The sequence below is a fragment of the Saccopteryx bilineata genome, chromosome 2, assembly GCF_036850765.1.
Source record: "Saccopteryx bilineata isolate mSacBil1 chromosome 2, mSacBil1_pri_phased_curated, whole genome shotgun sequence".
NCBI classification, from domain to species: Eukaryota; Metazoa; Chordata; class Mammalia; order Chiroptera; family Emballonuridae; genus Saccopteryx; species Saccopteryx bilineata.
The window spans coordinates 293,866,423-294,154,780 of record NC_089491.1 but is presented as its reverse complement, the minus strand read 5'-3'; the positions used below and the strand labels follow the sequence as shown (position 1 = coordinate 294,154,780).

General features: G+C 38.6%; 1 protein-coding gene and 1 long non-coding RNA gene across 3 annotated transcripts; one reads left to right on the top strand and one right to left on the bottom strand.

Moving 5' to 3' along the window:
• The first annotated feature begins 98,135 nt into the window (after positions 1 to 98,135).
• On the top strand, positions 98,136 to 117,944 carry LOC136326040 (uncharacterized). Its single transcript, XR_010729376.1, has 3 exons — positions 98,136 to 98,185; positions 99,050 to 99,179; positions 117,096 to 117,944. It is a non-coding gene; the product is annotated as an uncharacterized lncRNA (long non-coding RNA).
• A 4,265-nt stretch (positions 117,945 to 122,209) lies between these two features.
• On the bottom strand, positions 122,210 to 275,532 carry PLA2G4A (phospholipase A2 group IVA). 2 transcript variants are annotated; one of them, XM_066261359.1, is made up of 18 exons: positions 275,437 to 275,532; positions 248,790 to 248,891; positions 233,302 to 233,383; positions 214,356 to 214,504; positions 213,299 to 213,412; positions 198,983 to 199,020; positions 188,994 to 189,135; positions 174,499 to 174,635; positions 168,964 to 169,186; positions 168,128 to 168,242; positions 160,602 to 160,739; positions 160,422 to 160,514; positions 157,439 to 157,510; positions 151,590 to 151,832; positions 143,426 to 143,610; positions 133,893 to 134,088; positions 132,636 to 132,793; positions 122,210 to 122,817 (listed from the first exon to the last, which is right to left on the bottom strand). In XM_066261359.1, exons 2-18 carry the CDS (start codon positions 248,820 to 248,822, stop codon positions 122,686 to 122,688), a joined length of 2,250 nt encoding a protein of 749 aa, XP_066117456.1. In that variant the 5' UTR covers positions 248,823 to 248,891; positions 275,437 to 275,532; the 3' UTR covers positions 122,210 to 122,685. The 2 variants fall into 2 exon arrangements, with proteins under 2 accessions (XP_066117456.1, XP_066117457.1); XM_066261360.1 differs by lacking the exons at positions 248,790 to 248,891; positions 275,437 to 275,532 and adding an exon at positions 233,506 to 233,631.
• Between the last annotated feature and the right edge of the window lie 12,826 nt (positions 275,533 to 288,358).

The window sequence follows — 288,358 nt, the reverse complement described above, 5'->3', positions numbered from 1 at the left end:
ATCATCTTTGCTGCTTTGACTGCTGATGTCAAGTTGCCCATTTCAACTTGCCTTTGCCATGAGGTTGCCTTGCTCTCTGCCTTGCCTTCTGCGTAAAGGAAGGGACTATTATTTCTGCGGATTTGAGTAGAGCAGGACTAGGTTCCCAGCTAAGAACCACTATCCTCGTGGCATTTTTAAAACCCTGAATCTCAGATGCTTACTTTGTCCATTTCTCTTTCAAAGCTCCCCCCCACCCTGCAGTGAAAACACAACACAACTCTTCCTCAAAAGAAGCCTGTTCACATTTAGCTGCAATAGTTACAGAAATTTTTTTTTTAAAAGTCTCTTGACAATTTAATATATATAATTTTATATATATATATATATATATTTTTTTTTTTTTGCCTACTGCATGATAAGTAATGTAAGTATAATTTAAAGTGATGTCACTGCTAGGAAAATTCCTTCTTGGAAATTCATTCTCCCTGCAAGATAAGCTGAGCATTTGAAATAACACAAGCAGCCTGACCTGTGGTGGCGCAGTGGATAATGCGTCGACCTGGAAATGCTGAGGTCGCCGGTTCGAAACCCTGGGCTTGCCTGGTCAAGGCACATATGGGAGTTGATGCTTCCAGCTCCTCCCCCCTTCTCTCTGTCTCTCTCTCTCTCCCTCTCTCTCTCCTCTCTAAAAATGAATAAAGAAAAAAAAAAGATTGAAATAACACAAGCAAGTCAGAGCAGACCAAGTTGAATTCTCTCTGCATAGACTCTCTATTTTTTAGAATTTGTATTGAATTTATTGAGGTGACATTGGTTAATAAAACTATCTAGTTTCCAAGTGTTCAATTCTATAACACATCATTTATCCAAAGGCAGACCTAAGGGCAAGTCTCCTTCCATCACTATTTATCCTACTTCATTCACCCTCTCTGCCATGTGGGCTCTGGGTGATGGGAAGCCACAGGACTGACACTTGCCCAAGCCTCACTAAGGAAACCCTGTCTTTCTTGACCAATGAACAAAATAAAAAGTTTTCTGACTTTAAAAAAAAAGATATTCAGGAGCATCTATGAGAGATTTCTCTCAAGGTAGCTATAAAATATACAAACCTATTTAAAAGCATTGCATATGTCAATCAAGTACTTCAAAGAATAAACAGAACGTTAAGTGCTATTACATGATAATAATGTTGTCTATTTTCTTTACTGCTATAACCCAGCATCTAGAGCAGTGCCTGGCACAGAGTAAGCACTCATTAAATATTTGATAAATGAATGAAAAACGCTTTCTTCAGCAAAGCCAAAGGCAGTACATACTCAAAGAAAGCAAACATGATCTTTGAACGACATTCTAGACTGGATACCAGAGGAATGCAATGCTTGCTTCTTGTGTGAAAATTCTGTCTCTGCTACAGGTGTTAAAAGGGGAGAATGCTTAGAGGGTAGAGAAGAACCATATTGTTAATAAAACTGGAGATGACTTTGGGGAGGACTCCTCCCCAAAGTGGTACAAACTGTCCTCTGGTAGCTTGTTTACATGCTCAAAACATTCTAGTTTCACTGTTTGGTGAGGAAAAAGAATAGATCCTATAAAATTGAAAGAGGAATTCAGTCCTCTTGAGGCTAAGACAGGCCCATTTTTATCCTTCTATTGGAAAAATGAGCTGCTATTCTTTCATTCCAAACCCTCACATTTTTGTGTTTCATTTATTGTCCTACTGTAGTAGCTCTCAGCCCTGGAGGCTCATCAGAATCACCTGTGGGACTTTACCAACATGTCCTGATGCCCACATGCCATTCCCACCACATTGTGAGTTATTTGGGTGGGATGGGGTCCAGGCATTGGTGTTTTTAAGAACTTCCCAGGTTGATTCTAGTGTGTGTCTTGCGCTGAGAAATTCTGTCCTGCCCAGGTTTTGACTAACATCACAGAGAATATATAATAATTTTTCTTACCTCAACACTTGTATGTATCTGTGCATACTTCTCCCTTTACCCTCGGTTAATTTCTGCATTCTTTAGTGGTCCCCACGAATATACCATCTCATTCCTGACTTTCTTTCATTCTGACTTCTCGCAAAACATTTAGAAACAATCTTTTCAAAAGCACTCTAAAATGTTACTTGCTCACATAAATACTCACACTGTAGATATCCAGTTTTATTCTATTTTGGTTCAGTAAATGATTATCTCAACAAAGCAAAAATGTCAACAACAAGGGGCTCTTTAAACAATAAACACTGCTGAGATCACTCAGTTGGAATGTTAGCAAATCTGGAAAAGGAGAGAAATCACAGCTTTATGTTCAAACATCTTTTTTTTTTCTTTTCAATTTCTCCCACTTTTGTTTTTTTATTTTATTTTTATTTTAAGAAATGATCTCTGTAGAGTCAAAAAAAATTTCTAAAGCCAAAACAGGGTAGGGGCTTAATTTGTTGACTGGTAAGCAGAACTATAGTTCTATTAAAAAATTGTTTTTTTATACAAATAATTTATCTGCAGCTTGACTTTTATATCTATGAAATAAAAAGTATGGAATATTTCAACCCTAATAGTCCATAAAATGTGATGGATAATTGGTACCCTGATAGAATTATTTGTTTGCCAAAACATATGGAGGATTAAATAGATGTTTTCAAAGCTAAAAGTGCTTCTAGACAAACTACTGTGACTAAAGTAAGAATACCTTGCACATTCTCCTCGGAACCTGCGGCTGGCTACAGGGTGACATTCACCTTTGGAAGGAACTTTCTGATCTTAGGCTCCCTTGTCTTTAATTGTCATTCAGCATATCCATTTAATAGGTGCATATTGATGAGATATGAACTATTTCTTCCTTCATATTTTGGAGCAATGTGGGCTCTAAAATAGTTATGGCAAATTTTAGGATATATCAGCCTACAAGTGTTGGGGTTTTTTTTTCATCTATAATTTATTTAAAGTACAACTCAAATTAAAGTCTAAGGAACAAACGAGGAAGTTGGCAAAATTTCTGGGACCTGACTTGAGATGGAATTATTAAGAGGTATTATTAAGAGCGAGAACCATCCAAAAGCACAGTGGAAATTCACCAGTATAAAACCCAAAGTCTGGCAGCAGGATTCCTACCCTTTTCAAGGTGCAATAAATGCTTTTATGACATGAGTTAGTTCCAGAGTCCAGGAATAAGGAATGACACTGTTTTTTATCTTTTTTTTTAAAGGAAGCATTATCTGTATGTGTAAGGAAAATGTTAATAAGAAACACCTGAAGAATCGAGTCCTCTGACAAGAAGTGGGTGGGTGTGTGGGGTTGATAGACATCACGTGAAAACTAATTTGGTAAACTGAGTTGCAGCACAATGAATACCAGATACTTTGCACAGAGATGCTTGGCTAGTACACGGTAGCCACAGGGGTGCATCGTGATGAGCAAAAGCAGCTACAGTCGTAAATTTGGTTTTATATAAAAAGCCTTCCACTGATAGTTCATTCTGTTTGGAATGTGTTTTCCTATAAATGACTGATGAATAAAGGAGGTAGGATAAAAAGATGAAAAGCCAAAATGACTGACTACGCACCATTTATAAAACATTAGTTATTATTGACCATTCATAAACTTCAGTCTCAAGTTCAACACTTTTTTAAAATTAAAATATATATATATTATATATATTGATTTTAGAGGGGGGAGAGATAGGGAGAAACATCAATTTGTTGTTTCACTCATTATTTATTCATTCATTGGTTGATTCTTCACATGCTCTGACTGGGAATTGAACCCAAAATCTTGACATATCAGGATGACACTCTAACAAACTGAGCTAACTGTCCAATGCCTTAAATTCAACTCTTTAGTCAACCAACCTCTTCTCTTGGATGCCTGCCTAATAGGCATCTCAAAATGGACACGTCCTAAAACTCAGCTTCTGATTTTTCCTTATAAATGGTTTTATTCCATCTCAATTTTAGTTCGTGGCAATTGCATCTTTCCAGTTGCTCAGGCAAAAACCTGGAGTTATTTTCTTTCTCACCCTGCATTCAGTCAGAAAGTAAACCCTTTGAAACTACCACCTCTATCCACCTTTACTAACCCCAGAGTCTAAACTATGCTAATCTCTCACCAAGTTATTGCAAGAGATTTTTTTTTTATAAATTTTTATTAATGGTAATGGGATGACATTAATAAATCAGGGTACATATATTCAAAGAAAACATGTCTAGGTTATTTTGTCATCAAATTATGTTGCAAACCCCTCGCCCAAAGTCAGATTGTCCTCCGTCACCCTCTATCTAGTTCTCTGTGCCCCTCCCCTTCCCCCTAACTCTCTCCCTCCCTCCCTCCCATGTCCTCCCTCCCCCCCCACCCTTGGTAACCACCACACTCTTGTCCATGTCTCTTAGTCTCATTTTTATGTTCCACCAATGTATGGAATCATGCAGTTCTTGTTTTTTTCTGATTTACTTATTTCACTCCTTATAATGTTATCAAGATCCCACCATTTTGCTGTAAATGATCTGATGTCATCATTTCTTATGGCTGAGTAGTATTCCATAGTGTATATGTGCCACATCTTCTTTATCCAGTCTTCTATTGAAGGGCTTTTTGGTTGTTTCCATGTCTTGGCCACTGTGAACAGTGCTGCAGTGAACATGGGGCTACATGTGTCTTCACGTATCAATGTTTCTGAGGTTTTGGGGTATATACCCAGTAGAGGGATTGCTGGGTCATAAGGTAGTTCTATTTGCAGTTTTCTGAGGAACCACCATACTTTCCTCCATAATGGTTGTACTACTTTACAGTCCCACCAACAGTGAATGAGGGTTCCTTTTTCTCCACAGCCTCTCCAACATTTGCTATTACCCGTCTTGTTGATAATAGCTAATCTAACAGGAGTGAGGTGGTATCTCATTGTAGTTTTGATTTGCATTTCTCTAATAACTAATGAAGCTGAGCATCTTTTCATATATCTGTTGGCCATTTGTATCTCTTCCTGGGAGAAGTGTCTGTTCATGTCCTCTTCCCATTTTTTTTATTGGATTGTTTGTTTGTTTGTTGTTGAGTTTTATGAGTTCTTTGTAAATTTTGGATATTAGGCCCTTATCTGAGCTGTTGTTTGAAAATATCATTTCCCATTTAGTTGGCTGTCTGTTTATTTTGATATCAGTTTCTCTTGCTGAGCAAAAACTTTTAATTCTGATGTAGTCCCATTCATTTATCTTTGCCTTCACTTCTCTTATTGCAAGAGATTTTTAACTGTTCTTTCTGCTTCTACCTTGCCCTTCCCCTTATTATAATATATTCTCAACACAGCACCAGAGGGATCCTGTTCTGGTAGGTCAGATAACTCTCTCCCTGCTGCCTCAGTACCTTTCAGAGGCTTCCCATTACACCCAGTGTTCTAAGTCCTGTGCTGACTCACAGGCCCTACCCAACCTAGTCCTGCTACCTCCCTGATTTCACCTCCTCCAAAAGTCTCCCTTGTTTTCTCTGCTATAGCCACACCTGCCCCAGGACTTCCTCAGATATGTTAAGCAGGCTTCTGCATTTGCTGCTGCCTCTGCCAGTAAGCTCCTCAGCTTGTCTGCACGCCTTATTTCCTTCACTTCCCTCAGGGTATTTTCTAAAATCATCCTCCCACAAAGACCTTCCCTGACCAGCCTATGAAAAATTATGTACATACCAGCATCGAGGGGTCCCTAACTCCTCTAGAGTTTTATTTTCTCCATAGCACTCATCATCTGATGAACCATATGTATGTATGTGCACATGTGTTTATCTCTGCTTCTTTTTATTCCTTTCTTTAACTCTTCCTTTGACATCCATACACTTCTGTCTTGTCTAATCTCAGGTTCCTTTTCCCCTTAGTGAGCTTCAACAGTATCCACGCAGACGGGTTATGGTCACTGTCAAGCCGGTGACCAGGGCCACTATCACAGCCGCCTGGCCCATGCAGGTTCGCATTAAATTCGGACAGTCGGTAAAGAAACAACGGAGCCAAAAACTGGTGGACCATCATCTTTAATCCTAGCTTGCACCTGGTGGGCAAGTAAAATACACACTGGGCTCCAAAACCCACTCATTCAGTGCTCACAAAGCTACTGACTTATCCAAGTTTCCTAGAATCAAAGGTTTCTAGCTCACCAGACTTATTGACCTCTGTTCCCCATCCCCTTCCTTCTCCCTGCACAAACTCTACACCAACTGGCTTCTCACTTGTTGGGCAGATAAAATGTATTATGCTCACTTTGTTAAAGTGGCGCTGCCCACGTGGAGGCCATTGCCCAGGTGATATTAATGTGTGTCTCTGTGGGCAGGCAGAATCCTTGTAGCCTGGGGCTTGGTTTTAGGACTAAGCCTTTCCCACCCTTTTTGATGTGGGGTTGTACAATCCCATTATGTCCAAGATAAGTGATTGTATTAGAGACTTCCCTATTTTGTATATTGGATTAAAGGTTTGGATTTCTACACTATAAAATAGGGGCAGAACAGGAGCTTGCCCTCTTGGTTCCTGGGATGATTAGCATGAGAGAGCAGAGGGAGCAGAGCAGAGAGCAGAAAGAGGCCATGTGGCCATGGATACTGGCTTTACATCACTCAACACTCCGCCTTGAGTGTTGAGGAGGCTGCTTCTCCTGGCCTCCTCCACATGGCCTTTCTCTGCTCTGCTCTCTAATGCTAATTTCAGGAACCAAGAGAGCAAGCTCCCGTTCTGCCCCCATTTCATAGTGTAGAAATCAAAACCTTTAATCCAATATACAAAATAGGGAAGTCTCTAATACAATCACTTATCTGAGGCATGATGGGATTGCACCACCCACATCAAAAAGGGTGGGAAAAGCTTAGTCCTAAAACCAAGCCCCAGGCTACAAGCATCTTGCCTGCCCACAGCCTGCCCCCAACACACATTAATATCACCTGGGCAACCGGCTTCCATGTGGGCAGCGCCATCTTTAACAAAGTGAGCAGAATATATTTTATCTGCCCAACACTCACCCAGGCCCATCAGTGACGCCCAGTGCAGGTCAGTTCCTTCTCACACAATTCAATTCCAAAGGAGCCGACTGACTTCAAATGCTCGGTCTCTGCTACTATTTCCTACTAAATATTCTATGAAATATATGTACAGGGTGTGGCAAAATGCTTCACAATTGTTTTCTTGTAGAAAATAATATAATTAATCAATAATAACACAAGAATAACCTGTTTTGCATACTCACAACTGTAAACCCATTTTTGTCCTACCCTGTGTGTATGTATATATATATGTATATGTATGTGCATGTGTCTATATATAGATATTTATTTATTACTTCTTTCTTTTTAAACATTACCAGCAACATGTTTATTATAGTGAAAACTTATATGTTTCTAATATTAAAATTGCCTTGTATCTTTTGTAAAGGACTGACATGATATAGTAAAAATAAATAAATAAATAAAATCTATGAACATTAATTAGCCCAAGAGATCAACAGAAATTTCTGTGAACAATGACTAGCTAAATATAACAATGCTATTCTAAAATAATTAGGCAATGCAAATCCCTTATGAAGTGTCTAATGTTATTAGCTTCAATTCCAAAGCAGGCATTTGTATATATGTAATTTTTCTCTCTCTAACTTTAATGACATTGCTCAAGCTGTCTTCTATAAATTATATATGTAAATGTACTGTTGATGACTATAATAAATCCCAATCATATTTCAACATATTAATACTAAGCTTATATTGTTCTACAGAAATGACAAGTTAATTTTTAGGTCTCATTCTTACTCATATTTATAATCAGACTCAGATTTCACTTATGTGAAGTCATAAATTCTCACTTATAATTTTAACATCATTAATTACCTAATATTTATTGATTTGTCTTTAGTTTAATAAATTTACATACTATGTGATTTTTTAATAGAGAGTAATTAAGAAAGTAATTTTACTGACTAGAAGAACTCAATATTTGAGGTAAAGCATATGCGACTTTTCACTACTTAATATCACATCTCAGATAAAACATTCAAGCTTTAAAGTATAATAATATAATAAATAAAGTTTTACATTATAATTTCAAGTCAGTTCAATTTTCAGACTCTATTAAATCAGACATTTTTAAAATGCCTGATGTTTAGACTATTTTGTTAATAAAGTTGTGTAGATGTGTTTCTTTAATGGACATTAAATTTGTGTTCAGAGCTACCCTGTTGTAGAATTTCAGAATTTTAAAGAATGTTGACTAATAAGGAATAGATGAGTTCTCTTAGAGTGGGATATTTCTCCTTGGATATCTGCTTCAAGAACTTTGAAAGACTTGCGTAGTTCTCCCTTGTAGGTTAGTATCTCCCAGGCTCTCCTCTGTTTAGAACCTGGTTGAGCTTCCTGGAAGAATCAGAAGGGAGCCCCAGCTCTCCGGTAGCAGAAGCTTCAGTCTCAGAGACCTCGGTGCCTTCCAAAGCCAGTCTTCAAAAAGACCAATTTTCAGCCTGATTGGCAGTGGCACAGTGAATAGAGCATTGGCCTGAAACACAGAGAACCAAATTTTGAAACCCCAAGGTCGCTGGCTTGAGCATAGGGTCTCTGGCTTGAGTGTGGGATCATAGACACGACCCCATGGTCGCTGGCTTGAAGCCCAAGGTTGCTGGCTTGAGCAAGGTATCCCTGGATCGGCTGGAGCCCCTCCCCTGTAAAGGCACATATGAGAAAGCAATCAATGAAAACTAAGCTGCCACAACAAAGAACTGATGCTTCTCATCTCTCTCTCTTCCTGTGTGTTTGTCCCTGTCTGTCCCCACTCTATAAAAAATAAAAAGATCAATTGTAAGCATTTCTATTTACTTCTTCATTAAAAATCAATAAATGTTTTCATTGCTGTTTCTTATTTATTTACCGGTAATTACAGATTATCTCTCAACTCTATATTCTAAATAAGATTTAGACCACTTAAAATTCTCCCCCTGCATAGGTCAGAATTATACATATTAATGTTTAACTTACATACATCTTATTCATTAAATAATCACCTCCCTTAAAGAATCATAGGGGGAGTGACGTCACGGAAATGGCGCCGTGAGAAGCGCGTCCGACAGCTCTCCCCTAAATCACAACAAATTTATCAACTAGAAACAGAAAAATTTATCCTCGGAGCATTCTGGAGTTCCACACAAACTGAAAGCAAAAGGACTGTCATCACTTGAATCTGAGAGACGAGGGTGTGGAGGAAGCTACCGCAGCGACGCTCATTCAAGCCGCCAGGGAGTGCGCCCGCGGTGAGTCAGCCCATATACTTGGGAACCGCAAGCCGCCGCGAGCGGCCGACCGCCGCCGTGAGCCCGCGAACCCCCGCGAACCGCCACCGCGAGTTGCCGCGAGCCCCCGCGAACCGCCACCGCGAGCGGCCGCGCGCGCGCCCGGTCCGGTCCGGTTGAGCACTGCTGACGTTCCCAGCGGCCTGCACACTGCGAGTGGGGGTCGCCGGCCACTGGTGCCCTGATCGCCCCATTCACGCACGTGCCTTGGGCATTCCACGCGCCCAGGGCGCCCTACTGGCCCGCACACCCAGGAGGCTCCATTATCCTGCGCCTGGTGCGGTCCAGCCGCCAGCGGCTGGGCGAGCGGGAGAGGCTTGGGAGATTCTCTCGGTGGGCGGGGCACCTCACCCAGCCATTCAAGCTAACAATCAAGCGTTGGGGGAGGGGTGCGTGCAGGCAGCCTAAAATACCTTCGGAAACACAGCTGCGACCCAATCACTGAAATTAGCTTAACCCATGAAATCTGCGCACCCTCGGTTCTAATTGATAAGATCTCTCTCAGTTCAGCAATCCAAGACAAGAGGCGTGATATTTTTTAGTGCCTCTCCGTAAAGGGGCGGGGGCAACTTCTGATTGATAGAGCCTCCATATTCAGGGATAAATGCTAACAAGAAGGACTTGGCAGATAATAAGGTCTATACTACACTAGTCGTAAGCAGAGACTAGTGCCTCTTCTTCCCTGCAAAAACAGGCTACAAAGTGTGGAAAGCCTGGGTTGAGAGGTCCAACTAAATGATAGGCGCTGAACAGTCACCTTGACAACAATTGACTCCCACCCCCGCCTGATTACACTGGAGGCCCTGACTCTCAGAGCCTTTCCCAAAGCCTTGCACTGAGTGGGGATAGAGTGGGGATTTCCCAGCTCTTTGAGCCTCTTACTCCCCAGGCAGAAGCAGTTGCAGCCTTATAGCTGGATCACCAGGCTGCTAATTCAGAAAGGGGGGACTAGGAGAGAGAATCCAGGAAAGCAAACTCTCTCATCGTTGGACCCTGCAAACGCCAACAAGCCTTTACTTCCAGCAAGACTAAAGCCAATTATATGACATTGCCATAGAATCCCATCAACTGCAAATCCCTAACTAAGAGTGACACAGGGGCAGAGCCTGGGGTACAGAGTCACCGACTAGGAAGAGGGAGAGAAAAGAAAAAGGAAGAAGTTAACCTCTCAAAATCAAGAAAAACCCACAGACTTTACAACTTGATCCACTAATTTTTTTTTTGTTGTTGTTGTTGTTGCTTGTTTCTTCTATCTTTTTGCCTTTATTTCCTCCACCTCGGTCCTTCTATTCTCTGCCCATCTTATGCTTCCTCTTTCTTGAACTACACTACCCATGAGTGTTGCATTTTATTTTTCTTCTTCATCCTCACCCTCCTTTAAGGTTATACTCCAAAACACTTAACTCTCACTCTCTCCTCTTTTGTTTTTTTTTTTTTATCGTGCTTTATTTTGTTTTTTTCTCTTCCTATTTTATTTCTTCCTTCGTTTTTCTCTTTTTCTTATTTTTTCCTTTCTATTCGTTTTTTCTTTTCTCATTTTACATTCCTCCCATATAATCCTCAATCACGAACAAATTAGTTAATTTGGGACTCAAGGCTTTTTTTTTGCTTTATTTCTCTTTTTGCTTTTTTTTGCTTTATTTCTCTTTTTTGCTTTTGTTTTTATTTTTTTTCTTGTTTGTTTATTTTTGTGGCATTTTGGGTCCTCCCAACCCAAGGTCTCCATTGTATTTAGTCTTCGCTCCACTTAATACAACAGATTTTTACTTATTATTTTTATTTTTTCTTCTTTATTATTCTTTTTTGGTCCTTTTTTCTGATTCCCTCTTATCCCTCTCATTATATCTCTTAGTTGACCATCACTTACAAGCAAATCATCTTATGCTTGTCTAAGATTTTCTTCCTTTTTTTTTTTTTTTTTTTTTTTTTTTTTGCATTTAGTAGGTCCCTACTCCCTTTTTTTGCCCCTTGAACTCTTCACCCCAAATCAGGCCCTCCATTATAGGCACGATATTTCCCTGAGGAGGGGAGAGGAGGGAAAGAGAAGAGAGAAAAAAGGGGAAAATAATAAATTATTACTGTTTTTTTTTGTGGGGTGTTTTACCCTTTTTTTTTTTTTCTTTTTACTCTTTATTAATTCTAATTAGTGCTATCAATAAGACCACCCTCAGATGCCGATAAGAAAGAGGAAATCGAATATTATGGATACAAAAGAAAGAGAGGTAACACAAATAGATGTGGAAAAATCTATGGAGAAAAGACTTAACATATTGGAAGCCTTGGAGCTAAATGACAGAGAATTTAAACTAGAAATCTTAAAAATACTCAGAGATATACAAGAAAACACAGAAAGGCAATATAGGGAGATCAGAAAACAACTCAATGAACACAAAGAATATATTACCAAGGAAATTGAAACTATAAAAACAAATCAAACAGAAATGAAAAACTCAATTCACGAGCTGAAAAACGAGGTAACAAGCTTAGCTAACAGAACAGCCCAGATTGAAGATAGGATTAGTGAAATAGAAGACAAACAACTTGAGGCACAACAGAGAGAAGAAGAAAGAGACTCAAGAATAATAAAAAATGAGAAAGCCCTACAGGAATTGTCTGACTCCATCAGAAAGAATAACATAAGAATAATAGGTATATCAGAGGGAGAAGAGAAAGAAAATGGAATGGAGAATATACTCAAACAAATAATAGACGAGAACTTCCCAAGCCTGTGGAAGGAACTAAAGCCTCAAATTCAAGAAGCAAACAGAACACCAAGTTTTCTTAACCCCAACAAACCCACTCCAAGGCACATCATAATAAAGATGACACAAACCAATGACAAAGAAAAAATTCTCAAGGCAGCCAGGGAAAAGAAGAGTACAACATATAAAGGAAGGCCTATTAGATTATCATAAGATTTCTCAGCAGAAACTCTACAAGCTAGAAGAGAGTGGACCCCAATATTTAAAGCTCTGAAAGAGAGGAACTTTCAGCCAAGAATACTATACCCATCAAAGCTATCCTTCAAGTATGAAGGAGATATAAAAACATTCACAAATACAGAAAAGATGAGAGAATTTATCAACAGAAAGCCCCCACTCCAGGAAATACTAAGGGGGGTTTTCCAACCAGATTCAAAGAACAAAAGAAAACAACACCACAAGTAACAGCTCCACCAAGAACACAATAAAACCAAACTTAAACTGTGACAACAAAGGAAAAAAAGGGGGGAGAGGATGGAGATTAACAATAGCAAAGGATGATGAAGTGCAGAAATACTTATAAGATAGGGTACTACAATGAATATGGTAGGTACCCTTTTCATTACTTAATGGTAACCACCCTTAAAAAAACCACTGCAAAAACACTTGACTTAAAAAAGGTAGCAACAGAGGAAAGAAGTATGGAACACAAACAAACAAAAACAAATGATAGAAAAACAAAAGAGAAGAATCAAACTAGATACAAAACTAACAGAAAGCAATTTATAAAATGGCAGTAGGGAACCCACAAGTGTCAATAATTACACTAAATGTAAATGGATTAAACTTACCAATAAAAAGACACAGAGTAGCAGAATGGATTAAAAAAGAAAATCCAACTATATGCTGCCTACAAGAAACACATCTAAGCAACAAGGATAAAAACAAATTCAAAGTGAAAGGCTGGAAAACAATACTCCAAGCAAACAACACCCAAAAAAAAGCAGGCGTAGCAATACTCATATCTAATAATGCTGACTACAAGACAGAAAAAGTACTCAGAGACAAAAATGGTCATTTCATAATGATTAAGGGGAAGTTGAATCAAGAAGACATAACAATCCTTAATATATATGCACCAAACCAAGGAGCACCAAAATATATAAGACAGCTACTTATTGACCTTAAAACAAAAACTAACAAAAATACAATCATACTTGGAGACCTCAATACACCGCTGACGGCTCTAGATTGGTCATCCAAACAGAGAATCAATAAAGATATAGTGGCCTTAAACGAAATACTAGAACACCTGGATATGATAGACATCTACAGGACACTTCATCCCAAAGCGACAGAGTATACATTTTTCTCTAGTGTACATGGAACATTCTCAAGAATTGACCATATGTTGGGCCACAAAGACAATATCAGCAAATTTAGAAAAATTGAAATTGTACCAAGCATATTTTCTGATCATAAAGCCTTGAAACTAGAATTCAACTGCAAAAAAGAGGGGGAAAAACCCACAAAAATGTGGAAACTAAACAACTTACTTCTAAAAAATGAATGGGTCAAAGAAGAAATAAGTGCAGAAATCAAAAGATATATACAGACAAATGAAAATGAAAATACGACATATCAGAATCTCTGGGATGCAGCAAAAGCAGTAATAAGAGGAAAGTTCATATCACTTCAGGCCTATATGAACAAACAAGAGAGAGCCGAAGTAAACAACTTAACTTCACACCTTAAGGAACTAGAAAAAGAAGAACAAAGACAACCCAAAACCAGCCGAAGAAAGGAGATAATAAAAATCAGAGCAGAAATAAATGAAATAGAGAACAGAAAAATTATAGAAAAAATCAATAAAACAAGGAGCTGGTTCTTTGAAAAGATCAACAAAATTGACAAACCCTTGGCAAGACTCACCAAGGAAAAAAGACACAGGACTCAAATAAATAAAATCCAAAATGAAAGAGGAGAGATCACCACAGACATCATAGAAATACAAAGAATTATTGTAGAATACTATGAAAAATTATATGCCACCAAATACAACAACCTAGAAGAAATGGATAAATTCTTAGAACAATACAACCTTCCTAGACTGAGTCATGAAGAAGCAGAAAGCCTAAACAGACCAATCAGCAGGGAGGAAATAGAAAAAACTATTAAAAATCTCCCCAAAAATAAAAGTCCAGGCCCAGACGGTTATACTAATGAATTCTATCAAACATTCAAAGAAGACTTGGTTCCTATTCTACTCAAAGTCTTCCAAAAAATTGAAGAAGAAGCAATACTTCCAAACACATTTTATGAGGCCAACATAACCCTCATACCAAAACCTGGCAAGGATGGAACAAAGAAAGAAAACTACAGACCAATATCTCTAATGAATACAGATGCTAAAATACTAAACAAAATACTGGCAAACCGAATACAACAACATATTAAAAAAATAATACATCATGATCAAGTGGGATTCATCCCAGAATCTCAAGGATGGTTCAACATACGCAAAACGGTTAACGTAATACACCATATCAACAAAACAAAGAACAAAAACCACATGATCTTATCAATAGATGCAGAAAAGGCTTTTGATAAAATACAACACAATTTTATGTTTAAGACTCTCAACAAAATGGGTATAGAAGGAAAATATCTCAACATGATAAAGGCCATATATGATAAACCATCAGCCAACATCCTATTAAACGGCATAAAACTGAGGACTTTCTACCTTAAATCAGGAACAAGACAGGGTTGTCCACTCTCTCCACTCTTATTCAACGTGGTGCTAGAAGTTCTGGCCAGAGCAATCAGACAAGACAAAGAAATAAAAGGCATCCATATCGGAAAAGAAGAAGTAAAGCTATCACTTTTTGCTGATGATATGATCCTATACATCGAAAACCCGAAGGACTCCACAAAAAGATTATTAGAAACAATAAACCAATACAGTAAGGTCGCAGGATACAAAATTAACATACAAAAGTCCATAGCCTTTCTATATGCCAACAATGAAATATTAGAAAACGAACTCAAAAAAATAATCCCCTTCACGATTGCAACAAAAAAAATAAAATACCTAGGAATAAACATAACAAAGAACGTAAAGGACCTATATAATGAAAATTACAAAGCATTGTTAAGGGAAATCCAAAAAGATACAATGAGATGGAAAAATATTCCTTGTTCTTGGATAGGAAGAATAAATATAATCAAAATGGCCATATTACCCAAAGCAATATACAAATTTAATGCAATTCCCATTAAAATCCCTATGAGATTTTTTAAAGAAATGGAACAAAAAATCATCAGATTTATATGGAACTATAAAAAACCCCGAATAGCCAAAACAATCCTAAGGAAAAAGAATGAAGCTGGGGGCATTACAATACCTGACTTTAAACTATATTATAGGGCCACGTTAATCAAAACAGCATGGTATTGGCAGAAAAATAGACACTCAGACCAATGGAACAGAATAGAAAGCCCAGAAATAAAACCACATATATATGGTCAAATAATCTTTGATAAAGGGGCCAACAACACACAATGGAGAAAAGAAAGCCTCTTCAACAAATGGTGTTGGGAAAACTGGAAAGCCACATGCAAAAGAATGAAACTCGACTACAGCCTGTCCCCGTGTACTAAAATTAATTCAAAATGGATCAAAGACCTAAATATAAGACCTGAAACAATAAAGTACATAGAAGAAGACATAGGTACTAAAATCATGGACCTGGGTTTTAAAGAACATTTTATGAACTTGACTCCAATGGCAAGAGAAGTGAAGGCAAAGATAAATGAATGGGACTACATCAGAATTAAAAGTTTTTGCTCAGCAAGAGAAACTGATATCAAAATAAACAGACAGCCAACTATATGGGAACTGATATTTTCAAACGACAGCTCAGATAAGGGCCTAATATCCAAAATTTACAAAGAACTCATAAAACTCAACAACAAACAAACAAGCAATCCAATAAAAAAATGGGAAGAGGACATGAACAGACACTTCTCCCAGGAAGAGATACAAATGGCCAACAGATATATGAAAAGATGCTCAGCTTCATTAGTTATTAGAGAAATGCAAATCAAAACTACAATGAGATACCACCTCACTCCTGTTAGATTAGCTATTATCAACAAGACGGGTAATAGCAAATGTTGGAGAGGCTGTGGAGAAAAAGGAACCCTCATTCACTGTTGGTGGGACTGTAAAGTAGTACAACCATTATGGAGGAAAGTATGGTGGTTCCTCAGAAAACTGCAAATAGAACTACCTTATGACCCAGCAATCCCTCTACTGGGTATATACCCCAAAACCTCAGAAACATTGATACGTGAAGACACATGTAGCCCCATGTTCACTGCAGCACTGTTCACAGTGGCCAAGACATGGAAACAACCAAAAAGCCCTTCAATAGAAGACTGGATAAAGAAGATGTGGCACATATACACTATGGAATACTACTCAGCCATAAGAAATGATGACATCAGATCATTTACAGCAAAATGGTGGGATCTTGATAACATTATAAGGAGTGAAATAAGCAAATCAGAAAAAAAACAAGAACTGCATGATTCCATACTTTGGTGGAACATAAAAATGAGACTAAGAGACATGGACAAGAGTGTGGTGGTTACCAAGGGTGGGGGGGGAGGGAGGACATGGGAGGGAGGGAGGGAGAGAGGGGGAGGGGGAGGGGCACAGAGAACTAGATAGAGGGTGACGGAGGACAATCTGACTTTGGGCGAGGGGTTTGCAACATAATTTGATGACAAAATAACCTAGACATGTTTTCTTTGAATATATGTACCCTGATTTATTAATGTCATCCCATTACCATTAATAAAAATTTATTAAAAAAAAAAAAAAAGAATCATAGAATTATTTATCAAGAATTTTTTAGCTATTATCTCATACAAGCTTTTTATTCAGTAGGCTGGAACTTGGAGTGATTCAAATTAATTGAAAATTATAATAGAGAAGATGTCTGAAACTTAGGTTTATGTCAAGGTCTGTGTAATCATGAAGAGCAATAAAAATTACTTGGACAAATGATCTGAATTTTGTGTCTCTTAAGCATAAACAAAGGCAAAGACTCATGAGAGGATACAAGTGTTTAAGTAGCTAATTATGAACAACTTTCTAAGCAATGCTGAGTAGATTGAAATTCATCCTGGACAAGGGGAAACATAAGCATTTTCTGCTTAACAGAACAATCAAATTTGCAAATTTTGAGCACAAACGCTGACTGCCATATTGAACAGTAGCTGATAGAAGCAGGTTGACAATTAAGAGAATATTGATGGAATCCAGGAAAGACAGTAAGAGGAGTCTTGTGCAATGAAATGATGACAGAAACATATCTGAGAGTTATTAAAATGGAAAACACTCAGAACTCACTTATAAATTAATGGGGTGCTAAAAAATAAGAAGACTTCTGTATAGTAGTAATTCCTGAATACCAGTGTTTAGATTTGCAAAATCAAAATCACCTTGAGAAAGTTTTTTTGTTTTGTTTTTTTACAGAGACAGAGAGAGAGTCAGAGAGAGGGATAGATAGGGACAGACAGGAATGAAGAGAGATGAGAAGCATCAATCATCAGTTTTTTGTTGCGACACCTTAGTTGTTCATTGATTGCTTTCTCATATGTGCCTTGACCGTGAGCCTTCAGCAGACCAAGTGACCCCTTGCTTGAGCCAGTGACCTTGGGTCCAAGCTGGTGAGCTTTGCTCAAACCAGAGCCCACGCTCAAGCTGGCGATCTTGGGGTCTCGATCCTGTGTCCTCCACATCCCAGTCTGACGCTCTATCCACTGTGCCACCACCTGGTCAGGCTCGGGGAAGTTTTTAAAAATACAGTTTAAAGGATACTTTCCTGGGTTCAACCTCAAAGATTCTAACTCAGTAGTTCAAGAGTAGGACCCAGACTGCTGTATTATATTAATTCCCAACTGCAGCTTTTATAGATTATTTAAGCTTAAATTGCACAATGTTCTAGATTTCTTTTGCCATAATCCATCAATGACCAGATTATATCCTTTATGCCACCACTGACTAGCACTGTTCTGGGTGATATGGCGCATACGAGAGAAATGAAACACAATTCCTTATTCAAATATCTTACAATTTTAAACAACTAGAGAACAACTAACTGCCAAACCAGCAGCTACTAGTGACAGATGGTATAAATACTCCAGAGAGGCAAGACCATCATGGGAATTGGAGCAGATAGAATTTGAATGAATGCATACTGGAGAGAGTATTAGAAAATTACAGGAGGAAACATTGAGAGCCCAACTATAACAAAACCAGCACAGAAGGAACCACTCACGTGGAGAAGAGTAAGAATCACTGTGAATAGAGTAAAGTGAGAGTCAATGAGCAGCTGGAAATCAGTTTAGTAGCCTGGGTAAGATAATGGAAAACTGCAAGGAAAAAACATTCCAGGAATATGGCAATGCCCTAAGGAAGGTGGATTAAAAAATGAAGAGCCCAGAGGAAGGTAGACTGGGTCTGCTTTAATCACTTCAGGCCGGAGGTGATGAGAGCATAGGTTTAAGGTAGATGCAGAAACAGAAAATAGGGTGGGATGGTTAAGTTTGTGTGTTAACTTGGCTAGGTTATGGTGCCCAATTCTTCAGTCAAACACCAGGCTAACATTGCTGTTGAGATATTTCTAGATCAGAACAATACTTAAAACATTAGCATCAGTAGGCTGTGAGTAATTCAATCAGTTGAAGGCTTTAAGATCAAAGACTGAGATTTACCAAAGAAGAATAGTCCTCAAGCATGGAACAAAGAAACCGTGTCTCAGTTTCCAGCCTGGTACCCTGTGGAATTCAGATGCAAGGCTGCCAGGTCAGCTTTGCCCTGCCCTGCCCTGCAGATTTAGGGCTTGCCAGTCCGTACCAACACGGTCCATTTCTTAAAATCTCTTTCTCTGTGTATATACCCTATTAGTTCTGAGTCTCTGGAGAACCCTGAAACTAATACAGAAAGGATGAACACCAGCGATATTGTGAAGGAAAAAATCCCCCCCCCCCCAAAAAAAAGATTAAAAAAATCAAAAGTAACTTCAAAGTTTCTGGAAGACTGAAAGCAGCTGCAGCTTCAGGAGATGGCTGTGATCTATTGTCTTCATGTGCTCCCCTCAAAGGAGTCTTGCTCCCCTGAGTGTTTAATGGTGCTGGTGGGCGGGCTGTATTATATCACAGTGCTGTCAGCAACTCCATTGACCTTCTGGTGATCTGGTTTCTTTTATTGTCAGTACGCCACAATTTAGACTTTTCTTCTAATTATTTGATGGTTTCTCATTTTAGCATGTTTCAAATATTCCATTCAACTTAAATAAATGCTTAACTACCTTGAAATTTAAGTTTTGAGGTTCCCTTTTTTAATATCTAAGAGAACCAGAGGAAGCTATTCCCCTTAGATTTTAGAACAGTACAGGAGATCCAGAAGGTCATATAATGTCTCTGCTTTCGTGTCAATGAGAGGATGGGCAGAAAGGGAACCCTGTAGGAACCAGTTAATTATTCTTCTTCTCGAAACTGTGTGCCAGCTCTTCTTTAATACTATTCTGCCTCAGATCTGCCAAATACATTTTCAAATTTTCTGCTGTTCAGACTGCCCTCTAATGAATAAGTTTCTTAGAATGGAAGTCAAAGGAAAACGAGTCTCAGAAGGCTTGTGTAGTTTGGTAATTTTCCTTAACTCTGCACTCTGTGCCTACAGAGTGTTCTGTTGAGTACTTGTTTCATCTAATTCACCACTCTGGCCAATCTCAGTGCATTTTGGCTAACCACGTAGCCTCATTATGCACCTTATTGTCCTCAGTGCTGTTTATATTATGCAACAAAAATTTCTGGAATTAATCAGCTATACTAAATCTTTGCAACAAAAGCAGCAACAAAATTATAGCTTAGTTACCTGCAACATACGTAATAATTGGGATCCTTTGCTGCCTAAGAGATGAGCACCGCGGAGAGTTCTTGGTTAATCTACATGCAAACACTTATATTTTGTAAATTGTTTGCTGCATAAATAAGCACATGTAGCAGACACTATTTCCTTGAAAACCAAGCATCTATCTCCTTCTTTTTTTTTTCAGAACCCCAATTTTATTTGGGTATCCAGTCTCATCTATATGCTGCAGGGAAGGCTGATTGGCTTAAACCACTTCTGTCCAAGAGAACATTCTGTAATTAGAGAAATGTTTTACATCTGTGTTGTCCAATGTGTTACCCTCATGCCACAAGTAACTACCGAGCATTAGAAATGTGGCCAGTGCAATTGGGGAACTAAATAGCCACATCTGGAAGGTGGTTACCATAATAGACAGCACAGAAGAGCAAAAATGGTATTCTTTTATGATTCTTGCAAGTGATGAGTTTAAATAAATTTGGTTATAAAACAATGCTGACCAATTATATGAAATGTAGAGTCTGCGGGGGCATTTATGAGAAAGTTTTAGCATGCCATAGAAATACAATCCAACAATAACAAGTGTGAACAAGAATATGGAAACCTAGAGTTTTTCTGCACTGCTGATAAGAGATTAAATAAATACAACCACTTTGCGGGGAGTGTTTGGTTTTTTATCTTGTAAAGTTGCACTTGTTCATACCTAATGATCAAGCAATACTTTAGGGTTATGCTTTAGAGAAATGTTTATGCATAATGAGAGACACCAAAGAAAGAATATTCAAAGCAGCATTGTTCACAATTGCAAAAAAAGAAAAAAAAAAGAAACAAACAGCAATCAAGAGAGAACTAAAGAGGCATCGTGGAATATTACACATCAGTGAAAATGGGGGGGGGGGAAAGATTGTTGCAGATGACTACATCCATCACAACAGTATGTTTAAAAAGTAAAAAACCAAAGTAGAAAGCTATACATTTTAGAGCTGTATACATATATGGCAAAACTAGAGAAAATCAGGGGTATTTTTTATTGACTGAAGATACATGAAGGGTTAAAACTGCATAGGGGTAGAATATGAGTGAAGTACACATACAGGTTCAGCATTTTATGATGATAAAGGAGATAACACAATAGTAAAGATATATAGCAGGTCCTAGAGTAACATCATTTTGTTCAACATTATTTTGTTATAATGCTGATAAAGAAAAAAATATCAGTTCCTGGCCAGGCCCACTGTCTGTGTGGAGTTTGCATGTTCTCCCCGTGTCTGCATGGGTTTGCTCTGGCACACTGGTTTCTTCCACATCCTAAAGATTGCATGTTAGTAAACTGGCGTTCCCATATTGTCCCAGTCTGAGTGACAGTGTGTGTGAGTGTGTGTGTGTGTGTGTGAGAGAGAGAGAGAGAGAAAGAGAGAGAGAGAGAGAGAGAGAGTGTGTGTGTGTGTGTGTGTGTACGCGCGCACGACCCTGCGATGGAAGGACGTCCTGTTCAGGGTGGGTTCCCGCCTTGCACCCTGAGCTGCCAGGATAAACTTGACCACCTGAGACCCTGAACTGGAATACGCAGGTTGGTAAAGAATTCTCTTCTTTGTTTTTATTAATCTTTCTTACATGTATGTATAGCTCACATTTATTTCAATGTTAAATATGAGAAGTGTTTTGGATTTTTATTGTGAAGTTTGGTGATATTTTTGTGACCAGAAAGAGACCATAGGAACTTTTAACTCTTGTTTATATCAATTAATCTATGGTAAAATAAGTTTCATTACTTGTTTCTCTGAACCCTTTGAGTAGTGAGTTTATTTCATGCTCGCTGACCCCTGGGAGTGAGTTTCTTTTTCTTTTTCCAAAAAATGAAATTAGTTACAGTTATAGTTTTATTAACTTATAATCATATTTGATGGATAACCAGTTTATAGAAACAAGAACATACATTTGCCTTTTTTTAAATATTGCCTTACACATGTTTAAAATAAAAGTTTTTATTATGATCGTACTCAGGATGGTGAGGAGGTACGAGGACGTACATGAACGTTCGTACCACTCAAAGGGTTAAAGTTACAGTCTTTTCAAGTGCACAAGAGTATTCTCCAGGAAAGACCATAGACAAGGCTACAAAACAAGACTCAATGAACTCTTAAAAAAAGTTAACCATGCTAAGTACACTAAGTACCTTTTCTGACCACAATGGCTTATACCAGTCCCTTGTTAGTATTTCAAATCTCCTGACAAACTATCCTTCTGTAGAGTAAATTCTGGAATCTAAATAAGTCAAAATTACCTGCTGTTTCACACCCATGTGGCTGAAAGCTGTTACTAATAACAGACACACAAACTAATGCTACTATAAGTTGATGATATACAGCCCAAACTGAGCTCTCAAGTGTATTGGAAACTTTTTTTGTGTGTGTGTGTATCTTTTAAGCTCTCCGCAGGCTCATTTTCCACTATTTTCAATTTTCTCGAACCTGAGCCCCAGATCCACCGATTTGTGTCCCCACTCATACCCAATGGCTTTACTTCTCACTTTCCAGAAAAAATAGAAGCTTATAGTTGGAAACTCCCCAATGTCCAGGTACCATTAAATTTAGTTCAACCCATACTTACTCTGTCTGTTATATTAGAAACGGACAAACGTAACCCTCCTGTTCTCTGGGTCCTAACCCTACCTGCCCATTTGCGTTTCTTGGATTTCCTCACCTTTTAATCTCTAGCTATTCTTTTTTATCAAAAAAAAAAAAAATCTCTCAAGCCCACACCCTCCTTTGGGTTTCCAGACTGTATGTTTCACCCCCTAACAAACTTTTGAAAGCATTTTCTACACTTTCTGTCTTCATTCCCTAATGTCCAAATTCAATTTTCATTATAATCTGACTTGTCTTTACACAATTCCACAGAATCCAGTCTCAACAAGTTTTCCTATGAAGACATTTTTATGGCTAATTTCAACCAACACAGTTTGTTAATTATTTTATAGTGTATCTCAGCAATTTAAGATAATTATCTTTCTAGGTCTCTCATGTAGAGGTGCATTTTGAAGATGATTAGATGTGAACATAATTCAAGAGTTCTGCTTTGTCTCAAGTCTCTCAATGATGGATAAAGGATGCATGTCCATCCGTGTGCACAGGTACACTCAGTATACGACCAGGAAAATAACTACGAGGGTGTTGCTTCGCATATACTGTATTGAAAACTTTCTCTTTCTGAGGCTTTTGCCCAGCCCGTTCTCTTTTCATTTTTGCTCTATTGTAAGCTGTTGTTAATTCCCAAGGATTTTAGTTTTCCCCCTTTGTAATTCTCCTCTGTTCCTTTCTAATTTCCTCACCAGTTCCTTCTATATAACATGACAGTAAGCATTTTAAACATTTGGTAGAATTTGCTTGTGTGGGAGTCCACAGAGATGTGTGTACATGCCTGTACACGCATGTAAGTGTGAATGACCAGGGATGGCAGAGAATCTCAACAGTGATCGGAAGGGTTGCTGGATCCTCTAACAGTGAGAAATACTCCACTCTAGCCCTATTTTTCTATAGCACTGCTTTTTTTTTTTTTTGCCCCACTACTCAGGTGTTGTTTTATTAGAATATAATTCTGAATGACAAACTCTCTTCATTTTGGGATGTCAGACCTGATCTCATTTTCTCTCCGAGACGTTTTCTCCTTTTATCTCTTCTGGTAACCAAAGTTCTCCTGGGCTCCAGAGTAACATTTAGTCCAATTATTTCTGATATGTGCTGACTTGCTGTACAGGAACTCGTAAAATAACAGGCAGTTTGAGCGCTGTATTTTATGTCACTTTTAAAGGATCTGTAGAATATTTTTTTAAAAATGAAAAAAATAGCAAACTCATATTCATACATGATTAATGTACATTAAGTTTTGACATACTTGGGAAAAAAATTACTCAGTGCCAAATTTTTACATTTAGTCAACTTTAATTCCATAGATCATTGAAATTGGTTGTTTGAAAAAATCATTAGATAGAAAGTAAATACATAAATTGATGGGTAGATATATGATACAATCATTGCATTATTATTATATCTCAGAACTAAGTACTTAAGAAGACCTCTCATGGTTCACTTATTATATACTATTACCCTCACTTTATTTCTTTGGCATTGTAATTATCAGAGTCTACAGGAGGCATATTTTTTAAATTAATTTTAATGGGGTGACTGATAAATCAGGGTACATATGTTCAGAGAAAACATCTCTAGGTTATTTTGACATTTGATTATGCTGCATTCCCATCACCCAAAGTCCAATTGTCTTCTGTCACCTTCTAACTGGTTTTCTTTGTGCTCCTCCCCTCCCCCAACCCCCTTCCTCTCCTCCCCCCCACCCTGTAACCCCCACACTCTTGTCCATGTCTCTGAGTCTCATTTTTATGTCCCACCTATGTATGGAATCATATAGTTCTTAGTTTTTTCTGATTTACTTATTTCGCTCAGTATAATGTTATCAAGGTCCATCGATGTTGTTGTAAATGATCCGATGTCATCATTTCTTATGGCTGAGTAGTATTTCATAGTGTATATGTGCCACATCTTCTTTATCCAGTCATCTATTGATGGGCTTTTTGGTTGTTTCCATGTCCTGGCCACTGTGAACAATGCTGCAATGAACATGGGGGTGCATTTCTTCTTTTCAAACAGTGCTATGGGTGTTCTTGGGGTATATTCCTAAAAGTGGTATAGCTGGGTCAAAAGGCAGTTCAATTTTTAATTTTTTGAGGAATAGGAGGCATATTTTAAAATAAAATTTACCTTTGGTGTTTTTCTCCTTTCAAGCTAATATTAACTAAAATATATTAAATGCTTACTACCTGCCAGGAATGATGCTAAGTGCTTTACAAACATTGTTTTCATCCTTATACTAGTCCTAGGAGTTTGGTTCTATAATTATCCTTTTCTTTTTTTTTTTTTTGGCACTTGAGAAAACAAAAATTTAGAGAAACTAAAATAATTTCCTAAGATGACAGACTAGTAAGGGACAAAGCCAAAAATCAAACTTGGGCAGTTGTATTAGTCTCTTAAACAACGGTAATAAAGCTCCACAAAGTGGTGCCTTAAAATAAAACGAGAGGGATTTATGGTGCCACAGTTCTGGAGGCTAGAAGTCTGAAGTCAGGGCGAAGGCTCTGAGGAAGGATCTTTCCACACCTGGGCCTAGCTTCTGCTGGTGGCTGGCGGCCCTTGGTGTTTCTTGGTTTATAGATGTATCTAATAATTTCCGCCTCCATCTTCACATGCAGTTGTCTCGTGTGTCTTCTTTGTTTACTCTTCTGTCTTGTAAGGACATCAGTCCTATTGGAATAAACTCTACTCCAGTATGAACTTATGTAACCACATCTGCAAATATCCTGTTTCTAAATGAGGTCACATCCAAGACACCAGGAGCTAGGATTTCAACCTGTCTTTCTGGAGGACACAGTTCAACCCACTATACCAGTCAGACTTCAGGATCTTCTCTCTCAATCACTCCTCTGCCATTAGAAAGTCTCCCTCTTCTTGCCATTGCTCCTTCCTCCTCCCACTTCTCAGCCTCTGCTAGGTCCTGTTTGCTCAGAGTAACACACTATCCAATCAGACTCTTCTGAGCAAACTGCATAGGAATCCACACCACAAAATACTCTTTACCCCAAACTCCAACTAAGATCAAGTTTCAGTTGAATACTTTATACAGTGCTTTGTAAATGACACAGGAGTACTCAATCAAAATTTACCAAAGATAAATTTGTCTGAGCTGCTATTTCATACTAATACTCTGGAGGAATGTCCCTCACAGGCTAAAAATGAATAAATATAAACAGAAAGTAAGTCACTTTTACAGACAATGTCTTTCCACTACAAAAATAAGAAACAAACAAACAAACAAACAAAAAACGTTGTTACAATGATGGGAATTCTAACAATGCCACCTAGCCTGGCTGGCGAGGAGGGGTCTCATTCCATGCAGTACTGTTTCTTTTCACTCAGCTGATGTGAAAGTAAGCTCACAATTTAGGCTTATTCTAGGCTACTGGATCCTCATTATGAAAATGTGATCTCTCAGAAAATGGTCACTTCTTTTTCAGGTTTGGGGAATACACCACTCTGTCTGATCTTGCAGGCAGAAAGTACAGTTTCTTCATCCATGACTTTAGTTCATTTCTATAGACCAAAGAATAAGTCAGTACATCTACCAGCATTGCATTGGTAAGGTCGCATGCCAGACCATTGTGCAGAATATTAGAAAAATGGCAAGCATCCATAAGCATTCTCAGTCTCTAGGCTATTGCTATAATTCTACCTTGACATTGACTCAAACTGGCTTCTTCTGGACATATTAGAGTAACAGGTATTAAATTTGCTGTCCGTCCATGAACTAGATAATTTTTACATATTGAACAGGCAGATGAGGCATGATCTCTGAGGAGAGTAAAATAAATGAGGTCACCCTACTGGCCCAGCTTACTGCCTGGAGGCACTTTCCATCAAACTACATCATCTGAACTGCGGGAAAGATGGTAGTTACTGCTCAGCTCTGACCAATGATTGTCGTGAAGCAGTCCCCATGCTGACAAGGAGATCCTTGTGTGACCAGATCAGCCAACTTCTCAAGAAAACTAGAAATCTGGATTTTTATATAAAACTTTCCATTTTAAAATGTTGGTAATCAATTCAAAATGATTATAGATAGTGTGGGCCAACAGAATATGTCTGTAGGCTGAGTTCCGTGAGTGGAACTCAGTTTCTGCTGCTATGAGCCATTGTAAAAATGTTAGGAATTACTATTTAAATGATAATAATGATAGCTATACCAAACACATAAGTGGCTCTAACCAATAGCAGGATATAATTGATAAAGCATATGGATGTTCACAGAAAGATCACTAATAGAGAGATTCACATTTAATCCTGGAAAATAGATAGCATTTTAACCCTTCAAGTAGTACAAAAGTTCATATATTCAATACATCCTTGTGCCTCCTGACCATCCAAAGTACTATCATACATGTGTAAGACAACATTAAGTAAAGGCAAATAAATGTAGGCCCTAACCGGTTGGTGTCAGCCCAGCATGTGGAAGTCCTGAGTTCAATTTCTGACCAGGGCACACAGGAGAAGCACCCATCTGCTTCTCCACCCTTCCCCCTTTCCTTTCTATCTCTTCCCCTCCCACAGCCAAGGCTCCATTGGAACAAAAGTTGGCCTGGGCACTGAGTATGGCTCCATGGCCTCTGCCTCAGGCGCTAGAATGGCTCCAGTTGCAATGGAGCAACATCCCAGATGGGCTGAACATCGCCCCCTGGTGGGCATGCTGGGTGCATCCGGGTTGGGCACATGTGGGAGTCTGTCTCTCTGCCTCCCCACTTCTCACTTCAGAAAATACAAAAAAAAAATAGAATAAAGACAAATGTATGTTCTTTTTGTTTCCATAAATTGGTTATCAAACAAACATGATTTTAAGTCAATAAAATTGTAACTGGAACTAATTTCATTTTTTGAAAAAACACTCACTTCTGGAGGTCAGTGAGCATGAAAAAAACTTACTACTCAAAGATCACATTGATTTGCAATTAACAGGACATTTCCTGATTGGACCTACAAGTAATTGACTTGGATTTTCAATTGGTAAAGCAAGTTCTAAAAAAAGGAATTGTCATGTAATAGGAAATGAGGGTAGTCTACCCTCGCTCAAGTTAATTTCTCCACTACATGTACACCCCCAATTATAGTTAGTTAACTTATTTTGTCAAGGGTTAGGAAAATCACCCAATTTTAATTTTATTTATTCATTTTTAGAGAGGAGAGAGAGAGGGAGAGAGAGAGAAGGGGGAGGAGCTGGAAGCATCAACTCCCATATGTGCGTGACCAGGCAAGCCCAGGGTTTCGAACCGGCGACCTCAGCATTTCCAGGTCGACGCTTTATCCACTGCACCACCACAGGTCAGGTGACATCAACCATTTTTGACTCTTATCTTTTTCTCTGTTAGGTCAGGCAGCTCAATATACAGCATCTCAATCACTACACTCAGATAACTTCTTTTCTCCTAATTTTCAGCCCTCTATCAATAATGTTTTGTTGAGGGTTGCCTCCAACTTTCCTTCTATCACCTGTGGTATTTTAATCATTTAGTGGGTTGATTTCTTACTTATATTCTGGCTAGTAGAATTATTTATTTTTCATAATTCCTTTCTATAAGTACAAGAGACTTGTTGAATAAAAATGTTTGATCAACCTAGAATCCATCGCTAAATTGAGAAAAATTAGTGAAACAAACATAATCTATTAATCCACTCACTCATATAATTATTTAATAAATAACAAATGAGCACATGCTTGTGCAAAATAATTGACTAACCCTTTTCTCCTACAGCCTCTTCTTGAAGGAAGAGAATAAGAGAAAAGAGGGGAAAGAGATGAGAGAAGGGGAGAGTCAAGTTTTCTCCAATTATCAAAAAAGAAAACTGAAAAGATGAGTTGCATTTTATAAGAGGCCGATAGAAGACTCGAGACCAGCATACAAATTCAAAATGGAAGCTACCATCTCTGAGGCATTTATCAGACTTATTACCTCATGGATATGAAAAAATAGTCACTGAAAGAAAATTCTTGAACAACGTAAGAAACTGGAGCTTCCAATGCCTAACCACCTGCAGGAAGAAGCCCTAGATTAAATCTGAATAGCTTCAAGACTGAATTTTAACCCCAGAGTCTTCAGGACTGTATTTCAATTGGAGTTAAAAAGTAATCAGGTAGCTACTGTTTTATTACAAGAAAAAGGAAAAATCTGTCAAAAGATCCTTTTTACTGCAGTTGAGTATGATGTGCTCACCCATAAATAATCATAGCACCAGCACTCCTGTGATTTTCCCCAAAAGACTGGATTGTGAATCCAAAGCATTTCCGAGAGAGAGTGTATATGACTCGAAATTTCTACACGTGGCATTTCCCTGAGCCTCCTATTTGTACAGATATTCAGCGGGTACCTTGGCTCCTTACTGGGTTCTCCTTTTTCCTTTGCGAGACTGGGAGTTTGTGAAAATCCAAATAAGAAAAATATCAAATGAAAGAAATAAGCAGAAGATGCTAAAAAATTTTGCTATCACATTAAAATGAGAAACCTTCAGAAATCAGAGGACTAAGAAGCAAGAACAAGAGGCTGGGGAGGAAAAAAAGAGCACCCCAAACGCACCCTGCACGTTTTCCCTCCTGAGTCGGTGCAAAGAGATGTATCACGTCTTCGTTGACTACGCCATGAAAGAAATATCTTCTCAAATCCTTCAAAATATCAACAAAATAGTGCAGGCACAAAATAAAAGGATGTTGTAGTTGGTCTGAGCATGTTATCTAAGCTCCTCATTTTTCACCTTGACGTAAAAGGAATTAGCCAAGGTAACACAGCTGAGCCAGGACTGGAAGCCTCCTCTTCTGGTGTCTAAACTTCTCCTCCGCTCCGGCGCTATTCTAACTACAAGGATTACTGAGTAAGTTTAGTAGCTGCGAGATGATGGTACCAATAAAGAGTTTTAAAGTCAGATAAAAATTAGTAGTTTAAAGAAGAAAATAGTCACTGAGAAATTAGAAAGGCACTCTATTGTGGCTTCTTTAAATCAGTAGATTTCAAGTTTCAGTAGAATTTTGTACAACGAAAAATATGCATGTCACAATTTCGAGTGAATAATAGGGCTTCCTAACATTTCTCTGTGTTCAGAGAAATGCATTTTCCTTTTTGCTTCTCAAAATCCAAAAGTTGCCTGGTCATTGTTTGTATCTCTTTCCTTTTTTTTTTTTTTTTTCATTTTTAGGTTTTGGCATAGAGTTTTTATTACATCTGCTTTACTATGCACAGACCTGATGTCCCCATATCCTGTATTCCTGGATGCCGTGTTAAATAATCATCCTTCTTGCCTGGGGTCTGTTTCAGGGTATTCGTTCTAGGTGTCAATCAGTCCATTGGTGCTATGCAATTTAGCAACAACCATTTCTATAAAATCAGAAAGGCAAACAAATAATATTAATAATAATAATAATAATAATAATAATTGGCAAGAAAACTTGCCTTGACTGCTGTTTTCCTGTTGTTTTTTTTTTTTTTCTTTTAATTTAGAAATTAAATAGAATGGGGTAGAAATGAAACCATATTGTCTAAGGTCATCCTTTTTGTCTTGCCTCTAGCTTTTCTTTTTTTTTTTATAATTTTTTTTAATTTTTGCATTTTTCTGAAGCTGGAAACGGGGAAGGCAGTCAGACAGACTCCTGCATGTGCCCGACCGGGATCCACCCGGCACGCCCACCAGGGGGCAATGCTCTGCCCATCGGGGCGTCACTCTGTTGCGACCAGAGCCAGTCCAGCGCCTGAGGCAGAGGCCACAAAGCCATCCCCAGCGCCCGGGCCATCTTTGCTCCAATGGAGCCTTGGCTGCGGGAGGGGAAGAAAGAGACAGAGAGGAAGGAGAGGGGGAGGGGTGCAGAAGCAGATGGGCGCTTCTCCTGTGTGCCCTGGCCGGGAATCGAACCTGGGACCTCTGTACGCCAGGCCGATGCTCTACCACTGAGCCAACTGGCCAGGGCCTTCTAGCTTTTCTTTATGAACTTCTGTTTACACTGAATAACCCTTGAGTGACAATCAAGTCTATCTTCTGCAAATGAGTTACTCAAGAAAGTAAAGGTTTTGATGAAATGGCTGTCCACACCATGCTTTTTGAGGACCTTGGCTCCAACTAGTCTTTACTGACGGCTTGATAGACACCAGGCACTGTGTTAGATGCCTTCCCATCTATTCGGGTTCTTTACAGTCTGAGCTTTGGAACACCCTCTGCACAGATATGTCAGTGCACCACACAGCCATAATGGAGTTCTGTTTCTCATATACTTTATAGGTCCCTTTGGAACTTTCAATCTCAAGTTCCCAAATACAATGGACCCGTAGCTCCCTTAATTCTTTATTTTGTTTTTCAGATACTTTGTTTGAAAAGCTATAAAATGCAGAGAAGACTATATAGCAAATGGTAGAAGGCAAAAAAACCAAAAAGAGTAATGTTGGTGATTCAGCTCTATGTCTTACAGCTGCGGGGCTTTGGGAGAAATTCCCTCATTTTCAGGCATCCCCAAACTACAGCCCACAGGCCACATGCAGCCCCCTGAGGCCATTTATTCGCCCCATCCCCGCACTTCTGGAAGAGGCACCTCTTTCATTGGTGGTCAGTGAGAGAAGCACTGTATGTGGCAGTCCTCCAATGGTCTGAGGGACATGAACTGGCCCCCTGTGTAAAAAGTTTGGGGACCCCTGCTAGGGCTTAGTTTTCTCATCTATCAAATTAACCTACCAACTTCTCTTCCTGTAGTATTGTAGATATGTTGTGGTACTGAGTCTGATTATAGTGATAATCCGCTCTTCAAAGGCAAGGTCTAAAACGTTCTCATTAGAAAGAATAAATGATTTTAATTATCATCAAGAGTTTTTATAAAGCTGAGAAAACTCTGTGTATGTTTTATCACAGGAATCATAATTTGATCAATTTTGGCCCTTATAATTGAAATTGGATTTTATCATTGTTTGATTTCTTTATCATTTATGATCCTGAAAGTTGCTTCCATTACATAAATGAGTTTTGAAGTGCCTCATTTTTAAAAGTAAATACTGTCAAAATCACCAGGAAAGCAGCCTGGCCTACAAAACACTTCATGGGATCTGATTCTTCCAGGACCTTAAAATAATCCCTTCAAGAACTAGTGATTGCATTTTTCTTACTCACGGGAGATGCGTCCAGCTAACCACAAGCTCAGGCATGGTGTAGTGGGTTCTTTGAGAACATATTAATCCATTCTCATATTTAAATGTATATTTTGTTAATACCTAACCATTGTTTTACCATCATTACCCTATAATGTAACAGAAGCCTCTATATATAATATAACAGAGTCATAAAACATGAGGGAAGACAACAATAGGGAATCAATAAAGATAATTTTTTTTTTCTGGAAATAATGATTTCTTCTCACAGGCTTTTAGGACAAGTCATACATTTTACTTTACCTAGTTTTATCTGGAATGTTCACTGCCAGTTTGTATTAATTACAGTAGCTTATATACTCTAATGAATAGATCCCAAAATGCATAAATGGCTCAAACACAATAGAAGTGTTTTTCATTTATTTTATGCTCACATAAAAGCACTACACTGGTAAATACCTTAGTGCGGTTGCCCCTTTCCCTACAGCTATTCAGGAGGTTATTAGCAAAGCACAGCCCAGGGTATTTTAAATTACTAAAAATATCATTTCCCCTTATTCACATAAGTCATTGTATTAATTTGCCAGGGCTGCCATAGCAAAGTACCACAGCCCAGGTGGCTTACTCAACAGAAATTTGTTTGCTCACAAATTTGGAGGTGAGAATTCTGAGATGAAGGTGCTGGCAGGGTGGGTTTATTCTGAGGCCTCTCTCCTTGGCTTGTAGAAGACCATCATTTTCCTGTTTCTTCACACGTCTTCCCTTTTGTAGATGTCTGTGTCCTAATCTTCCTTTTAAGGATGCCAGGCATATTAGATGAAGGCTCATCCATTTTGATTTGATTACTTCTTTAAAGCCCCCATTGCCAAATACATTTACATTCAGAGATACTGAGGATTAGGGTTTCAACACACTCATTTGGAACGCACAGTTCAGCCCATAACAGGAATGTTTGTTCACCTGGCTTAAGGGACATTATCACCTACCTAAGCCCAAGAAAATGCAAACCTCCATTGTAACCTCAACTTTGGTCAGAGGCTAGTAACTAATTTAAGACGATACTCCATGAAAATCTAAAACAATTTAACTTATCCATCAGTTTTGGGTCATAAAAAATGCAGCATTTATTTCTTTTCTTTTCTTTCTTTTTTTTTGTATTTTTCTGAAGCTGGAAATGGGGAGAGACAGTCAGACAGACTCCTGCATGCGCCCGACTGGGATCCACCGGCACGCCCACCAGGGGCGATGCTCTGCCCACCAGGGGGCGATGCTCTGCCCCTCCAGGGGCGTTGCTCTGTTGCGACCAGAGCCACTCTAGCACCTGGGGCAGAGGCCACAGAGCCATCCCCAGCACCCAGGCCATCTTTGCTCCAATGGAGCCTCAGCTGCGGGAGAGGAAGAGAGAGACAGAGAGGAAGGAGAGTGGGAGGGGTGGAGAAGCAGATGGGCGCTTCTCTTGTGTGCCCTGGCCGGGAATCGAACCCGGGACTTCTGCACACCAGGGCGATGCTCTACCACTGAGCCAACCGGCCAGGGCTATTTCTATTTTTTATAGAACCTAAATATCTAACAGCAGCATCCATATAGGCTCAAAACAACTACAGAAATAGAAATAACTGGTTGAATAAACTTTTTCATTTCACTTAATAGAATGTAACCTCTAGGAAAACAAGGACTTCACATGTTTTGTTTTGTGTTTTTCATTGATCAAAGATTGTATCATAGTAGATACTCAAATAAGTAGAAGAATTAGTGAATGAGAACCAAAAATCCAAAATCTGGCACTGCAATGATCTGCATATTAAGGAATATTAAGTATAATTTTCCCAAAATGATATTTTTTAGGTGAGGATTGGGTAAAAACATGAGAGAATATGTTCAGGAGAAAGCATATTTCTAGAATGTTAATACATACACCTTCATGAATTCTTACCTATTTCTTCCAATCACTCCTTTCCTATCAGTAATGGGTTAGATTACCAAGATGGTTGAAAGGCTCAAAAGTTAAAAAAATAAAAAGTTCCTGGTGTCCCAAAAGGCAACTCATTTTTGAAGTATAAAGAGAATGCCAAAGAAAAAGAAGCAAGAGTTGTCACTAATAGAATGACACTGGATGGTAATCTAGCAATGGCACCTGTGTGACATCTTTGGCCCCTCCCAACTTCCTTGCAATTGCATTGCATCCTGGCCATTTCTCTGACCTACTAGGTGGAGGAAGAGTAGCCTTTCCTACCAATGCTAAACGGAAATGCATCTGATGAAAATGTATTCACAGCCTATAAATATTGTGCTCCAATCGTATTTTTTCCATTTTGAATTCCTATTGTTCTCCAAGTTTTAATTCATCATGACTTGAATATGGAGGAAGTGGTATATTAGGACTTAAGGAAAGAACAAACTAGAAGGAGAAAGTTTATGTTATAATTTAGGACAAATTTGCCTAAATATTTGGTGTGACACTCAGTTACACTTTCTCAATCTTTGGACATCTATGGTACTCCATCCCTGAATTCACTCTGTTCCCTTTTAGTCTTCCTTCTCATAACACATTCCCCAGTTCTATCAGGAACACTCCTGTTCAACACCCTGTATAAGCCTTCTTATCTCCACTTATAGGCCTTCTCTGCTTACCATCTAACCTTTTGCTGGCTCTCAAACCAGTAACTCCATTTCACTATCTCTCTACCCTGTCCAGATCTCTATAAGTGGGCCCTTTGGCCTTGTTATTCTTTCTGTATGTAGCATTTGCCTTCCTCTTTCATGAGCTCCTTCAAGGAAGAAACTGTGCTCCTACTCATTTTATTTTTGTTATCCCCCAAACCTAACAGTGTGTTTAGTGATTATTCATATGCACTTAAAAAAAAAAGGATTTATTGGCTTAAAGAGATATTCTGACATAGAGCAACCCTGTAATAGTAATACACAGAAGCCAGTTGAGAGGTGAAACTGAGTTCACGAAAGCCCCCAGACGGAGTTGAGTTCATTATCTGACATCAAGTAGATCTGAATTCTTCTCTAATAGATTTACCATTAGGACAGTGGGATGGGAATGCAGGTTGGCGAAAGAGAGGTTTTTAACCTTTCTGCAGTGTTAGGAAGAATTTTTACCCCTTTTAAAAGTTTTATTTACTCCCCTTTAGTCATTTTATTTTTCTGGGAAATTGAGACCTCTTCTTTGAAGATCAATTTTTTTTTTCTGGAGTACCCACCATGGGCTTCAGCAAGATGTCCTAGAACAAAATATTCCCTGGAGAGAGCTGAGTGAGGAGACAGAAACAAGGTCATTTTCAAAACAGCTTCAAATGGTAGCCTGTTCCAAGTCTTTTCCCAGAAGCAAGACCTGAAAGCTTAAAAGGAGTGATCTGGGTTAAACCACTGACTCCCTAAATGTAGTTGCACACCCTACATACTCACTGCTTATTATTAAAACGTAGAATACATTGAGTTTTATCTGGGGGGGGGGGTAAGGAGGAGACGGGACCATAAAAGCAGGCTGTTAGTGCTAATTACGCCTTGCCTTTCATCTTGTTAGAAGAGCAAAGCTAAAATGTAAGGTGCTTGACAGAAAGGCAGCTTGACTGCACACTCTTTATTTTAGTAGCTATGACTTTTCAATTTTACTAGCAGAGAGAAGAATCAATCCATTGAAGGCAAAATGTTGAGATTGGTAACACCAAGTCCTTGCAGGCGACAGCAGGCCCATGGCTGACTTAGCCATCCCATGCAGAGTAGCCCCGCCCTGGCTGGCAGTGGACTTCCAGATTACTCAGTTAGAAAGTCCTGTCCTAGGCTGAAAATTAGTGTCTCCTGCGATTAATGTTGTGACTTCACTTAAACAGGGAACCCTGTGAAGGGAGGAGGGTAGAGGAGGCCTGGAGGCCATTGAATTTAGAGTCACGAATAAGTGGACAACAATATCTTTTTTGTGTGTGTGTGCCAACATGGATTTTACTTTCTCTCTTTATTTGAAGGGCAATGGGAGAGGGGTAACCACCAGCTGAAAAAGATTCTGTAATTGGTGGAGATTATCAGGTATCAGTCAGGGTCATGTTCCCGCAGTGGGGGGAGGGTTGGTACCGGGTGAAAGGAAAGGTCAAAGGTTGGAGAAAGAGGAGGAGCTGAAGAGATCACCTCCCATGTTGACAACAATATCTTAATCTCCTTATTCCTTGGCCTGTGCAGATGAAGGTCTTGGTCAGAGGTCAAAGTTGGGTACGTAGGAACAGATAAAGACCTTCCTAAAATTGAAGTCCCTATGGATGGAGAAAAGCCGCTGAGTGAAATACATAATACAACAGAGCAGCAGAATGTGAATTTGCTATTTGGCTTCACTAAGCTCTATATCATTTTTAAAGCTCTCTTGTTTAAAAGGAATACTTTATTATGACTATTATTCTTTTCCAAATGAGAGGAGGGGAGATAAAGAGACAGACTACCACATGCACCCTGACCAGGATCCAACTGGCAATCCCCATTTGGGGCTGATGCTCTGCTCATCTGGGGCCATGCTTACAACTGAGCTATTTTTAGTACCTGAGGAGAAGGCTCCATGGAGCCATCCTCAGCACCCAGGTTGATGCACTCGAACCAATTGAACCATGGCCCTGGGAGTGGGAGAGAGAGAGAGAGAGAGAGAGAGAGAGAGAGAGAAAGAGATTGAGAAAGGAGAGGAGGAAGGGTGGAGAAGCAGATGGTTGGTTCTCCTTTGTGCCCTGACTTGACCAAGAATCGCACCTGGGACATCCACAGCTGGGCTGACACTGTACCACTGAATCAACCAGCCAGGGCCAAAAAGGAATACTTTAATTGGTGTAAACTGTTTGCAACTATATCTTATGTCTGTGTTCCTTATATTAGGGGTAAAAGTGCCAGGCCCTTTACAAAGGGTTGAACATGAATTATCTCAATCCTCCAACAACCCTACAGTGTGGGCACTATTATTATTCCCACTGTTAAATAATGTATCCAAGATAATTTATGTGGAAAATATAAATTTAACAAATTTATTTGGAGTAATTACATTAAACTCCAAAGTCAACACTTTGTTGCTTCCAAGGGAAAAATGGGAAAGACACAGAGCTTGCATGAATTTCTAAGAAACATGTGAAATGAATATTGGACAAATGCATTTTATTGGTGCTCTGAATATCCTTAAAGAGGCAATAACATAATTGGTCATAACCACCAAGAAATTGACATTTTACTCTGCCAGTGCCTTTTATGCATTTTGAGGAGATCCAAACCCTGAAAGTGATGTTATGTGTCTCAGAACATCATGAAACAGTGATGTAGACAAGGAAGTCATTTAAGGTAAGACAAAATTGTACTCTCAAAAAACACACTTGCATTCTGCGTGTACATCTGAACCACTAAATAGGACTGTGTAAAGCCACTACCACCATCACAGCCACCTGGCCCATGCAGGTTTGCATTAGATTTGGACAGATGGTAATGAAACAACGGAGCCAAGAACTGGTGGGCCATTAGCTTTAGTCCTAGCTTATACCCGATGGGCAAGTAAAACACACACACTGGGCTTCAAAACCCACTCATTCAGTGCTCACAAAGCTACTGACTTATCCGAGTTTCCTAGAATCAAAGGTTTCTAGCTCATTAGTCTTATTCACCTTTGTTCCCAAACTCTCTGCACAAACTCTGCACCAACTGGCTTCTCCTTCAGCATTCTGCCATCTTGGCTGCTTCTTGTCACCTCCACGTGGCCCTTCTCTACTCTCCTTTCTCTGCTTTCTCCTCTAATGCTAATCTCAGGAACCGATAGTGCAAGCTCCTGGTCTGCCCCACTTTATAGTGTAGAAATCAAAACCTTTAATCCAATATACAAACAAGGAAGTCTCTGATACAAAGTCACTTATCTGAGGCATAATGGGATTCCTCATGAGAGTGCACCACCCCACATCATGCAATCAGTCAAGGGTGTGGGGAAAAGCTTAGTCTTCAAACTAAGCCTAGACTATAACCACCCTGCCTGCTTACAGCCTGTCCCCCCACACCCAATGCATACTATAAGCGAGCAAACATATATCATATTTAAAAACTTATTTGACCAACAGACTGATAGTCAATATATGTCATGAGCTAAATATTTGTGTGTCCTCCAAATTCATATGTTGAAGCTCTAACACCCAATGTGGCTGAATTTGGGGATAGGGCTTCTAAATATGTCTTTAAGGTTAATGGAGCCGGAAGGATGGAGTCCTGGTCCGACAGAATTAGTACTTTCAGAAGAAGAGGCCCCAGAGAGTCCAATGGAAAGGCCATGTGAGGACAGTAGCCATCTACACACCAAGAAGAGAGCTCTCACCTGGTTCTTAGACTAGAATTATGAGAAAATAAATTTCTGTTGTTTAAACTACCTAGTTCATGGTATTTGATCACAACAGCCCAAACAGACTAACACAATATAATATTTGAAGAAATCACATTTTCAGGTTTTTACTTTAATATTTTTTTCTGTTAGTCATTCTTTTTGTCTTTGTCTAGCAGCAAATGGTAGCAAGTCTCAAAGATTTAAGAAAAATCAAAGACCAAATAAACAATGCTCTGTATTAACTCATTTTCTTATAACTTTGAAAGGGAACATTATGTTTTATTTCAAGTCAATAAATTTGTTCAACTTTTGGAATACCACTGTCTTCAAGGGGATGACCAACAGCCACTGGACAGATGAGGAGTGTCCTAAGTTTTTGTAGTTTGAGAATACATTTTGCTCTGAAAATTTCTGTGTGTTTAAATTATTTTGAAAATAATTTTATAACTATGAACATTTGTTGGAAAGTTCTAGGGAATAAATGTATTCATAGTACCACTACCCAGAGAAGTTGTTAACACTCTAGAAGAATTATAGTCAACAGATATGCACCCTGAGTATATCATCCTCTTTTATAGAGGAGATACTTCAGAGCATGAGCTCAGAAGGCCTAAATTCATTCCAGGATGTGTCATAAATTTGACGAACTCAAAAAAAGACTGCTCTTCTTGGTCTCAATAGTTAAATGTAGTAATCTATATTGCCCACCAATTCCTAGGATTCTTTCTATAAATATATTTTTACATGGTATTAGAGCTTGAGCCTATTCAAGGAGAGAATAACATGAACGTCAGTGTTATAGTCAGGCTCTGGTGTAGGTGGAACAGCATGATTTTGGTGGAACCCAACTTCTTTGCAGGAACCCTACCTCAAAAAATGAAAAATAAAAAACAGAAAACACTCAATAGGAATACTGAAACATTTTCCAGAGCTAACCTTCTAACCCACCAGTCAATCAATTAGTCAACATGTATTTAGTACCAACTGTGTAATCATAGCAATTGTAATCTTACCGGGCACTGTTGGTGGAATTAAGAGAGAAGGAAAAACAGAGTCTGATTTTAAATCTGACCACTCTTCTTTATATAGTTGCTTTAAAAAAATTTTTATTTATTTATTCATTTTAGAGTGGAGAGAGAGAGAGAGAGAAAGAGAGAGAGAGAGAGAAAGGAGGGAGGAGCAGGAAGCATCAACTTCTATATGTTGCCTTGACCAGACAAGTGCAGGATTTTGAACTGGCGACCTCAGCGTTCCAGGTGACGCTTTATCAACTGCGCCACCACATGTCAGGCTATATAGTTGCTTATATTACTCCTAGATTAAATACCTTAAGAGTTGAAAATCAGCTCTAATTCCCCCATTTCTCAGTCTTGGAACCGCACTCACAAAGTAAAGTATGATTTTGGAGGAGACTCTTCTTCATTGTCAACTGAATGGAGAAATTGAGGGGGCATGCTATGGGCAAGCTCAGAGGCATAATATTTCACACTTATCCTGGACATTACTAAATAACAAAACCTACTGGTAGTTGTTTGTCCATAAGGCTACATATTTAGGTGTTTTTAAAAGGGGTGGTAACAAAGGCTTAAAAAATGCACACTGTAGGCCCTGGCCAGTTGGCTCAGCGGTAGAGCATTGGCCTAGTGTGCAGAGGACCCAGGTTCGATTCCCGGCCAGGGCACACAGGAGAAGCGCCCATTTGCTTCTCCACCCCTCCGCCGCGCCTTCCTCTCTGTCTCTCTCTTCCCCTCCCGCAGCCAAGGCTCCATTGGAGCAAAGATGGCCTGGGCGCTGGGGATGGCTCTGTGGCCTCTGCTTCAGGCGCTAGAGTGGCTCTGGTCGCAACATGGCGACACCCAGGATGGGCAGAGCATCGCCCCCTGGTGGGCAGAGCGTCGCCCCATGGTGGGCGTGCCGGGTGGATCCCGGTTGGGCGCATGCGGGAGTCTGTCTGACTGTCTCTCCCTGTTTCCAGCTTCAGAAAAACGCAAAAAAAAAAAAAAAAAAAAAAATGCACACTGTATCTAGTAAGCTATGACAGGAAACTATTGCAACCCCACCAGAAGCTGCTATTCCCCAGAAAGAACATGCTACATTGTGGTTTCACACTTTTACAAAACTATAAAAAGAACTAGTTTCAGATGAATGTTTCATCATGGATTCACTCACTGGTTGCTATATTTTGAGCAAGTTACTTAATATCTCTGAGTTTCTGTTTCCTTGTTATAAAATAGGATAATAATGTCTTTCCCAGTATTGCCTACTGTAAGAATCAGATGAAAGAACATTATTAGGTATGTCAATCAATGTCCATTCAGAAAAATAGAAACCACTCTAAAGATGTCAAATAGGAAGGGCTTTAATTCAGGGAGTTTGTTACAATGACATTAGCAGCTTTGTAAGAGTAACAGGGAGAGGGCTGAATGCCTATCCTGTGACAGAGAGCTGTTATCACCCCTGATGCCAGCTCCTGCCACTACTATAGCTGAACAGGAACCCAGGAGCCCGCAGTGCCATTGAGAGACCCACGCACATTCTTATTGATGCCACAAAAGGCAGTGCCTCTTGGGCCACTAGAACTGCTCAGTCACCACTGAGTGAGAATCCAGGGACAACTGAGGAGCTGATGTTCCCACTATAGCTGCTGTCTGAGGCCCCTCCAAAAGCGAGGTGGGTAGTGGGGAGATAGCTTCCTCCTTCCTCCTGCCTATCATTTCCTACCAAGGCAGAACCATCCATAAGCCAGTTAGTCTCAATTGTTCTTTTATTAACTGATCAGAGGGAGCAAGTCAGGAGTTGTTTCTCAAAGAGATAGCACTTGTTTGCAGAAGAGTCGATGGCTTTGCTCCAAACTACCCACAAGATGTTCAGTATGAATTAAAGATGTCAGCCATCAAGCAGAAGTGGGTAAGATCTGAGCTGCTGATCATGCAACTTACTTGTATTTTCAGGACATGATCAGGTCTGATTTCCTATAATCTGCTTCCACTTAATGACAGACTACTGCCGCCATACCTGTTTAGGGCTTGGAGGATCAGATAATAATGGGCAGTTCAGAGAGCTCATGATCAAGCATCGGTTTTGCCAGGGCTCAAAAGCCAACCAAAAACTTTCTAGAGACAGTAGTTGTTTGTAGAAGATGGCATAGATTTTTCCCAAACCCTCAGGATCTGCTCTACATGTCCCTATTATAGCATGTCAGAAACATTATAAAGCATCCCAATCTGTGATAGACACTTGGACCACTATGGGATCTGCTGGCCATAAAACCCAAATGGTAAAGCTCTGAGCTCTGCTATTTTGGTAGCCTTGCAAGTTGTTTAGTAAGTACTCAGAGCAGAACACTAAAGTTTGGTATTATTTATTTCAACAATGCAAAGAGCACCAATTCTCTTTCACAGTAGTGAGCAGTGCAAGATGCAGCAGTTTGCCTTTATCTTGGAAGAGATGCTCCAGATTAGACACCTAAAACTCCACTATGGTGTCAGACTCTTGGATTTTTGTGAGGCTTACCTCCTACCTTGTCACACCCATATGACTTTCAAAGGCAATGACTCTCAAGCTTGAGTGCTCTTTAGAACTAGAAGTCTTGTTAAAACACAGATGAGTCCACCCCAAATTTCTGATGCAGTAGATTTTAGATGGGGCTGAGACTGGAGAACTCTTCCCATGTTCCCAGGTGGTGTTAATGCTGCTGGTCCAGGGACTGAGAATTCCTGTTCTAAGACATTGAGAGTAGTTGCTACTTCCTGACCACCAGGGCCAATCAGCTTGCTAGAACCTATGTAATGGATCATCACATTGTTCCATAGAACACTGAGATAATCAAGGTCCTTACAGACATGATTATTATAAGAGAACATGAGGATAAACAAAGTCCCAGTGACAGTGTATTTCTGTCCTTGCCTGATAAGAGCAAAACAGCCCTTACTAGTTAGTATAGGAAAGAAAAAACATCACCAGATCAATAACTATATATCCCATGTTCCAAAGCCTATATTGACTTGCTCCACATCTTCAATGTATAATTGGCATTTCTAATTGGAATTATTTATCACCTGGTTACATTTACAAAACCCCACATTTTTCAAAGCCCATCTGCCTTCTGCATGAAAGGCAACATTAATTAGGGTGGTGACAAGAAGCAGCTACATTTAATATTTTTTTGATAGTGACATTAATCTCTATGATTCTCCAATGAATGAGAGATAGCTTTTAGTTTATATTTTGGCAGGGAGGGGAAATGTCAAGAGCTCCCACGTGGTCCTGTCTACAATCACAGCCCTCAACCCACAGTTCACAGATTCATGGTAGGGATTCCACCTATTGTCAAAAATGTCATTTCAACTATTTACTGGGAAAATCACAATAGCATGTTTCATGGACCTATTGGATCCAATGTGAGATGTAATCAGACCAAAATCTCATATGTACATTTTTAGTTGAATCACAATAGTATTTGACTGCACCATAGATTAACAGTTCAGAGCCATTGATTTATAATCCTCGATAGGTCTGGGTATTTCTCGTTCATCAGTACACAGTCATCCTGGTAGACAAATTCATAGCCTTGGGGAAGGGTTTGAAGAGGATTTACAGTACTTATATAGAACTTATAGTATCCCAAGGACCTTCTTCTGGGATAAGAAACTTTCCCTTCTTTCAGGTGGGTCTGGGTCTTTGAACTGTGTCATCTGGAAACTGAGTGATAGAACATGACTTCTTTCTGTGCAGACTTAAACCAGTCTTTACTTTCTAGTCTTTGAGTTTACCAATTACAAGGTAGACTGCCAATATATTTTATTTAAGGGCTGGAAATTTGGCTATTGTCAAGAACCTTTGTAAGCTGAAACTGATTGTCACCATAGGTCCACATGCAAATATACTTTGCAATCAAGCATTGCTATATGGCTCTAGCTCAGCCATTTGTGATCCCATGATCCCCACTGAAGAAAAGGGTTTATTACATTCAGTCCTCTTTGGACAACCCAGTGAAACACCAATCCCACATAGAGTCTCTGAATTTTTTCAATATAAGTTGGCAAATTTTTTTCATTCTTTTCATGTTAATCCTTTGGAATGTTCTAGGATCTACTTCTAATTGTGAGTGTAGAGGCAAAGATGGGTGACTACAGTAGATAAGAGATTCATTCTGAGCCATCAGTAAAGATCTATGATTGTTGGGCTAAGCATAGAGCTGAGTTTTAAATATCTAGTTTTTTATTTTCTTTCTTTAACTATCAAGTGAAGTAAAAAAGCAACAAACCTTAGAATCTTGGCAATCATCATTTCTAGTTTCAGCAGACAATTGGTCTCCCAAAGTCTTTTCTGTTTGAGACAATTTATCCCAGGCGACTATAAGTCATAGATTCTAAGGATTTCATTTTCTTCCATCATTTGAGGCTATTTTCTGTTCAAACACAATCTAGTCAATAACAAATCCCAGATTCCATCTTTGGGGGTTTATTTTCTAGGATCACTATTTGTACTATGTGTTGTTATATCTGCACTAGTCAGAAAATAAAACATACTTTAACTTTGTCAAAAAGAAAATGACTTAGTGAAGAAAGTTATTTATAAAAGTATTTGAGGGGTTGGAAGAGCAGAAAGGAGAAAATGGTTGTTAAAGATCAGGATGCTTCTAAACCATAATCTGGGGTGAATAGCGGTGCCAATGGGTGGTTGCATGTTAACGTGGCACAACTACAGGTGAACAAGAATCTGGGAGCCTAGACTACTGCTGAAATGCCACATTCCCAATGCTACTGCTGATGTTGTCTGAGCACCAGCAGGGGTGAGGGGCAAGCATTTTTTCCCTACTTGCCATCATCCAGTTTTCCATGAATGCCTCTCTTTGCAGGACCCAACTAGAAGCTAGCTTGGACAGTAGTCTTGGAAATAGACCTATCTAGTGTGCAGGATTTTACTCCATCCCCTATATCTGTCCACGGGCAAGACAGTTGGAAATGGAGCTGTTCAACAGGAGAGATAACAACCAGTAGAACAGGAATTCTATTAGTATATGTTAGTTCATTCCCCTCCTCCAACCATCTCCATGCTGGACATTCTATAAAGGCTTATTTTCAACTTCCTAACAGTTCTCTTTTCCTGGAATGAGTCAGGATAGAAGTTAAAAAAAAGAGTAGAGTTGCCTGACCAGGTGGTGGTGCAGCAGATAGAGTGTCAGACTTGGACAAGGAGGATCCAGGTTCAAAACCCTGAGGTTGCCAGCTTGAGCATGGGCTCATCTGGTTTGAGCGAGGCTCACCAGCTTGAGCCCAAGGTCACTGGCTTGAGCAAGGGGTCTCTTGGCCTGCTGTAGCCCCTGCCCCAGTCAAGGCACATATTAGAAAGCAATCAATGAGCAACTAAGGTACCACAACGAATAATTGATGCTTCTCATCTTTCTCCCTTCTTGTCTGTCTGTCCCTATCTGTCCCTCTCTCTGTCTGTCTCTGTCACACACACACAAACACACACACACACACACAAAAAGAAAAGAGTAGAGTTGAACAAGTTGTATTAAAGTATAAGATTCTTTGGTATTTTTTGAGGTAATAAAATTTCCATGTAAATGTATGCCTATAAATAGCTGGGATACACTACTAACAGCAATAGTGCAATGCCTTATATATATTAGCACCTTTGGTGATGATGAATATTTCTTAAGTATTCATTAAAGCATCTTCTTCCATTAAATGGTGTTTTGTGACAGAGAAATCAAGCAAAATGGGTGCTAGAGGATAAGTTTTATGAAGCCTAAGCCCCTGCTTCAAATTCTGGCCATTAAGGATTTGTCAGGTGTCACATATCCTAATGGCTTTGGCCAATGAACATCATCTGAGAATATTCATGCCATTTTTTTTACTCAATTATAAATAAAACCTTGATCAATCACATTATGTAAGTTCTTTTTTTCTGTATAAGACATAAAATGTGATTTCTATGCTCTGATTCACAAAGTAAATAATATTATGGTTTAAGTGGAGAAATCATAGTTCTCTGACTCAGAGTTGCCTGACTATAATCAGTTAGACTCTAGAAATGTAAAAATATCTGGTGTACCATTCTTTCTGATCAGATGAGATCAAATGGGCACAAAAATCTTCACCCAAATAGCAAGCAGAGTTTAATTTATCAAAAATCCATGTAGAATTTAGAAAGCAAAAAATTTTTAATAAAAAAAAATTTCAATATTCAAAGTTAACAAATCCTGGTTCAAAGGCACTGTTTCTTCTTCTCTCCTATTCCATGTGTTAAGCTTTTTATAACATTTCTCTTATTTAAATCACAAATACGTATTAAGTGCCTACTGTATACCCATTACAAGCTTAGATACTTGAACCACATCATTAAACAAAACTGATAAAGCTTCTTGAACTCTGCCTTTATAGCACTCATATTTTAATAGAGAGATACAAAATTGTGTAAAAAATAAATTATATGCATATTAGCATGTTATTAGTAATGGAGAGGGGAGAAAAAATAAAGCAAGGGAAGAGATTAGGAGTATTAAATTTTAAAGTTCATAATTTTAACTGGGTGAGTCAAAGAAGTCTGGAAAACATTTTTAAATATCTTAACCAAATAAAAACACAAACATCAAAAATTTTGGGGTGCAGCTAAAGCAGTGCTTAGAGGAAAGTTGATCACATTGGACACATGATGTAAAGAAAGATATAAAATCAGTAATTTAAGTTTACACTGTAGGAAACTAGAAAAGGACAATTGAATCTTAACGTAACAAAAGAAGAGAAATAATATAAATAAAAGCACAAACCAAATTCAAAGCAGGAAAACAACAGAGAAAAAAATCAATAAAACCCAAAGCTGTTCTTTGAAAAATTCAATAAAAATTATAAACCCATAGACAGACTAACTAAACAAACAAAAGAGACAGAGAGAGAAAGCACAAATTGCCAATATCAGAAATTAAAGAGGGATTATCACTACCAAGTCCATGGACATTAAAAAGATAATACACAATTGAAATATATAAAATTACATTTGTCAATTATTCCTCAACAAAGTTTTTTAAAAGAATAATAAAGGAATACTATGAATATCTCTATGCTCACAGATTTGATAACTTAGGTGAAGTGGACCAATTCCTTAAAGATACCAACTGCCAAAACTCATGCGAGGAGAAATAGACTATCTGAATTAAGCCTGTATCTGTTAAGTAAATTGAACCAATAATTAAATAACCTTCCAAAAAAAATCAGGCCCAGAATTGATGGTTTCATGGATAAATTCTACCAAACATTCAAGGAAAAAATCATACTAATTCTCCACATTCTCTTCCAGAAAATAGAAGCAAAGAGACTACTCCCTAACTCATTCTGTTAGGCAAGTATTATCCTACTAACAAACTAGAGTGTTAGTGAATTCATTTGCCACTCCTCCAAAGAGAGTTTTAATTTGAAAATAAAGATTAGATCTCACTAGTGTCACTATCAATCATTCTCTGGTACTTGAAAGCTCTTGGATTCTTTTAATCATGTCATGGAGATAACCCTGGGCAAAAGTCTGGTTTTAGAGAAAAATATGAAGACTCTTAAGAAATCCAAAACAAAGCTGATGATACTAGTTGCTTGACTTTTCATTTATTAAAAAGGGTTGAAAATCCTTGGTGCATTCTTGATAATATGAGAGGCATCTAGTCTGCACTCCAGCAAAAACCTAATATTAGCCTGAATAAACTGGCTGTGCTCTGACTTCCTCCCCTTCCTAAGCCCCACCTCCCATAGTTGACCTCCACATCCTGGGAGCTTCCTGTGTGTGGTCTGGCCAGCTCCCTGTCCCCTAGTCTTCCTTCCCTGGTTTCCCCTTCACTCTCTCAGTCCTGGCTCTTCCTTTCTTCCTCCCTCTGTTGCCACCCACAGTCCTAGCACAGAGAGCATCATTCAGATGATCTTCTGCATATCAAACACCCAGATATCTGGATACCATACAATGAACAAAATTTTTTATTTTCTTTCCAAGAGTTGGCCTGTGCTTCAGACAGAGTCTCTGTATTGTCTGGTTCAGCTCTGGAAATCGTCAAATTATCTATAAAGAAGAATGAAACAAATACAAGGGTGAGGGAATCCAGTGGGTTTAAAAAGATCACTCTGAACCTGAACATTACAGTCAGTTTTACAAAGATAAGAAAGCATATACAAAAATTTATATGTTCATACTGAAACACCTTTTGTTTAGAAACCCAACTTCCGAGGGGGTGAAGTCAGGAAATACTTGAGGAACTATTTCTCCTTTGTAATATGCTAAGAACGTTTATCCTGAAGAGGGGTAGGAGGATAATCTCTCTCTTTAAAAGCCATTAAACATATTTTTGGAAAAAGCAGGAACTTAGCCTGTGTGAGACAATGCAATAGAATTCCATATCTTTTGACCTGGGATAATAGTGATTTGCAATATAGAAAATGGGTCGTGTCATTTCCATTTGACTTTTTGAAAGATCCCACCTCTATATTTTGGAATTGGAAATAAAACTTTACAAAAATTTGTTCTGAAAATTACCACTAAGAAATCATTCACAAATTGAAAGCAAATCTAAGAAATTTAAGCAAAGTTTATGAACATCTGACTAATTCAATTCTTCAATATGTGTTAAAATTCACAATGCAATGACCAAAATTGTTTATCCTTATTCTCTTTTCAAAAATCAATCCACAAGTCTACAGTCAACAAATCCACAAAACATCAAAACAATTTTTTGATATAAAACTTACAAGGATTTTTGGGTTTGTGCAGCTAGCTGTGGATTGCAGGATTATAACCATTTGTAATCTCCAGAAGTTTTTTAACTTTATGCTTTAGGTGCGTGGCCCTTTTACCCATAAAATACAATAAGTATATAAGTACAAATTATCAAATATGGCCTTTTTGCTTTAGCCATCCTCCTTTCTCCATATAATTTAAAGTTTCAAACATATTTGTAAAACACGAAAATGAGAATGACAAACTTCACAACTGATTAGTGATCTTGCAAGTAGTTTAAAGACTCTGTGCTGTTTCTATTTTATTGGGGTGATTTATTCTGGAAATATTTCAATCTTTTACATGCTTTGTAAACAGAACTATTTAGGTAAAATATTTATGATACTAGCACTCAGAATGTTTTTCCAACCAGAGCTCCTAGGGAAGGAATTCAAACTGAATTTGTGGTCAATTACTTATCTTTTAAAATTATGAGCTAATCCAATATTGCCTTCTATAGGTAGATAGTGCTTTTAGGTGATGTTACCCTTAAAATTACAAAAAAATGTGTACCATTTTGAATAAAATGTTTGACATTTGAGTTTTAGGTGGGGAGAACTGACATGTACCATTCAAATACAGTTCACTGCGAATAGTGACCGTCAATGCCCAAACTTGGAGGCACCTGGCAAGTATATACTTGAACTATAATATGTAGGTCTCTTTCCTTTTTTTCTTTTTTAAAATTTTTTTGTGGTTTTATTGCAGTAAAAACATGAAACATGAATTACACTCTCTTAACAGTTTTTAATTGTGGATTACAGTATTAATTATAAGCAAAATGTTATTGAGCGGATCTTCAGAACTTACCATGTTGCATGACCAAAACTCTACACCACGGGTTGGGAAACTATGGCTTGCAAGCCAGATGTGGCTCTTTTGGTGGCTGCATCTGTCTCACAGACAAATCTTTAATAAAAAAAAAATAATAACATTAAAAATATAAAACATTCTCATGTATTTACAATCTATTCATTTCCTACAGCTCATGTTCATGGTTGCGGGTGGCTGGAGCCAATCACAGCTGTCCTCTGGGACAACACCAAATTTTTATTGGATAATGCCTAACATGCACAGGTCGTTGTATGGCTCTCACAGAATTACATTTTAAAATATGTGACGTTCATGGCTCTCTCAGCCAAAAAGTTTCCCGACCCCTGCTCTACACCATTGTCTCCACTCTCCACTACCCCTGGCGACTACTGTCTAGTTTATGTTTCTCTGAGTTTGATCACTTTAGCTACCTCATATAAGTGGGCTGTTAGTAGTGGGACCTCCAGTGAGCTTCTTAATCTCTGAGTGGAAAACGCTGACGATCATATTGTTATGATTATTTTATTTCCAAAATAATCAGTCATATTTTCCTTTTTTTTTTTTTTTTTACTTCTGTGGCCTCTCTTCCTTTCCAAGTACAGAAGTTTGAAATGTAAAGTCACAAGATAGAGGGCAAAATATGCAACTTTATTATTTAATAAGTGAATTAAACTTGTTTACGAGTGGTGTTTCTATCCCATAAGAGACAAGACTGAAATTAGCCCTTGGAGGAAAAAGGGGAAGAGCTGATTGTAAAGGTTGTCTCTGAGGCATTAAAGCTCAATTTAAGCCTCCTCCATTTCTGCGTCTTATTACATCTGAGGCAACAGAAGGAAGCTTAAGACAGCTCTATTGATAGTGTTCCTGGTAGAAGAGAGGGTGCAGCAGGTTTATTTAGCCTTTGACTCAGAGACAGAAATCTTTATCCTACCACTCAATTTCAATCTCATTAACAACTGCTAGGAGGTATAGACTGTGATGGGGTGGTTTTTGACCACAGCATTATATCTGAGCAAATAACTTCCCTAAACTCACCGCTCTGCTTATCTTTCTGAAGGATGAATGGGACTTGTGAACAGTATTTTGCATATGCTGAGTTTTTTGGCTTAATAACCATTCTGTAATATTCTCCATTGTGTGTTATTTTAACACTCATTTAGAAAAAGTATTTACTAAAATAAAAAGTTTAGAATTTCTAAATACACATATATTAGGGCACTGTGGTAGCTGCTAGATTGACCCACACTAAACAGGCAGCAAAATGTAATCTTCGAGGGTCCATCTGTGACCACTCAGACTTTGCTTACAATGGAGTGTAAAAGGATTAAAGATTTGGTTTAATCAAGACACGCCCTGCTATTTCTGACACATGAGTTCTTGTCTCTCTTGGGATCTTAGAGCAATGCTTACAAAAGCCCGAACTGCAGGCCCCTTAAATCGGAGAGACCGTCCTGATTAGATGAGACTTCTCACAAAATCCATCAAATCTAAATCAGATGGTGGTTCTAGAATGAAGGAGGGGGTGTAATTAAGCTGATTGTGGGTGGAAGATTGGAAGAAGGAAAAATGTGTTTTGGGGGTTTCTTCCCTTCTAAAGTCAACCAAAACTTTGCTCCCTTCCCTTTTCATTTCTTCTGATCACTTTCTATAGAAAATGGTATTCACAGATACCAATTACATAATTAATTATCTGGATGGTCAACTTTCCTGAGCAGGTGCTCAGCCAGAATGCAGCTTATGCAAGAGTGCAGACATATGGTCTTCTGGGTCACTGTGACACAGAGCTCAGAGGCGGGGACCAGCACATAGCGGTACACGCAGGCAAACTGATGGTCAGCCACTAAACCACAGGTGATAAAAACATCATTTTAGAGTTGAGTCGTGATTATTGCATTATCCTGTAGCATTAGAAAAGAAAGAAATGTGAAGTTGTCTGACAGACGTACGGGAAATAAGTGAACAATTCATGTGCTAAAAAAACAAACTGCTATTGCTGGGGAAAATATGTGCACTGCATTAAATATTTCTGCCTATTCCTCTGCTGAATATTCTAATAAAGTGGATTTATTCTAGAACCATATGTTAACCAAGCAAAGCCCATTTTTTTATTTCTAGAAATGCTAAAACATTTTCCATTACAAACAGAAATGAGCAGGTCAAGCCTGTCCCTGCAGGCATGGTTACCACAAGATAGAAAGTATATCCGACTTTTTTATCTTTTAAAGTTTAACATATATGCAGGAAAATGCACAACGTTTAAGTATACAGCTCAAAGCATTTTCACAGAAGGAAACACACCCATCAGACTACCAAACAGATTAAGATATGGAACATTACCTACATCCCAGCAATTCCCTTTAAGCCAAATCCCAGTGACTACCCTACCAAAGAGAAATGCTCATCTAACTTCTCTCACCACAGATTGTCATTATGTTTTAACTTTAAATAGCACTTTAAATAAGTAGAGTCAAACAAAGGGCACATATACCATATGTACTCTTATTTGTCTGGTTTCTTTCATTCAGTAGTTGGTGAGATTTAACCATGGAATCACAGAAGTGTTCATTGTTCCATAGTTCACTGTGGAAATATTTATATATCCAAAATTATTTACCCACCACATTGATGGGCATTTGAGTTACTTGGGGCCACTGCAAACAATGCTTCTCTGAACATTCTGATATACATCTTCTGGTGCATGTACATCAGCATTTATCTGGGAATAAATGTAGGAGTAGAATTGCTGAGTCATAGGTTATGTGTACTGCCAAGCAGTTTTCCAAAGTGATTTTACAAATTTAAATTCTCACCAGCAGTATACTAAAGTTCCAGTTGTTCCTCATCCTCACCAATTCTTGGCATTGTCAAATTTTAATTTTTGCATTTCCAATAGATGTACAGTGGTAACATCATGATTTAACTTATATTTCCCTGATGAATACAAATTTGGGCATTTTTTTTTAATGCTCATTGGTCATTTCAATACACTCCTTTGGGAAATTCTGGTCTAAGACTTTTCTTATGTATTAACTAGATTGCCCTGACTTTCTCTTACTGATTTGTTATATGCTTCTCTCTATGTATATGTATACATATATACCCATATATATGAAGAGAGACAGACACAGAAAGAGACAGAGAGAGAAGAGAGGGAAGCACTAGGCAATATTGTTCAGACACACATGTAAGTTTATTATATCTTCATGATAAATTGACACTTTATCATTATCAAATATTTTTTTTTGTCCTGAGTAATACTTATTTACCCTCAATATCTGCTTCATCTATATTTAGTATGAGTAAACAAATCCATGTTGGCTTATCTTTGTGTGGTGTATATATATTTTCCACCTGTTTTTCTTACATCATTTCTGTATTTTAAATCGTGTCTCTTATTAAGCAATTAAGAGTTGGGTTCTTCCTCTTAATCCAAGCTGAAGGGCTTTGCAGTATGTATTTGATTGCATTATTTAGTCAATTTACATTTACTATTGAAAGTACAGTACTATATTTGAGTTTAAAGCTTACATTTTACTGTGTGTTTTCTACTTGGCCTGCCTTCTTTATGCTTCCTAACTCTTTAATTTCTTACATCTTTTAAATTAATAAAGTATTTCTTTCATTTTTTAATTCTTATTAACTTGGTAATGACATATGTTTATATTATTTATATTATTTGTGTTGACCTTAGATATGACAATAGGCATCTTTTGCTTAGTAGAGTCTGTCTGAAATTTGTACTTTTCACTACTTTCTGAACTCTATTTTCCTCACTCCCAAAATGATGTAGTAGTTTTCATATATCTACATTCTACCTATATTTGAAACCACCTAGGACCATTTTAACTTGATTAGAAAGTCAATATTCATCTAATTAACTCATACATTTACATATCTTTCATCCCTTCCTGCATTGCCAAGATTCCCTCTGGGATCATTTTTCTTCTGATGAAGAACCCTCTTTGGTATATCTTCTAGTGTGTGTCTGCTGATGACACATTTTCTCAGAGATAGTTGTGGTGCTTTATTTCACCTTCGTATAAAAGAAAGTGTGCCCACAGGTCAGCCATCATTTTGGGGGGACTTTCTAATTATATCTGCTGTCCCCAAGCTTTAATGATTTCTGCTGAGGAGAATTTTTCCCAGTCTTTTTATATTTTTTTAATAATGTGTCTTTTTTCTTTATTATGGGATGCTTTTAAGAATTTCTTTTCTTTTCAAAGCAGCTGTGTTCTGATGTTCCTATGTGTGGTTTTCTTTTATTTTACTCCATTTGGGATTTATGAACTTCTTTAACCTGTCTTGACATTTATAATCAGGTTTAGAATATCCCTAATCATTATCTCTTTAAATTTGGACATTTCTCATCCTTTCTTCTTTTATAGGGTTCCAAGATGCTAGATTTTTTGTCACATCCCATTTGCCCTTAATTTTTCTGGGATGTTTCAATATGAATATTTTTTATGAATCTATTCTCTAGTTCACTAATCATTTCTTCAGCTGTGTTTAATCAGTTATTAAATACCTACATTTTTTCACTTCAGTTATTATCATTTTAAGTTCTAAAATTTTTATTTTATTTTTAAAATATTTTCTAACTGTAGCTATGGCTTCAATATTTTCCCCATCTTTATGAACATATTGATTATCATTATTTTAAAGATTATCTGGCAATTCAAATACCTGGATCATTTATGAGTCTATTTCTTTGTTTTTTTGTTTTGTTTTGTTTTTGTATTTTTCTGAAGTTGGAAACAGAGAGGCAGACAGACTCCCGCATGCACCTGACCAGGATCCACCCGGCACACCCACCAGGGGGCGATGCTCTGCCCATCTGGGGCGTCGCTCTGTTGCAACCAGAGCCATTCTAGCACCTGAGGCAGAGGCCACAGAGCCATCCTCAGTGCCTGGGCCAACTTTGCTCCAATGGAGCCTTGGCTGCGGGAGGGGAAGAGAGAGACAGAGAGGAAGGAGAGGGGGAAGGGTGGAGAAGCAGATGGGCGCTTCTCCTGTGGACCCTGGCTGGTAATCGAACCCGGGACTCCTGCACACCAGGCCGATGCTCTACCACTGAGCCAATCGGCCAGTGCTTATGAGTCTATTTCTACCATATTTTCCATTTAGCTTTTATTCATTTGATTTGTTTTATGACATGCCTATAATTTCATATGGTGGCCATTTTATGTAAAATCCTTAGACACTGTGGCTTCCTCCAGAGATGTTTTAATTTTTTTCTGAAAATCAGATAGATCATGAATAGATTATTTTGATCCAGTCAAGGGCTGAGCTCATTCAAAGTGGTGTTTCAGATTTTGTGAATGCCACTCTATTTTCTCTTACATTCAGGGTGTGCCCCTTCAGACATCTCCACTGAACACCTGGAGTGTTGCCTAAGTGCCTCCTTCTTGGACAGCCCTGATATCAGGTTAGCTTCTCATCATCATCACAACAACAGAAAAATTCCACTTAGATATATTAGCCTCTTCTGTTGGGCAAATGAGTTTGTAAAATTTGTGTTTTTTGAGTTTGCTCACTTTTATTGTTAAAAATGGTGCTGGGCAGCTGTCTGTGAAATTGCTAATTACCTTCTTGCTTGGGAAGGGCCATTGTTATGCTAATTGTTGCTGGAGGAGGAGTTTTGTGCCAAAAAGTTTTGAAAAGAGCAGAGAAGAAGGAAGAGAAAGGAAGCCATTTTTGGAGAGTTAGAGCAGAAGAAGGCAGAGTGAAGGAAAAAGAAGCCAAGAGGGCAGGTAAAGAGAGAGAAGCCAGTTTTGCAGAGTAAGAAGTCATGTTGGCAGATGGGAACCAGAGGGGTGAGGGGCTTTGTGAGCTCTACTGAGACTGGAGGGGGCCTTTGATTCTAGGGAAAACCGATATGTCAGTAGCTTTGTGAGCTCTGAGTAAAAGGGAAGTGTTTTCCCTCTGTGTTTGTTTTTACTCGCCTGCTGGTGCAAGACTTGAATAAAGGAATGGCCCACCAGTCTTTGGCTCCACTGTTTTATTACCCTCTCCCCAAATCTAATGGGAACCTGCATGTGAATGGCCGTGATGGCAGTGGCCCCTGGCCATACACCTTCGTAGTACTTCTGCTTGTTTCCTGACCTCTTACCTCATATGCACAATTTAAGAATTGGTAAATTCCTTGAAAGGATAATTTGTGCAGAATGTCGCTTTTCTATAGTTCCTTTTAAGTTTTGGTTGTCTTGATAGCCTTGAACCCCAATGATTATCTCTGCAACCCAACTAACTTACTTCAACCCCTAGGCTGCCATTTCCTGCTCAGCCTCTGGATCCCCCAATATGAACTGGCAAATAATCTGATGAGACAAAGCAGTAGGTCTACAGGGTTTACTTCAATGTTTTTCCTTTTCTCCAAAATCTTGACTGCACAAGTTCTCTCTGTTGATTTGGTCTATACTGCAGTTAACAGCTGGGATTTTGTTTATGATTTGGATTTTTTTTTAATTTTATCTATATTTTACAGTTCTTCATAGTGGGGAGTTTGGTCTGATAGAACTTATTCTCCATACCCCAAATTTATAATTAACTCAATGAGCTATTTCTTCCAAACACCTTTAATAGTAATAAATATTGTCATTATAGAATAAATTTCATATTTACTTTTTAAATAATGCATTTTATTATTGCACTGAAAAACCTCAATATTATTATAATCAAGTGACCTACATAGTTGGTTATTGGATCACACAAGAAAGATGAAATATTAATAAACCTGGAATCAAAGTATCTAATTTTGGTATAAATGTCAATAAAATTTTCTATTTGTTTGTGGTATTAACTATATCAAATAGAAAAATAAAATTTCTTAAACTAAAAATACAGTTTGGCTGAATAGTTGCTGAAATCATAAAAACAAAACAATCAATAGGTCACAAAAATCCCTGCCTTAAATTTTCTATAACTTCTTTGATGTCACAGGCACTGTTACTAAAGAAAAAGTAATAAATGAAATATATTACTTATTGTTTTCTTTAGGGGAAAAAAATCAATATTTGCATATTAAAGAATCTCAAACAAGTGCTAAACTGCAAATTAACATTGCTAATGAATGCAAACACAATTTAGAGGACTGAATAATAATTAACATCTCTAGAGATTACAGAACACTATCACCTGTACTATCTCATCTGATCCTGGCAACAACCCTCAGAGCAAGATGTACCATATTCCCCCATGTATAAGACACTCCCATGTATAAGATGCACCTTAATTTTGGGGGCCAAAATTAAAAGAAAAGTATTATGTAAAGTTATTGAACTCAAGTTTTATTCATTATAAAATTCATACAACTCTTTGTCACTATCAAAACTCCTATCCATTAGCTTGTCCTCATCTGTGTCTGATGACAAATCACTGTCTTCAACAATGAGCACAAAAACAAATGTGAAAAGACAGGAAATGCAAGTAAAAAACCTATAACCACTGTATAAGACACACCCAGTTTTTAGACCCCACAGTTTTGGAAAAAAAGTGCATCTTATACATGGGGAAATATGGTACACTGTACACAAAAATTAGGGGATATTTCAAAATGAATATGAAGTGATAAAATATCCCCTAATTTTTGTGAGTTGTGTATTTTCAGTGCTATTTATTGATGAGGAAACAACCATTGACCAAGTAAACAAGCAGGGAGACCTGAGCTCTCACATGGGGGTAAGGCCAGTAGCCATGGCCATCACAGCCAGGCAGGTGCAGGTTCCTATTAGATTTGGACAGATGGTAAAGAAACTACGAAGCCAAAAATTGATGAGCTATTCCTTTATTCTAGCCTCACACTCGGCAGGTGAGTAACAACACACAGGGCTCCAAAACCCACTCATTCAGAGCTCACAAGCTACTGACAAATCTGGGTTTCTTAGAATCTAAGGTCCCCCACCAGTCTAAGTCACCTCTGGTTCCCCATCTGCACCCTTTCTTCCTTCGCATTTCTGCACAAACTGTCTTCTCCTTCAGCAACCTGCCATCTTGGCTGCTTCTTTCTTTTTTCATTCTTCTTCCTCACAAACTTTTCTTGGAGTGAAAACCTCTTCTTCAGCACACATTAGCAAAACAATGGCCCTTCCCAAGCAGGAAGGTAATTATAGTGGTACCTTGAGATATGAGCAGACCAACATACAATTTTTTTTTTTTAAGATACGAGTTGTGACTCTGTTTATATTTTTGTTGGAGATCCAAGCAAAATTTCAAGATACGAGTCATGATTTGGGAAGCTGCCACTAATTGGCACATTGGCGCACTGGTCCAGTATCACTAGCACAACACCAGCATCTTATTCTTTCTCACGTGTTACCCACAGAATCAAGTCGAATCTTGTGCGCTGTACTTGTTCTTGCATCATTTTTGCATTTTTAGTAACTTTTTTTGTGTGCTATCATGGGGCTGAAGAAAGTGAGTGTAGAGGACAGTGGTGAGAAGAAGAAGAGAATGATGCCAATAGAAGTAAAGCAAGAAATAATAGAAAAACATGAACGTGGTGTACAAGTGATTGAACTGGCAAGGCTGTATGACCACAATACATCTACAATTTGTACCATCCTTAAACCAAAGGATGCCATCAAAAGTGCAAATCCAGTGAAAGGAACTCTAATTCTGTCCCAGTTAAGGACAAATATTCATGAAGAAATGGAAAAGCTTCTGCTGGTGTGGGTGAAAGAGAAAGAACTGGCAGGAGATACAATGACGGAGACTATATTATCCAAAAAGGCACATATTTACGGCAACTTGAAGAAGAAAAGTAATCACCCTCAAAAGAGGCAGCAGAAGATACATTTAAGGCAAGTCACGGCTGGTTTGAAAATTTCAAGAAAAGATCTGGCATCCACTCGGTGGTAAGGCATGGTGAAGCTGTGAGTGCTGACATTAAGGCAGCTGAGGAGTACATTGCATGTTTTGCTGCACTTATTGCAAAGGAAGGCTACACCCCCCAACAAGTGTTCAATTGTGACAAAACAGGATTGTTTTGGAAAAAATGCTCTGGAGGACTTTCATCACTGCAGAGGAGAAGAAGTTGCCAAGCCATAAACCCATGAAGGACCGTCTGACCCTTGCATTGTGTGCAAATGCTAGCAGGTGACTGTAAAGTAAAGCCACTGCTAGTGTATCATTCTGAAAATCCGCAAGCCTTTAAGACTCACAAGATTCTTAAAGAAAAACTGCAGATTATGTGGTATGCCAATGCTAGGGCATGGGTTATGCGGCGGTTTGTTATTGAATGGGAAAATCTCATCTTTGGTCTTGCAGTGAAGAAATATCTTCAAGAAAATAAACTCCCAATGAAAGCATTACTAATCCTTGAAAATGCTCCAGCCCAACCACCTGGTCTTGAAGATGACATTCTCGATGATTTCAGATTCGTGAAAGTCCTCTACCTCCCACCTAGCATGACTTCAATCTTGCAACCTATGGATCAACAGGTCATTTCCAACTTGAAAAAGCTTTACACAAAGCACTTGTTCTGCCACTGCATTGAGGTGACTGAAAATACAAATCTAACCCTTCGAGAGTTTTGGAAAGATCACTACAAAATTGTGATATGTTTACGCATTATTGCCTTGGCATGGCAAGGGGTTACAAGAAGAACCTTCAACTCGGCATAGAAAATGTTGTGGCCTGATGTTGTTGCAGACAGGGACTTCAAAGAATTTGAACCAGAGACCGAGACCAAGGTAGAAACATTGGAGGAGATTGTGTCCCTCGGAAAGTCAATGGGTCTGGAGGTAGATGAGGGTGATGTAAATGAGCTTGTTGAGGAACATGAGGAGGAACTCTCAACTGAGGAGTTGAAGGAGCTACAGATGATGCAACATACAGAGCTTCTGCAAGAGATTAGTAGTGAGGAGGAGGTAGAGTCAGAGGAAGTGATTTCTACAAGTGAAATTAAAGACATGCTGGCAATGTGGGAGAAGCTTTCAACTTTCATTGAAAAAAACACCCAGGCAGAGTGACGTCACGGAAATGGCGCCATGAGAAGCGCGTCCGACAGCTCTCCCCTAAATCACAACAAATTTATCAACTAGAAACAGAAAAATTTATCCTCGGAGCATTCCGGAGTTCCACACAAACTGAAAGCAAAAGGACTGTTATCACTTGAATCTGAGAGACGAGGGTGTGGAGGAAGCTACCGCAGCGATGCTCATTCAAGCCGCCAGGGAGTGCGCCCGCGGTGAGTCAGCCCATATACTTGGGAACCGCAAGCCGCCACGAGCGGCCGACCGCAAGCCGCCGCGAGCCCGCGAGCTGCCGCGAACCCCCGCGAACCGCCACCGCGAGCTGCCACGAGCTCCCCGCGAACCGCCACCGCGAGCGGCCGCCATGAGCCGTCGCGCGCGCGCCCGGTCCGGTTGAGCACTGCTGACGTTCCCAGCGGCCCGCACACTGCGAGTGGGGGTCGCCGGCCACCGGTGCCCGGAGCGCCCCATTCGCGTGCGTGCCTTGGGCATTCCACGCGCCCAGGGCGCCCTACTGGCCCGCACACCCAGGGGGCTCCATTATCCTGCGCCTGGTGCGGTCCAGCCGCCAGTGGCGGGGCGATCGGGAGAGGCTTGGGAGATTCTCTCCATGGGCGGGGCACCTCACCCAGCCATTCAAGCTAACAATCAAGCGTTGGGGGAGGGGTGCGCGCAGGCAGCCTAAAATACCTTCGGAAACACAGCTGCGACCCAATCACTGAAATTAGCTTAACCCATAAAATCTGCACACCCTCGGTTCTAATTGATAAGATCTCTCTCAGTTCAGCGATCCAAGACAAGAGGCGTGATATTTTTTAGTGCCTCTCCGTAAAGGGGCGGGGGCAACTTCTGATTGATAGAGCCTCCATATTCAGGGATAAACGCTAACAAGAAGGACTTGGCAGATAATAAGGTCTATACTACACTAGTCGTAAGCAGAGACTAGTGCCTCTTCTTCCCTGCAAAAACAGGCTACAAAGTGTGGAAAGCCTGGGTTGAGAGGTCCAACTAAATGATAGGCGCTGAACAGTCACCTTGACAACAATTGACTCCCACCCCCGCCTGATTACACTGGAGGCCCTGACTCTCAGAGCCTTTCCCAAAGCCTTGCACTGAGTGGGGATAGAGTGGGGATTTCCCAGCTCTTTGAGCCTCTTACTCCCCAGGCAGAAGCAGTTGCAGCCTTATAGCTGGATCACCAGGCTGCTAATTCAGAAAGGGGGGACTAGGAGAGAGAATCCAGGAAAGCAAACTCTCTCATCGTTGGACCCTGCAAACGCCAACAAGCCTTTACTTCCAGCAAGACTAAAGCCAATTATATGACATTGCCATAGAATCCCATCAACTGCAAATCCCTAACTAAGAGTGACACAGGGGCAGAGCCTGGGGTACAGAGTCACCGACTAGGAAGAGGGAGAGAAAAGAAAAAGGAAGAAGTTAACCTCTCAAAATCAAGAAAAACCCACAGACTTTACAACTTGATCCACTAATTTTTTTTTTTTTTGTTGTTGTTGTTGTTGCTTGTTTCTTCTATCTTTTTGCCTTTATTTCCTCCACCTCGGTCCTTCTATTCTCTGCCCATCTTATGCTTCCCCTTTCTTGAACTACACTACCCATGAGTGTTGCATTTTATTTTTCTTCTTCATCCTCACCCTCCTTTAAGGTTATACTCCAAAACACTTAACTATCACTCTCTCTTCTTTTGTTTGTTTTTTTGTCTTGCTTTATTTTGTTTTTTTCTCCTCCTATTTTATTTCTTCCTTCGTTTTTCTCTTTTTCTTATTTTTTCCTTTCTACTCGTTTTTTCTTTTCTCAATTTACTTTCCTCCCATATAATCCTCAATCATGAACAAATTAGTTAATTTGGGACTCAAGGCTTTTTTTTGGTTTTATTTCTCTTTTTTGCTTTTGTTTTTTTTTTCTTTCTCTTGTTTGTTTATTTTTGTGGCATTTAGGGTCCTCCCAACCCAAGGTCTCCATTGTATTTAGTCTTCGCTCCACTTAATACAACAGATTTTTACTTATTATTTTTATTTTTTCTTCTTTATTATTCTTTTTTGGTCCTTTTTTCTGATTCCCTCTTATCCCTCTCATTATATCTCTTAGTTGACCATCACTTACAAGCAAATCATCTTATGCTTGTCTAAGATTTTCTTCCTTTTTTTTTTTTTTTTTTTTTGCATTTAGTAGGTCCCTACTCCCTTTTTTTGCCCCTTGAACTCTTCACCCCAAATCAGGCCCTCCATTATAGGCACGATATTTCCCTGAGGAGGGGAGAGGAGGGAAAGAGAAGAGAGAAAAAAGGGGGAAATAATAAATTATTACTTTTTTTTTTTTGTGGGGTGTTTTACCCTTTTTTTTTTTCTTTTTACTCTTTATTAATTCTAATTAGTGCTATCAATAAGACCACCCTCAGATGCCGATAAGAAAGAGAAAATAGAATATTATGGATACAAAAGAAAGAGAGGTAACACAAATAGATGTGGAAAAATCTATGGAGAAAAGACTGAACATATTGGAAGCCTTGGAGCTAAATGACAGAGAATTTAAACTAGAAATCTTAAAAATACTCAGAGATATACAAGAAAACACAGAAAGGCAATATAGGGAGATCAGAAAACAACTCAATGAACACAAAGAATATATTACCAAGGAAATTGAAACTATAAAAACAAATCAAACAGAAATGAAAAACTCAATTCACGAGCTGAAAAACGAGGTAACAAGCTTAGCTAACAGAACAGCCCAGATTGAAGATAGGATTAGTGAAATAGAAGACAAACAACTTGAGGCACAACAGAGAGAAGAAGAAAGAGACTCAAGAATAATAAAAAATGAGAAAGCCCTACAGGAATTGTCTGACTCCATCAGAAAGAATAACATAAGAATAATAGGTATATCAGAGGGAGAAGAGAAAGAAAATGGAATGGAGAATATACTCAAACAAATAATAGACGAGAACTTCCCAAGCCTGTGGAAGGAACTAAAGCCTCAAATTCAAGAAGCAAACAGAACACCAAGTTTTCTTAACCCCAACAAACCCACTCCAAGGCACATCATAATAAAGATGACACAAACCAATGACAAAGAAAAAATTCTCAAGGCAGCCAGGGAAAAGAAGAGTACAACATATAAAGGAAGGCCTATTAGATTATCATCAGATTTCTCAGCAGAAACTCTACAAGCTAGAAGAGAGTGGACCCCAATATTTAAAGCCCTGAAAGAGAGGAACTTTCAGCCAAGAATACTATACCCATCAAAGCTATCCTTCAAGTATGATGGAGATATAAAAACATTCACAAATACAGAAAAGATGAGAGAATTTATCAACAGAAAGCCCCCACTCCAGGAAATACTAAGGGGGGTTTTCCAACCAGATTCAAAGAACAAAAGAAAACAACACCACAAGTAACAGCTCCACCAAGAACACAATAAAACCAAACTTAAACTGTGACAACAAAGGAAAAAAAGGGGGGAGAGGATGGAGATTAACAGTAGCAAAGGATGATGAAGTGCAGAAATACTTATAAGATAGGGTACTACAATGAATATGGTAGGTACCCTTTTCATTACTTAATGGTAACCACCCTTAAAAAAACCACCGCAAAAACACTTGACTTAAAAAAGGTAGCAACAGAGGAAAGAAGTATGGAACACAAACAAACAAAAACAAATGATAGAAAAACAAAAGAGAAGAATCAAACTAGATACAAAACTAACAGAAAGCAATTTATAAAATGGCAGTAGGGAACCCACAAGTGTCAATAATTACACTAAATGTAAATGGATTAAACTTACCAATAAAAAGACACAGAGTAGCAAAATGGATTAAAAAAGAAAATCCAACTATATGCTGCCTACAAGAAACACATCTAAGCAACAAGGATAAAAACAAATTCAAAGTGAAAGGCTGGAAAACAATACTCCAAGCAAACAACACCCAAAAAAAAGCAGGTGTAGCAATACTCATATCTAATAATGCTGACTACAAGACAGAAAAAGTACTCAGAGACAAAAATGGTCATTTCATAATGATTAAGGGGAAGTTGAATCAAGAAGACATAACAATCCTTAATATATATGCACCAAACCAAGGAGCACCAAAATATATAAGACAGCTACTTATTGACCTTAAAACAAAAACTAACAAAAATACAATCATACTTGGAGACCTCAATACACCGCTGACGGCTCTAGATCGGTCATCCAAACAGAGAATCAATAAAGATATAGTGGCCTTAAACGAAATACTAGAACACCTGGATATGATAGACATCTACAGGACACTTCATCCCAAAGCGACAGAGTATACATTTTTCTCTAGTGTACATGGAACATTCTCAAGAATTGACCATATGTTGGGCCACAAAGACAATATCAGCAAATTTAGAAAAATTGAAATTGTACCAAGCATATTTTCTGATCATAAAGCCTTGAAACTAGAATTCAACTGCAAAAAAGAGGGGGAAAAACCCACAAAAATGTGGAAACTAAACAACATACTTCTAAAAAATGAATGGGTCAAAGAAGAAATAAGTGCAGAAATCAAAAGATATATACAGACAAATGAAAATGAAAATACGACATATCAGAATCTCTGGGATGCAGCAAAAGCAGTAATAAGAGGAAAGTTCATATCACTTCAGGCCTATATGAACAAACAAGAGAGAGCCGAAGTAAACAACTTAACTTCACACCTTAAGGAACTAGAAAAAGAAGAACAAAGACAACCCAAAACCAGCCGAAGAAAGGAGATAATAAAAATCAGAGCAGAAATAAATGAAATAGAGAACAGAAAAACTATAGAAAAAATCAATAAAACAAGGAGCTGGTTCTTTGAAAAGATCAACAAAATTGACAAACCCTTGGCAAGACTCACTAAGGAAAAAAGACACAGGACTCAAATAAATAAAATCCAAAATGAAAGAGGAGAGATCACCACAGACATCATAGAAATACAAAGAATTATTGTAGAATACTATGAAAAATTATATGCCACCAAATACAACAACCTAGAAGAAATGGATAAATTCCTAGAACAATACAACCTTCCTAGACTGAGTCATGAAGAAGCAGAAAGCCTAAACAGACCAATCAGCAGGGAGGAAATAGAAAAAACTATTAAAAATCTCCCCAAAAATAAAAGTCCAGGCCCAGACGGTTATACTAGTGAATTCTATCAAACATTCAAAGAAGACTTGGTTCCTATTCTACTCAAAGTCTTCCAAAAAATTGAAGAAGAAGCAATACTTCCAAACACATTTTATGAGGCCAACATAACCCTCATACCAAAACCTGGCAAGGATGGCACAAAGAAAGAAAACTACAGACCAATATCTCTAATGAATACAGATGCTAAAATACTAAACAAAATACTGGCAAACCGAATACAACAACATATTAAAAAAATAATACATCATGATCAAGTGGGATTCATCCCAGAATCTCAAGGATGGTTCAACATACGCAAAACGGTTAACGTAATACACCATATCAACAAAACAAAGAACAAAAACCACATGACCTTATCAATAGATGCAGAAAAGGCTTTTGATAAAATACAACACAATTTTATGTTTAAGACTCTCAACAAAATGGGTATAGAAGGAAAATATCTCAACATGATAAAGGCCATATATGATAAACCATCAGCCAACATCCTATTAAATGGCATAAAACTGAGGACTTTCTACCTTAAATCAGGAACAAGACAGGGTTGTCCACTCTCTCCACTCTTATTCAACGTGGTGCTAGAAGTTCTGGCCAGAGCAATCAGACAAGACAAAGAAATAAAAGGCATCCATATCGGAAAAGAAGAAGTAAAGCTATCACTTTTTGCTGATGATATGATCCTATACATCGAAAACCCGAAGGACTCCACAAAAAGATTATTAGAAACAATAAACCAATACAGTAAGGTCGCAGGATACAAAATTAACATACAAAAGTCCATAGCCTTTCTATATGCCAACAATGAAATATTAGAAAACGAACTCAAAAGAATAATCCCCTTCACGATTGCAACAAAAAAAATAAAATACCTAGGAATAAACATAACAAAGAACGTAAAGGACCTATATAATGAAAATTACAAAGCATTGTTAAGGGAAATCGAAAAAGATACAATGAGATGGAAAAATATTCCTTGTTCTTGGATAGGAAGAATAAATATAATCAAAATGGCCATATTACCCAAAGCAATATACAAATTTAATGCAATTCCCATCAAAATCCCTATGAGATTTTTTAAAGAAATGGAACAAAACATCATCAGATTTATATGGAACTATAAAAAACCCCGAATAGCCAAAACAATCCTAAGGAAAAAGAATGAAGCTGGGGGCATTACAATACCTGACTTTAAACTATATTATAGGGCCACGATAATCAAAACAGCATGGTATTGGCAGAAAAATAGACACTCAGACCAATGGAACAGAATAGAAAGCCCAGAAATAAAACCACATATATATGGTCAAATAATCTTTGATAAAGGGGCCAACAACACACAATGGAGAAAAGAAAGCCTCTTCAACAAATGGTGTTGGGAAAACTGGAAAGCCATATGCAAAAGAATGAAACTCAACTACAGCCTGTCTCCGTGTACTAAAATTAATTCAAAATGGATCAAAGACCTAAATATAAGACCTGAAACAATAAAGTACATAGAAGAAGACATAGGTACTAAAATCATGGACCTGGGTTTTAAAGAACATTTTATGAACTTGACTCCAATGGCAAGAGAAGTGAAGGCAAAGATAAATGAATGGGACTACATCAGAATTAAAAGTTTTTGCTCAGCAAGAGAAACTGATATCAAAATAAACAGACAGCCAACTATATGGGAACTGATATTTTCAAACGACAGCTCAGATAAGGGCCTAATATCCAAAATTTACAAAGAACTCATAAAACTCAACAACAAACAAACAAGCAATCCAATAAAAAAATGGGAAGAGGACATGAACAGACACTTCTCCCAGGAAGAGATACAAATGGCCAACAGATATATGAAAAGATGCTCAGCTTCATTAGTTATTAGAGAAATGCAAATCAAAACTACAATGAGATACCACCTCACCCCTGTTAGATTAGCTATTATCAACAAGACGGGTAATAGCAAATGTTGGAGAGGCTGTGGAGAAAAAGGAACCCTCATTCACTGTTGGTGGGACTGTAAAGTAGTACAACCATTATGGAGGAAAGTATGGTGGTTCCTCAAAAAACTGCAAATAGAACTACCTTATGACCCAGCAATCCCTCTACTGGGTATATACCCCAAAACCTCAGAAACATTGATACGTGAAGACACATGTAGCCCCATGTTCATTGCAGCACTGTTCACAGTGGCCAAGACATGGAAACAACCAAAAAGCCCTTCAATAGAAGACTGGATAAAGAAGATGTGGCACATATACACTATGGAATACTACTCAGCCATAAGAAATGATGACATCAGATCATTTACAGCAAAATGGTGGGATCTTGATAACATTATAAGGAGTGAAATAAGCAAATCAGAAAAAAACAAGAACTACATGATTCCATACATTGGTGGAACATAAAAATGAGACTAAGAGACATGGACAAGAGTGTGGTGGTTACCAAGGTTGGGGGGGGAGGGAGGACATGGGAGGGAGGGAGGGAGAGAGTTAGGGGGAGGGGGAGGGGCACAGAGAACTAGATAGAGGGTGATGGAGGACAATCTGACTTTGGGCGAGGGGTTTGCAACATAATTTGATGACAAAATAACCTAGACATGTTTTCTTTGAATATATGTACCCTGATTTATTAATGTCATCCCATTACCATTAATAAAAATTTATTAAAAAAAAAAAAAAAAAAAAAAAGAAAAAAACACCCAGAAAAAGTTTCAACGGTTGTGCTTCAACACTTTTTAATGACACTTGTTTGTCACATTTCCGTAACATTTTAAAAGGCAGGCAAAAGCAAACCTCTTTGGATAGATTTTTATTCAAAAGTCCTGCAAGTGAAAGTGCAAAAAGTGCAGCCAAAAAGGCAAAAACAGGTGATGATTAAATGAAAAATACGTAATATTTAGCTTAGGTTAAGTTTAAAGTTAAGAAAGTGCATTTTTTTTTACAATTAAGTTTTTGTGGTTTCATTTTAAGTAAAGAAAGTGCAGTTTTAGTTTTGTTTGAAGTAAATAAAACGCAGTTTTAGTTTACATTTAGTTTTAAGAAAGTGCAGTTTTAGTTTACATGTCTACAGTGCCTGCATCCCTTCCTCCCTCCCTCCCTCCTCCTCCACCATTCACCTCCGTTAGCCGCACTCGTCTGTCTCCAAGGTAAGAATACAGTACTAAATAAACTTTTCTCTTTTATTTCATATATTTTGTTATGCATCGGTAAAGTATACATGTGTGTTTCTTAATTAAAAATTGTCTTTTTCATAATTTAGGATGGTTTGGGGATGTTTCACAGGGTTGGAATGGATTAAATCTATTTCAGTTATTTTAAATGGGAAAAATTTGTTTGATATACTAGTTGACTGACTTATGAACTTGGTTATAGAATGAATTAAACTCGTATCTCAAGGTACCACTGTAGCAGTTTCACCTGACAGTGCCATTCACGTGGGTAGTGGCTATTTTTAACCATAAAAGTGAGCAAACATAAAAATCACATTTTACAAACTTAATTGCCCAACAGTGGGTCTCCTCAAAAACATTCACCCTACCTCCCAATGTTTAATGGTACATACTTACCCATGATGGGCATCAGCTGTGATAAGAGGTGCAATGCAAAGAATAAAACTGGAGTGAGCAGTGCTCTCAGGGAGCTTATGAAGCAGGAAGGAGGCAGAAAATAAGCCAACCAATCATCATACACCATGATAAAAATCTATGAAGGGCATATAGGGTCATGTAAAAAATCACATCTGAAAGGCAGTCAGATGGTCAGGAAAGGTTTTTGAGAGAAAGAAACCTCTAAGATGGATGAAATAAAACCAGCGATGAGAAAGTACAGGCTGTGTGAGGAGGGAAAGGAGAGCATCCCAGCTGGAAAACAGAATGTGGGGTCTGGTAGCCATGGATGTGGCTGCGCATGTCTAAGTCTATATTATTACCTAGACTACAGGCTCAATGAAAGGATACTACCAATTCTCAACCTCTCTTTAAGAGGTTTAGAGGAAGGCTAGTAAGTGCATTAAATTGTATTAAAAAATTGTAGTTTTCAAAGTAGATTTATGTAATTTCTAATTATTTTCAATAATTAATTTTTAGAATCAGAACCATAGGTAAAGTTGAAGCATGCAATACATTTCAAGAACACTGCCCGGATCAGCCAACAGGAAGTGATTAAGCAAGTGTCAGAACTCAAATTCCAGGAAGCAAGACTGAAGTTGTAAAAATTAACAGACTAGTACACTTGGACCACACAGAGAGGCAGATGTTGAAACAGGGATGACTCTTAGCCTCTCTGCCTCTTCATAGTGAATCGGCACAATCCCCCAAACACCTGGGTAAATGCCCTTGAGCAATTGCTTAGGCTTCAGTGAGGAATCTGGCCTCTTTCCTTCTTGCACTAAAAGCCATAAAATGTACAAAGGCTTTCTGGGTTATTTTCAGTCATGCTGCCAACCCAGAGAAGTCTTCTGGGAAAAGTGTGTGTTCCTGGGAGCAGAAATGGTCCTTTCATTGGTCTGCTGTAGGAATGCATAATGTTGGACGAGATGGGCCACATTAACCTGGATCTCATCAAGATTGAAAACTTGAAGTGAGCAAGCCATGCCTTGTGGAAGGAAAACATACTGTTGCTAAGGCACAGAAAGGAGAGAGCATCAGCCAAGCCCATGTTACAAATTCTGTTCATTTACTTTACATTATAATCTACCACCCCTTCCCATTGCCAAACTGTGCTCACTGTGATGCTGCAAGTACCTTCCCAGAAACGTGTACCAAACCTTTTCTATTGTCATCCTTCCAGCTTCTCAGCATGGATGCAAATGTCACTATCAATATTCATTTCATCCCATGACTTTAAAGGTTACTTCCAGAATTACTACAAACTAATGCATTCTGTAGGTTTAGAGAGTATAACCTATTTTAACAAATACAATTTGGATCTATAATTTCAGATCCTACCCTGCATAATACAGAGTGGATTAAATGAAATATTTGTGAGTGCGCCAACAAAGTGTTTGGTGCGTAATAGAAAGACAACGTACTATTTTTTTTCTGGCAGTGCCTGGAATCTACATCTTAATCTCTTCTCTTAATGCTTTCTCCATCTCCCTGCCTTAGATAAAACAAGCTGCCTTCAAAGCCATCACTCAAATGCTTATTGCTCCTTGTTCTAATAGGGCTGGTTAGGAGCCTATTTCCCCACGTGCTTACTAGCTCTTCCAGACCTTTGTTTCTGCTCTCCCTTTCTTTCCATAACTTTATCCTCTCCCTCTCCATTTATTTATGTCCTTCATATTCAACATATTCAAACTTTTATTTTAAAAAATTAACAAACAAATAAAAAGCTTTTCCCTTGACTTGATGCCCCTAATTGTCCTAACAACCTTCTTGACTTCAAAGTCAAGTATAATGCACCCCCATGTTCATCACAGCATTATTCACAGTGGCCAAGACATGAAAACAACCAAAGTGTCCCTCAATAGAGGATTGGATAAAGAAGATGTGGTACATATACACAATGGAATACTACTCAGCCATAAGAAATGATGACGTAGGGCCATTTATGACAACATGGATGGACCCTGAGAACATTATAAACAAAATAAATAAATCAGAAAAAGCTAAGAACTATATGATTTCACACATAGGTGGGATATAAAACTGAGACTCATGGACATAGATAAAAATGATGTGATTACCAAAGAGAGGGGGAATAAGGGAGGGGTTGGAAGAGGGAATAAAGAGGGACAAATACAAGGTGACAGAAAATGATTTGACTTTGGGTGATGGGTATACAACATAATCAACAGTTCTAATGCTATAAAAATGTTTATCTGAAACCTATGTACTCTTGTAGATCAATATTACCCTGTTAAATTTAATTTTCTAAATAAAAAAGAAGTCAGGTATATTTCTTTTTTCACACTTCATGCTAAGAGCTATAAATAAAATAAATGTCAGCATTCATGCCCTGAGTTTGTTCATGGTACTAAAAGTCATGTATATCTATTACCTTACTGAATACTGAATACATTATACCGTGGTTCTGTTTCCTCACTGGTAAGCAGGAGGTAATAAAGGTGTGTTTCTTGCTCATGTTGATGTGATGTGACTCTGGCAGCCTTCTACAGATTCTGTGGCTGGGGAAGAGAGAGCTTCAGGGGCCTATGGGATGTTCTCGAGCACCCATCTGCCACTAGCTTACATTGCCTACACCCATGTCCAACCCATCAGAACTAAGTCACATGTCCCTGACCTAATGACAAGTACAGGAAGGCTGAAAATATAGTTTCAATGTGTTTTCAGGAAAATAATACTATGGTGAACATACAGCATTATCTCTGATGAATATTATCATCTTTGGAATTACTAGTACTTTCACTTCTATGTAATCTCCTCATGGGTATGTGGGTATGTTTTGTGGACAAGGCCCACTGGGGGTGAGAATGATGAAGATGCAGAGACCCCACTCTGGGGACCAGGTTCAGTGATGCAGATCCGATTTATTCAGGAAGTAAGCTAGCTTATATACAGGTTCAGCCTATAGGGTGTTACAGCGTATTCTTCAAAGCCAATGGCTAAAAAGACCAGGGAGCTGCCTGGTTGGTGCTGAGTCACTTCCTTATAGCGGGTGAGCTTGCTCCTGGGTGTGCCTAGGAGGGTTTCAGGTGCTGGAGTAGTCTCACAGCATTGCATCAGCCACAGCTGCTAGGAATGTACTCTGCGCTCCACCTACACTTTCCCCTTCTCTTTTAATTAGGGCCAATTGGACTTGATGAATGACAGCTTGCTGTTGTTGTCTCTACGGGCAGGATAATGCCAGGGTGGGGAAAAGCAGCCCAGAGTTGGGGTCCGCTCCCATCTGGGAGTCAGCGGTCACTATAGCACACACAAGGAAGAACAGAGCACCAGAGCCTAGGGGCCAGTCAGGGGCCATTCTCTGGACCTGCCCTGCCAAAGCCTCCACATCCCCCTAGGTGAAGGGGCGTGCATGCCAGCCGCGAGGTCTTCTTCTGGAGTGCTGAGGACCTCCTTCCCTAAGGCATAGTCAGTGTGGAGGAGGCCAGGGCTGTGGCTTTGGACAGGTGAAGACTGAACCACTTAGTGGGTGCCCAAGAAACCCTGTCAAACAGATTGGGAGGTTCCTGGGATCCAAATTAACTGAAAAACACAAGCATAACCTCTCCCTTGTGTTAGAAGAGGGCGTGGTCCCTACCACTGTGCCATGGCTGAGTCCTTCCAGTGTCATTTCAGAGAGAGAAGAGGGAGAGAGAGAGAGAGAGAGAGAGAGAGAGAGAGATACAGAAAAATAGCAAGACAGACAGACAAACAAGGGGGGGAAGACACATGGGGGCATATAGGCTGGCCCATGGGTCTACAGCAGGAACACAGGTTAGGTTTATAGTCTGAGAAATTGGGGCGGGGCCTTGAGCCCCAACAGGGACTGCCGCTTCCGCTTTTTCTGATGGCAGAAATGATGGCGCAGTTAGCAATTTAGTTGGTTTCGTTTCTGTGCGCTCTGCCGCAATTTTGTCAAACTTGGAGGCTAAACTACTTTCCTCCTCAGTGGAGGGGGGCGAATAGGAAGGTAGGGGCTCCCCAGAGAGAGGGGTAGCCTATAATATTTTTGGCACCAGCGGAGGGTCCCCAGCAGGAGCACTGGTCAGGCAGGCGTGTATCACTAGCAGGGCAGGAATGAGGCCAAGAGGGAAGATTTGTCCTTTATGTACTTCAGCTGAACGGATGCACCGGAAAGCACGGGCCCAAGTATCCGGGTCCCAGAGGGGCGTGTCCTCAATCTAGGGATTGAAACCAGAGAGAATCTCCCAGTAAGTACAAAAATCCTTTTCACAAACTTTAACTTGCCAACTCTGCAATAGGGCATAGAGGGCTCGAGTTTGCGGGGCTCAGGAGTAAGGGAGAAGGTTTCCCATTGCAGAGGGTCACTCACCCATCCCTTGGATGCTGGTTAGGTCCCTGATCGGGCACCAGAATGTGGACAAGGCCCACCAAGGGTGAGGATGACGGAGACGCAGAGACCCAACTCCGGGGACCAGATTCAGTGACGCAGTCCGATTTATTCAGAAAGTAAGCTAGCTTAAATACACAGGTTCAGCCTATAAGGTGTTACAGCATGTTCTTCAAAGTCAATTGCTAAAAAGATCAGGGAGCTGCCTGGTTGGTGCTGAGTCACTTCCTTATAGCGAGCGAGCTCCTTTCTGGTGTGCCTAGGAGGGTTTCAGGTGCTGGAGTATTCTCACAGCATTGCATCAGCCACAGCTGCTAGGAATGCACTCTGTGCTCTACCCACAATGTTTGTTGTTTCTCTAGTACCCAGCACATCACAATCACTAGGTAAATGTTTGTTAAATGACTGGCTGACTCATTGACTGGATAAATGAGTGAGTCAGAGAATAAACAAATGGTTGATTTCTGAAGTCACCTGTTAATGGTGAAGACTACAATCGAATATCACAAATACTCCTATTGGGGACAGTTCTCCATGGGTCTCCCACACCTTTACACATCTTGCAAGTGAGTCAATGGCTACCCCTTGTTCTAGACTATTATTTCAAGGATGTTTGTTTAGTAAGCAGCCTTAGAAGGGAGCGATAACGTCTCCCTAGAGGGCTAAGAGAAGTTTTGCCGACAGCGTAATGTCCTACAACAAAGGGCTGGAATGGCTAATACTCAGTTACAGCTGCTTACTGCACTTTATGACAGCTTCAGGTGCTTGAAGCTCAGGGCCCCTCACCTGTAGTGCCACCTACAGGAGGTGCAGGTATTATATGGCTCACAAAAATCAGGGGATATTTCAAAGTGAACATGAAGCTATAAAATATTCCCTAATTTTTGTGAGCAGTCTATTTGTCTCTCTTTCCATGACCTAGAAGAACAGAGCCTCAGGGCAGAAGCATGAATATGCAGATACTCTGCTGCTACTATTGTTGTAAAGAACACATGGGGCTTCACTTCTGACCCAGGAATCTCACGTCATCTGCCAGCGTCCATGTAACTGGCAGGCACACTTGTGAGCTTGTCGGTAGGGTAAAATCTCAGCCCCTCAAAGTTCTTGACAACTCCTTTCGCCAGAAACATGCATTGCTTTCAGATTACGTTCATTTTGCTTTGTTTTGTATGACCTTTGTACATAAAGCTAAAAATCCAGCTTCCAAAATAAAACAAAATGTTTTGCATATCTCCACTTGTTTTGATTCTTGTTTGCCGATAAATATAAAAGCAGTTTCCTGTATTAACCAATAAATAAATAAATAATAACCATTTTGTTACTGAGGTAAAAATATTGTCATGCTGCTGACAATTATATATTTTTGAGGCCTAGTAAAAGCTGTTGATGTCATTACTTCCCCTTGCTAAAGTTACAAAGGTTCCTGTTCACAAAAGGCATTAGCAGACATTGTGATTAGAATGATCTAAAATGATCTAACATACAAGAGGGTCTGTTCATACGCGGCATGTTCCAAGCGGTTTGGAATATTTCAGAATGCCTTTCCGCCTCCCCTTCGTTCCGGTGAACACAAGTTTGCTAGAGTGCAGGTGTGTCCCTGAGATGGTTGTCCTTGAAGGGAACGGTTTCTGTGCCAGAGTCCAGTAGAAGCATTTTTCCAATTTCCCAGAGGAAAAAGCAAATGGAATGGTAAATCGTTTGTAGGGCCAGATGAAAGCAATGCATTAATGCATGGATTTGTCCCCTTCCTTGTTCTCTTAGACGCCCACGTGTTTGTCTTTTGCTACAAACTGCCCACTGGAGCAGAAGAGTCAAAAGAGAACAAATAACATATTTCTAGAGGATCAAATGAGTTTTCCATTGGCTGACATTGATGGCATCCTCAGTCCTCAGAATCTCCCAAAGTGACACCTTTTTCTCTGGTCTTTGTAAAGATGGAAAGATTGAAGCTGCTACCTGAGAGAGCGGGAAAAGGGTAGTGTTGCCTTCTCTACACCATGGGCGAGCGTGATGAAAAGCACAGTGATTTGTGCAGCATATAATGATTTGTTTATAATACGGAAATAATTTCCCCTAAAGACTTTTAATGCATTCATCTATTTGTTAATTTCCAGCAATGACAATGTTGTTTTCCTAAAAGAAATTGGATTAAAGCAGCCAGAAAGCCTGGAATTTGAAGGGTTCTAGAAAACCTTTTTCCTTTTCATTTCGAGTAAGAACTATAGATCTATAACAGGGATTGGGAACCTATGGCTTGCGAGCCAGATATGGCTCTTTTGATGGCTGCATCTGGCTCACAGACAAATCTTTAATTAAAAAAATAATAACGTTAAAAATGTAAAACATTCTCATGTATTACAATCCATTCATTTCATTTCCTACTGCTCATGTTCATGGTTGCGGGTGGCTGGAGCCAATCACAGCTGTCCTCCAGGACAACACCAATTTTTTATTGGATAATGCGTAAAGTACACGGGTCATCGTATGGCTCTCACAGAATTACATTTTAAATATGTGGTGTTCATGGCTCTCTCAGCCAAAAAGTTTCCCAACCCCTGATCTATAATGTCCAAAAAAGCCTCAGAGAGAAACAGCTAGTTTAATTTGCCCCAGATTGGATTTCTTAGATGGTATAAGAAATCTTCTTTTCATCAATATCTTTGGATGTTTTAAGGCACCATAAAATGAAATAGAAGTTTATAATACACAATCAAAAAAGACAAACGATAGTATTCTAGCTCTGGATTGACTCTTTATATGAAGTTAAGACTCCCAGGTACACAATACGCATAAGCATGTTCAACCTTTCCCTAGCTCTGGCCCCTTCGTGTTCTTGCTGTGTGGTTTAGATCAGGCTGCCAATAATCCTGCCTAGCTACTTCCTCAGTGCTGAAAATCAAGCATAGTGTATGTTTCTTCAGCATGCTACCTAGCAAATAATTACATGTTAAGATGTCTAAGCAAAATGTGTCCACTGGCTTCTGGCACAGAGCTTATTCAAGGACAACCATCTTAGGGACCTGCACTCTAGGAAAGCTTTGGTTCACTGCAACAAAGGAGAAGCAGAAAGACACTGAAATATTCCAAACCACATGGAAAATGCTGTGTATGAACATATCCTCAGACCTTCTTGCATGTAGATCATTCTAATCATGTCTGTTAATGCTGTTTGGGACCAGGATCTTCATATAAAATCAAAGTGAGATCCAGAAACTATCTTTTCCACTCTCCTGTCTTCTTCAATGGACTCTTTGAGAGCTGACATGGTATTGGTATGAGGGTGAGGGGAGAAGACAATGAGGACTTCTCAGACCTCTTTAAGACCCAGAGACACGAACAACTGCTCGTGGCTATTTTTGTTCTTATCATCACCCCTCAACACTAATTATTTTGAGGTCTTCATTTATTTACTTATATAGCTAATAAATATGTACTGTAAATATGACTAGAACATACAGAAAAGTCAAAATATTTGACAACATGACCCCCCAAATCAGTTGATTATCCTTTATCTTACCAGCATAGACAGTCACTGTTATATGTTGGCATAATAAGAGAGTCTTAATCCAGCTGAGACAGAGCAGCTTATCAACACCAGAAACAAATTTCTCACAGTGCTGGAGGCTGTAAGTCTGAGAGTGGGAGGCCGGCATAGTTGGGGTCTAGTGAGGGCCCTCTTTCTGGTTGAAGATGGCCATTTTCTGATTATATCTTCACCTGACAGAATGAGCAAGGGAGCTGTCTAGAGTCCCTTCTTTATAAAGGCACTAATCCCATTCATGGGTGCTCCACCCTCATGACCTAATTACCTCTCAAAGGCCTCACCACCTAATACCATTACATTGGAGATTGAGTTTCAGTTATGAATTTCAGAGGGACACATTCAGTCCATAACAAAGAGTAATCAAATCTTTAAGTAGTTATGGAGTGGCTACAGATGCATACTCTAGAAAGTTCCAGGCACTCTGCAGATTCACCTCTCTACTTATATGCTCCCCGGGTTCACCTTTCCTTTCCTGACAGCCTGCTCCTAATGCCAGGAAACTCTGTCCTGCTTACTCAAGGAGGGTCACTCTCCCTGTCATTCCTGCTGTGACCCCACTGGCCCAGGAGCCTGCCTTTCATCAGGGCTGCGACCTGGAGATGAGAGAACCAGGCTCTTCCAGTGCAGTTAAGTGAATGGTCCTACTGTTGTTTTTACAAGTTCAAGATTTCCTTCTGTCCAGAGACTTGGTAACACAGAAGCCCACCTGATATAGGCAACTGGAATTGAAGAATTTGCTTTCTTCTTCAAATTCCTTCCTGTTAATTCTGGACAGTCAGGTACATACCAAGTGATATGCCAACCACTGTGTCCCACAGTAAGTTTGGCTCCGAGCAGATGGTGGTGCCAGACAGGAGGGATGAGTGGGTTGAACTAACCTGCTCTGGCTTTTGGGTTATTTTCAAATAGAGCTCATCTTCCCACCATAATGCTCACTCTATGCCAGGTAAGTGGGTCTGATTCTGAAACATCTGCCTCATGAGCCTCATTTGCTCTCTCCTTTCAACACACCTTCAGGTCTCACTTCCTACTCCTACAGGGGACTTTTTTTTTTTTCAGTTTGAATAACTTAACCAGGAGTTCCTCTCTAGCATGCAAAGGCAGGAAATCAAATTCGTTTAGGACAAGCTGAACTAGAGTCAGCACCACCCTACACTGCTAGTCTGGGCTCTGCGTTTTCCATCAAAGCCCACACGACAATGGACTTGCTTGTTTAAAATATGCTTCCTGGCCAGGCAGCCGAGCTTCCAGCATCGCTGACCTCTGAGCAAAGACAGGCACCTCTTTCCTCTGTGCTTCTGTCTCATCAGTTTCCTCTTCAGTCCCCAGAAAAATTTCCCTGGTCAAGGTGACCTTTCTTGATTTATCCATTCAGATCAGCAGTAGAAAAGGCAACACCTTGCGTTGCCCCATCTCATCATAAGCTTTTCCTTGGAGCAGTTCCCGTTACACTGGCAAAGTTACTATGCCAGGAAGGCAAGAGACTATGCCAGGAAGTCAGGGGCCTGGACTGAGCCATCTGTCGCTTTGGTGCCAGTGTCATTGCAGGGACAGCATGCTTTTCTCTCCTTCTAGCATTTAAAGCATGATGGTCACACTCTGTGTGAAAGTGTCATTCTAAGAAAAACGTATTGTGACCTAAAATTCTACCCATAGAACATGGTCTTGCTTTCGAAAATGTGGAATCTGTTTTTGTTGATGTCTCCAATAATGCGTGCATCACCAATACGTATATCTATTACCACACTAGATCTTGTTTGGGCCTGTTTGTACATCACTACCCTAAAAACAAACATCAAAACTGGTGGAATACTCAGGAAGTGTATATAGAACTCCAAAATGTGGCTTTTTCACGTGAATACACAGACAAGCCTGGATTTAGATATCAGCTCTGTCACTTGTTAGTTCCTGGACCTTGGGCAAGTTTCAGTTTCCATACTCACCTTTATAAGATGGGGATGAGGACAATAACCAAGTTCTCCTGTGTCCCAAACACTGCTAAGTGTTGTATACCCACCGTGTCACTGAGTCATCACAGCATGTGCAGTAGACAGTTCAGTGACCCATGTGACACAGTAAGGTGTGCGACTCCCAGAGGTGAAGGGTCCACAGAAAGCTGCTGTAAGGATGCAATGAGACCAAGTGCTTCCCATGCTGCCCAGCAGCGGTGACTACTGTCATCTTTGTCATCGTTATTGATCCCCTCTCAGAACTGGCCCATTCTTCAGTCCAAGGGGACCCTCCTTTCTTGAAACACACCCTGGCTTCTTATCATGCTGCTTTCCTCTCTCTCTCTCTCTCTCTCTCTCTCTCTCTCTCTCTCTCTCTCGCCGTTGCTCTACAAGTTTACCTTCTCTTTGAAACTTCCCCTAACTCATAGGAAGTGACTTGCTCAATGTCGGTAAAACAAAAAATATAGCCGGGATTCTCCAGCTTTATGATCTTAAACTAAAAGGCGCCTTCTCCTTAACTGAACATATGGAATACACCTAAACATGTAACTGACAAGGTCTGTGATTCTTTTTTTTTTTCTTTTTCATTTTTCCGAAGCTGGAAACGGGAGGCAGTCAGACAGACTCCCACATATGCCCGACCAGGATCCACCCGGCATGCCCCACAGGGCAATGCTCTGCCCCTCTGGGGCATCGCTCTGTTGCATCCAGAGCCATTCTAGCACCTGAGGCAGAGGCCACAGAGCCATCCTCAGTGCCCGGGCCATCTTTGCTCCAATGGAGCCTTGGCTGCGGGAGGGGAAGAGAGAGACAGAGAGGAAGGAGAGGGGGAGGGGTGGAGAAGCAGATGGGCGCTTCTCCTGTGTGCCCTGGCCAGGAATCGAACCCGGGACTCCTGCACGCCAGGCCGACACTCTACCGCTGAGCCAACCGGCCAGGGCCGGTCTGTGATTCTTGATTTCTGATCCCTTGAGCTGTCTTCACTTAGGCAAAGTTGGCAGTACCCTGGAGTTTTCATTGTTTATTTTTCTGATTATTCAAATACACAAAATCCAAGCCTTGCAGAAGTAACTTTGAAAAGAAATATCCTCCCACCAAAAACCTACCTTTAACAGATGACCACTGATAATAAGATATAACATCCTATCTTTCCATCTTTTTCTCCATCTATGCTATCATTGCTATTATTTATTTTTTGTACATACAGGTATTAATGCACTTTAGTCTTTTTAATGACTGTTTAGTGTTTTATTGTGTAAATACACCTAATAATACATGTAATTCTCATGATTTACCTCTTAGGAAGTGAAGCTTCTTTGGAGACACACACACATTCATTCACTCACCACTCACTCACAGATAGAGGTCCCCCTTAAGACTACTTCTGCTGCCAAGAAATTCTATCATTATTTATTTGTTATTGAAATACCTTATTTCTTGACATGCTCTGTTCCAAAGCAGGCGCCCTGAGACAACAACTCATCAAGTGAGTAGTAGTTAGGCTTGGTGCCTGGGTAGACTGAGACAAGGGGAACAGAAAAGGAAGATGCAGTGGGCAGAAGAGAAATCTTCGCCAGGATAGTTGTTTCCTGCATGTCTATTTTCGCGTTTCAGTTCAGCATCTCTGAAACTCCAGGTGGCACTTTTTTCAATCATCTTTATGCATCGCTCAGAAGTTAATGCCACCCCCATGCTGCTTTCAGTGTTGCAGTGAGCTGGCAATCCTAGTGAATACATATTGTCTTTTTAAAATAAAAACAAAATGCAACTTATACACCTAAAACATAGTCTGAGAGTCCACAGTTCAGAAGGAAACTATAGAACAGAGGTCCCCAAACTACGGCCCGCAGGCCGCATGCGGCCCCCTGAGGCCATTTATCCGGCCCCCACCGCACTTCCAGAAGGGGCACCTCTTTCATTGGTGGTCAGTTAGAGGAGCATAGTTCCCATTCAAATACTGGTCAGTTTGTTGATTTAAATTTACTTGTTCTTTATTTTAAATATTGTATTTGTTCCCTTTTTTTTTTTTTTACTTTAAAATAAGATATGTGCAGTGTGCATAGGAATTTGTTCATAGTTTTTTTTATAGTCCAGCCCTCCAATGGTCTGAGGGACAGTGAACTGGCCCCCTGTGTAAAAAGTTTGGGGACCCCTGCTATAGAAGGTACACAGGAAATAAAGCCATTGCCATGACTTCCAGAGTACTATTCTCTACGGAAATGAGCTGCTTGGCCTGAGCTCTTTAAAAGCCCAGCTCTACCCCCTAATACAGTGGTACCTTGAGATACGAACAGACTAACATACAAGTTTTTTTTTTAAGATATTAGCTGTGACTCAGTTTGTATTTTTGTTCGAGATCTGAGGGAAATTCCGAAATACGGGTCATAATTTGGGAAGCTGCTGCTAGTTGGCGCGTTGGCGCTCAGGTCCGGTATCAGCAGTCTGATGTACGAGTTAACTGACTTACGAGCTCAGTTACAGAATGAATTAAATTCTTATCTCAAGGTACCACTGTACTGAAAACACTTATTTGTAAAGGTATAAGTAAGTGTGTTCATGGCAGCACTATTCACACTAGCTAAGACATGGAAACAACCTAGGTGTCCTTCAAATGATGATTGATAAAGATGTTGTACATTTATGTAATGAAATACTACTCAGCCATAAAAAAGATGGATTATTGCCATTTGTGATAAAATGAATGGATCTTGAGAGTATCATGCTAAGTGAAGTAAGTCAAATGGAAAAGGATGAGAACCATATGATTCCACTCATAAGTGGGATATAAGACAAAAAGCAACAAATGAACAAATAAAACTAATAAATGAACACATAGACACAGACAACAGTATGTTGGTTGCCAGAGGAGAAAGGGAGTGGAAAGAGGAAGAAGAGGGTAAAAGGGGTCAAATATATGGTAACAAAAGGAGACTAAACTTTGGGTTGTGAGCACACCGTAGAGTATACAGATGACATATTAGAAAATTGTACATTTGATCAAAACTGCAATGAGATACCACCTCACACCTGTTAGATTAGCTATTATTAACAAGACAGGTAATAGCAAATGTTGGAGAGGCTGTGGAGAAAAAGGAACCCTCATACACTGTTGGTGGGAATGTAAAGTAGTACAGCCATTATGGAAGAAAGTATGGTGGTTCCTCAAAAAACTGCAAATAGAACTACCTTATGACCCAGCAATCCCTCTACTGGGTATATCCCCCCAAAACTCAGAAACATTGATACGTAAAGACACATGCAGCCCCATGTTCATTGCAGCATGGTTCACAGTGGCCAGGACATGGAAACAACCAAAAAGCCCATCAATAGATGACTGGATAAAGAAGATGTGGCACATATACACTATGGAATACTACTTAGCCATAAGAAATGATGACATCAGATCATTTACAGCAAAATGGTGGGATCTTGATAACATTATATGAAGTGAAATAAGAAAAACAGGAACTGCATTATTCCATACATAGGTGGGACATAAAAGTGAAACTAAGAGACATTGATAAGAGTGTGGTGGTTACGGGAAGAGGGGGGAAAGGGAGAGGGAAAGGGGGAGGGGGAGGGGCACAAAGAAAACTAGATAGAAGGTGACAGAGGACAATCTGACTTTGGGTGATGGGTATGCAACAAATTGAAAGACAAGATAATCTGGACTTGTTATCTTTGAATATATGTATCCTGATTTATTGATGTTATCCCATTAAAAAAATTAAATTAAAAAAAAAAGAAAATTGTACATTTGAACCTTATATCATTTTATTAACCAATGTCACCCCCAATAAATTTACTTTTATGAATGAATAAATAATAACCCAGCTCTATTATTCTATTCCCCTTGTCTCAGCAAGATGGGCAAATGTAGAACTGTTTCTGTGCAAAAGATAAAGGACACATCAAAGCCAGAGTGCCCAAAATTTCCAGACTTAAGAATCACCTAGGTCCTAGGATGCTTTTTAAATTAGATGTCTAGCTCCCCAAGATTGAATTAGAGTGAAGAAATCTGCATTTAATAGGTTGCTCAGGAGATAATGATGTAGATAATTTGTGGATCACATCTTGAGAATCACTAACTGGTCTGTGCTCAAAAGGGAATAATATTAATACTCTTAATTAAAAACATGTATTACCCTGACCAGATAGCTCAGTTGGTTACAGCTTTGTACTGATGAACAGAGGTTGCAGGTTCGATCCCCAGTCAGGGCACATACAGGAACAGTTTGATGTTCCTGTCTCATTCTTCCCCCTCCCCATCTCTCTCTTAAATCAATAAATAAAAAAGTTTTTTAAAGTATGGGTTAGCCTGACTAGGCAGTGGCGCAGTGGATAGAGCATTGGACTGGGATGCGGAGGACCCAGGTTTGAGACCCCAAGGTCGCCAGCTTGAGCGTGGGCTCATCTGGCTTGAGCAAAAGAAGCTCACCAGCTTGGACCCAAGGTCGCTGGCTCGAGCAAGGGGTCACTTGGCCTGCTGAAGGCCCGCAGTCAAGGCCACATATGATAAAGCAATCAATGAACAACTAAGGTGTCACAACAAAAAACTGATAATTGATGCTTCTCATCTCTCTCTGTTCCTGTCTGTTAGTCCCTGTCTATCCCGCTCTCTGACTCTCTCTCTCTGTCCCTGTAAAAATAAAATAAAATAAAATAAAATAAAATAAAATAAAATAAAATAAAATAAAATAAAATAAAATAAAATAAAATAAAATAAAATAAAATAAAATAAAAGTATGGGTTAATTTTTTATTCTGACCATGATAGAGTTACTATAATGAAACTTCCCTTCCCCATGTAATCACCTGAAAAATGACAAAATAGCTGAAACAACTTCTAATCCATACAATGGGCAATGCAGAACAGACAATGCAGGACCACACTGACTTGAGCAGGAAGAAGCAAGGAGCCCTGTGATCGCAATCCTTTCAGCCTGGAGGCAGCTTCTGGATCACAGGGCAAAGAGGGGCACCTTCCACGGAAAAGAACTGCTTCAGTGAGAACAGAGAAGAGATTGAAGTGACTGCATTTGTAGAGCAGATACTCAAAAGGACAGCATCATCAGGCAAAATGCTCCTCCCATGGGTTGAACTTTCCCTTGACATCTATTGCTGGACACAGTCATGGAGGAGTAGGGTAGCATTCAAAAAAATAAGGGGGACTACTGTTCATATAGTCATTAATCCATTCATATGAAATTCTGGGGAAAAAATTGGTCTATAGAAAGTAAGTTGATGGCCACCTGGAATCAGGGTGGGAGACAATGACTGCAAGGGGGCAGGAGGGAACTATCTGGAGTGAAAAAAGTGCTGCTTGTCTTGACTGGGATGGTGGTTAGGTGAGTGGTAATACATTTGTCAAAACTCATCTAATGGTATACTTAAACTGGATACATTTTATTGCATGTAGATTATACCTTTAATGTTATGTGTTGACTATTGTTTTCTCATCATTCTGGGCTTATCTTGACTTTGTTGTCCAAAACTAGACAAATCTGGTATTGTTTTATAACTTTTTCTGCAAAGATACATGCTGATTATTTTGTATAATAGCAACACTTGAAATGTCTAATGATAGGCTTTTCTCTTAATTCTTTTCACTGTTTCTAGATACTTTTCCACAATCAAATTTGCACACAGCACTTATCTCTCTAACTGATCACCAGTAGCTCTTACTCTTAGACTGTTCTTAGGATTGACCTTCTCTCCCCACATCTGTCAGAGGCATTAGTATGCTTATTGCCCTTGCTAATGAGGCAGCATGTTCAAAAGACGTGCACATTTCTTTTGAGAGAGAAGCTGGATGCGTTTTTTGCTAGGCTTCTGAATATTTAGAGTCTGTTTTTTGTGTGTCAGTCTCCCACATGACTTTAACTGAGATAGCCTTAAATTTCTCCATTTACTCAGGAAGAATGAACAGCTTGGATACATTTAGATTCCCGTCTGAGAACGTGGTGTGTCTCTCTTCTCAAGCTTTCTTTTAAGTGACTCAGAAAATTTTTATTAGCTTTCTTAAGTATTTTTTTAAGTAATTCTAAGCATTTCTCTTATTGCCTTTGTACATGGGCTTTTTTTCCTATTATACCTTGGTTTTTGCTGATATTCAGGGAACTATTGTTTTTATGCTGGTATATTTAATTTGTAATTATTGATTTTGTTTTGTATATCCTAGTTTTCAGACATATTATCTGCAAATAATTTAATTTCCCTTTCAAATATTTATACCTTTTGTGAATATTTTAACTTTATTTATATTTATGACATATTTAAATTTTGATTTATACTTAAAATAAGTCTGACTTATTTTATTTGCTTTATAATGTAGCTAAAGTTTCTAAAGTAATATTAAATAAAAGTGATAATTTCTCTGTCTTGTCTCTGGCTATAATGACAATCAATGCCTAAAACATTTACCATTCAATGTTGGCTATTGGTTTGGAGAATATTTTCCTTACCAAAACAACTTAATGGTTTACAAAGCTCTTTTATCAGGAATTGATGTTTTGGAAATATTATCATCACTGAGACAGAAAACATCACCTTCATACTTGCATCGCCCCAGGGCTTCCCCTGACACTGAAAAGAAATCCTCAAATTCCTTACCATACTCTATTAAGACCTAAACTGTTCTTGTTCTTGACAAGCCTTCCAACCTGGTCCTTTTCTCTGACTCTGACTCATTAACTCAAGCCTTATTGTTGTTCTTCCATTCATAGACCATGACAAGTTTGTTTTTCCCTTAGAGCCTTGCCCTCTACTATTCTCACTGCCTAAAGCAAGTTACCTCCAAATTTATTTTATACTTGAATTTTTCTTTTCAAATTGCTATGTATGACCAAGTGTCAGTTGTTTTATTAAGAAATACTCAAGCCAAATATGTCTTTAATAATTGACATGAAAGCCAACCTCATAAAAGAGTTGAAGTTAATATTGCTTAAATAATCTGTAAGCAATGCTTAGAGATGCGTGGGGCATGTGACAACAGGAAAAATACCTCCTGACATGTGGTGAGCACCCAGAGGACAAATGGGTAGTAGCAAGTCGTCAGGAAAGATCCAGGGCCGTAGTGGCTGATTATAACAGTAGCATAGGCTTAGCTGTGGCTAAAAATATGCACCATGCTGCATCAGATGAGTACTTAAATGGATGTCTAAAAATGTAAAACACTGACCTTAATTCATGTTCAACAAGAGGTTTCATTCTAAGTACTTTACTTGGGATCGTTTTAGCTCCCTGTTCTGCAACATACTTCATGACGTTGAATTTTGATTTGCATTGGCTTCTAAAAACCCAGAGATTTGTTCTAAACTACTCTAACTGTGAGGTGTTAGAAGTTGCAAAGAAACTCTTATGTTCATAATTAGTCCTATTATGTTCCAGAGTCATTGTGTGAGATGATGATTTAGATTAATATTTGCTTCCTGTTTCAATTTACCCATTGAGACTTTCTTTCAGATGACAATAAAAAATGAAAATAAATAGAAAACTTTCACATCTCTTGGGCGTTTCCTATATCTCATATTTTATAAACTGTCACTCAGTAAAAAGATTCTAGAGGAGATTGAGGATGCTTGTTATAATTTCAAAGAGTTTAAAATGACAAAATAAGTAAAAATAACCACTGGATTGCCTTGATAGACAGTCGAGATTTAAAAAATATGTAGCTAGTTTGGTTGCACAGTGGTTAATAAATATCAATATTTAAGAATATACTAACACTTTTTATTCAGCTAGTTCATAAACATAGTTGACAGTGGTATATCTTTTACTAAACAAATGAAGGACCATTGCAGGGTTATCCTGGAAGACAATAAAGTGTTAGTGATCTGTGTAAGAGCTGGCATGATTTACACCTTGGCTAAATTAAAATACAACAGCTTTTTCAACTCTCTTTAAGGTCAGATTTTCAGGGTTAGAGCCCTGTTGTATAACTAGGACTTCCCAACAGGGTCGAGCAGTTTATTCAAAACATAATGCAGAAGGCATGCGGAAAAACTGGAAAACTGTTCACTAGGAAAGGGCTGGAACAGGAGACATGCCCGCTTCTTAGTGGGGAGGCATGCTTCCATATGGCCTTGGCAACCTCCAATCACAATTCAGGCAAAAATTGACCCCTTAGGGGTCCGTTTGGAAGCTGTAGCATTGACCTTCTGGCAAAGGATAGCAATGGGGAAGCTGAAACGGAAGCGAAAAGGGAAACTTAGTTTTGTGAACCTGGCTTGGGACAAGGCTCCAACTTAGGTCTTGGATGCAGGAACACAGAATAAAATTGAAGTATTGCATAGGCCTGGGGATTCGGGCAGTCGGAAGGGAGACTGGCTGTCAGCGGCAAGGTAGAGAGATAACAAAGGTGTCCATGGCGCTCTCTGGGTCGGCCTCCCTTTGCGGCAGCTACTTCACGGGTAAGATTCAGTAAACAGCATTTATTTATTCGGTATCTAAACTCATTTCTGAGTCTATTGAGTAAGTAATAATAGGTACTATGGGATAAATAAAAGGAACACAGAACACTTGGGTTTAAACTCTGGGTCTGCTATCTACTATGGCAAGAACTGCTGGCTACTCAGCAAAAGCCTGTCTCTTCTCTTTCCTGGACACCCAGCGAGTGGCATTTCCCAGTTCTCCTTCTGGTCCATCCTGTCACACATCACTGAGCTCTAGCTAACAGAATGACAAGGGAAGTGATGTTGATGTGATTTTTAATGGAACAAAGATGCTTAGGAGTTTCTCAAAGGGCAATTAGGTATTTGCCACATGGTTGATTATAAGACATGCACTGTGTAGATATCCAAAAAAGGAAAAGAAAACAACTTTCACAGGTCTCCTGAATCCTATGTTCCGATTTAAGAACAGACTGAGTATATGTGGCTAACACTTCTTCTCACCATTAAGGACTAGAAAAGAGGTACTTTCAAAAGATGTGTGAATCCCTAACACTTAGAAGAAAACAAAAGGGTTCTTTTAGATCTATTTGTAATTTATCAAAAGCATTTCTTGTTTGACAGATTGGATAGAATTAAAGAAGGACTAGTATTTTAAATCCTTCTAGGGAAGGGCCAACTTCGAGAGCTTTCTGGTGATTAACTTGAGTATTTGGTAGAAGCAGCCAGGCAATTCGACTTTCCATCATTATGTCTATCATGGACGAAGGAGCAAGCCACAGAGGTGTCTTCTCCAAGTAGGACCAAGATATAGACAGAGGCTCAGAGAAGCAGGATAGGTGAGAGCATCTGGCAACATCTGCCAAGTCCAAAAGACCACATACTCCAGTGCTTAGTCTGTCTCATTGAAGCCACAGCAGTTAAAGTAAGCAGTTAAAGTAAAGGCCAACGACACAACTATAAAGAAAAAACTTAGGAAAATTATTACAAACCAAGTTAACGTGTATTTGAGGAAAATTAAAAATAAATTTCATTAACTTATAAAAGGTATTCACAAACTACCAAGAGTAAACATCAGACTTAATGTTTGATGAAAATCAGAAACAATGTGAAAAAACTTTTCTTTCTTCTCCCTTCTTAATTAAAACACTGTAATGGGATGTTTTGCCAGAGCATTAAGAACAAATAAAAAGTATTTTTTACACAGAATGATAGAAATGATAATCTGAATGAGTGAAAAAATTTATTATAGTTCTTCAAAAATGAATCTTAAATTTAATATAATCCAAATCAAAATTCCTGCAGGATTTTTGAAGGAATTTGATAGGTTGATGCAAAAATCAATGTAGAAAGTAGAAGGCCTTACCCATAAGAATATCAAAGACATTTTTGAAAGAGAATAAAGAGGATTTATGAAGACATAGCTAAATATATTAACAACACAAGGAAATTAAACCTGGCTGATACTAAAAGAAGAAAAATGTTGGTGTTTCAAACAACTGAGAAAATGCTACATAATGAGTAAGTGGGTTGGAGCATCTGAGTATTAACTTTAATAAGTTATAAAGATAAGACCCTACATTATAGAAATCACAAAACAAGTTTATTAAAAATTTTAAATTTATTAAATGTTAATTAAATACTTATATTAATTAAAATATAAATATAAAGAAATTCTTTTTTTAATTTAATTTATTTTTTACAGAGACAGAGAGTGAGTCAGAGAGAGGGATAGACAGGGACAGACAGACAGACAGAAACAGAGAGAGATGAGAAGCATCAATCATTAGTTTTTCATTGCGCGTTGCAACACCTTAGTTATTCATTGATTGCTTTCTCATATGTGCCTCTACTGCGGGCCTTCAGCAGTAGCCCCTTGCTGGAGCCAGCGACCTTGGGTTCAAGCTGGTGAGTTTTGCTCAAACCAGATGAGCCCGCGCTCAAGCTGGCAACCTCGGGGTCTCGAACCTGGGTCCTCTGCATCCCAGTTTGACGCTCTATCCACTGCGCCACTGCCTGGTCAGGCTAAAGAAATTCTTTAAGATAATTATAAAAGTACATCTATATTTCTGGAATAAGGGAGGTCATCTAAAATAAGATATGAAAGAAAATATTAAAGAATAAATTTGCCATCAAAATTAAAACCTTTTCTAGACTAAAAGATGCCATAAATTAACTTTTAAATCAAACAATGGAAATACATTTCCATTTTATATAACAAGCAAAGTTAGTATTCAACATATTTCATAAATTTATATTTCAAAGGTCCACAATAATCAAAAAAGAATGTAAATAGGCAATTCCAAAAGAGGAAACTCAAATATACTGCTCATAAATTAGGGGATATTTTATCGCTTCATATTCATTTTGAAATACCCCCTGATTTCTGTGAGCAGTAGAGCTAGTGAACATGAGAAGACCTGCAGCCTCGCTGGTCAGGAAGGAAGTGAAAATTAAATAAGAATACAATTTTTAAAAATAATCCAATTAGGGAAAAATGTGATAAGATCCAGTGCTTCTGAACCTAAATGGGGAAAAATAGTTCTTCATAATTTCTGGCAGTAAATTGGTGCAATTACTTTGGAAAGCAATTTTGTGACGTTTGTTAGATTTTTGGATTCATATAATTCTGTCTTGTCACTTCCGGTCCTAGAGATCTCTAAAGTACCACTCCAAAAAGTATGCAAAGAAGCATGTGGGAGGTACTTCAATATCAATTAAAATTTCTATTTGAAGCCTGACCAGGTAGTGGTGCAGTGGATAGAGCATTGGGCTGGGATGTGGAGGACCCAGGTTCAAAACCCGAGGTCGCCAGCTTGAGCACGGGCTCACCAGCTTGAGTGTGGGGTTGTTGGCTTGAGCCTGGGATCATAGACATGACCCCCATGGTTACTGGCTTAAGGCCAAATGTTGCTGGCTTGAAGCCCAAGGTCACTGGCTTGAGCCCAAGGTCACTGACTTAAGCAATGGGTCTCTCACTCTGCTGTGGTCCCCAGGTCAAGGCACATATGAGAAAGCAATCAATGAGCAACTAAGGAGCCACAACGAAGAATTGATGTTTCTCGTCTCTCTCCCTTCCTGTTTGTCTCTATCTGTCCCTTTCTCTGCCTCTCTATCACACACAACATAATTCTTATTTAAAAAAAATAAACATATACATCAACAGAAGAATGGTAATTATAATATTTATTTTATAAACTACTAGAGTATTGTGGAATAGTTATTTGAACACAAAAATGTACAGTATATTATTATGCTTTTAAAAATTAATCCTATAGGCCCTGGCCGATTGGCTCAGCGGTAGAGCGTCGGCCTGGCGTGTGGGGGACCCTGGTTCGATTCCCGGCCAGGGCACATAGGAGAAGCGCCCATTTGCTTCTCCACCCCCTCTCCTTCCTCTCTGTCTCTCTCTTCCCCTCCCGCAGCCAAGGCTCCAGTGGAGCAAAGATGGCCCGGGTGCTGGGGATGGCTCCTTGGCCTCTGCCCCAGGCGCTAGAGTGGCTCTGGTCGTGGCAGAGCAACGCCCCGGAGGGGCAGAGCATCGCCCCCTGGTGGGCAGAGCGTCACCCCTGGTGGGCGTGCCAGGTGGATCCCGGTCGGGCGCATGCGGGAGTCTGACTGTCTCTCCCCGTTTCCAGCTTCAGAAAAATACAGAAAAAAAAAAAATTAATCCTATATACTATTTTTGTAAAGAGATATTTGTTAACAAAAATATGCAGAAAGGTTTCACAGTATACATAGTGCTCATTGATAATAATGGTTATCTGGAATTTAAATGTCATGGTGAAGTGAAATTTGGTTTTATCATAATATTTTCACATTTTACAAGAAGACTAAACTTACATATTCATAATTAGTTGTGTAATAAAATAAAACAAAAAGATATTGGCATTTTAGACTCAGCTGGAATGGGTTTCAGAAGGTTTCTGTGTCTAGCAGTTTAGCTCGTGTGGCAGACAGAATCATGGTCCCCCAAAGATGTCCATGTCTTTTTTTTTTTTTTATATTTTATTTATTAATTTTTAGAGAGAGAGGAGAGAGAGAGAGAGAAGGGGAGGGAGGAGCAGGAAGCATCAACTCCCATATGTGCCTTGACCAGGCAAGCCCAAGGTTTCGAACCGGCAACCTCAGTGTTCCAGGTCGACGCTTTATCCCACTGCGCCACCACAGGTCAGGCAGATGTCCATGTCTTAATCCTTGAAACACACAGGTGTATTACTTTACATTAAAAGTATGTTCATTTAAGGATTTTGAGATGTGGAGATTATCCTGGGTTATCTGGGGAGGTCCAATATAGTCATAAGGGTACTTACTGACAAGAGAGGTCAGGAGGGGCAGTTAGGAAAGGCGATGTGACAATGGAAGAAGGGAGAGAGACTGAAAGATGCTACATTGGCTGCTGGCTTTGAAGACGGAGGAAGGGACCACAAGCCAATGGGTACAAGCAGCCTCTAGCTGCTGGAAAAAGTAAGGAACCAGAGTCTCCTCTGGACTTACAGCCCTGCTGATCCATTTTGAACATCTGATCTCTGGAATTAAAATAAATTTGTACTTTTTAAACCTATAAATTTGTGGTGATTTGTTACAACAACAATAGGAAATCAATACAACTAGTTTTAATAATATACTGCTCACAAAATTTAGGGAATATTTCAAAATGAATATGAAGTGATTAAAAAAAGCATTTTTTTTTTATTAAACAAGAACATCAGAAAAGCAAATGACAAGTCAAAGAAAGTTGTTCAATTATGCAAATGAGATGCAAAAGCAACCTTTATTTCATCAGTGAAAATGCACTGTACAAAAGGCTGAAAGTACTAGAGTATCTGCATGTTCCCTGATCCCCTAATTTTTGTGAGCAGTGTCATTTATGAGTCAGTAGATAAACAGACACGAAAAATTAAAAGTTTAGCCTGACCAGGTGGTGGCGCAGAGGATAGAGCATCAAACTGAGATGAGAAGGACCCAGGTTCGAGACCCCGAGGTCTCCAGCTTGAGCGCAGGCTCATCTGGCTTGAGCAAAGCTCACCAGCTTGGACCCAAGGTCGCTAGCTCAAGCAAGGGGTTACTCAGTCTGCTGTAGCCCCACGGTCAAGGCACATATAAGAAAGCAATCAATGAATAACTAAGGTGTCTCAACGTGCAACAAAAAACTAATGATTGATGCTTCTCATCTCTCTCCGTTTCTGTCTGTCTGTCCCTTCTGCCCCGCTCTCTGACTCTTTCTTTCTCTCTGAAAAAAAATAAAATTAAGAGTTTACCTTATTAATTAAATAATTTCCACTCCATCTCACACAAAAAGGTGTTAATTTAATAAAAGTTTCTATATACAGAGATAGTACAGCAAAACAGAGGGTAAGAGAGTAAACCGAAATTATCGACACCAGCGACTATTTCCATTAAAAATTTTTTTATATCACATTTTTATTTCCATCAGAGAAAGTTTCCAGCAATATTATCTTTCTTCTGGTCAAGCTGCTGTGATATCTTTTTAGTACTATCTCAGTTCCAACAAATAAATATCTTCCTTGCCACCTTATTTATCTTTTGATTGTATTGATTTTTCCTGAGACTTAGAGCAAACATTTTACAACTCTGCCGAAGGAGAGCATTTCAGCCTTCCAGAGAGGCTGTGGACATGGAGGGCTAAGAGCGCATCTACAGGGCAAGGGAAGAGCTGTCCTGAGCAATCTTTGAAGCTCACTCTGAACTGCTTTATCTTCTTAAAAAACAACAGAAAAAAAATAAAGTATAACTTTCAAAAACGACTTTATTCTTTAGAGCAGTTTCAAGTTTATAGTAAAATTGATAGGAAGTTACAGAGATTTCCCATGTCTCGTCTGCATGCCCCATGCAGGTGCAACCTACCTCACTCTCAGCAGAGTGACACATTCGTTATGAACGATGAACCCACCTGATACGTCATAACACCCAAAGTCCATCGTTTACGTCAGGGTTCACTCTTACTGTTGTGCTCTCTACGGGTTTGGACAAATGAATAATGACATATACCCATCATTATATCGTACTTACAGCATCTTCACTGCCGCCCTCAAATCCTCTGTCTGCTGTTCATCTCTCCCTCCCCAATAGACTCGGGCAAACATGGATCTTTTTACTGTCTCCACAATTTTGCCAACTATTCTTAAAAACAAAAAAGATTCATGAAGAGTACCTTTAAGATACTGTTTGACTTTAGCTTCTGTTATAATCAGACTGATGAACCAGAGTCACCAGTTGCATTCTTTTCCCCTGACAGTATTTTTCCATATTGCTGTCTCCTAGTTTATTTTCCATCATCAAAAAGCACTTAAAATACCAATGACCCACTCCAGAACAAGTTCATGGATGAAAGCTCCTGGTGAGCTACTAATGGGACAAGTTTATAGGCCTGCTTTTTTTCTTCTTAATTTAAACAGTACCTCCAAATTCAAGAGTTTCAGAAAGACTACTTTGAATTAGAACACTTTGGAAAGTCTGAAGCGAGAGATGCTATTTTTGTGAGAGGAGTGGGATGAGGAGAGAAGAGGTTTAAGAGAAACGTTTCCATTGGTGGGATTAGTCTATTATCGTGAAATTGAAACATAAGACAAATTGTCCTCGTTTCCATTTCTGCTATTCATGTCATCTTTTCAATTTAGAGTCTCTCAGGCAGAAACAGCACTGAGCGTATAGAGCAAGAGGGGAGGTAATGGGAAGGCAGAGTAGTGGTCTGTAGAAACCAAGCCTGGAGGAAGGAATACTACCTTTACACATTTTAAACAGGTCATATTAATCTTTATTTTCAAGACTGTTCAATCTAATCATTGTGTTGCACTCCTTCAGATAGATAGGGTCACATCCTTTCTTAACAGTTGCAGCATAAGCAGAAATGGAGAGTGCTTAGGTCAGGAAGACAAGAGCATTGGATTTTGAATTCTATCTCTGCCGAGTCCTAGCTAATGACCTTGTATATAGTCTTTGAGCCTCTGTTTTCTCACCTGTTAAATGGGAACAGGAATTCCTCCTTTGCTGGCTGTCATGAGTCTTACGTGAGATATAAGCCACCTCACACTGTGTCGGGCACATACTAAGGTCTCATTAGATGACAGTTGTTACTATGAAGTTTGTATTTTTTAAGTCACTATGATGATCAGAAAAAAAATACACTAATAAAATCCATTCACGCAGTCTAAGCTAATTCACGCTTGCTTAAAACTGTGTGGTCCTCGACTGAATACACTCCATGATACCTACTTAATTATGTTAATTAGTCAAAAAGTAATTTAATCCATAAGGCTAGCTGGGTCCATTTATTAATGAGATTTGCTGGAACAAACAGCTATTTTGGATTAGATGGTAAATCTGAAAAACATATATATTATTTTAAATCACATTTCTCCAGTAATGGGATGCCAAAACTAAATTTCTGTCAAGACTACAGAGTGAGAATCTACCATTAAAATTGTATTACCTAAGCTACTCTCTGTTCACTGGGATATTTATCTACAAAGGAGAGAATGAACCAGCGGAGGCAGTGTGGTCACAGGCTGCAGACTAAGGTATGGATCTGTGAATAATTAACCTCTTTCATTCCTCATTCATTTAATCAGTATTTTTTGAGCACCTGCTACTTGTCTAGTGTAGTTCTAGCAGCTGGGAATAGAGCAAAAAATTACACAATGTTGTTTCCTTAAGCACACAAGAAACAGGTTATATGCAAATAAGGCAATAAACATAAGTCATATTCTAAGATGTCCTATTGTCAAAAGCATGCGAGACAGGGTTGATACAGAGTGCCAGCTTGGGAGAAGGGGTGGCGGAGTCAGGAAAAGCCATTCTGAAAAGATGGTAATTGAGCAGAGCTCTGAAGCTGCGTGACAGGCAGGTGTCTAGGGATAGAGTGTTTTTGGCTAGGATTCTTAGGCTAAACACAAACATTACATTTAATGGTTTAATGACAGTGACTCAGCTTTCACTAAAAATCATCCAGAAAAAGTAAAACGGCATTCTGAATTTATATAATTCATGACCTTAAAAAATATTGCTAACTTTATAATTCAATGACAGAAACAAAGAACCAAGAATGGAATCTTAAGAATGTGTCTGATTTTCCAGCACTTTACAGTAAAACCGACGCTTTGGAGAGGGTAACACATCAGCTGCAGAGCGATGCCCAATGTGCTTGCTGCTTTGTTATGGATGGAGGGAGGCGATTCCAAACTGGGAAACAGGAACACGCTTTACTGTGCTGACTGGATAGATGATAAAGCAAATGGGAACAGGACACTTGGTGCCAGCCTTGAGAGACGGCGTTGTTCCATTGGATAAAAATCATCAGGCCAAACAAAATGCAAAAATTACAAGAGTTTCAAAACTTTAGACACATGGCCCTGGCTGGTTGGCTGAGTAGATAGTGTCACTCTTGTTCAATCCTCAGTCAGGACACCCATGAGAAGCTTTTCTTCCCCTTCCTCTCCCTCTCCTCTCTCTCTTTCTCTATTGCAGCCAGTGGCTTAATTGGCCTCAGGCGCTGAGGATAGCTCAGTGGATTCTAGCATCAGACCCAGACAGGGGTTTCCGGGTGGATTCCGGTCGAGGTGCATGAGAGAGTCTGTCTCTCTATCTCCCTTCCTCTCAATTAAAAATAACAACAACAACAACATTAGACAAGAGCCATAATCATTCATCAAAAACTGGATCTAACACATATTCAAATAGGAAAAGCCATGGCTACACAAATAGCAGCATCTTCTAAAAAAGAAAATGCCATAATACAAAAACCTCCTTTGTCCAAGCAAATATACCAGTTTATCCCATTTCATATGTATTGCTCACACAGATGATAGACATTTGATTCTCAATGCTAACCCTATAAGACACTACATGACATGAAACATTATGTTTAAGGTAGCAAGAACAATTTAGCCTTAATCACCATGCAGTTCTGTGATGATGAGACTTGTTTTGAGTCATCAAAACCCTGTCTTAATATTCTTTGCCATTATTTGACTTTGAAGACCTGTCAGTTTAGCCTCAGGCTTAGATCTCCTAATTTCATGAGTTGTATTTGCAAAAGAGTGCTGGTGGTTTCCAGTCCGTCTGACACATGCTGATCAGGTAACGCCACCTTGGGTGATCTTCCAGTGCAAAATTTAATGACACAATTGTGAAATTTGCACATATCCTTACTAGAGAAGCCTTGACTTTCTGTATTTTCTTTCCAGGAGTAATGAAATGTTTTGCTTCTTTGTCTTCAGTTTCTTCCTCTTCAGTACCATAGACTCATGGGTTTCTTGGGAAGGTTGTCTGGGTTTATTCAGAACAGAGGACTACTGTCAGTTCTATGCTGATTGCTGTGGGTTACGTTGTTGAAAGTGATGTTATATTGTGTAAGGCAAAACTTCTGAAGCAATTTATACATGAGAAGTCATATGTTAAATTTTGAAATTAGTACCCACAATAAGCCACAGGCCCTGTGCTCAGTAACAAACAAAGAGCAAGAAGAAAAAATGTTCCTTATTTTAGGTTGAGTATGTGGCTTTAAACGGTTTAATAGATTCTAGCTTGTTGGCAACATTGAAAATGTAAATTAAGAAAATCTTATTTTAAAATACCAGTCCATAGCCATATTACAGGTTAGAATAGAATAAGGATGGCAAATTGAAGATGAAGAATAAGACCAATAGAATTAGGACCCTAGCTAACACCTGGTGAAATGTCAATTACCGATTTCAGACTGTACTCCTCTCCCAGATTTCACAGCCATATTACATTAAAGGAGGAAGAAAAGTTATCACTAAGGTAAGTTTCAATCAAATGCAATTTACAACAGACCTAACCATTGCATTTGAAATGACTCAGTTCCTACAAATTGTTCTGGCAGAGCAAAGCCCTGACATAGATGGGAAAATGGGATAAGCATGGGGCATTTCATCCATCATTGACAACATGAAGGACTTGAAAGAACCAAGTAAATTAGTGTTCTTAAAATAGTAAGATTTCTCTTCAAACTTAGAGAATCTGAGCTTCTGGAAGAAACAGGCTGAGGCATGTTTGAGTGATCAATTACAGAACACCTCAGATAGTTAGACTCAAGATACCATTGCCCCTGAGAATTAATTGACCGTTAAGACATGTCTGGTCCATTTTCAAATGATTTTTTAAATTCATTGTGGAGTTTGGTATTGTAAAACTCTTTAAATAAAATCTAGACTTGGTTAATGCTAGAGATTGGGATCATAATGAAATGTGGAATTTGAGAAAATATATTTCTAAACTAGCATTTTATTTTTTTTTCTGGCAAAAGAGCAAAAGTGAATTTTAAAAATGAAAACACACATATCACATGATGTTATTTATTCAGTCTATTAACTTGAATTATATTTTTTTTAATTAAAAAAATTCTAGCCCATATTTAAAGTGATTTCATAATCCGGGAAGATTAGGGTTTTACAGATTAGTAGTGCTGAGAACACATCTCATTTAATCCTCCCAATAACCCTAGAAGACTTAACCATACGAGTCCTGTCAGATGGGTCACTGAGAAAAAATATGCTTGACTTCAACAATGTGATTGCTAACGAGTGTGACAAGGCATGTGAGGCTGTGCAGATGGCTTCTTGCATCCAGCAAGGAGCCCCTACTAGATTATGACAGAGCTCTTGTTTCTACACTCCACAACTTGGTTTGTTTGGGCAGTTAATTATTTTTCTGGCTTCCTTTGGAAATGTATGATTTAAGCACTAATGTTGAAAACATCAGATTTGAGCCAGAAAAACCCATGGATGTGAACAACAGAATGGAAGTTCGATGGAGGCAGGAATTCGCTTGTGTCTTCCAAATGTCCAGAACAGTATCTAATGCAAACAGACTGGGTGCACAGTAAGTATCTGCTTAGTGAATGAATAAATGGCAGTGCATTCAAATGTATTGTTTGAATATAAAATTTTCTATTGTATGGACATGTGTTTGGGTCAAGAGTGTGTAATTTTCATTATATTCTCAAAAGAGTCTGTGCACCGAGTGAGGATGCACAGTGGAAGAAGTGAGAGAGGCCGAGGCTGGGCAGCACGTGGGACTAGATAGCTTCTGGGAATTTCCAACACTAACACTTGCCCTCAAAACCCTTGTATCGGCCCTGGCCGGTTGGCTCAGTGGTAGAACGTCGGCCTGGTGTGCAGAAGTCCCGGGTTCGATTCCCGGCCAGGGCACACAGGAGAAGCGCCCATCTGCTTCTCCACCCCTCCCCCTCTCCTTCCTCTCTGTCTCTCTCTTCCCCTCCCGCAGCAAGGCTCCATTGGAGCAAGGATGGCCCGGGCGCTGGGGATGGCTCCTTGGCCTCTGCCCCAGGCGCTAGAGTGGCTCTGGTCGCGACAGAGCGACGCCCCGGTGGGGCAGAGCATCACCCCCTGGTGGGCAGAGCGTCGCCCCCTGGTGGGCGTGCTGGGTGGATCCCGGTCGGGCGCATGCAGGAGTCTGTCTGACTATCACCGTTTCCAGCTTCGGAAAAATACAAAAAAAAAAACCACAAACAAACAAACAAAAAAACCTTGTATCTTCTATGATGTCAGTATGTTTACATCTCATCATGCAGCAGCCCTAAAAGCACAAGTTCTAACCATGAGACTGAAGTTTCTCTCTTACAAAGAAATTATAAATTGTATTAAAATAGAGCCAGATGGAATTCTAGAGACCCATCACAAATGGACCTCCAGCTCTGCTAATTTAGGAAGCCCTGCCCTCCTGCTGTTTTTCTTTTCTATCAAGTTCAGGCCACCAGAACCCCCCAAAACAGAAATCCATGTATTGTGAATTTCCAAGAGTGGGAGTAGATTTAACATGTGGCAACCACACTTTCTATACTACTGTTTGGTGTAACCAATTACATTATTACGTATACTTTCTAAACAACAAATTAATGCCCAGAGTTCATAAATACAAAAAAAGTCTCATATATATATATATATATATATATATATAAAGACAAATGTAGTTACATATTTAATGATGAACTTGTGGTGCTCGGAAATTACAAGTTCCAAACTTGGGTCACAAAGACTAAACACAATAACTTTGATTTGTGAATTTATTATGCTAAAAGCCATATAAAACTGTAAAAATCAAGCCATATTAAATGACACCTTTGTATTTGTTTATGTGTGATATGGTTGGCTGATAAAGAGGAGAAATTAAAGTTTGGTATATATCTTCGAACTATCTTTGTGTGCCTAATTTTCATTCTAATCTATAAAGGATAAGAGGAAATGACAGAAATCAAGACTTCTCTGAAGTGTGTATTGAAAAAAGCCAGAGCATTGGGCAGAACAGGAGGGAGGTCTGGGACATGGTGGATGCTTCCACCACATGAGCAAGACTTTCTCTAAATCCTCAGGCTCTGAGTTCTGCTCCTCCCTCATGACTTGCCCTGATTTCTATGGTCTCCCGGTTGATTACCATCCTTCTTTCTTCATCCACCCCTACTTTGTTCTTAAGGAAATTGTTCTAGCCTGGTGTAAAGTCTGTATTCATAGCATAAGCCTGGTACGTGCTATTCCACTAAACAAATTTGATACCATTTTAATCCTATTATGCAGTCCTAGGCTTAAAGTTATTAGGAATCTTGTATTATTCCCTCAGTGTGAGAGGAGTGTTATCCTTGAACTTGGAGCTGCATAAAAGAAAATCAGGTAAAACTCTTATGTCTCTGTGAGTACCTCATTACTGCAGCCAAGAAAATAAATGTTTTCTGATTACTCTCTACCGTTCTCCAGCATGAAGTCTGGGTTTCATATTTATTGGCAGGTTTATAATTGACCTTCGTGCTGGTTGACAGATTTCAATAGTGATGTTTAACAATGAGAAATGAAGCAGTCTCTCTACCAACGCTGTGCTGCTGCTTGTTCCTGCTCCTTGCTTTCTTAGCTCTATTAGTTATTATCATCCCCTGATATAAAGAACTAAAAACAGATTAATATAATGTTGGTCTAAGAACTGTAGTAGAGAAGAGTATGGCTTAATATTATTGGAAATAATATTTACAGTAAAACACTAAAAATAAGAAATAGCTTTTCTAAAATAATAAGGATTAATTTAGATGCTTCTGATTCTATATTTTGTATGTACAGATTCTGATAGGAACCAATGTTTATGAATAGAGGATTTGCTATGGCAATAGCTTTTGTCATTTTTAAGAAAGCACAAATATAAAAATCAGGTTAAATCTCATTTTTTATAATATCCAGGTTCTTTCAGGTTAAATCTCATTTTTTATAATATCCAGGTTCTTCCAATTTTATATGTTCTGCATATATATTAAATATATAGAGAGATGTATTATGTATATCTAGTATATATATATAAATTTTACACATATGACTTTAAGATATTTGTTATTTTAAACATTTATATAATGTAAGTATTTAAAACAATTTCAAACTATATGAAAAATTAACATGCCACTTAAATATTTAAACTGAAGGGCATGGTCTTTCAGGACAGCAAAAAGCTGAGGGCATTTCTTTTTTAATAAAACTTTTATTTATTATTTTTAGAGAGAGGAAGAGAGAAAGAAACAGAGATGGGAGCATCAATCTGTTCCTGTATGTGTCTTGACCAAGGAGCAAACTGACAACCTCTGCACCTTGGGATGATGCTGTACCCAATGGAGCTATCTGGCCCAGGGTGAGGGTATTTCAATTGCATAATATTCTGTATAAATACTCATGAATGTAAATCTTTTCCTATGACCAGAGTATCCTATCAATAACTGTATTTGTACGGGAGAAAAAAATACTCTCAACTGCACTTATATACCTATTATAATGAGCAATCATATTACATTAAAATAATGAACTTTGCCAGAAGGAAGCAGAGAGGTAATGAAAGTATCTGATTTGAAAATTTATCCATAGTAGTCTAAATGTTGAAAAGAAGGAGGAATGTGAGAGACTTAAATGTCATGAAAGAAAATCAAAATTAATGAGAGCTATTATAAATTTTAATGAGATTAGAGAAAATTCAATCAGGTGTGTTTTGGCTATGCAATGCCAACAATGATATATCTGAAGAGACTTTGAAAAATGTATACGCATGTCTAAACAGAAAATTTTTTATTGTAAAAATTTTTAGACCTTGAAACAGGTTAAGAAGATAAAAACAGTGGAATTTCCTTGCTTATAGACCCTTTATAGCTGAATAAAGAGCTGTCTGGATCCCTTCCGGAACAGAGAATATTATTCTGCATGACTTTTGAGATGCCTTTTCATCTAGTCATTGTATAAAATTTTCTAAAGCTACAAGATTAATATCAGCATTCTGCAAGCTCTCTTGACTTTTGACTTTTATTTCCATTTTCTTTAGCAAGGCAGAATCCAATCTAGGTAGCAAATTATGGCATGCAGGCTTCAGTACTTCGAGGTCTTCTATTTCTTTGCTGTCTACTGTCTATTGTAAGATACATAGCTATGTGTCATAGAAGGAAGCTGTGAGCTTTCCACGGCATTCCTGAAACAAATGAATCTTGCACGCCATCTTTGGTACCCCTTTGATTATTGCCCGCATCTGAAATCATGCTTCATTAGAGCATAAAATCACAGTGGATACATATCCCTTGTAAATTCAGTATGACTGTGATGGACAACCATATAACACAAATGTTCATGGGTCCCCTGATCATAATGTGGTAAAGCTTAACTATTGTACCCTCCACAGAGACAGGATCTGTTGATGTGGTCTTACTAGGTTAATCAACATAAAGCAATTTTCACACATTAACCATCGTTTCAATTTGGGTGAGAAAAATTTAGAGAATAATGATTCTATGTGGTTGCATGTTTGGTCCATTCCCTTTGACCACAATGACCATATCATTTATTGTCCAAATTAGGGCCTTTGTGAGAGTAAAATGGAAGATACGAGTGTCATTAGTAATAACTCCGGGATCACAGAGATAGACAGGGCCTACCCTCAAAAGACTGGGGGGTATAGCTGTCCTACTTCAAACCCAAGCTATGGTGCAATAACAGGCAAGAAAAGCTCCTGCTGGTGGAGGCATGAAGTTAGAGAGTTTCCTCGTTCTTAGTTGTTTGCTGAAAAGGAACACTGCTGGGTAGGATAGCACAGACCAACTGCGTGCATTACTCTTTTTATGTTCTCTGACCCCGCCCCCATTTTGAGAAGATACAATAACATACGGTATTCTTACATTTGAATTTAATAATGCATTCCTTTTCTATAGTTAAAGCACTTATTCATATTTTTAAAAGCTTTGATTTGGGTATTCCCAATTCTAACCTCTTGTATTAAGCTACCCCAACCATAGTAGAAAAAATAGCAGCAATTATTTCTTATGTCTCCCAGTTCTGGGAGATGACTGGACAGACCTTAGTAACTCTTACTCTTGGACTTCCTTGAAGTTGCAGTCAAGGGTATCAGCTATAGTGTCATCTCAGAAGGTTTTGCTTCTTACATGAGTGCTAGTCACTGCTGACCATCACTCAAGACCTCATCTGGGCTTCGCAGCCAGAAACACCTATGTAAGACCTCTGCATGTGGCATGGGCTTCCTCATAGCATGAGGTCTGGGCTTGAGGAGCAATTGTCCCTAGAAAAAGAGCCAGGAGGAAGCTGTCTCTTCTTTTATGGCCTAATCTTGGGAGGCACATAGCTTCACATCTATACTACATGATTATATGCACATAGATTCACCTAGTCTCCAGGAGAAGGGACCTACACAACGCCTTCTGATGGGTAGTGAGAAGGTCACATTGTAAGACGAGCATGGAAGTTGAGAGACATTTTCATGGCCATCAGTAGAAAATATGCAGTGTGCAAACAGTATCCAAAAGATGCAAGAAAAGTAATGATTAACTTGAAAAGAAAAACATGTCTGAGACTTCTTGAATCAAATTTATATTTTATAACTATCTCATTCTTTCAAAATGAGTTACTTGAGATAAAATTATTGATTTTTATTATATATAATTTAAGCATTAGAGATCTCAAAAAAAGGTACAGAATACAACATCAGCCCAAATTGGTATCCATAGAATATGGTGTTGGTTAGCTTCATACCAGTGTCCCTGACTGAATCTCATTTCTTTTTTTCTCTCCCATGAACTTCTGCCATTGTTCTTAAGTGTTACTCCAGTCTTCTTTCTCTGCAGTTCATTTTGATACTGGCTGAATTTGCCCATATATCTCAAAACACAGAAAATTCAAGTCAGGAAATGTATTATAATAAATACCCATATTATGAAAGTTAAAGTGTTTACCTGTATAACCAAAATGCATAATAATGAATAGGAAATGTTTTACTTCCCTCTGAGAGACATTAAACCCAAATAGATGTTAAACTTGACTCAACATGCATTTTCTAAAACTTATAGGAATTTTCCTCTTCACACCTAAGGAATTACCAACATGAGACCCATTCAAGTTCTCTCATGCATCTAAACCATCAAATTTAATGATTCATTCAAAATCAGGAGCTGAGGATGATCCCTAGAGAGGCTCCATGAATTATAACATCATTGTGCTTTTTTTTTTTTTTTTTTGTATTTTTTCTGAAGTTGGAAACGGGGAAGCAGTCAAATAGATTCCCACATTCACCCGACCGGGATCCACCTGGCATGCCCACCAGGGGGCGATGCTCTTCCCATCTGGGGCATTGCTCTGTTGCAACCAGAGCCATTCTAGTGCCTGAGGCAGAGGCCATGGAGCCATCCTCAGTGCCCAGGCCAACTTTGCTCCAATGGAGCCTTGGCTGCGTGAGGGGAAGAGAGAGACAGAGAGGAAGGAGAGAGGGAGGGGTGGAGAAGCAGATGGGTGCTTCTCCTGTGTACCCTAGCCTGGAATCGAACCCAGGACTCCTGCACGCCAGGCCGACGCTCTACCATTGAGCCAACCGGCCAGGGCTAACATCATTGTACTTTAAAGATACATTTGGAAGAAAGAGATTCCTTAAAGTGGTATATTTCTCCTGGCTCCACAGAAAGATCACAGAAATAACAATAGTGTATTAGAGTTGGAATCCATTTTAAATTGCTTTAGAGAAAACTGATTCTCGCATCTAACTATAGGTCTTGAAAGAAATTGTGTAATTATTCATTTAGGGGTGCAAAAGAGCATTTTTGTTAGAATTGATCCATTTCTCAGTAATTGGTGTTATTTTGAATTGTACTTGAAATCATTAGAGGCTGGCCAGTGGCTCAGTAGACAGAGTGTCAGCCTGGCGTATGAATGTCCCAGGTTCAATTCCTGATGAGAGAACACAGGAGAAGCAACAATCTGTTTCCCTCTCCTTCCCTCTCCCCCTTATCTCCCTCTTCCCCTCTGGCAGCCAGTGGCTTGGTTGATCCAAGCATTGGCCCCAGGGAACTGAGGGTAGGTTGGTTGGTCTTAGTGTGTTGGCCTCAGGTGCTAAAAATAGCTTGGTATTTGAGCATTGGCCCCCGCTGGGGTTGCCAGGTGGATTCCAGTCAGGGTGCAACTATACCCCTCCTCTCACCTAAAAATTAAAAAGATAAAAAGAAAGAAATCATCGGAGTTATATTTTTGAAGAATAACGACCCTAAAACTGATCCTCCAAAAGTATTTCTGCAAACCCCCCATTCTACATACTAAATTAAAAGTTCAAAACTCAAAGTGACAGGTGGTTGGAAGAAAGGCACTGTTGATGGGGATGGTGATAATGGTGTCAAAACTTTGGGGAAATAGTTTGGGACATTAAACTGATTTGGGAAGCAGCTATCTTGATGCCCGGGGCCAGAGAAAGCTATGGAGTAGAGCGTAGGCTGGAGTTTAGGAGCCACTGACACAGTCAACAGGCTGAGTGAGAAAACGTGGCCTGGAAATGTCTGGTTTGTAAACCCACAGCTACTCTGCCCCAATCTTTAAAACTGTAATTTGAAAAATTTTGTCTTCAAGCCAATTGTTCTGCTTCCTACATTCTGTCAAAATTGATTTAAATTGCTAACTGATGTTCTGAATTTTCCGATGCATCATTCTTCATCGCTATCAGCTTGGAAAGAAACTATTTGGAAATTAAATCATAGTACATTTTTCCCTAATTATATCAAAATATGAAAGGATCAGCATCTAAATGTAAACCTCTGGTCTCAAATCTTTCCAATGTACCACAGTAATTTAAATAAATATCTGTAAAATGTGTTTGGTCTTCCCATTCCTGTTTTTAATATAATAATGTTTGCAATTTTGTTTCTGGATCATTAATATTTTCGTTACAGGCAGCATATGGCTGAAGAAAATAAACATGGGTTAGAATTCTGAATTTACAACTCACTTTATGTGCCACATTGAGTAAGTTACTTAAGCTTTCTGAGTTTCAATTTCCTCACCTTTAAATCAGGATAGTATACTGTGTAGTAGTACTCAAAATTGTAACTTTAATACTCGATATTAGTGTGGTAGCTCACAGAAGAATGAAAAGCAACCATAAAAATCTGAAGAGGTTCTTGCAGTGACTCGGAGAATTACTGAAAGTTGATTTTACATTTTATAAATCCCCAAACCCAAAGGTCTGTTACCATTGCCTCATCAGTGACTATACTGGGGTGGGAAAATGTAAGTTTACAGTCGTGAGTATGCAAAACACAGTGTTTATTATTGTATCATTTTTTATTATTGTATTATTTTTCATATGAACAACTGTAGACCTACTTATGCCAATCCCTGGATCCACATTCAGATGTTTTGTATATCAAACATGTAACTCCTGAACTGCAGTAACACACATGTTGTTGGAAAACGACTAGTTCTTTGTTCTAAATATAATCCTCCTCTTGAGAGGAGGTGGAAAGAAGATATAAATGTGAAAAGAAGGGGCTTCACCTGCAGAAGTCCATTTAATACATGACAATGATGATTCTTCCGCCTTCCATTAAGGAAAAAAGTGAACATGCTTTTAATAGCTCTCTCTGCTTGAATACTATTCAAGAGGAGCAGAGGGGCATGAACAACTGGCCTGAGTCTATTTTCCTGTGAGTAGCTTCCAGTGAATCTGACACTATAAAAACTCAGCTCTTTCTGGTGCAATGGCTGATGAGAACTTTTCATTCAACGTAATAGCTGGGAGTCATGAATCAGTTCAGAGTAATCTCAAGAAATGTCCATCAATAATTGAGTGTATCAATTTTTTCAAGTACTTTTGGACTAGATTTCTGGAATATATTTAGCCTGTGGCAAAGAATGGTCAGATTTTATTTGTGTGGTGTGTGCGGCAAGTTCAAGGTCCGAATGGGATATATAAGGTAATAGAATGCTCCTTGCTCTTCTTCCAAAAGATTCATTTGGAGCAGGATAAAGGGTAAGAAGGGAATTAAGATGAATGAGGGAAAAAGGAAAATGGGGACAGAGAAATGATCACTGGACAACATTTTAAAAGGTTGGAAATGATGAATTCGTAATGGAATGAATCTCTGTTGGATGTTTACCTCTTCACAGGACATCTTCCCATTTCCTTTCTTTAACTGAACCTGGCTCCTTTAAGAGGATAGCTTTTCCTGCACCCCCTTCAATGTGTTCTTTGCTACCTTATGTTCCATGAACTGCAGGGTTTAAACACATGACAAGCATTGCTAGCTGCCCACCAGTTACTGCCTTTATTTCATGTTCACCCTCAGTAACACCCTCCCTCCCACTGTGATGTTCATGACATTTGTTCATAACCAAGACTAGTTGCATTTGTGCTAGTCACTTTGGGACCATGAAGAAAGGCCAATATTCTCTGGGCTCCTCACTGTGGCTTCCAAGCCTCTGATGACTGTCATAGTTCAATAAGAGCTTTTATTTTTTGAACCTCAGGCCTTCAACTGATATCAGCTTAGCTTCATTGTCCACTTTTCTGGGTCATTTCTCTCTATTGATGATTTTGGTACATGGCTCGCTATTTTTTCTCTAGATTGGCTTCTTCTGTCATCCAAGGAGATATGATCGGGGCTCAAGGTCTCTTACGGCTTTCCAATCTATTCTGCTGTAATAATAGTAACGATGAACCACTTTTTACCTAGTTATGGCCTAATACAAATCCTTACAAGAACCTTGAAGTAGCTATTTTATTCCCCATATAAAAGTGAAAAACTAAAATTTAGGTGCTTTTTAAAAAATTATTATTTTTGCATTTGCCCAGGTGCTAAAAACGGAGCTGAGATATATACCCCAAAGCTGAGGCATTGCTAATTATGCTATGCTGCCTCCTAATGATCTCTACCTCAATTTGAATCTGTTTCCTTACACCCAAGTCCTTGTAGCATAAACTTTACTGTCCAGTATGACTCAGTTTTGAAACACTGAGCTGTAACATATGTAGTTATAACTACCAACTTCCTTTTTTTTGTCTGTCATTTATGCTAACTAAATCTTCCTTTCAAGCTCACCACAACTTTTAATTTCTTGACAATGCCCCGTTTTCTCAATGTTCCTTCAAGCCACTTCTTTCTCATCCTGACTCTCACTGATAAAATAATCAAATGATATTTTCAGTGTTTTTTTTTCCCCCCCTTGACTTGCAACAGACAATTTGCCAATGTCAATTCAACTCCTTTTTCTCCACTCCAGTCCCAGGCTGACAAGTATTGTTGAAAAGGATATTAATTAATGCAGTACTAGATAGCAATTAATATGTTAGAGTGAAGAGATACAAACCCAAACTCAAGAAACACGGGGTCTAGAGAAAAGTGGTATGCAAATATTTATAGCTAAGTACATACAATAAATGTTATTAAAACAGTTTGCATTCAGTGGAGGTGGATAAAGGTTCATTTATGTTCAGGAAGTATAAACTGTACTAATGGGTGATCATCTATAGAAACACTAAAATGTTCTAGAATACTGGCAGAAGTTTGGGTAGAGGAATAAAAAACATTCCTTTGTCAACATCCTACGTTGTTATACTGATGAATTTGGAAATGGGGCTGGCAGGACACGCACGTATGGGCTCAACAAATCTGAGAGTCTCCGTTGAAATATTAGGGGGAATTATAATAAGATCCGTCATTTATCTTCAGGAAACAATTCTGATTTTCCTTTGGGAACTGACCCTTGTATGGCTCTCTGTCCAAAGTTGGTCCAAAGGTAGTACGTAAGGGAACTTTGGCAAGAACTACCTAAGAAGACACTCTTTTTCTTTCCAACTGAATTTGAACTTGAGACCCTGCTGAATCCGAGTTCTGATGGACCCATCTGAGCCTCAAATTAAGCCGCATCGAAAACCAGATTTACCCCTGGAAGACTTTTTAGGCTTGTGAGCCATGAAACTATTTCATCCATGTGTGGTTAGAATTATGTTTTTCTATTATCTGCAACTGAAAGAGAACTAACTGATACATCAAGTATAGGAAGGGTAGACAGACCCAGACCTAAATGAACAATGTGTGTTTTTTGCATCTACAAAAAAAAAAATCAGAAAAAAAGGTTAATAGTCTTCTATTCTTACAAGCAGACTGTTAGATCTGTCACTTAGTATGCTGTGTAACTTTGAACAGATACTTAACTTCTCTATATCTTCATTGGTAAAATAATAGTTCTCACCTCATCCATTTGTTAAGAGGATAAAACAAGTTAAGCCCTTAGGACAATCTCAGTCTTATTTGTCAGAAAAGGATACTGTGATGTAGGTGAGGGAGTAGGGGGTAGGAGAAATGGACATGAGAATTTGTAGCAGAAAAAGTGACAATTTACTCTTAGATAAATGAAAGAGTGGCGTATGAAAATCAAAGCAGGAGAAAAAATAAGATCACAGGCAGGCAAGGGTCCAGGAGGAGTTTTGGGGAGATGGTGTGGGACGCGGTTTGAAGGTCTGAGCGCTATGAGAATAAGAGGGTGCAGAGAAAGAGGAGTTGAAGAAGTGTTGGTGTGTTTTATAAAGTAGTATTTTATATCAGAGATAAAGCAATAGAGGAGGCTGTTTTATTGGTGTGATTCTGCTCTATTACACAACACACTGTTGTCAGTGGTCATCTCTTGGTACCAGTAGTGAGAGTAAGGAAAGGACTGTTTCTTTGTCATATATAATATTTATACTCTATGAATCTTTAATAATTACATATTTATTTCATTTAATATAAAACAAAACAATAAGCTGGCACTAATCAAATACTTAAAAGGATATTGAAATATTTGTCTATCACTGTATTTTATTTTTTTATTTTTTTATTTTTTCTGTATTTTTCTGAAGCCAGAAACGGGGAAAGATAGTCAGACAGACTCCCGCATGCACCCAACCAGGATCCACCCGGCATGCCCACCAGGGGGCGATGCTCTGCCCCTCTGGGGCGTCGCTCTGTTGTGACCAGAGCCACTCTAGCGCCTGGGGCAGAGGCCGAGGAGCCATCCCCAGCGCCCGGGCCATCTTTGCTCCAGTGGAGCCTTGGCTGCGGGAGGGGAAGAGAGAGACAGAGAGGAAGGAGAGGGGGAGGGGTGGAGAAGCAGATGGGCGCTTCTCCTGTGTGCCCTGGCTGGGAATCGAACCCGGGACTTCTGCACGCCAGGCCGACGCTCTACCACTGAGCCAACCGGTCAGGGCCTTATCACTGTATTTCAAATCATCTGAAAGTCTCTTTTCAGGATAATGTGATTTGAAAAGTTAGGCTCAAGGATTTTTCTACAAGCAAAATACTTTATCTCTGTAAAGTAAAATAAAACATTCATATGTATGTCATAAGGAAGTCTGTGAGAGTCAGAGGAATATCAGAGTATAAACCATGTGTCTGAGAGTTAGAATTCTTGCTTATTAGTTCCCAAGAGCATGGCGTGAACCTTAGCTACAATCTAGAGAACTGGAATTATTATCATCACTCTACTCTTTGGACATCCACCACTCTCCTCCATCTCTGCAACCTAAAAAAGCTAATCTACTTTTTTTTTTTTTGCTTTGGGTAGTAAACACAAAAATTTAAAATGGTGTTTATAATAAAAAAATCATAATAAAGTATACATACACGAATTCTCTAAAAAGTTACTATTTTTAGGTTAAAAAACCCCACAACTTTTAAGAGATTTTTCTTCTGCTAAAGTCCAAATGATTTGCCTTGGCATTATTAAGTATGGCAGTAGTGATTAGTATTTTTCCAGGAATAGTTTTAGAATGCATCAATGTTGATAAAGTCTATATTTTCACAACAAATCAGTACAGAGGGTCTAAATGATTATGGTGGGATTATACTAAAAAAAATAAGTAAATGTGTCTTTCTGATTGCAGCGTTAGCTGGAGATGTTTAATTCTTAGAATATTGTCTTTTTCTTTCCTTTTTAAGAGTTTAACATTGAATAATATACATCAATTGAAAATGTGTAAAAACATTATAAAAAATCAAATAATTTTGCCACTTACTTCATTCTCTTTGACTCTATAGTTAATTTGTCAGAAACATTTGGGTTAGGTGGAATTATGAGATAAATTATTGGGTTCTAAGCTGTGAATATTTTGTACATTCAAAATCACCTTTTTTGCCTGACCAGGCAGGGGCACAGTGGATAGAACGTCAGACTGAGATGCAGAGGACCCAGGTTTGAAACCCTGAGGTCACCAGCTTGAGCGTGGGCTCATCTGGTTTGAGCACAGCTCACCAGCTTGAACCCAAAGTCGCTGGCTTGAGCAAGGGGACACTCGGTCTGCTGTAGCCCCCTGGTCAAGGCACATATGAGAAAGCGATCAATGAACAACTAAGGTGTCACAACGAAAAACTGATGATTGATGCTTCTCATCTCTCTCCCTTCCTGTCTGTCTGTCCCCCTCTCTGTCTCTCTCTCTCTGTTGGAGTGTCAGAAGAGCTTCAGAAATATTCTCAGTCAGAAAGTGAAACCAAGACCAGAACATACAGAGCAGTGAATGATACATAGTAAACCTTTTATGACATTGATTCCTTGATTTTTATTGGATTTTGTAATATAATGTGTTTATACATTTGTGTAGAGCTTGAATAGGGTGCAACGATGATACTTCTTCCCCAGGATTAGAAATGAGGGTTGCATTTATTAATGAAAAGGAGGTTTCTGTTAGAAATAAAGGCTGAAAGTAGGTTAGAAATAAAATCATGTTACCCAAAACATCACATCAAATTAGTAGAAAATGAAATTGACCGTGATACAATATTTGAGTTAAAACCTCAGAAACATTGATACGTAAAGACACATGTAGCCCCATGTTCATTGCAGCACTGTTCACAGTGACCAAGACATGGAAACAACCAAAAAGCCCTTCAATAGAAGACTGGATAAAGAAGATGTGGCACATATACACTATGGAATACTACTCAGCCATAAGAAATGATGACATCAGATCATTTACAGCAAAATGGTGGGATCTTGATAACATTATACGGAGTGAAATAAGTAAATCAGAAAAAAACAAGAACTACATGATTCCATACATTGGTGGAACATAAAAATGAGACTAAGAGACATGGACAAGAGTGTGGTGGTTACCAGGGGTGGGGGAGGGAGGATGCAGGAGGGAGGGAGGGAGAGAGTTAGGGGGAGGGGGAAGGGCACAGAGAAAACTAGATAGAGGGTGACGGAGGACAATCTGACTCTGGGCGAGGGGTATGCAACATAATTTAATGACAGGATAACCTAAACATGTTTTCTTTGAATATGTATACCCTGATTTATTAATGTCATCCCATTAACATTAATAAAAATTTATTTTTAAAAAAAAATGGTAAAAAAAAATCTGGTTAAAGATTGAACATTAGTTTGACACCAGAAGATCTTTTTCCTCCCACTACAAAATTATTGTGTGTGACGATAAGAAAGACTGCTAGGAGAGTCTTTTTGTTTCTTATAAATAGAGAAACTCATCCTATGCTTTTAAAATTGTCCATCATATGAATTTTTGTTTCCTACTGAATATAGAAATTAAGAGGGCAACAAGGTTGTCAGATATAATGAGTAAAAATAGTATAGGAAGCCCAGTTGAATTTAAATTTCACATCAACAGTGAATAACTTTTTAGATAAGTTTATCCTCAGTAAGTACATCCCTCCAATTTTATAAATATCAAGCCTCCTGTATATTATTCTGCAGCCCTGGAAGCGAGAGACTTGCTTTCCCAGCCTCCTGTGTAGCTAGAATGTGACACAGGATGGCCTTGTGACCTAAGATTGACCAATGAGATGAACTGGCCCCGACCTTGAATCAGAAAAAGCAGAAACAGTGGAGAATCCATGTAGTCAGAAGTGGTAGCAGCAGTAGCAACATCAAGTTTCCATGGCAACAATGATTGCTGCAATGGTGCCCAGTAGTAAAAGCGTTGGCATTCTGTGTCTAGTAGCAGCAGGAATGTCCCCACTGGACCAATTCTGGAGTGTGATTTCACTGCTTAGCTTCTCTCCTTCCTGCTCCATTTCCAAGAATCCATTAGAATTCTTGATGATTCTTTGGGTTACACAACATCCTTTCAAGAAATTCCTTTTCTGTTCAAACTGCCTATAACTATGTACATTTTTCAATATGGAAAACTCCATTTCATATTAGAAGAGAATAATTAGGGGAGGGGGAAAAGAGAATCTAAACATTTAAACACAATACATTTTCAGGCATCCTCCTGAGGACAACAAAATCTTCACTTCCATCTAAGAGCAGAACACAGAGTCAGAGCACGGACCCTGTGTGACTCCATGGGGTAATGACTCCTGGGGTCGCAGTTCAACTCTGCAACTAATAACTTCCTAAGTGACTTTCTGCAAGTTTTTTACATTTTCTGTTGACCAGAACAGTGTGTGTCACATCTGAAAAGTGAGCATAACAATAGTGTTTGTCATTTTTTTTTGTATTTTTTTTTTCTGAAGCTGGAAATGGGGAGAGACAATCCGACAGACTCCCGCATGCGCCCGACCAGGATCCACCCGGCACGCCCACCAGGGGCGACGCTCTGCCCACCAGGGGGTGATACTCTGACCCTCCGGGGCTACACTCTGCCGCAACCAGAGCCACTCTAGCGCCTGGGGCAGAGGCCAAGGAGCCATCCCCAGTGCCCGGGCCATCTTTGCTCCAATGGAGCCTCGGCTGCGGGAGGGGAAGAGAGAGACAGAGAGGAAGGAGGGGGGTCCGTGGAGAAGCAAATGGGCACGTCTCCCGTGTGCCCTGGCCGGGAATCGAACCCGGGTCCCCCGCACGCCAAGCCAACGCTCTACCGCTGAGCCAACCGGCCAGGGCGTGTGATGAATTTCTAATGTGTGAATATTCAGACCAGAGACTGGCACACAGAAAACATTGTATACATGTTAAAAAACAACAACAATCACCATTCACAATTCCAAGTTGTATTCAGATGCAAAAACAGTCGGTTTTGATGACTATATTGATTCTCTCCTCCAGAAAGTATTTCGGGGAGCCTTCAAGTGAGGACACGAATCAAGAAGCAATATGGAAATACGTATCTTAAGTAACAGTTTTATTGTTTTTTTATCAGGTACTATTTAATATTTTTCATTAATATTTTAAAACTCTTATAACAATCTAGTTTTATGTACCTCTTTTATTGTTCTTATTTAAGTATTAAATGCATGAAATAATAAACTACCTTTTGGTATATCTTTCTTTTTATACTTAAAGTGGTCATTAGAGCAGAGAACTGGTTGTTAAATTATTTGAACTCCACCACTGCTATCATACATTGACTTCTTACCTTACTAAATAAAGCTCTGCTGGCTTTGCTGCCTGACGCTGAAAGTCATGTCAAGTGCCATAGAGGATGAATAAATTATTAATGTAGCCAACATATGAAGCTGGGGTCAGTCCTAGTCTATTCTTAAGGAATAATTAGAAGAAAGTCTGATGAACTCTATTGTTCATTGTGCCATTGCTTGATGTTCCTTCCGTTGGATGTCCTTGTCCTTGCCTCACTGTGTCCTTTCTCTTACCACTGGAGACACAAGTAACCAGTTTTTCTTGGTGCTCCTTTGGGTGGTGAAAATATCACTAGAGCTGGACTCAAAATGCCTGGTACTGTAGTTTCAAGGCATGAGTTTTGGAACTAGACAGACCTCAGTTGGTGACAGGTTAATCTACCTTCCCTTTTAACTTGTAAAATAGGGATAAAACCATATATCTTTAGTAGTTTTGTAAAAGTTAGAAATATTTCTGTAGAGAGCTCACCATGAGACCTAGCACTTAGCAAATGCTAATTAAATATTATGGTTTTTCAAAAACTGGCATGCTTGAACAGCTGATGAAATAACTTCAGCAACAGGCATTTGTTTTAGTTTGTTGGGGACTTTCCACAGTTGGGTTTACATTGCGGTTATTTTTGCCAGTGTCTAGAGTCTCATGTGTGTAGTCTTCGAGATTAGAACGGTACGCATATAATTTTTATTAAGCTCAGCACCAGACACTCTATCTGAAAAGGTTGTTGCTCAATAAATGTGTGCGAGAGCAACTGGGTCATACAGGTTTCTGCAGGTTGTTCCAGAGCCAGGTAAATGCAGGTGGTTCTCCACTAACCTTTCCTTAACCTGGAAAGCAAAGTAGGACACCTTCTCTACCCCGCTGGGGTATCTTTAGGTTAGATTCCTCGAGAAAGTCAGTCTTCTAGCTGCTCCACTGGCTGGGAAGCCCACTTATCTCCCTGCCCAGAATGTTTTAAATCTTCCCAGTACTACTGTCTACTTCTTGTCCATATAATTCATTGAGAGTCTCTGCTGGGGGAAAAAAAAATGTGAAATAGTTCTAAGCAACATCATCTTGCTGATGGGGACTAGTGGGTCACATCTGGATGTAATAGATTCCAGTAATTTGAATATAATAAGGCCCTCTATAAATATTATTTGTTGCTTGGGTCCATCCCTTCTCAGTGAGAGGCTCTCTTTTTGTTTCTGGTCCTGATAAATCAGACATTCAATATCTTAAGTTATAGCATATTAGGACAAACAAAGTAATGCTGAGAACCAAGTCAGCTGGTTGATATGGTAGGTTTTGTGGGGAAGGTATTTTAGGTAACTTGCCAGAACCTTTGTGATTCTGTACTTTTATAAGTAAGTTGCTTTGTACACATACATATTTTTACACAATCAAAAACAAGAAGCTACAGTGTTTTCTGAATTTGGTATTACAATGTCAAGATGATCAATTTTCTTTTAACTTTTCAATTGTTTGGGATTACAATGTTAATCTTTCTGAAACTTTGTAGTAAATGATTAAGTTCCTGGATATGTCAGAAAACCCAATGTAAGAAAATAGAGTGAATTTCCCAGGACTGATATGGTATTACATTTTATAAAGCACAAGTTACTGAGAAAATTTGAACTGAACAGTCTTAAATCAGTCAAGAGTGCCACAGTGTGGTTATAGCAGCTCATTTCATACAAAGCTTCAAAAAAATTTTTTTAAGCTAAAATAGGATTAGTTTGCATCTCTTAAAGTCTCTTCTCTACACTGCAAATTTAAGTAAAAATTTTAAAAATTGTCAGTTTTTTTCACTTAAAGCCTCCCCTAAGATAAAAACATATGGTAAACAATATAATTAATAATAGGCCAAAAGTTACACTATTGGTAAATGTGGCTGAGCAGTTTTTAAAATTTATTTTGATCTGATTTCAGGTCCTATGCTGTAAACAATCTATAATCTAAGCTAAGGCTGCTACAACTAAAAGACACCCCCCCTCCCAATAATTAGTGATCCTGGCCCCACAAGTCCATAGAATCAGTTATACTGCACATACATATTTTTGAGAGATCCCATTAATGCGTCAGAACTGATCACGGTTAATGTTTTTCACAGCCACCTTGCCAAATAGAAAGGATAGGTGTTAATATCTTAATTTATCAAGCAAGAGAAATGAAACTCACAATCCTTAGGGGCTAGTGTTTATATGGCACCGAGGTGACAGAGAGAGGAGCAAAGCCCTCAGCTTCTGGCTCCAGGTCAGGACATCGGTGATTAGGAGACTGTATGGGGTGAGAGGTCAGGAGACGAGGGCTGCAAGCTAAGATCTGACATTGGCTTAACGTTGCATAATCTTAAGCAAGTCACTTAAATCCATGAGTTTTTAGTTCTTTTTGTAAATAAAAAATTATATTCTCCCTGCCTGTCTTTGGACAGTGTTGTATTAACCAAGTGAAATACAGTATTTAAAAGAGCTTTTTACAGAATGTGAAATACTCTAAATATTTGTTGGGGTGTTTTTTATTTTTTTTGCTATGACCACAATATAAAAATGCTTCAATAATATAGTAAAGCTTAGTAATTGTTTTTTAAAATCCAATAAACGCTGTAATTGTAAACTAAGCTAAAATGTCTACTTAAATTATTCATTCTAAATTAAGATTGTCATGCCAGTCCAAAAACTGCATAATCATCCAATCCTTATTGGTATTCTCTCGCTTAAGGATGTAATATTTTGACTACTGAAGACTTCATTATAGAAAATAGATGTGCATTCAAACATAATCTGTAGTTATAGGAGGCAAGTTCTAAATATAATTTCATAGTAATTCCGATATTGGATAAACCTTCAAAAAACCCAGATGCGATACACAAATAAGATCTAATAAGACCCAACAATATAATAAGTTTAGATTAGTTTGCTTTTTAAAATTGGCGAGAAGAAACTTGTCTCCTTGAGAAGCAGGTGGCAACATTAATTTCATCAAAGGCTCTTAAAAGTATTGCCAAGGGCATATTCTTATGCATCGCTCATATCCTTTTCAGATTCCATAGCTCACAGTATTTGGCTTTATTTATATAATCAGTAATTAAAAATGCATTTAAGAAAATTATGAATATAAGATTATTTATATGTCATCTTTTTATATGACATCATTGCCATGACATTCACATCATTTACACTGAAATCATTTTCCACATTCACAAAAATATATGGGAAACTCTGGGAGTTTAAAACTCTGTCACTAAGCTTTGTTGCAGCATTTGAACCTGTATGGGTGTGGCCAACACTGGAAATGTGTGGAGAATTTGATTTGATGAACTTTTGGGCCAAATAATATCCTGGTACAATGGGCAGCAGAGTTTACACAGAGGTAAGTTTGGGGTTTGTTAAGCAAAGAATCGTTGGTTCCTTGCATGTCACAGGTACTCCGCCAGGCTGAAGCCCCAGTCCCTGTGCTCAGAAGTCCACAGAGAGGTGGGGAGACAGATAAAGAAACAAATCACTGGGCAGTGGGATGGTGCTATGATGGAGATGTGACCAGGGAGCTCAGACGCAGGGAAGAACCACAGAGGGAAACGGTTTATCTTTGCCCTTAAGATGAAGGGGAGGATGAAAGTGAGGGCAGGTAGCACCCAAAAAAGCCAGGATTTTGAAGAAATTCCAGGCTCAAGGACAACATGTATGAAGCTGTGGTTAAGGAAGTGTTAGAAACTGGGTGGTGATTCTCTCTAGTGCACTAAGTAGGTCATTCACCTCTAGGTTTTCGTTATGTCTTTCTCGTTAATCCATTTTATTCTGTGTATCCGTACATTGTTGTGCAGCAGAAAACAAAATGGACAACAGAATGGTAGAATCCCTTTTTAAAAACGATGTTACATTATTGCAATCCAATTACATAATATTGTATGTGTGTGTGTGTCTAAGTACAAGCTGTGCCCTGAAGCCATCTGGGAGAAATAAACTGTATTTGCATTAAAGGACAACTGATGACAAGTGGAGGTAGAACAATTTTGGAAGAATGCTTCCATCTAGTGGTCCAACTGAGAGGCTGACTTACATGCATTCATTAATACAGCTCTTAAACTGAGTTAACGAGTTTTACATCACTGAAGACTTAATTACAGAGCCTGTTCTCCCAGGAATGGAATCTTAAACCAGTGAATCAGGAACAAGTTAATTAACGCTGGGTAGGTGATCTTCTCCACAGACCCCTGCCATTCACTAGGAATCACAATAACACTCTGTTTTTTGGCCTCCTATAGACTTCTGTGTCCCTCCCTTCAGCCCATAAAACTCTTTCATTGTGTACAGCTCCTCAGAGTTTTTGATTAAACTTTAAAAATTGTAAATGTTTATCTTTTAACAAATCTTATATCTGGCCTCTTAATTCTCAAGGAGATAAGGAAAAATAAGGTTCCCAAAAGAATGCCTTATATTTGTTGACGCTTTCCTATATGCTACATCATTTTATATTCAGAGACATCTTATAAGAAGATAAAAACATTTCAGATAGCATCCCTTTTTTATAAATGAAGAAACAGGTGCATAACAGGGTAAGAAACTGGCCTGAGGCCACCGTGTAAACTGACTCACGTCAGGACAACTTCCATTCCGGTGTTCTCTTCTCTTGGTGCAGCAGAGATTTGTCATTAACTCTCTTGGTAACATTATGCATCTTTTCTGTGATGTAAATAATATCTCTTTTCTAAGTTTGGAATTTGAAATGTATGAAGCTTTTATACGTATTAGTTGTGATAGGCTGGGGTAACAAACCTCCTATAACCGAGTGGAAGAAAACAACTAAAATAAAAATGTATGACTTTAAGCAGTATGTGTGTGTGTGTGTGTGTGTATATATATATATACACACACACATATATATCTTGTGTGTATTCTTGTTTTAATAGATATATTAAAATTCATTCATAATGCTGCCTGTTATCATAGTTCATTTAATTTTATTTTTTTTCTAGGTGAGAGGAGGGGAGACAGTGAGGCAGATTCCTACAGTGCCCCAACGGGGATCCACCCCGCAACCTTGGAGTACCGAGCTATTTTTAGCACCTAAGGCTGACATGCTTGAATCAAACAAGCCATCCTCAGTGCCTGGGGCCACACTCGATCCAATTGAGCCTCTACCAGCTGCAGGAGGGGAAGAGGGAGAGAAGGAGGAGGGGAGGGGGGAGAAGGAGATGGTCTCTTCTACTGTGTGCCCTGGCTGGGAATCAGACCCAGGACATCAACACACCGGCCAATGCTCTATCCATTGAGCCACTGGCCAGAACCATAGTTCATTTATTGAGTGCTGCATAACAGTCTGTGTGTCTTGTGTGTCCATTTCCCAGTTTGTTCATCCACTCTCCTTAGGCATCTGCATTGGGTATTTTCCCCAATTTTTGCTATTTTAAACAGCTTCCCATGCACCTCTGGGGCTTTCTCTCAAGAATTCTTCCTTTCTGGTCAAGCTTCCATCCTCTCTGGTCTCTTGAAAATGTCATTCTGTTTCCTGACCACCGTCCTGTTTTCTCTGTCAGTATGCCTCTATACTTCTTTTTGCCTTCTTAATTCTATACGTCGTCCAAGGCCAAAATGAGGTCACACTTTCCTTGTAAAATTGTCCATTACTACTATAATTATAGCATTCTTTCTTGCTTTGAATGTTTAAAATGTGTTTTATCCCAAACAATGTTTTGGTAAGTAGTATAACTATCAGTCATTAATCACCTACGTCATATCAGGCACGAACTCAAGCATTCTACATAGCTTGTTCTGTTTCATCCTTAATACAACATTATAAAGAGGGAATTATTATCACTGCTATACTTCAGTGCATTCATTACACATTAATCATCTTCACTGTTTGATCCCTAAGAGAGCTCACCGGACTCAGTTTATTCTCAGGCAAGTACAGCCACAGCAGGAGAAGGTACTCATTCAAAGGGGTCCCAGAGTCTCAAGCACGGCCTTCCTTTTCCTCCTGTCACTGAGCGGAATCACACAGAATACACTTTGCTTCCAGGTCTCAAAACACCATCAACGTTCAAGCAAAACACCCAGGCACCATTAAGCCCAAAGACTCCTCCTGGTGGGAATATATCTTACCATATCTCATACCATATCTCAAGCCAGCTATGTGACTAGCCTCAACCGTTGCAGGACCCCCATCCCTCAACCTTCATCAAAACCGAAAGTGACTCATAAATCCAGGCGTTATTACTAAACAACGCTGATAGGCTGATGCATTTGCTCTGAAATAATACGTGGACCTGTGCGGAATAGCATTTAACTTTAGTAAATAAGTCCCATAACATTGACCAAGGGTCCCTAGCTCTGGGGATAAGCATGCCATCAATCCAGCACAGGGGAGATTCGCTCAGGCCCCCCACACAGATAAGGAAATAAAGGCTTAGAGAAGTTAAGTATTTCCTCAAGGTCATGTTGCTACAGAGTAATGGAGCTGGTCTGCTGGACTTTAAGTCTTGTTCCTTCTTCAAGTTTTTCCTTTCATACATTATAAAACCAGTCTTTCCTACCCTCCTCTGCCCCAACAACTAGAAAACCTTAGAGAGAGAGAGAAAGAGAGAGAGAGAGAGAGAGAGAGAGAGAAGATAAACAGTGGATATCAGCTTTGGACGATAAACATCAAACAGCAAGGACGTAGATTGTGATTGTTCTTGATTACCGCCTGAGAAAGTTTTAGGCTGCAAGGCTCTCTCCTGACCATATGGCTTCCAGGTCCCCTGCTGTCCTGAATTGCTCTGCACGGCACACGAGCACGCACAGAACTCACCCCTTCAGTCGTCCTGGGTCAGCCTGGCGCTTCCAGGCCTGTGCTACTGGGACCCACGTCCTGTACAACCTGCATAGTGTGCAGTCAAAAGGCGGCCCAACTGGAAAATTACCTTGCAGTGGCAGCCACAAATTGGCGACAGTCACTTCCCACGTGGGCATGCTGCTAGTGGGTCCTGGCTTCTCCAGCAGCCAGGGCTCCCAGGGGCCCTGCATTAGATGGTGCCAGGCAAGGCAGGCCGCATCCTCCCGCCGTGTTCAGAGGGCATGTGCGCATGCGTGTAGTTCAGGGCTTGGAAGCAGGCACATGATTTGTGTTCCCAGTTCCTGTTCCTGGGCCCTGTCCGCCCCGGCCCATGCCTGGATCCAGTTCTGCTAGCTGAACGTGAGCTACTAGCACATGCGTAGTTCCCACCGGCAGGTCGCCTTGTACCCCCAGCACTGGGCAGGAAGAGCCCGCCAGGCCTGTTGAGCTGGGGTCTGTCCCCAATCTCCTGAATAGTCATTCCCTGAAGACACTCGGAGGCAGAAGCTGCAAATGGCCTGACCTGTGGTGGCGCAGTGGATAAAGTGCCAACCTGGAAACGCTGAGGTTGCCGGTTCAAAACCCTGGGCTTGCCTGGTCAAGGCACATATGGGAGTTGATGCTTTCTGCTCCTCCCCCCTTCTCTCTCTCTCTCTCTCTCTCTCTCTCTCTCTCTCTCTCCCCCCTCTCTATAATTAATAAATAAAATCTTAAAAAAAAAAATAAACAGAAGCTGCAAATGAAGGAGAGTCAGAACCCCAGGTGTCGCTCACTAGAGCATTTCCCTGCAGCCTGCCTGGTCCTGCCCTGGCGAGGTGGGTACCCATCTGCTCCGCCTTCAGGGAAACATGCATACATGTGTAGGTTAGGGTTTGGAATGCGACAAATGCCTCCTGTTCCCCAGATCCTGCTTCTGTGACCTGGCCTGTCGAGACTGGTGCACTGTTCCAGGTTCCTGGTCACCCTGAACTCTGCTTTCATGCGCTTGTATGGCTCCCAGTGGGCCTGGGGCAGCCAGGACCCTCTCTCTGGGCAGGTGGAGCTGGGGCCCAGCTCCAAAGACCTGAATAGAAGAACCATGTGGAGGCAGCCCACCCTGAAAATCACCTGGATGCTACAGCTGCAAATTGCCACAGTAGGCCCCACTTGAACTTACTGTCTGATGGGTACCCAAACTCTCCATGAACCAGGGCTCCCAGCTGCCACTTGTCGCATTTGCCGCAGTCTCACCAAGCTAGGCTTTTGAGTCCTGATATATCTGGCTTCAGGGTGATAGGATCTTTTGTGAAGGTGCAAGCTCGGGTATTGGCAGATGTGTATGTGCTTTCCCCCAAGAGCCCATGACAGTGCCCAAAAAGAAAACTACCAGGTTTATTCATGTACTCTTTCCTCATATGTAAGATTATACCATGGTAACAGATTGAGGCCAGAATCCTCTTTTTTTTTTTTTCTGCCCAAAATATGTCCCTAATTTAATACATTTTTTCAAACTCTTCTCTCACTTAATTAACTCATAAAGAATGGTCAGCCATGCTAATGTGCTCCCTGCACAGATCTCTTCTCTGTTGCTGAAACATGGTTGGTGCTCTACCTCGGAGCATTTGGGTTTACTGTTCTTCCTGTTGGAAATGCTCTTCCCTTGAAAACCACAGGTCCTGTCCTCTCAGCCCCTTCACATCTTTATTCTGATGTCACCCTCTCATTATGATCTTCCCCAGGACCCTATTTAAAATTATACGCCCCACACACTACACATCTCCTCCCTTCCCATCTTTAATTTTCTCGACTTACAATGAACATTCTAGAAACCTATTTGTCTTGTTTATCATTGATCACCTCCACTAAAATGTAAAGCCTTTGACAACAGGCACTATGGTCAGTTTTGTCCATTGCTGTATCCCCAGATCCTACGGCACCCTTGGTGACCAGATGTGGGCACTCATTTGTCATAGGATAAACCAACTAATGAAAGGATTGAACTTTCAACTGTTGTCTCTTTTTTTTTTCTTTTTTTTTCTGAAGCTGGAAACGGGGAGAGACAGTCAGACAGACTCTTGCATGCGCCCGACCGGGACCCACCCGGCATGCCCACCAGGGGCGACGCTCTGCCCACCAGGGGGCGATGCTCTGCCCCTCCGGGGCGTCGCTCTGCTGCGACCAGAGCCACTCCAGCGCCTGGGGCAGAGGCCAAGGAGCCATCCCCAGTGCCCGGGCCATCTTTGCTCCAATGGAGCCTTGGCTGCGGGAGGGGAAGAGAGAGACAGAGAGGAAGGAGGGGGGGTGGGGGTGGAGAAGCAAATGGGCGCTTCTCCCATGTGCCCTGGCCGGGAATCGAACCCGGGTCCCCCACATGCCAGGCCGACGCTCTACCGCTGAGCCAACCGGCCAGGGCCTGTTGTCTCTTTTTTGTGGCTAGTCTTTCCTCACAGGTGGAAATGTGAATAAAAGGTGAAAGAAAAATAGACAGATTAGTAAAGAGATGGACAGATAATTCAAAGAAAGGAGAATGAGGATGCCTTTATTCTTGCAAAAGAGATGGTCCCTAAGACAAGACTTGCATAATCAGCCCTTTCCACTCTTCTGGATTTTTCTCTGGCACTACCTTTCTTTCTTTCATTTTTTTTTTTTTTTTTTTTTTTTTTTACACAGACAGAGAGAGAGAGTCAGAGAGAGGGATAGACAGGGACAGACAGACAGGAACGGAGAGAGATGAGAAGCATCGATCATCAGTTTCCCGTTGTGACACCTTAGTTGTTCACTGATTGCTTTCTCATATGTGCCTTGACTGTGGGGCTACAGCAGACCAAGTAATCCCTTGCTCAAGCCAGTGACCTTGGGTCCAAGCTGGTGAGCTTTTTGATCAAACCAGATGAGCCTGTGCTCAAGCTGGTGACCTCGGGGTCTTGAACCTGGGTCCTCCACATCCCAGTTCGACGCTCTATCCACTGCGCCACTGCCTGGTCAGGCACTGGCACTTTCTGTAGTATACACAGTCCAGGATAATACCAGCAAAGTAAAAGGTTGAACTAGAAGTGGTTACCTTTGTTTCTACTTGCTGAATAAATATATATCATTTGCTCAACAATTTATATGCACTTTCTCTTTAAAAAAATAGGATTTAAAATAATAAGTTTCATGTTTGAGTGTAAGAAGAACAACTTTTGTATTTTGTGTTTGAAAGCCATGAATCTGAGGATTTTTCATAGCAACAGTGCAATATCTCATTAAAAGTAATAACACTCAGTTAACACATGCTAATTTGCAAATAGAGTCTTTATTTTGTATAAGTATAAATGCATATATAAATAAAAAATAGTGTTGTCTCATGGCATGAATAAATCCAGTCAGTGAATAACATTCATACACAATTCAAAGTCTTACTTGTCTTACTTGATGAGATTGAAATGTTAAATAGCCTAAAAAGAAACCACATTTTAACAAAGAGGCCACATAACATAGTTGGTGAGGAATGTCTAAAAATATAGTCAATGTCTCTACATTTGCATCAAGAAATACATACCAACAGAAAATGTAGCTGAGCATATTTTTATATCATCAACATCATCTGTTAACCTAACAAATTTATAAGAGTATTGTTCTTATGCAGCTTTATTTAAATAAATGCAAATTTGAGTATCAGTCAGCCTCTTATGATCAGTACTAATGTCTGTATTGTGCTTTTAACTCAGTTGTAATGGAATTTGAAACTGCCTGAGCATCCAAAATTGCTGCCCTTTCTAGTACACAAGCTATGCGGTGGGTTTGCTTAGAAACTCCTTGTTGAAGAATCTTCTTGCCTCAACATTACTGAGGGAAACAGAGCAACGAGATGGATTCTGTCTTCTATATTCGATGCTTTCAATGATGGCATTCTTGATCACCTGCAGATAGAGGCAAAAGAGGTTAATTAGTGCTGCTCTGAGCTCGTTTAAATATTTAAGTATTTGTTAAGTCAAAACAAAAATCTAATCTTTTTATTATAGAATCCTTTTTGAAATGGAGAAAGGAATTGCTTGAGTCATGCACGTGTATACTTAAACTCAACATAGCACCATTATACTCTTATTAAACTCATATTTAAATACTCTTCTCTCCCCTACCAAAGAAAAAAACCATTCTGGGAGTGTTCCCAACTTTGTGTTGATAAAATTGGGAATAAAATACTTGCAATGTGGTAAATTTATCTTCATTCTGTCCTGCATTGGGAAGGTAATAAGAAGGAAGAAACAGTAATTACTAAACCTAAAATTTATGTTCTTTAGAGTTAGTGGACAAATGGAAATGAAGAACTGCAAGGCAGTAAAAGACATTCCCTAGGCCTAAAGAGGAGAAAAGGCATTGCTAACGAATTGCTCTGCTTCCCCAGCTAAACAGAGTCATAAAACATGGATGTCCTCTGCCTAGAAAACACCATGCTTTGTGATTATATTGGTGATGGCTAGTTTTTATTCAGAATAATCTTTAATACATATACTCAAATGAATGGTGACTATAACCTCTAAGAGTTGCTATTGTAATTATCATATACTTCTCTGGGAGGAAGTTAACCTAGTTAGGGAACTTTGGAAACAAGAGAAAACTTGAGATTTGGTTGAAGAAGTTATTGCAGAGCAATGGGAATGGGTTTCAGAGGAGAGGCCTGGATGGTGATCTTGGCTCTGCAGTTATTTCAGAACCCATTCACCACCAGGAAGACTCTATTCTCCAGGATGGGACTCCTGGATTTCGCCTTAATGACCACTGAGATAGAGGTTTCAGGACGCAGAGGAATATCCTGTAATCCCCTTTATTTATTTATTTATTTATTTATTTATTTATTTATTTATTTATGTATTTATTTATGTATTTATTTATTTATTTATTATTATTATTTTTTTTTTCCCGAAGCTGGAAACTGGGAGACAGACTCCCGCATGCACCCAACCGGATCCACCCGACACGCCCACCACGGGACGTTGCTCTGCCCATCCTGGGCGTTGCTCTGCCGCGACCAGAGCCACTCTAGCGCCTGAGGCAGAGGCCATGGAGCCATCTCCAGCACCTGGGCCATCTTTGCTCCAATGGAGCCCGGCTGCGGGAGGGGAAGAGACAGACAGAGAGAAAGGAGAGGAAGGAGAGGAAGGAGAGGAAGGAGAGGAAGGAGAGGAAGGAGTGGAAGGAGAGGGGGAGGGGTGGAGAAGCAGATGGGCGCTTCTCCTGTGTGCTCTGGCCGGGAATCAAACCCAGGACTTCTGCACACCAGGCTGACGCTCTACCACTAAGCCAACCGGCCAAGGCCTCCTGTAATCCCCTTTAATCTCTACCCCAGGGATCCTTAAGCAACATAAAGATATTATCCCCACGCATTTAAGCTCTCTGCCCTGGGGAGGAATGCTTGGCTAGTCTGAGCAGGACCCCCTGGCACTCTCCTTCCCAGAGCTGGTGTGGCCCACTTGGCCATGGAAATGTGTGAATAGAGGGGTTTTCCTAGTCCCACTTCCGGTCTCACTGGGCAAGCAGGGGTCAATGCCTGGAGAAGAGAGATGTGTGACCTGAGTGGTGTTAACATGCAAGTAATATTCTGTGACTTTGCGTTGGGCCCGATGGGCAGGCCCTTCTATTCCCTGATAGTAACTTTAAGCCACAAGCAGTCATGGTATGGAAAGAGGGGTCTATCACAGGAATGTAACACCTGTAATTGCTATACAATTTTTAAATTTATATATAGGAGTGGGCAAAAGTAGGTTTACAGTTGTAAGTACATGAAACAAGAGTTTATTTTTGTATTATTATTGATTAATTATTGTATTTTTTTCCATACAAAAAACAGTAAGTCTACTTTTGCCCAACCCTGTATATATAATTGTCTTCTAGGGGGAAATGCTACTGAGTCTTTTAATTAAAGCAGATATTTGCTGACACATTTACCCCATGAGCAAGGGAAGCAAAATTAATTCTATCGCAACAGAAGAAGCTTCAGGCCTATGAAGGAGACCCTGACCCAGGGCCTCCAGGCCCCGCACTGGCTATGTGAGATCAAAGGGAATTAGCTTAAACTGTTGAGCCTGTTTCCTCTTCTTTAAAATGGCAATAATAATACTAATTTTGGCTTTTGTAGGGGTTGAGGATCACTTAGAAACGTACTTTGCACAATGTGTGGCGCACCGGAAACATTCCAAAGCTAGCGTCTATTATTGTTGCTCTTTTCAAACGGACCTTATGTGAGGAACTTTAGGAGCTTTGACTTTGATGTGAGGTTATATATACTGCTCACAATAATTAGGGGATATTTTATCACTTCATATTCATTTTGAAATATCCCCTAATTTTTGTGAGCAGTATGGTTTACTAGAAATAAAAACACTGTGTATAGCCAAGAGTGGGCTTATTATTTGGTAAAAGGCAGCAAATCAATTCTGTGATCAAACATGTCCTACTACATCTCCTTCCAGTAATCTCCCGGCCTGCAGCTCAGATCCAGATTGGGGGGGGGGGGGGGGGGAGAGCGAGGTGAACATTGTGTTTGCCTTCTTTTATGGCCACATCAGAATTACAACTAATTTATAGAACAATCAACCTAGAGAACCATCTGAAGATGAACTAAACAGAACTAAGACTTTATATCCTAGGACTAAGGATATAGAGAAGCCATGTAGAGACCAAAAATAATATCAAATGTCAACTGCAATTGAAAAATATTTATAAAAAGAAAAAAAACAACAACAAACTCCTTTCTGGAGATCATGTCACCGAGTTTTCTGTTGCTTTCTACTCCACTGTAGCAGCACAGAACACATCACTGTCATTACAGAGAAGTACGCAATGAAAATAAAAATCATCTATTTATTTCCCAACCACAAAATAATCCCCAAAAAACCTTAGCATATAAAAGACCACAGGGGAAATTATACTGGTCAATTATGACTGTCAATTCCTTTATAATAAATTCATGAGCACAAAAAATTCAGCAATAAAAATATCAATAATTAGTATATTTACCATAATTGGACCTTGGCAGGTGTTTCTAGTAAACAGGCCATTCATATAACGGGAAATGAGTATTTACACAATTCTGGAAAACCCAAATCATAGGCAGTGAGAATGTGCAAATTAAACCACTAGGGGGCACATTAACACTATGAAACCATTAACCAGACTGTGAGCTATAATTCTGTGATAAGAACAGAGGAGGCTAACCTCAGTACTACATCAGTTGCTAAATTCAAACCTTTCAGCATAATATATGGTACAACTTGATGACTTCAAATATGTCATATTTGAATCTTCCTATTTTTTAAATTAGAAGTATCCTTCAGTAGTGTTTGTATATAATTCCCTCTTTTATTTACCCCTGAAATTCACTGAAATTCCGAATACTTCCTGTCAGTTACCTTAGCAGTAACCCTTATATCCCCTCTGCTCACCACTTTGGCCGTTCAGTAGCCTTCTAATTCTTGATCCAGAAAATTTAAATCTTTGGCAATAGGGCAGTGAATAAGAAAAGAAAACGGGTAAAATGTGATCTTTTTCTCAAAAGGAACAAATATCGAAACATGATTTTGGATGCAATCTACAAGCAAATATTGAATTCCCTCAAGAGAAAATTAAACATGGACCCAAAGGAGGAAGTCACAGTATATATTTTGACAGAGAAATAAGAAATTACAAATATAGAAAATATGAGAAGGTATACTGATCTAAATTATTGTGAATTTTCTGGCTCAGGTCTGCCTGCCCAGGAAATACGGAAGTGTCATGGAAGCAAGGACCTTGTAAGTCTTGTCAATTTTTTTATCCCAGCACTTAGATCATGGAACGGGAATAATAAACATTTGTAAAATTAATGACTGCATAGAAGGTGACCATTGAAGGCTGAATTACACAGGATAAAAGTTCAACTCACAGGGATAAGGAGACTTGGGTTGAGTTGGAGGACAGGCAGGCTTTTATAAGTGGTGTGGAAAGATGGAGTATTCTCAAAGGATAATCTTATAGAAAGCAGAAGTTGGAAGATCATGGCATGTATAAGAAACATCTGGAAATGGGCCTGGTTGGAAGTAAGGCTGTGTTTGGGGAATACTAGGAAATCTGCCTGCTTAAAAATGGTTTTAAAAGTGAGGAAAGAGTGAAAAACTCTGTGGTCCCTTCTCAGCTCTTCACATAATTCTGTGACTTTCAGCAATCTGCCCAATAATCCATGACTCAGTTTCCTTGTATATAAATAAAAATACCTACCTCATAGGCTAGTTTTGAGTGTTCAACATTTGAGGTTGAAATATTTAGTTTATATTAAGCACTCAAAATTTCCTTGTGATTTTTGTTGTTGTTGTTGTTTTTCTTGCATTATGACTGTATCTTTAGTTCCTAAAACAGTGCCTGGCACATTAGATACTCAATAAATGTGTTGAATGAATGAAGAAATAAGATGTTGAATTAATGAAGAAAGAGATTACAGAAAACACTAAAGGTAGATGAATTTGGGCTCAATATATTGGGCCATGATCCTTAAAAAGCTTCTAAGTTATTGTTAGATAAAAATTATAACTTGTATCTAGACATGCTTTTCATGATGAAATATCAATAAATTAAGAATTAAGTACCAGTACTTCTGGATATGTGCTTTTCCTCATTTTAATTAGCATTTAATATTTAACACTTTATAGAATCATTTGAAAACGAATTTAAAAAACTTGTTATTATGCATCCTTGATATATGCTGAATAAACTAACACATAGCAGGTTCTTAGAATATGCCTACTGAATTAATGAATGGAATGATGGAATGAGTGAGACGGCATAACAGCACATTTTTTTGTAACAGCTGAATAAACTAGGTCATAGGAAAGAGATCTCAGAAGGCATGTTTGCCTCAGATCAAAGCAGTGCTGTATGAGTAGAGCATGGAGCCCTACCCCCTGGCCAGGTAGACCTTGCGTAGAGATTCTCCATGGTCAGGACTCTGCCCCCAGGCCCTGTATCCTGACCCTTGTTATCCCCTCCCTCCATCACATTAAATTCTTCAATAGTTTCAGCCAGTAAGTTGATGACATTTTAAAAATCATTCATAAAATCTTATTGCCTATTTATTTTAGGTGCCAGGCATTGTGATCAGTATCACTGGAGAATACAAGGGAAGTAAGGAAGTCATTGTTTCTCAGGGGTTTAAATTTATAATTAAAAGCAGAAGGTAATATGAACACTGAGAATAATGATTATCATTATCATATTGGTTGCTTCAGCATATTGAGTGTCTCTTAGAGGCGAAGCACTTACATTATATTGTTTTACTTACTCCTCATCCTGACCTCTAAGGCATGTAGCATTCTTTCCCCTTCAAACGAGGAAGGTAAAATTCGGAAGGGTTAAACAACATGCCCAAGATCACGCAGCCAAGAGGCAGCAAGCAAAGATTCGAATGCCCAGTTTGGTCTGGCTCCAAAACCTCTGCATTTCCCACATACCACACCTCTACCGGAATAAGTCACTATAAGTTAGGTTACCGGAAAAAAAAGAGGAAACCATGAAATACTGCCAATGTAAGAGTACCAAGGCAATGCTCGGTGCAAAGGAATTTGGAGAGGTTGAGTCAGTGCAGAAACCTGAAGCTGAAGCTAATGACAAACCCAGGCTGCCGTCTCGACATGAACACAAACAGGGCAGAGGTTTCCTGAAGACGAGCTGGAATTCAGCCTCATCAGGATCTCCAGGGAAACTCAAGTGACAGAAGCAGACAGCTGTCAGGAGATAAGGTAGCTTTTTCAGAATGGAAATTTATGTCAGAATGTGAGTTGAAGAAGAAAATTTGCCTTAAGCCATTGGGTCATGGCCTCAACTTGCAAAGTGCCTTCCTATGGACTTGACAGACAAGTGCCTTTGCATTAGAAGAGCTTATATTTAGTGTCCAGAGTTCTAAGGAGCTCTGACAGTCCACAGCCAATCATTGTGTGGGTTGCTGAAGTGTGAATTAGTAACTGCTCTGTTCAAATGGTGTGAGGGCGAGTGATTTGGCTAATGAACCTATGAATTCTGTGGCACCCTTCCTCAGCAGTTTTGCTGTTCTTTATTTTTCATCATTTCTTGGGAAGATTTGGTTCTGATAAAATATGTTTTCTTGGTAAAAAGTGGGGGACAAAGAAGAGTCATGAAAAGGGGAAAGGAAATTTCAGTGAGAACTGGAAGCTTCCCTGGGTGTGAATGAAGTGTACACAGACACACACACACACACACACACACACACACACAAAACCAAGAATCACGTGACCACAAGTCTCCATGGTCGTATAACTTAAGAGGAGGCCTATATTCCTCCACTCATTCATAAAATACTTATTTAGTACCATGGGTGGTGGGGCAGTGGATAGAGTGTCATCCAGGAGTACCATGGTCGCTGGTTCTATCCTGAGGGTGCAGGCTCCAGCCCCAGTTGGGGCACGTATGAGAGGCAACCAAGGGCACAACTGAGTGGAACAAGATGATGTCTATCTATCTATCTATCTATCTATCTATCTATCTATCTATCTATCTATCATCTGTCCACCTATTTATCTATCTGTCTATCATTTATCTATCTATCTATCTCTCCCTTCCTCTCTCTCAAAAAAACCAACCAAACAAACAAAAAAAACCTGCCCAGGCTGCTACTACCTGTGCAGACCTGCCTATTTTTTTTCATTCTTCATTCTGGGCATGCACAAAGATCTTGGTGTATACATCATGGTACAGGGTACAGACACACATAGGTAAGGTTCCTATTTATTTAGCAGCTTCTATTTGTGGGACAGTGTTTGTATGTCCATCACTTGATTAATGATACACTACTATACCTGTTTTAGAGATGAGTCAGCTGTGGCCCCAAAAGTGTAAGTAGCTTATTCAAAGTCACCCAAGTATCCCAGCTACAATCTAAACATAATATAAAGCCCATGACCTTATTTCTACATGCTGTGCCAGGAAAGTCTTTGGAAGCAATCAAAACCTACTTAATTAAATGGTTTGTGAAGAATCAACATTTGGTAAGTTGTAAGGCAGAACAGTTATTTTGAAAGTCAGTCTGTTTTTTATTTTGTTTTTAAAAAATATTTTATTTGTAGATTTTATTGGGGGGGGTGAGAAGTATCAACTCATAGTTGCTTCACTTTAGGTGTGTATTGGCTGCTTGTTGTATGTGCCTTGACTGAGCAATGCCAGCGACCTCAGCATTGCAGGGCAACGATCTATCCATTGCACCACCACAAGACAGTCAGTCTACTTCTGTTCAGGCCTTCACTTTCACCTATGTGTCAAACAACCTGCTTTGAAGAATGTTTGTAAAACATGTAGATAGAACTATGTTATTTTTGATAGCAAGTAGTTTAGCAGATTTTATATGAACCAGAACTGAAAACAATGAGAAAAATGTAGGTGTTTAAGTTATATATATTTATATGTAAATATATAACATTCACTTTTTCATCTATATGTCAAACAACCTGCTTTGAAGAATGGTTGTAAAATATGTAGCTAGAACTACGTCATTTTGGATAGCAAATGGTTTAGCAGGTTTTACAGAAACCAGAACTGAAAATGATGAGAGAAATGTGTTTAAATTACATATATATTTATATAATTATAAATACACACATATATACATCTAGATGTAGGCAAAAGTAGGTAGGTTTATAGTTATGACTAAAAGAGTTTATTCTTGCATTGTTGTTTATTAATTATTGTGTTGTATTCTTCTGTAAACCTAGTTTTGCCCACTCCCCGCGTGCATGTGTGTGTGTGTGTGTGTGTGCCCGCGCGTGCAACTTTTGCTTTCTCAAGCTCAATAAGGTGTTAATATATTCGTACAATTTTTCCCATTTGAAGCTAACTGAGCAAGTATAATACCTTTCATCTCAAAGAATATTTAGTTTTGAGTTTATTGGCTTCATATTTAAAAAAGGGTTTTACTGTGATGTTATCTCTTAGGTCTATTTAAACAGCGGGAAGTTTTATAAAATACAACTCTATTATATATCAATGATTAAAATATTGATTTTCTCTTAATATTCTTTATATTTTTATCTCAGCAGAAATGATGTAGCATATGAATTTTAAATGTCCGCTGCTTGTGAGATTAGAAAAAAAGAATATATTAAAAAAATGATCTATGCTATAAAATTTGTTAAGCATAAAATAATAAGAATTATCACATATTATTCATAAATGAAGACTAACAAGGAAAGCATGTTCGAGTTTCAGGAACTGAAGCTTAATGGGGAAAATTAAAGATACTGATTAATAGACATATTGCAATGTAATTGTTATAACTGTGCACAATTGATCATTAGCCTCAGGCCAAACTAAACAAATTAAATGTGCCAGAATTCTATTAGCTCACAAAACTTAATTAAATCTCATCTACAAAGAACAGTCAACCACATACAGTGAGTTCTTTTGAGCCATTCACACAGTCTCCAAAAAGACTAGCAAGTTATTATACACGAGCCTTGAACTCTCCATTTAATTTCTTTCTCTTTTCCCCTGATTTCTCACTTTCTAATGAAATTAGGCCAATGGAATTGAGCTGTCACAACTGATAATAACTTGTCAGACATTATGATTTCAAACTAGAAGCCAACATGATATCGCAGCCGATCACAATTTGCAGACAGGATTTGGAACTAGAAGCCAAGGCGATTCCAATGTACACAGCAGTGTTCCCAAATGGTGAAGCAGAGCCTCAGGAATTTCACATAGGCACAGAATCTTCGCAGCAGATGTACCAATGCTAGGAATGACACTGAAGAGAGCAACTTGTTTCTAAAGTTTCTAAATCAAGGCATAGTTCATATGTCAAGGGCTAAAAATGGAGAAGCTGCTACTTTGGGTGATGTTCCCAAGATCCAGTAGAATAGAGACTTTTTTTTTTTTTTTTGTATTTTTCTGAAGCTGGAAACGGGGAGAGACAGTCAGACAGACTCCCGCATGCGCCCGACCGAGATCCACCCGGCACGCCCACCAGGGGGCGATGCTCTGCCCACCAGGGGGCGATGCTCTGCCCACCAGGGGGCGATGCTCTGCCCCTCCAGGGCGTCTCTCTGTTGCGACCAGAGCCACTCTAGCGCCTGGGGCAGAGGCCAAGGAGCCATCCCCAGCACCCGGGCCATCTTTGCTCCAATGAAGCCTTGGCTGCGGGAGGGGAAGAGAGAGACAGAGAGGAAGGAGGGAGGGGTGGAGAAGCAAATGGGCGCTTCTCCTATGTGCCCTGGCCTGGAATCGAACCCAGGTCCCCCGCACGCCAGGCTGACGCTCTACCGCTGAGCCAACCGGCCAGGGCTGAATAGAGACGTTTAAAAGCATGAGTGCAGTCATTAACTACACTTTTGGTTCCATTCACTTTCCTACATTTATATATCTTTTTTTATCACTTTTCTTCCTACTTCTAATTTATTTTTTCTTGTAACAAATACATTTAGATATTTGGGTAAGAAGCTGAGTATGAATCAATCTATCAATAAAATAATAGCGTAAAATATGAGCTCTGCCAACTTGGAGGCATTTAGTTTTCTTATCTCTGAATTTTATAGGGTTCTTCTGGAGAGTAATAAAATAATTCATGAAAAATAAAATGATCCAATTTGGGTAGTGTCATCCATAAGCCTTGTTTTTATTTTTAATTAATTAAAATAAGGCAGTGCTATGTTCATGTGATATGAAACATCTGACATTGTCAGCGATTGTTGGAGATACTTACATCAATGTTGTTCAGGGTGTTGAAATACATTAGATCATGCAGCCTTTTGAAGGCTTTATTCGGATATTGAAAGTTGAAAGTTGAAAATGGTGATTCAGGGTCATCAAAAATATCAAAATCAGCTATTTCTTTCTCTTCCTTAGTTTCTCTTGGAACACCTAAATATCAGAAGAGTCTCAAATGGGTTATTTCAAAAACTACAAAATATCTCTAAAACCCAGGGAATAAAACACACAAATTAGCCATAAACATAACACTGGGAGTCCCCACTGGGGACTTGTAATCGCTAGTATACACTCTGTGTCCACACCCATATTCTCTGGGTGAGGATTTCTGTTTTGACTGGGCAACTTCCAATTGCCGATGTCTATACCCCTGTGCCTAACTAAGGTCTTCCCACCCGTCCCCGCAATTATGGAAGGCTGCTTAGCTGACTTGCAGCAGGCTGGAAACTAAAAAATAACACTCTGCCCCAGGCAGCGGACCAAAGATTCTAGGGACAGAATATAAACACCGGAGTTCTCTAGTCTCTTACTGTGCGAAGGGGATGATTTCAGGGCATAAGGTCTGTTCCATTTCCTAGGCTTTCCCAGCATCCCAGCAGGATCAAGTCCTCTTCCTGGTAGCCTGCTCACTAACACATTCTTCTGTTGTTTGCCTTCCTTCTTGCCCTTTATTATCTCCTTTCTACAGTTCCCTCGTTCACCCGAATAAACTATTTGTACTTGGATCCTTTGCTCAGAATCTGCTTTGGGGGAAACCCAGACCAAACATTATCTGATTCCCTTCATGCCACAGAAATCCCCTATCCAGCCTCTCCTTGAGAATTAACAGTGATAAAAAACTCTCTAGGGTTCAAGTACTCCACTTACTGCTCAAGGACTAAACATGCCAGCCAATTTTTCCTTCTCTTGTTTGAAGTGTGACTCATAATAATTTCTATCCCTATTGATACCTTCTTCTTCTTCCTCCACCATCTAGAAAAAGATCACTTTTTCTCCATAGTCCTTAGAGACCTTTACTGAGCTTGTTGTTAACCCTCTGGTTTCTGGATTGTGAAGAACCCAGGAGATTTTGGAGTGAGAAAAACAGGGAGTACTTGGGGTCTCAGGATAGTAGCGATTCATCAAGGTAAGAGAAGCATTCAAAACTGTAATCGTCAGTACAGCAAGTGCCAGTGTGAACTAGCTTAACATCTATCTGGCTTGTTCCTTCCCCAGATTCCTACTTTACGGACTAAATTTACTGCCAGCGTACCTGGAGCCTTGTATTTTCTGAAGTTGATGTTGGCCAGAACAAAGTGGATGATCGTTGGGCAATCTTTCTCCACATCTGAGCTCTTGGGCTTAAAGACATAGCACTCCTTCAATCCTTCTCGATCAAAGACATTAGGATCAATCTTTGGAAAGGGGAGCTTGTTCATTTTAGCCCACTTTTCCGCAAGTAGAAGTTCCTGTGGAAGAAAGGGGAACGATGAATTTGGGAATTTCCGTCTTTATTCCATTGGTCTGGCCATGCTTTGATAGTCATTAGACGTATCCTTTGTGCCGGCAGTGTGCTTCTTGCTAAGACAAACAATGACCCCACTCTTAAGAAGTTCATCAATCTCAAAAAATGAAAAGTACACTAAGAACAAACACAGTACTGTTATGATAATTTTTGGTTCAGGGCTAGCAAACTCAGTATTGTTATTTTTTGGTTCAGGGCTAGCTCCATAGGAGGCATTGGAAAATTTATTAATAAATGAAATGAGCCCTCGCCTGATAGGCCAGTTGGTTGAAGCACCATCCAGAAGCACAGAGGTTGCCAGTTCAATCCCTGGTCAGGGCACATGCAGGAATAGATAGTTGTTCCTGTCTTTTCTCTCTCTCTCTCTCTCTCTCTCTCTCTCCCCCCCTTCCTCTTTCACTAAAATGAACAAATAAATAATTTTTTAAAAATAATGAAATTATATAGATGTAATTACTATAGAAAAAGTATTATGGGTTCTGAGCATTTATAAACCATGTCAATGCTTTTTAACCCTTAGGCAGTGGTGGGATTCAGCCAGTTCTCACTGGTTTGGGAGAACCAATACTTAATTTTTTGTTGAGTTCAGTGAACTGGTTGTTAAAATGGCACTTGTTCTCTCTAAGGTGGGCACCTGGGCAGCTGCCCAATATGAAAACCACAAATTGACATTCTTTATTCCTTTTTAATATTCATTTGCGCAACAGCGTTTTCTAAGCGCCCATAGTAATGTTCTCTCCATCCATTGGTGAAAAAAATTGCAAGTGAGGACACCAAACAAGAAACAATATGAAAATATCTTAAATAACAGTGTTATTGTCAGGTATTAATATTTTTTCATTAATATTTATAAATTCTTAACATGATCTATATAGTTTTGTGTACCTCTTTTATTGTTCTTATTTAAATATTAATGCATGAAATAATAAACTACCTTTTTTAAAAAAAATTTTTTATTTATTCATTTTTTTAGAGAGGAGAGGAAGAGACATAGAGAGAGAGAGAGAGAGAGGAGAGACAGAGAGAGAGAAGGGAGGAGGAGCTGGAAGCATCAACTCCCATATGTGTCTTGACCAGGCAAGCCCAGGGTTTCGAACCGGTGACCTCAGCATTTCCAGGTCGACACTTTATCCACTGCGCCACCACAGGTCAGGCGATAAACTACCTTTTGATATATTGTTTTGTTATACTTAAAACTGTCATTAGGGCAGAGAACTGGTTGTTAAATTATTTAACTCCCACCACTGCCCTTAGGAATCAAAGAATCTGATGCAGCCGAATGAGGAACACTCTGGTACTGAATTTCTAAATGGTATCATTTCCGTGCAATTAATTATAATTAATAAATTTTATGTTTGCAAAATGAGTTACTTTAAATGTTTAGAGATGAGTCTGTGGTTTTGATTTTTTTCTTCTGCTTCTGTTTGTGAAAGGAAGTTGAGCTTCTGGCGTGAGTACATTATTATTATGTGTGCAGTGGCCAGAAGTGGGCCGTCCAGAGGAATGTGGAGCATGGCAGCTTGTGTGGCTGTTGTTACATATTAGCTCCCTCATATGTTACGTGCATCCCTCCCCAGAATGAGAAGCCACACGGGACGGAGTCTCAGCAGCTGATCTGTAGCTGCAGACACGTAACGTGAACAAGAAGTACGTGTTTGCTGTCGGCTGCTGCGACTTTCAGTTTGTTTCTGCGTCTGCGTCCAGGCTGAGTAAGGCAGTGAGTAAGCACACACACACAATATTACATTTAAACCGGAGACTGGAAGTCATTATGGAGAGGTGCAGTGGCAGAGTTTATTTCTATTTATATGTAGCTTGAGGGGAAGTGGGACAAATAAGAAACAGACGCTGGAGCCAGATTGCCTGAGTTGAAGTGTGAACCATAGGACCTTGAGCACATTTCTTATTGTTTCCACACTCGATATCCTTGAGTATAAAACAAGGATACATATGAGTATGTAACAATAGTACATATCTCATAAGATTGCTATTAGAATTATTTGGAGGCCTGACCTGTGGTGGAGCAGTGGATAAAGCATTGACTTGGAACACTGAGGCCGCTGGTTCTAAGCCCCAGGCTTGTTCAGACAAGGCATGTATGAGAAGCAACTGCTATGAGTTGATGTTTCTCACTCCTCCCCCTTCTCTTTCTCTCCTCTCTCTAAAATCAATAAATAAAATCTTAAAAAAATTATTTGAGGGCTGAAGTATGCAAGTGGCACTCCTCTAATGGCCCCACGGAGATCATAACTAAAACAACCAACCGACCAACCCACAACCAAGCAGGGAGCAGGGAGTTCACTATCCCTGAAACCGTGGGCTCCCAAACCCACTGTTTCTGTATCTCACCTGTTCCTTATTTCTCAGCATCTCATTTTACATCAACCGTCAAATAAAGCTAATGCTCTTATCTTTGTCAGGATTGCTGTGAGGATTAAATAAGATAATGTATTTTGAGAACTTCAGTATTTTCTACTTAAGAAAAGAAGCTCTTTAAAATAGCCCCTTAAATTTAAGAGAATAATATACTGTTCATTGAACTTCCAACATTCTTCATACTTCTGGAATGTCATGAGTTTAAGTTCATCAACTCTCTCTCAAAGCCATTTACAAAGAAAGTGAAATATGGGAAAACAGAAGATTTAATGTGTATTAAAGCATTTGTTTTGTAAACTACCAAGCTAAAGACAGGGTGAGGCAAAAGTAGGTTTATAGTTATTCATTTGGAAAATAATACAGTAATTAAATTAAATAATACAGGAATAAACTGTGTATTGAATACTCATGACTGTCAACCTACTTTTGCCTACCTCTGTATGAGTGTATTTCACTGAAAATCCCACGTAGATAAATACTTCCTTGTTTGAAACTTGAGAGGACTTTTATCACTAACTCCTTCCCTCCTATTCAGTTGAATTATTCAGCCTGTTGTTTCTTGTCTAGCACTGTTTAAAAAATTATTCATTCACGACTATTCAACATCAAAATATAGTAAAACCAAAAGTTCATGCTGTGAATCAACTGCGTGAGAATAAAGAGAAAGAAGAGCTTTCCAGTGTTTACAAAACATGAGTCAAGAGTATGACCAATGATGTGTGTATGTGTGGAGAAAGAGGAAAAGGGAACTGAATGAGGTAAAAGACAAGCTATTTTTAGATAGATATTTTATGCTGGGATTAGGAAGCAATGAAAACTTTCCCTTTTCTTATATGATTCTGCTGCGGAATAGATTAAAGCCGGCGGCTGTAGAGACCATGATTACAGGATGGAAAACCCATCTCCTCTCTGATGTCTCATTTCTCTGCTTATAAACACAGAAACAATGACACAGATGATGAGTAGAGCAGACACGTTTGAAAAGAATACTTGAAAAGAATGCGGTGAGCCAAGAAATTTTCATTTTTAGAGAAAAAGATGTATTAATATGATACATTGCAATTTTCTTTTCATTTCATCTTGGAAAAGACAAGTCACTATTTCTAGAGCGATAGGTTTTGTACTATACTAAACCAATAATAAAAGGAGGTATATAAATGTAGAGGTGAGGGGTGGGATGGAAGGAATTGACAACATAATCCTAAAGCACATCTATGAGAATGCACAGCTGGAAACATCTATGGTAGATTCTTTAAGACAGCAAACATAATACAGGTACTATTATTAAAATGAATTGTGGTACTAAGATAAGAACAGTCAGATTGTCAGATGGACCATTAGAATACAAAGGATAAACAGAAAACAGATCCCGGTGTTCTATAAGAATAATATATAGTAAAGAAATCATTGCCTGACCAGGCGGTGGCGCAGTGGATAGAGCATCGGGCTGGGACATGGAGGACCCAGGTTTGAGACTCCAAGGTCACCAGTTTGAGCGCGGGCTTATCTGGTTTGAGCAAGGCTTGCCAGCTTGAGCCCAAGGTCGCTGGCTTGAGCAAGGGGTTACTCCCTCTGCTTTACTCCCCCCCCACCCCCATCAAGGCACATATGAGAAAGCAATCAATGAACAACTAAGGTGCCACACTGAAGAATTGATGCTTCTCATCTCTCTCCCTTCCTGTCTGTCTGTCCCTATTTGTCTCTCTCTGTGACTCTCTCTGTCTCTGTCACAAAGAAAAAAAAAAGAAAAACAAAGAAATTATCACAAATAATGTAAAAATATTTCAGGGATTGTGTTATTATACACCTCTTATATTAAAAAAGATTAATGAGGTAATATGTTTTAAAATATCATAAAAAAGAAAACTGTTAATCCATATGTAAATGATCTTGATATGAATATGAATTTCAAAAATAAAACCAATGGAAGAAATCACTATATAAATATTTAAACTAAATATTTAAACCATTAAAAGCATCAGATATAAAATGACTCATTTGATCATATTTGACAAAATGAGGCAAACTTTAATATCTTTAAGAGGAGAAGTAGGGACTGGATCAAAGAAGGTGAAGAGAGTAGCCAAAAAGCACATGTACACATAACACACAGACACAGACAGCAGAGCGGCAAGAGCCAGAGGGAGAGGGCAGGTGGAGGTCGGGGAGCAGGGTACAGGTGGGGGAAGGGGCAGAGAGAGGCTTTGCTGGGGACAGTGGGGGAGGGTGTGCTGTTGTGTCATATTGAGTTGTGCACTTGAGACCTGTATAGTTTGGCAAACCCTGTCAGCTCAATAAATTAAAAAAAATTAAAAAATATATAAAATAATTCTTATTAATGAATAGCAGCAACACTAATAATCTAATTAATCATAGTTTAAAAACACAAGTCTACAATAAACATAACAGACTATTTAAACTCACAAACAAAAAGGAGGAAACTGAAGCAAAAAATGTGTTTCTTTTGCTTTCTGTCATATTGTAAATTTTTAACTTTGTTTTAAATTATTTTTTAGCCCAACAAAGCCATGTAAAACAAGGACTTGCATCTGCAACCTGATATAAGAAAGTAAATTGGTGCAGCTCTTTTGTAAAGCGATTTTGAAATATTTATCAAAAGTCATAAACTAATACATATCTAAGAAAATAATGTAAAGTGTGATTAAAGATTCATGTGCTGCCCTGGCTGGTTGGTTCAGTGGTATAGTGTCGGCCCAGCATGTGTAAGTCCTGGGTTCGATTTCCGGTCAGGGCACACAGGAGAAGCGCCCATCTGCTTCTCCACCCTTCCCTTTCTCCTTCCTCTCTATCTCTCCCCCTGCTGCAGCCATGGCTCGAATGGAGTGAATTGGCCCTAGGCGCTGAGGATGGCTCCATAGCCTCTGCCTCAGGTGCTAAGAAGAGTTTGGTTGCTCAGCAACGGAGTAACATGCCTGATGGGCAGAGCATCACCCCCTAGTGGGCTTGCTGGGTGGATCCTAGTTGGGGCACACGCAGGAGTCTATCTCTGCCTCCACTCCTTTCACTGCATAAAAATAATAAATAAATAAATAAACAAACAAATAAATAAATTCTTGCATAGTCACAATAAAAATACCATGCTGTGTTTATAATTATATAAAAATTATTTTTAACAGCATGCAGGAAAAATCATGATATAATTTTAAGTAGAAAGAAGCAGTGTGCAAAACTATATGACCCTAGTGCACATACACACACACACTCACACGCACACACATGAGAGAGAAGAAAATACTAAAGTATCAGCAGGTGCTATTTAAAAATAGCAGAAGCATTTGATATATATTCCAAATTTCCAACTTTTTTATAATGAGTACATATTCTTCTTAATAGAAATAATGAATTCACACCATATTTACAAACTAACAAACTTTATAACAACTATAATGGTTCTTTTTGGAGATACAAGGTAATATACTAAAACCTTCTTCCAACATCAACCCATTGAGGCGGTGGGACTCTGATTCACACATAGAATGAGGGCTTTGACCTTTTACACTGCCATAGGTGAGAGGAATAATAGTGATTCCACCTCCAGAACTAGCTTCCGAGCTATGATCTCAGAGTCATCCATTAGACTCACTCTCCCATTGCTGCTCATGGGATATTCTGCTCTTGGTTTTCACAATCACCCGCCCTGGTGCAGGGCCTCCTTACCCTAAGCTTGGGTTATAGTAAAGCCTCTTAATATTTCATCTTTTTTCCTTCCACTCTCCGCTGTCAGATTAATCATCCTAAAATTCCAATTTCATGAAGTCATTTTTCTGCTGGAAGCTCTTTGCCAAGTTTCTCTTTCCCATCATCCAGTCTGAAATTCTCCCCTAATGCCCTCCTAATGGAAACTTAAAACCTATCATTTTTAATTAGCTCACTACAGGTCCTCCAATGTGCTCATTGCCATCTCTGTGCTGTTTCTGTCGTGGTCCATTTATTTTCCTGCTCTGCTCGTCTACTCTGGGCCACACCAATCCTTTCGTATACAGATCTCCTATAATGTGCATACTTACATACTTACTATAACAGTAAGTTTCACGTCTTCCTTCCAAATGACTGTTGCATGTAAAACTCTTCCCCTCCCCAGAGCTAAAATGTTATGGAGATGAAGAACCCTGGTTTACCACTGACTCCTGTGCGTGGCACACAGAGCAGAAACAAGTACGTGTGTAGTGTGCACAAAATGGGCAGCTGGTGATAGCACAGGGCATGAGATTCTTATCGGGAGCCTTGGAATCTGGTCCAGCTTGGCCACATCTTACCTAGCACTTCCCCAGGCAGGTCCTGGGCAAGGCTGATTTTGCCCATTGTTTTATTTAATCTGTGAATGTGATAAGATACCTTATCTCACCAATGCTTATCTACTTGGCTGAATAGCACTAACTGCCTCAGGAAAGACAAAATATGAAAGCATTTTTAAAATATGAGGATATATATGTATTAGAGAGTTATAACCATTACTAGTCTTGAGAGCAGTTTAATTACAGTATGACAGAAAGGCAACCAAGTGTCAGAGGGTCTGGGTTACCACTGACTTCTTGATTCCAGATCATGGACCATTTCATTTTATCTCTATGACTTTCCATTTCTTTCCTTTTTTTTTTTTTTTTTTATTTTTTTTTATTTTTCTGAAGTTGGAAACGGGGAGGCAGTTAGACAGACTCCCACATGCGCCTGACTGGGATCCACCCAGCATGCCCACCAGGGGGCGATGCTCTGCCCATCTGGGGTGTTGCTCTGTTGCAACCAGAGCCATTCTAGCGCCTGAGGCAGAGGCCATGGAGCCACCCCCAGCACCAGGGCCAACTTTGTTCCAATGGAGCTCCGGCTGTGGGAAGGGAAGAGAGAGACAGAGAGGAAGAGGGGGAGGGGTGGAGAAGCAGATGGACGCTTCTCCTGTGTGCCCTGGCCGGGAATCAAACCCGGGACTCCTGCACACCAGGCTGACGCTCTACCACTGAGCAGACCGGCCAGGGTGACTTTCCACTTCTTAATCTATCAACTATGAATACTAACTCCAGCTTTCTTATAGCATTTCATTCATTCATGCATAAAAAATATCCTATATATATTTTGGCTGGCATTCATAAGACAATTAGAACAAAATAATTAAAACCACACACACACACATACACACACACATACACAGTGTGTTTGAGTCCTCACAGAGTTCACAGACAGGGAAGTGATATATATACTGCTCACAAAAATTAGGGGAAGCCCTGGTCAGTTGGCTCAATGGTAGAGCATTGGCCTGGTGTGTGGAAGTCCTAGGTTCAATTCCCGGCCAGGGCACACAGGAGAAGTGCTCATCTGCTTCTCCACCCCTCCCCCTCCTCCTTCCTCTTTATCTCTCTTTCCCCCTCCTGCAGCCAAGGCTCCATTGGAGCAAAGTTGGCCCGGGCACTGAGGATGGCTCCATGGCCTCCACCTCAGGTGCTAGAATGGCTCTGGTGGCAATGGAGCAGCGTCCCAGTTGGGCAGAGCATCACCCCCTGGTGGGTATGCCAGGTGGATCCCAGTCAGGCATATGCAGGAATCTGTCTGACTGCTTCCCGCTTCTAACTTCAGAAAAATTTTTTTAAAAAGTAATAATGATAATTAAATAATAATAAAAAATTAGGGGATACTTTATTGCTTCATATTCATTTTGAAATATTCCCTAATTTTTGTGATCAGTATATATAAATAAATACAAACCATATGCAATCAAAAGTGCTGTATTAGTGGAATTTACTGTTTTTCATACTGAAACTAAACCTGTGGAGGTCAAGAAAGATAACATTGGAGATGAGTCTAAAGACAGTGTGAGGTGTTCCAGGCGGAGAGACCAGTAACTGTGATGGTCTCATCTGGGTGAGGCCACAGAGCAGCCCAGAAATCTTTCTATGTTGTTTATTCAGAACTTATTTTTCTCTTATCTTCACAGAGGCAGATTTTTATTGTCCCCACCCTCATCTTCACTACCTCAGTCTTCTCACTCTCTAAAGATAACACTAATTCCTAATTCCTATATAGATAACACTAACTCCTAATTCCAATTCGTAAATCGGTCATCAGATGAGTATTTCCTTAACTTCCCTTCTCCATGCCTAACAACAAACTTTCTTCATAATCATTAATTCCTCCCTTTCATCTTGCCCGGAGATGGATGTTTCTTAACTACTCTCCACCTGTATTTTTATATCTCCTCACCCCTGCAAGCTTTCCGGGGATGTGACATTATCATATACATCATCTTTCCATTCTCCAGTCACATCTGCCTAATGACTCCTAGCCATCAGCATGCTCAAGTTTTTTATATTAGCAACCCATCTTCCGTACACAATTTTCCTGTTGCCATATGCTCCATCCAATATAGTCCATCTCCTTCCTCCTTGGAGAGTCTACAGAATTGTCTCTATTTTCCTAACTTCCAGTCATCCCTCAAATCACAGAAATATGATCTGTGCCTTTACAACTCTGCTGAAACTTCCCTTGGCCAGTTCACCAAGAGCTTTCTTGTTCAATATCTTTACTTGGTTTTCAAAAAAGTGCTCACCTCCTTGGTTTTCGTCCGTTTCCCCTGATAGTTCCTCTTCCCTTCTCACAGTGCACATGCCCCATGCCTGGTTTTAATTACCTTTTACCATGAACTCCCAGATCTCAGCCTAATTTCTATCCTGCACTTAAGATACATTGTATCATCCTTGTCCTTGTCAGGACCACACATTTTCCTTTCTTCTCCTTCAGGAGAGTGATTGAGTTACATCTGTGTTTTAAAAAAAATAGTATTCATAATAATGTAGAAAATAGGCTGAGATCAGAAATTGGGGTCAAGAGGACTAAGATACCTACAAGGATGCAGAGGAACATGGCGGACAACAGAATGCTGTGTCATGTCTTCTTACCTTGAAGGGAGGACTGGAGTCACTTGGCCTTGCAGAGAAGTCAAAGGAGATGATAAGATCCACTCCCCTCTGAGGCCTCAGGATCAGGGGGTAGGGCAGGTTAAACGTGAGGCCACTGTCCACGACGTGAATCTTTTTACTTTTGACATCCAGAGGTTCGTATATTCGCTCAAATTCATCAGGATCTTTTAAAAGGAAAAGAAAAATAATGAATGAAACAATCATGTAACATTATTTAGAATTTAAACATTAGTTATATAAATTTATGAGACAAAGCCCATAAGGCTAAGCTGTGAAGAGAAAGAGCGCTGGGCATGAGTCCAACTTCAGCGACTGAAAAATTAAGTGCTGACTTGAACTCTCAGTTTCTTTGTCCGTAGCAGGGTAAAAGAATTATGAATAGGGCTGCTGGCCGGTTAGGTAGGACAGTGCTCAGGCCCTGGCATGAACTCTCAGCGGGGCAGCACAAACCATCCATTAGCGGTACCTAACACTACATGGGTCTTTACTGGTTTAAATACATTTCTTCACACATTATCTTATTTAAGTCTTATAACAGGCATGCCAGGTAGAAGAGATTCACAAATGGAGGACAAAATCAATTCATCTCTCAAGTGACACAACCAGGGAGTGGCAGTCTGGATGGGTCTCAAGCTGCGAATCCATAGGTGGTGGGAGTCCGAGAAAAAAATCCAGCAGATACGACCAGCGAACACGTCCTGGCTGTTCCTGGTCGGGTCCTTGTCCAGGGGCTGCACAAGGCGGGCACAAACTCTGCTCTAACAGCGCTTACACGCTGCGCACACTGCTAAGCAATTCGTAAATCAGTGTGTTAAAGGACAGGCAGTGATAATTGACGAAAATAAGAGGGTAATATAATACGGAGTAACTTCAAATGGATAGTGAAGAGAGACTCCTCCGAGAAGGAGACCTTGCCCTGAGACCAGATGAGTAAGATAGAACTGGCCACCTAAAGATTGTGCTGCTTCTAGGTGCCTCCTTAGCACAGTAGCTAGCGTGTCAGTCTCATAAAGATTGCGGGGCTTTTTTTCCCAGGGAGAAGAAAGAGCTAGAGCAAAGGCCCTAAGGCAGAAGAAAGCTTAGTTTTCCTGAAGGAATGAGAATGGAAGGAGATGACGGCAGATCTGCAAGAAAACAGGACCTAGAAAGCATCAGTTTTATGACAAAATAAATAATATCAATAGCAGGCTGCTCCTCCCATTTGTAGGTGGTGCTCCTAATTCACTTTCCAGGAACAGGAAATGCGATCAGAGTTGATTTGAGCTGAATGAGATGACATGCCATTGTGTTGTTAGGTCTCCCCGTCCCCACCCGTGTTCCCACGTGTTCAGTTAGGAAGAAGGCTGGCAAGGCTCAGTCGGGAGTCTATTATTACAGTAGACCAGAGGGTAGGTGTTCCTATTAGACATGCATTATGTTCTACGAGCAAGCTTTTAAATTCTATTTGGCAAGCATTATCAAAAAGAAAACAACAAAAATACTAAAGGGTCAGACAAACCTGTGTATATAGAACTACCTAAAAATTTAGTGAAAAACGATCACCCAGGAAACATTCAGCACTTAGTAGGAACCCACTGCATGTGAGTTCCCTCCATATATTTCTAAATAAGAACAATATTGACTATGATTCTCTCATAATCAATCAATTTTACTATAAATTTTAAGAGCAAGAGACAAAAAAGGCAAATCTTTAAATTCTTACTGTCCAATTAAACACACAATCCTTATCATCACTAAAAGCTGAAATTGAAACACCAATGAGACAATTAGCCATGAAGTTTATTCTGTGTGAATTGAAACAGTTCTAAATTAAACTTTGGTTTAGCTACTTAAGAAACCATTAACAAGTAAATCAGAAAAAACCAGGAACTGCATTATTCCATATGTAGGTGGGACATAAAAGTGAAACTAAGAGACATTGATAAGAGTGTGGTGGTTACGGGGGAGGGGGGAGAGGGAGAGGGAAAGGAGGAGGAGGAGGGGCACAAAGAAAACTAGATAGAAGGTGACAGAGGACAATCTGACTTTGGGTGATGGGTATGCAACATAATTGAACGACAAGATAACCTGGACTTGTTATCTTTGAATATATGTATCCTGATTTACTGATGTCGCCCCATTAAAAAAATAAAATTATTAAAAAAAAAAAACTAAAAAAAAAAAAAATAAGAAACCATTAACATCCTCCTACGTTTCTACAGATAACAGAATCACGTGTTTTCTCTTCTCTTATATATTAAAATTTCTCATCTCTAAAATACTGAATAACAAATGAATGTTATAAATATATACCGGTGATGTTTATGAATAAAGAGAAAGAGAGTTGACAGCTGAGGTGATTTGTCCTGCCCAAAATAGCTGAAGGAAAGAAGGAGGTGTGAATAAATGGTCTTAAATTAAAAACAAATGTGCTAAAAAAAAAACAACTATAAAAGAGTGAGTTTATGCAAGAATAATGTCATATGACTTAATAAGACAGAACAAGTTAACAAAGGCCAACAAGGAGAAAGAAATCATTCTTTCAATAATTATCTTCAAGTTAATTCTCTTATCAAGTACCTAGAGATTATAGTGACTATACCTGGCCATCTGCCAAGATTCTAAATTTCTATCTATCACAGAATCTGGAAGGGAAGAATTGTAAAACTGAAAACTATATAAGGGTATTACAAACCCAATTTTAATGTTGATTCCTTTGAAATTTTAACTATTAAAAATTACACATGTGAACTTCCTAAATGTAAAAAAAATCGAGTCTTTGTCTTATATTAGTTTTTACATGTTTCATTAAGAAGCTGAAAATTCATTATTTGGGCACTTTTATCTTTTGTAAAAAGCTGCTTCATTTTGAGTGTCTGTAATGTATTTGATATTTCATATCAGTACAATATTTCATATCAAGATTTATCATCCTTGTAGGACTCTTGCAAAAGAGATATTATTGATGTCATTTTAAAAGTAAGGGAACTGAGGCCCTGGCCGGCTGGCTCAGCGGTAGAGCATTGGCCTGGCGTGTGGAAATCCCAGGTTCAATTCCAGCTAGGTCACACAGGAGAAATGCCCATCTGCTTCTCCACCCTTCCCCTTCTCCTTTCTTTCTCTCTCTCTCTTCCCCTCCTGCAGCCAAATCTCCATTGGAGCAAAGTTGGCCCAGGTGCTGAAGTTGGCTTCATGGCCTCTGCCTCAGGCACTAAAATGGCTCCAACTGCAAGGAGCAATGCCCCAGATGGGCAGAGCATCGCCCCCTAGTGGGCATGCTGGATGGATCCTGGTGGGGCACATGCGGGCATCTATCTCTCTGCCTCCCTACTTCTCACTTCAGAAAAATACAAAAATAAAAGTAAGGGCATTAAGCCCCAAAGAGGTGCAGTTTCACATAAATAGTGAGAGTCAGGATTCCAAGCCAGTTCACACAGTCTAAGCCTTCTGCACAGTGTCACACTCACACTTAAAAAATTGGCATGGCCATAAAACTAAAAGAATTTAAAACAAATAACTTAAAAAGCAGTAACTATAATGTACAGACACTATATACACATGCATCTTTCAATCATTAAAAACATTAATGTGTGAATTGTATCACAATTAAACAAAAAATTAAAAACATTAATGAAAACACTTTTTATAAGGCAATGATTTTTTAATAAAATAAAGGATTAACCATCACCTATAATGATAAAGTATAACTCACAAATATTTTTCTTTGGCTTCATTAACTTAGTGCTTTCTAAAGTTGAGCTAAAAGATTTTCCAAAAATAGATCATTTTCTCATACTCTATTTGACTGGCCCCTTCTCACCAAAAGACAGTAGTCTCCTTTTCCCTCTTTTAAATCCAAGATTGCATTTGAGAGAAAAATCATTCTGTGGACAAATTTCCAGCTCTGATACATAGGTAAACACCAAGATTCCAACCTTCCAGGTAAAGTGACAGAAAGTAGTGTTTCTTAATTGTGTTTCAAAGTATATAGTTTTGCAAAATATTAACAGATGCTCTATACACAAAATAAGAGTGCCGTGATCAAATAGGTTTGATAAATGTAAGATTCAACAGCTTAAAGTAATAGGCAATTATACTGTATGTTCCCTGTTCTCCTTACTATGCCTTGGACGTACTGTACTTTTTCAAAAATGAAGATGCTACTTAATCATCGCAGAGGTACCGGTATTCTATTGTTTCTGCTTTGTGAGTGGAGTTGGAGTGAAAAGCGGAGATTGTTGCATTCTCACTAACCTGCAGTTCCATCAGGATCAGGGCTGCTGGATCTAAGTTTTACTACTTTTCTATCATTGCTTACTGAGGCTTATGCTAAAATAACTGCTCAAGATTGTGCAGCCAATAAATGGCCAAGCCAGGATTCCCATGCAAGCCATCTGCTTTTCAAGTAGCATACCTGAGACACTGTTAAGTAGGACTTCTCAAACTCATTAGAGTATCCCATTGCATTGTGAAGAAGGAGATGAAGTTGTTAGTTTTTCCAAATTTATTTGAACTAGAACCCAATTTATTATGTAACATCAACTAAAATGTCGAAGAGTTTAAAATCGCCACTATAGAAGAATATCCTCCCATAATTCAAAACACGTACTTTTCAAACCTGTGAATGAGTTAATCAGGTTTTTTGATACCTATGAAAACACGCTATGTTTTATAAAAATGGACATTTCCTTGAAGCAGCACAGCTGTGGACATTTCCGATGGCTATTTTATAAATATATCACACAGATTCAATTTAAGATGTACAAATATTTGGAAGTTTGTGTTTTGAACTCTGGCCTAAATGAGCTCATGTCTCAACTTATTCCAGATGGTGTATGTCACAGTAGACAGCATAAACACAAAAGTAAACAGAAAAGTTATGTAAATAATGAACAGCTCTTCAAAATTAGTTTCTGCAGGTATACAACTATACTGAAGTAAACAAATGAGGAGAATTTTCTCTGTTTTATCTAATTTCTCTTGTTTTCAAAAGATTGTCTGCAAGGTGTAGAAATAGTGACCAAAATAGTGCACTAATATTTCTCATTTTAGGTTGAAAGCTTGTTTTAATTCTAAGAAGCTCATATTTTAATTGATACAAACAGTCATCACAGGTAAACTAAAATGTAAGATTTTCCCAACGTAATATCTGGAATAGATAAAAATCTCAATCCTTTTTTTTTTTTTTTTTTTTGCATGAGAGCGTGTGCAAAATAAAAGAGAAAGAACCTTACTTAATGTTTTAATTATAGTATGGTAGCAGGGGTCGTCAAACTTTTTATAAAAACCGCCCACTTTTGCAGTGCTGATAGACCTGGTCCCTACCGCCCACTAGTGGGCGTTCCATCTTTCATGATGGGCCAATCGCGGCGCTGTTTGGTTGCACGGTAGGGACCAGGTTGACTAGCACTGCAAAAGTGGGCGGTTTTTATAAAAAGTTTGACGACCCCTGCCAGAGTTTTAATAAAGACTTTCTGCACTAAGGTGATCACAATTTATGTTAAATCTTTTAACTTTTAATCCCCCACATAGTAATCCTAAATAACTAGAGGTAGAGAAAGAAGATATACTTAGTAAGGGCATTGTCACGTTTCAATTCAACAGATCAGTCTAAATTGCAGTCATTTTTAGCAATGGTTTGTAAATAATAAATGTGAATAAATTCAATACTAACTGAACTGAATTTTTGATTAAAATCAATATGCTATGTACATTTTTTCAAATGGATAAATGCAGAGTAACAGAATTTTAGTAAGAGACACTCTAAGAAATAAAATGTAAAGTTCTTTCCAAAGATCATTTTAAAACAGTTGTTGGTTCAAACATCTCAAAATACCTCAACAAATTTGAAATTCAAATTTAACTGGGAACGTTATAGTTTATCTAGCAAACTTATTCCTTCTGAATTTACATAAAATATTACAAAACTACCAGGAAGTTGTTAAATTGTGGAGTGCAGAAGGCCAGCCCGCTGTGCAAACCACGGAGGAGCCATGCTGGGTGATGTGATCAAAGCAGTAACCTAAAACAGATGGAACAAGGTGCCCACAAGGAAACTTCCACCTTTACATCAGCAAGACAATGACTAATAACTACAAGCGCTGGGGAGGAGGGAGTGGAGTAGAAGGGAAAGGCTTCTGAGGAACTGCAAGAGGCTGTTTCGACTCTAGTTCAACTGAGTAATTTTAGGGAAAGATGATAACCATCTTCTGTAACCTTCCTTTTCTGTAGAGTAAAATTACTGAAGATTTTTTTCAGCTCTAAATCCTCTAGGTAGGAGATTGTTGTTGTTGTTGTTTTTTAAGCCCATAACCATTCATCCATAAAGCCTAAAGTTTCTAAAGAAGGCACATGTAATTGGCACTGTAATAGAAATAAATATAAACTTGTGTCACAACATAAGAAAAATAATGTCGCTGATGGTAAGGTCAAGTGTGTGTGTGTGTGTGTGTGTGTGTGTGTGTGTGTGTGTGTATGTGTGTGTTTAGGGGGAGTGGATTTTAAAATAGACACTGACTTTATCACAAATAGACATTCACTCTATTTCACCTGAAAACATTTAAATTGAAGGTATAAACGAGGCATAACCTCATATCTTAGACTTTGATGCTATAAACATAATGCAAGGTATAGAGAGTTTCTATTCCTCTTGTTTAAATAACAGGGATGACTTTTCCTTTTGCCATTTCTATGAAGCTCCAGCCACGCACAGAGAGAGCACCACCAAAACAGCAGCAAGATCTAAAACCTGGTCCTCATTTTTACAAATACTGGGTGGGTATGACACTTAAGTAAAGAGCAGTTGAAAGTTTTATGGAAAAATCCCACTGAAGTTTTTATAGCATCCTGTCAATGTCCTTAGGCAAAAATGATTGAAAAAATGACATTTGGGCAGTTAAGGGAAAATGACGATATGATGAAATAATAAAATTTAAGATGACAGGATCGTTACGAGAAAGATTGTTATGCACTGATTAGTCACCAAGGTAAACTTAACTATTAATTTGAAACATACGTGAACAGAAGAATAAAAAGAATTTTTCTTGGAATTCGGTTAAGTGACAAACATGAAAGTGAATGGGTTCCTACCGGGTGGCCTTAAGAAAGCTGATTAACTTTTTCTGAGATAAGAGAGCCAGACACAATAGCTTGGTGGACACTGCAGACTGCTGAGCTTCACTCCACCTGCTGTGTCACATGCATTACTGCCCAGCATGGGAGAGTGAGGCTAAGGACCACGGTTACCAGACTCTCTTACAGCCCCAAGACTGGATTGACCGGCCAAGACCTGTCCTTTGCCAAGGGAAAACACCACGTGTCATTTGAGGGAGGAAATGAGACAGAGGTTACGTTTCTGATATTTCTACTGCCAGGCACAGTTGCGGGGGTGTTTGTTGTAACTTTTCATTCCAAACAGAGGGTAATCCTAAAGCCTGGAAATAACCAGAGGATAGATAAACAGGGACTATCTTAGTAAGGATGCTGTCTGAAAAAGCAGTTTTCAATTCAGTAAATTCAGTCTAAAATGCAGCCTTTTTTTCAAACAACATTTTTAATTAAATGTATTGGGGTGACATTGGTTAATAAAATTATACTGGTTTCAAGTGCACAGTTCTATGATACCCCATCTGTAGATCGCATTGTATGTTTACAAACCAAAGTCTAGTCTTCCTGCCTCGTTGTTAGCAGGTCTGTAACGTTGGTCTGTAAGTAATACATCTGAATAAACTTGACACTGCCCAAACTGGGGCGATTCTGAAACGTCTTTGAAGTCATTTTTGGAAACGCAGTCTGAAACTTCCTCCTCCAAGCCTTGGAATAATTTTGTAAACACCTAATTTCCTGCTTTAAACCCCTTTCAGTTAAACAAGGGAGCTGGGCTCCTGTTTACTGTATGAGAAACTTGACCAATACAGAGAGAATCTAAGGCCCCCCCTTGATATTTCTATGAAAAATTACTATACTGATACGCCTTTGCTAACTTCCTGTCCAATGTATTTTTCCCAAAAAAGAAAACCAGTAATTTGAAGGCCAACATTGATGCAACACATGTTTTTGCAATGCGTATAAGTGGATTATGTATTAATCATAACTGAAATCCTTCTCCAGAGAAGGGAGAAAGATCTCCTGAGTGAGCTTTCATGGATAACACGTTCTCTGTTACCTGTTACTGCCGTGTCCAATTCATCTTCATCCAAGGATTCCTGTGTGTTGAAGTCTCGGAAGGGAGACAGTGGGTAGGATGTATTAAGATTCAGTCCCAACATGAAGTTGTGCACCTTCCCAGCACGGCCTTCTCTGGTATTGAACAAAGTTGAGTCACTCATCAAGGCCATTATCATACGATGGACCCAATTGACTTGATTATCATTTTGATATTCCCTTTCAGCATCCTCATTTTCAGTGCCTAAGGGAAAAGAAATTATCTTTATACAGATTCCCAAATTCATTAAAAAAAAAGAAAAAGGTCTTCTTTAGGCAATTGAATGTTAAAACTAACAATGAAGCTCAATGGCTTTTGATTCAACAAATGTTTATTTGCATACAGGGATTCAGTCAATGTTTCAGCTCACCACTTTTTGTTCTCAAAGTGTTCTCATCTTACCTTTTACCTACCTTTAGTCTAAGATTGTGTTGTTGACAGTATCACTTGGTCTATTTTTATATTTCCAAGCAGGCAAACTTTTCTTTTCCCCTTTCTATCTTTCCTCACTCATTTTCTTCCTTTGCCCTGTCTACAACACACACACACACACACACACACACACACTCCACATTACCTAATCCTATCCTCTTCATTTCTTAAGTTTCCTTTCCTATCTTGTTTAGTAAACTTCCAGATAAATGCAAACCAGAACAGACAACTGAAGGATTCAACACACACTTCCCGCTCAATAAACACCTGATAAACTGTCATTTTATTCCTGTTTATAGAAAGTTTGGGTTGTAAAATCTGTAATTTAAACACGTGCTTTAAAATGTTTTAAAATGCAGCAAACTTTACAAAGAAGCAGTTTTAAATGACTTTTTTTCTTAAAAGTCTAAAAACCTGTGTGCACATCAGCGGCGCGGGGAGCTGGGTTGTGTAGAAACTGAGCGTGTTGGCTCCACAGTCAGACTGACTGGCTTGCAGTCCTCTCTCCCCTGTGGACCAGCTAGTGAACCCTTCTCAGCCTTCATTTCCTCAATAGTACACTGCGTAGGGTTGCTGTGAGGATTAACTGAGTTTGTGCGTTCATGTAAATTCTTTAGGAATGTGCCTGGTCTGTATTAAATTCTTAATAAACACTCTTTAGTAGTAGATACAGTAACTATCATTAGCAATATTATTCGTTCACAATCCAAATATGAGAACACTGTATGGTAGTGTGATTGCAACTGCCTAAATTCCTTCTGTTCAGATTTCTGGGAACTCTGTATATAAGTATACATAAAACATGTGTGTGTGTGTGTGTGTGTGTGTGTGTGTGTGTGTGTGTGTGTGTGTTGAGAGAAAAGAGAATCTGTGTCCAAACTTCATAATTTCCAATAAATGTTAACTAAACACCCATAAAAGCACAATAAATACTGACTTTCATATTCACAAGGATTACCTGAACTGTGCTGAATAAATGGAGTGCTCTTTTTTTCAGGAAGCAATCCCTATTCTCAAAAGAACAAACACACCCTTTTCTGCTCCTACATGTTTTAAATGCCAAATCTAACAAAGAAAATCTTTTGCTCGAATAAATCAGGTTTTCAAATGGATGCTTTGTATCTCCAGTTGCACAGGATCTGAGTAAGGTCTTAAATTATTTTCCAAAGCTTTGAAACTGCTTCCTCATCATCATCAACATCATCATCTTTATCATCACTAATATTATATTAATGAAATAAGCTCCACTTCTGTATCAGCAGGGGATCCCCTTTCCTAGTGATACATTTTTAAGTGGCATCTTTGTAGAACGGTCAACAGATAAATGGTATCAATTGCTTATTGGCTCTAATATGAACAGTAAATTTCTATTTGTGGCTATCTACAACTTAAAGCCCTTCTTATGCATTTTCTAATTTGATGATTATAACAATTCTGGGAGAGCAGATAAAATGATGCCAGCATGAATCTGAAGAAAGTCAAGTTGAAAATGCCTAAATGCTCCAAATCATCTAAGAGTGAAGGAACTTTAAGAGAATGGAAAGACAAGCCATGGACAGGGAGAAACTATTTCCAAATGCCAGATGACACATCTGATAAAAGACTGTTATCAGATCTCTTAAAACTCAATAATAAGAAAACAAACATCCCAATTAAAACATGGGCAAAAGACCTTAATAGACTCCTCACCATAGAAAATATACAAGTGGAATATAAGGATATGAAAAGACGTTCCATATCATCTGTCATCAGGGAATGCAAATTAAAACAACAATGAGATAACATGATACACTTATTGAAAATACCGAAGTCCAAAACGCTAACAGCACCAAGTGCTGGCAAGGATGTTGAGCAACAGAAACACTCATTCATTGCTGGTGGGAATGCAAAATGGCACCACCACTTCAGAAGACAGTTTATAAGTTTCTTTTTTATTTAATTTTTTTTTATTTATTGATTTTTGGAGAGAAGAGAGGAAAGAGAGAGAGAGAGAGAGAGAGAGAGAGAGAGAAGGAGGGGGCAAGAAGCAGGAAGCATCAGCTCATAGTAGTTGCTTCCTGTATGTGCCTTGACCAGGCAAGCCCAGGGTTTCGAACAGGCAACCTCAGCATTCCAGGTTGATGCCTTATCCACTGTGCCATCACAGGTCAGGTGCAAGTTTCTTACAAATCTAAATTATACACCTATCATATGACCCAGCAATTATGCTTCTTGGTTTTTACCCAAAGGAGGTGAAAATTTAGATCTACACAAAAATCTGAATGTAGATGTTTATAGCAACTTTATCTATAATTACTCAAACTTGGAAATGACCAAGATATTCTTCAGTAGATGAATGGATAAATGGTGGTACATCAGACAATGAACTATTACTCAGCACTAAAAAGAAATGAGCTACCAACCCATGAGAAGATATGGAGGAACCTTAAAATGCATATGACTAAGTGAAAGAAGCCAATGTAAAAAGGCAATATATACTATAGCCTTTTTGATTCCTACTATGTGGCATTCTGGAAAAGGCAAAACTATGGAGACATTAAAAAATAAAAATCAGTGGCTGCCAGGGTTGGGGGGCAGGGGCAGAGGGATGACTAAACAGAATATAGAGGACTTTTAACACAGTGAAACTAACTCTGTATGATACTATAATGATAGACACATGTTATTTTACATTTGTAAAAATGTATAGAACACACAATATCAAGAGTGAAACCTAAAGTTGGGACTTAGAGTGGTGGTGATGTATCATGTAGGCTTACTTATTGTAAGAAATGTACCACTCTGGTATAGGATGTTTATTGTGGGGAGGCTGTCGGGGAGGGGGTACAGGGGATATATGGGAACTCTATACTTTTTGTTCACTTTTGCTGTAATTTAAAACTACTCTAAAAATAAAGTCTATTTAAAAGAAAATAAATGAATATAAAGAGCTAATAAGAAATCCTTAAAAATACCCTAAACATCATTCTCTAATGTAGGCTGGTACTAAAAACCAAAGCAGCCATATTCAAATACTTATTAAACTTCTCAGCCTTAAAATATTATAATTAGCCAGTGCAGGCCCTGGCCGGTTGGCTCAGCGGTAGAGCATTGGCTTGGAGTGTGGGGGACCCGGGTTCGATTCCCGGCCAGGGCACACAGGAGAAGCGCCCATTTGCTTCTCCACCCCCCCTCCTCCTTCCTCTCTCTCTCTTCCCCTCCCACAGCCAAGGCTCCATTGGAGCAAAGATGGCCCGGGCGCTGGGGATGGCTCCTTGGCCTCTGCCCCAGGCGCTAGAGTGGCTCTGGTGGCGGCAGAGCAACGCCCCAGAGGGGCAGAGCATCGCCCCCTGGTGGGCAGAGCGTCGCCCCTGGTGGGCGTGCCGGGTGGATCCTGGTCAGGCGCATGCGGGAGTCTGTCTGACTGTCTCTCCCCGTTTCCAGCTTCAGAAAAATACAAAAAAAATAAATAAATAATAATAATAATAATTAGCCAGTGCTGCAAAGATGATCAAATGTACTGATCCTCCTATCGCAACTTACTTAAAAAGTGACAAACCATTATTACATCTACTTGATAGTCCCTAAATCATCACATAATTAACTGTAGACACACTAGGCATATGCTGTCTATCCCCTTTGTACTGGCTAGGTCCCTTCATGAAAAAAAGAAATTCAAAACGAATTAAAAAGACCTAAACAACCAAAATGACTAAAATTACAAATATAAAGGAGCAGAATTGAGACTCAGTTCCTTCCAGGGCAGGGTTTTTTCTGGATTTCTTTCTGCCTAATGACCTGAGCTGTCATATATAACTAAGCAAATTATTGGCTACATAAGGCGGCAGTAGGGCAGTAAGTAGGCAAACAGGGACAGGTCCCAGACTGCGCGACTCTGGCCAAGCCTTGTGCCTGGTCAAGAGCTTTGTCATCTGCCTGAGGAAAGTTCCCCATTTAATTTTCGTAAGAAACTGCACACTAACCAAGCTATGAGTTAGTGTAACTGCATTTCCCAGGGAGGGCACCTCTAATTGGCACAGATCCATCTTATGAGGCAATCACAACCCAGTTAGGAAAAGAGAGTTTACATTTCAGTGTTCGCTCAGCAAGGATAATGCAGGCTCTTCCAAAACCAATAACATGGCAGGTGGAATTCGTTAAGTTCTGGAAAAGAGAGCACTTAGTAGCTTCTAAAATCTGTATTCAAACTGTAACAGGATGTGTTCACCCAATTGTTATAAAATCTGTTAAATTTTTGTTTGTTGTGTCATGTTGTGTTTTGTTTTTTTTTAAAAGGTTTTTTTTTTTTCATTTTTCTGAAGCTGGAAACAGGGAGAGACAGTCAGACAGACTCCCGCATGCGCCCCACCGGGATCCACCCGGCACGCCCACCAGGGGGCGACGCTCTGCCCACCAGGGGGCGATGCTCTGCCCATCCTGGGCGTCGCCATGTTGCGACCAGAGCCACTCTAGCGCCTGAGGCAGAGGCCACAGAGCCATCCCCAGCGCCCGGGCCATCTCTGCTCCAATGGAGCCTTGGCTGCGGGAGGGGAAGAGAGAGACAGAGAGGAAAGCGCGGCGGAGGGGTGGAGAAGCAAATGGGCGCTTCTCCTGTGTGCCCTGGCCGGGAATCGAACCCGGGTCCTCCGCACGCTAGGCCGACGCTCTACCGCTGAGCCAACCGGCCAGGGCTACATGTTGTGTTTTTATACTGCTGGGAACTTCTGTCCAAAGAGCTGTGTCAAACGCTGTGTCAGAACGTAAAATCACTCCATTTCACCACATCTGCGACAAATACGCCTGATCCTTCCTATCTAACCTGCCCTGACTCCATCACTGGCTAGCCTGATTCCAACAAGCTGAAAGCCGACTTGTCAAAATGTAAAACATACGTATAACAAAAAGTTCTCCTAATTCTACCCTTCAGCTTTGTTTCTTTCTTAAGGAATGGCATGTTGGCAATGAGATACGAAGGCTTCAGAATGGAGTGAGAATATAATTTTTCACATCTTGCTTAGTTAATGTTTTAAAGATAAGATTTTGGTATTCTCAAAAGCCATGTAAAAATGTTCCCAAACCACAATTTCCGTGTCGAAAGCCCGGCATAATCATCAGACTTAAAACAGAACTTGGTATTTCTAACGTCTCGGTTTGTTCTCCATTTGTTCAACTGATCCTATTTTTGAGGTATTAAAATGAAAAGAAATAAGGACTCTTCCTGTGTTGCCTATTTTATACGCGATATCAATTACACAACATTAATTCCCTGTCTGAGTTGAAAGCTACTATTCTGCCACCCAGTGCCTAATGCCGAGACTACCATGAGCATTTTGGGTGAGAGAGAAGAGGCAACATTCATAATCCTTTTCTAACGGACTTCTGCCAGAGGAGGTTCCTACCTTTGGGTTCTTGTGATTCATCGTCGCTATCCGAGCTATCATTACTCACAATGTGCTTTGCTGTAATATTTTCTGTGGAAAGAAAGAAAAACAATTGAAGGAGCCACGTGTCAAGACTCACAATTAAATTTAACATGTGGAAATAACCCAAGCAAAACCAGAATGAGATCTACTAGATTACTAGTATTAAGTTCGGTCAAGCACTAGTATAAATTTAGATTAATTTTTCATGGAAAAACAAAATTTCCCAGGATGTGAAAATTTAGTTTAAAATTTATTTATTCATGATTTCAAGGGAAGAATTTTTGGTTATCTTAATTCTGACAGGTAGAAATAACTTGATCATTTGATGCTTCTCATTATACAAAAAAAATGTTTTTCTTTAACTAAATATGCTTAGCTGATGTTTATGAAGGTAAATACAGGGTAAAACTCAAATCTACAAGGGGCTACAGAGCAGTTTCATCTAAATAAATTAAAGCTACTAATGTATAATAGCTTAATTTTTTTTTTTATTTATTTTTCTGAAGTAAGAAGCAGGGAGGCAGAAAGACAGACTCCCACATGCACCCAACTGGGATCCACCCGGCATGCCCACTAGGGGGCAATGCTTTGCCCACCTGGGACGTTGCTCTGTTGCAACTGGAGCCATTCTAGCGCCTGAGGTAGAGGCCATGGAGCCATCCTCAGCGCCCAGGCCAACTTTGCTCCAGTGGAGCTTTGGCTGCGGGAAGGGAAGAGAGAGATAAAGAGAAAGGAGAGGGAGAAAGGTGGAGAAGCAGCTGGGCACTTCTCCTATGTGTCCTGACCAGGAATCGAACCCAGGACTTCCACACGCCAGGCCGATGCTCTACCACTGAGTGAGCTGACCAGGGCAATAGCTTTTGATTTTTAAGAACACTGAAAATTTTCTGTTGAAATGTGCCTTCTAATTTCTGTTTCCTCTGAGCATATCAAGGGGGCAGTCATAAAAATGAAAATAGAAACCATCAATCCTTAAAACAACAATGGGAGCAAAATTTAGCACAACACTAGTCTCTTTTCAAGTAAAAAGTAGCTAAATTATAAGTACATAGACCATTCTTTATAATTATTATTTATGGAAAAACTTTCTTTGGACATTTACATAAAACCATGTCTGTATAGTAACTGATTTTTTCTTCTGTTAGTCAATATATATATATATATAATTTTTTAAGAAACCGACTCCAAATTTATAATTTTCAGTGACAGAATCATTTTAAGGTTTTAAACTCAGAGAAATATAGCTATAATTTTATGTTTTTCATATTACTCTACATATGTTTATTATACTTACAGAAATATGTACTAGGTTACATGATCTAGGTTATATAATGGAAAGGCTAATAAATGCTTGAAGCAGTTGACTGACTTTTTAATTTTTAGATTTTTTAATGTTACTGGCATACTTACACATATGAACTCCAACAGAGTAAAATAACTGCTGGCTAATATTATTCTTCATTTCATTTCATGACTATTACAGATAGTGGTTTTGTTGCAGAGAGGAAGGGCATGTTAAGAAGCGGTCCACTTGAAGTGTTATATACATTAGGTGTCTTTCTGGTCCTACATGTCTTTTTGAAGGACAAAATTTTCTTTCATTAAGCTTTTTTGGGGGGTCATATTTGATATTTTCATATAAGAAGATGGTTCACCATAATACTGCCTTCTTTGCCAGGAAGTGTTTATGATATAAATAGCTAAATATCTATTTCATTTTAATTTATCTTATTGTGGTCCAATTTACCTTAAAGTCTTCCTTCAAAAGACAGAGGGGGAAATAACAAACTACCTCGAAATACCCTGTTAAGAGGTAGACTTGGGTTGGCCAGCAGATGAAAGAGTCACCAGGAGTTTCAGATTCCCCTGTCACCTCTCTGGTCTCATTTCTGGAAACCCTTCTGTAATCTGAGGTAACAGGCATCCTGCTGACCAGAGTCTTAAAGTTTACAATATTCCTCCTAAGTCTGACACACAGGACAAGTAAATAAACTGCTAACCCACTGGTCTCGGAGGGGACACCTTGCACCAAAAGATATTCTCAAGACTATTTAGTATAAACATTCTCCTTTTCCTTGGCCTCCAGCCATTGTCTCACCCATCTTCAGATGTGTTATTTCAGTCCTATTCTCTTCCTGCCTTTTGAGGGGAAAAATAATAAACCCTAGGTTTATCTGGATTAGTCAACAGAGAAGTGCACAGAGAAGCCCCATAACGTGCAGCACTTTTATTCTTGTCTCTTTTTTTCTTTCTGACATCTTCACACAATTTAGAGGAGATTTAGTTATGTCCAGAAATTACAGTTGATAATATCTGGGCTATCATGTTCATTTAAATAAATGAAATCAGGGCCCTGGCCAGTTGGCTCATTAATAGAGCATCAGCACAGTGTATGGACATCCCAGTTTGATTTCTGGCCAGGACACACGGGAGAAGCGACCATCTGCTTCTCCACCCCTCCACCCCCCTCACTCTTTTCCTCTCCCGCAGCCATGGCTTGGTTGGAGCAAGTTGGCCCTGGGCACTGAGGATGGCTTCGCTCCATGGCCTCGCTTCAGGCACTAAAATAGTTTGGTTGCTGAGCAATGGAGCAATGGCAGAGCATTGCCTGGTAGGGGGCTTGCCAGGTGGATCCTGGTCAGGACCCATGCAGGGGTCTGTCACTCTGTACACCTCCTTCTTACTTAAGAAATATTTAAAAAACAAACAAACAAATGACATCAGAGCATTTTAGAAGTATACATTTTGCTTTGTTGTTACCCTGAGAGAATGTGGCTCTGTCGTTAAGAGGTAATATACATATTATTCCTAGGAAATGTTCAGATTGATTCAGCCATGTTATCGATAACCTTAGAACAATTACAATTTTATGATGATTTAATTTTCTCTATATATACATGTTTATGAAATTTATCGAGGTACCATTGTTATTATCAACATAAGCACATTTTTAAAATACCTAATTCTTCCTCCATTGTGGAACCTTTATTTTGTGAGTTAGAAACTCCCAAGACTCTGTTGAACAATATAGAAAAGGCACTGCCCCAGACACCTAAAATAAAAAAGCAAAACAGACTACTTTAGAATGCACAAGATTTAAAACAGTCGGACAAACTAGTGGTAGATTTTAAACACTTACCCATTAAGAAATGCAAGGGATTTTCTTCGTATTTTTTCACAACTTTTCCCATAAAAAATTTGCTCCCAAATAAGTCAGGAGTCATGAAAGTACCATATTTAGCCATGCCAATCTCATATGGACTAAATTCAACCCAATCTGAAAGCATTAAAAAAAATTCAATTTATTAATAGAAAATATTACAGTCATGTACACAGTTAAAGAGCACTTCAACAATGCCATGATTATTCTCATTCATTTATTTAAAATATCATTTTAAACATGCACAACATGCTTATTATGTGTATGGCACTGTCTAGTAGTTAGAAGGGGAAGCTTAAAGAGGAATAAATGAAAACACAGAAAGATCCCTTCTAATCTGCATAAATTGAATGCCCTTTTGCATTTGAAAATTCAGATATCTTTTATAAATCCATCTTCATTCTAAAGGATAAAAAACTAAAAACTGATGACTCAGATTTAAAATCAATGAACGAGATAGAAGAAATTAAACTCTGATAATGCGGACTATGAAAATGAAAGAGTTTCTAACTTTTGCCTATCCTTCATCTTTCCTCAATTTTGCTTATGAACCATTACTCTGACTCACAAGATTAAAATGCTAATTTTTTTACGCGGAATGTCTCAAGAAACACAAGGTAATAACCTCAATAGAGTATATTTTCAAAGAACAAAGGCTCTGGAGCCAGAGTGCTGGGTTCCAATCCTATTCTGCTGCTCCCTAACTGGACAGCCTTGAGTAGATTTCCTGTGCCCTCTGGGCTTTAGTTCTCTAATCTGTCCAATGTGAATAAAATCGATAGTTGGTAGAATCACTGTGAAGATCTAATGAGTTAAGAGATGTGGGTGTGCTCTCCCTCCCGGGAGCACAGCCACATCTCTTCTTTCACCTTCCTCTCCCCCCTCCCCAGGCATGCAGCTCCTCAATTCTAAGGCTCCCCACAAGACTTGCAACTTGGGAGTAGTGGGGAGCGGCAGCTCATCTCAGGCAAACCCCCTGGACCAGTCCACAAGGCTTCTTTTCTCTGACTCTGCAGTGAGCAGACAGCAGCCCCCCATGTCTCACTTCTTTCCTGTAATGTTTCTAGAGAGCCCAAGCAGCCCCACTTAGTCTCTATTCTGTTGCTTCTTCCATCCTGGGCCCTTTCTGTTCCTTTGTCCCCAGCTTTAATAAGTGTACTCTCAAAATTACCTGGAAATAAAGAGACGTGAAGAAGGCATAGCACATTTCATCATTCACTAAATGGTAGCCATCTTATACTTCATGTATGCCCATGGCTATAACTTGTCTAATTACTATCTGAATTTTAATATATCAAAAAAGAGTACCAGATTCCTGACTCCTACTTCCTTCCCTGGCTACTCTCAGGCTTTCCCTTCTTGGGAAATGGCACTACTTTTCATATATTCATAGCATTATTCGTATTCTAGAATTCTCCTTGATTGTTCTCTTCCTCTTATATTTCATATATAAAATATCATGTTCCGTAGGCTCTCTCATCAGATATGGTTAGAAACGGGCTACTTATCCATTTGCCCACCATGACCATGCTGGTCCAAACCACCATATTCTCTCTTTTGGATCTCCACATCAGCCTCCTAAAATGTCTCTTCTCTATTCCCTTACGGTCTTTTTGATACCCTGTAGCCAGAATGAATTTTTAAAGATATAAGTCATGGCACACTAAGGCCAGCTGAAAGTTTTCCAATGACTTCCCATTATACTGAAAAGAGAAAACATGCTGACAAGGCTTCATGATGGTCTGGCTTACATTCCCTGTGTAATTGCAAGCCCTAACAAATCTCCTGTCACGTTTTGTCTTTCTTAGTCTACTTCAGCCACACAAGCCTTCTTAAGGTTTCTCATAGAGGCCAAGCTCATTCCCATCTCGACACTTTCACGCTGTGATTCCCTCTTGCAATAATAAGGCTGCTTCTTATTAACCTTTAGTTCGAGGTCTTTGCTGACCATCCTCTTTCAAGTCCCACCATCATTCATCTCCATATAACCAATAACCCTCTGCCTTCCTCTATTTTATGCTTTTCCTTTTCTGAAATTGTAACATCTATATATGCCTTACCAACAATCCCAAATTCCAATAATTCCAAAATCCACAAGTTCCCTCTCTCTTTTTATTTATTTATTTATTTACTTATTTATTTATTTATTTATTTATTTTAGCAAGAGAGATAGATAGGGACAGACAGACAGGAAGGGAGAGAGATGAGAAGCATCAATTCTTTGTTGTAGCACCTTAGTTGTTCACTGATTGCTTTCTCATATGTGCCTTGACCTGGGGGTTCCAGCCAAGCCAGTGACCCCTTGCTCAAGGCAACAACCTTGACCTCAAGCCAGTGACCATGGGGTCATGTTTATGAGCCCATGCTTAAGCCAGCAATCCCACGCTCAAGCTGGATGAGCCTGCACTCAAGCCAGTGACCTCAGAGTTTTGAACCTGGGTCCTCTACATCCCAGGTGGACACTCTATCCCCTGTGCCACCACCTGGTCAGGCCAAAATCCACAAGTTCTTTTGCTATTCATTTTGGTGGTAAAATCTGACCTGAACTCATTTACCAGAGCAACCAGTCTTGAAATTATGTGAGGGTTAATCTTTACTTACCTCACTCCAGCTAATATTGATACTTCTACTGGAGAAATCACGCTATTTAATTATAAGACCCCAGTGGGACTATAATGCAATATATAGCCTAAGTATTTTTTAAGTTTTAAAATTTAAAATATTCTGAATACCAAAAATCTGTCTCTAAAGTATTGGAAAAGGAGTTGTGGATGTATATTTATTATTTACTCAGTGACAGATCAGAACATTTTACTTTTGTGAAGGAGGTAATGAAATCACAGTTGTGATGAGAACACATTTATAATTCATTTTAAATCAAGGCCATTAATGACAAATCTACCTTTCATCAGATAGTGGTGTGTTTTACAGTGATTTACATAGAGTTAGCAAGACATGACTAGCAATGAATCAGAGGCTGATAGGAAAATTTCTATATCACTATGAGTATCTTCCTATCTCTGAATTTCATACCCCTACCTTGGGTACTGAAGCATAATAATTTCCTGGTTCCTACTTCTCTAGTGATCTCTTCTTTATTAATGCTGTGTCTTGTCCCCATGATGATTATAATGTTCTGAGGAGGTAAAATCTGCTGTCTAACCCTTACTGAAGAACCTGCCGTGGTGGTATTTGGTTATTATTTTTTTGCTATTAATTTGTACATTTCAAACTTGAACCTTTCTCCGGCACTTCCTTCCACCTGTCTCCAACTTCCTGTTGCACTTGTACATGCAGTCATCACTTCCCACTACACTGCCTGGAAAGGAACGCATCACTTTCCTCCCAGTCTAGCTTACCTGTTTCTGTAAATCATGATATCACAAGCCAGAAAAAAAATTCTTTTAACAGAAACCACTCATATCAAATCATCAGCACATCTCACTAATAACCTTTAGGCTTTTCACATTTATCTTCCCTTCTCTTTTCTTATCAGTATGCCCTGAGTTCCAGGATCTTATTACAAAAACACAGAGATATCATAGCCTCTAGTTTATTATTTTCTTTGCCAATCAACCCATTTTAATCACCAAAATACTTTATTTCCCCCCCAAAACACTACTTACAGAATTGCATTGTCCTACCCAAAAGCATTATTTCCCATTTTCATCATCACTGAACATAACTGTCTGGAATTCAGATTTTTCTATTACTTGGTTTTCTGAAATAAACCACTTACACTTCACTAGTTCTCACCAAGGCTAGTGTTTTTTATTGTTCCCCAAAACACAGGTTTGAGTATTTTCTCGTACTGTTTTTCTCAAAGATGACTTTTCACCTCCGATGGAAAAAGCTTCCATGTTCCATCACCCTCATGAAGTTACTTTTATGACTATATTAAATATGTTTGATAACTTATACTTACATCATCTCTACACACTTGGACAAACAATAACATTCTACGGGTATCGTTCATTAATTTTTCATATTTTATTTTTGTCTTTTTAGTGGGACTGTAACTTTCTTAAAGAGGAGTAATACTGTTTTACTCCTTTTATGTCTGTCAAAGAACTTAACCTGATGTTGAGTCCATAACTTGTGCTCAATAAATGCAATTTACTGATCAGTGGATATTTGAAAATGAAAGTTTGAAATCCTGTCAGCAATATAGTGGAGGAGTCAAAAGTATTTAACAGTTTAAACAATGAATGTTTATTTGTTTAAAATCTTCAAAAGGAGAAAATGTTTAAAACTATTCTAAGTGGGAAGAAAAACATTCTCTCATATTGTTGACATTGATAACACTTCTTTGACTTTTAAAAATGTAATTCAGATATTTGAACTTTTTACCCCTGAATATCCATTTTTAATCTAAGAAAATTTCAAAGGCATAAAGTATAGACATGTCTCCACCTTTTTTCCCCGCAATAACTCAAGCTAATTAAACCCTCATAACTTGCACCTTTGAATGTCTTATCTAGGGACAAGATCCACATAACTAATGTTTGATGGCTTTGTCCAACTCTGTTGGAAGAAACAGCTTGAAACTCCTCATCTCAGAAACTTAACAATAAAGGTTAATGTTGTATTTCTTATCTCAGTAACAACATTAGTTAGGCAGATGGACTAAATCAGACATATCTAGGTCCTAACACTACTAACCCAACAGAAATGAGCCTTCTCTCACTCTAGATATTAGAATCCCAAATATTCACTTGCTGAAATATAATTGACTCTAATTATTTTAGTTAGACTTTCTGTTGAGAATAACCACCGACTAAAAGTTTAGGATAAAAAGAAACTGTGAAATTGTAACAATCGTAACAATATTAAGTAAACTATTATATTTTTATGGGTTTTTTGTTTTTGTTTTTTTTACAGAGACAGAGAGAGAGTCAGAGAGAGGGATAGATAGGGACAGACAGACAGGAACAGAGAGAGATGAGAAGCATCAATCCTTAGTTTTTCGTTGTGACACCTTAGTTGTTCATTGATTACTTTCTCATATGTGCCTTGACCATGGGCCTTCAGCAACCAAGTAACCCCTTGTTTGAGCCAGCGACCTTGGGTCCAGGCTGCTGAGCTTTGCTCAAACCAGATGAGCCTGTGCTCAAGCTGTAGACCTCGGGGTCTCGAACCTGGGTCCTCTGCATCCCATTTTGACGCTCTATCCACTGTGCCACCGCCTGCTCAGGCTTTTATGCTTTTCTTTAAATCATATTCACTCATGAGTATCTCATGAGATTGTTGTAATGGCTCTGTGAGGTAAACTTTTCTTTAAATAATGAGGAAAATAAGAATCAGAGGAGTTAAATGACCCACTCAAGTTACTTTAGCTCAGCGAACAAAAGACAAGTATTCCAAATTATTGTGGTCCTTGTTTAACCATATCATGTTTCTTCTGGGATAAAAGATGGCTTATTTGGCTATTCCCAGATTTGACTAGTATTCAAGTAGTAGTTATTAGTCAATTTCCAAACATTATAAGACCTCACAAGACAACAGCTAAGGGGAAGCAAAAATAAAACAAAAGTAAATGACTCACTGACTTTTTTTATATGGTAAAACCCTGACTCTCCCTGTGAACTCCTTTACAGCTCAGGTGTGATTCTTCATTGCTGCTGAGCACACCATGGTCACCCAGGACTCCCACTGCATGCCTTACCCCATCCATGATTAAACTTCTTTCATATATAAATCCTATTCATTTTGAAGATCTAGACCTCTGACTTTTGTTGTATAAATTTCATAGAACACCAACATGTAATGATTTACTGAAACTTAAGTACTTCACATATTTTATCTCATTTATTTAGCAAAACACTATCAAGAGAGTGTCATCCTTATTTAACCGATGAGAAAAGTGAGGCTGAAAGATGTTATGTAATTTAGTGAAGGGAATAGTGCATAGTAACATACTGTTCTTTCTTGTGCCTTAACTTCTTTAATAATTATTGTAAATTTCCCGGATCATAAGGTTTTAGAGAACAAGGACAACGCGCTGTGGCAAGGAAGGGGAGTTCCAGCTCAGCCCTGGTCAGTAATCAAGGAAGCCAGTATTTTTATAAAAAGAACAAAGAATTTTTGAGACGAAGTCTCAGCTCTGCTATTTACTTTTCTATGTGGCAATATGCAAATCATTTAATCTTTCTGAGGTTTTATTTTTTTCTTTTGTGAAGCATTACTAAAAATCTCTCCCTCCCTGGGTTGTAGCAAAAGTGAATAAGGTAATAAACAGAAGTGCTTTCTGAACCATAAGCATGATAAACATTTTGATTGATATAATTGATAAACACTTGTTGAATAAATAAATTTTAGGTGCACCACTTCTTACAAACTTTTCGAAATTCTTGCCTGAGAGTAACTAGTTGAGAACAAAAAATGAAAATTGATAAAACTGCAAAAGGATTCTGTATATAGATGTGATAATTACATCCCATTCACAGTGATTTTTTTTAACCTTCATTTTGTAACTGATGTCACTGAAAGATTTTTCCTAAAAGTACAATGAACCTACCAGTCATAGTCAGAAATGTTACTACATTGCAGAGCTATGTCACAAAATTTTAGAGCATAGAACAAGAAGCCCTGGCTGATTGGCTCAGTGGTAGAGTTGGCCTGGAGTGTGGAAGTCCTGTGTTTGGTTCCTGGTCAAGGCATACAAGAGAAACAACTGTCTGCTTCTCTACCCCTTCCCTTTCCTTTCTTTTTCCGCCCTCTCCTCTCTCTCTCTGTTCTCCTCCCACAGCTATGGCTCAATTGGTTTGAGCAAGTTGGCCCCAGGTGCTGAGGATGGCTCCATGGCCTCACCTCAGGTACTGAAATAGCTCAGTTGCCAAGCAACAGAGAAGTGGCCCCAGATGGGCAAAGCATTGCCCTGTAGGGGACTTACTCAGATGGATTCTGGTCAGGGCACATGCAGGAGTCTGTCTCTCTGCCTTCCTGGCTCCTGCTTCTTAATTAAAAAAAAAAAAAGAATAAGGAGCAAAGCTACAGAAGAAAGAACTATTTACATCTGAGACTTAATAAAATGAGGCATCTTGTTTACCAGCTGCCACAAGTATAGACTAGTACTTTTCAGGTGCCAAATTACAAAAATTAGAATAGTGCATTGCATGATAAACATAGATCATAATACTTAATTTAATAAAAATGTCAGCATCAAGCAAGAGAATATACATTGCCTGAAAGCACTAGGCAAACTATCTTGTTGAACGTCTTTGAGAAATGAGTAATTAAAATTGAGTTACTGATTATATTCATAATTTACTTTTTATCATTTATTTTTAGTTCACTGATATCAATGAAGATATTTTAGTAACTAGTTTCCTAATATTCTCTACAACCAGAAAATCACCTAGCTTTTCATTTCCTTATATTTTCAAATATTTTTATGTTGCAGAGAATGTATTAAATAAGCACTGAAAATGGCTTCTTCTAAAGAAAATCACTAGAAGCCACAGTTCAAAGATCCAGGAAAGGTTCTGCAAGAGGAAGTTATATACCTGCAAACATCAGTTCCGAAACATCGGGCTTGACATGCAGACAGGTGAAAAGAGGTAGAGGGCATCGTGCCGTATTGACTTTTTCGGTCAAAGTACTCAAGGTAATGTTCATTCTCTGTCCAAAGAAGAAAGAAAGAAATGGTTTTAAATTTACAAACAGTACTTCCAATCAAGACACTTAATTTTTTTATAATAAAAATAAATCTTATTACTTCTAGAAATCTCTAGGTCCTGAATAAATAACAAGAAGCTCTATGAAAGTAACTGCCTTTATTCTAAATACCAAGTTTCTAGGGACTATGTCTATTTTCAAGAAAACAATGATTTGGCAGCTATGGAGCCCAGAAAGAATTTAGCCCCAGATTCCCTGGTACACGCTCTGTCCCCTCTGCTTTATCTTCTGATGAAATGTCACACTGCTGTAGTCATGTGTCAGATGAGTTTGTTCACTGTGATTCCCTTTGTTTTCTGACTGTTTCCTGGCAACCTCCATTTTTCTTCTACCATTAAAACATTTCTTGTATTCTGCTCCTTATCTAAAAAGATTGTCATTTCAGTTAAGAATGGGAAGTTAAGAATTAAAAGGCATATTTTTTTTAAAGAAAAGGAATATAAAACACTTCCCTACATCAAAACAGATACACAACTAGAATGAGTTAGTAAACACTATTTTGAAATGTAGAAGAGTTATATCTCTCAAGAACTGTGTGCTCTCAGTACACAATGTTGATAGGATAAGTCAAATCAAGTGACTTTTACAAAATACATCATATTTTATTTTATTTTATTTAAAACATTATTGCATTAAAAGAATTGTAGATTGAGCCACAGCTTACATTGTGAATTAGTGTTTCTCCTATTAACATCCCAAAGATATCGGTAAAGGTGACAGGTTGTCCAGAACGTTTCTTCTTCCACAAAGACTCAACGTATCTTTTAACTTTCTGTGGTGTGAGAAGTAAAAGGGGGTTGTGGCTAACATTTTTCATTAGCTCTTCATTAATCTCTTTTGGCCCTTTCTCTGGAAAATCAGGGTGAGAATATAAGGTGGACATATACCTGTAAAGAAAGCAAGAGAGAAATTGTAAAGATGAAGGGCATGATTACATAACCTCCAAAGAAAGGAAGCACTTTCTTCCATAAGAAAAATAAAGGATGGGCCCTGGCCAATTTGTTCAGTGGATAGAGCATTGACCCAGCATGCAGAAGTCCCAGGTCCAATTCCCGGTCAGGGCACACATGAGAAGTGACCATATGCTTCTCTTCCCCACCCACTCTCCCCTCTCTTCTCACAGCCAGCGGCTCGACTGGTTCAAGCATTGGCCCCAGATGGGAGATGCCGGGTAGATCCCAGTCCGGGCAATGTGAGAGTCTGTCTCTCTATCCTTTCCTCTGCTTATTTAGTTTTATGGACCCATACTCCTTAGAATTCACTAATATGAGTTGGACAGATTATTCGTGACATCATTGTGGTGGTGACTTGGATTTTGACTTTAGTGATAGCTAAATATGGAGCAGTAGACAATTGCCAGTTTTCTTTAAACAGCTTCTTTTGTTCCCTTGGTTGCACCAAGGCAGGATTCAGCCGTTACTGGCTTCGGTGGACACGCTCCACCTAAGGCACACAGACATCACCCCAGTTTGCATCTCTGGTTAGTCCGTCATTTTAATCTCTTCACCAATCAATGATTCTCTGTGATACCAACCAAGTTTCAAAAACTAAGTGTCTTAGACATAGTAGGGCTTCTATGAACAATTAATTAACAAACAAAAGGGTCTTCTATTCATCTCTAAATCTGAAAACATTTCTCTCAAACTTTTCAACAATGAATTTATATGATGGGACATCTCATATATTCCATATAAATGCATTTTAGGTGAAGAGTGCAATTGTAAAAGCTAAAACATGCCAGAGAAGAGAAATTCTAAGTTCAGTCCCTGACTCCAAATAACAGTCAATGTTTTAAAACATCAGTGCCTGACCCCCTTCCCCAGAACATCCCAAATCAGAATTTTCATGGGTAAACAGAACTTCTGTGCTTTAATAAGTGCCAGAAGGGATTCTCATATGACACTAAAATTTGTAATTACTTGAGAAGATTTTCAACATTTGTGAAGCAAATATCTTGGAACCCTAAAAAAATATTCCCAGATTAACTGCCCCGCCCAAATGTAGTTATATGCAAGTCTTCATTTAGTTGTTAAAAATTTGAAAAGTGAGAGAGATTCACTAGTGAATAAGGTAAGCATAATCTCCACCTCACATAACATATTTTCTCCAACATACATCTTGATCTTTTAGCCTGTCACCGTTTACAGGACACCTTCTGTTAAAATTGTTTCCTTTTTCAATATCTCAGAAATTCTTCTGACTGTTAAACTCAAAGTTCTTGTCCTTGAATTCCATTTTAGCCAGTTTAACTGACTGGGGCTCCATTGTCTAGAGATGCAGAGCTGCCCTCATTTCTCTTTAGCTGTCATTACCATGCGAACAGGGCAGTCCACATCCGGTACCTCTTAGGATGCTATGTATGAATGGCTGCACTAAGGAAGAGAGTTGAGCTGAGTGAGAGAAAACAGGGTTACTGTCATAATTTTCTTCATTCATTCATGTCAATTCTCCTGGTTGGCTTACACATATAGTTAATGAATACAAGTATCATCTAAACTCAATTTCAGAAATAATGATCATAAAGGTAATAGTAGTTACAACAGAAGCTTATGCCTACATAAAATTATCTCTTGTGGTTCCAGAAGACTTATTGGGAGGTCCAGGGCTTCTCCAGACACTTCCGTATTACCTAATTTGTGCCAAGGCATGGTCATGTATCAGCACAATATAAACTTACACAACACAGAGTGTAATTTGTTTTTCCAAGTCTTTCCGAGTTCCTTCCTTTGAACTTTTTACCTCCTCACTCATACTTTTCAAGAGAGAACTGTGACCATGAATCATTTGAACCACCTTCCCTTCCGTCTCAGGAAGCGTCTCTTTTCCACGACTAACAGCTTTCGCATTTTTTACCTTGTCCAGTTCTGTCTTTACCTGAATCTTTTTCTATCCATGATCTGCCTATTCCTTTAGCTTCCCTCTATCTTTCTACACTATTTTCTTCACCTCAGACTTTTATAGAAATGCTGAAATCTCTTAAATTCTGAAAAAAACAAAACCCTTCCCTGATCCTTTCTTGTCCTTTTTGAAATGACACATTCATGATCAAACCTTTTATCCTTTCACTTTCTGTTTACTTCTTATTTGCAATGTCATGATCTAGTGATTCTTGCTAAAACCACTAATGATCTCCAAGCTCAGTTTTACACTAAGCTTCTTTTTTTTTTTTTTTTTATTTATTTATTTTTTTTACAGGGACAGAGAGAGAGTCAGACAGAGGGATAGATAGGGACAGACAGACAGGAACGGAGAGAGATGAGAAGCATCAATCATCAGCTTTTTGTTGCGACACCATAGTTGTTCATTGATTGCTTTCTCATATGTGCCATGACTGCGGGCCTTAAGCAGACTGAGTAACCCCCCGCTCGAGCCAGTGACCTTGGGTCCATGCTAGTGAGCTTTTTTGCTCAAGCCAGATGAGCCCATGCTCAAACTGACTATCATGGGGTCTCGAACATGGGTCCTTCCGCGTCCCAGTCTGGCGCTCTATTCACTGCGCCACCGCCTGGTCAGGCTACACTAAGCTTCTGACAGATGTTTACCCTTTTAAAATACCCACTACCTGGCGAAGTACTCTTTCTTCACCTCTGACCCCCGGAACTCCTCTTTCAGCTGATTCTCTTCTCTGATGTCTACTATGCCTGGTCCATAAAGGTTATCTTTCCTTGGGGATTCCATTAATGTTTGGAATGTTCTAGAGTTTCAAGAAGTGGCACAAGGTGCTAAATGACCAAGGGAGGATGTGTAACTATAACAGAACAGAAGGCAGGTTCGAGAGGAAAACTCACCACAGGGAGAAGTGCAGCGGAAGTAGCAGAGATGATATGGAGAAGAGAGCAATCAGAAAGGATGCTATAAACATGAAAAGGCCTTGTGGGAGGAATCTGATGGAGGGGCAAGTCAATGTGTAAGAGGTGACAACCCCCCACCTCATCCTCTGGACTCTCCCAAAATCGAGGGCAATAAAAACGTCAAAAGGCACCATTATAATTAGAAATTAGATGGTCTCTGTGTGAAAATAAATTTGTAAGGATTTTAGGAGTAAATGGCTTTTAAGGAAATGGAATAAGTAAGAGAAGGCTAATCTTATACCATGAAAGCAGGGATTGTAGCTCTAATTAAGCCAAAACACACACTACTAATGCCCCCAAATCAGCACCCAAGGAAGGCCTGGTCTTTCTTCATTACATGGGCTTGAGAGAGTAAGCTTTCTGCAATGTTTTAGTCAGTATGGGCCACAGTGATCTGACACACAGTGAACACAGACACTGAAAACCACCTGAAGAATGATAAAATGCTTGAGTAGGTAAACTACTCTAAGGGTCCAAGTGTTCCCATCACATTACTCATTAAATCGGCAGGTACCTGCACTTTCCTGTAAGGGAAGGAGTAAGGATGGGTACAACCTTTTTTCAGAAAAGATAAATTATTTTAAAAATGAATACCAAAAAGTAGAAACTGTGGTTGAAGGTTTTGGTTTTTAAAGTATCTGGTTCAAAACATTTTAGAAACTATAAATTCTTTCAACGTGGACCTCTATGTAGAATAAATAACTGTCCAAAAGAAGGTCATGGTTTAGTTGAAAGAATCCTAGAATAGGGGATCACAGGCCCAAGTTTATATTCTGACTCTGCTAGTAATCTTGGACAAATTCCTTGGCTCCTAAATCAAATTTTTTGAAAAATGAAAAGAAAAATAAAAAAAAGACTAATTTATGTCACAGGCTGAGAAAGCACTGAAATTTTAAAATGTTAGATATGTATCCATGATATTATATGTACTTAACTATGGCTGAGTGGTTAAAAAGCCTTGTAAGTCAAAATTAGACATCTGTAATAAGGCAATACCTTTATATGAGATGTCTAAGTAAGGAGTTATAGTTGATGTGCAATGTACTTATAGGAGGTAGGCAAATCAAAATATATATAGTCCTTTCTTTGAAAATGTTTGTCTATTTGGAAATGGCAAATCTGCAGTATACAAATATTATACATAAATGTTTTTACTCTCTATTCAAAAATAGTTGAGCTGAAGTACATTTAAAGGATTAATATGATAATTAGTAAAATACAAGTCAGTGAACTTTATTGCATTTCTGTATTCAAAAGTTGTTTTCCTTCTTCTGTATATTAAGGTATCTTGCATTTCATTCTATTTGCCTCAGAGAAGACTATGAATACCTAGTGAATGACATAGACTTAGACATAATCACCAAAAGATTACAGTTCAACAAATTATAGAAAGATTCAATTGATTATGGGTAGAATATGTTACTACACTTTTGTGCTATTTATATAGAATTATTTCAATTAATATATATTTTTAATTTTCTGTTTCACTATATTTTAAGTTACAATCAGACTTAAAGGGAATAAATTTATGACAAGGACCATCATTAGCTATAATTTTGCCTTAAAAAAATGTTTAAGAAGCAAATTGCATTAAGCTGGAACATTTCAGTAATTTGAAGTTAATGTCCACTTTTCTAAACCTCTTTTACCCTCTAATGCAGTGGTTCTCAACCTTTCTAATGCCACGACCCCGCAATACAGTTCCTCATGTTGCGGTGACCCCAAACCAGAAAATAATTTTGGTAGTTACTTCATAACTGTAATTTTGCTACAGTTATGATTCAGAATGTAAATACCTGATATGCATTATGTATTTTCCGATGGCTTTAGGAGACCCTGCTGGGGTCGCGACCCACAGGTTGAGAACCGCTGCTCTAATGTTTCAGGTAGATAATGTTAAACACTTAGATGATAAAACCAATAATTATTTTATTATTATTATTTTTTAACTAAGTGAGAGCAGGGAAAACAGAGAGACAGATTCATTCCTGCATGCACCCCAACTAGGATCCACCCTGCAAGCTCCCTATGGGGTAATGCTCTGACAATCTGGGGACTTGCTCCACTGGCAACTGAGTTTTTTTTAGCACCTGAGGCAAAGACCACAGAGTCATTCTCAGTTCCTGGGGCTAACTTGCTCAAATCAATCAAGCCATGGCTGTGGAAGGAAAAGAGAAAGAGAAAGAAAGGAGAGAAAGGGTGAGGTAAGGTAGAGGAACAGATTATTTCTTCTCCTATGTGCCTTGATCAGGAATCCAACCCAGGACATCCACATACTAGTGACAACACTCTAGCACTGGGCCAACCATTCAGGACTGATAAAACTAAGATTTAAAATGTGTACTAACCACGTGGAGCCAGAAAGACCAGCAATGTAGGTTGCACAGTCTAAAATTCCTGATTCATACAGTGCCTTCATCACACCAGAGAACCCCACCATGGCTCGGAAACCACCACCTGAGCCCAATATGGCCACCACAGGTACCTGGAATAAAAAAGAACACAGAGATTGCAAAGTAAAATCACCAAATATATTTCCTCTTAATTTCAATTTTTATGTTATGTGTTCCACATTCAGTAATAAAGAATTAAATTCACTTAGACCTTAATGATGTCTAATTTTTAAAGAGAAAATGTTTCCTATAAGGAAATCAAGAATTATTGTTATTAGAAATTAGGTATTATTAAAATTATGAAGTAGCCTTATTTGATAACAACAACAGAAACAACAATACTTCTCTATATTTGCTGGACCTTTTGCAGTTTTTGACTTACTTTTGGGTGCACGTTTTTAATTTAATCCTCTCAGAAATCTTGTAAGGTGAGCTAAAATGAATATTTGCTCATTTTACAGGTCAGAATTCTGAAGAGATGATATTGCTTGCATAAAATCTATTAGCTGGTAATCTGAGTAGTAAGCACCTTGCCCTCTTGGCCCAGAATTCTTACTGCTCCATTATGTTGACTCATTTCAAATATATGCTACTATATTCAAGCCAGGAAACAGAATTTAATCAACTTAACAAGAGCTACAAAATCTATTGCTTTATTATTGAATTCATTCAATAAATCTGAGTAAGTAGTTTTGATGTTTCATGGGTGAATCTGAGGAATATAGTTTATTTAGCAGAAGTAGAAATATAAAATTATGACAACAATAAGAATAGGGATAGATAATATTTGTTAGGCCCTTAATATCTGGTAGGAACTGTTCTTAGTGTTTTACAGAAATTGACTCAGTTGATCTTTACAAAATCCTTATGAAGTTCCCATCTTACAGATGAGGAAACCAAGGCACTTAGAATCAAAACCTTGGAAATGGGCCCTGGCCGGTTGGCTCAGCGGTAGAGCGTCAGCCTAGCGTGCAGAGGACCCGGGTTCGATTCCCGGCCAGGGCACATAGGAGAAGCGCCCATTTGCTTCTCCACCCCTCCGCAGCGCCTTCCTCTCTCTCTCTCTTCCCCTCCCACAGCCAAGGCTCCATTGGAGCAAAGATGGTCCGGGCGCTGGGGATGGCTCTGTGGCCTCTGCCCCAGGCGCTAGAGTGGCTCTGGTCGCAACATGGCGACACCCAGGAGGGTGGCAACATGGCGACGCCCAGGATGGGCAGAGCATCGCCCCCTGGTGGGCAGAGCGTCGCCCCCTGGTGGGCGTGCCGGGTGGATTCCGGTCGGGCGCATGCGGGAGTCTGTCTGACTGTTTCTCCCTGTTTCCAGCTTCAGAAAAATGCAAAAAAAAAAAAAAAAAACCTTGGAAATGAGTTCATGGTGGTGTGGCCAATTAATTAGCAGAGGCAGGACTCAAAGTCCAGACTCCTGTTCCCAGGCTCATGCTACTATGCCTTACTCAAATAAAATGCTACCAGCTAGGAATGCATGAGGTCTACAAGGTATGGTGGATTGCAGTCAGAGGAACTGGAGTAGCAGAGAAAGCCCCACAGACAAAGGAAAAACCTGAGTTTCACTTTGAAAGTTATTCAATAGGGAGGAATGAGGACAGGGAAGGAGGCTGTTCTAGAAATGAAAACAACGTGAGCCAATGAAGCGATTTTGCAGTAAAATGGAGAAGCAGAGGCTGTCTGTAACAAGACAAGAGTGTTTGTTTGAAGAGAGAGAGATTGTCATTTTCTTTGTGGTCCCAAACCATTATTGCCTAAGAGAGCTGGTTGTTTTTCTCTAGCCTAAGGCACAGTTCTCAAAGTATTGCACATAGCTTTCAGGAAGTCCATAAATTATTTTCATAATACCACTACAATGGTATTTGCCTTTTAAAATTCTCATTATTTTATGAGTGTGCAGTGGAGTTTTTCAGAGACTATACAACTGAATTCAAAAACAAATATGAGAATCCGGCAGTCTTCGGTTAAGTCAAACAACAAAGATACTTGTAAAAATGTAAAACTGTTCCTCTCACTTAATTTTGCTTTGGAAAATACTGTTATTTTCATAAAATGTTATTTATAATAATATGAAATTGACTTATTTGAAATAAATAAATACATGTTTCAATAAATGTTTTAGTTGTTAACAGCAAATATTCATAGATATAACCCACATAAACACAATCTCTTAGAAGTGTTTGAAATTTTTTAAGAGTATAAAGGGTGTCTGAGACCAAAAATTTAATAACCACTACCTTAGGATATCAGGGATATGGTAAGTGCAACTCAACATCTGGGAAAACCCTGAGCCTGAGGACAAGTCAGTGGGGAGACAGGGAGGGAATGAGAAAGAGGGAGCAAATGAGTGGAAATATTTACTGGAGAGACAGAGGCTGATCTAGAGGTACAGTCACATTGCTGGGGAGAAGGGATGCATTTTGTTTGCCAATAGTAATAATTATCAAGAAATATATTATAGATGAAAGGCAGCAATCAGTGGAGCAAAAGATTTCAGACCACAAAGCAGTCTAAAGCTTTATAAAAAATGAGCAAACAAATTCACATGTGTAGACGAACAGAACCTTACTTGGGAAAGGATGTCGTGGCTCGAGTATCAAATTCAAGTTCTATCAAAAATAGTCATATTGCTAGCAGATTTTATTTTCTAGATTAGTGACAAAAATCTAATTTTCAGAATAAACATGCAAATCTCAGAGTGCCTGTATAGAGATGAGCTCCAGGACTTCTGACACTGCTGCCTTATCTCTAATCATCCCATTTTTCTTTATTTTCTTCTGAGATGTGAATGCTATATAAAAACCCCTCCCTCCCTTCTACCCAGAAGGCTAAGCTTATAAACAAGCACACAGAATCAAGGTATATTTACAAGAAGAACCTTTAACATTTGGTGACCAGATCCAATGTTAGCAGTACAAGAGGAAGGAGTATGATTAGATTGTTAGTGTTTCTAGCTTTGCTCATAGCGAATGATGCTGTCATTACCCAGGAGAATGTACCAAGGCACAAAAACGGGAAACATTGCTCTCAACATCAGAAATGCAGAACACAAAACACAAATGCATTGTGATCCAAACACTTGGACCCTGACCCTTGGGTGTCCACTTACCAATGTGACAGATAAAAATACTCAAATAATCATTATTTTAGAACTAGAAGGATCAAAAAGGCTATAGAACTCTTACATATGTAGAAGGAATCCGTAGAGGTCTTACTGGAGGTAGGAGAGTGAATGGGCAGAACACCAAGAACTAGTGTCCTAATCCAGGCTCTTCATTAAAACTGAGTGGCTTCAAATGGAAAGATCCTCATCATCAAATTAGATATGACTGGGAAAGCTAATTCATGAAAACACTACCAGTTCAGTTCAATGAATCATTCAGGCATCCCCAAACTACGGCCCACGGGCCGCATATGGCCCCCTGAGACCATTTATCCGGCCCCCCACTGCACTTCCAGAAGGGGCACCTCTTTCATTGGTGGTCAGTGAGAGGAGCACTGTATGTGGCGGCCCTCCAACTGTCTGAGGGACAGTGAACTGGCCCCTTGTGTAAAAAGTTCGGGGACCCCTGAATTTTAAATGATTCTCAAAACATAAATTTGAAAGTTATAAATCAAATAAAATATCTTTAAGTTACCAAAAACTTGTCTGGAGTATTCATTGCAAAAGTAGTTGTAAGAAATCCAGGCAAGAAATTAGAACAAGAAAGATGGATTTGAATTAAAACTTGAAAGAAGACTTAAGTTTATAAGCAATAGAATAGAAACAGTAGTAATAGTAACAGCAACATTCACCATCGCTGTGTGCCAAGCACTGGGCCTAAGTCAGGCCAAGCTAGGCATACGCAGGAACAGGTATGCGATTCAGGGGCCAAAACACCAGTCTTCTTATTGTAGCAGGAATATACTGGGGAGTTGGGAAAAATAAGATTTTGAACGGTTTTAATAGGGAAAAAATGTCAGGATTGATTGTTTATATTAAAAGATAATTTAGGGCATTGGAACCTGTTGATTTGGATAGTAGTAACATTGCATTATTGAAAATAACATTAAACCCAATAAAAATCCAGTAGTTTTGATTAAAGAAAAAACTTTAGTAACAGATTACAGTTTGTTTCAACACACAAGCTGTGCTGTTGTTCAGAGGAAGACTTAGTCAGAGAGACTGGAAAACTGAACATAAGCCCTCTGCTCATCCTGAGGAAACAATCAGATGTCCTTCACATGCCAGCTGCCCGGCGCAGACTGACAGATGCTTATTTCATGTTGTTAGGAATTTTCTGGAAACAGCCACTTATTAAACTGGAATTCATGTGTTATGTAACCCATTGTTTCCATTATTGCTTTGCGGTCATTCTTAAAGGGCTCTCAGGTAAGATCGTTTCAGGTCAAATATTTCGGGTTGCTATCAGGTAAAAGAAGATGTCAGCTATTTGTGTACATAAACTGAATAATCAAATAAGTGAGTGATTTCTAAAAACATAATTAAACTTTCTAAAATTTATTGCATACGATTTAATCTGTTTGTATGCATCATATTATTTAATATTCATAGCTATCTAAAATAACTTTTTATTTCTATTTTTAAAGGGAAAAAGTGATGAAAACACAACAAAGATCATTTATCTATTGTTGCAAAGCAGGGTCTGTTGGACACCAAAGCTTAAATTCACTCCGCTTCACACTGTCTCTGAAAGCTTTCTCCACAACTAACTTTGTGACTTGAAGCAAAGGAAATCCTCCCTGGACTCAGCTTGCTTATATGTCAGAATACTGGGTAGAATTAATGAACTACTAGTGGCCACTAGTAACATTCTAAATTCTATAACTCACACAGAATGTGAGTTATAAAACTAAAAAATTATAAATTATTAATAACTATCACAAAGAAAGGGAAATTAGACTTACCTAGAAATTACTGTGTACCGGACAATAGCATGGGCTCTTTAACTCAATATATTTCATTAACCTTTGCTACCCTCAAAAAGAGATGCTATTATGGTATTTCCATTTCTCGCATGAGGAGGTATTCAATGCAAACTTAATACCTTGTCCACATAGACAGCTAATAAGCAACAGAACCAGGATGTGAAGTGACATCATAATTCATACTCTTTCCTTTCTTTCATTGTTCAGAAAAAAAGAGCAATCTTTACTGGGAGAAACCATTTGTTATTTAGCTAAATTATGTTTCATATTCATGTACCACTTCAGATGGTAGCAGTACAACTTTACGCAATAAGTGATGGCTAAATTTAAATGTTTTAATAGTCTTGGTCATCCTGATAAAACTTTCAAAAAAAATAATTGGGAAGTTATAAGGTGCAGCTGTTAGTCCTAGCTCTAAATATAAAAGAATCAAACAGATAAATGTTGTTGAGAGTTTTAGGTTATATTTAGACTTAATAGCACTAGTATTTGTGTATAAATGATATCAATGAATATTTCTCATACTTTTCTCATATGATTACAGGAAATGAATTTTCATTTACCAAAAACCTTCTGGTTTTAATCAAATTATTTTCATACATGAGCTAACGGATATTATTAATTTCCTCCCTTGCAAAAGAAAATTCTAAAGTGCTCGAAGATTTTTTTCTTTTTGCATTTTTCTAAATTTTTAAGGTCTGTCTATTACATAAAGACTTTTGCCTCCTTAGCTCCTGTATTAGAGTTCTCCAGAGAACAGAACAAATTTATATATATTTATAGATAGATGATGATGATGATGATGAAGATAGATAGATAGATAGATAGATAGATAGATAGATAGATAGATAGATAGATAGATGATAGAGCACATGATATGAGGAATTGGGTCATGAGATTATGAAGAATGAGAAGTTTAAAACTGTGGTATGGCCCACTGGGCTCCAGACCTAGGAGAGTCAGTAATGCAGTTCTAGTTCAAATGCAAGCAGGCAGAGACCAGGAGAGACATAGGTATAAATGAAGCCAAAGGAAATCTCTGCTTGGAGGGTTGGTCATTTTGTCCAATGTTGGTCTTCAACTAATGGGATTAGGCCCATCCACAGTATTGACAACAATTTGCTTCCTCAAATTCCTGTTTATTTCATCAAAAAAATCCTCCAAGTTGACACATGAAATCAACCACACAAGTCTACCCCTTCTCAGCTCGGTACCCATGTACATCCCCTTAAACCACACTTAATCTCCAAATAAATACAATAGTAAGGTCATCCTTTGGCTGACACAATACAACTAGGAGTTGAACAATGATTCCATTGAACTGGAAACTAAGACTGCTGCCTAGAGCTGGAAAGGCACTAATCCTTTACCCAGAAGAAGATGCAAAGTCCTTGAAAATGTTTATTCTTCCAAATATCTCATAAACAGGAATCTGTTTCTTGTGTGTTTCTCTGTGTGTGCATGCACACATGTACACATGCACATACACAGATATGTTCATAACAAACTAAGGAAGAAATACTCATGGTAATTGCAGTTCTCATTTCTGTAACTAGTCACTGATCATAGATGGTATGTATAACTACCTTCTTCTATCACTTCTGTATTCCCTTTGCCTTCAACAAGCAACTGAGCTTGTCATGGTGCTCAACCTGGTGGGAAATCCACCCTTCATTCCTAAAAGGTCTGGGCCATTCGTAGTTTGTCGTGGACTAAGGTCCTGTGGTTTTCCATTGACTTTACTCATAGGACATGGTAATACTAAGAGACAATGCTAGGGGATATCTTGTATTCCAGACAAATCTTCCTTACCACCACTGTGGAACAGTGTTACAATTTTTCTTTGATGATCAGGACCATTCACCCCAGCCAGCATAGTAGTACCCTTATTTACCTGCTGATCCAGAAGTATGAGGAGCCCGGAGTAGTCAGGTAGCAGTCTTAGCTTCCAGTTCAATGGAATCATTGTTCCATTCCAGGTGAAAGCACTGCTCCCTTTGGAACTAGGACCTCTAAAGCAGCCAGTCATTTGCTAGTGGGAAACTAGGCATAACGATGAGTGGTGCTTCTTCCATATCCCCTCCTAAATTCCCAGACCCATGAATCCTGGGGAGAAACAGCACCAATATTTGCCACTGATTCAGACAGATATAGCTTCCTGGAGAACTTGCCTTAGCCCTGTGAGAAGATACTGCCACCTAGCTGGAACTAACTAACTAAGTCTTTAAAAGGCTAGTCCACCATTCCATCAGAAAAATCATGGGAAGACTGGTGAATTCCATCACATGGGCCCACTGCCATATTTCATTTGCTTTGTGCTAGTTCTTTGATGAGGAGCAACGCTGTGTGGGATATTGTGACAATGTAAAAGGCATTTTGTAGGTCCACAGGTGGTAGTTTTGGCAGAAGCCTTGAGTGCAAGGAAGTCATATCTGTATCCAGAATAAGTGTCTATTCAGATAAAAACAAAACACTGTCCCTTCCATAATGAAACTGGCCCAATGTAATCAATCTGCTGCCACATAGCTGGCTGATCACCCCGGGAAATAAGGCCACATCTGGAATTCAGTGTTGATCTCTGCTTCTGGCAGTGAGCACACAGCAGCAGCTGTAGCCAGATCAACCATGGTGAATCAAAGTCCATGTTGCTGAGTCCAGACATAATGTCCACCCTGCTGCCATGGGCACATTGTCCATGACCTTACTGAGCAGTGACAGGGATGGCTGTTGAAATCAACTAGTAAGGACCCACAGAATGGGTCATGCCCTCCACTTAATGATTAAAATCCTTCTCTGCTGACGCCATCCTTGGGTGGGCATTGACATAAGACACAAATATCTTCACATTTTTCATCCACTCAGAGAGGTTTCTTTGTCACCAATTTTCTAATTGTGTTTTGTCAGTCCCTAAACACACAGCCAAACCATTGGCCACAGACCATGAATCTGTATGTTATTATAACTGCATGTAATTTCTCCAGTCAAACAAAATGCAAAACCAGGTGTTCTTGATCTTCTGCCCCTCAGTAATATTGTCCTTCACCACTGTTGTACAAGGATGTCCCTGGAAGGGACAGCCCTGCAGCTGGGCACTTTTAGGTGCCTGAATATTGTGTAGAATCATCAATCTGTAAGCCAGACCTAAGGTTTCTCTCCTCTGTCAACTGATCACAAGGACCTCTCCCATGAGGCTAGCAGTGCAGGCTGGGAGGAAGAAGGTGCTGTAACAGCAGCAAGCGAGAAGACAGGTATTGGGGTACTTCCTTGTGTAACTCATCTTTCTGAAGGTTGCTTTGGCTATTCGATGTTGTCTGTGGTTGCATATAAATGTTAGGATTATTTCTTGTAGTTCTGTAAAAAATTGAGGTCCTAAACTGGATAATGTCCATTGAAAACTATGAAGAACACAGTCACAATCTCCGCATTGAAAACGGAGTAGAACTATTTTTTGTTTAACAAGTACGCTCCTCCCAACCTTGGAGAGGGCACGTAGCCAGTACTAAATAGAAAGTGAAGATCTTGGCAAGGAGCAAGGCTGGTGGGAGCCGAAGACACCCTTGGCCAAAGAGGAACATAAAAAAATTAGAAAATATTACTTTTGTTATGGGAATGGGTGGTGCTGAATATATCTAAACTGATTTTTTCTGCCAAGAGAAAAAAGTCTAAACCAAAACCAAAACAACAGCAACAAAAGTTTTAATTCTAGGAATGACTTCCAAAAATATAAATGTAATATTTTTGAAGAATATCCCAGAGAAAACATAATTACCTCATTCTCCATCTGTTACAAAAAATAAATAAATATAAATAAAAGCCAATTTGTACGACTGTTAGGTCAGATTTTTTCTAAAAATTCTTCTTTCTATAAAACAAGGAGTGCCCAAGGGTTATAACAGCAACTTTCCTTTTGAGAAAGACAACCTAGGAACAGGCCAGCTGGACATCTCCACCAATGTGTCCCATATACATTTCTAATTGAACAGTTCAGAATGGACTCTTTCCATCCAAACCTTCTCTTCAAACTGTACCTCCCCCTAAATCCTGAAACTAGTGTTCCTCAGTCTTGAGCCCCTGATAGCTCTCTTTCTAATTCATCGCAGGCATGCAATGCCAAGCCACCGCCTACACTCTGTCACCTGACTCATACAGCAAAGGGTCTACTGAGGATCTACCATTTGCTAAGAGCTATGCGAGGTGCTGGGAATACAACGGTGAATAACGCAGACACTGGCCCTGGCCGGTTGGCTCAGTGGTAGAGCGTCGGCCTGGCGTGCAGAAGTCCCGGGTTTGATTCCCGGCCAGGGCACACAGGAGAAGCGCCCATCTGCTTTTCCACCCCTCCCCCTCTCCTTCCTCTCTGTCTCTCTCTTCCCCTCCCGCAGCCGAGGCTCCATTGGAGCAAAAGATGGCCCTGGCGCTGGGGATGGCTCCTTGGCCTCTGCCCCAGGCGCTGGAGTGGCTCTGGTTGCGACAGAGCGACGCCCCAGAGGGGCAGAGCATCGCCCCCTGGTGGGCAGAGTGTCGCCCCTGGTGGGCGTGCCGGGTGGATCCCGGTCCGGTGCATGCGGGAGTCTGTCTGACTGTCTCTCCCCGTTTCCAGCTTCAGAAAAATATAAAAAATGAAAAATAAATAAAATAACGCAGACACTGTCCTGGCCCTCGTGAAACCTACATTCTAACGGAGAGAACAGACATGAAATGAATAACCAGCACAAGTAATTTTTAAGTATGATCATTGTAAATGCTAAGACGATAATGTGCATGCTTGTGCCATAAGAAAATATTAACTGAGAGAACTAACTTGGACTTGGGAGTCGGGAGGGAGGAGTTGATGAGGGAGGGAGAGAGGCTCAGCAGTGCCATGCGCACTGATGAAAGAACAGAGGGTGCAGTGAGAAAACCGGTGGGATGGGGACAAGGGCGATGCAGGGGAAGTGCAGAGCAGGGAGAAGAAACATCTGCAAGAGGACAAACTGGACAAGGTTCTGTGGCGACAGAGACCTAAGGGCACCTAGTGGGGAGGGGCAGTGAATTTGGGATAAACTGGCAAAAAGTGAACCTGGAGAGATACTATGAGGACAAACACTAGAGGATTTTAAGCTTGGGTTTGAGAGAATCAGATTTATGTTTTTAAAAGATCCCTCTGAATGCAGTGTGAACAGGAAGCAGGGAGAGAGAGGCCAGGCATAGGAGAACTGCAGAGAAGAGACGGGTTTTACACTGAGGATCAGACACATCCCGAGTTTGCGATGTGAGGACTACTAGTGACAAATTCCAGTAGGTGTGTAGATAGTCAGGTGGAAGCTCAGAGGAGAGGTGCTAAACTGTGAATAAACTTGTAAAATTCTTAGCACACAGGTGTTGGGTGACATCAAAGAACAGAGAGATACCATATTTCCCCATGTGTAAGACACACCTTTTTCTGAATATTTTGGGGTCAGGTGTGTCTTATACAGTGGTTGTAGATATTTTTTACTTGCATTTCCCACTTTTTTGTGTGGATGAGGTGTTGTTTGAATTTTGTGATGAGTAAAACTTGAATTCAATAACTTTATGTAATACTTTTTTCTTTTTAAATTCCAGGCCCCCAAATTAGGGTGCATCTTATACATGGGAGTGTCTTATACCTGGGGAAATATGGTAATTCCTAAGAGGAGTGCCAACTGAGGAGAAAGATGGCCTAGGACTGAGCCTTGAAGAACTCTTGTAGTTAAATAACACGCAGAGGAAAATGGTTCAGCAAAGGCAACAGAAGAGGCCTGGTGGAAACTAAGAGAAGGTAGTAGGTGAACAGTAAAAGAATGTTACAAAAGGAGGGAGTCATTTGTCAAATGCAGCTGCTGGGTTGGTAAGACAGGCCCAGAAGAAGGTCCCCTGCATTCAGTAGTGCTGGTAACCAGCTGAGCAGCCACAGTGGAACAATGAGGACAGAAACCGGGGAACGGGAGGAAGTAGAATGAGATTTCGTAGAAAACTTTGAAGGAGTCTGGCTGTGAAGAGGAGAGAAAGGAGAAGGGACTGTACAATCAAGGGAGACATATTTTGTTCTTGTTTTTCTCTTATGTCAAAGTTTAGAACATGTTTATATTTTTGTGGGAAAAAATCCTACAGAGGTGGAGGCAGGCAGTACAAGCAGGGAGTGGACGATGGACATACGGGGATGCTAACTGGGGTTTGCAATACATGTTTGATGTGGACCTGCATTGGAAAGAAAAGGGCTATTTCTTCCACTGAACTCCGAGGGAAGAGGCAAAGGACAGGTATAGGTTATGGAGTATGGCAATCCTGTCGAGGTAGGGGATATGGTGGAACAGGTGCAATCAATAAAAGCTGCAGGAACTGTCAAGAAGATAGTAAGACACCCCCCCCCCCCACTGGTTTTATGGCATAAAACTGGCAGAGACCAGCTGGATCTAATCTGGCAACTAATTTCACCTAAAGGTAATCCCTAGCCTCATTATACACTCATTATAATACATTAGCATTCTAAAGGACACACCCCACACCGGCCATGATCAGAAAATGAAAGCCCATATAAGGACACAACACAACCTGCAGAATCCCTCTGAGAAATCTCTATCCCCTTCCTGGGAAATGCTGAATATTTACCCTCTCTTTGAATACCATCCCCCACACCCCCTGAAACACTGATCAAATGGACTCCAATAAGGAAGCAAATTCCACTCAAGATGGGCTGCTCTGTCTGGGGAGTGGCCTGTTCTCTTAGTGCTTCCCTAATAAACTCACTTTCATTAAGGGACCAAAAAAGGGTTGTAGAATTGCTGTTGAAAGGTTTACTATAGGGGGAAAAAAAGTTCCTAGGACACTAGAGACATCTGAGTACTATGCAGAGAAGGAAGTGTTTTCAGGGACTAATTAACCTGAGACAATAATCAACCACAAGTACTCCCAGGGGTCTGTATGGTTATAGCAAGATAGGGTGAAAGAGAAGTCAGGTCCTTGTTTTTGTAAAATTGAAACTTCAGTAAAGGTTTTGCTTCTCCTCCCAACTTCCTTTTAGCAATAATTTTACAGAAGCAACATTTTACATCAGAGTCTGCTCCAGTAGTGGATTCAGCTGGTTCGTACAGGCTCAGCAGAATGCATGCCTTTTTGTTGATTTTGGGGATCCAGTTGTTAAAATGGCACTTGTAATCAGGGTTCTCTCTAAGATGAGCACCTGGGCAGCTGCCCAATGTGGAAATCACAAATTGACATTCCTTACTTTTTTTTTTTTTTCCCCGAAGCTGGAAACAGGGAGGCAGTCAGACAGACTCCCACATGCTCCCGACCGGGATCCACCCGGCATGCCCACCAGGGGGCAATGCTCTGCCCATCTGGGGCATTGCTCTTTTGCAACCAGAGCCATTCTAGTGCCTGAGGTGGAGGCCATAGAGCCATCCTCAGCGCCTGGGCTGACTTTGCTCCAATGGAGCCTTGGCTGTGGGAAGGCAAGAGAGAGACAGAGAGGAAGGAGAGGAGGAGGGGTGGAGAAGCAGATGGGCGCTTCTCCTGTGTGCCCTGGCCAGGAATCGAACCCGGGACTCCTGCATGCCAGGCCGACACTCTACCACTGAGCCAACCGGCCAGGGTCCTTACTTTTTTTAACATTCATTTGTGCAACAGGGTATTCTAAGCCTCTGTAGTCATGTTCATTCTGTCCACAGGTGAAAAAATTCCAAATGAGGACACCAATTAAGAAGTAGTATGGAAATATCTTAACAGTTTTATTGGTTTTTTTGTCAGGTATTATTTAATATTTTTTCATTAATATTTTAAAACTATTTTTTATAACATAATCTAATTTTTGTGCCTCTTTTATTGTTCTTATTTAAGTATTAAATGCATAAAATAATAAACTACCTTTAGGTACATCAGTTCTTTTTTATTATATTAATTTTAATTTATTGTGTTAACATGGATTCAAGTGTCCCACTCAATACAAAAACCCTCAGGCTTTTGTTCTTTTGTGTTTTGTTTTGTTTTTTAATACTTAAAATGGTCATTACGGCAGAGAACCAGTTGTTAAATTATTTGAATTCCACCACTGGTCTGCTCCCATACCACAGCCATTCCAGCCGCAGCAGACTGGCTTTCCACCCCCGTGCCCACTTAAAAACACATTTGGATACCTGCAACCTTTGTGGAACTGTGGTGCCCATCTGGGTCCCTTACTCAGAATATACATCTCATTGCCAGCGCTGTATTTACAACGCAATTTACAATTTAATTGACAATAATCTTGAATCTCTACTCTGTGTGTACATGGGAATATTTACTTATGCTTTTAAATAAAAATCGTGTCTTTCTAAAAATAAATTTTGTTCATTTAAAATATTCAATTAACAGAAAGCCAAAAGAATCAGTAAAAAATCAGCTGATATGCCACTAAGAAGACATTTTATCATACCATTTGATGTACATCATTGCAACAATTTATTGTTTAATTTTTAATAGAGGTATAATAAACCTAACATTATGTTAGTTTCAGGCACACAGTATGAATAGTTAACATCCATCTCTATACATAGTTAAATTTTTTTTTCTTGTGATAAGGACTTTAAAGATCTACTCTCTGAGCAACTTTCAAATAATGCAACACAATATTATTAACTATAGTAGCAATTTTTTTGAAGATCCCAGATAGATAAACCAATAGATGGATGGATGGATAGATGAATGGATGATAAATGATAGATAGATAGATAGATAGATAGATAGATAGATAGATAGATAATAGATGATACATAGATAAATAGATAGATAGATAGATAGATAGATGATACATAGATACATAGATAAAGTATGAATGAATTAATAGCCTAAGGCTGGGTTATACAATGTAAGTTATTGAATAATAAATGCCATTTGTGTTACTGAAATTTAAGGAAAGATAAAGAAGGTAAAGTACAATTGAAAGGCTGTACCTTCAATATTTGTTCACAAAAATATTTTAATTTTATGATCTCTATAAATAGTATTATGAAAAACATTAAAATGTAAAAGTTATTATTTTTAGCTACTTGGTAAATTTGATAATATCTTTTCACTTTCCGCTATGAACTAATAAGAATTTGGGACATTTCCTTTGATTTCCTTATTCATATCTACCTATTTCTGTTAATGGTATCATTTACAAGACTTATAACATTCTTCTGTTCACTGATGATAATTCCACAATTGTTTAATCTTAGTTTATATTAAAATCAATTCCTTTTATATCTGACACTAAACTTTTCCTACTAATGAAATGAACATCCGATTTGTGCATAAAGTATGTTTAGGCCTCTTTTGATGGCAATATCTAGTAAGTACTTCAAAATATGGGCAGCGTACGCGATTATCTTCCTCAAAGAGTTTCCATTTGAAACATTTTTACCTTACCTTGTCTTAAAAAGTTGAAGATAAAATGTTAAATTTTAATTGTAATGTTTTCATATTTGGGTAAAATTTGAGAGAAAATATAAACACGTTTACTATTAAATTCCAATGACATTTGAAAATTTTCCAACTCACATCACGTGTAGAATACAAGCCTTCACTATTCTTCGGGCCCAGGAGTTTCTTCATGTTTTCCTTTATGTTTTCTTTTCTCTGGTGTCTGAAAGTTTTCTCCTGCTCACACAGAGCCATGCTGAATCGGAGGTCCGGGGATGAGCTGTGTATATACAGAGAGTCATGACCAACGTCCCCAGGTGCCTTCTTATACATCATCCAGTCCCCACAGTCCCCAGCAGCTACACTGACATAGGCTGACTGCTTCCCTCAAGCCATTTCCCATGAGGGCATCTGAAAAAAGAGTACAGAATGATGGCTAGCTCAAACCATGTTCCAGGGCATGTTTGCAGAAAACAGTTAAGTATAAGGTGTTCTAGAAAAAAATATAAGCAAACAAACAGCCCTTGATCGACTGCATGTTAGGATAGTTATAGCACTTTTGGGAACTGCTTCAGAAAAAAAATCTGTTAAGATCTGTTTAGCACAGTAAGAACCATTAAATTATATATATTTCTAATATAATATTGTATCTTTACCATTCATAAAAATATGTCCTTCCCTTCAGAGTGAGTTAAATGTAAGGCTCATTTCTGTTAATTCATTATGTCTTCCTTGTAAAACATAGAACAAGAGAAAAGATTGTAAGGTCTCTGGGATATGTACTCTACAGCGATATTTTATCATTGAAAACATTTTAATTACAACCCCCCAAAGGACAAAAATACATAACTCACAAAAGAGCAAGTATTAATAATAATAATAATAATAATGAAAAGTCAAAGGATAATTATTTAATTATACTAGAAAATCTTCAAAATGTAGTTAGTATTAAATTAATAATTTAAAAATATTTTAAATCTATTTTCTAGTACTGGAAAAAGTAAAGTAGCTCATACATTTATTTTGGAAATATTAATTTACAAAAAAAAACACTTTTTGAAGAATGATTAGGCAATGAGTACAAAAAATCATTTAAATGTGTATTTCCTTTGACCTAGTAATTCCATTTCTGGATATCTACCTAAGGGAAGAAACTGAAAATTTTGAAAAGATTATTTATCTGTATTATCATATAATAAAGTTATTAATATATCAAAGCATCACACAGTTATTAAATTTGATTATTTTAAAGATTATGTAACAAGGTAGGGAAGAGTAAGATAGTGAATTAGCATTCTTTTTTCCTTTTTTTCCAAGTGAGAGTAGGGGAGATACAGAGACAGACTCCCACATGTGCCTCAAACAGGATCCTTCCAGGGACCTCTGTCTGGGGCTGATACTCTCTCATCTGGGCAACTGAGCTCTTTTTAGCACCTGGGGCAGAGGCTCCACAGAGCTATCCTCAGTGCCAGGGGCTGATATGCTAGTACCAATTAAACTATGGCTGTGGGGTGAGTGGGGGGGGGAGAAAGACAGAAGGGGGAAGGGGGAAGAAGCCGATGGTCACTTCTCCTGTGTGCCCTGACCAGGAATTGAATCCTTAATGTCCACACACCAGGCTGACGATCTACCACAGAGCCAACCAGCCAGGGCCATAAATTTACATTTTTATAGTTAAGTGTTGAGGTAAACTTTTTTCTAATATTATTTATTATAATATATTAAGTTGGGCATCTTCTAATCACCTGAAGAAATAAAAATCTCACCGACACAGTTGTCTCTGTGAATCCTCCTCAATTTATTTCCTTTTCCCCTCCTCAGAGGTAACTACTCCCTTAAATTTGCTTTTTATTTTAATAAGTTTCTTTCTTTCTTTCTTTCTTTCTTTCTTTCTTTCTTTCTTTCTTCCTTTCTTTTTAGCAAAAGAGAGAAAGAGATATGGAGGAACAGATAGGGACAGACAGGAAGGGAGAGAGATGAGAAGCATCAATTCTTGATTAAGGCACCTTAGTTGTTCACTGATTGCTTTCTCATATGTGCCTTGACCAGGGGGCTACAGTAGACCAAGTGACCCCTTGCTCAAGCCAGTGATCTTAGACTCAAGCCAGCAACCATGAGTCATGTCTGTGATCCCATGCTCAAGCCAGTGTGACCCCATGCTCGAGCTGGTAAGCCCGTGCTCAAGCCAGGTGAGCCTGCACTCAAATTGGTGACCTTGGAGTCTCAAACCTGGGACCTCAGCATCCCAGACCAATGTCCTATTCACTGCACCACTGCCTGGTCAAGCTCAATAAATTTTTTTATAATTTTACAATAAACATTTATGTCCCTAAATAAGATATAGGGTTATTTTTTAGATTTAAAATTTTTATTTAAATGCTACCAACTGTATTTATTATACAAATTACTTTTTGCATTGAACATTTTTTTTCAGATTCATCTCTGTTTATGTAACTAGAAGTAACTCAAACATTTGTCCTATTGTGAAGTATTTTCAATATATCAATAAAACATGATTTGCTTATTCATAAACATTGAGATTGCTTCCAATTTATTTTTAACTATTACAAACAATACTACTATGAACATGTGATGTATGTATAATATACATCTTTTAAAAGAATAACTCATTAAATCATCATAATAGATATAAAGCACTCTTATTTTATAAATGAGTAAAAATGTGATTAGTAATCTTTCAACTATTTACATAATTAGCAAGTAATAGACTTAAATCCAGGACTTCTCATTCTGGGACTCATGTTTCTTGTAATGTACTATGATAATCATTATATTTCACTAAGCACAAGAAGCATGATCTTAAAAAAAAAGAAGAATAACAGAGCAGTGAACATAGATGTTTACAATATATCAATACAAAAATATTTGGAAGAAAAACTCTTAAATGTTAGGTAATTTTATAAATATGGTGACAGGTGTGTTTCATTTATTTCTTCTTTTATGCGTTATCTTTAGTGAATTTTCATTTTTATTTTATATTTAATGGAAGGTATTCCATGGAAAATTTAACTTTTCTTTAAAGAACACATTTCCATTTTAGAATCAAGATGTAAGTTAACATATAAAAACAGAGTGTGGAGACTGAAAAGATGGCAGTGGAGTAGGCAGACGCACAGACGCCCAGCTCTCACCACCAAACTGGAATACACATCAATTTAGGAAAAATCAGCATGAAAAACCAACTCTGAACTACAAGAACAGCTCTCAAAAACTAAGGAGCAAAGAAAAAGCCACAACAAACCTGGTAGAGAGCACCTGAATCTCCCCTGCTTACAGAAACGGGGGGGGGGGTGAGGCTGAGAGCCCAGAGGGGATCTCACACAAGGGAAAAGGGCAGAAACTACTGCTCACAGCCACTTGCCTGGCGACCAGAGAGTGAGGTGTGCTGAAAAGACCAGCTTATCTCCCAAGCGGAAAGGAAAGAGAAAGGGACAGACTGTGAGGGGCTAAGGAATGAAAGACACAGCCTAAAAAAGCTGACTCATCCATGCTGGAGGCGGCCATAGCTGGGGGAGGGACTGAACCTTTCAAAAAACAGAGCTGAATTGCTTCCAGATCAAAGATCTCCGGACATCTATCCAGCTCCAATCAGCGCAACAAGACACAGCTGAAAACAAGAAGTGAGGAGGAGGGGCAGTAACTCAGGTCTCCATGGAGATCTGAGATACACCTCCTCCTACTGAAGCTGAGAAAACATCCTGCCCCAGAGAGATTAATTGGCTAAAGAAGCCTTCAGAGTCTCAGGTTACACCCGCCGCATTCCTGGATACAGTTTCAAGGAAGCCCTCTACTGAGATCAGTAAAAAGACTATCACCTGTTAAGAAAACAAACAAATCAAGACTTCAAAGCTGCCCAAATCCAAAAGTGGATTACAGATAACAGCTGATACCAACCCAAGAAGACCTAGAAATAACTGAAAACTGGAGGCAGACAACACCAAGCCTAGACTCAACCAACTCTACAAATAAAAAACCCAAAAACAGACAATGAGAAGACAAAGAAGTGCAATCCAAATGAAACCACAAGAGACACCTTCAGGAGATGAACTGAGTGATATGGAAATAATCAAACTTCCAGATGCGGAGTTCAAAATAATGATTGTAAGGATGCTTAGGGATCTTAGAACAACAATGGATGGTCATTATGAACACCTAAATAAAGAAATAGCGAGTATAAAAAAGAATCCGTTGGAGATGACAAATACAATATCAGAAATAAAGACCACAATGGAAGGAATTAAAAACAGGATAGATAGAGCTGAGGATCGAATCAGCAAGTTGGAGGACAACTGGAATGAAGGCATGAAAGCAGAGAATAAAAGAGAAAAGAGACTGAAAAAGTCAGAGGAAACACTTAGAGAGCTCTGTGACAACATGAAGAGAAATAACATCCACATCATAGGGGTTCCTGAAGAAGAAGAAAAAGAACAAGGGATAGAGACTTTGTTCAATCATATCATAGCTGAAAACTTCCCTAAATTAATGCAAGAGAAACTCTCACAAGTCCAAGAAGCACAGAGGTCTCCATTAAAGAGAAACCCAAAGAAACCTACACCAAGACACATCATAATTAAAATACCAAAGCTAAGCGATAAAGAGAAAATATTAAAAGCTGCAAGAGAAAAAAAAGTTATCACCTACAAAGGAGCCCCCATAAGGATGACATCTGACTTCTCAACAGAAACACTTGAGGCCAGAAGGGAATGGCAAGAAATATTCAAAGTAATGCAGAACAAGAACCTACAACCAAGACTACTTTATCCAGCAAGGCTATCATTTAAAATCGAAGGAGAAATTAAAAGCTTCTCAGACAAAAAACAACTCAAGGAATTCATTACAACCAAACCAATGCTACAGGAAATGTTAAGGGGCCTGTTGTAAACAGATCAAAGTGGGAAAAGAATATAGCAAAAAAGGAATACACCTTTAAAGAAGAAAATGGCAATAAACAACTACATATCAATAATAACCTTAAATGTAAACAGATTAAATGATCCAATCAAAAGACACAGGGTAGCTACGTGGATAAGAAAACAGGACCCATACATATGCTGTCTACAAGAGACACACCTTAGAACAAAAGATACACATAGATTGAAGGTAAAAGGATGGAAAAAAACATTTCATGCAAATGGAAATGAAAAAAGAGCTGGGGTAGCAATACTTATATCAGACAAAATGAACTTTAAAACAAAGGATATAGTAAGAGATAAAGAAGGCCACTACATAATGATAAAGGGAGTAATCCAACAGGAAGATATAACTATTATAAATATCTATGCACCTAATATAGGAGCACCCAAATATATAAAGCAGACTTTAATGGATTTAAAGGGTGAGATCAACAGCAATACTATAATAGTAGGGGATTTCAATACCCCACTAACATCACTAGATAGATCCTCAAGAAAGAAAATTAACAAAGAAAGAGCAGACTTATTGGAAACACTAGATCAACTCAATTTAATAAATATCTTCAGAACCTTTCACCCTAAAGCAGAATATACATTCTTTTCAAGTGCTCATGGTACATTCTCTAGGATAGACCACACGTTAGGGCACAAAAGTGCTCTCAACAAATTTAAGAAGACTGAAATTATATCAAGCACTTTCTCCGATCACAATGGCATGAAACTAGAAATCAACCACAACAGAAAAGCTCAAAAATTCTCAAACATATGGAAACTAAATAGCAGGTTGTTAAATAATAAATGGATTAAGAATGAGATCAAAGAAGAAATAAAAAATTCCTAGAAACAAATGACAATGAGCATACAACAACTCAAAATTTATGGGACACAGCAGAAGCAGTACTGAGAGGGAAGTTCATAGCACTACAGGCACACTTTCAGAAGCTAGAAAAAGCTCAAATAAACAACTTAACCCTGCATCTAAAAGAATTAGAAAAAGAACAGCAAGTAAAGCCCAAATGTAGTAGAAGGAAGGAAATAATAAAGGTCAGAGCAGAAATAAATGACATAGAGGCTAAAGAAACAATACAGAGGATCAATGAAACTAGGAGCTGGTTCTTTGAAAAGGTAAACAAGATTGATGAACCTTTAACTAGACTCACCAAGAAAAACAGAGAGAGGACTCAAATAAATAAAATTAGAAATGAGAGAGGAAAAATAACAACTGACACAACAGAAATACAAAATATTGTAAGAAAATACTATGAAGAACTGTATGCCAAAAAACTAGACAACCTAGATGAAATGGACAAATTCCTTGAAACATACAATCTTCCAAAAATCAATCTGGAAGAATCAGAAAACCTAAACAGACCGATTACAACAAATGAGATCAAAACAGTTATCAAAAAACTCCCAACAAAGAAAAGTCCGCGGCCCGATGGCTTCATAACGGAATTCTACCAAATATTCAAAGAAGAACTAACTCCTATCCTTCTCAAACTATTTCAAAAAATTCAAGAGGAAGGAAGACTTCCAAGTTCCTTTTATGAGTCAAGCATAATTCTGATTCCAAAACCAAGCAAAGACAACACAAAGAAAGAAAATTATAGGCCAATATCTCTGATGAATATAGATGCTAAAATCCTCAACAAAATATTAGCAAACCGGATCCAATAATATATGGAAAAAATCATACACCATGATCAAGTGGGTTTTATTCTGGGGAGGCAAGGATGGTACAATACTCATAAATCAATCAATGTGATTCATCACATAAACAAAAAGAAGGAGAAAAACCATATGATAATTTCAATAGATGCAGAAAAAGCATTTGATAAAATCCAGCACCCATTCATGATCAAAACTCTCAGCAAAGTGGGAATACAGGGAACATACCTCAACATGATAAAAGCCATCTATGAGAAACCCACAGCCAACATCATACTCAATGGGAAAAAATTAAAAGCAATCCCCTTAAGATCAGGAACAAGGCAGGGGTGCCCCTTTTCACCACTCTTATTTAACATAGTCCTGGAAGTCCTAGCCACAGCAATCAGACAAGAAGAAGAAATAAAAGGCATTCAAGTCGGAAAAGAAGAAGTAAAACTATCATTATTTGCTGATGATATGATATTGTATATAGAAAACCCTAAAGTCTCAGTCAAAAAGTTACTGGACCTGATAAATGAATTCAGCAAGGTGGCAGGATATAAAATCAATACTCAGAAATCAGAGGCATTTTTATACACCAACAATGAACAGTCAGAAAGAGAAATTAAGGAAACAATCCCCTTCACAATTACAAAAAAAAAAATAAAGTACCTAGGAGTAAACTTAACCAAGGAGACTAAAGACTTGTACTTGGAAAATTACAAAGCATTGATAAAAGAAATCAAGGAAGATACAAACAAGTGGAAGCATATACCGTGCTCATGGTTAGGAAAAATAAACATCATTAAAATGTCTATTTTACCCAAAGCAATCTATAAATTCAATGCAGTACCAATTAAAATACCAATGACATACTTCAAAGATATAGACCACATATTCCAAAAATTTATATGGAACCAAAAGAGAACACAAATAGCCTCAGCAATCTTAAAAAAAGAAGAATAAAGTGGGAGGTATCACACTTCCTGATATCAAGTTATACTACAAGGCCATTGTACTCAAAACAGCCTGGTACTGGCATAAGAACAGGCATATAGATCAATGGAACAGAACAGAGAACCCAGAAATAAACCCACAGTTCTATGGACAACTGATATTTGACAAAGGAGGTAAGGAAATACAATGGAGTAAAGACAGCCTCTTTAACAAATGGTGTTGGGAAAATTGGACAGCTACCTGCAAAAAAATGAAACTAGATCACCAGCTTACACCACTCACAAAAATAAACTCAAAATGGATAAAAGACTTGAATGTAGGCCGTGAAACCATAAGCATCTTAGAAGAAAACATAGGCAGTAAATTCTCCGACATCTCTCCGAGCAATATATTTGCTGATTTATCTCCATGGGGAAGTGAAATAAAAGACAGGATAAACAAATGGGACTATATCAAACTAAAAAGCTTTTGCACAGCTAAAGACAACAAGAACAGAATAAAAAGACGAACTACACAATGGGAGAACATATTTGACAATACATCTGATAAGGGGTTAATAACCAAAATTTATAAAAAACTTGTTAATCTCAACACCAGGAAAATAATCCAATCCAAAAATGGGCAAAAGAAATGAATAAACACTTCTCCAAAGAGGACATACAGATGGCCAATAGGCATATGAAAAAATGCTCAACATCACTAATCATTAGAGAAATGCAAATTAAAACCACAATGAGATGTCACCTCACACCAGTCAGAATGGCGCTCATCAACAAAACAACACAGAATAAGTGCTGGCGAGGATGTGGAGAAAAGAGAACCCTCCTGCACTAATGGTGGGAACGCAGACTGGTGCAGCCACTGTGGAAAACAGTATGGAGATTCCTTAAAAAACTGAAAATCGAACTGCCTTTTGACCCAGCTATCCCACTTTTAGGAATATACCCCAAGGACACCATAGAACAGCTCCAAAAAGAGAAATGCACCCCCATGTTTGTGGCAGCATTGTTCACAATAGCAAAGATCTGGAAACAGCCCAAGTGTCCGTCAGAGGACGAGTGGATTAAAAAACTTTGGTACATATACACTATGGAATACTACTCAGCCATAAGAAATGATGACATCGGATCATTTACAATAACATGGATGGACCTTGATAACATTATACGGAGTGAAATAAGTAAATCAGAAAAAAACTAAGAACTATATGAATCCATACATAGAAGGGACATAAAAATGAGACTCAGAGACATGAACAAGAATGTGATGGCAACAAGGGTGGAGGGTGGGGAGAGGGGGGAAGGGGCGAAGAAGGAGAGAGGGGTTGGGGGAGGGGCACAAGAAAACCAGATAGAAGGTGACAGAAGACAATTTAACTTTGGAGGAGGGGTACACAGCACAATCAAATGTCAAATCTAGAGATGTTTTCTTTCAACATATGTACCCTGATTTATCAATGTCACTGCATTAAATTTAATAAATTAAAAAAAAAGAATCAACCAATGGATGCACAAATGAGTGGAACAACAAATCAATGTTTCTCACTCTCTCAAATCAATAAAATAAATAAATAAAAAGTTTTAAAACTTTAAAAAAGTAAAAAATAAAGTTGACATTTACTTGAAATGAAAAAAATAAAATAAAATAAAATAAAAACAGAGTGTGATTAAAGTTCATTATAAATATATAATAAATTCCTCTGGACATACGTACATTATTTATCTGAGTTTTCCTACATTTTTTTGATAACTGTGTTTTGTTACACAACATAGTCTAATTATTTGATGCTTCCTGACATATATTGAGAAACTGTAGTACTTTAACAGAAATTTATAAAGTCAAGTCAACTTGTTCCAGAGATAAAAACAAGAGAAAGAAGTATCTAAACCCAATTCCAAAATATCATTATCATACATTTGGCAAGTTACAAGATAGGAGACTGTGACACTAACTTATGTGGTGTTTGCGCAAATAAAATTTGTACTGGTAACTTTGGTAAAACCCACTTCAAGAGGGAAGTTCAAAGATGCAGAGAGGTTGAAGGAGGTGAGATCCATTGAAATCTGCATTGGATCAGAGATCAGCTAATGGACTCCCCTAAGATTCACTACTTAAAAAATAAATAAGTAAATTTTCAACTTTCACTTTTAGAGCCCAATTGGAAAGAGCAGAATCCTTTCTGGAACTTTATCAGTTTTAATCAGTCTCACATTTCAGTTTTTTCTCTTTCTAGTTTCCTGTTCACTTTCATGTTTTTGAATATCTACCAACAGTAAAAAATAGGCTTAAATAACTGTCTTCATGTCTATGGGAAAAATTACATATAACTTGAGGCAGAGCTCTTTATAAAAGCCCTTATTTTAACAGCTATTATTTAATCAGCAAACTATGGGAAAATTAAGCAAAGAATGTTAAATTTATCTTTTAATGTTGTGGCCATTAAGAAGGAGCAAAAGAAAAGCAAAGTACATTTATTCATTTTTATAGTCAATGCTGTTAGAATTATTTCATATATTAAAAGTACACTTTTCAACAAAATAAATCAATGGAACACTCGCAATATCCCAACGAAGCAGATGCACTTACCAAACTTCAAGGAACATTTCCAGAATCAATTCAGTGACCTAAAAGAGAGATATTAGATTTGATCATAAACAGATGTGTTACATACAATGCAAACAAAGTCAAAATAATGTCTGAGTGGCAGATAATTTTTAATTTAAGTAAAAACCCTAACAATAAAAGTAACATAGCTCCATGAAGACCTTAAATTACAGTTGTATTTCAATACATTGTTTTGCTATTTTTTTATTTTATTTTTTGTATTTTTCTGAAGCTGGAAACGGGGAGAGACAGTCAGAAAGACTCCCGCATGCGCCCAACCAGGATCCACCCGGCACGCCCACCATGGGGCAACGCTCTGCCCACCAGGGGGCGGCGCTCTGCCCCTCCGGGGCATCGCTCTGCCGCGACCAGAGCCACTCTAGCGCCTGGGGCAGAGGCCAAGAAGCCATCCCCAGCGCCCGGGCCATCTTGCTCCAATGGAGCCTTGGCTGCGGGAGGGGAAGAGAGAGACAGAGAGGAAGGGGGTGGGGGGGTGGAGAAGCAAATGGGCGCTTCTCCTATATGCCCTGGCCGGGAATTAAACCCGGGTCCCCTGCACGCCAGGCCGACGCTCTACCGCTGAGCCAACCGGCCAGGGCCTGTTTTGCTATTTTTGATGATATAAGTCCACTTAAATCACTTTAGCAAATGTAAGAATTGCCTCTGCATGCTATTTTTCTTCCTTCATTGAAATGAAGTAGTTGAGTTCCACAATCATTATTCACAGAACATAAAAATTGCTTGAGATCTAAAAACTATAAAGATGTGTCTAATACTTAGGAACTGTACCCAGATCTCACAACCAGAAGCTCAAGTGGCTGGAAAGTTAAAGAAAGTCTGGCTAGAAATTCACACATGTGCATTTGTGACATGTGTGGGCTGTAGTAAATGAGACAACAGAACACCCATCCTAAATGGCCAGCAGGACCCAGGGACCAACCAACAGAGGCTAGCTCAAGAAATATCTCCAAATGACATGTGGGGCTCAGGTTTTTATTTTTTCAACACTACGTGAGCCAACCAAACTTATGGGAGAACCGCATCCTGCCAATGGGCCAATATGGTTTAACAGAAAAGAAAGTGACTAATATCTACAAAGCAGAAGGATATCAAAAGATGTCTTTTCAAAGCTATGAATCTGTTGTATAGAAAGACCTTCTCGATACTCTCCCTGTCGCTGGTTATTAATAATGGAACTGTAGGTTGTTATAAGAACCAGATGAAAAAGTGTTTGGAAGTTTGCTGCACAATTGTAAGATGGTGTTATTATTTTTGTATGTCAGTTACCTTAAGAATATAAGTTAGAGTGAATCTATTCAATACCTTCAAATAAAACAGAACTAGAATATGCTTCTTAAAACATGAAGAGGATATTTTTAGAACTAATATAAAATGCTATAGACACTTGGCTTTGTTTTCTCTGTGGTTCCAGAGAATGGAAAAAAACAAACCAGAAGGAACCTTTCAAAAGGTTACAGTAAGTTCATGGATAATTCTCAGTACTGAATTTTATGAGTAAGAAAAAGGTATTGAAGTCATCTGTGTAAAAATCTGCCTCTCCCACTAAACTGTAACCTCTGTCTTATATAGGGTTTATTTTTTGTTCATTGCACAGTATTTGGCATATAACATAAGTAAATGTCTGTTGAATTACTGTGCATGTGTATGAGAGAGGGAGCACATCGACATCAAGCAATCTTCTCTTATCAAGAACATCTCCTTGCTACCTGAGATAAAATCATGGGTTAGTCCAACCCAGACAGTATCTGTTATGTATGGAATTCTATGAACCTTTATTCAGCAAAGCAGCATTTAAATATTACTTTGAAGTTAATAAATAATCAAGAATCCTAGCACAAATCGTTTTTATTTTTTAACATGCCCAGATGAATCATAGTTCAGTTATTAGTGAAAAAGGTGCTGGCTTCTAACCAATGAATGTGATTGCCGTCCATTCTATCAATGAAAGCCCTGCTCAGACCACATCCCAGAACATTATGTCTATTCCCCATTTTGAAACTTCAGATGGAGTCTTTTCCAAAGAGGGACTGAAAACAAATTTACATTAAATGAGATTAATTTGGACATTTAGTAAGAAAAACAAGATATGGGTAAAACAAGGTCTGTTTCTTGCAAAAAAACAAACAATGGGTAAAAAAGGTCTGTTTCTTGCAAAAACAAAAAAATAAACAGGAAAGCTGCTATTAAAATAAGACTAGATTTACTGTTCTTATCTCAAGAGGGCAAAAGGCACATAGGAGAATAGAATTTAAAATAAATATTACAACTCAATGTGGAGTTTCCTAATAAATGGAAAGACCCAGTGCTAGAATGGAACATGCCACCTCATGACAGAAACTGTTCAGGGAAAAGCTTGGCAGGTCCCCAAGCAATTTATATATTAAAATATTCAGGCATTGAATATATCTAATGCCTACTTATTCTCACAACTTAATAAATAAAAGGAAAAACTAACTGTGCTATGTTTGTGGTTGGATTTGTCTTCTCAGTCACAATGTCCCTCCCACATCCATCCACCTTTCTTGGTTAAAACATTCGTGTTCTTAGGGTAAAACTGTCCTAGATAAGACTCCTTACATGAAGGCAGGATGAAGAGAAGACCCAGGCGATTTCTGCCATTTGGAGGAGTACAGGATTCGTTGCCATGGTTCCTGTCACGTGGATTGGGATCCTCACTTCCGCACGCTGTGCAAGTGCATCACCCTCAATCGGGAGGAGGCAATAAACTCTCCCACCTGGTGTACTATGTTCAGACATGCTACAAAGTCTGACATTCACAATCTCTCCACACCTTTTACTTGGAACGTGTTATTCAGATAAAATAGCCACAAAAATATGTACTTCCTGGGCAGCAGGAAACAATCGTTGTAAACTCCTTCCCACACACTACACGAAGCATCTGCAGTTCAGTCATCCAGGTTACTCGCAATATTAGGACAATTAGAACAAAAGGTGACTGAACCCCTCCCCCCACCCTCCCCAACCCTATAGTTAGGAACCAGAACAAATGAGAAGAATTCCCCTTCTAGGAATTATTAATGTAAGAAGCACGCTGTACTCACACATTCTTGTGGGGAAACAATCTCTTCTTTGAATTAGACCATGAAATAAACAAGTTTAGATGCATATAATGGGAGATGTCCCATTGGGGAGTGGGAGGGAAACTAGAGCAGAGAAACTACCACACACACACACACAGACACAAGAGGCCATTTTAGACTTAAAAAATAATTTTGGAAGTACCTAACCTACTAATTCTCTTGCAAACTTTCCCAGGTCATTTTGAAATAATAAAGCTAAGATAACAAGTATGGTGCCTGGCATTAAGGAGGTCTTTTAAAATTATTATTACAAAAAGATGCAAATAGTCAAATAATTTCAAACCAGATATGGATCTAACAAGGAGGCAATTCAAATGCACAACAGAAATTACAATCTGCCAGTACAGGCTAGGCCACATCTACATAAATTTTCCATGTTTAAAATTGAATGAGACACTGCTAAAATCATTTTCTAAATACTTATGATTTCTAATATTTACATATATTGCAAAATGATCACCATAATAAGTTTAATTAACAGATTTTATTTCTTTATACACAAATATATTTCAATAAAAAATAAATGTTAGTGTTATATGATTTCTTAATAAAATAAAATTAGCATTTACAACCAGGAATCATTTACTCCATCACCTAAGAATTCAGGATAATTGTGGTCACCAAAAATATCCCAGATAGTCTTCAAAGATTTGAAAGATAAAAAATACTCTTTCTCTTGTAACCATGTTCCACTCTAACACAGGGTTTTCCTCCTTACATTGGATGGTAACTTCCTTTTCTTAATTTAGGTCCTTTTTCTTTTCCAGGGGACACTGGAAATTCTGAAAGAGCTTTCATCATTAGTTATCCTATAATAAATCCAATGTCCTAGAGCACTACTATCTACCATACTTCCCCATGCATAAGACCCCATAAGTTTTTAGACCCCAAATTTTTCAAAAATGGGTGGATCTTATACATGGAGAAATATGGTAACTAAGATATGCTTTTTCTTTAAATAAAAATCTCTCAGGCTTTCTAGGTTTTTTGTTTGTTTTTCAAATGTCATTTACTTTTATTACACCTGTCTGAGCAGTTTCCAGATTTTTTGTATTTTCCATAAGTGTATCATTTATTCATTCATACAAGAATGATTCAAGTGACTAATGTGGGTCAGGCTGGGTACATAATGGTAACAAAACTGAACGTGTTCTACTCTCTAAAGAAACTTAGGTCTCGTTATGGAGCCCAGGGATACAAAAGCATTCTAAAATGCCCTATAATTTAAATCATACAAATCACAGAAGTGTCAAAAGGACTTGCTTAAGTTCCATTGCTATTACCCCAAAATAAAAATACATTCTCTCTAAAAGCAAGGAATTGTTTCACCTATATTTAAACTCTGTTCTGCATCAATCTGATGGCATTCACTTCTTAGTAAAAGATTTCCCACAAAATTATACAATTCTCTTATTTTTCTTCCAAACTCTGCTTTGTCTGTCTCATTTACTTAGGTAAATTGTAGTCTTTGTTTTCATACATCACTACACAGTTTTTCAATAAAATCATCCTGATACTATATTAATATTCTGAACTCTCCATCAAAACTACCATTAAAATTTTTTTTTTACATATGATTAATTTTAGAGAGAGGAAGAGAGAAACATCAATTGGTCATTTCACTTATTTATGCATTCATTGGTTGATTCTTATGTGTGCTCCAATTGGGGATCAAACCTGCAACCTTGGCATATTGGAACAACACTCTAATCAACTGAACTATCTGGCCAGGGCTAAACTACCAATTTTTAAAGCTTTGCCACTCCCTTCTATTGAACTACCTCATTCATTTTCAAGTTGCAATCATGAATAGGTAATAATCTAAGAAAGTAATCACCAAAATTAGATACCCCAGAAGCCATGAGACATGGCTATTTTTAAACAATAACACAAACTTCTAAATAAAGATGGCAAATTAAAACACTGTATAATCTAAACTTAGAGGCTACCTTGTTCAAAGTATAAACCAAAACTAAATTGATGCCATCTAGAGAATGAAGAAGTGTAATCTTTATCTGTCTTTCTTCAAAAACTTGGCATTTTCATGATTCTCCTGAAGTGAACTACTTTGTTGATACAAAACACACTAAATTCCAAGGATACTCTATCTTTCTACAGTAACCCAAAGCCACATTTGTATTCAGTAATAGGTAACGAGCATTTGTGAATTGTGTTGAAACAAATGATCGCTAAATTTATAGGTTCTACCTATATGTAAAGAAGTTAATTTTGATCAGTAAGTTCAAACAAATAAGTAAGTGTATCAGTTGAGTCAGATTAATGAAGCACATGAAAAATAGTTAAATCTGACTAATTACAATTATAATGAGAATATTCAATACCTATTTAATACCTACCAGGCCAGGTAAAACTTTCTAAAACTGTTTGAAAACTTGCCATGCATTACATTAACTCATTTAACCATAAGCACAACCCTAAGGGGTAGGCACTATCTATATACATATAAAATCCTGTTTTAGATAAAGATGCAGAGTAAAAAGGAAAAAAGAAAACGGGACATCACACAGTCAATGAGCAGCAGAATCATGATTGCAGCCCAGGCCTGGCCGTCTGATGCTAAGCCTGGGGTCAAAGGCAGAGGATCCCCCAGCATCTCTCAAATGACTGCTCTGATGTCCTTTAAATCTGTGACTCTGCTGGCCAGGGCACACAGGAGAAACGCCCATCTGCTTCTCCACCCCTCCCCCTCTCCTTCCTCTCTGTCTCTCTCTTCCCCTCCCGCAGCCAAGGCTCCATTGGAGCAAAGTCAGCCTGGGCACTGAGGATGGCTCTGTGGCCTCTGCTTCAGGCACTAGAATGGCTCTGGTTGTAACAGAGCAACACCCCAGATGGGCAGAGCATCGCGCCCTGGTGGGCATGCCGGGTGGATCCCGATCGGGCGCATGCAGGAATCTGTCTGACTGCCTCCCCGATTCCAACTTCAGAAAGAAAAAATTAAATTAAATTAAATCTGTGACTCTGACAAACACAATGTAACCAGATTTTACACATGCTGGCTGAAAAACAAAGACTGTAAACTCAGCCCTAAAATTGGTTTTCTACTCAAAAAAACAAACAAAAGCTTCCAACATTAAGTTGAGTGATCAGCTATAGTCTCAGGAAGAGCTGGATCCATTGTAAGTTCCTGCTTTCCATGTCAGCTGACCCTCACAGCCACGAAGTGATCATTTGATTCAATGTTCTATGACACGTTAAAGCTGTCAAAAGAGACACTTGTCTCGAGTCACCTGGTGCTCCACAGACTCGCCACTTTTCATGGTGGTCTGCTAAGGCGGCATCAACCTTTTGTTTTTTCTTTTTAGTTTCAAACATTCTCTGCACCATTCTACCTAACTTTTTGCTTAGTAACATTTCTGAGAAAAAAGCCAGATCCTGTCTGCTCTCAATTTCCCATCACTTGGTCAAAAACCGTCCGTGACTCATTGCTGTCAGTAAGAGATAACATCAAAATTCCAACATCTTGAATTTGAGCTCTCCAATGGACCTTTCATGCACGAATGCTGCTCCCATCACACGTCTAGACACTGTTTCCTGAACATGCCTGTCCTGTCTAGTCCCATGATGATGAGCAAAGGCTCGGGCTGTTCTTGCCACCAGAATGGCCTTCCACCTGTCTAGTGATCCAAATGCATCCTTAATTTAAGGGCAAGCCTAAGCCATTGTTTTCCACTGTAATCCACAATGCTCCACTGCCTCCCTGTCCTCCTCGATCTCTCTGTTCTCATCTCTTATCACTCTCCCTACTACGTTTGTGTTCTAGCCATACTCTCCCCCTTGTCGATACTCAAGCATGCCAGGCAAACTTCTCCTTCAGGCCCTTTCTATCATCAGAGATGCATTTCTTAAGCATGGCTCTTAAACTTCATTTGCAACTCCCTTCACTATACTGTATATACTCTTCTTTCCTCCTTCCCTGGTTTATTTAGCACTTATTATCACTAGTACAAGTATCTTTTACTTATTTATCTTGCTTCTCGTTCATCTTACTAAGTAGAACATACAATCCATGAGGATAGAGGTGGTTGTTCATGGCTGAATAGGAAGTGCCTACAGATTATCTGTCACCCAGCAGGTGCTCAATGGTTGTTTGTGAAATGCATGAATGAATGAATGAATGAATGCATGAATAATGTCTTCATATAACTCTCATATTGTCAGCACTATTTACAATACTTAAAGTTGTAATATGAAAATACTGAACTTTAGTTAATGTGAAGTGTTTGGGGATGAAGCATACTGTTGTCTGCAATTTGTTTTTAAATGCATCAAAAAGTAAGATAATTTGATGGCTAGATAGATGGGGACATGTGGCAAAGCAAATACAATAAAATGTTTATTGCAGAGTAAAGGTGGAAGTTACATGGGTTTTCAATGTACAAAACTTTCGATGTTTTATGTGCTCTAAAATTTTAATAATAAGATTTGGGGGAAAATGTACTATTTCAGAAAGGCCTTCCCTGACTATGGAAACTTAAGTTGTCCACCAATTGTTCTCTATCACATTCCTCTATTTTCCTTTCTTCACAGTATTTGTCACTGGCTAATGCTGTACTGATTATCTCTTTGCTTTCTGTGACCTATTTACCTTCCCCATGAATGCAAGCTCCCTGGGAACCTGGATGTCATCTACCACATCCCTTACTGCTTGCCCATCTCCTAGGATATTGCCTGGAAATAACAAGTGTTTAATAATAATTCATAAGTAAAGCAATGAGTGGATGCCTCATGGTACTGCTCATTATACTATCTGTTTACACATGAATGTCTACTTCTTTCCAAATGATTATTAGTTCCTTTAAAATAAAACTTTCTTTGCTTTCTTAATATTTAGCAATGTTTTAGGCATACAACAAAAGCTTAAATTCTCATTATCTAAAATAATCCATTGATAGGTCAGTATTTTAAAGACTTTTATTACTGCATTATGATTATTCTGTTTCCATATCTGTACAATGAGAAGAAAGGAAAGTTTCAGTGTGATTATATTCAAATGAAAATTAAAGTAAAATACTCTTTATAGATCATAGAATTTTATAAATTAGAAAAGAGCTTAGAAATAAGTTAGTGGAAACCCTCATTGTAGAACTGAAGAAAATAAGAATCAGAGAGACAGAATGACAACTTAAACATCTTAAAGGGCGGTTAGTGACAAAGACAAAATGAGAATCCTGGTCTCCCAGTTTCCAGTTTCAACCCTGAATGGGCATTAAACTCACAACCTTGGTGTATCAAGATGATACTCTAATAAACTGAGCTACAGGACCAGGACTCCAAGTGACTTTTTGTTTGTTTGTTTTTTATTGTGTGTGTGTGTTTTTTTTTTACAGAGACAGAGAGAGTCAGAGAGAGGGATAGATAGGGACACACAGACAGAAACGGAGAGATGAGAAGCATCAATCATCAGTTTTTCATTGCGACACCTTAGTTGTTCATTGATTGCTCTCTCATATATGCCTTGAACATGGGGGGCTACAGCAGATCGAGTAACCCCTTGCTCGAGCCAGCGACCTTGGGTCCAAGCTGGTGAGCTTTGCTCAAACCAGATGAGCCTGCGCTCAAGCTGGCAACCTCAGCGTCTCGAACCTGGGTCCTCCGCATCCCAGTCCGACGCTCTATCCACTATGCCACCGCCCAGTCAGGCTCCAAGTGCTTTTTACTAGACCAGGTTGCCATACCATCAAAAAATTTTTAAAAATATCTGCTCCTACACGATTCCTTCACAACCTATTTCCTCTTACAACCTCTGTGAACACTGTAGAAAGAGGACTGTCGTTCTCTGAAAGGTGGAAATTCAGAGATGAGGGGAGGCTCAGTGGTTTGCAGAGGGCAGGACATGTGATCTGGAACTATCATTCAGATAAATAACTAAAAAAGACCTTTGAGAGCAGGGTAATAAAAAAAAAAGATGTTTTCTTAAGCTCACGAAGGAAAGTAATTATGTAAGCTACTTTAAATTCAGGAATGCAGAAGGCCTTGGGGTTACCCACGTAACCATAGGAAATGACAGGAGAAGAGGAAATGCATGTTTTCCTAAAATATCTTTCTTTATCATCAGTTTTTGTGTCATAGACTAAAAGGCGGGAAAACATTCTTCTTTGGAAAAGCCAATTCATGCTTACAAAAACCCTCAAAAACACGTATAGAGAACTGATTCTAGAAATGTGCCACAGGGTATGTCTGCGGATGTCCACCTTCCCCCTCCAAACCCTTTACACTCACTGACACAGACCTGCTGAGCCCTGTAACTTGCCATGCCCCAACTTGTTTTCTACTTTTAAAACTCCAAGCTTTTGCAGTTTCTGCTGCCTGAAGTGCTCATGACTGCTTCTCATCCGCTGAAATTCTACCCTTTTCTCAAGGTACAATAACAGCAACAAGAAAAACAACATTTATATAGTACTTAATATATACCAGGCACTGTTGTAAACACTTTATGTTGTCTTGCCACTGTACTCTGTACATATGTCATTGACATTAACCCCACTGCCTGGTGGCTTCTCTTCATGATGTGTGTGTATCTCTCTCACACGGGGTTTCCTTTCCAACCCTGCCTCACCTCTGTCCCAGATAAATATAGCTGAGAGAAGAGCTTCCTGGACCTCTTTCTTCTTTATAGTCCCTGCACAAAACACAATGGCTGATACCTAGTAAATGTCATTAATGTTTTATAAAAGCAATGAATGCAATAGTTTTAAAATCAGTCCACAGAACTTTGGGCTGTGTTGTTTCTAGGCATCGGATGGAGAACATAAAGATGACATATTTCCTGGAGAAGCTGAAGAGACCAGCAGGGAGTGTGTGACTGGAGTGTCCTCGATGCACCTGGGTCCTCTGAAAGCATGAATGGGTCAGGGAGATTTTTGGGCTTATGTTGGTTTCTCAAAAAATATACATTCATTCAATCATATAAACCCTGTATTAACTCTGTGATTAGGCATGTATAATCAGAATTCAGGTCTCCTGACCTATAGGATTTTAGTTTACAGGGGTTGAGGCTGGGAAAGACATTTAAGCTTTCTGTATATTGGTCCTCCACTTGCTTATGTTTCTCACTGGAAAGTAGTAACTTAGCATCTTATAAAATTCAATCAGTTTGGACTGCATGGAAATTTTTTCTAAGGTTTTATTTTTCTGGAATAAATTATTAAAACTTCAGTGAAAGTGACCTCAAAGGAATGGTGGAGTGAGAGGTCCATGCACTAAAAATAAAACATCTGAAGCTGGTGAAGTAGGAGATAACCAGGAAGGTGGGAAGGTAGAAGAATTGAGATGGTGCCAGATATGCAGCCCAGAGCTCACTGTGGGTCTCAGCCTGGAGTCGGGAGAAATCAGGTTGCTACTGGCACTCCCTTTAGCTGGGAGAAGCAGAGACATCCAGTGAGCATTTCTGCAGGTGTGGTCAGTATATGCTGCAGGTGAACTCAGTGACCCAGACACGGGTCAAACACAAAGGTGTGGCCATGGGTGTCTGGCAATTGCCATTCCAGACAGAGAAATAAATGGAGACTCGCTGCCTCCTTTTACCCTCCCAGAGTTCACTCCCCATTACCCTCTAGAGTTACCAGTGAGCCCCAGAAGAAGCTGTAACAGTAAATGTCAGGTTTTAGAGCACATTATCTGAAAACCAGAGAACTGGTACTACAGAAACATTTTTCCCTGAGTGATGGATGCACTCTGTGAGTAATCCCAGGGTTGGGTAAAGATACAGAGAGGAGGTCACTGAAGTCTGCCAGTTATCATTACTGGGAAAGCAATGCAAAAAAGTCAGTGACCAGCATCCCCCAGCTTACACCACCACCATCTATCATAGCTACACTGCTGGCAGTATCTGGCTACAGGGGCCAGCACTGGTATTTCATAGATTTGGAACCCCATCACCCACCACATTCCCCCACATGGTCCCCTGAGACCATGGTGACCTTACTACAGAGGAGATGCCCACCTTTCCTGGGAACACAAAATATTTCCAGCACCCCATGGATATCTGAAAAGCCAGAGCAGTGCTAAAGAACTAAAAAACTTGTGCTTCAGTGCCACCTATGAGGAAACAATAGAAAGACTTCTTCTTATCAATCTACTAGATAAGTGTCACTCCTACATAGATGCCTAAATAGAAAAAAAAAAAAAAAAACAACCATCAAATACCATGAATAACCAAGGCAATGAGGTAGGCTCAAAAAGAAAATGAAAAATCTCCAGAAAATAAATTTAAAGACACAGAAAAGTGTGATTTAAATGACAGAAAATTCAAGATTGCAGTTCTTTAAAAACTTAATGAGTTACAAGATAGGCAGTTTAATAAACTCAGAAATGAAATCAATGAACAAAATGAGTTCTTTATCAAAGAGACTGAAAGTTTAAAAAGAACCAAAGAGAAATTCTGGAGATGAAGAACTCAATAAATGAAATAAAAAATGAAGTAGCAAGCTTAAGAAATACAGCTAACCACATAGAGAAAAGATTGGTGATATCAAAGATAAAAATCTAGAAATGATATAGAGGGAAGAATAAAAACACTTGAGCATAAATAAAATGAAAGAACTCTATGACAAATATCTGACTCCATCAGGTAAAGCAATATAAGAATAATAGGTATACCAGAAGAGGGAGAGAAGGAGAAAGCAATGAAGAGCCTATTCAAACAAATAGTTGACAAGAACTTCCCAAACCTATGGAAAGAACTACATCCTCGAACCTGAAAAGCAAACAGAACACCTAATTATCTAAATCCAAAAAGGCCTTCTCCAAGGCACATTGTATGAAAACTGTCAAAAATTAACAACAAAGAAAGTATTCTCATGGCAGCCAGGAAAAAGAAGACAGTAACTTATAAAGAAAATCCCATTAGATTGTCATTGGATTTCAGCAGCAACCCTACAACATAGGAGAAAGTGGTATCAAATACTGTATTCAAACTACTGAAAGAGAGAAATTACTGGCCAAAAATAATATATTAAGGAAAATTATCCATTAGATATAACATTTTTTAAAGAAATAGAACAAATAAATCATCATATTTGTATGGAACCACAAAAGACCCTGAATAGGCAAAGCAATCCTGAGAAAAAAAACAAAGCCAGAGCTATCACATTACTTTAACTTCAAATTATACTACAGAGCTGCAATAATCAAGACAGCATGATAAAATCAAGAGCCCAGAAATAAAGCTACATACATATGGACAAATCATTTTTGACAAAGGAGCCAAAAATGTATAATGGAGAAAAGAAAGCCTCCTCAAAAGGGGTGCTGGAAAAATTAGAAAGACAAACACAAAAGAATGAAACTAGACTACTGTTTGTCCCACATACAAAAATTAATGCAAAATAGACCAATGACCTAAATATAAGACCTGAAACAATAAATTACATATAAGAAAAACATAGGTGCTAAACATATGGACCTTGATCTTAGAGAGTCTTTTAATGAATTTCACTTTCAAAAAAGGAAAGTAATCCTATAAATAAATGAATGGGATTATATCAAAATAAAAAATTTCTGCACAGCAAAAGAAATTACCAACAGAACAAAAGGCAACCAACATAATGGGAGAAGATGTTTACAAACAACAGCTCCAACAAGGGGTTAATATCCAAAATAAATAGACAACTCAATACCAAATAAACAATCCAATTAAAAAATGAGCAGAGGACTTGAATAGATACTTTTCCAGAGAAGACATAGAAATGGCCAGCAGATATATGAATAGATACTCTACTTCAGTAGCTACTAGGGAAATGAAGATCAAAACTACAGTGACATTCTACCTCACATCTATCAGAATGGCTGTTATCAACAAGTAAGTAATAACAAGTGTTGGAGAGACTGGACAAAAACGAACCCTCATTCACTGCTAGTAGGATGTAAAATGGTACAGTCACTATAAACAACATGAAGGTTATATAAAAATATGGAGGCTTCTCAAAAAATTAAGAAGAGTTTCCATACAACCGAGCAACCCCTCTTCTGAGTGTCTACCTGAAAAACTTGAAAACATTTATTTGCAAAGATATATGCACCCCTGTGTTCCCTGCAGCACTATTTATGGTGGCCAAGACATAGAAACAACCTAGGTGTCCTTTGATAGGTGACTGGATGAAGAAGTATAGTATATATAAACAATGAAATACTACTCGGCCATAAGAAATGATGAAATACTGCCATTACAACAATATAGATGGATCTTAAAAATATGCTAAGTAAAAAAAGTTAGAAAAAGTCAAGAACCATATTTCACTCATATGTGGATTATAAACCTGAAAGCAACAAATGAACATACAAGAAAATAGGCAAAAAACCAAAAACTCATAGACAAAGACAACAGCATGGTGGTTACCAAAGGGAAGAGGGATGGAGTGGTAGTAAAGGTTAAGAGGGCCAAATATATGGTGAGGGAAGAAGATTTGACCTTGGATGGTGGGGACACAATCAATATACAGAAGATGTATAACAGAAATGTACACTTGAAATCTACATAATTTTATTAATCAACTCTACTCCAATAAATTTAATTCTAAATGTAAAAAAAAAATGAAACAAGTACAGCAAACTTAGAAATATCAAGATAGCAGTAACCTTAGGAATATTCTTGCTGACCTTTTTACACTTCTCTAATTATGTGAGGATTGTTTAAGACAGAAATACTCTTCCACACAAGCTTACTTTGTTACTAAACATGTAATTTGGAATATTTTGGATATCTCAATAATTTTCTTCACATTCACTCAGCCATTCTCTCTCTCTGTGCCTGTCCTCTCAGAGTTTACATCTTCCTTTATCCTCCCAAATGTTTTTGCATCACATGTGTCAATGGGGGCCACAGCTACTGCTTAATCCCAGTGTCATCATTTGAAGAAACAAAAGAGATTAATGCCTTCTATAATATTTAGTGTAATGCCTCAACCAAAGTTTGTTCATAAATATATTTGTGATATATATATATATATCAGAATAGTGAAGATTAAGACAAGAAATAAAAAGGAAAACAGAATTTTCTCTTTAAAAATAAAACATTATCAAAAAAATAAAACATTATCATAAAGAAATACCTAAATATATACATACATAAAATTTCCAAGTGTCAAATACAATGTTCAAGAATAAGTGGATTTTATCTGATAAAAAGTTAAAAAGCTAATTGTGCTCTGTTACTTACTTGGTTGAAAATGAAAGGAACCTCTTTCTTCTCTCCCACTTTCATAGAAGAGATGGGAAATGTCGCTGTCCCCAGAGTTTCATCCATGACATAATTGGCATCCATTAATGTGATCTATAGAGAATAAAAACATAGAGCACACATTTAAATTTCCCTTGGATCTCTGGAAATTTTATCGAAACTCTCCACCATGTTAAAAAATACTAAAGTTCTCAAATAACATGTAACTGGTAACAATACTTTGTTTTTTCTTTCAGAATATTATATTTTAAACTAAAATAATAATTTTTTCTTTTTCTTTTTTTTGACAGAGACTGATAAGGACACAGACAGGAAGGGAGAGAGATGAGAAGCATCAATTCTTTGTTGCGACTCTTAGTCTTCTTAGTTGTTCATTGATTACTTTTTCATATGTGCCTTGACCAGCGGGCAGCAGCAGAGTGAGTGACCCCTTGCTCAAGCCAGCAACCTTGGCTTCAAGCTGGTGAGCTGTGTTCAAACCAGATGAGCCCGCACTCAAACCAGATGAGCCCGCACTCAAGCTGGCAACCTCATAGTTTCGAACCTGAGTGGTCTGTGTCCCAGTCTGACACTATCCACTGCACCACTGCCTGGTCAGGCTAATTTTCTTGATTGACCTACTCATTATTTTGTGTTCAAAAATTGAAATTTATCCCTTCTCCCGGGAAATGCTATTTTGGAATATGAAAAAGAAATTACTGTAGAAACTACATGCAACTTTTAAGGAAAAATTTACTTTACCTTATTTTAAAGGCAATTGAAAATACTTTTATTCTGTTGTATTTGGATCTTTCTCTTTATAACAGACTATGGTTTCTCCAAAGCCCATTGGGAGGATAAAAGAGTCTTCCCAACCCTACCTAACTCCTGCATTTCCCACTGGATGCCCATATAACTAGATGGGTACCATCTAGAAGCTGCCCAACCGAACACTACATCTAACTGAATAGGAAGGATGCTACAGTAAGGGGACAAACTCAAGCACTTACCTCAAATGAATGATGACCTCCAAGCAGTCCCCAAAGGATTCACTTACCTCCAAAACATTTTCCTGATTAGGATCCAAAATAAATTCAAAGGTCTCGTTCCACTCTGGGTTTACGTCATTATTGAGGTGTCTTGTTCTCTTCCTGCTGTCAGGGGTTGAGGAGATGAAGAGTTCCACATACGGATCTGGAGTGTCCACTGCAGACGTGACACACAAGTGAGAAGCACACAAACGTGACTCACAGCTCTTAATTTACTTTTATTACTATGTCAGGTTATTTTTGATGAAGCTTCAATAATGTATTCAAAATGTCTAAGACAAGATAATACATAATAGAAGAACATCATAAGTTATATACTTTTTATATATTATGCCTCTGCCCTCCAAAGTAGTTCCATGAGAAGAATTCATTTTTAAGTGATTTATTCAGAATCCTCTGTCCAGTTAAAAAGCATGTTCACTTCAATCAACATCTCAGTCCAGCTATTAGACTTAAATTTCTTCTCTATATACACTTGACAAGGCAACTGACCCTGAACAGTTAAAATATTAGCCAATCCTTCTTTACTTATTTCACTGAAATCTTCATCACTATGCAGCATTGCATATACTATCTTTTGTAAGTAAAATTATAATCTATCTTTTTCTAGAAGACAGTCAACAACTTGAAGGCAGGGACCAAGTCTTGCTGATCTTTATCTCTTCAAAACCTAGCAATTATCACAATATTTGTCTCCTAACTTAATAACTCAGATTTTCTCTTAAGCACATCATTTCCCATGTGACCGTTCTAATCCATAATCGCAAAAACCAATTGAATAATGACTGCTAAGATCTTTGTTAAGCACTTTACACACATTAATCTCCTTGAAATCTCACAAGAGCATTATAAAGTAAGGTAAGTTTTGTTTTGTTTTGTTTAGTGTTGAGGCAACAGAAACTGAAAGATGTTAAGCACTCTGTCCAACATCACATTGTTGGTCAGTATCAGAACAAGACTTGACTGCAAGAATTGTTCTTTTGATGACATTAGGCTCCTAAGTGCTAAAGATGAGATCTCAAGTAATGGATCATATGGACAAAGAAGCTGGTCTCAGAGTTTAGAGAAGAGAAAGAAAAAGGGTAGGAAGAGAAATTGGTGCAGAGGTCTACACAAAAAGATACAAAAATTGAAAACCAAGGAAAAGCAAACATAATAGTTCTGATTCAGGACTGATTTTCAAGAAAGCTTTCAAAAGAGTATATGTTATCTTTCAACAACAGTTATGGTTATCCAATAAGGTAAACAATGCCTTTTGTTTCATTTTCCGATGTAGACATATTCAGAGTTCTTTCATGCTGCCACCATATTTTGTTAAGTGTGCTCTTTTACAATAGTGTGGGAATATCGACAAATGAGTTATAAGCATTTGGGTATATCTTTTATTTAATTTTCCCACTTGGAGCTTATGCAGCATTGGTGAAAGGCAATGAGTCTCAAAAGCATGAGTGGAATAAATGCGTAGGTTATCATACAGATGCCTGACCCTCATTTCCTAAGACCTACAATCAGTAGATCTGCAGTGGGACTAGGGATCTGCTTCATTAGACAAATATTCTAGCTGACATTGATGAGGTCATCTCCTGTTCACACTTTTGAGAACCTATTTTAGAAAAAGGAAATAAGTAGTTATTGAAATTGTATTTGTTTGTTTGCTTGTTTTTTTTGAGATATAACACTGTATAAGTGTAAAGTGTGCAATGTGTTGGTTTGATATATTTATATATTGCAATTTCTAACTCAGTGCTATACAATAGTCCATCTTATCTGCAATTTCACTTTTCATATTTTTAGTTACCCAGTTAACTGCAGTTCAAAATTACCAAATGGAAAATTTTGGAAATAAATAATTCATAAGTTTTAAACGGCATGCCATTCTGAATAGTGTGATAAAATCTCACGCTGTCCCGTTTCATCCCACACCCGGGATGTGAATCATCCCCTTGTCCAGCGTATTCACTGTGTGTACGCACCCCGCCCCTTAGTCATTTAGTAACCTTTGGTTATCAGATCGACTCTCGTGGTATCACAGTGCTTGTGTTCAAGTAGCCCTTATTTTACTTAATAATATCCCCAAAGTACAAGAGTTGTGATGTTGGCAATTAGGTTATGCCAAAGAGAAGCTTTAAAGTATTTGCATTAAGCGAAAAGGTATGTACACACATTAAGAAATAACAGTATATACAGAGTTTGGTACTGTCTGCCAGTTTCAGACATCCACTGTGAGTTTTAGAACATACGCCCCATGGAAAATGGAGGACTGCTATATCTCTCAACAGGACCATGGGAGACAAACTAGAAAACAAAAAGACTGAGCAGGAAAGATGGCAAAGGGAATGGACCAAAGGAAGAAAGGACGCTACCCACCTCTTAACCCAAGAAATGATTGTACCTTCCCCTTAACCAGTGCTCAGACTGCAAACCAGAAACAAAACTATATGTTGAGAATAGCAGGTGGTATATTATAAAGAAAACTATATTTCCTCTTATGAGAAGTAACTATGTGAGTTAAAAGAGAATATTCAATTGGCACTTTATGTTAAATGTACAAAAATGTAGCTCTTCATCACCTCACTGGGCTAGTTCTTTCTCATGGGGCTAAAGCTTCTTTTATCTGTTTTCCTGAAATATTAGGAAAAATAGAACCAAGCAAAACTAATAAAAAAACAAAGAGTGTGTGGGAAAGGGTGGTATAAAGATGGCAAACAGCATTTCTTCATTCATTCAACAAATATTTGAATGCCTACTATACACCAGGAACTGCTCAGCAAGAAGCAGTCTGGCTTTGACAAGGAGCCAAACGCAAAACTGCAGATATGAATTATGGAAGTGAGTCAAATGCTAATAGCCTAATTTTAGAGGCAAGGGTAAATAGAAGACAAGTAGGTACATTAAGCCAGTGACTAGTAACTCAGTCACCTAGATTATTAAACACAAATAAAGTCAAACTGTAGGTGGAGAAATTGTCTTTTGAGGGTTGGTCTTCATTCAAATTTTGGAAGAGATGAAGGGAGAGGTTTCCTCGGGCCAAATAAGAAAGAGAAAGCAAAAAGGGAAGTTCCTTGGGAGGAACCAGAATGGGAAGGAGTGCACACATTCAAGTGGCTTAAGTCAGTCAGTGATATAACCGTCTTCTCAGCCATGTTGGATTCTCCGTGAGTCATATGCTCCAGACACCAACACTACATGTCAAACCATCAACAGATCTTTTTTTTAAAAAAATTAAAGTCCTGTTCAAGGCTGTCACTTTTGCCACTTATTTTTACTTTTAAATAAAGTCAATATGCTAAAAATTTTGTCATGAATGGTAGTATCTATAGTTTCTTCTTTTGCATCATTAGCAAGAGATTTCAAGGTTAAGATATCAAAGGGTGCTGAGCAGTGACAGCTGCCAACTGTGATACTGCCATCTGCAACATTGCTTATCTTTGCACGCTAAGAAACTTTTACAGCAGTGGTAGACACTGCAGGATAAAAAGATGTTTTGAAAGGTTCATTTAAATACAGATTGCAATAATCACATAACTCATCTCAATTTGTTTGTAAAATCTAAAATATTTTTTTTAGGTGAGATGAAGGGACATAGTGAGGCAGACTCTCACATGCGCCCCAATAGAAATCCATCAGGCAATCCCATCTGGGGCCGATGTTCTTGAGTACTGAGTTATTTTTAGTGCCTGAGGCTATCACACTCTAAGGGAGCATCCAGGGCCATGATTGAACCAATTGAGCCACTGGCTGCAAGAAGGGAAGACAGAGAGAGAATGGGGAGTGGGAGGAGTGTAGAAGCAGATCGTCACTTCTCCTGTGTGCCCTGACCAGGAATCAAATCCAGGTTTTCCATACACTGGACCAACACACTATCCACTAAGCCACTGGCCAGAGCCAAAATCTAAAATCTTTATCAGCATGGTAACCCTTGAAAATGAAAAGCAGTCCTCTTGGACGGCAAAGTTTAGCCCAATGCTTTAGAGAGGTTCTTAGAAATGTATTAAGAAAAAGAAAAGTCAAATGTAGGAAAAGAAATGCTTTTTGTTCCTCCCATATATTTATTTCATGGCTTTACAAATTAATGCCTTTGCATAATTAGGTGTTGAGTCACTGATTTCAGCTTCACCTTGACTAGTTCCAGCCAAACAGGTGGTAAAAGCGAAGGCATAATACGTGGGCAAAGACTATCTTATATCTCACCGTTTTATCTAAACCTCAACAAACAAAAATGGCGGGGGTGTGGGATACAGATCTTTGTGGCTCCCACAAAGATGATGTGAAAACTACACACACCAGAATAGCTTCTGAACCCCAGGGTTGTAAAACATTCTGTAAACCTCGGTAGTTTGAGGAGTCCCTGCCTAAATTAATAACAGGTCCGTCTATCTTTTTGGCTTCGTCTAAGAAATATATATATATATATTATATGAATAGGAACTGATGGCAATTTCTAAACTCTAAGTTCTGTTTAAATATTCTCCATTTGTTTTCTCAAATCCACTTGCCTCAGTAGCAACTTAAACCCTGTGCTTTTAAATAAAGATGACCTATTATTACCTATTATAATTCTTGTGATAAACAGCAAAAAATCCCAAAAGAAACATTTCCCCCCAAGTTCACAGTGAAAATATCACATTTTTGAATAGCTACGATAGTCAGGCAGTGAGCATAAAACAGTGTCTCTCAAAATGTAGTTCACTAAAACATCTTCACAGAATCATCTGCAGTGTTAAAAATATAGACACCTTGTATCTTCAATCAGTCTTCCATGGCTGTGGAAATGCTTTTTTAACAACTTCACCTGCTAATTTTCATGCACACAAGTTTGAAATATGGGATTTTCAAGTATTTTATTAGACTCAACTGAAGAACAATAATACAATAACCCCCACAGAAAAGTAGAAACGTTTTGGCATTATAAAGTCAACAGCCTTACCGGCCTTCTGTCCTGGAGTTATTCCGCTCACAGACTACATTAAGCAAACCCAGCAATTCACTTCTGTTTCTTTCCAACCACTGAATACATTTACAAGTGGCCACATGAAAACAAATCCAAGAATGAAGTTCCCATGGGCATGTTAGTTGGAAATCTGTTCAAGGTGATGGGCTGATATTCAAGTGTTCTGCTTCAGTTACCATCAAAGTAGGAATTCCACAGTGAGACCAAGAATTAAAGAACCATTTGTTGAAAGAAATGCCTCTGAACACTGTTCTCAAATGTGGTCATGCCTTTGAAATATTTATGATTTAGTGATAATGGTAATTACATGGAGAACTTAAAGCTTTTAAACGCACTGGATTAAGAAGTTGACTGCCAACTTTTTCACTTTCTCTGTACTGCTGGCGAGTGCGAATACACAGCCTAGGAAAGTGATGGCTAGCCATACTGTACATGTATAAATTTCAATAATGGCTTAGTTCACTTTTAATGTAAAGTTTTTATCAAAGGATAAGATACATGTAGTAAAGTTAGAAGATTGTAACTGCACCGTTTGTTGAGTTTTCATAAACTGAACTCACCCATCATACCACCACTCAGAACAAGATATAAGCCTCTCTCACTTCTTTCCAGAGGGGTTCACACTAACTCTCCTGCCATCTAGCACCATAAATTTATTTCCCTTTTTTAAAATCTTTCTATAAATAGAATCAATAGATACTCCTGAGTGTGACTTCTTTTGCTCACTATTAAGTTTGTGAGATTCATTCATTTTGACACATGTAGAATAATATATTCACTACCACTAATACAAACTGCTCCACTGTGTGAACATTCCATAAAGTGTTCACCCATTCCACCGTTAATAGACATTTAGATTGTTTCCAGTTTGGACTGTTGCCAACGGTGCTGCTACGAGCATCCTTGTACATGACTTTTGGTGCACACATATGTCTATTTCTGTTATAAAATTTCTAAGACTGTGACTAATTGGACATGAAGTTGTTATGCTGTTGGGCACTCTGATGTTAATAGTCATGTGGGAGCACATTCTTTCCAACACTGACTATTGTCAGTCTGGTCATTTTAAACATCTGGTGGATGTGTAATGGTATCTCAGTGCGGATTTCATTCACACACCCTTCCTGACCATATGAGGTTCAGTATTTCATATGCTTTCAACGGTCAGTTGGATAATCCCTTGAGTGAAGGGCGTACTCAAGTGTTTAGTTCATTTTTTCCCTATTGGTTGCTTGTTTTATATATTGATGTATAGAATACTTTATATATTGTGGTTATGAGTCCTTTGACAGATGCATTTAAATTGCAAATATATTTTCCCAATCTGGGGTTTATTTTTTCACTACTTTCATGATATCTTTTGATAAAAAGAAATTGCTAAATTTAATATAGTCCAGTGTATGTAAACTTCTGCTACCTTATGATTCATGCTTTTTGTCTTTTTAAGAAAATTAGCTATTCACTGTCACAAAATAATTTAAATCAATTTCTTAAAAAAATCTCATTTGCTCTACCTTTTACCTTTAAATCTAAAATCCAATTAGAATTAATTTCTATGTATGGTATTAGGTGTTAAGTTGTTGTTGTTTTTTTCATATGTAGAACCAATAGACACAGCCACAGTTACTGGAAATACTGCTTTTAAACCTTGCATTGCAATATAACCTTCACATTAATTAAATGGTCATCAAAATACAAGTCTGTTTGTGGATATCTGTTAGTCTACTAGTCCATTAGTCTATTCATTGAGCTTGTACCAATACCACACTGTCTTAATCATCATGGTTTCATAATAAATCTTGATATCAGGTGATAAAGGTCCTCTTTGTTAAGCTTCTTCAGGATTATTTTAGTAGTTATTTATTTCATCACTTCAAAGACATCATTCTATTATCTAATGGCTTCTACCTGTTTGTTGAGGATTCCTCTCTCAGTTGTTTGCTTTATGGAATGTGCCCTTTTTTCCCTCTGGATGCTTTTTAGAGTATTTTTATTTATCTTTCATTTTCAGTAGTTTTACTACATTGTGTGTAAGACTGGTATTTTTTGTATTTATCTTTGGGTGCAGAGTACACAGACATATATAGCTTATATATTTTATCAGTGACAAAAAATTCTCGGCCTTTATACCTTCAAATATTACTTCTGCCCCATTCTCTCTCTCTTCCACAATGTTTTTTAAATCATGCCCCAGGTAGTCTTTACGCTTTTAGTCTATATTTTCTGTCCTTTTTTGTTCTCTGGGCTTTCAGTTTGGGTGTTTTCTACTGTCCTATTCAGTTCACTACTCCCTCTCTTCCACTGTGTTCTAAGTATGCTAAATCCATCCACTGAGTTTTAAATTTCAGTTACAGTGTTTTTAGTTTCAAATTTTCTATTTGATTCTTTTCTCTATATCTGGTTTCCTGGTAAAATTCTCCATCTTACCATCTATTTCTTGAACATATTAGTCTTAGTTATTTTAAAGTTTATATCCAATACTTGCTGATCTATTTCTTTTTTCTGATCTTGTTTATTTTTGTTTTCTTGTGGGGTTTTTTTGGTTGGGTTTGTATGTGTGTGTGTGTGTGCGTGTGTGTGTGTGTGTGTGTGTGTGTGTGTGTGTGTGTGTTATAATTCCTGGCAATTTTAGACTGAATGCCAGACCTTTCTATAAAAAACTGTGGGGGAGCTAGATCTACCTCAACAGAAGACCCATCTTCTATTATTCCAAGCAGTGGCAATAGCATGGATCTCCTCAATTTTATCAAATACAGAATTGATGAAAATCTTTATAAAGTTCAGTCTGCCTCTTGTTCATTCCTACTTAAAGCTTCTCAACCAAGAGCCCAGGGCTGTTTACTAGACTCCTTTTCCTTTGGCAATTCTGGTCTCCATTTTTTCCCCGTTAGACTGTGAGACTGCCAATATCACTGCTCTGTTTTCAGGTATAATATGTTTGCTTCAGAGCCTGTTGCTCTGCATGGATTAAGAATTCGGCTCATGCACATGGTGAAGGCACCACTTTCAGGATTCTCTACCCTTTTCTTTCTCTTGGGGATACTGCCCCTCAAATTATAACTGACTTTGCCCTGAAATGCAGCTTTTATGTTCCCAAGACCTTTGAGATTGCCAAAGTTCTGGTGGGTTCTCTGCTTCTTCTCTGCTTGGCTACTTCCCATATTCCTATCACACACACACACACACACACACACACACACACACACACACACACACTCAGCAGTGGTCAGAGGGGAAATGGCTTGCTGAACCCTGGGCCTACGTCAGTGACTTCTCCCTGAGATCTTGGTCCCTCAAATCGCAGTTCACACAACAGCTTTCAATCCGTCAGACATTTTAAAAACTAATTTATAGCAAAATGGTGGGATCTTGACAACATTATATGGAGTGAAATAAGTAAATCAGAAAAAAACAGGAACTGCATTATTCCATACGTAGATGGGACATAAAAGTGAGACCAAGAGACATTGATAAGAGAGTGGTGGTTATGGGGGGAGGGGGGAGAGAGAGAGGGAAGGGGGAGGGGGAGGGGCACAAAGAGAACTAGATAGAAGGTGACAGAGGACAATCTGACTTTGGGTGATGGGTATGCAACATAATTGAACGACAAGATAACCTGGACACATTATCTTTGAATATATGTATCTTGATTCACTGATGTCACCCCATTAAAAATAAATAAATAAATAATAATAATAAAAAAAGATAAACCAAACAAAAAACGAAAAACTAATTTAATCTGTGTTGTCTTAATTGCTCCTCAGGGCAATGAATGCTCTGCTATAGGTTATTTTGACATATTCCGATGACCATTTAGTGAGTGACATGACCAAACATATATCAATCCCTATACTTTTTTGTTTCCATTCTTCACATGGCTGTTCAAACATGTACTGTTTTACTCAAGTCATCTGCCCTATTACTGCTCATCTGAGGACACAGCTCGGATTCACTCTTCACTTAGAAACAAAAGGAGAGAATCAGATGTACTCTAATTTCCCTCCCATATACTCTACAACCTAAAATATAATATATATATTTATAGTTGAAAATACATTCATTTATACCTAAGTTCTTCCCTCATGCGTTAGAAGGAAAAGTATTCATACATACTCTCTTCTCTCAATTCTACATCATTGCACCTTTCCTCATAAATTTCTCACTTATTTCTCCCCAACCCAAAATTTAGTCTATGCATATTTGCTGTGCCCTGGCTACTTTCCCTGAACCTATAAATATAAACAAACATTGATCATCCTAAAGAAATAAACACAACTTTATCGTCTGCCAGTTCTTCAAGATCTTTACTTTCCTCCCTCAAAGCTTTAGGAAAAATCAATGTTGTCTATACTTATTGCTTCTAAATCCCATCATCCCATAAGCTTCCAAACTACTGGGCTCTGCCTTCTTCTATTAGCATTATCAGTCTGTTCTTGCTATTGTAACTTTTTTGCAGCTTTATTGAGATATAATTGACATATAACCTTGTGTAAGTTTAAGGTATATAACCTGATGATTTAAGACACTTATATATTGCGAAGTGATTACTACAGTAGGGTTAGCTAATATCTCCACCACCTCACATAATTATCACTTCTTTTTTTGTGGTGAGAACACTTAAGATCTATTCTCTAAGCAACTTTCAAGAATATAATGCAGTTTGGCTCAGCGGTAGAGTGCTGCCTGGCGTGGGGGGGACCCGGGTTCGATTCCCGGCCAGGGCACATAGGAGAAGCGCCCATTTGCTTCTCCACCCCTCCACCCCTCCCTCTCTGTCTCTCTCTTCCCCTCCCACAGCCAAGGCTCCATTGGAGCAGAGATGGCCCGGGCGCTGGGGATGGCTCCTTGGCCTCTGCCCCAGGCGCTAGCGTGGCTCTGGTCGCGGCAGAGCGATGCCCCGGAGGGGCAGAGCATTGCCCCCTGGTGGGCAGAGCGTAGCCCCTGGTGGGCGTGCTGGGTGGATCCCGGTTGGGCGCATGCGGGAGTCTGTCTGACTGTCTCTCCCTGTTTCCAGCTTCAGAAAAATACAAAAAAAAAAAAAAGAATATAATGCAGTGTTGTTAACTACAGTTACCATGCTGTACATTAGGATCAGCAGAACTTACTCATTTTACAACTGAAAGTTTGTACCCTTTGACCAACACCTTCCCATCCCCCATCCCAGCTCCTGACAATCACCACGTCCCTAACATTCAATGAGATTTTTCTCAATTCTTACTTTATTAGGCATATAGCAACACCCTTTGCACACTTCTCTCTTTTGTGCCCAAGATGTGATTATTTTGTGATTCCCCACTTCCCTATGTTTCCTCATTGTATCTTTTATCTTTCATCACTGTAACTCCTTTCCTCTGTCGATTCATCACTAAATCGTGGACTTTTTCTTCTTATCTCTTATTCTGTTAGAATCTTTCAAAAGGAAGTGAACCCTTTAAAAAATGTAATATATAGTCAAAGCAGTTTGAAAGGGAATTGTCACAGTTAAGTAGATAGTGTTAAGAACACTCATAGGCAGCCCTCAGGTCATGTGGCACCATCAGGCCTGTAGTCTCATTAATCAGATTCTTGAAAGCCCGTCACCCTCAGGCTTTAATAGCAGCCACCAGCCTCCTCCATCGCCTCCAGCCTGCGAGGAGGAGGCGACATAACATAACACAACACAACACAACACAAAGGAGATTCCTGACTCCGCTTCCACAGGCAACCTGATGCTAAGTAATATTGATACATTTTAAAAGGGTTCCATCTTTCACCACCATCTGAATCAATTCTGGCTTTTCCTCGGCCCTCCCTTGGCTCTGGCTTGCACATAAATATTGTTGTCTTGCTAAGCTACCTGGGTGAGCCCCACCTCGATTCTGAGATCCACAATCTGCTCTTGAGAGCCTTAAAAATATCTCCTATACCTAGTCAGTACCTTGGAAATATATCAAACAAATGCATTTTTCCATCTTCCTTTTTCCTAAATGTAAGACAAAAGCAAAACAAAGCAAAGGGGGGGGGACCCAAAAAACTAAAAGTGAAAATGTGTACTTTACCCTGACTTTCTTGTTTTACTTCATGGCTACAGCTAGAAACATGGGAGTCACTCTCTTTTCCTCATAGATCCCATATTCAACCTGTCCCCCAGTTTTATCTATTTCATTTCTAACAGGCCCTTCACAGCTGGCTCCTCCACTCCTCTCAAATGATCGCTGTCCCAGTTCAACTAAGCACCGCCCCTCACCCGCACTATTCATTTAATCTCATAATTGCTTATTTTCTCACATTTGAGCCACTCTGCACTATGCCACTACCATTGTCCTTGTGAAACGCACTTCTGACCTTCACTGCCTATGAGGGCTGGCTTCCCACACGCTGAGAACGGCCTCGAAGGGCTGCCACCACCAGTGCCCAGGTAGATTTCAGGAAGGACCCTCCTGGGCCACGCACTGGAATGTCGCTCTCACAAGCCAACATGTAGGCCACAAGACATCTCCAAAATTCACACGTTTCAAACATCTCATACAATCCTATTGAAGGCAGTAGCATTTATTCTGCCTAAGGGAACATGCTTTCCCTTTTACTTGATCATATCATATGTTTTCTTTTGACGTTTTAGCTGATAAGTAAACATTGTTCATGTTGTTGTCCTTGTCCCAAAAATATCCAAGATAAGGGTCCAAAGGCTGTACTCTTCAAGGAGGAGAGGAATGCCATGTTCTCCCTGCTTTCCTTATCTAGTTCATACATCCCCAGTCGACCCAGTTCTGTGTCCCTGTGTGATAAAAGTAGCCATTGTAAACTATGTTCCCTAGAGGCCTCATCTGGATACATCTGCATAAAATAAAAACAATTCCACAGAAAACCTCCCCTTGCTGAATGAAATAGACTCAGAAGCATTTAGCAAGTTGACTAAGGTTTTTTATAGACACGGTATTAACCTAGTCTTTCTGAAACTGAATTCCCTGCTCTTTCATATAGACCAACATTAATAGCTCTCACTTGTTTTTCTCTGTTTCACTGTAAACTCCATGATGGCAGGAACTACATTTTTCCTACTCAGCACTGTGTCTAAGAGTCTAACACGAAGGCTGAAACATTAGAGGAATATAATAAATATTATTGAAATAATGAATGATGGACTAGCCCCGAGCAATACAGTAGAGGAGGCAACCTTTATTATAGGCACAACAGTCACCTCTCTCTAACTTCTTTTTACCCTTAGATAATATGTCTCAACCTTCCTGGTGCTTTGCCCCACCCCATTTATTTGTCTTTTGGTGTATAATGATGTCAGTCATTTCTTGCAAGTGCATTTGTATCCAAGCTTTATTTCTAAATAATAAATATTAAATAAATAAATAATTAAATAAAAACAATCCTTGAATCCCAGTTTGCCTTCCTTAATAACTGCAAGGAACAGGGTAGAGGGCTAGGGACTTATCAGTAGTGGTCCCTGCTCCCTCCAGAACAGGCTCAAAATTGGAATTGTTCTGGCTCCAGATGCTGGTCGACAGGCAGCCCTTGCAAAGTGCCAGAAATACAGAAGCTAGGGAAGGTTAGCGAGTAGTTCAGCGTGGTTCAGCGAAACAGAGCTCCGGTGGTGATTCCGTACGTACTGGATAGCAAAGGGCAAAGCCCTCACCACAACAGCAGCATTGTCTAAGAAGTCAAAAATAATCACAGGATACCTTTCTCACTTGACAGGACAAAGCAGTTTTATCAACACTGTTTCGAAATCCCTTTATCAAGCAGAGTATCCCCTGTGAACTCTCTCTCATTTTCCTTTTCCTCACAACCTCAGATCAAGTTTAGTGCTTTCTAGGGTCACATGTTTCCTTCTGGAAAGGGACATGAAACTGTCAGAACGTCCCACCAACTAAATGGATGTCAGGAAAAAATAAGAGACCAATATCATCTACTGTCAGTTGACTTGGTCCATTGTGCACTAACAATTAACTTTGTACATTAATAGGGTGGGCTACCATCTGGCACGTAGTAAGAATGACTTTAGTAAAAAATGTTAATATTCATGAGTAAACAGGGAAAGATATGTGACAAACAATACAAAGAAAGCAAAATGTAGATCTAAAACAGAACTGAAATTTTGTTGTTGCCTGAATTGCTCTTTTACTCAAATCTCAATACCTTTTTGGAAGAAAACAAAAATACCTCTGGTATCAGTATCTATGCTTGGAATGTTTTAAAAGTTTATACTCAAGGGATGCGTCTTGGAATCTATTTATATTGAGGAGGAAGAGTAATTCTCCAGAAGTTATTATGTAATATTATAAAACATATTTATTTATATTGCTACTTTTCCCTATATGTATTTAACCATATAGACATGGATTACATTCTATGCAAATACAAAAATAATTCTTTTTCATTAAAACAAGAGTTGACACTACTGACATTTTGAGCTGGATAATTTTTGGCTCTGGGGCACTGTCATTGGCCTCTACCCATTAGATGTCAGTAGGGCCCCCAATCATGATAACTGTAAATGTCTCCAGGTATTGTAGAACGTGCCCCTGAGAGACAATATTGACCTACAGCTTAGAACCACTGCACTAGAGCAAGGCATTCTCTTTGCTACCTGACATTTATTCACTAGCACAAATGATGAAAAAATAGCCAAGCTCCCTAAGTAATGTGGGACATATTATGTTCATCTCATTTTTACTATGTTTTCTTATGATTTCTTTTCTAAATTGAAATGTCCCACCCAGATGCATTCTATATATGAAAACTCTTAAGTTATAAAACTTTCAACCTCCCTTCAATTTGTCAAGTCTTCTTGGAAGCTTATTGCCAACAATTTCCAAGGTTCTTCATGAATCCCCACAGGAAGCCAGGTGACCTAGAACATTTTAAGATCTCCCATTCCATTTCAATCATCTTGTTTTTTACTTACATTCTCTGACAATATGTGAAAGTGGCAATTTGAGCTTTTGTTCTGGAGAGCAGCCCTGCTTTCAACAATAAGCACTTATCTAAACTTTCTGTAGTCAACATGCACTGTGCCACAGGTGAGCCACATCTCAACCAGGGCTCTTTGCAGAAGAAAGGAAAAAGTGTTTCCCCATGTTGCAAATCAATTAAAAGTAGAGTGCCTAGAGTTACTTTGCATGGGTCTTAGCTATCTCTTCAATATCACAAAATCACAAATTAGTAAGATGGAGAATTAAGTCATATTAAAACATTTATGAAGGATATATTTGTGTGTATGAGGAAAATAACATATTTATGAATGTAGATATATACATAGATAGTATATTCCCTACATTTTGATCATTTAACTTTAAGTATGCACTGTGACTATGACCTTTGAGACAATAAAGTTATATTACCTACTTTTTTCATTGGTTGTAATCTGGTATAACCATGATTACAGTCTAGAAGAATTAAAAGTTTCATAATATAATTGTGGTACTGGTTTAACACATTTGTGTTTATTTTTATTCTTCTTCTCAATGATAATGTATATATAAAGAGTATTAAGATGTTTATGGTTATTTTACTTAAAAAAGTAAAATTAGCAAAAAACAAAAATCTTAGATTCTTGGTTCCATTTAAAAATATTTAAAGTCTTTTCTGTTCATAAGCTCTGTAGGCTCAGGCTAAGTAAACACAAAGTAGAAGCAATTGCCTGGTTCCTATTTCTCAAAATGTGGTCCATGCATCAGCAGTCGGCATCACTTGTATGTTAGAATCTAGTCCCCAGACCTACGGAGTCAGGATCTGCATTTTGAACAAGAGCTCCTAATGATTCTCCTGTGCATAATTAGGATATTAAATGTGCCTATAAATATATCAAAATACATGGTATGTTATTGTTTCAAAGGCACTGTGGTATTTATTTTCTGATTTTTATGTTTCACAGAATGAAACATGACTCTATCTGGTTCTGACTTCTGAGCCTCCCCTTCATTATCCTAAATAGTCTATATTTTTCCCAACACTTTTTAAAGGGAGCAGAAATATCGGTGAGGAAGCCACCACAGTGTGCCATCTATTGCATTTGGTAATAAAATGAGGTTTGTAATCTTGGATGTGTTTCATTTCCTATACACACAAAGAAAACGTTATTATCGACGGAAATTTTACTGTCACTGAGGTCATTCTGCAAACATATATCTCCTGTTAGAAGAAGAGAGGACCAATGTAGAATATCGAATAGCTAGACTACAGAGTTTAATATGCATCCACCCAGCACTGAGCACCTGGGGAGATGCTGACCAGTTCTAGGTTACATGTTACATCTACTACCACTTCCCATAGCTTCAGAAGTGAGTGTTATGTTAACATAATCAAAGTAATGCAAACTAACTATTTTAAATATAAGATTGTGGTGAGTCAGGTGCAAATTCGAACTTCAAACTACCTTTTCATAGAACGTGAACATAAGACTGCAGGGAAGAGTGGGCTGGGCACCGGGTATAAACCATACATTCATGAATGCTGCAAAAGCAGCTCTGTCTGGGAAGCTGCTGTCTATTCTTGGCTGGCCCTGTGCTCTCAGTTGAAAACAAGGAAATGAATGACCTGCTATGAGTAAAATGTCAGCTCTGACCCCTCCAAAGATAGTTCATGGGGTGCTGGCTGATTTTATTATGATGTTTTAGCAATGCAATGTGGTATTTCTTTTTTTTTTTTTTTTTCTTTTTGGCATTTCTCTGAAGCTGGAAAAGGGGAAGAGACAGCCAGACAGACTCCCACATGCACCCGACCGGTATCCACCCGGCACTCTGCCCACCAGGGGGCGATGCTCTGCCCCTCCGGGGTGTTGCCCTGCCGTGACCAGAGCCACTTTAGCGCCTGGGGCAGAGGCCAAGGAGCCATCCCCAGCGCCCGGGCCATCCCTGCTCCAATGGAGCCTCGGCTACGGGAGGGGAAGAGAGAGACAGAGAGGAAGGGGGGGGTGGAGAAGCAAATAGGCGCCTCTCCTATGTGCCCGGCTGGGAATCGAACCCAGGTCCCCCACACGCCAGGCTGCCGCTCCACAGCCGAGCCAACCGGCCAGGGCCATATGTGGTATTTCTAAATGAAGCTAATTAGAATCGAATTTATCAAGGCACAAAAATAAAAAATAGATATAATCTTACTGTGATCTAAAAAAAGAGAGCAGGTACAGGTATTTTACTAGGAATCAATTTGATTTGTGTGGCACCCCTGAGAAAGCCCCCACAGGCAAAACTGAAAACCCCAATATTAAATGGCACTTTTCTTTACCAACATGTAAAACTTTATGGAACTGTGCCTTTTAAAATAAGTGCAGACACTATCAACGACAGAAGAGAGCACAGATTTTTGTTATCTTGGTCTTTGCATATCTTAGACATTTTTGATAGCTTTAGCCTTGTCTGTCTCTGAAGAATTTTTATATACAAACCCTCCCACTTCAGTTTCCTTGGTAATTCGTATAGATTGAGCTCACCCAGCAATAGTACCACAACAACTCCTAGAAAAGCAAAAGCTATGCCTATATACTTTCTCACTGTAAACTCTTTCGTCTTCTCAAAAACAGTGTTTTCACTGTATAAGGCTCTTTCATCTTTTCATACTAACCTTACCCTTGAATTTATTTCTCTAAGCCTCTCCATTGTTCTTTATTCTTATCTCTTCCTGACTTCCTGCAAACTCATTAAGGTGAAATAGAGGATTGGCAACAATTCCTTCCTCTCGTCAAAAACAAAAAAAATTAAAATAAATAAGTAAATAAATAAATGTGATAACTCAAACAAAATAAAATCAAGTTACAAATTCTGAATTAAAAGTTCAACAGGATGTAATAGCGTTGTCCTTCTTAGAACGATTAACATCCAGTGGCTATTCTTCCTATGGGTGCTTTATCTTAACAAGAAAGGTTCTATAGAGCAAAGGTTTCAACTGTGCTGTGTACACTGTGGGGATCCAACATGTAGCTGCTCCCTGTTTTATGAGATAAATTAATATATCGTGCTCATTTTTAAATGTCACTTTCAATGCCAACTCAAATAAGTTTAAAATGACACTTGCAGCATTACTCACTCCCCTGTGCAAATTACGAGAAACCAAGGCCAAGATGCCTGCAGCCTATGGAGAAGTAATTTAAAAATCAGATCCAGCCCTAGTCGGTGGCACAGTGAGTGCATAGAGCATCGTTCTGGAGTGCCAAAGTCACCGGCTCAATCCTGGGAGTACCAGCCAACCCTGAGGTCTCGAGTTTAAGCCCTGGTTAGAAAAGCAATCAGTGGTACAACTAAGTAGAAAAGAGAGATAATGCTTCTCTCTCTCTCATTTCCTCTCTATCAAAAAAAAGAGAAAAAATCAGATTCATATCAATTGAAGGAAGCTCACAGAGTATAGAATTTGAACTGCTATTGAACTCATCCTAAGCATAGTAACATCTACGGTCTCCGCATGACTGAGCTTCGCACTGATAGAAAATGCTTGCTGCTGCTTTTATAAAAGATGACTATATCTTTGTAAAGTCAGAGCCTTGCATGCCTGTTACTGAGCTGTAAAGCTTGTGCCTTTCCAGAGGTTATGAGGGATACCAGTTTTTAAATATGGCTTCTATGAGGCTTCTCCTTCACAGGAGGCTGTATTCCAGAGAATTCTCATTTTAATGATAAAAATGCTAAGAATTATGAAAAGCAAAATAAGAATAATTTAAGAAAAACATTAGCAAAGGAATGATTGAATTAGACTGAAGTATGAAGTACAATTTAGAATATAAACCCCTGGTCCAGACTAGATTTGAAGAAACTGCCTTTGTTCCCTTCACCTCTCATGAAAATCACTGCTCATCCAAATTCTTGCCGCCATTAAATTCTACCTCCTGTTCACTTCTAAGACTTTTTCACTAACTTCCTGGACACCCTTTTTCATTCACTGAAGTCTTGAGCTCAGAGCTCATTCTTCTCTTCTCAGTATTTAACTTCTCTCTATTGGCTCACTTTCATCATCATTTTAATAAGCTCAAGTCCCTCCTCGTCTTAAAAAAAAAAAAGTGTATTCCACATTCGCCTCCAATACAGTTAACAGGCTATAGCCAGAATAAACATTTTTCTCACATGAAGATACAATGATGTGATGTATGACTCAGATTCTTCCCACTGCATCTCTGATAAAATCTCAGTCTTCACCTTTATCCTATTAGTCTGTGCCCTCCTTGACCTTCCTGTCTATTCTCTGACAACACTGGACATGTTCTCCTTCCTTATAAGCACTCAGCTTGTCTCCCGCCCTTGAACATGCTGTGTTCTCTGGGACTTCGCCCTGTTCTCATCATAACATGCTCTTCCTTCGAGTACCAGCTTAAATGTCATTTCAGCAGGGAAGCCTTCCCCGTTTCCTAGACTGACAAACTGAAGTCTCCGTTATTTCTCTAAAACCTGATCTGAGGGGTGAATTGCTATTCGCATGTTTTAATAATAATCTAAAACTACCAAATTCATCTTCATCGTATCTATCCATCTTTGCAGTCCCACCTCAATGACCCCCACATTTGAGTGGTAGGAATAGCCAGGAAAACTGCTGTTGAAAGCATGGAAGACACTGTCAACAAGTTAACTCAACATTACTCTCAGGCTGTAGTTCACATCAGTTCAAATCGTCCTACTCCAATTTCTGTAACTATCTCCACACACAATAAATACACTCACAGGCGTAAGAACTAGAGAAACTGCAGTTTTTTTTTTTAATCCTATACTCACAATACCTCACAGAGGTGGCTTGTTTGAAGTCAACTTTGCACTCTTTCCAAAATAGAGCTAAATAGAATTTCTTTGAGTTGCAAAAATCTGTATGTCGTAAGACAGTCATTTTTGTTTGACTTCAAGTACTCTCAATTAACGTAGTAAAGTGAAGGGTACTACCGCAGATAAAAAGAGTATCAGGGAGCTGTTCAAAAGGTTATCATGCAGAGATCTAGACAAAGATAATCACATTTAAAGAAGAGACAGCCCCTGCTCATGGAGGAGCTCAAGCAGCTTTTCAACAGAAAAGTAAATAAAGTAAATAAAGGCACTTACGCATGTCACCGAAGGTGCCCTTTGTCACTTTGGTGGCATGTAACACCACTACTGTGAACTTGTGGGAATACTGGTGCTCCACCTGGAAACAGAATGATAGTAAATGAAAAATAAACGCCCAAAATACAACCCAAGTACATTGGTCTCATTGTTTCCTCAAGTCTAATTAAAAATGTTCTAGTTGAAAGGAAGGAACATGCATACCAGAAACATTCTTTGATCCATCGGCTGTTCCTTTTTTGGATTCTCTCCTCTCTCCCATCACAGAATTAGTGAGGAGTTGAGATCATGCTTTACAGTGTCACTACAGCTTGACTATTAGGATGTCTGGGCTGTCAAGTTTACCAAGAGCTTGGGGGAGGGGGAAGAGATGTAAATCAGGACTGAGGTCCTTCTAGGAGCACAATCAGGCTTTGTACCAGATGACTAACAAGCCCTGCCTTCAAATAGCAAGGGCAGAGTGAGATGTTTGCATTATTTAGGTTTGTTTGTTTTTACTGTTATTGTTCAATGAAAGTCTTTTTTGGCAAGACAATTTCCAGAGCAGTTTTCAAAATCCTTTGGACCCAAGGCAATAGCAGGTAAACTATTTATATTAATTTTAATCTATTTGCAACAATGCTAAAAGTTTCTATTAGCCTAATACTTTGTATGTACATCATAAATACGAACAGGTAGACTTGATTAAACACCTAAGTAGAAATTAGTTATCAAATAACTCACACAGTTCTCTGAGCAACTGAAAAGATTACAAGTCTTTATCTGAAGCTCAAGCATTTTTGTTTAATCTTAGAGGACGCCCACATTTATAAGCTACTCCTACCATTCTTACTTTTAATACACTTGTTTAACTGGTTAAAAAATTCATAACTGATTAAATAGAAGCTAAAAATACTGGTAATACTGAGAAGTGAGTAATAACAGTCTAAAAACAGGCAGAAAAATATTGTAAAACAGAGAGTCATAAAGACTAGCATTAGTGGGATCAAACGTTATACAGTATTTAACACTTTCTGAAGATAAAACTCTATCAATAGATGATTTATTAATGTTCATATTCATAATATAGAGTCAAGAAGAAGTGAAATCATGAATGATGAGCATATTTTTTATAAAGGCAGAGAAGTATGTAAAATCTCTCAAGAGAAATACTTTCTGTATTTAGAAGAGCCCTGAGTAGCCAAGTTTTATGCTACATAAATGAAATTATCAATCATAAAGAAAATACAAATCCTTTTTGTTAAGCATGTAGCTTTATACTACAGCTAAAAATCACCTGCATGCACTTCTCCCACCAAAAAGAGAGAGAGAGAATCCATTATTATAGTTGGTCACTTCAAACCCCTCTATCAGAAATGGACAAATCCAGCAGGCAGATAATCATTAATGACATAATTGAACTCAACTTAAAATTGATACTTAAAACATCATCAGTCAACTAGATATGATTGACATCTGTAGACTATTTCATCCAGCAATAGCAGAATCCACATTCTTCTTTTTAAGCTCACATGGAACACTCATATAGCATCTAACTCTCAGACTACAGTGGTATTAAACTAGAAATCAGAAACAGATAATAGCTGGAAAATCACTAAGGACTTAGAGATTAAATAATAGACTTCTAAGTAACACATATGTCAAAGAAGAAGTCTCAAGAGAAGTTTTAAAATATTTGGAACTAACCAAAAATGAAACTACAACTTATCAAAATTTTTAGAATACAGTAAAGTAGTAATTATAGGGAAATTTATGGCATTAAATAATATATATCACATATATACACAGATCTAAAATCAATCATCTAAGTGTCTACTTTAGGAAACCAGGAAAAGGACTAAGTCCAAAGTAAACAGAAAAAAAATAGTAAAGATGAGAGTTGAAATGAATAAAATTGAAAATAGGAAAATGGCCCTGTCCAGTCTGCTCAGTGGATAAAGTGTTGGCCTGGTGTGCCGAAGTCCCAAATCTGATTCCCTGGTCAGGGCACACAGAAGAATCAATCATCTGCTTCTCTTCCTTGTCCCCCTCCCCACCTCACGCAGCCAGTGGCTCAATTGGTTTGAGCGTTGGCCTCAGGCACTGAGGATAGCACAGTTGATTCTAGCAACAGCTCCAGATGGGCATTCTCAGGTGGATCTTGGTCAGAGTGCATGTGGGAGTCTGTCTTACTATTTTCTCCTCCTCTCACTTAAAAAAAGAAAAAGAAAACTGGAAATCAATAAAGAAAATTAATAAAACCAAATGTTGGTTCTTTGAAGAGATAAATAAAATTAATAGGCCTCTGGCTAGGTAAATAAAAAAAAATAGAGAACACAAATTACAAACATAAATTAATGAGGAAAGTTCAGTACAGATCCTATCGACAGTAAGAGGATAATAAAGAAATACTATGAACAACCCTAAACCCACAATTTGATAATCTAGGTTAAATGAACCAATTTCTTAAAAATATACTGTATTTCCTACTCCATAAGATGTATTTTCCCCCTAAAAGTGAAGGGGAAATTCCCATGCATCTTATGGAGTGAAAAATACGGTATTTTATTAAATATGTTAACACACCATTTGGTTCAGAATGTTTTTTTTCTTATTTTCCTCCTTAAAACCCTAGGTGTGTCTTATGATCAGGTGCATCTTATGGAACAAAAAATACAGTAAATTGTCAAAAGTCATACAAGTAGCAAAACAATTGGAATAGGCCTATATTTGTAAAGATATTGAACCAACACTTAACCTTCCAAAACAAAAAACATTAGGCCCAGATGGATTTACTGGGAAATTTGACCAAATGCTTAAGGAAGAAATTATACCAATACTCTTCAATCTCCTCTAAAAGATAGAAGCAGAGAAAATAACTCTAAACTCATCCAATGATTTTTGTTACCCTGATAACAAAATCAGACAGAGGCATTACAAGAAAAGGAAAACTATAGACTAATATCTCTCATAATCATAGATACAAAAATTCTCAACAAATTATTGCCAAAAAATATTCAACAATATATAAAAAAATAATGATCACAATTAAATGGGATTTATTTATGTAAGGCTGGTTCTAAATTCAGAAATCAATTAATGTAATTCATCATATCAACAGGCTAAGGAAGAAAAATCACATGAACATATCAATTAATGCAGCAGAAAAATTATTTGACAAAATTTAACACCTATTCATGATTAAAAAAAAAAACTCCTAGCAATCTAGAAATAGATAGGAACTTTCTCAAAAGACTATCTATAACAAGTCTATAGCCAATGCAAAACTAAAAACTTTTTTACAAAGATCAGGAACAAGACAAGGATACCCCCTCTCACCACTCCTTTTTGGCATTGTACTGAGTGTCCTAGCTAATGCAATAAGACAAGAAAAGGAAGGAAAATATACACTAAAAGGAAGAAATAAAACTGTTTTTTGTTCATAGATGACATGATTGTCTATGTAGGAAACCCAATAAAATTGAGTCATAAAACTCTTAGAATTAATAAGTGATAATAGCAAGGTTATAGGATATAAGATTAATATGCAAGTCAATCTCTTTCCTATATACCAAAAATGAACAAGTGGAATTTGAAATTAAAAACAATATCATTTACATTAGCATTCCTTCACAAAATAAAATACTTATGTATAAATCTTTACAAAATGTAAAATCTTAGCTGGTTATTTTGTGGATATCAACAAACTGATTCTGAAGTTTATATAGAAAGACAAAAGACCAGGAGTAGCCAACATAATATTAATGAAGACCAAAGTCGGAGGACTGACACTACCAGACTTCAAGACTAATTATAAAACTACATTAATCAACAAAACAGTATGATATCAGTTAAATAACACACAAATAGATCAACAGAATGGAATATAGAGCCTAGAAATAGAATGACACAAGTATGGTCAAGTGATCTGTATCAAAGGAGCAAATTACAACACAAGGGATAAAAGACAGTCTTTTTAACACATGATGCTAAACAACTAGACATTCACATGCAAATATAAAATAAAATTCTAGACAAATGATACATAGGCTTGAAAAAAGAGAGTAAGCAGATGCTCTTGAAACCCAACTTAGGAATTGGCCTTCTCCACTAAAGAGAACTCAAAAATAATTAGGTGAATAGTGCACCATTCCAAATCATGTATGATCTTTTTCCATATCCTAGAACATTATTTTAATACCACATGTGTTTTTAAATGCCAAAAACTCTTCTGTAACATAAAAATTATTAGCAATATTCTTAGTTATCACTTAACACAATATTTGAAATCACTGCAATATATTCAAATATCAAATGTTTATTAATAACATGTACAGAAAAAATATTATTATAAGAATTCACTGAGTGTAAACCATAGGTTAGACGTTCTATTAGGTGCAAATTCTTATTTAGTTTTCCCCAAAACCCTATAACACAAATGTTATTTAAGGATGAGTAAAGTGAAATTCTGAGTGGTTAATTTCCCAGTATTTCACAAATCTAAAAGTTAAACTGGCCCTGGCCAGTTGGCTCAGTGGTAAAGCATCAGCCCCATGTGTGGATGTCCTGGGTTTGATTCCTGATCAGGGAACACAGGAGAAGTGTCCATCTGCTCCTCCATTCTTCCCCAACTAGTTCCTCTCTCTCTCTCTCTCTTTCATCTCTCTCTATCTCTCACCTGCTCCTGCAGCTATGGCTCAATTGGAGCAAGTTGGCCCTGGGCACTGAGGATGGCTCCATGGCCTCTGCCTCAGGCACTAAGAACAGCTCAGTTGCTGAACAATGAAGCAATGCCCCAGATGAGCTGAGTATCACCCACTAGTGGCGTACCAGGTGGATCCCGTTGGGGTTCACGTAGAAGTCTATCTGCCTACCCTCCTCTCACTGAATAAAAAATAATAATGTTAAGCTTGAATTAGAATTCAGTCTGGCTGCCCCCTGTTTTACTCTTTCTACATTTTTTTTACTTGCACAGAGAATACTAATGAATAGCAATACCTTTCATAGTAAAAAAAAAATAGTTTTTTCCATTTACTTAAGTAGTATAGAAAGTTATAGTCTAGTCTAGTCTGACTATTATATCTGTAGTCAATCTAAATGCCCTTTATTAATTGAGTTATTTTGTCTATCAGTCAGCTCTACATTTTAATCTGCTTTTATTTGCATTGGCCTCAATTCTGTCTCCTAAATTATAATGAGTGAAATACTTGCATACTGTTGACAGAAAATAAGGAACAAACTAACCACTTTCTTGGTTTTTACAAGTTCATTTTGAAACCATAAATATTCAGATCACTTGTAAATTATTTTCAAAAAGAAGTGTCAAAATCATGTTAATCTCTAAGAGCTATAAAGATTTTAAATAAGAAAGTATCTGTAAAGTAGGTACAAATCCTTGGAGAAAAGTGCTCAGTTTCCATCAAGATTATCCAAATAGTTTTTTTTATATCCCTTGCCATGTTCCTGGGGCCAATATTATATAAAATTTCAAACTAGTACGAACAAGGCCAGCTTTTGACTTGAATAGGAGACTTCTCATTATGTCTCAGGGATAGCGCCAGAGGAAATGATATTTCTGAATCCATAACCAGTGTTCCCAGGGAAACAAACAACTCAGCACAATGCCAGTTGCTAGTTGGCAAAAAGAGATGTTACATTTCAATTGAGATGTCAAATATAAACTCAACATGCCAACTTAGTCACCAAGATTAAACCTTGCCTTCAGGTCTTGGATTACCTTACTTTGAGGGTCTTTGTTCATCTGTAATCTTTTTCATAGTAAAGATTCTTTTCAATATTACAATTACCAAATTATTATGAAAACAGCTACTGTATTGAATTTATTCTGGAAAATTATATTGACATATGTAAGTAAAATGACTAGGCATTGAAAAAAAGAATCAGTCAATTTGTACGAAGTCAATTTGACGATTGTCCTAATCCGTTAAAACCTCGCACCTGTTAGATTAGCTATTATTAACAAGACAGGTAATAGCAAATGTTGGAGAGGCTGTGGAGAAAAAGGAACCCTCATTCACTGTTGGTGGGAATGTAAAGTAGTACAATCATTATGGAAGAAAGTATGGTGCTTCCTCAAAAAACTGAAAATAGAACTACCTTATGACCCAGCAATCCCTCTACTGGGTATATACCCCCAAAACTCAGAAACATGGATACGTAAAGACACATGCAGCCCCACGTTCATTGCAGCATTGTTCACAGTGGCCAGGACATGAAAACAACCAAAAAGCCCATCAATAGATGACTGGATAAAGAAGATGTGGCACATATACACTATGGAATACTACTCAGCCTTAAGAAATGATGACATTGGATCATTTACAGCAAAATGGTGGGATCTTGATAACATTATACGAAGTGAAATAAGTAAATCAGAAAAAAACAGGAACTGCATTATTCCATACGTAGGTGGGACATAAAAGTGAAACTAAGAGACATTGATAAGAGTGTGGTGGTTACGGGGGGAGGGGGTAAAGGGAGAGGGAAAGGGGGAGGGGGAGGGGCACAAAGAAAACTAGATAGAAGGTGACAGAGGACAATCTGACTTTGGGTGATGGGTATGCAACATAATTGAAAGACAAGATAACCTGGACTTGTTATCTTTGAATATATGTATCCTGATTTATTGATGTCACCCCATTAAAAAAATAAAATTAAAAAAAAAAAAGAAAAAGAACCAAAGAAACCATCACAAAACAATTCTGATGGAAGAGAAGTTAAATTCTTCAGGCAAATTTTTGTTCTCTACTTAACTATCATCATCTAATTTTAACTCAGATTAAAACTAAAGACTGCCCTCATTGGCTGGCTCAGCAGTAGAGTCTAGACCCAGTGTGTGGAAGTCCTGGGTTCAATTCCCAGTCAGGGCACACAGGAGAGGTGACCATCTGCTTCTCCCCCCTTCCCTTACCCTCTCTATCTTTCCCTCCTGCAGCCATGGCTTGATTGACTTGAGCACATTGCCCAGGCACTGAGGATGGCTCTGCCTCAGATGCTAAAAATAGCTCTGTTGTGAGCATGGCCCCATATGGGCAGAGCATCAGCCACAGATGGGGTTAGCTGGGTGGATCTCAGTCGGGGTGCATGCAGAAGTCTGTCTCAGTATCTCCCTTCCTCTCGCTTAAGAAAAAAACACACACACAGAAGCAGCAGTCATTGGGTCTTGGACGTAAGCTGCAAAGTATAGAATTGTGACAACAATTCCAGTGCCCTGTGGACTTTTCCTGGATGTGAACTTTTCCTGGACTCCTGCTCCTTGTGACAGCTCCTAACGGACTGAACTGGGGTTGGGTTGCATTTGCAGGGATATGGAATGGTGTTGGTGCCAACTTGGACTTGGTGAACATGTTAAGGACACTACTCTTTTATGGATTGTTGTTGTATTGGCCAAGAGTTTGCTTAAAGGCCTTTATCACTGTAAAAAAAAAAATAGAAGATTGGATAAAGAAGATGTGGCACATATACACTAGGGTATGCTACTCAGCCATAAGAAATAATGACATCGGATCACTTACAACAAAATAGTGGGATCTTGATAACATTATATGGAGTGAACTAAGTAAATCAGAAAAAAAAACAAGAACTGGAGGATTCCATACATTGGTGGGGCATAAAAACGAGACTAAGAGACATGAACAAGAGTGTGGTGGTTACGGGGGGGTGGGGGGAGGGAAGGAGGGAGAGGGACAGGGGGAGGGGGAGGGGCACAAAGAAAACTAGATAGAAGGTGACAGAGGACAATCTGACTTTGGGTGATGGGTATGCAACATAATTGAAGGACAAGATAACCTGGACATGTTTTCTTTGAATATATGTACCCTGATTTATTCATGTCACCCCATTAAAATTAATAAAAATTTATTTATAAATAAAAAAAACACACACACAAAAACTAAAGACTGTATGTATGCTAAGAACTGTAGCATCTCAGTACCGAACAAAGAAATTGTGATTGCAGTGGGCAACCTCACACATTTCTCAGAAATGTTTTTAAAAGAATTGCTGAACTGTCATCATCCAGAGTCATGAGACTTTGTAAAATAAGATTCTTATTTTCAGTTTGACTTCCTGGTGTGGAGTTTCATTCTAAGACATTTAAAAGGCATAGGCAGTGTGCTACTGTTTTCCCACAGTTTTACTAGGGCAATCACTTTACATACTTGCACTCTACACTGCTAGCACAGAAAACCAGAAAGGAGAGCACCGCTTTACCAAGGGGGCATTTGCTGATTCAGAGAAGAGCAGGCTCACAGACTGAGCAGCCTTGAAGGACTATAAACAGTCTATAGATAAGGACCCAGTGCACCACGCCCTTGTTTCAAGGTGAAAACTCCAGAGACTGTGCCATAGGAATGAGTAGACACAGCCCTTCCATGCACTGGCAGCCCGTTTCTGTGTCAACCAGGGAGCCCAGAAAACAACGCACCTAGAACTGGGGTCACATTTGTCCCAGACTGCTAGCTTCCCTAGGAGTCTGACAGAAGTGAATACAATTCTCTCTAGAATTACTTCTACAGATAATTTTTCATAATCACATTTTGCAAAATGGCGCAAAATCAAAGACAATTAAGGACATGGGGAGGTATGACAGCAAGACAACAAACCAGCACAATTCATTAACGGGCACAAAAACACCCATCCACAAAACAGCCACACTATAGTTTGAGGAAATGAAAGTCAAGTTTAAGTATGACTAATGGAACTGGAAAATGTTTTAAAATGGCTGAGAAGACTTTAGAAAGAATCAAATAGAAAGTCAAGAACTGAGAGGTAAAGTTGGTGACTTTCTAAGGATTTCTGACCTATGTCCTGTGGTGAAGAAGCAGAAACAGGGACAGGGACATGACTTTAAATGTGTGTCCTTTTGCCTCAGGGTAGTGGCTTGTGTCAGGGAATGGCTGGTATCAGGGAAGGTTTGAAGATAATTGCTTAACCCTTTTTGTCCTCACTTGTCTAGAATTTGTTAGTGCTCACAAAAAATATGCTGTTTGCCATAAAATCCATCATTAGTTTGTGCACAACCGCTGTGCTTTTGTAATAGCAATTCTGTTGCCTTTGTAGCTTTGATTTCTTGGTAGCAATAACTCTTCCTCTGAAATCCCCTTATTACACTTCTCAAGATAGTTTTGTACACATAATGATTTTTTTTATAAAAGCCTTGTGAAACGACACAGCAGATATTATTCATAGCCTCTTTTCCACACAAAACAGCTAAAACTCAGAGTTTCAGTGCTCTGGAGCACGTAACTGAAATCTGGAACCACCGCTAGAACACTAGTTCTTTGATTACTTACCCAGTGGGTTTTTTTTTTGTTGTTGTTTTTTCTCCTCTGTCACCATAATTATCTAGAATAATATCTCCATTCTTTTAGGGTGAAATTTCCAGTCGTTATACATTTTTTAAAGGTCTCTGCATTTCAGAAGGCAGCCGTGTAGACATGTCCATGTGGCCAACTGTCTAATGTGAAGAGAACCTTTGTTTCTATGGATGTGGAGTAGGGCCCCTCTGTTGCTAATAAGTGGTGGGAAGAGGTGTGGATTTTTTTTTTTCACTCCAGGAAAGTGACTCATATTTTCAGAGTAAAAACATGGAAATTTTTATAAATATACTTGATCTATCCTTGTGAAATTGAGGTCTCCCTGGCCTAAGAGACCTTTCAGTAAGTTCTGCAGACACAGATACTCTTTAAGTTGGAAAGTGTCCCACAGCAATGCTAGATGTACGAAAACCGAATTCTGCTATACATCCATCACTCTATTTTCTACCACATTCCTGAAAGCCGGCCCCGCTGCCTGAGTTTGCTGCCCTAGCCCACAGGGCTCTCCAACATGTCACTGCATCGCAGGTGTGAACAGGAGTCCAATCCCCTGTGCCTTGAGGTCCCGATTCACGTGGGCCTGTCTGGCATCATTCATTACCAAGTTGGCTTAGCTTTCCCCACCTTTCATGTTTATTAAAATTGTTCTGTGTTGAGTGTGCTTATGTATGTATTTGGATAAATATCTTTCTATAAAAATTACAGCAGGGAATGTTCTCACACAAAAAATTTACACACACATAAGCCAGAGATTTTTCATATGTGCCCAGCAAGAACAAGAAGAATAAACAAACATAAAGGTTTTAGGATCTCTTCATTTAAAAGACTATAAATTGAAAGACTGGTTGAGTGTCCAACTTCGTTGCTCAGGAAAGTAAAGAAAACGTGATACAGACATGTGATTTTTGCATACTAATCTGGAGGTGATGGGGTGAGAAAAATTAATGTGCAAATAAGATAAAGAAACCTAATTAATGTGAAAAAACAATGGAAAAGAATATACCTTTATTGTTTCAGTTCATCTATAGAAAAACCGTAATTGCGAAAGGAAGGTAAAATATTGTTTCAGAAAACAACAATTACTTCATTTTAAACCCCTCATTATATGTTTTTCACGAGTACAGTACTTTAAATAGAAGAAACAATATAAACTGAAAGTAAAAGCATGCAGATTATAATCAAAGAAACTAGAAGGGGTTATATTAATAAAAGACAAAGTAAAATTTAAAGCAAAGCCATTGTTAAAGATAAAAAAAAGACCTATCAAAAATTATAAAACGTCAGCCCTGGCTGGTTGGCTCAGTGATAGAGCATCGGCCTGGTGTGCAGAAGTCCTGGGTTCGATTCCTGGCCAGGGCACACAGAAGAAGTGCCCATCTGCTTCTCCACCCCTCCCCCTCTCCTTCCTCTCTGTCTCTCTCTTCCCCTCCCGCAGCCGAGGCTCCACTGGAGCAAAGATGGCCCAGGCACTGGGGATGGCTCCTTGGCCTCTGCCCCAGGCACTAGAGTGGCTCTGGTCGCAGCAGAGCGACGCCCAGGAGGGGCAGAGCATTGCCCCCTGGTGGGCAGAGCGTCACCCCTGGTGGGCATGCCGGGTGGATCCCGGTCAGGCGCATGCGGGAGTCTGTCTGACTGTCTCTCCCCATTTCCAGCTTCAGAAAAATACAAAAAATACAAAAAAAATTATAAAACATCAATTAAACAAAAGAGATATATACTATTCAGAAATTATATGCACTATTATATCTTCAAAATTCATTAAAAATTGACTATGGACTATATATTTTTCCTATTTTATTTTTATTTATTGATTTTTAGTGAGAGAGGAAAGGAGAGAGAGAGACAGAAATATCAATCTGTTTCTGTATGTGCCCCAACTGGGGATTGAACTGGCAACCTCTGCACTCCCAGATGGCACACTAACCAACCAAACTATCTGGCCAGGGCCATATTGTTGTATATAAAATATGTACCAAAATATACAATATTCTGGGCCATAATCATGTATAAACTATTACAAACAAAAAATTATGCAGAGTATAATCTCTGAACACAGTGATATTAGATTAGAAATCAATGACAAAGACAACTAAAAAAATTACCAAATGTTTGAAAATTAAGAAACACAAGTCTAAGTAATCCATATATCAAGAATAAATCACAATAAAAGTTAGAAAATATTTTTAATTGAGCAATTATAAAAATATGACATTTCCAAACTTATGGGTTATACCTAAAGTAGGGGCTCAATAATCAGTTAAGCTAGAAAGAAGGATTTAAATTTTTTTTAAAAAGAAGTAATAGTAGCATTATAGTAAAATGGAACTGCCTTTTAAACCAGTGATTCCACCTCTGGGAATTTATACTAAGAATCCCAAATCACTAATTCAAAAGAATATACACACCCATATGTTCCTTGCATCATTATTTACAATAATCAAGATCTGAAAACAGTCCAAGTGCCCATCAGTAAATAAATAGAAAAAAAACAAAAAAAGCTGTGGTACTTTTACATAGTGGAATACTACGTGGCTTAAAAGAAAGAAGAAGAAGAAGGAAACTTTACATCTCTTGCAACAGCATGGATGGATCTGGAGATAATTATGCTAAGTGAAACAAGCCAGTCAGAGAAAGATAAATATCATATGACTTCACTAACATGTGAACTCTAATGAACAAAATAAACTAACAAGCAAACAGAAACAGGTTCACACATAAACGGCAGGCTGATAGCTGTTGGAGTGGGGAGTGGCAGTGTTGGGTGAGGGAGGTGGAGGGATAGAGCAAAAAAGATAAACAATAAATAAAAAAAATCTCATAGACACAGACAGCAGTGTGGTGGAGGAAGAGATGGGGCATAAATGGTGATGGACAAAGACTTGACTTGAAGGGGATGTGAACACACAATAAGGTATACCGAGATGTATTATAGAATTGGGCACCTGAAACCTGTGTAATTCCGTCAACCAGTATTAACTCAATAAAATTGGATTAAATTTTTCAAAAAAAAAAAGAAGACTAGCATTCTTTATAGATAATGGGAATATGTTAGCCAAAACCCCCAAAGTATCTACAAACAACTACAATTATAAAGAAATATAATAAGTTCACTGGCTCTACAAAAAAAAATTGTATTTCCATATAAATGCAACAATTAGAAAATTAAATTAGTGATTACCTTTACAGTGACAGTAAAACTTCAACTATCAAGAACTATATTTTAAAAAGATACAAAAGTTTTTCCACTGAGAGATCTAAAGCTGATCTAAATATTAGTTTTGGATTAGATTCATGGATTGCTAATGAATTGGAAGATTCAGTATTATTATCATGTCATTTCTCCCCTAAATGACCTATAGACTTATGATAGTACTAGTAAAAATTTCAACAGGTGTATGTGTGTTTGTGTGTGTGTGTGTGTGAATTGACAAACTGATTCCAAAATTTATATGGAAATACAGTAGACTGAAAATAGTCAAGGCAATCTTAAAGGAAAAATGTTGGAGAATTTGCATTACCATATATAAAGACACATTCCAAAGCTAGAGAAATTAAGATGGATTGGTAGTGAGGTGACACAGACTAATGGACTAACAGAACAGAACAGAAGTCAAGTTCTTTACACATATATGGTGGCCTTACAGTGAAGGCACCATTGCCGTTCAGTGAGGAGTTGACTAAGTAAATAGGTTGTAGTATGCTCAGATAATGAAACGCTACTAAATTCTGTTCCTTTCAACAACACAAATGAATTTCATAGATATGATGTTGAATGCTAATATCTGTGTAAAGGTCAAGAACAGGCAAAACTTACCTATAATAATATAAGTCAAATTTGTTACCTTTGTGGAATTTATAGACCAGAAGGTACATGAGCAACTCTTCAGGGGTACCTATAATGTATATTTTTATCTGGATGATGGTTTCATATGTGGAATACATATGTTAAAAACCAGCAAGCTAAACCATTAAAATTTATTCACTTTCTATATACTTCAATATTAAAAAGTCAAACAGAAAGAGAAGCTTTCAAAGAAAACTGAGAAGGAATCAAAAGCCAAAAAAAAAAAAAAAAAAGCAAAAACAAGAAACTAAACCAGAGAAATTTGAAACAGAACCAGAGATAATTAAGTTTCAAGAAGAGTTGATTGAGCAGAAGAGGTAGAGGTTGGGGCAGGACCAGGGAACTAAAAAGTTCATTGGATTCAATACCAAAATGGCCCTTAATATGACATTTTCATGAGGAAGATCTAAAACGAGTTTTCAGTGATTCAAGTTATGAAAGGAGTGGAAGAAGGCATATCAAAAATGGTGATACATCATCCTTGCTGTCCGAGCACGGAGAGAAAGAGAACAGTAGCCAGAGATGGATGTGGGATTACAGAACAATGTATGGCTTTAAGTGAAAATGAGACTGTGGATTATTCCCTAATAGCCATAAAAACTATTTCCAATCTCTATAAAACTAACTGGATCTCTAGTGTTAAATTGAGCAAAGAAATTTCTCTTGTTTATTTTATTTTATTACTAGTATTTTTTAATCAAAAGAGAAAATGTATACCTCTAATGGGGTTTGGAAAATTACATTACAAAATGGGAATCATTCTACTCTTTAGCAAAAATTAACCACCCATAGAAAAATGTATTTTTTTAATAAATTTTTATTAATGTTAATGGGATGACATTAATAATTCAGGGTACATATATTCAAAGAAAACATGTCTAGGTTATCTTCTCATTAAATTATGTTGCATACCCCTCGCCCAGAGTCAGATTGTCCTCTGTCACCCTCTATCTAGTTTTCTCTGTGCCCCTCCCCCTCCCCCTAAATCTCTCCCTCCCTCCCTCCTGCATCCTCCCTCCCCCCACCCCTGGTAACCACCACACTCTTGTCCATGTCTCTTAGTCTCGTTTTTATGTTCCACCAATGTATGGAATCATGTAGTTCTTGTTTTTTTCTGATTTACTTATTTCACTCCTTATAATGTTATCAAGATCCCACCATTTTGCTATAAATGATCTAATGTCATCATTTCTTATGGCTGAGTAGTATTCCATAGTGTATATGTGCCACATCTTCTTTATCCAATCTTCTATTGAAGGGCTTTTTGGTTGTTTCCATGTCTTGGCCACTGTGAACAGTGCTGCTATGAACATGGGGCTACATGTGTCTTTACGTATCAATGATTCTGAGGTTTTGGGGTATATACCCAGTAGAGGGATTGCTGGGTCATAAGGTAGTTCTAGTTGCAGTTTTTTGAGGAACCACCATACTTTCCTCCATAGTGGTTGTACTACTTTACAGTCCCACCAACAGTGAATGAGGGTTCCTTTTTCTCCACAGCCTCTCCTACATTTGTTATTACCCGTCTTGTTGATAATAGCTAATCTAACAGGGGTGAGGTGGTATCTCATTGTAGTCTTGATCTGCATTTCTCGAATAACTAATGAAGCTGAGCATCTTTTCATATATCTGTTGGCCATTTGTATTTCTTCCTGGGAGAAGTGTCTGTTCATGTCCTTTTCCCATTTTTTTATTGGATTGTTTGTTTGTTTGTTGTTGAGTTTTATGAGTTCTTTGTAAATTTTGGATATTAGGCCCTTATCTGAGCTGTCGTTTGAAAATATCAGTTCCCATTTAGTTGGCTGTCTGTTTATTTTGATATCAGTTTCTCTTGCTGAGCAAAAACTTTTAATTCTGATGTAGTCCCATTCATTTATCTTTGCCTTCACTTCTCTTGCCAAGAAAAATGTATTTAAATATATATATTTAACTAAGGGAAAGTTTACAGAATCAATTATCCTGGAAATGCATAACAAAATATAACCCTCACCTCTCCACCAGTTCACATGAAGTATGTAACATATGCAGCTGATAATTTCTAGGTGACAACTACATTTTGTATTGTTTCATGAAAGTTCACTACTGTTACAGATATTTTGGTATTTTTCCCCCTAAGTACCTCTTTCTTTGGAAACTTGCAGTGATAAAAAGAAGAAATGGGTTAGTTTTATTACGTGTTGTAGCCTACTTGTACCACATTAAGTTCATAGGAATTTCATTCAAAAAAAAATCCAGTTTGTCATAGAGTTTTACTTTCCAAGCAATACCAGCAATATTCATGCACAGAAGTTCCTCCCAGAAAGAATATGTAACAGTAAATTACTTACTATGATGTGCTGATAAGGATCTATAAAGGACATTTTGGTTTCAATGACAGGAAATCTCTTCACACTTCAAAGTCTTCTCTGGCACTCTAGCTTTGTTAAAACCTACAAAATAAACAATCATTGTTAAGCTTCCTCTTGGATGTAGTTCCAAGATTTGAATGATGGTGGGTATGAACCTTAAGACCTAAAAGTTGACCCAAAAGGACCAGACCAATTGAGTTCCCTAATTGTTTATATGAGTTGGTTTACACATAGAACTTAGGGAAAGAACAAACATATTTTGATAGTACTGTTTAATTTCTATATTTATTTGTTCAAATTTATTCTCCAATTATTAAGAAACTCCAGGATTTTTTTTTTGCATTTGCCAAGTGTTTTATGAGAAACTCATTGAAATTACGGAAAATTAAAATTATTTTTGTACTGTTTAGAATTAAAAAGCTACACACCATTGTCTGTTTTCTCCATTGGGTCAATATTATACAAATTCAAAATAAGAAAGGAATATTTTTCACCATAGCTCTTTGTTAAAAATTAAAAAAAATATATTCGTGTTGAATTTCAACTTTAGTGCTGATCTTTCAAAAGAAATGTTTGTTCATTCTAAGGAATTAATTTAATTCGGAAGCAGTTAAGGAAGAGATATTTTAATAAAACACTATACTTTGTTTTTCTTCTATATTTATTACTCTACCCATTAACACACACACACACACACACACACACACACACACACACACACACCCAGCAGAGTGGTACATTTGTCACAACTGAAGAACCTACATTGACACATAATAATCCAAAGTCCATAGTTTACCTTGGAGTTCACTCAGTGTCATACATTCTATGGGTTTGGATAAGTGTACAACCGAATTATCCATTAGTATAGTATCATAAAAGTGTTTGCACTGCTCTAAAAATCTGTGCTGTCCCTAGTCGTCCCTCCCAGCCCCCTAATTTCTGGCAACTGCCCATCTCCCTACTGGATCCACAGTTCCATCTTTTCCAAAATGCCATACAGTTGGAATTATACAGTATAGCTGTAGCCTTTTCAGATTATCCTCTTTTTCTTAGTAACATACATTTTAAGTTTTTTTCATGTCTTTTTATGGCTCGATAACTCATCTCTGTTTAGCAATGGGTAATATTCCATTTCTGGACGTACCACCGTTTATCCATCCTTCTACTGGAGCATATCTTAGTTACTATAAATTTGGGCAATTATGAATAAAACTGCTATAAACATCTATATGCAAGATTTTGTGTGGAGATTGTTTTCAACTACTTTGGGTAAATATCAAGGTGCATGATTGCTGGATTGTATGATAATAGTAGGTTTAGTTTTATAAAAAAATGCCAATCCGCTTTCCAAATTGCACCATTTTTTATTCCCACCAGCCATGTATGAAAGTCCTGTTCCTCCACATCCTCACCAGCATTGGATGTTGTTAACATCCTGGATTTTGACCATTTTAATAGGTGTAGTGGATTGTTATTTTAATTTTCATCCCCTGATGACATATGATGTGGCACATCTCTTATATGACTATTTGCCACCTGTAGTATCTTCTTTGGTGGGAAGTCTGTTAAAGTCTTTGGTTCATTTTTAAAATCAGGTTGTTTGTTTTCTTATCATTGAGACCTACAGACTTTCAGTTCACAAACAGTGGCTTTACATAAGACATCCACTTAATTTATGCTAGGCATTGGGAATGCAATAGTGAATAAAGCATAGCTTCTGTCTTTAATAAGTAAGGTCATCTAGGGGTGGCATTAAATGCAGCCTACACTGGTACTCCATGCTGACATATTGCTAAAAGCAATACCACTTTCTGTGATTAATGTCTAGAGCTGGAAGGGAACCTTGGAACCTACTCTTCTGTGAAAATAGTTTCAATTATTTCTTATCTCTTTACTATAAAGTCAAAAATCCGTAACATGGCCTACAACTGTGGCTTTCATACCTATTTACTGCAAACCAAAGCAGGAAAACTTTGTTACATTACAATATAATAAACACACACAAATATATATACACATACACACATACTATATATATACACATACACACATACATATATACATATACATTCATATAAATAAAATATGGAAAATTTTTATGTAATATAACATTTTTACTAAGAACATTGCACCCTGATTTTTGTTCCATTTCATTTGTTTATATCTAGTAGAAGCTCATTAAGTCAATTTCATGACTCACTAATAGAAATTTGAAAATAAAAGACTTCAAGATTACATTTCTATAGACTTCCCGTGCCTTATACACAAACTCTCCTCTTTCTTTTCTATGTGACAGCCATGCTGTTTTCTTTCCTTTCTTCTAATGTGCCATACTCTCTTCCACTTGGGGCTATAACCTATGTCTTCCTTCCATCCATTTACTCAACAAATATTTAAGACATAATTACTATTATGTCAAGATTCCCAGTGTCTGGAGAGGCAAACATGAATGAGTTAAATACATTTCCTTTCTCCTTGGAATTTGAGAAAATAACTAATCCAAAAAATTAGTGAAACTATTAGAAATAAAGATGTATAAAATGGTGGGAACAAGCAGAAAGCAGAACTAGAGAAGAACTAAGGCCCGAGATCTGGAAAGGAGCTGGCCATGGAGGGTGGGGAGGGAGTGTGCTTAGAATACAGGGTTCCAGGCAGGCCTTTTGGGGAACTGAGAGGTGAGGAGTGGCTAGTAAATAGTCAACAAAAGCAAAGGTGATTTCTGATGATGTTGGAAAAACAGGTGGGGGCAGATCACGTAGGTTCTTTTTTTTTTTTTAATTTTTATTTATTTATTTTTTACAGAGACAGAGAGAGAGAGAGTCAGAGAGAGGGATAGACAGGGACAGACAGACAGGAACGGAGAGATGAGAAGCATCAATCATTAGTTTCTCGTTGCGCGTTGCGACTTCTTAGTTGTTCATTGATTGCTTTCTCATATGTGCCTTGACCGTGGGCCTTCAGCAGACCGAGTAACCCCTTGCTGGAGCCAGCGACCTTGGGTTCAAGCTGGTGGGCTTTTTGCTCAAACCAGATGAGCCCGCGCTCAAGCTGGCGACCTCAGGTCTCGAACCTGGATCCTCCGCATCCCGGTCCGACACGCTATCCACTACGCTACCGCCTGGTCAGGCTCACGTAGGTTCTTGTAGGCAACTACTGTTGACCTAAATAAAGCTCATCCATGTTTCAGGGCTCATCTTTATGCCACTTCCACACAGAAGCCTTCCATGACCTTCAGAGTAGGCATGGTCTGGCTGTAACTGGTTCCATTTGTACTCTGTAATCTCCTTCAAGCCTTTCATTCCACTTATATACATCGTCTGCCTTTCCTGAAAGAACTAAAGATGCAGAAAGATGCAGGACCACATTTATCTTGTTCATAGAGTTATCCCAAGGGCCTACCTAGTGCAGTGCCTAAAATATCATAGCTTCAGGATAAATATTTGTTAGATGGATGGCTAGATAGATAAGTTCATGCCACATTTATGTATTAAGGAAACTCATATAACAGTACTGGCATTCTATTTTGATGTCTGTCATATTCATTCCTGACTATTCTTAACATCAAAGAATGTTAAATACCAATCTATAATTAAAAATATAAAAAGCAGAACAAGTGAAATTCCAGAAGTGGTGAGACTAGTTCTCAAAATGTTTAGAGGAAATGTGTTGCTGGTGCCCAAAGTTTGCTGTCAGCAACTTTGTCTTCTTGTTTCCAACAATTCCATTCATAACCACTGTGTTCACCTGACCATTAACCACTACTGGAATGACTGTATCTTGCAGCAAGACCTGGATGGATGCTCCCTCTATGTTAAAGCTAAAATCAGGAAATATGCTTAAGATGGCTAACCAGATCTACTGGATTAGAAACTACATGGAAACCTCAATCAGCTTCAGAACTTTTCTGTTAACAATTATGTTATACACACACACACACACACACACACACAAAATGAATTCAGAAATTAAAATGCTGGGCCCATGTACTTATCCAAAATTAAAGCTTGATTTAGAGTTGGAAATTTTTCTCTTTCCCAAGCTAGACCTTATACACCCTTATTGGAGGGGGGGAATGACATCATTGACTTCTCCCCTCTTCCCCACCTACCATCCAAGCTTGACAACTCTGATGTTTAACCCCTCTTGGGTGGGGAATGTGAAAGAGAAAGGAAAGCTATTACTTCACTATACTATTGTAAGCTAGCTTTGTAGACTCTAGACCTGGTGCATGTTAAAGCTGGTTCTTTCTCTCATGAATGCTTTTGTGGATTTTTCTGAGATTTCTTTCCTGTTTTCTCTGACAGGTACCAATGCATCTCTAGTCTAGCTGGGGTCTTGCGTTTTCCTCTATGGCCACACTGCATCCTGCAGTCTACTTCCACACATCTTAATCTGAGGTTCTTTCAACCTACCAAGCAAACCCCTGTATAGAATTTAAGACTAAAGGATTCTCTGTAGTCCACGGAGACTATTCATATATGTATCCTTTCCTCCAACAAACTCTAAGAATGCAATTACTTCCCAAATGAAACACTCTATTCTGCTCCTGTGTACCTTTACATTTCTCAAGCATGACTAGACACCAGCTTCCTGGAGGAGACATATATTAAACTCTCGGATAAACTTTCTGAGTAGTCTCCTTAAAGGCCTCTCTCCTGACTGGGTGTTAGGGGTTATATTTCTTCCAGATCTCTTCACCAAGAGAAGGAGGGTTCTATTCCAAGTAATAGGCTCCAAAACAAATAAATAAACAACAATAACAAAAACTCTTCCAAAGTCCTCTGCACATCTCTGTTGTCCCAATCCTTTCATATTTGTGAAGTATGTATGGGGTTTTAGAGTGAAATAATGTTCTCATCCACCTTCTTTTCTCAAAATGTGAAGGACTAGACTGTATCACAACCCACTTTACTGTTTGATATCTTAGGTCTTATATCTTAGGATTTTTTTTAATTCCAAATAATTTTAATACAGATTTTTCTATATTAATTAATTAATTAATTTTATTTTTTTAATAATTTTATTTTTAATGGGGCAACATCAATAAATCAGGATACATATATTCAAAGATAACAACTCCAGGTTATCTTGTCATTCACTTATGTTGCATACCCATCACCCAAAGTCATATTAGGATCTTAATGAACACTTCCACTTTAAAGTTCAATAAATAGGAGGACCAACATCCAAAATGGCAGAATGAGAAACTTGGGAAATCCTCTCTTCAAAAATCACTGAAAAAGTGGTCAGAGTTATCACAAACAATAACTCTGGAAACAACCAAAAGACATGCAACACATGAAAAGCATCTTTTTTTTTTAATCTACTAAATTTCAATAAGAACAGCGGGAGTCTGTGACATTTTAGCAAGGGGCTGCCCTTACCATCACTACCAGGATGGTTCTACTGGATAGGAATTCTATCTAGGAAGGCAGGGAAGCCCTGAGGACATAAGGGGTGGAAAGTGGAGGAATAACTGTATTTAGAGGAGACCATGGAAAATTCTATGTCCAAGGGTATTGTCAGAAACACTCGAGATGCAGTAGAAAACAAGTAGGAAAGTTTAATGTTAGCATGGGATCCATACTGGTTGGGGCAAGCAACAACACAGCAGCCCAGACAGAAATTCAATAGGGAGACCTGGAAAAGGCAACAAGCAGAAAGGCCCTGCAGAGCCCCACTCAGTCCTGGTGCTCTAGATGACTGTGTGTGTGTGTGTGTGTGTGTGTGTGTGTGTGTGTGTGTGTGCAAGACTGCATGTGACAAGAAGAAAACTCAAAGGACTCTCATAAGACACAAAATGTGTCCTTGTGAATGCAGAAAGTGAAAACCAGGGACGACTTGTAAATGCCATGCACTTGGAAAGCATTTCCCAGGCTATCAGCATACTAATCAGCAAAGGTAGACGATTCTCTTGCTCAAGTGTTGATACAAACCTCTGGCCAGTCACTGGCTGAGTGAGTGGCAACTCCTTAACCAGGCTTAAAAATGAAAACACAATGAAAAGTAAAAACCAAGCTGGCACATTAGAGGCTGAACACTGTCCGGATAGACTCCACAGATAAGGTGAGAAAAGTCATTCAAACAAATAAACAGCAACAGTAACCCCTGCCCGCATCCCTGAGGAATAACCAGAATCCAGAGTTGCTACAATATATAATCTAAAAATGCCAGTTTTCAACAGCAAAAACAACAACAACAACAACAAAAGCCTAGTTAAATGTGAGCCAGACACAAAGAAGGAAAACAGAAACAGTCAGTAATAATTATCCCTGAGGGATTCCAGATAATAAATCTAGCAGACAAATGTTTCAGAGCATCTGTTACACATATGTTCAGAGAACTAAAGAAAACAATGCTTAAAGGATTTATGGAAAGTATGACACAATAATATGTCAAATAAACAATAGCGATCAAGAAATATAGACATGAGGAAAAAATAACCAAATGGAAATTCTGGAGTTAAAATACAAATGAAATGAAAAATTCACTAGAGAAGATCAATAGCCAATCTGAGCTGGCAGAAGAACTAGTGAATTTAAACAGAGATTGCATCAACAGAGATTACCTGACCTGAAGAATAGAAAAGAAAAAGAAAAAAGAAAAAGAATGAAGAAAAATGAACATCCTCAAAGACTAGGGGGCAGCATTGAGTATAGTAGTGTGCATGTAATGGAAATCTCAAAAAAGAAGAGAGAGAAAAAAGGAGAAGAAATAAAAAGATTTGTAGAAATAGTTTCAAAAATTTTCCCAAATTTGATCAAAAACCTGTCAAAAAGCTCAAAGAATTTCAAGAGGTATAAATACAAAGACATTATTCTTAAAAAAAGAAAAGTTAGATATATAGACAATTTAAAAGTTGGTATAAATGTGAATTTTTTTTTCCCTCATTTCTTCTCACAACTGATTTAAAACTCAACTACATACAATAATAATTATAAAATTATATTGTTGGGATTAAAGGTGTACTATATGTAAAAATAATAGTACAAAGAGTGGGGAAGGAATGGAACTATAATAGAATAAGAAAATAACATCAGATGGTAATTGAATCTACAGCAAAAGATAAACAGTATCAAAAACAGTAAATACTGCCTGACCTATGGTGGCGCAGTGGATAAAGTGTTGACCTGGCAATGCTGAGGTCGCCGGTTCGAAACCCTGGGCTTGCCTGGTCAAGGCACATATGGGAGTTGATGCTTCCAGCTCCTCCCCCCCTTCTCTCTGTCTGTCTTTCCTCTCTCTCTCTCACTCTGTCTCTCCCTCTCCTCTCTAAAAAATGAATAAATTAAAAAAAAAACAAAAAAAAAACAGTAAATACTCAGGTCAGAATATTCTATAAATATAGTTTTCCTCTTTTTCTTTCTCTAAACTTCTTCTAAAGACATAGAATGTATAAATCAATAAATTACAATATTGTATTACTGGGTTTATAAGATATATAGACTATATATATGACAATAGCATAAATGAATGGGATGGCTTAAATCTATATTACAGCAAAGTTTCTATATTGTACTGGAATTAAGTTATTGACATAAAGTAGATTATAATAAATTAAGGTTCATCTAGAAATAATTCCTAGAGCAACCACTAAGAAAATCATTCAAAAATATAGTTAAAACATCAACAAAGGAACTAAAATGGTCCACTAGAAAATCTTTACTTAAAACAAGGAACAGAGGAACAAAAAAGAAATGAGACATCTAGGAAATAGAAAGCAACATGGTGGATAGGAATCCAACTATAACTATAGTAACATTAAACGTGAGCAGATTTAATGCTGCAATCAAAGGCAGAGATTGGCAGGCATACGGAAAACTAATAAAGTTTGTTGTTTAGTTAATGGTATTATACCAATGTCAGTTTCCTGGTTTTTATCATGTATTATATACTACGTAAGATATTATATTGGGAAAATCTGAGTAAAGGCTATTTCTCATCTTAAATTATTTCAAACTATGAAAGTTATTTTAAAAGTTCAATAGTTATGTAATAGTCACAGGGGTGTATAGTACAGCTTGGATAAAACAGTCAATAGTATGGTAATAACCGTGTATGAGGCCAGGTGGGTGCTAGATTCATCAGGTGCTAGATTCATCACTTCGTAAATTATAGGAATACCTAACCGCTATGCTGTCCATCTGAAACTAATCTAAAATAATATTGAATGTCAGCTGTAACTGACAAATAAGAAATAATACAGACATGTTCATATATGTACAATTCATTCCAAAGTTATGCTTTGAAACAAACTTTCTCCAGGATAAGCACTGGTCATAATCGTCAGACAATGATGGCATTTTCCATTCTAGTAACGAATAGGCACCCACTCATCTTTTTTCCCTTTTAACCTGTGAATAGTAGCAGTAGATATTTAGGTTTCTGTGGAATTAAGGCATTTCTGTCAAGCTAGCCACATTAACCCAGGAAAATGTTTTCCCCCCACAATTAGTCTAGCCCTGGAAACCTGATTGTGACGAGATTTCACAACCACTCTCCTGCATACTCATAAAACAGCAGTTTGAGGGTTTGGGGTTTTTTGTTTTTTTTTTTGTAACTAAGCTGAATAACTATTCTCAGTGAGTATACAGTCTTTTAAGTCTGATACAAGAGCTATGAAACTCGTGGTTTTTCTTTCTTTACTTTTTTTTTCTTTTTTTCTTTTTTTTTTTTTTTTCTGCTCTGTAATTAGAAACTTCCTGAACACTAATGAGAGGGAAATTTGGATATATTTTTCAACACACACTTGTCTTTGCGATGCAACTGTTGGCTCCCAATGAACGCGTAAACAGTGTGTGGTCTGTCCAGAACCCCATTAGTCATGTGGTTGGGCAGGAGAGGTCTCTCTGCGGAAAGGGAACCAGAAACACAGACTGGAGGGTTTCGTCGGTTCTCTTTCTGTGCACAGAGTGACAGGACAGTAGGAAAAGAAGGGCTATCATTAGGTTGTGGTATCTGGAGGCAAGAAGACGGAGACGAGGGTGGTCCTTTACTCCCTCTCTCCCTTTCATCGTGTTACAGAGCAGGAGGCCACACGGGGCTCAGCAGTGTCCTGGAAGGCTTCTCTCCTGAGCCAGGCTCAGTTAAGTTCAAGACTGTCTCCTTCTTTCTCTGACTGTGTGATCCTGAGAGCTCAGCTTTCTCATCTGTAAAATGGGAAAATGACCCCCAAACCTCAGAGGCAGCGGGAGGAAGAAATGAGAAAATGCACGGCAAGCATCAAGCCCAGCACCTTAGCACGCCATGAATACTCAAAACCATCATTGGTTAATATTATTGTTGTTTATGAAACTGATGCTTTTCCCCAAACTGCCTCAGCTTCCTGACATGTATTTGGCTTTTGGGGGGATTTCTAACAAATTCAAGCAGGCAGATTTGTTGAGCATGTTTTATAAAGACTGTACTTTTTTATATTTGACACTGTGTTTTAATAGCAAATAAGAAACACTGCTGTTTCTGCTCCATTAAAATGTTTTAAATAAACAGTATTATGCCTCTGACTCGTCTGCCTCCAGATCCAAAGCTTTCTCCATTACGCTGGATACAGAGAGATGTTTAAAAATGAAAAGGGCAGTGGGCTATTGTCTTCGTCGTCGTCTTTTTTATACAGATACATAGCCACTATGGCGTTACTAAAGTTGCAAACTCTTAAATTATTTTGCTAGTACTCTTTTTTAAACCTAGGCTAAGCAGGATTTGATATCATCAACAGGCACAGAAAAATGAAGAAACGACAGGAATTAAGAAAAGTAAATGAGCTGCTTTTTATTAGAAATATCTCTGAAGCCATACTCTCAGTTTAGTACAGAAAACCTGTTTTAGAGAACTCTCCTGTTCCCAAGACAACCTAAGAGCACACCACCAGATAGAAAGGCCCCCATTAACAGATTAGGTCTGTTTCTTAAGGCCGGAATCCTCAGTGTGGAACCCGCCTCCTGTGTCCCACCAACTCCCAGCTCCTGCAGCTGATATCCATGCTGCTTGCTGTGAATCGACTTCTGCTTTTTCACCCTTGGCCTCTGACAATGCCTCTTTACTTGGCCTCTTTACTTCTCGAGTTTGTATTGTTGAATGTCCATTCCTTAAACAGACAAGTATATAGAGATTATCTACTAGAGTTTTAAAGAAGGGAAAGATTCAGGTGCTTTAAAATGGAAAAGGTCTGATAGAAAAGGTAAGTAACTAGGCTGATACTGGAAACCATGAATGGGCTCAGATGCACAGACAGGAGAAATGGGAAGACTCCCTCCGGGAACAGGAAGCTGCAGCCACACTAGAAAGACTCCACCTTGGACTCTTATTGGTGCTACCCCCCCCCCACACACACACACCTCTCTATAGGGTACTCTCAGGGTCCTGTGTAAGCCATCTTTTAACCTATCTACTAGGTTAAGACCCTTGCATTTCTCCTTGATGTCGCTAACCACAGTGTTATATACTATATCAATATCACATGGAGTGCAGACCTTCGCTACCTGTGAGTGACATGAGGGGAGTTCTGCCTCTTTCTCATTGGGCCCTGACACAATCACTCAATGACTATTGATTGAAGGATGAATGAACAAACTTGGGAACTTGTATGGTGTTTTGGGGGAAAATGGCCAGACCATAGATGAAGCCTTGTGTTAAGAAATAATCAAGGAATGTAGAGCCTATTTATAGAACCTAGAATAATAAACTGAAAGACAATTTAGCAAACACTACTTTCCTTACTTAATTTTTAAAATTCACATTTATTCAGCATTTCCCAGGTGCCTGGTTCTGTGCTGAGGGATTTATATACACCAACTCAATTCATCTTCATAACAGAAGAGGATTAAAGATCTTTTAGACATTTAAAAATATATATATTTAGAAAGGTTAAGTGAGTTGCTGATTGACAACTCAGCCTGAGGCAGACAGGCTTCCCATGCTCTACGAGAGAATACCATCTCCCAGAGAATCTAAGAAACTTCCCCCAGTCCCTTGTGTTGGCAGGACCTCGGCTGGCCCTGGTATCCAGACACTCAGCCTCATACCAAATTCTTTCCTTCTGTATCATTCTGCAATTCTACCCTAAAGGACAGGAGGGATTTTGAGACATTATACAATAAGCAGTAGTGTGGTATGAGTCTTAGCGTTCCACACAGCCGGCACAGCGGAAGCGAAGCCATGTACTAGTTTGCTAAGACTATCATAATAAACTACCATATACTAGGTGGCTTCAACACCAGCAACTCTTTCTCACAGTTTTAGGGGCTGGAAGTCCAAGATCAAAGTGTCAGCAGATTTACTTTCTTCTGAGGCCTCTTCCATTGGCTTACAGATGGTCACCTTCTCCCTGTGTCCTCACATGGTCTTTCCTCTGTTCCCAAACATCACTTCTGTCTCCTTGTGTATCCAAACTTTCTCTGCTTGGAAGGGCTTCAGCCAGATTGGATTAGGGCCTTACTTAATTCTATCATCTCTTTTAAGGTTCTATCTCCAAATGCAGTCACTGGTGGTGGAAGGGGTTTAGGCCTTCAAGATATGAATTGGGGGCTGGACAGAGGCACAGTTTGGTCTGTAACACATCAGTAATATAAACAGAGCAATTAAAGAAACACAGAGTTGTTAATGGAGAAAAGTCATGCTTGAAGAGAGAGGGACACTACCAGCCAGAGAGGCCCAGATGTGATATGATCTGCTCCTAAACTAGGATTGTGGAGGTGAAAAGAAAAAAGGAGAGAGCTCAGCATCTTTAAATGGGCCAGCCTCCTACATCAGGTTATTTTAAAAGTACACACACACACACACATTCTATAGAAATGAAACACAATACATAACATAGTTTCTTTTACCACTTCCCAAATTCGAAGTCCGAATCCAGGGGAACCCAGCTAAGGGCTGGGAAACTGGCTGGCCCAGTCTCACAACTGCATTATGAACAAAGCGAGAAAGAAGGTCCTCTCACCAGGAGCCAATTCCTAGTTTACTTTCCTGGCCCATCTCTCTGGTTTGTTGTTATTTTCCATTGTTTCACCTCCTGGCAGCCAAAAATAAAGCAGCCATTCAGGCTATATTTTAGGTCACACAATTTTGGAACTAGAAGCAAATATTCATAATCACCACCTAGATAGAACTTCAACATGCAAACGGTTAAGCAAAGGCCTAAAGGTATAAACAAATCTATCTAAGCTCACCCAGGGAGAGAACAACTGAATGCATCTCTCTTTTAATTCCTCACAGAGGAAAGACCATGTGAGGACACAAGGAGAAGGTGACCATCTGTAAGCCAACGGAAGAGGCCTCAGAAGAAAGCAAATCCGCTGACACTTTGATCTTAGACTACTTCCAGCACCCCTTCCTATCCCCTGCAATGCATCCCCACACACATACTCAGGCTAAAAAGGAAATACAGACAAAATAAAAAAGAACATATAGGTAAATTTTAATTTGACTGAAATTTTAAGTTGCCACGTTATTATTTGTTGCTAGATGCAAGATACGAGTTTGAGGGCAGTGAATAACTGAATTTCTTTAAATGATTCATCAGATAAAGCTTTTAAAAAGTCGTTTTCATCTTTTATACTTCCTTGGATTGAATCATAGTTATAAAATGTTTACTTACAAACACTAGATGGATTGTTTCCAAAATTCTTCTCCCCACACAGACCACTATGGAATAATGTCCCGTTGACAAGCGTTAGCTATATTAAGTTCATTTTGAGAAAATGTAGAATAACATTCCACCTTCCACTTAAAAGAAACTGATAATGGTGATGCACTTGTTGTTAACACTTTTAAAATATATCTACCAAGGTGATACAAAAGGCTAGGACCAGGCATGTGCTTTGAGAAGCACCTTTATTTCTCCAGCTTTCCCTCTCTGGACCAGACAGTTTACAATATTCTCCCTTAGGGAGCATTTGTGAGTTGTTGGGGCTTCCACTCCCTCCTTAATTGCAGCCTTCTTTTATGACGTACTTGATTGCCACAGCAGGGAAAGCCATACAGTATATTTTTTCTAAAGTAAACAGTCTTGGGAAAACCCCCAGGAAAACTGTCACACTGCCTTTAATGTTTCATGTGGGTTAGGTTGATCTTGTAGTTAAAGTAGGAATGTCGACAATGATCTCCAAGTGGGAAAAAATGGACAGAAAAATGTCATGGGAGGGGTGGAAGATCAGCAGGGCCGCATGCCTGCCCATGTCAGGTGTTACGGTGAAGTTAAACCAGACGAGCATTCCACAGAAGCAAGTAAGAGGAGTTCAAGTTCGCCATTCTTTTGTCAGGTTGTAAGAAGTTTTAAAATACACTTCTAGACACTGTGAATGACAGTTAACTTTTGAAGTAACCAGGAAACCCAGTCATTTGCAGGATTAAGAGCTCTGTAAGTAGAAAGTATGCATTTGAAAGGAGTATCTTAAGGAATTGTTTGTTTGTTCTGTAGTATGGATCACTTTGGCAGCCTGGTTGAAGCCCAGGGAACTCTTGATACACATATAAAATTCATGAAGTAAAACACTGGATTACAAAGGAAACAAATTATATCGAAATATATGGAGTCCATGCAGTCTAGAAGACCACTTAAATGATCGTTTCAATAAGCTTTGGAGCTCTGTGTCATAGTCCCTCCCTCTACTTCTGTAGAGTACACCTACAGAGTTCTAAAGTTCAATGTAAAAATATTGAGGACAGAAGAACTTACAACACAATAAACGGTGAAATAATAGAAAACCAATTATTTATTCTCATACTATCAACCTTGGCTAGCACCATAATAAACATGCAAGCACAATGTGAATATTTAGGTGTTACCTATCTAAACACAGGTTGAAATCAACTAGAAACTGTCATTTGCTCCAAAATATGAAACTCGTGTTATTTTCAACCATTGATGAGCAAGCTAGAATACAGCCTAAAGGCTATCAGTAAAATTTTAAGAATGTTTTGGTTGAGATTCTGCTGGTGAGATATGATGCCTCAGTGAGTTTTATGAAAATAGGGAACAAAAACAATGTTATTCTCTTTTCTTCATTTAGGACAGGAAGCAGCTCGATAACTATACCTAAACCACAGCCTAAAAAAATACGGAAAGTGTCCGGAATAAAGTGCAGAATGACTTCCCAATTCACGGCATGTCTCGCGGAAATAGGAGGAAAGGCGGGCAAAGAAGAACCTTCTGGGTGCCAGGCCATAAATGCATCTGGAAGACAACTGAACTAGAAGCCAACTCCGTGCCATCAGACCACAAAGAGCTTCCCCTTCTCACCATGCTGCCCAGCTTCGCCCACACGAACTCATCGCTTCCATTCACGGAAGCGCCTGTCCATCGTTAGTGAGAGACTAAAGCATCTTAATGTTAAGAGGATTTATGAAAAATGGCTAATGAATCTTTTTTAAAAAATGAGTTTTGTTAAAGCTTTGAGGAAATATAAGAGTTAATATTTCACCTGACCTGTGGTGGCGCAGTGGATAAAGCATTGATCTGGAATGCTGAGGTCATGGGTTCAAAACCCTGTGCTTGCCCGGTCAAAGCACATGTGACAAGCAACCGATGAACAACTAAGGTGAAGCAACTATGAACTGATGCTTCTTGTTCACCTCACCCTCCTCTCTGTAAAATCAATAAATGAAATCTTAGAAATAAAAGAGTCAGTATTTCAATAATATTATTTTAGTTCTTGAAAATATATTATTTTAATTATGGTAAACAGTGTTTAAAAAGAAACAACAGGTCCAAAATGGAGTCACTTGTGCTAAGCCCCATATCAGCTCACCAAGGCCTAACTGTAGCTGCAAATTCTTGCAGAAATGTGACCTTTAACTGGTCAATGTGGAATTACCCTGTCAGTGTGTATGAGGTACATGACAGACCCTAACCCTTTCACCCAAAAGAAGGTGACCTTGCCTGAAATTATCCACTCTTTCTTAGAAACTTCCTTGTTCTACTCTGCCTATAAAAGCCTTTCACTTTCTACAGCTCCTAGATCCGTGATGGCGAACCTATGACACGCGTAGCCATTTTCGATGACATGCGGCCGCATACCAGAGAAGTACGGGGCCGCATGCTGAGAAGGACGTTTCATCCTTGGCTCCTGCACGGCCAGGTGCAGTAGCTGAGGATAAAATATTTGCTGTAGTGTAGATACTCTGTGCCGGAGGTCTGTAGGCCAAAACATTTTTGTTAAACTATAAATATTGCAAAAATTATAGTTTTTTTCTCGAAGTGACACACCACCTGAGTTATGCTCAGTTTTTTTGTTTTGTTTTGTTTTGTTTTGTTTTTTTGTATTTTTCTAAAGCTGGAAACAGGGAGAGACAGTCAGACAGACTCCTGCATGCGCCCGACCGGGATCCACCCGGCACGCCCACCAGGGGCGATGCTCTGCCCCTCCGGGGCGTTGCTCTGTTGCGACCAGAGCCACTCTAGCACCTGGGGCAGAGGCCAAAGAGCCATCCCCAGCACCCAGGCCATCTTTGCTCCAATGGAGCCTTGGCTGTGGGAGGGGAAGAGAGAGACAGAGAGGAAGGGGGGGGGGGTGGAGAAGCAAATGGGCGCTTCTCCTATGTGCCCTGGCCGGGAATCGAACCCGGGTCCCCCACACGCCAGGCTGACGCTGTACCACTGAGCCAACTGGCCAGGGCCTATGCTCAGTTTTTTGGTGAATTTTGACACACCAAGCTCAAAAGATTGCCCACCACTGTCATAGATGCTCTTTTCTGCTTGTTAAATGAGATCCTGCCCAATTCATAAATTGTTTAATAAAGCCAATTAGATCTTTAAATTTACTTGGTTGAATTTTGTTTTTTAATACCAAGCTGTTCTCGAAAGCTCTAAGGATTGAAAAAGAAAAGGAAGTGCCTTTCAGTTGTAAAATGAAGGATTTATTGTCAGGCTGAAGAAGGAAGAATATCCTGGTAGCCGGCTGTAAAATAAATACCCTCTTTTTTGATGGTTGATTCTTAAAATGTAATGTTTTAGTCATCTTTATGTGGTGGAGCGGTAATTATTCAAATAGTGTAAAGCCCTCAGGAACCTGGAGAAGTAGTCAAAAGCTAAGGAAAGCTGAGAGATGTGCTATAAACCAGACACAAGATGTTAGCTAGGTATCCAATAAAGGCAGGCGAGGCAACAGTATAACAATCAGCACTTAAAATGACAAGTGTAGCCACCAGCTCCTGGAACAGGCAAAGGCATTGAGATTCAGTAAAGTATAGAACCAAACTGGGTTTAACAATTGGTTAAGTAAGGACTTCAACAGGAATTTGGAAGAAACAAAGACTCAATTTCTTCCTACCAAATGCTGAACTCAAGCTAATTTGTGACTACTTCCTACTGGTTAATAATTACCTTGGATAAAAGAATGTTTAATCTACAAGCTCATGATTGTCTATGCATTTTTGTTTTATGAATTTACGTTTTGTGTTTTTGCTTAGTGTCCTGGTCATTCATGTTAAGGATTTCAGATTTTCTTTCTTTCTTTCTTTCTTTCTTTCTTTCTTTCTTTCTTTCTTTCTTTCTTTCTTTCTTTCTTTCTTTCTTTCTTTTCTTCTTTCCTTCCTTCCTTCCTTCCTTCCTTCCTTCCTTCCTTCCTTCCTTCCTTCTTTCTTTCTTTCCTCCTTTCTTCCTTTCTCCTTCCTTCCTTCCTTCCTTCCTTCCTTCCTTCCTTCCTTCCTTCCTTCCTTCCTTCCTCCCTCCCTCCCTCCCTCCCTCCCTTCTTCCTTCCTTCCTTCGTTCCTTCCTTCCTTCCTTCCTTCCTTCCTTCCTTCCTTCCTTCCTTCTTTCTTTCTTTCTTTCTTTCTTTCTTTCTTTCTTTCTTTCTTTCTTTCCTTCTTTCAAAACTCCCACTCCTGAAGCACTTAGCTATTCTCAGCCATTCTAGCTTCTCTGGGTTTGCTCCCAACAGGGTAACACAACTGGAGAAAAACCACGTAACCAGGCACCCTGGTTGCAGTTTTAGGTTCACATTCTCAAAACTCAAAGAAGTTCTCAACACTACACAGCCTCTTTCCAGGGTTCTCCAGTGAATTTGGCACTCCCACTCTAGAAAATGACTTTCTTCCTCCTTTCAAGTCTCTCACCCCACCCCCATCTCCACCCCACTTATAACTGGTGACCTCATTTCCCTTCGCTAAGAAAACAGAAGGCACCGAAGGGAAGTTTCTCATCTTCCCCCCAGCAGATCTGCAAACTCCTTCACACGTACACAAAAGGGGCAAAGTTCCCACTCCTGTTACAGACCTGGCTCCACATGTTGCTTCTCCGGATGCAAAATCCCTCTCTCTTCCTCAAGTACTTCACTCTGATGGCCACCTCTTTCTTTTCTGAGTCATCAGACCTTACTTTCTATCGCACACTCCAATGGGCAAACCTGTTGTCTCCCTCTACTCCATTCTCTCCATATTCTCCTCTTACTCCGGGTCTCCATTGTTAGGCTGTGTTTCACCGACAGATTTCTCAAAAGGGCCATTTGCTCACACTAAACCCGATCCTCCAAGTCCTCACTTCCCCTTCCTTCTCAGTCTGTTCCGTCCACTGAAACTGCTCTTAATCAAGATCTCTCATGACCACCAAGTTTTCAAATGTGACCGTCACTTTTCTACCCTCTGCTTCTCTGGAACCACTTTCCACACTTTGCTTTGCCCCAATCCCTGGTTTTCTGGCCTGGTTTCTTGGTTGCTTCTTTGCAGGCTGATTTACCCACACTGTTCTCTGCCTGGAGCCACACTGTTCTCTGCCTGGAGCCTCCACCTTGACTCACACCACTGTCACTCCATTCAGCTCCCAGGAAAGGCTTCTCATCCCTCTCATCTTGGCTTAAACTCTACTTCTCAGCAAAATCTTTCCATCTTTCACCTCCTCCCCCAGTTATATTCTTCTGTTAAAGTTCATTTGCTTCTTTTATTATCTGTTTATTGTTTGCTTAATTACTGTTTCTTTCCTCCAAGAGGGAATTAACCATACTTGCTTTATTCACTCAGGTGTTACCTAAATTTGGCATCACACCTAGCACGTAGTCAGTATTAATTAAAACTTACTGAATTGATCATGGAAAAAATGCATGCAGCCCAGTGATCAATTCCTGGTAGATAATAGCATCTGCATTTTTTTTTTTTTTTGCCCAATAGGTACAATTCTTAAGTAAAAAAGAGAACAGGCTATCTAAATTTCTTTCTATAATATCTGTTCTTTTTCTTAAGTATTAAAAAATACATTTCCTACTATTTTTCTAGCTATACTGTACAAATTAATAAAATAGTATCTAGAAATTACTTTTCTTGCAGAAAATTGTAATTTTTCTAAGTGTTCTTTTCATTGAGACATAAGGTATTAATTAACCCAGTCAATTGGTTGATCTAAAATATTATTTAAACAAAGAGTAAGAATTTCTGCAAATACTAAATGAGTCCCACAAAATTATTTTGTGTTGCCTTTCATCAAACAGAAACATCATTAGAGATAAGGGTAAAAATCAAACCCATGTAAATATTGTAAACTTTTATATATTTTATAGCTACATCTTTTTTTTCTAAAGTCAAGCACTTTATTTTTATTTATTTATTCATTTTAGAGAAGAGAGACAGAGAGATAGAAATAGAGAGAGAGAAAGAAGGTGTGGGGAGGAGCAGGAAGCATCAACTCCTACATGTGCCTTGACCAGGAGAGCCCGGGGTTTTGAATTGGCAACCTCAGCATTCCAGATCGACACTTGATCCACTGTGCCACCACAGGTCAGGCTAAACTTTTATATATTTTAAATAGAAATCCCTAGTTGTTGCCCCTCAAAAAATAAGTGCCACGTAGCAAGCAGATTAGAAGTAACCATTTAAAATTTTTGTAATTAAGTTTTTAATTAACCAATTGGTTAATTAAATCTCTTCAATTTAGAATATTTGCTATGAGAAAGCTTCCTAAATACATATGTTAGTCTTCTAAGAATCAAAGATTTAACAATATTTTAAAATTATTATCTGTGTTTGAGTTACCATTGCACATGGGAAGTAGGATTTAGAATAATAGAAATGCCTTAGTCATATCTCTGTGAGATCTAAGTTCATGACCTCAATCAATTTTAAATTTATGTGCCTGTTCTTCATGACAGCTGAATGGGAAGAAAGTTTTTACCAGTTTGATATCTGTGGTAGATATCACAGGGATATTATGAAGTCTTATTCACAGATGCAGGAGTTTATACAAGATGTCCCCATAAGTGCACGCATCTTTAAGTACTTTCCCCTATGTCGCTTCTTGATAAATTCTTACAGAATTGCTCTACATTACTTTTTTTAATACGTCCATAATATTATACTTATACACTGCATATAAAAAGCCCACAAAAGAGATTACCCTTTTGTTTCAATAAATAAAAAATGAAATCCTGAAGAACACTTGACACCATTTATCTGGGATATCAACTATCCCAGGAAGACATTGTCTCCGCCACAATCACAGGCCCAAGAATTCAGCAACAATACCTCCTTCCATAGAGAGCCTTACATCCCAGTTTATTGCCCACGTACTAAACTCAATTTGCTAATCTTGTTAAAGCTGTGGGCATTGAAGTATGGGGCAAATAGGAAGTATGTCAATTTACTGACTGAACTTCAGAAACCATCTGCTGACTTAATGTTTCTAGTGACACAGTTGCATCCAGCACTCAAAGTTGACCTACTTACTATGTATTATTTATTAATCAGGTATACAAGTTTATAAGAAACCATTTTACAACTAATGTGAGTTGTTACCCTTGAAAAGGAATGTCTGATTTACCATAAGCTACTGAATTGTTCAGAAAAGTAAAATAATAGTAATTATTTTTTTATAAATGATTAATCCAAGGTCAGAGTAACCATTTTAATACAAAAGTTCTATGCCAACTTCCAGGGTAAATAAAAAGAACAACGGGCTCTGTAGGTTATGCTTGGAATATTTTCAGAGAATTCTCTGTTCCCTAATGAAAATAAAACCTCTGGTAAAATCAGCACTTTTTCTGTAACTTGTAACATGTCTGTTTTGTATTTTTAGATAAAACTTTATATACCTAATCTCCTTAAATAAGCATATATCTATATAAAATGGTAAATAGGTTCAAAATTCAAATTCTATTTTTTTTAATTTATTTATTTGAGAGAAAGAGGAAGGGAGAGAAAGAGATAGAAATATCAAACTGTTCCTGTCTGGGCCCTGACAGGGATCAAACTGGCCACGTCTGTACTTCAGAGCGATGCTCTAACCAACTGAACAATCCAGACAGGACCAAAATTCTAGATCATTTGCTATTTTTTCAAACATTTTTTTTTTTTTTTTGTATTTTTCTGAAGCTGGAAATGGGGAGAGACAGTCAGACAGACTCCCGCATGCGCCCGACTGGGATCCACCCGGCACGCCCACCAGGGGCGACGCTCTGCCCACCAGGGGGCGATGCTCTGCCCCTCCGGGGCGTCGCCTTGTTGCAACCAGAGCCACTCTAGCGCCTGGGGCAGAGGCCAAGGAGCCATCCCCAGCGCCCGGGCCATCTTTGCTCCAATGGAGCCTTGGCTGCGGGAGGGGAAGAGAGAGACAGAGAGGAAGGTGGGGGGGGGGGGAGAAGCAAATGGGCGCTTCTCCTATGTGCCCTGGCCAGGAATCAAACCCGGGCCCCCCCGCACGCCAGGCTGACGCTCTACCGCTGAGCCAACCGGCCAGGGCTTCAAACATTTTTAAATGTTTGTGCAATCTTCTCTATTAAGTCAATCAGTAATCCAGTTAAAAGAGAAGAACAATTGAGTTAATATGGAAACCTGTACTTTCCGACCTTTCCCAATAACTTTTCTGATGTTAAGAAAAATAGGAAGAGGCTGACAGTCTTAAAAAGAACACACATCGAAACTAAAAACACAAGCCAATTAATCAATTATTCAACTAAAGCATCTGCAATGCATCAAAATGGAAATCATAAGACTTGGACATTTCTTTTCAAATTAGATAATCAGAAAACATTGTAAATTAAGAAATCACAAAATTGAAAAACTAAGCAAGTGTAGGCTGAGTGTTATAAACATATGCATTTTCTGTACTGTAGAGTACTAAAATTACACCTATTACAAATGACATATTTGTGTTCTAATTCAAAACATGCTGTTACCTAAAATACCTAAATTTGCCTGAAGACTGACTCCAAAGTCAAGCAAAGGAGGAGAAAGAGTAAGGAAAATGGAGTGCTGATTTACAACTGCATGTGCTAAGAAGCTATCAGCCTGTCAGCTTTAACCCAGAGGTCCTTAAACTCTGATAAGGATCACTTATAAGTGTTTGTTGAGTTTCTCTAGTCATTTGAATTCATTAAATAAGTGATTAGGCTGGTAATGTGGCTTTACAAGTCTGCTTCTTGTGAGCACTGAATTATTTAAGTTTATTTTATACTTGTATAGAAGAGAGAGAACTATTTTCAAAGACTGTTCTAAGGATAGACAAAAAATCAGAGAGAATCAGCCTGACCTGTGGTGGCAGAGTGGATCAGGCGTTGACCTGGAAATGCTGAAGTCGCCAGTTTGAAACCCTGGGCTTGCCTGGTCAAGGCACATATGGGAGTTGATGCTTCCTGCTCCTCCCCCCCTTCTCTCTCTCTCTCTCTCTCTCTCTCTATATATATATATATATATATATATATATATATATATATATATATATATATCTTCTCTAAAATGAATAAATAAAAATAATTTAAAAAAACAAAAACTACAATTAAAAAAAATCAGAGAGAATCAAAAACAGGATCACAAACCAGAGTGACAAAAATTGGGGCATCTCTTTTTCTCAGGCATGGATGGTATTAAAAGAACAGAACACTATTTGCTCTATTTACTGTCTTGGAAAAGAACACAAAAACCAATTTTTTGGTTCACACAACTGTCAGTCTCCAAATTGTCAGAGTAGAAAATGAAGAGTTCATTAAAATTTAAATTCATTTTCTCTAAGTTGGTTTGTGATGAACATGAATGCTATCTTTTTTATGAAAGCTTTATTAGGAATAACCATGTAATTCTTAGTTATTTTCCTCAACATTGAGCAAATCTGGATGTCACTGGAGGTGTGGGAGAGCCTACAAAGATTTTGGACTTCTTCTCAAAACCCGCTTCAATTTCCCTAATTTTGAAGAATATGACAGTCTATGGAATAAAAATGGATTGCTTTCATTTTTCTATGCATCTCAGCCATTTTTAAAGGAGTTTCAGGAAACAATAAAGTCAATCCCCCAAAATTTAGAAAAGCAGCTTTCAAAACTTCTATTTCCAGTTCAAAATTTAGCCTTCAATGTTAAGACCCTTGACGCTCTTCAAAACTGAGGATCCCAAAGGGTCTTTGAGCATGTAAGTTATATCTACTGATATTTACTAAACTAGAAATTAGAATTGAAAAAAGATTTAAAACTCACATTGAAAGAGGCAATTCATAAACATAAACATGTAAGTGGCCATTTTGAACATTATTCAACCTTCTTTCTTTTTTTCTTTCTTTCTTTTTTTTTTTTTTTTTTTTGTATTTTTCTGAAGCTGGAAACGGGGAGAGACAGACAGATTCCCGCATGCGCCCGACCAGGATCCACCCAGCACGCCCACTTGGGGCGACGCTCTGCCCCTTCAGGCGTCGCTCTGCCGCTACCAGAGCCACTCTAGCACCTGGGGCAGAGGCCAAGGAGCCATCCCCAGTGCCTGGGCCATCTTTGCTCCAATGGAGCCTTGGCTGTGGGAGGGGAAGAGAGAGACAGAGAGGAAGGAGGGGGGTGGAGAAGCAAATGGGCGCTTCTCCTATGTGCCCTGGCCGGGAATCGAACCCGGGTCCCCCGCGCACCAGGCCGATGCTCTACCGCTGAGCCAACCGGCCAGGGCTATTCAACCTTATTTCTAAAAAAAAATGCAAATTTAAATGAGATACCATTTTCATATAACAATGTCTAATTTTTACTTCGTTGGTTGTAGTATTTGAGCGATAATACAATGCTGACTTAGGGAAATTCTACTTTCTTATACTGCTTATAAATGGATACAATCTTTGTCAAGAACAAAATGGCAAAAATAATAACTAGCATTCCATGACATACTGCAAAATATTTTTAGAAATCCTCCAGATAATCACTTATTATTAGATTTCTATTTTACAGTTGAGAAAAGAATGTATTACTAAAGCAATTACTGGTTCACCTTGTAAGTAATGGAACTTTTGTTAAAACCTGGAATATATGTATACATATATACACTTATAAGAATCTATCCAATACCTGACCAGGTGGTGGCACAGTGGATAGAGCGTTGACCTGGGATGCAAAGGACCCAAATTGCAAACCCTGAGGTCGACAGCTAGCTTGAAGCCCAAAGTCGTTGGCTTGAGCAAGGGGTCACTGGCTCACCTGGAGCCCCCCCACACACACACACACACTAAGGCACATATGAGAAATCAATCAATGAACAACTAGAGTGCCACAACAATGAGTTGATGCTTCCCATCTCTCTCCCTTCCTGTCTGTCTGTCCCTCTCTCTGTCTTTGTCACTGAAAAAGAAAAAAGAATCTATCTAAAGGAAGTGAGCAAAGATGTGTATACACATTTATGTGAGAGGTCTTAGCTGAAACATCATTTATTATTACAGTGGAAAACTGTAATCTATCTAAATATCCAACAGGTAATAATAATCTGCCAGCTCATTTCCACAGATTAAAATTACATCATGGTGAGAACCATACTCTCACTCATGGATGGATTGACATTATTTGCACAGTGTGTAACATATAGTAGGAACTCAATGATATTTGTTTAAGATATACATAAATACAAAATATTGCACGAGTACAAAAAAACGTTTAAATGGAAAATTTCATGATTGAGGAGGAAGCATGTTATAAAACAGAATGATGAACAATATATTAAATTATTTAAACAAGGAGGCCATCATTAGTCTGAGACAACTTTCACACCATGGCAGCCTACACAAGCAAGCCAAAATCTAACCCTGTAAATGCCTCAAAGTTACAAAATTGAAAACTAAGGACAACCAATCACAAATAACCAACTAAGCTTTAAGCTTTGGCCAATCAATAACTTCCTTATTTTGCTTCTACTTTTTCTCTATAAGTCTCTGCCCCAATATCTTGTTGGCAAAGTGCTCCTAATCACTTCTAGCTTTGCATCGCCTCATTCCAATTGATCTTTGCTCAAGTAAACTCTTAAAATTTTTAATATGCCCCATTTTATCTTTTAGCAAGTATGATCACAATTTTATAACACCTACATGTGAATGCATGTATAAAAAAAGTTTAGAAGTATAGAAAAATGTCTAAGTGTACAAACATCAATTCCTGTCTCTTTGCTGATGCATGCTAGTTACTCAATAAATATTTATTGATTGAATAAATGAATGAATGACATTATAAAAGTAGCTACCCCTTTGGGGGTTATAAGTAACTGTTTAATTCTTTGAAATTGTCTATATTTAATAAAACTTAAACAGTGAGCATGAATTATCTTTGTAATAAATGACTTGTAAAACATAAGCATGCTGAAATATCTAGTTAGGAATTTTGGAATGAAAGACCAAATATAGACTTCCTACAAGTCAATTAAAAATAACTTGTACCTTTTTTCTACTATGTTTTGCTTACTGCATTCAGCAATAAAAAGTATCAAATGTTAGAGAAAAATGGCAAGCGTAACATTGTGCAGCTAGTTATTTATTGGGGTTAAGTCTAGAATCTAGGTCACTTGGTTTCCAGACAAGTAGTTTTTTCCATTACACCAAATTGCGTCGAGTTCCAGAACGCTAACAAATGAGCGAACAATACAGGCCCTGCAATAGTCACTGTAAGGTAAGTCTTTACTTATAAGTAAAATGATTTGCTAATTATTTAATATTATCAGAAAACTACAAAGTTCTGAGAAATACTACATTTTCCTGTGACGTGAATTGTTTCTTGGGAGGAGGGGTATGAACTTCCAAAAGCTATTTCCTAATTTGTGCATGGTAGGGGAGCTTATGTGCAGTATTCTAGGGAAGGGTCCGCAGCTTTCATAATACTTATGAAAGGGTCTCTTTAGTTGAGAGCAACTAAAGCTATAAAGTTGGCAGTCAAGAGGAAGAAAAAAAACTGATGGTAAGTAAAAGGCATAGGAGAGGAAAAGGAACCATAGCTAATTGTCTTCCTCTTTTTTATTCCTGGAACATACTTTTAATATGCAAATGATCTGGTCTCATGACTTTGCTTTCTAAGCAAGTGACACTAGGAATGATGGTTAAAAACAGGCCAAATTATATCTATGTTGTAAACTTTCACATAAGTGCAAAGTACTTCAAGAGTGATCTCTTTTTAATGTTGTGAATCATTTTGAAGTATTTTGCATTTATATTTCATTAGGAAAAGGAAAATTATTGAATAGAATTCTTAGTTTCTTGTCCCATAAAATGTGCTTCCCCTACAGGAAGTTTTTGTAAAGCTGCTGTGGGCAAATGCAGATTAAACACTCCTCTAGGCATTTCACAATTATTGCTTAATTTAAAATTTAACTCTTCCTCTGCTCAATGAAAGAAGCAAATAACCTGTTTCTTATCCCAACATCAAACTTGATTGGCAGGGTCTAGGGACCTCTGGAATATAATTTGAAAACTCTTCGCAGGGTTTATTTCACTGCCACTCTCTGCAAATACGTCTTGGGCTATAGTTTCACATATAGCAACACACAGAAACAAAACAAACTACAAATTCTCCTGAAAGGGTTAAAAATGCATATATCATAGCTTAGAATTGACACCCATCCAACAGGTATGCCTCCGGGACTCTCCCTCTGCCTCAGCTGAATAAGTGCTTACGTCATCAACCAATAGGAAGAGCATCTCTTGTTTTAGTTTCCGAGGTGAACATCATTACTTTTATGACTAAAATGATTATAAGCTGTAGGAGACCCAGACAGACTATGCCACTATTCTTTCAATCCCAATGCCTTTTTACTGCTTCTTCGAAAATAAAATTACTAAAAATATTCACACTCAAAATGTAATTATTATTTGATCAAATCTTTTCCACTGTCTAGTTCGGAGCTCGGTTCTCCGGGCATGCCCACTACCTTAGGAAAAGGCGAATCAGAATACCAGTCATTTTACAATTAATTTTTCAATATTGACTCCCCCCGCCCCCCAGCATAACACTGCAACACATTAAATACCTAGAAGTTTTTTTTTTTTTGCATAAGTGACCGAAATGACTATTTTTTAATTCAAACTCAAATGATTCCACAAATTTGGTGGCTAAACAGCATGGGGCTGTCAAACACACGCGGCTCAAGCACAGGGATCTGTGACCAGGGGGTGGCATCACGTGTAGTTCTAATAAGCAACACCTCTCTGCCCTTTTCAGTGTTGGTGTTGGCTTTCTTTCGCGCTGTTAAGTGAAGGAAACACCTTTATCTTTCGACTCCACAGTGCATTTAGACCCCTTCAAACTGGCATTTGTTAGAGGAGGATTAAGTCCCCGATCTGTCACATTTCAAAAGGCAGAGGACTGGCACACTTTTTAAAATAGTGACTACTAGATTTCCTTCCGTCCTTTCCTTCTTCCAAGATACAAACTGAAAGCTAAGGAGGGTGGGAGAGAGAAGTGGAGTGGAGTGGGGGAAGAGTAAATATATTGCTTACTGTTCCCAGAGTTACAAGAGCTTCTTCGGGCTCCTTAACGCCTCTAGCTTTCTGTCAGGATCCTTTAGATTAGAGTTTGGGACCACAGAGAAGTTAGTCTGGTCCTTGGTGGGCGGAGTTAAAATGTGGGCTGGCTTCTTTCGGTCTTCGCAGATGTTTTAAGGTGGAATGAAAAGAAAGCAAGAGAAAGAACCGTCCCTGCAGATGCTGGTATCCTGATGCAAATGATTACTTATCAGAACCACGAGTTTGAATCAGGACACACGTTTAAACAATATTTGAGTTAACCGGTCCTAAATTACACGGATGATGGGGTGGTGTGTGTGTGTGTGCATGCGTGTCTGGAAGTTCTTCTTGTCCTTAAGTAGATACCACTTCTTCTTTTTTCTCAAACAAGAACTAAATCGAAAACAGGAGTTACCTAGAGCATATTCGCATTCTTTAAAAGGCAACATTTAGAACCCTAAGTATAAAATGAGTACATTTTGAAGATAGACAATATAAGACCACTTTAAAAATCAAATCTGTCCAAATATTTCCTCTCCAAACTTAAAACACCTGAGTTGATACTCTTTGTTTGTAAATGTAAGATTAAAGACATACCAGAGGCCTGACCTGTGGTGGCACAGTGGATAAAGCGTCAACCTGGAATGCTGAGGTCCCTGGTTCGAAATCCTGAACTTGTCTGGTCAAGGCACATCTGGGAGTTGATGCTTCACACTCCTCCCCCCTTTCTCTCTCTCTCTCTCTCTCTCTCTCTCTCTCTCTCTCTCTCTCTCTCTCTCTCTCCTCCTCCTCCTCCTCCTCTCCTCCTCCTCTCTAAAATGAATAAAATAAACTAAAATGACATACTAGAGACTGTAATACATCTATATTGAGATTTAGGGGGGAATGACCGAGTTAGGTTGATCTATAGTTTTGCAGTATAAATTCAAATACCTGACATCACTATAACAAAGAAGATGTCCTGTTTAAATATATCCAGATTTCACAAGAATAGATTAGTGTCTTTAAAGGTTGATTCACTTAGTATATCTTGTTTTCAAGCCCAGAATCTTCTTTTTTTTTTTTTTTTTTTTTGCCTTTAATCAAATACTGAGCATACTCTCCTAGCTTTCTGATACTATTTTCAAATAATATAATTTCTGCTGATCCCATCATTAAGTCTTATGAATTTTCTCTTTCCTGTAACCCAAAATTCAACTCCTTTCTGTTTTTATTTTTTCCCAAATTCAACCAGATATGTTATAAATCTCAACTTCCTTAAAAAAAATGCCAGTAGTTGCCTGACTGGTGCAGTGGATAGCGCCTCAACCTGGGATGCTGAGGTCCCAGGTTCAAAACCCTGAGCTCATTGGCTTAAGTGGAGGATCACAAACATGATGGTCACTGGCTTGAAGTCCAAGGTCACTGGCTTGAGCAAGGGGTCACTGGCTTGGCTTGAACCCCCTCTGTCAATCAAGGCACATATGAGAAGCAATCAATGAACAACTAAAGTGACACGACTATGAGTTGATGCCTCTTATCTCTCTCACTCCCTGTCTCTCTGTCTCTCTTCCTAAAAAGAAGAAGAAGGAGGAGGAGAAGGTGAAAGAGGAAGAGGAGGAGAAAGAGAAGGAGGCGGAGGTGGAGGAGGAAAAGGAGAAGAATAAAGAAGGAAAGAAGGAAGGAAGAAAGGGAGGGAGGGAGGGAGGGAGAGAGAGAGGGAGGGAAGGAGGGAGGGATGGGAGAAGGAAGGAAGGAAGGAAGGAAGGAAGGAAGGAAGGAAGGAAGGAAGGAAGGAAGGAAGGAAGGAAGGAAGGAAGGAAGGGCGAGCCTGACCAGGCGGTGGTGCAGTGGATAGAGAGTCGGACTATCAGGATGCCGAGGACCCAGGTTCGAGACCCCGAGGTCACCAGCTTGAGCACAGGCTCATCTGGCTTGAGCAAAACGCTCACCAGCTTGGACCCAAGGTCGCTAGCTCGAGCAAGGGGTTACTCGGTCTGCTGAAGATCCAGGGTCAAGTCACATATGAGAAAGTAATCAATGAACAACTAAGATGTTGCAATGAAAAAAAAGAAAGAAAGAAAGAAAAAGAAGGCAAGCAAGCAGTGTCTAATGGGGATCAAGATCTTTCATTTTCCAAAGAAGACTTTGAATTTCTTAAAAGGTGATATGTGCTAAGTAGAGCAGCAGACAGTACACTGCTATATTTCACCTTTTCCTTCAGGCACAATTAGTGAAAGAAAGACTAAGTTTTCAGGGCACACTCATTCTAAGACTGACAGAGAAAGACCTCTTGAAAAGCTGCTTCACATACTTTCATCAGTTTGCTAATAAAAGTTGGTAGCTCTCAATATTTGAATTGGGTATACAATAGTGTGTCACATGTTGAAGATAAAAAAAATTTTTGATTACATGCTTTTAAAGACAATTTCAGAGTATGTTATGGCTAGAGTTTTAACTTATGGGAAGATGATTGCCTCTTTCCAGTCTTAACTAAATCAGGTTGACTTATCTCCACACTTGCAGTCATTAAAAGCTTCTGCAGGAGTGCCTCTCCCTCTCTGTAACTGGTGTAGAACATCTCCCATTTCCCCATTATGTGATTCTGTGGCCCCATGCCCACAACCATTCTGGCTCTCTTCTTATGATCTCATTGTTCACATAGACCCCTAGATAGATAGCCCAAGTCTCAGATTTACTGTCTTTATTCTATCCATCTCCCCCCCCCCCTGCAAAAAAAAAAAAATCCAGCATTAGCCTACTGATTCCAAGGACCTCTGCCTCCACCTTAGGTAAGAGAGACCCAGTCCTCATAGCCTGCCTCAGGCTGTAGGATCAGTTAGGTCTGAAGACCTGTCTTCCCCAGGTCTGTCCATCAGTGAAGATCTGTTAGGAGAAGGTATACACGTAGAAACTGCTAAAACTGAGCAGTATTGTAGCAGCCTCTAATGCAAATCCACTGCCACATCTTCCATTATTGCCAATGAGTTTTATACAATAGTATTTGCTATTATTAACAGCTTTGAATTTTAGACTGAGAAGAATAAACTATTTTTAGTACTGGGCAAGTAAGCAAAAATGAACAGACTCACAACTGGTCAAATTAACTAAGAGGTAATGCCTACTTGTCAAAATCAATCATTTAAAAAGCAGAAAAAAACATCATGTTTCCACAATTGATTTTTCTTCCTTTATATGCAGCTGCTTCTATTCTCTTTTTAATGACTTCTACCTCACCCATCCAGTAATCTCTACTACACAAGAGATCTGTTTTCCATAAACGTGGGCACGAAAAATGAGCTACTATTTGATAGTTAAATCCATACATCCAATGAAAATAATTAGCCAGCATGCTAATCAGCATTCTATTAAGGTGTTAAGAGAGAGTTGAAAAAAGATATATAATCCAGATTGTGGATGGACATAAACAGACAATAGTCTAAATGGCTACCAATTAAACAATTTTATTAATATGTCCCTCTTATCCACTGCTATGCTTGAGTATTCTGGTTCGTCATACAAGTATATTTATGGTAAGATAATAATAAGTTCTTGCTATTTATGTCCATGAATATTATTAATATGAGTCATTCCTCTCTGCGTGTACTAACAAAAGCAAGTTAGTTAAGACAGCTGAATCAAAGAAAACTGAAGTAATTCTCACCTATGAACTTTTTGGCATCCAGCTAATAATAGACCCTCCTCTTTCTTTTAACACAGAGACCATTCTTATACACCTTTCCCTTAAATTCCACTGAACTAACTCTACTCATCCTGAAGGATTAATCCAGTTACTGCTTTGTGTAGAAATTTTCTCTACCCGCTCCCCGTTCAGCTCAAATAATCCTTCCACTTGAACAAGAACACTCATTAGAACACTGATTAATCTATATTATAGTTGGCTATGCAAGAAAAAATATTTTATGCTTTATAATGGCAGGAGATTAGCCTTCTTCAATTTAGTAAGCCATCTCCAACCCCTAAACCCCAAGGCCATGACACGTTAGGAGCTCAAAGGATGTTTATTGAATTTGTTATTCATGATATTGGGTTGAAAGATATCTTAAACCTGACACCCAAAAAGCACTTTAACTGCCACTGTCATTTTCATCCTTACTAAAGAAAAGAAAGCTTATTTTTTTTGTTCCCCCCACACACATTAATAAAATTTCTGGAGATATGAGGCTAATCAGAGAAGAATGTCATGAACCCTAATTAAAATGTATGTACAATGAATTTAAATGTTCAATGGCATGATGAAAGCACAGATCTAGGGACAGGGTTTTTATAAACATAAGAACTGTATTTTAATAGCTAAATATCTACTGGTACTTACAACTTGTACTTTCAATGTTAATTTACTATATTCATACAGTTACAATAATATTTTGACCTGAAAAGTGGAAGTAGTCATTTTTTTTCATTTCTTTTTTCATTGAAAATGTTAGGCAGATTATTATTACTCTATTAAACATTTTCCTCTTCAATTTTTCAATAAAATATATTAAGACAGCTATAACAAATAAAACACTAGTAATATCATTGGTACTCTTGATAGAGAGCCCGGTACTTTGTATTATCATCACTACGTTTCCAGTGTCATTAACCGCTATATTCATGAAATTAAGTATTAGCATTTTTATTTAGAATCCTAATATTATATAAGCACACACAAAAAAGTATTGAAGCCAAGTTTTCAATCCAAGTCTGTCTGACTCCCAAGCCCACAACTTTCTCAGCATATTATACCATCTCTTATAGCAAGTTTTGTTTGATTATCTTTTCAGCATTGTCCCAAGTCAGCCAAATCTCGGACTGTACCACACTGGTAGTGGAGCCACTGATAGGAAAAAAAAACCCCTCTAAGCACCAGGCTAGGAACCTTCCTGCTGTTCTCTTCCTCATCAGTCATGGTCACTCCTTGCTTCCTTACACTCCCCCCGCCCCACATTCCTTCATTCAACTTTGGGTTTCTATATTCAAAATTTTTATATCTACATTTTCCTATTGACTTCTACGACTATACCTTAATACCCACCCTCCTTTTCAGCTTCTGTCACAAACTACAAACATATACTACACAAGTGGAACGGTCATCCAGTTGACAATTAATATGAGTTAGTACACAACAGAATATTTTGACTACAGACAAACCACATTCAGGAACTTTTGACAAAGCCAAGCTGTTCTAATTCATCTTACCTACTTGTGGCAATAATTCAGCAAGTTGTTTTTTGCTCTTCAAGATCCCTCTAAACTTGGCAATGCAAGTGCCTGTCTAATTTCAGCCATTCTGCCAGAATGGGCACAAGCCCAACTACACAGCTCAGAATCTAACTCGCAGGCACTTTACGGGCTTTTAAAAACACTTGTGTTCTTGCAATTTAAACACATTGATGAGCATGAGGGCGTCCGAGCCCAAATCCTTTGCTTGGAAAGTAATTCTGAGCAGGAAGATTACTAAGTGAACATCCAGAGTTCTTCAAGTTACTGAGCTCTGTTAGAAGTCAGCAGAGGGTTTTCAAAAGAGGATTGAGATAATAATACTCATAAAGTCAGTGGGTAAGCAGCTTCAAAGGTACTTTTGCTTTTGCTTTATTTAAATTTGATGTTTGAAATACATTGTCAAGGCCAACAGTTTCCCTTTGGAAATCTACATGTATGTACATCTCATCTTTCTCTGATTGGAAGCACAAAAACAAACAAACAAGCAAACAAAAAAACGCAAGTAACTCTTAATCTGCACCCAAATGACAAAGACAGTCACATACTAGAATTTAATTTCATTACATTTATGATCTAGCCTTGAATCCCAGATGTTTCAAATTTATTTTTAGGGTGAAGTAAAATTTGAGGTAATTTAAAACTACAACAAAATTCCAAAAATTGCTCAAACAAAAGTCTTTACCCTCATCGAACTCATTCTAAATTAACCAAATGATCTAACTGTTTCACTTGTATAGTGGAGACCATTAAGAAAATATTGCTGACATAATATATTTAAATATTTCTTTTAATTAATACCTTGCTGAGCTATTTTTGCTTGCCCGAGAATAGTAGACTGGTCCAAGAACTGAATTAAAATAAAAGTCTAATGTCCTAAAGAGTAATATGCACATTCTTGCTCCTAATTTGCTACAGTTTAAAAAGCAGTGCATGATCTGATAATAGTTTACTGTACCATTAAAATCGGAAGAAAGAAGGAAAGACTATTTTGCTATCTATAATAGTTCTAGAAAAGCAGTCTTCCTTTCACCTGGTTTTCTAGATATTTCTATTTTCCTTTCTACCCTTTCTGACATTTAAAATAAATGCCTTCTTAAGTTATAGATGGTCATTTTTTGGAATATTTCACTAACATTGATACAACATTCTTTTTGAATATAATATGAATTTAATAATAACAATAATCACTTAATAAGTATATTTGTTCATTTGAGCAGTCATTCACAATGATTTTAAAATGTCTTGGCTAGGAAATTCTTTAAACATTTGTAACTTACTTGGGGAGGCAAAAATTAATTTCAGTAAGCACATGCTATTCCTGAGAGGCCTACTGGCCAAGTTTCTTCATCCCTTCATAATAAGAAGCTTTTCTGTTGCTTCTGAGTCAACACTGGTTCTTGGGAGCACTTGAAGTCATTATCCAACTTTACCAAGGGCTCTATGTAGCCACTTCCCAGAAGTCTTGACTACTTATCATGTGCTTAGCATATTGTTAGGCAGCAGAGAGAGCAAACTGAATAGACAAGGTCCATGTTTTCATGGAGCTTACATCCTAGTGAACAGAAAAGACAAAGAATAAAATAAACAAGATAAAGATTTAAAACAACAACAACAAATACAGCACTTCCAGGAAAGGCCTCTGGAGAACGATCAGCCATGAAACTGAATGTTGGAGGAATATTCCAAACAGAAGACCAGCAAGTGCAAGAACAGAAAGTTGTGAAAGATGCATATAACTGAAAGCCACTTTAAGTGTCCCAAACAGGAAGTGCAAGAGGGAGGAAAGAGAGATAAGGGAGGACTGAATTGAATCTGAATTCTAAGTTGGTCATGAAATTAGGAAAGGAATTTGGTGGGTAGTTAGCATAGTTAAAGACGCAAGGGCAGGAAAATGGTTAGCAGGAAGTGCAAAGGCAATTCCGGGAGAAAAGGAATGGTTATTGGGAGACTAGTAGGAAGGAAGTTTAGAAATGTACATGGGGGGTGAGACTTTTAAAACTCTTGAATAATAGACTGAAGGATTTGAACATTTTCCTGTAGTAAAAAAGAAAATTTTAGGTACCAAGGATAGTATTGGTTAGATGTATTATTATGTTTTGATTTTGGTAGTTGTTTTCAGAGGTAGATATTGCTTTCTTGGATCTTTACAGGAGAGTGAGATTTTTAACTACTATTCAGGAACATAACAAGATAAACTGAAGATGGAGATAAGTGATATGTGGAAGGAGAAAACCAAAGTGATTACTATGTCAAGAAGACATGATGTATTTCATAGAAAGGAAGGCCTATCAGGATGAACAAGATGGAAACAAAGGGTTGGAACAATTCGACAAAAGTCAATACAGGCATAAGCTAGACCACACGGTAGGAGAAGGTAATCTGCACAAGACTAATGATTCAGAGACTCTTTTTTTTAATCTTATTTTTATTAATTTTAATGCAGTGACATTGATAAATCAGGGTACATATGTTCCGAGAAAACATCTCCAGATTATTTTGACATTTGATTATGCTGCATACCCCTCACCCAAAGTCAAATTGTCTTCCGTCACCTTCTATCTGGTTTTCTTTGTGCCCCTCCCCTCCCCTTATCCCTTCCCTCTCCTTTCTCGCCCCCTCCTCACCCCTCCACCCCACCCCCTGTTACCATCACATTCTTGTCCATGTCTCTGAGTCTCATTTTTATGTCCCATCTATGTATGATTCAGAGACCCTATTGAGAATTAAGGACTTAATGTCTTACATCTAGTATGTATTTAATAATGTTTTATTAAGATTTAAGATTTAAACTTCAAATTGCTGTTTACCTCACGAATTTATATTGGAATAAGTAAATCAGTTATTTGGAATCAGTTTTGTCACCCTGAAGCTGTGAAAACAATGGGGGGGAGGTTTGGGATTATAAAATGTGTGCTCTGCTTTGAAGTGCTCATGGACGTAAACATGAGTGCTTAGGGAAGAAGTCTTGCCAATATATGAGCGTCATACCCTGGAAGAATGAACATGAGGGAAAAATAGTAGCCATTTATTGGGGTTCCGAGAACATGTTTATACTATTTCATTTAATTTTCAGCTGCACTATGGCAGGGAATTATCTGCATTTTATAAATTAGAAACTACAGTTTATGTTCATACAATTGCCCGAGGTAGGTTCCTAAGTATTAGAGCAGAGATTTAAACTGATTTCATCAAAGGCCATGGCTTCTTTTCTTCTGATGGATACTTTAGTTGTTTGCATGTTTTTGACTATTGTAAATAATGGTACATGAACACGAGGAAGCAGATATCTCTTCCACGTAGAGTTTTGTTTCCTTCAGACAAATTCCCCAAAGTAGAATTGTTGGATAATATGGTAGCTCTAGTTTTAATTTTTTTTGGAACTGCCATATTGTTTTACATAGTGGCTGCACCAATTTACAACTCTACCAACAGGACACAGGGTTCCCTTCTCACCGGTACTTGTTACCTCTTGTCTTTTTAATGATGGCCAACCTAACAGGCATGAGGTGTTATCTCAATGTTTTAATTTGCATTTCTCTAATAATTGTTGACACTGAGGAACTTTTTATGTTCCTCTTTGGCAATCTCTGGTTCTTAGCCCATTTTTAATTTGATAATTATTATTTTTGCTATTGACTTATCTGAGTTCTTTATATATTTTGGACATTAACCCCTCATCAGATATATGATTTGTAAATATTTGCAATAATTCCATATGCTGTCTTTCCATTTTGTTAATATATAAGTTTTTTAGTTTGTATAGTCCCATTTGTTTATCTTGGTAAAATTCTTCTTGGTATGCTAGTGCGAGGTATGCCAGAATTACTCCTCTCCAAGTCAGACTAAACTCACCAGCCTACTCTATGTAGGGATAAAAGCTATATTTTTCTGTCATGAGAGCTCTCTTCCATCAGAGACAATATTAGCATGAAGAATAAAGTGAAAAAGAAGTCATTGCTCCTCAAAATTTTCTCATCACCTATTACTTCCCTTCATTCTCTATATTTGTAAAACTAAAAACATGATTTCCACCAAATGACACAAATATTTTCAGAGATGCTCACTGGATCCTTATTTTAAAATTTTTTTCATCTAAATTAATATATATGCAGCTATTTTATTTACATGTTCCTTAAAAAAATACCACAAATTAGGGAAGTCTTAAAATAAGTTTTCAGTTCCTGTTCTTATTCTGAGGTTACTATCCAACAGCCTTATGTGAAAATGTGATGACTCATCTGAATCATATTGTTTCTTTCAGGGTTATATATGTACAAATTTAGTAGTCATCAAGCAAAGGAATATTTGAGAACCATTTTCCCTCCTCCAATAAATAAATAACTAATGCCGCTTTCTTAGTAAGAGAGGTTAAGCCTCCTTCCAGTCTATCCTAAAAGGCACAGCTGTGGAATTATGTTGTTTTTCAATCTTAAATGTCCTTGGATATACTTGGTTCACAGGTAAAGGTATCACCGGTTTTTATCCCATCTCTGTGATAGATGGAGCTGAAGTTTACAGAATTCAGTCTCTGCTACTGTGGGTAGAGCTTTGTGGATAATCTGGAAAAAATAAGGAAAATCCTGTGCATAAAAATGTTATCAACTGTCTTTTCAAAGGCAGTAGAAGGTTAATGTTTATTATGAGTTTATATCCTTCTTAAACTATGGTGCTAAAATGGCATTTCAAATTTTTATTTAGGTTACTGTGTTTTTTTGGATGGGGAGAGGAGAGGAAATTATTTTCTGACTACTGATATTCCAAAGGCTAGGAACCGTGGTTTAGAACCATCTTCAGAAAGCCCAGGGAGCCTTGCTCTCTTAAAATCCTTCTAGCAACACAAATATTTGCAACCTCACAGCAACTGGTTGTTATCAAGAAGGAAGTCTTCACCAGGCAGCATAATAATGTGCTCAATCGTTATCCTAAACTTCCTCTTGCTTTTTCTTCAGTTAACACAGTCTACCAAATAGCATTTGCCTACCACCCAGATTTAGAGCAAGGAGACATGAGGTCAATATAGATGTACACCTCTACATTCCCCACCATTACTCACCCCCCCTTCCAACATCAGCCAACGTGATCATGTTCACTTCGGTACACGAATCTTTTGTCACTTCCCTTCGATGGCTCTCCACTTCCTTTGGATGTTACCCATTCTCTTTGATATGGCATCAAAATGTCTTTGATTCAAGTAAGTTTCATCTGTTTCTTTTTGTTCCAAAATTAAAAGGACTTCTTTCAATTCCAATAATGTTTCATATTCTTGACTGAATAATTATCTTCCTTCTCCATTTCTTTCCCAATACCTCTGCCTTGCTAACACCTACTGAACCTTCCATTTTCAACTTAAATATGACTTTCTCCTAAAAAATATCTTGCCATGTTAGCATCCCTCTTCCTCTGCCCAAAGTCAGGTTTTCTCTCCTTTTCCTTCCATTTCACCTGCAATTCTCTATATTTAAAACTTCTAATCATTTATGAACTGCCTACATTCCCTATAGTTTTAGACTGTAAGCCTCAGGAGGGTAGACACTGCCTGTTTTGTGTACTACAGTATAATTAATGACTAACCTAATGCCCAAATATGCTAATCATTGGCCTCAATAAATATTGTCAAATGAATGAATTCCTTCTGCTTAGTCTTTTAAGCCCTTTCTTTTACTACTTTTTTTTTTTTAATTCGGGATCATTCGTTTCAACAACTCCTCTTCATTAACTTAAAAGACAATGTGACTAATCAGTATCCAAATTTCAAAGCTCCACTACTCTGTATTTAAAATATGATACTTTGCATTTTCCTATAAGGTTTTTCCTTTGTACTACCAAATCATACTTCTTGAATTCTATTCCAAATTCTTTTTAAGGTAAGGCACAATGAATTCTGGGATATGAGTAACACAAACTGTTATGCTGTTGTTCCCCATATTGAGGTTCTAGAATGAAGTTTTAAGATTGCAACGTATCTCAACTAGATGATGGATGACAACAGGGTTTCTTAGCCATTTCTGAAGGCGTGCTACACTGAATTGATTGGCATTAAGGTAAACAGAAGAAGACTTGTACCAAATGATTATACTTTCTAAATAATAGAAAGTCAGCCCCATTCTAAGCAATTTAAAACAAAAACAAAACCAGATGGTTGTGTGGAACAAGTGCATACTAAAACCATGTCACAAACAACTTTGTGCCTGGCAAACTCACAAATGTATTTTGTATGTACAAAACTGGGAAAGATTTCTAATTATATACTTGTTTTAAAACATATCTGTTCATTCAGATAATGATGACTTTCAGGAAGCCATTGTGCAATAAAATGAGGGATGGAAAGGTGGGGCACCTGAAGGAGGAGAAGTGCACCGATTCACAAGACTCTTACAAACTCAGAGAGGACGATGACCCTCAAAATCATCTAAGAAAACTCTAACCAGATTAAAAATAAGGAATCAAGACATGAATTGGGCACTGATTTGCGTTCACCCATTTCAGGATGTTTTTAATGACCATTAATTTATCTAAAAAAATGTAAAAACTTTTAAGCAGCACCTACCACATTCCTCAAATTAAGTGCAACCCCCAAAACCACTAATGCTCTTAACATCTGTAGACTGAAAATCTTACATTATATTTGAATGAAATCTCTCCTTGTTATCTTACATCTAATGAGACTTTAAGTTATCATTTTTTTTCTTTTTTTTTTTCATTTATTTTCTTAATATCTCCTAAATCATTTTTCTTTCTTATCTAGTTCTGGACCACAAGTCCAGAACTTCTTTTCCTAACTCCACAACTGAAGGACTGTGATAAACTCCTAACTGCTCTCTTTGTAATTCAGCCTGCACTGAGTAGCCAAGGTCAATACCATCACCGCATATTACATGTTATTTTATCACTCAGAAACCTTAATGGTTCTCCACTGCCACATAAATCAAAAACATTCACAGAACTCAGGAACTGTCTGCTTCCTGGCAGGAAGTTTTCCTCTTGCACACATACCTGCCAGTTCAACACCATCCCTGCTGTGATCCTGGGCGAACTGGACAGACACGTGCAGTCGCGGGAATCATCCAACCCCGTCTCACGGCCTTGCCTGTCGCGAAGGTAGGACCTTGCTGCTACTCTTTATTGATTCTGAGCTGCACTTGATTCCTCTCTAAAGAACAGGTGATTTCACTCTCCACCGCCCTGACTTGCTGTGAGAGGGAACGGACACGATGCTAGTAAAGCACCCAGTGGCTTGGGGACAGATGGCTGGGCTGTGGTCCTGTGTCCAGTGCCCACATCTAAAGAGTCCCCCCTCTTCTGAACTTCCTTCCACTTCTTATTATGGAAAGCCCATTCTTCCCTCAATAGGAAAAAAGTTAATTTGTAATATTGTAGGTGCTTTTTAAATGTATCTGGTTTATCACTTGGTGATTTATTTGTGTATGTTGCGCTGTAAGGCACAAAGGACCCCAGGCTTAGAAAAATCGGTTTTATGTTTGTGACTAAGAGAAGCGTTAGAAAGCATCCTGTTACTGAGGAGGATGCCAATCAGCCAGGGAATAGGAAAAAAAAAAGGAATAAGCAAGCCGAGGAGGGGCTCACTTTGATCATACGGGAGGCAGAAGATGAGAACTAGGTGAGACTCAAAGCCAGAGAGGGATGAGTAGCGTTTACTTGAGGCTGAGCCAGCAAACTATTAACTTAGGGCTTTAGCCTCTTGGGTGAACTC

What these genes read in the sequence shown, in the direction of transcription:
- PLA2G4A (XM_066261359.1), bottom strand. Translation starts at nt 248,822, where the DNA reads ATGTCCTTTATAGATCCTTATCAGCACATCATA. An exon ending in ATCAGGAAAATGTTTTGGAG is followed by an intron (nt 213,413 to 214,355) that starts GTAAGTGAATCC and finishes TATTCTCTATAG; the next exon opens with ATCACATTAATGGATGCCAA. An exon ending in GAAATGTTCCTTGAAGTTTG is followed by an intron (nt 189,136 to 198,982) that starts GTAAGTGCATCT and finishes GTATATACACAG; the next exon opens with CTCATCCCCGGACCTCCGAT.